We start from the raw sequence: 288358 nt of genomic DNA, 5'->3' as shown, positions 1-288358 counted from the left end.
GGAGATATTTCATCTCGGCTTGTAGAGAACTGATCATAATAATGAGACCGGGGAAAAAACCTACTCTCTGAGCTGTGTGGTACACTGCAAATACAGGCAATTATCGTCAACTCCATCCTTGCAGCCAAGAGTACTTCATCACGCCACGACTACATGAATGTCCAGGATGGTAGCAATGGGATTCTTTGCAAATCCCATCAGTCATTAAAAGACAGCTCTCACACATGGATTTCAAAGTTAAAGAAAGAGCCCAACAAAGACCCCTCCTCTGACAGTATTTTGCACGGGAGCCCCAAGCTTCACCCTGCAGACAGATTCCTTCACTAACAAGCTAACAAGAAACCTCCATTCTATCTGCGCAGGGTCAGCTCTAGGTCAGTCTGCTCATGAGGCTTCATGCAGCTCGGACAGCACTAATAAGGAATTTTCATCTTTTCATGGTACCGGTAAACACAGCATCCAAATATTGAGTTTATGCTTTGTCACACTGAAGTGCTAACCAAACTCTCTTCTGCAAATGTATAGCCTAGTGCCCCTGAAAGGATGGCAGGCTTGAGGAATCAGCCTCAGCGAAGGGCTGAATCCTCCTTGGCTGTTTGCCTTGAAGTCCTGCTGTTTGAACAAGAGCAGAAAGCAGAAGGAGTAAACACTGTGTGATACAATGTGTACTCAGCCTCCCTCTAGGACAAAAGTTTTTGGTCTGTATTGCTGCGTTTGTTTAGTATATATTTCATTCCTTCAGCTTCAGCAGCTGCTCAAAAACCCGTTAAGAAAAGCAGCTACAATATGCTATGTTCTGATGTATACGCCTCTGAGATTTAGGTGACATTTCTTCCTGGTAATATTAAAGGTTAGCTGAACAGTTCAAAGATTGAAGACTAAATAAAAACCTTTCCACATGTGAATGTCAGCAGAAAGCTAAAGTAAGCAATGGTTGTTACATCTTCTAGTTTTTCCTTCACTCTCATTGAATAAAGACGAAGCTATTGGTCTTAGTCATACCTGGTATATACACCAGTGCCTGCAGCATATTTTTTCCTTCTATGCACCATATTCAGAACACAGAAGAGGTTAATGAGCTAGGAAAGCAGTGTATCTTGCACTGAAAACCATGTTAGCAAAGCTGTTAAATGAGCCTCCTGGCACTGGGTGGGCCAGAGGCTCCCTTCGTAGCACATAATGCGTTTTGCATTGGCACACCATGTCAGGAAATCCCATTTCCTCACTTCAGAGGACTGAAGCCTGGATCGCCAGCATACTAGATTAAATGGTTTCTACTAAGGTCCTTCATTTTTTTCTGAGCAAAGGAAGGTTATCTGAGGTGCTCCCTGGAAAGGTCTTAAACTGAGACTGTCATCACCACTTACCCCCACAGTTTTTTACAATAAAATCCATCACTGCTGTGTTTAAACAGCAGCAGTTCAGTTCAATTAAGTTATTAGAGGTGTTATGGATAGAAATAAATAGTGATTTTGTTCGTGTTTTTATGTAGACTAAGTGTGGTCCCTAGGTTTCTGGCAAGCTGTCAATGTAGCCATCTGTTTTATAAAGTTTATGCATCTCTGTGGAAATAGACAGCCTAAAGCTAAAATGTACTAGAGGAGCATTTTTCTTTGAACCACCTGCTGTACATGAAGAACAGTCAGATTTCAGAACGGCATGGTCTTTAAGCTCCTTGTAGGCTCAAAGTCAGGCTATTTAAGTATGCAAAATGAACTTAAATTCATTTCACTTGTGTTTTCTTACAACTTGGCTTCTGTAACTTGCTTGTAAATGTATTGTATGTAAAACACACACACACACACAAACAGAGGTACCACTACAGAGGGAGGCTGTAGGAGGGCCTGAAGTCCAAGGCCTGAAGTTTGTGTGATCTTACACAAACTTCTGCTTCGAAGACCTTATATATTCAAAACCAAACATACCACCTTAAGTATATAAACAAGCAAGCCAGGATGAAGACAGAAGGTATCCAATATGAAATTCTGATAGAAGATGTGCAGTTTGCAGGCTATCAGTAAGAACAGATGTCATTCTCATGATGCATGGAGCAAGACAAAGTAAACTAAACCACTACCAAGAATTTGAAGATAAGTGAAAGAAAACTGGTTTTAAAAAGTAATTTTTGAAAATTCCGTTTGAGCTTTCTCTGCTACCCTATCTTAATAGCATATTCCACCTCAAATATCCCCCTGATTTCAATACAGTTTACTCAATTTTAAAGTGACTGTATGCCACATCAGTTTGAATTCTATTACATGTTCCTACCATAAATACACTAGTTTGTGAATTGAATCGTGTACTACCATAGAAATATACACAAAGTACCTAGTGCTGATGGGCTGGGTCCTGCCATCTTGAAACAACTCGCCAGGGCATGGCTAGATCTAGATTTTGTAGATTTGAGGGAATTTTTTGACCAACACCGCTGAAGCAGTTTGAGCCTGTACTTTGCTTTTCCAAAATGTTTTGGGGTAGATTTGTCATTGTTCTTATGACATTAGCTGCCTCTAATGCGGTTTGAATGTCAAGTAGCTGCTGTCAGGATGGAAGTAGGTGTGCTCATGATCTCTAAAGCAAAAGGGAAACCCCACCTAATTTGTAATAGTTTCATTGTATTGCCAAAGCCTAAAAGATCACCAGTGCAGTGATGATGTTCCTAAACCTGTAAAGACAGAAGTAATTTCATGGAAGTTTGTTTTAAAGGAAAGTATTTCTGACAATGCCTGAAGATTGGAGATGGCCTTGCACTAGACTAGAAACCAAACTGATGCTAGCCAAAATGACCATTTCATTGGCTAAGGTGTTAAAATTGAGAACTACAGGGAGTATAACTGGTTATACAAGTCTGCCTCACTTTAATGAGATGTTTGTTTCAATGCAATCAGCCTATAGGCACATACTACTGTACTGTTACCTTATTCTCTGCAATGCTCTTTATAATTACGTCTCTTTTCTCCCAATGTCTTTTGGGCTGCACTTTGCACTCAGAAATCGCATTCAGAAAGCATCAGTACACTTTCTAATTGATATTTTTCAACTTCTTCACAAGGTAGAGAGGAAAAATAGCCCTCCAGTGGATTTTACTGGCCTGAGTATGAGTCTGCTGTGAAATACCAAGCAGTAGAACATAATAAAGGAAGAAGCATCTCATCTTTACTCATGAAGTGCTGCTAAACAAAGGATTGCAGTTTGGGGTCCTCCACCAGACCCTTCAGTACCTTTGGAAGAGAAAACCTGAAGCACCACAGAGAGCATGAAACATTAAAAGGAACGTACAATAGCACACATCAGAGCAACACTGTGATGGGAGGGTGCACGCACAGTCCAGTGGTGTCCATACAGATTGACAACAGTTCTCAAGATTAAGCCATTGCAAAAGCAACTGGGCAAAGTTGCAGAGGCACTACTTTTGTGGCTGAGCAATATCCCATCACAAAGAGAGGAAACCATACTCTATAACTCACGGTGCTCATATCTGTGACAGATGTTTCTCTCTAGCAGCATCCTCAGTGTCCCTTTTACTTAAGGTTAAAAGGTCATTTATATAAGGACGTTTTCTTTTTAATATCATAAAGTCAGCTCATACTTCTTACTGCATTCAAGCAGCTTCCAGTATCTGAAGAGAGAAAAATACATGGAAGATCATTTCTTTGATTTAAGTTACACCTGTCTGAAGCAGTTACTGTTTTAATGTGGCCATTAGCTAGACCATGTAGGATAGGGTCTGTTATGCCTCTCTGTCTCTGAGGTCTGCAACTGACTTGTTGTAGGTCTGTTTCAAATCCAATTAGAATCTGGTGAAGACTTTCTAGTGGTTTTGTTTTGTTTTGTTTTGTTTTCTAGATGAAGTCCTACGTGGGCTTGGGTTTGTGCCACAGTAGAGAATTGGGATTCAAACTCCTTTTTCATGCCCTTTTGCAAAATCTCTCCTTAAATGCTGTACATGTTGGTCTCTAAACACACAGGTAGAGGAAAAATGCTCAGTTTCATTGTACAGATTTACAGAAGCAAATTGCTAAGTATTAATAGCGCTATATAATTCTTTTCTTATGGAATTCATACTTGGCAACATCCAGACTCTCTCAGCTGCCCACCTGAAGATGCAGTAAACAAGCCTCTGCCATAGAGATTTTCATTTTATTGTTTGTTTTCAGATATGATCTACTCTCCTTCCCAGTCTGGATTTCAGAAGTATCAAATCTCTGGTACAGTGACAGCAATCAGGCATGCTGCTGCAGTGAAGTTATGAGCTGTCAACAGTAATTCAGGCTGGGCAGCAATATCAGACCATTCAGAGACAGATCTGTTATTGTTTTATTTTTAAAGTTGGATTTCAAATCATCACAGCAGCATTAATTCAGTCTTGATTAGAGTTCTGCTTCTCCCTTGTTCATTGCCAGCTTCATAGTTCTCCTGCTGATCTCAAATATTGGACTCCTACAATCCTGGAATTTGGGTGCCCTTTGCAATTGGACACTTCGCAGGTCCTCACTGCAACCCTGTACAGGGGGTGCAATAAAACAGTGGGCAGCAGCTGCTCATAACTTCTTGAGTTAAGCTCCTGCCAAATAACACTTCTGAATATATGGTCAGTCTGTTAGTGGGTGGAAAATTACATTTCCCCCTGCTCTTGTTTGAAACATGCGTTTATTTGACATTACTCCACAGGCTACTATTCAGTCAAATATATTAGAACTGAAGAATTGTGAAAAAGCTTAGGCAAGTGCTGTAGGTTAATTAGAAAATCATCCGTTAAAATTGTTTAGCCAAAAAGGCAAAGCATTTAAAATCTTTTGTACTGATGCCACCTCGAAACCCACATCTGGAGAAGAAAACTTTTTTGCAAACAAATACTTTCTGCTGAGTAACAATCTCTGAAATGGTAAGACCAAGAAATTGAAACTTTATTTCCTGCATCATTGAAAATCTACATATTTCTGGTGTGCTGCTAACCCCTAACAGTTTACTAGATGTAGTTTTAAATGAGGTATCTAAAGGAGACTGAGAAACAGTTCAGAATCTCAGAGTTCTTAGCTAAGCATATGAAAGGAATTTTTCCAATCCTTTTATGAAAGGTTACAAAAGCAGATGGGCAAATGAGGATATGGCCAGCCATCACTGAAAAGATAATATATTGTTTACTAACAGACTGATAATAGCCCAGGCACTCCTATATAAATTTTAGGTCCTGTACTTATAGAAATATCCTAAAATTCAATTTAATTGCTTGCTACTATCCTCGAAGCTAGAAAGCCTAAGCTTGAACAAACTCAGCTTCTCTCAACTAGGCAAATGGTGATAAATCCAAATACTTTATTTACCTTCAATTATTATTAAGGTAAAGGGTTTTTACAGATCAAAGTATGCATGCACTGACTTATTTCATGATAGGCTGTCCTCTCTAAACATCACATTTTCTGCGTCTTTTGCAGCAACTAAACACTAGCTGTGTGGATGAGAAGCTATACCTTTAGGATGCTTTCCCTATAGCCAGCTGGTTACCATAAGGTGAAGTGGTTTGTTTTACACAAGGATGAGGAGTTAGAAATCAGGTGCTGAATGCAATGGACTCCTTTAGTTGTCCAGGAGATACCTGAACAGTCTGAAAGAACTCGTGTGGTGCATTGAGGATATTCACGTGCTTTCATTTTTCTTCCATCACAGAGTGACCAAAACTTATTTCAATAAGAATATTATTTTGAATACTATACATATCATTCAGACTATCAAGGTAACAGTGTGGAATCTACCTACTTTCTAATGAAAACAAGTATGTAAATAGGACACAAAGGATAAATACCTCAGTGTGAAGAGTTTGACTGAAATGTAACTGACTCCAGCTGACACAGTTGTGGCCATTAAAGCAAATGCTTGGAGTACAAGTACGAAACCATTGGTTCCCTCACTGCACACGTCTATGGCTGCTCTGTTTATATCAGCTATTTTGTGTTTCTGTCTGCTTTCTTTCAGCTACTGTACTGTAACTCTCCAGGACTGTTTTGTACAGCTGATTAGACAAGGAAAGAAACAGAAAGTTGATTCACCATTGCTATTTGTAGGGCTTTTAATATTAGCACAGTTTCAAGCATGTGTTTCACAGTCTATTGCTGTATCTCCTCATTTGTTGAAGCTTACTGAACAAAAGGGAAAGAAGAATGGAATAGCTCCATTTCCAGTTATGAACTATATTTCCTCTTTTTTTATGGTTAGTGTGTGACCAGCCACATGAGCAGAACTGCAGCACTGCAGCTGAAAAACAGAATTTCTAGCTCAGCCAAGAAGTGACATTTTTATGAGCAGATGTGCAACCTTGCTAAAGCAAATGAAATCATAAGCATAGTTTGCATGTATAAGTAGTCTTCAAAGACCTGTGTTAGCTACTGCAATTGTTTTATAGACATTACAAGTAACGGCCATGATCATAGTATATTTTCTACAGTAGGCCAACAAAAAATTATGTAGGCTAAAAAATTTGCATTAAAGTGATGAGTGAATGGTGTATATATTGAGTTACTCAAATACAGTGAGATTAATTACACATGAGATAAAAGTTACCCCTGAGATTCAACTAGAAACAAAAAAAAATACTGTGATTTATTCCATCAACACAGCACAATCTCAAGAGGAAGTATTTGTTTTACTAAGCCACTTAGACAAATTTATAATTCCTTTTCCTATAGTAAATCACCTTTCCTTCAAAAAGGAGGGAAGGTGAGACTGGCAGATACAGCAATAGGGGTCTTGAAGTCATACAATCTTTTCTTGTAGATGACATGAGCATATAAACCAAAACAAAGGTCAAAATAACTGAGTTATTACTTGACATTAAGCCTATCCTAATTTATTTGCCAACATAAATTTTCTGCAAGTTTTACAGAACCATAGATGGCACAAACCCCAGTTTTTGTGGTGGTTCTTTCACACAGTGTTCTACTGGAGCCTTTTAAGCAGTGTCAGCTGCTAATGCTATGTGTATAACGCTTACCTAACCGTGTTGCAAGGGGAGTTCACTTTTGGCAGGCTGCTGAAAGCATGTTAACCAAGCACATTTGGCATGAGTGTTTCTTTTTTGGCTTATTACTCAGAGCAAACAAGGGAGATCTAAACTGCGAGTTTGGGGTGAAATTCTAGATCCAATGAATTCAGTGGTAAAATTCACGTGGACTACAGTGGTGCTATGATTTCTCTCTCCTAACGTCTTTAACCACCTCAATAACAAGAATGTCCCCTTTTTGTGTACAGACCTGGCACAGATCCTTTTAGGGATTATCAGTTAGAGGTATCTAGGGAAGTGCTGGATTCATATCATTAAAGACATAACCACACAAGTTACCATACAAAAAGCTACGATGCAAACTCAGAGAGCATCCGTTATGTGATGTTATTATCCCATAGGCACATTTTTCACCATTAGTAAAGGAAATAATTTACTCCTTGCTGAAAGACTGTTTTATTATTGGCTAAGAGAGTGAAGGTGGGCTGTTAACATGAGCTGTCTGATTTTCTTTTTAAGGCATAGTAGTTAGATAATGCATGTAAGTAATTACTATCATGTATTTGACGTTTTGTAAATTTATATTCTTACTAAATTCTTACTTTTTCATTTGTTCAAAACTCCAGAATTCATATTGCATTGTAAGCAACTCCTTGTCCTGTTTTTTAATATATCCATGTACATGTATTTATAAAACTTAAACAAACAAAAAAAAATATTTAAGTTTGACTTGGAAATCCAATACTAACTGTATCAAATCATGTTCAAGTGAAGTTCTTGTTCACAAAAATAATTTCAATAATATGTTCACTGGTACTTTTCTGGTGAAAATGGAATACATGTACAAGACAAAGAAAAGCCATTCCAACTAGATAGCTAGCGGGATATGTCAAAAGGAATAACCTTAAAGACGGAAACTGAGGAACAAGACAAAGGAAACAGGTACTAGAATATTTCATTTAGTGACTATATGACAAGTCCATCATAGATCATTATTTATAGGTCACTTTCCTGTCAGCTGTAGAACTTCTGGCCCTAATCAGGAGAGTCAACACAGACTTCCGAATAAAAACTTCCAACATGATAGAGATAATTCTGAGCTGGACAAAAGATACATATGACTATGATTTGCTTCCTTTGTTACATTAAAAATGCCAAGATATTTCCCTAATAATTCCTTGTCGTTAATAATGCTGGTTTTTTCTCCTGTCACAAACAATAAGGAAAAGACATTTCGTAAGCAAGATCTTCAGCCTAGCTGAAGCTGAAATTCAAGTCAGCAAGGAGTTTAAAGGAACTGTATTTTTAAATATATCATTTTGTTATAATGGCCTGTTTCTAGTCTGTGCAAACTTGAAAGATTATTTATCTCTCCTATCAGTTTTTGCTCTTCAGCACACACAGGTTTCATTTTCCCTTCTTCTATCTTCATTTGGAATTAAAATTGAAAAAAAATGCCTTTCTCTTGTTACTGCTTTTGTTTGAAGTGAAGATATTCAAAAAATATCAGACTATCATAGTCTCATAGTTCTGTTCTGATGTAAAGTTAGATAGGGGTGTGGGATAGGTTTGGAGAGGACTTTTGTTCCAGGAAACTGAAAACATCCTAGGTCAGCCTAAAAAAAAAACAAACAGAGAAACCCTCTTTTGCCCCAGACAAGCAAAAAAAAATGGTGTGAGATCCTAACAAAAGCAATCCAGAACATTTCCCCTATATACAACAAAGGAGGCATTTTAAACTTATTTTTTAAAATAAAAGGACAAGAAATTTGAAGATGAAAACCAGATGCCCATAAACCAAATCAAGAAGGTGGCCCACCTCTCCCTACTGTAAGTGAAAGTGAAGTTTTGCCACCTTCACTGGTCAATTATACTAAATTCTTATTCTCAGCTTCAGATGGCTTTTAAGTGTCCAGTTTCCTGTGTCCACAGGCAATACTGCAGGACCGCTACAGATCCCCTCTGAAATATGGATTGTCCAAATATTATGTTGCTCACCAAGAACAGTAAAAATTTTTATTTCATTCCTTCTCTGACTAGAGAAACTTGAAGAGAGTTGGATCAACCTTTGCTACCTCCAGAGAGTGGCCTACTCAACACGACATGATCTGTGCGGTAATAAAACTTCTTTAGTACATCTTTTTTGGTATGTACATGCACATGGTAGTTGAAAAGCAGAGAGAAAGAGAGACTATAAGGACAGAAAGTAGAAAAGTGTCATTCAGTTCTGACAATTCAGAACAAGGAATCTGCCAGAAAACTTGCATCAGAATTTGTTCATTAAAAAAAAAAAAAAAAATTAGTGAAGTGGGGTTTTTTTGTTCACTTGTTCCCTGTGTTTTGGCTTTAGGTTTGGACTCAGGCAATGCGCCTTAGGTTGCAATATATATTCCCTCCTATTGACAGTATCTCTAGGGCACTGAGGAAACTCATCTTCTGCCTATGCTCTGATGACTTTTTTGCTTTTTTTTTTTAAACCTAATTATGCTTGAATACAAAGGTCCATATCTTTGTTGTTTTAAAAGCACTTGAGAACAAGCAAGAAAATAAATTTATATATTTAAATAAACCATACAGAAGTTTTTATACTAAGCTGTAAAAACATTTTATGTTTATTATCTTCTATAAAGTCTGTAATAAGTATTCTGTAAAACAAAGCCAAATGTCAGTTTAAGGAAAGGTACTGCTTCCATATGACAGTGTTACATTGGTGCTAAACCCAGATGTTCTGACACAACATCAAGTAACCCTATTAACTGCCCTATAAACCCTCTCTAGTAAGTTGGATAATTTCTGAAAAGATTTACAGTATCAGAACCCTTGTGTGAAAGTGCTAATTCTCAAATCAATACTAAAAAAAAAAAAAATCCATATATAAGACCAAAAGTCCCAGCAGTGTAAGAAATACTAGAAATAATTAGAAAAATATTAGCTAACTTTTTATGTTTTAACAAGATTGTTGGATAACATTAACACAAAATAAATTAACTGATTTACTGAATAAAGACAGTTTGCTAAGCTTAGGGCTCACCATCAGTACTGCGATAAAGAAACTAATATGTATTTCTGGAAAATTGCTGGTACGCCTCTACCTCCTGGCTAGTAAATGTGGTCAGACTAACTGAAGAAAAAATGTTACATATTACAAATTAGCTAACTTTCACCAGTAGCAGAACAGTGCAGTGTGAACTAATATTAGGCAATGTTTATGCTACCGATTTTTGTCAACAGACCTAGGTTGCTCAGGGATGGGGAGAGTAGTGGGCCTTAATTTAGCAGGTGCCTTTTAAAAACTTTTAATCAGGCTCATTCATGATGACTAAACTTCGCGCTTTTACTGGGGCCGTTTCTTTCACTTACAGAATGTGGTTTAACTCTACCAAAACATAACTTTTCAAAACGCCTTTATAGTCCCAAGATAAGTTGTTGTAACATGTATTCTTAGTAAGTATTTGGAAAAAGAGATTCATCTTACATATGAAGAGGATTCATGTTGAAAAGTAAGACCCAGAGTTGCTTATAATTTTTCTTCAAAGCCCCCTGAAGAGAGCCAATGCTAATTTTGTTTTTCTGCCTCAGTATCTAGCATCAGAAATGCTGATGAGAAACTTAAGCTGATATAGATTTCTCTGGTCTCTGCACACATCAGATTGATGCATAAGTTACAATTGTAAGTGCTTAGGACTGTAGTTTTTGTACTTGTTGCAAGTTGACAGACCAGGAGGAAACATCAGATTTAAATATTCAAACAGAATAAAATTTCACATTAATAAGTGACAGAAATTTAAGCAAAGTTTATTCAGGAGAAGGGTCTGACCACATAAGCACTTGAACATAACAATAGATACTTGTTTATTTGAGAAGATTTATTTGAAGCTTTGGCTTTAGCAATCACCAGAACAAAATCCTCACAGCCATCAAAGACCATAATGAAAAAAATAATGCGGAACATGGATGTTGTATATTAGTATTCAGTTTCCTCTGGAAAATCACATTAGATATAAAAGCTTTTTAAATAAAAGGCAGGACTTAGCAATGTTGACTCAAGCTTTATTAATTCATTAAGTGGCAATTTCAAACAAGACTTTTCCTCGCAAACTTTTATTAAAATGTAGTAAGAGTAAGATGTGATTGAACAAGAACAAAAGGCTTAATTTCTCTATCCAAGAAACACCACATATTATGTATATTCTGTAAAATATCATCACCACTTAATACACTAAGCACTTACAAAGATGCCCTGTGGAAAACATCCATGCAACATGGAAATATTGCTGGAAATGTGTCATCATAATAATTATCTATGATGACTGAATTATTTTCCAGTGGAGCTGTATGATCAACTTTCTTTCCAAGTTCTAAACATCTTGAAAAGTAATGTGCATTATTTACTGGTGTTCATAATAATAAACTGCCTCTTGAAACTGGGAGAAGGTCCCAGCTCACAAAGTAGGACATCACTATGATTCCTAACTACATCCATCTCCAAGGCAAGGAGGCAAGAATAACTGAGCACTCCTTAAGGCTGGAGAAAGACCCTTCTGTTCCGGTCATTCCTCCACAGTGAGGCACCAGCAGGGAAACGCACGGTATTTACTGACCTGCATTCTAAGTCTCTCATTCATGGAAACAGTTTTACTTGGAAAATCACTTAAAATCATGGATTTACTTTCAGGAATATGCTCTTAAGTAAATTCTTTTGCCTCTTACAGGAATTACTTGTATATAGGATACTATATTAAACAAGAGCTAAACATTTAAAACATCAAGGCCCTATAGATACAATCTCTCTGCAGTCAGTATTAAAATCTTTCTTTCTTCTACCTAGCTGCTCTCTGGTGAGAGCAGACAGATTCAGTTTCTGTGCTGAAATATGAAAAGGCTAAATTCCCCACTAATAGTTTCACAATGTGCATCAAATCATATGTGACTCACCAGCCTTCCCATGACACCCATTGAACACATATCTGATCAATGCGGGATTCCAGTGCACAAACCTACAAATTTTAAGAGAAAAATGGAGAATGAAGAAAAATAGTACCAGCTTCCATGATCTAGACTGGATATTTGACTGATGGTATTCTAGCAACAAAATAATATCCCACCTTATCTGTCTGTCCTTCTAGTTAAATTATCACACTAACAGCCTGGAAGAAATTTCCAGGACTGAGGAAAAAAAATTTTACTGGATGGGAACATGTATGCAGAGTCTAGGCTGCAGAGACTAGCAGAAGAATGGCAAGAGAGCACAACTGGGACAAACTGCCCAGGGAAGGAAAGATGGTCTAAAAACACATTTTCTGAAAACAGCAGCTTGAGAAGTTTACAGAGAGAGAGGCAAAAATTGAGATGCTGTAGACAGCCAACGCAGAAAAGGATAACAGATATATTCTGTAGGTAAAAGGTAAGTAATTAGTATTGAAAATATTCAAGCTAATCTAAGTTAGTTGTTTAGTTTTTTTTTAATCAAGTGAGCTTCATTAGACTGTTTCACCTTTTTTTTTGGCAATTAGCTTAGCAAGAAAGAAATTCCCTACTTTCTGCCTTTTCTTTCCAGAGAATTTCTGTTTCTGGTTCTTTCTGATCCAATTTATACTGAGGTCACTTTCTCAGAAACACGATGTTGAATTCCTAACGCTAAATGGAAAGGCTAATGATTTCATTAAATTACTAGCAATGTCTTAATCCCCTTTTAAAGTTAGAAATATGTTTTCAAGTACTGAAAGTACTGATTGGTAGGACTGGTAGAAAACAAAACACGGCCCTCTCGCAACAGGTATTTGCAAGAGAATTGCTACTGATTTTATTCTGTGTCCTAAATGCAAAAAAGCTTGGAGACAAAAGCAAACTATTTCCCATAAGTATCATTTATAGGGAGAATCTCTATTCATTAGAAGGCCAGGAATATCTAAATAAAACATCAGTTCAACAAGTTTTTTCAGACACATCTTATTTAAATTTAAATTTTAGACAGATTTAAAATAACAGCTTGAGCGTAAAGTAAATGTTTTCATCTAGGCATCAGTGAAAATTTTATGGTACCCTTGGGTTTGCTAATAATGACAGCAGCTCTTTTTTTTTTTTTTTTTTTTGACTGGATCAAAGCCAAGTTATATTTTTTTAAGAAATTGATTTTTTTTTTTGTTCTGTAACAAAGATTTTCCCCATCTGGGAAAAAAAAAAAAACCACAACAAATGTTTTATACATTAGTGTCAAACTCAAGGGCGAATATACAAGATTAAATTTTTACAGAGAAAGTAATAGCACATGTAAAACCATCAAAGCTAAACAGTAGTGAAGATAGCACACAAGGTCATTCATCATGTTTTCCTTTGCAATTATATCCCTGTACCATGCTACTAGATTCACAGCAAGCTGCAGATACAATTTGTAGTTATAAGGCAAACAAAGATTCAAGATATAATGTGTTCTCAGCTGCACTATATGGGGACTTTTTTGGTCCTATTACGGTTCAGGAGTAAAACCCAGCTCTCAATTTCAGCGGATATCTCATGGCTTCAGAGGGAATTGTACCTGCTAATGCCAAAGCTTCCTATGGCCAGGGACATTACGCACGTCAGAGAAGCGGTTGGACCTATGAATCAAAAAACCCAGGGAAGCCTCAGCTGAATGTGTTGGGCAGGAAGGGACTCTGTTGGAAAATTCTTAAAGTGAAACATTAAACCGGCTAAATCATAATGCTTACCACATTTTCCAGTGGTAGCTAAGATAATAAAATATTTTTTTTTTTAATAATCAACCAATCTTTTTCTTGTGCCAATGTCCTTTCGGTCTTTTTTTTTTTCTAATAAAATCAGATTTGATGGGTTTTTTTACTTTTTTACTTTCATAGAAGCAAATTATGTATTAAGTCATATCGAAGCATTGATGAGATTCCTGTCTGCAGCAAAATAGCTCTCTAATTTACAGTAAGTTTTTGCAGAAGAGCACATATCTTCTACATTTGGAAAAGACATTACTGCCTCCAGCCTTCCCATACCCCAGCCCTACATGCAGATCATAGTCACGTCCATGCTGGTAGTGCTCCTGGTTACAGGGAACTCCTGTCATAGCAGTCTGGCAATGTTCAGGGAAGTCTCCTGCAGCTACGTTTAATTCCATGTTCAGAGTGTAATTCCACAATACGATTTCTCTGGCAACAGAGCTCCTGTAAGCATTTCCCAAGTTACACTCTTTAATTCTCCATCTTCAGATGTTCATCTCCTCCTCCCCTACAACTTTCTACTCCCCATCTTGTGACAAGGCAATGGCACACAACACCGTGCTCTAAAACATGACTGAAATGATGCAAAAATGACAACGATGGGTCAGTGTAGCTGCAAGGTGCCTTGGAAGCATTTAGAAATCATAACCTATCACAAATGTTGTTTAGCCAAGCAGCAGTTTTTGAGCCGTCCACAAAGCACCACCATAGGTAAAAAGCCAATGGCTGTGGATCGCACTTGCACACACCACACAGAGACAGCCAAAGCTGGGGACGACAGACAGCAGCCCGCACTAGGTGAGCGTTTACAAGAGAGGAAGCATATTCTCTCTAGGCTGCTTCTCTTCCACGCCTGTCACTCTGCGGTCTTCTGCCTACCAGCTCATGACACTGCCACTGCCACCGATCAATTTCATTTTTATTCTTCATCATGAAAAAAAACCTTTTCATAATCTTTCAATAACTGAATACAAATGGCTTTACCACCTTAGGCTTCTCATTATAGAGTCTTCACCTAAAATTCATCATCTCTTTAACTCAGAGAAATACAGTCGAATTTATCAGACAAAATTAGGTGAAGAGCTATTTCAGTTTTATTTCTGGTGATGAAGCATGAGCCACAAGAGGTTACAGAGTATATCACAGCAGCACAAAAGGGCATGGCAGGCAGGCATGAAAAAAAAAACCTTTTACAGTGGAAATAAGGTTTAAGAGTGGTTCTTCATGCTGAATAGAGAGTTCAATAGCAAGAATATACTTTTATTACAAAATATAAGAAGGTCAAGACCTAAGCACAACATAGCAGGGATATTTCTAGTTGAAATTACTAGAAAATGGAGAGGAAACTCCTGTGACACTGGCATTACTAAAGTTATTTATTCTAATCAGTGATGCCATAAATATATTTTTATTTTTTTTTCCTGACTGAAATGCAATTAAAAAAACCCTCCTACATGAGGCTTCACTTCCAGCATAACAGCTCATGGAAGAAATTAATATGTGGAGAATACTACCCCAGGAAGGGCATTTGCATGAGCTGAATCCAATAAAAGCATACCGCTGTCTAAGCAGTGATATTTTTGAGCAGCTGCATAATGCATTGGGATATGTTTTATCATGGACTTTAAGGATGTTATGGCAAAGCATCAGTTAAATGCAGTGACTTCATCTCAATCTCCATCAATTTAGCACTTCCACAACTTTTAGAAAAGAGGTCTGTGATTTGGCATCTGCTAAGTAGTTACAGTCCACTGGCCAATGGAACTCAATGTCTCAGCTCTAAAATGAGGCAGGAAATGCTCCAGCTTTATACCAAAGAAAATAATATAAACTCATACTCCCCCAAAATACTCCTAGAACAGAATAATAACTTACAATGAATATTAATTACAGATTATAAATAAAAGCATATGAAACTAACCTACTCAACCCATCAGCCCCTCAACACATGGAGTAATATCCCTCAATGGGAGAGAGAGATACATCAATAAAAGAAGTGTGTTTTGTAGCTCTAAAAAAAATTTCTTTAGAGTAACTTCTCCTAAAAAAGAAATAAGTAGGTAGAATCAGGCACTAGACTAAAGGATAAATCATATAATAGTATAATACCTTACAAGGTTTGTAAAAAACCAAACTAACATTACTGGCTTGTCCTATGGCTCTGTTAGTTCTCTTAGTGTTTTTGAGGGTTAGTTATCTAGGTCTATTGATCTGGGAGCAGTGGGGGAAATAGATGTTGTTTCACTCCCCACTGTACTGCAGGAGGTAAATTTTCTATAATAATAATTCCATTCTATAATAATAGTTCAATTCTATAAATTTTTGATAGCTGCAGCTTGGTTCCAAACACAGAACAGAAATATCTATTGACTATTTCTACTTGGTTTGCATTGATGGTCCATGATTTTACCATCTGCATCTAGAAATGGAATTCCTGTTCTGGTTCTTTGAGTTTTAAACATCTTCTGATTGTCTTGGCATTAACCTGTCTTGTTCCTTGTTAGCCAGATGTCTTTTTAAACTTTTAAGCCATATTCATTCCCATTAATTATTCAAATTCATCAGAAAACTTGTTTTATTTGTATTCTATTTTGTAGCACTGTTCTAACACTTTCCTACAACCAGGCTGTTTTTTGCCCAGCATAACTTCTTTATGTCTATGAAATCAGGTCTTTCTGAGCATCCAGTGCGTTGTCTAATCAGTTGCCAGTTTCCATGAACACTTCCTCTTTTGAATTTATGGTCCACATCACTTACAGCGACAAGGCAGTAAATTTGGGGAAATTGGTCCTTTTAAAGTTCCAAATATATACACAGATTTGTACGAAATGCAGTCAGTAGTACCTGGTCCACTGCTACTTTTAAGTCAGCAATTAACCCTTTCTCCACCTTCCTAAGTGAGGCGAAGCATTTCGTAACACCCCAGTGGACACTAATTTTCTGTTCAGAGAAATTATTTCCAAGCACTTACAGAATACCTAAGGAAAATTAGCTTCTAGATAATAACGTGACCAGCACACATTGCCTAAATCTAATTCACTCCACAGAGGGGCTAGCTGGAAATTTTACAAGATTAAAAGAAAAAAAAAAAAAGACTAAAAACCAACCAGTGAACCAAAAAAAAAAAACAAACCAAAAACTCAACAACTTTTCAGGACTGAAGTGTGTTACTCTGAAGACTTGAGGGACACTACATTCAGGACAGGGCTCAAGTAAAGCTTTGCCCAGCCTGCTCCTGGGTTCTGGCTCTTGGGCAGCCTGCTCCTTTTTCACTGCTTTCCTTCTTTTATTTTTCACAGATTATTACACTTGGGGCTACCTGTTGCAGACATTCAGAGTCTGGAAAATCAGGACCAGCTTGAAGCTCTGTAGCTCTGGTGAACGAAAATTCTTGCTGAACAGTGGACATCCTGCAAATTCTTCTCAAATTATGTCCCCCAGGTCTGGAGGTGAAAGATTTTAGGACCCCCTCCTACTGCCCACCAAAATGACATTCACAGAGATAAACCAGAGAAGCCTGTCAGTGTAATAGAGCAATTGCAGCACGTAGCTGGATAGCCAAAGTGTATAACTACTTTCCTTTAGGGAAGACCATGCATGCTCTGATATTTGCAAAATCTATTTGCTAATTTCTACCAGAAACTGGAAAATTCCTGGCATCCATCCACTCCAGACTAAAAACATCTGGGGAAAATTTTAATGGACTAGAAAACCTGCTTTATGTCTCTACACATGACTGCAAGATCTGACATGCTTGTTTGTTGGGTTTCTCCCCTAGGCATTGATCGCAGATATTTCAGAATCAATTTTTCCTGTTTTCTAGTGACATGTTTTGGGTGCCCATTCTTAAGTAGCAAAACCTGGGACATGTGCTTTAAATCCCAATAGCTGATGAATCTCAGTTTTCCTGCAAAGCAAAACTCTGAGCTCTCAGATTGGCTTGCAGTCTCAAAGTCCAGAAGCTCTGCTGTTTCTTGTTCAGTCAGAGGCAGATTCTAAGGCTAAGCAAGATGTAATCCATGGAAAATCTTTTTCGATAACATGGATACAGATACCTTTTAACCACCTTTTGGAACTCAATTTTCTACCTCATAACCTGATCATATACCAGACTGACATCACTGGCATCACTGATAAAAAAGAATGGAATTCTTTAGGGGTTTAAAGCTGTATAGAGTAAGCCTAACCTAGACATTTCTGATTAGGAAAGATGACTATCTATTTCACACAAGATGTAAAGAACGCTTGAGTTGTATTAAACATGAATATTTAATTTAGAAGTGCTAGCAAGTGATTCCTGGAATTATCATATACATGCCTATTACTTACAGAAAGTTAGTGCAAAAAATAGTTACGTATAATTTCAAGATGGTAGGCACATTTTTCCTGAGTCATCTGCATTGACAAATGAATTCTTACATTTGTATATCCATAGCTGGATGGTGAACAGAGATTTAAGTGTTTGCTGAGATAAGTTGACATGTGAATCTGAGTCTTTACATATGCAATTCATTTATGTTGCCTCAAATTTTCAAGGGAGAATTATTCAGAGGAAAAAAAAACCTGACCTTACTGAAGACTGACTGAAAAATATAATTTACGCAATAATTTTAGTTCCTTGGGAATACATAAATGATACCATAATGTTCAGATATTATTGTTCAGATGGTTTAGAATTACTGATTGACCATGTAAGGCTTTACAATAAAGAGAAGAGTTATTGTCTGTCTGACCTAGGAGCAGAAACTCCTTTAAACTGAATAGACTTTAAAAGTTCTCTTTTACCAAGTTACACAAACACAGATGACTTGGCTTCTGGTTAGTGAATGACAGCCAAAGAATACTGTACTAAGAGACTTCAGTGTGGGGTGGAGTTAAAATATACAGAATACAGATTTTGCACTGTAGTGGAGCTAGCTCTGCATGGGAAGATGGCCCCAGCGGATTCTGCAGGAAGATATAAGGTTTATTGGTACTGAATTCCATGAAAGATGTTACCATTTCACTTAAGTCTTATGGCTGCTTTCACTTTTTGATCCATACATCTTAAAAATATGATGGAAACATGTCAACAATTGCAAGAACATTTTAATTTCTGAATGTCTTAAGGGAAACCATTTTATTAAAAACTAAGCACTACATAAGTGATCAATATCGACCGTGGCATATTAATTTTCCATTTAAGTTCATAATAATGTGTCACAAATCTAGTACGCCACATTGCAATACCTAACTGTGTACAGAATTTTTTCTAAGACTAGTTATGATTTAGCTTTAGAAACAGAACTAAAATAATAATAATAATAATACATTTTTGTTGGGTTAAATAAGCAAACATATCTCTGTGAAAAACAAAACACAAAAGCCCCTGACTCCTCTGTGAAAATAACTTGCATTTTGTAAAACAAAATAAGATGCTGAAAAAGCTTTTCTCCTCCCAAGTATGCAGCTAACACCACTTCAAAAGCTGTATCAAGTGCAAGTACACCACATTAATAGACTGCTTAAAAAAAGACAGGGACAAGTTACACAGTTCCTTGTGGTCTTCTCTTGTAAAAGAAAAAAAGAAAAGAAAAGTGTCTTCAAAATTTTTTATACTGTCTGGCAGAAATATATTTGAATTATTTAGCTCTTTGTTCTGTCCTGCTATGAAGCCAAATATAATTTATTTAATGGCTCATCAGCCATTATTTGGCTAAGTTTTCAGTCATGGAAGTAATTTATTTTCTTGGGCGTTCTATGTTACAACTAATTTAATTTAACTGTGAGGTTCTTCAGTGACAACAAGAATAAAACCCGTTCATAGCTGTTAGTGACAGGCACTAAACATAGGTCAGCTCAGCAGCTGGGATAGATTCCTATAGCATAAGTGATGTAAATGGAGCTACATTACTGACCAGTCACGGCTGAGTACTTTCTGGCCCCTGAAGAATTGGATCTGACAGCACTGAGAAGGTGACCAAGTTGGGCTCATACCTAATGATCTTAAATTGATTCCTGTTCTTCTACAGTTCATTAAGTTATTGCAAAACCATTTAGCAAATACCTGCAAATTTTAAAGCTATGCATTGTTTTTCAAACAAGAGTTTGAAAAAAATTAGAAAACACTGAAAACGCAAATGTTTAAATATCAAACCTTTAAACTTGTGTTGCTCCTTCCTTTGCTTTGATACCAGCTGTGATAAAATTAATAATATTCATATTTCCCCTCTTCCCTTTGTCTTTTCAAAATGTCTCCATACTTTAAGTACCTTTTTTTTCTTTTTCCCATAATTATTTTTCTAAGCTTGAGAAAGTTTTGAAAAGTTAAAATAAAAGGCAACATATACATGAAAGTCCCAGATGATATATATTTTCTTTTTTTTATTCCATAGCCAAGTGAGAGAAAAAAGGGAAAACAAAATTCAAAACTGGAGATGTAGAGCTTTAAAAAAAAAACTCACACAAAAAAAACCCCCTAACTCATTTCTGTACATTTCATTGTAGTTTCCCATTTAAAAAAAAAAAAAATTGAAAGCACTGTTTATCAAGGGAGAAGATATTTCTGAAAAAAAAGCCTGTACTATTCCATGAGAAAAAATGTGGTTACATTTTTAACTAGATCTAATTTAGTCTGAAGTATTCCTTATCTATTCCTATCAGATGCTGTGAAAACCAACTTTAGCCACCAGCAGAATTGGAAATGATGAGTACATCAGTGTCCAAATGCAATGCTAACATAAAAAAAAAAAAAGACTATGAAGAAGGCGCTGGTCAGTCAGGTAGTTGATCAAATTGAGTGGTTAATCTCCTCAGCATTTGAATTTCAGTTTAACTTACTTAAACCAACGATAAGACCAAAGAAAACCACTTCATATTTCCTTAATTGCAACAGAAAACAATTATTTCCTTCTAGTTGTACATAAAATATTCCATATTTTAATTGGAGGGATCTTTATGACTGTGGGCATGTGACCAAATACACACTTCCTGACTTTCAGGCACTGGCCTCAGTTGCAGTACTGGCAATTAAGAAAATCCTTGTCTTTTTGCTTATAAACTGAACACAGTCCATCTGTCAGGCATTTGAATTTCCAGTGCTGAAAACCGTTATGCCTTTTTACAGGAATCTGGTATAGAACTTCAGTTGGTGATCAGTCCACTCTGCAATGAAGTATTTATACTGGGTTTTATTCAAAAGAGAGAGCACAGAATTTTGACTCTTAATCTTCCATGATGCCCCATACAGATGTATCGCTTGCATTATTTTCTATTTTAACATAGCAAGTACACCAAGCACGTATACAAAAAAAAAATTATATAGGTACTACCCTAAAAACCTTGTAACTTAGAAAATTCTTGGTGTAAATAATTTCAAATTTGTTGAGATATTATTAAAGCTGTGTTGAGGAAAAAAAAAAAAAGCAATGTCTAAGTCATCAACTGAGCTGATAATAGAATTCCCAAGAAAAGAAAGAGGCCATGCAGTCTTTCCAGCCTAGGTCCAAAGTGAAGCAATATTAAACTCATTTTCTTTCTGTTCAGAATTCTGTTGTTAAAAATGAGAACTATATTAAAAGCTGATAGCAGTTGCCCCCATTTGTACAGCAGATTTAAACTAAAAAACAGTTGTTGCTCTAGGGCACAGAGCCATCAGCGTCTCTGGAACTATTCATACAAATAGGGAGAAGAATAAGCTCTTATCCACCTCTTCTGGTCAAAAAAAAACCCCACTGCTGCTGTTGCTTGAAATGATGAGATAAATGTCTAACAACATGCTTGTCTTCTCTGTAACAGATGTGGGGAGAACTGCCTTTTCCAAATGCATGAGTGTGGGCTACAGAGGAGACCTGGCTGTCCAAGCAGACTCTTGTAAAGGAGACTGAAGCTTTTGTCTGCAGCGGTGCTTAACTCATCTCTACAAAAGAAAACGGTAATGTTCTCTACACAGATACGTTGAGATCTTCCTCGACCATTTCTAAGGATGGCAGCCAAACCTGGTAATAGAGATTGCTCTGTATTTTGCGACAGAATGTTTTTCTAAACAAAAATGCCAGTTCCCTGAAAATTAACTACTTCCCAGGAATATGGCAATTCCAACAAAATTCCTATGAAAACCAGACAGGTCTGATCATAAATGTACCTGGTTTCCTTCTAGCTTGCCAGACAAATTCCTCTGCAATTCTTCTGGCAAATTGCTCAAGACTTGAAAGCCTGAAAACCAGCTCCCAGCTTTGGGGTTCCAGAAATGCTCAACAAATGGACTCTCTAATACCACAGATAGTCAGAAGGAGTGGTATTCAAACCCTTCCTAAACTGCTGCTGTTTTCCCAACATTGTGGGGAGCTTGTAAAAGAAGCTGAAAAAAATGCTATGATTTCTTCAAAAGAAAATTTTGGACCCTCTACTCCACCTGAAATTTCACCACCTCATTTTGCAATTCTGCTTTAGAAGGATGTTATGTGCATGTGTGTACAATTTTTAGTCTTCCAGGAAACTGAGATTCTGGTTTTGAACCAACCTAGAATCCTAGACAATTCTCAAAATGACTGGGAGTGCCTAAAATGTGTCTCCATACAGTGAAAAATCCCTAATTCATATGTGAAAAAACAACCTGAAATCTAACTATTGTAGAAAACCTTGGGCCTGGAAGACTTTAGCTGCAGGGTTTCAGCATACGAAAGACCTCAGAGAAATATAAAAGTTGCCTCCAAAGTCTGTTCATGCTTCAATGCATTATAAATGTCTCTTGTTACTCAAAATAACAATATAACAGAGTACTTTTGGCACAAATCCAGACTGAATCCGCAATAAAAAGTCAAAGTTTGCATAATACTCTGTCGATTCTTGATAAGTACATTACAGGGGGATTCTTGACCATGTGTAGGAACACAGAAATATGAGATTAATTCAATGCACATTTTATTTTTAATCACTGTCCAACTGTAAAGTTATTTTACATATGCAATATATCATAGTTGTTTTCTGTAGAGGTGATCGTATCCCTTTTGCTTCAGGAAAAGTTACATAGTGCACTCTGTGGGATGCAAATTGAATGTGCAGCAAGATAAAAATAAAAGGATCAATATTATCATTTCCCACAGATTTATGAGGATTTAAAAATAATAGTTCTTTCAAAAATGGAACAGACTTTAATAGCTTAGAGCTAAATGCCTACATGTTATTTGAAACCTTGCTGGTTTGTGAATATTGATCCAATATAATTTTTTATGTGTTTTTATGAATAATGTATAAATGCCTCGAGCAGCAGCTAGGTGCTTCTAATCACAAAAAAATACGACTGTGAAATATATTTTAAATGGATTGGACACTGAAGTCCAAGGTTAGCTCCAAGAGTGATATAAGCTTGTGAATATGCAAATACAAAAAATTGTCATAAAGACTATTCATTTTATATTGGATGTCATTAAAAATGTGGTAGCAAAGACTCTAAAGATAGTAAGAAGAGAATGAGGGGCTTTGAATCCTGTTGCCTCTGTGCTTAGAGAGGTAAGGACAAAACATTCAGATACCAGTCCTGAGAGAAACATTCAGGGATGTAGTGATGAGAACTGCATCTGTAGTGATGACAGCAATACCTGCCCTCAATGAGCATGCTTTATAGGATTAAATATTTCAATAAACCCCAAAAGACTCGTAACATTTTAAGCACTCCTGCACTTGGTCAAAACATAGAGGGACTAATTTACTAAACATTGGAAGCGGGAACACCTGCCCTGGCCTAGATACTTTGAGTATATCTGCATTGCACAATACACTATTATGGGAGACTATCCGAGAGGTTTTTGTACCAGAAGTGTATCCTGGTGTTCCTGCCTGGCACACACATTTTTCATGCAGGCTAGTTACCTCTGACTGACTGACTGCCTCACTGACACAGCTAGGTCATTGTGTTTTGCTGTGGGGCCAAATGCTTCGCGTCAAACTGACTGACACTGCATTTGCTCCATTTTTAGACCAAATGGCTGGTGAAATTCAGTTCACTAATTTAATAACTATGAAATTTTCCTAAGCATCTGATGCAAAAAAAAAAAAAAAAAAACCAACCCCCCCCCCCAAAAAAAACCAACAACAGGCTAGGTAGGATCCTGCAAGTGCTGACCTGGAAACCACTGTTCAGCTGCTGGCCGAGCCTACAGTTATTGAAATGCTGTAGTAGCCTTGAGCTGCGCTTACACCGCCATCGTGGAGGATTACACGCCCTTCTCCCACAGCCACCCAACATGTACCTATTACTTTTCACCTGGACTCCACTCTATGGGAAAATACAGCGGTACCATCTTAAGAAAATGCAAATACTAACAAGAAGACCATATATGCAGGTGTCCTAAATATACAGAAACTGTCAGAACAATCTGCTGCAATTTCTTTTTTTCCAGCCTGCTCAAACTTAATATGTCAGTGTATCTTATAACGTGCTTTGCCCTTTCATGACCTGGCTTCACGTTCCAGTGTAGCAGCACGCAACCGAAAGACATATCCAGCAGGTTCCCTTCCCTTCCGTGCACTGTGTGCCATGACTGCCAGAGACTAGAATCCTGCCCAACAGGTTCCCAGTAGTACAGCCGTGCCTGTATCTATAGACTGTGTTCTAGAATTTCCAAGTGGCAAAATGAGAAGACATCACCAGAGCTGGCACATGCAAGCCACTTGAACAATGCTGGTGCAAGTCTAAAACTGAAAGCCATATGCAGGGCACATAGGGCAAGGGATATATGCCAGCAGTGGGGTACAGCTCAAAATTTTTAAGAGGTCTTGTGGTAGAGACGCAGCTTCTCATAATCCATGATCCTTTGTGTTGGGGCTAGAGGTCCACATGTCAACATCAGAGGCTGAAAGTCTCTGGGTATTTCACCACTGAACCAGAAAATACATTTTTCGACGAGTAGAAAGCTGCCTTCTTGCCATCTCACTCCTTAGAAATTAGTCACAAGAAAGCTGATGGCCAAAATCATCACAGTCAATGAGTCTGGATCCTGTGCTACTAAAATGGGTCTTTCAGGGACTCTCTGTGCTCTCCCACAGCCTTGCCAATCTTTGCAGGGCTCAGCAGGCCCTGACGATACCCACCCCAAACACATCCTTGAGCTCTTGCTGTTCTGGTCAGCACGCTGAAGGCAAGCACTGCTCAGTTCAGGCCCAGCTGAGGTGCCTGCAAGGATCTCCACTGCTACTGTGGGACTACAGGATTAAGAGAAGGAAAGGATATATTCCTTACTTGTCATACAAAAGGATACTGATTTTCACTGATTATTGTTGTCACTTATGAGGGAAGATACTTCAACAAGCAAACTGTTCCTCACATAACTCTTCCATTTCACTAATATCTTTCTATGAATGGTCTTCTCATACATTAAACACTTGGAAACTGTATTTGCCGGAGTTTCAAATTTGATCTTACGATTACTTTGGGTGTTTTAGGGTTGGTTTTAAAGAAGAAGAAAAAAACATAATAGGAAAATCTTTATTACTCCCTTTGCCAGTTGGAGTGGGTTTTAGACAATTAAATTTCAAAGCAAAAGCAAAACCTGTACCTACAAAAAAAAAATATTCAGACTGTATAAGTATAAATGCATCTTGAGTCATGGAACATGGTATTTCAGATCCCAGATTACTGGAGTTTAACTGCAAACAACACAAGACTTATGCATGACAGGTTTCAGCCCAAAAGCCACTATTGAAGACTAATTTTCAAAACCCTACCAGCAAAATAGTGTGTAATGGAAATTCTGAAAAGACTTTAGCTAGCCGATGAACTTTTTTGTTCACGTTCTCGCAGCTACACCCATTGGCCAGAATCACTATTGGTCACACTCTGACTGCAAAAATTATTATGTACTGGTGAAGAACATGACAGTAATTACAGCTTGAGTAGGGCTAGAAACCATTTGTATGCTCTATCTGATGTTGAATGCACAAATGCCATTGAAAGACAAATGAACCTACAAAACAGCAAATATTCATCTTTTAAAGGTGCAATATCACACATATCCAACTGAACTTTACATTTAGCTTTAATTTCAGCAAGTTTTCCACTAAGAAGACCAAATTTTGGTGAAGTTAAGTTAAGCCGCATATGCTACCACATTTGATGGTTTCTCCTCATGAGCTTTATCTTTTTCTACTCCAGAGACATCCTCTCCTGATTTATTGCTTGTGTTCTATTTCAGAAAAATGCTTATCTCCCAGGACACTTGGTTTCTAGATTATAAACGTCGGAACATCATATTTTATCAAATAAATATATAGAGCAAAAAATTCTGAATATAACAGTAGAGAAGCTTACAAGGTATTTCTCATGAACAGCTTTAGCAAGACGAGGAAGGGAAATACGGTTTCTATTTATTATTTACTCTTACATGAGTACAGTCTCATGTGACTCCCCTCTACCATATATTTGCCCTGATATCCTTAGTAGAGAAAGAAACGTGTTTAGGGTGGTTTGATTTCTATGTATTATTATATATTTTGCTGTGTATTTTCAACTGAGAAAACAACACAACAGGAATAGTCTTTCCACTTAAGACATAAAATTAGATGGTTTGTGATTTTCTATTTTTAGTTACAAGAAAACAACTGAAGTGAAATATAGGCTGGCAGCTCACTGACCAGCTTATGTATTGATTGCATATTTTGCAACACAGAAGACAGAAAATGGATTGTTTTTCAACTCTCAGACAGGAGGTATAGTAATGGTGGGGTCATGTTTCAACACTACTCTTGTGTACATCCCTCCAGAGATATATCCAGCCATCACCTGTAATGCTTGCTCCACCTCGATGAACACAGCAGTGTCTTATCAACAACAGCTTCTGCAGAGAAAGCCCAGAGACAGAAAGGGTGTCTGCTTCTGCCTTTTCCAAATCTTCCTGTGAGCTTTTTACCAGCACTGGTGTCCAGGTGGGACTACCACTCCAACAGCACTGATTTCACAGCTGCACAAAGACTGCTGAGGAAGGTAGGGCAGGACACACTGATTGTTGGTCTTTGCTTAGCATTTTTACTGCCTTTGCTTTTCTGTACTGCCAATGTAGCATACAACTTCAACATGGGCTGAGGTGAGTGTTTTTATTAGCCTACTTATTGTGCACGGTGAGAAAATTTTTAAAGCCACATGCTGTCAAACTTACCAAGCATGGTCTACAATGACAGGCTGACCAGTGAAACTTAGATTTAGGGGCTTTAAAGGCACCGTGCTTCAGGCTTCGTATTATGAACCATGACTATTTACACAAGTGCTCCTAATAAAACTCTACCTCCAAATTCACAATAGCAGCTAATAAATTAGTAACATAACATTTACATTATTTTGGGGTCTTTTCTACAGAGCATTGTTCCTGTAAACATAGTTGTAAGCCATTCTCACAGGACAAACATGAGAAAGAAAACATGCGCAAGTAATTATGGAGCAACATCTGAAAAAAAACGCCAAATGCTATCACAGCCCAGTGTGTCTGTGTGTGGGTGAAGGTAACAGAAAGTGAGGCTCTGCTGAAGCCGTTCTGTTTCTGTTAGAAAAGAACACATAGTTACTGGCTGAGAAGCTGTACAGATGGGCTTCCATAATGGGAGAACCTGCACTGACATAATATGCAGGGATCAGAGCACAATGGACTTCTTCAGAAAAAAAAAAAAAGTTTTAAAAAGGAGGTTCAATGCAAAATTATTTAGATTTTTTTTTTTATTTAGAAGACAGACATCCTCCTATTCTTCTAATCACGTAATATATCATTAAAGAAATAAGACTGAAAGAAGCACTAAGGGTTTTATTACTTTTTGTTCCTTTTGTTTTTCATTGTGTCTTCAGTAAAACATGATATCAATCATACAGTGAGCTTTTTTCTCAGAAGTGCTATTAAATGTGCTAGGGTTAGGAAACACACATCAGACACTCTGGTATTTCTACAGAAATAAATACATACTGAAGTAGTACCACAGAGCATTAGAAGGGATAAACTAATAGTTTAAGCAAGCTTCTGAATGTTTTTTGAGTTTAGGTCCCTTTTCCTCACCTAATCTGTGTCAATAATATTAACTAAAAACAGATCCACAAATATTTACCATTAAAAGCAGAAACACATGCAAGACACTTCAGAAGGCTCTGTTCAGCAATCCAATATTTGTTTTATTCAGTTCAACACCGATACACTGGGATTGGTGCCAAGGTTATGAATGTTGTTGAATGAATCCCAAAGTGTCCTTTTCCGCTATGTTTTGAATCCCCATTAGTATAGTTCACTGCAACAATAAACCTCACCCGCTTCTCACCCATCTTTCTCCCTACGGAGCAATACACGCTTTACTTAAGAACTTACATCTACACAGAAACACACTGATAATTCATTCCCAGCAGAAGGCTGTTTTATCATATCAGGAACAAAATAATTAACACAAGTAATTTCAGATGGAAACAAGACTGCAAATATGTATAGCAGATAGCGCATATGTTTCCAAACTCCAGAAAACCTATCACATCAGCAGGACTGTTACCAAGAGGAGAATTTGATGCAGTGACTATAATGCTGGAAAATCCAAGGCTGATGTGGTTTCCCAAGTTTCAGAAAATATAGGTGAAACTGATTTCATTAATAGAACTGGATAGTTCTAGTAAGAATGGTTTTGCAAGCAGATTTCATCAGTACACAGAGGCAAATCCTGCCTCTTTCACACAGAAATAAATGTAGTAGAACTAGTTGAGCCCATCTTTGCAAGGAAAGGCTGTGTATATCACATTGTCTATCCTGCACTCAGCTGGTAAAGGTAGGTTCTATTTTAGCCACTGGGTACACAAGAACTGATGAGCTGTCAAGTAGGCTGTGGGAAAGGATGACCTTCTCCCAGGTCTAGCCATCCAGAAGTCCTAACCCTTCTTTTATGTTAAAAGTCCTACAATAGCAGAATAAGTTCCTGCTTATTCTGCTCAAAATTTCCCCTCAAATAGGTTTCATAAAATCGTTAGGGTCAGAAGAGACCTTTAAAGGCCTTCTAGTCCAAGCCCCTGCAAGGAGCAGGGACATCTCCAACCAGATCAGGTTGCTCAGAGCCTCATCCAACCTGACCTTGAATGTTTCCAGGGATGGGGCATCCACCACCTTTCTGGGCAACCTGTTCCAGTCTTCTACCCCCCTCATTGTAAAAAATTTTTTCCTAATATCTAATCTAAATCTGCCTCTCTGTATTTTAAAACCATTACCCCTTGTCTTATTACAACAGGCCCTGCTGAAGAGTTTTTCCCTGTCTTTCTCTATTTATTGGCATGCTATAAATAAGAACGTTTCATGCACCCCAGTATGTTTCTGTGTTACCACGACTTATATTACTAAATGATATGTGAAAATACTTGATCTGTTGATATAAAAACTAACTGCCATAAAACAAACACACTGCAAAATCTGCTTTCATTATAATAAAGAGAAACTCCACCCTCACCCATTCCCAACTTGGATTTACAATTTTCGGTTTCTTTCCTTTGAGAACATAGGAGCTCCGGTACTCTCATGCCCCTTGTGAGTTCACCATCCAATTACCTATCATCACCCAGCAGTGATTCACACCCTGAAGTTAGATTTAGTAGTTTGAAAATTCACTTCCAGCAAAGTTCAAATGAAACAGGTCAAAGGGACATATCACTGGTAACTCAGAACACAGATGTTTAACAGAGACAAGTTTAAATTTCATTCTGGCAATAGTTTAGCCTTTGAACTCACAAAGAGCTTAGCCTGTTTAGCAACAGAGTATCCACGACAAATTCATTTTCATCAGTTTGTTTGAGTCAGTAATACTTAAATCAAAAGCAGTGTTATTTTAAAACGGCAAGAAATTACTTTATAAAAGTAATGTGGAAAATTAGTATTTCAGTCTCTGCGGAATATTCCACTGAGCAAATCAGGTAGAGATAGAAGAATGCACTTGCAGTGATTTTTATCTTCAAAATGTTTAATATTAATGCCCTTCCATATCTCTGTGTTAGTACAAGAATTAGCACCTGCTTTTATTTCTCAAATGAAGAAATCAGGCAGAAACATGCCTTTGTCAAGAGACTGATACAAAGCTGAAAACTGGAACGCAGAACAAAATATAAATATTACTCACAGTGAATATTTCTACTATGATAGTATCATAAGTTCAAAGTCTCACAATATAGTGGTGAAGATACCACTATAAAACTATAGAAATTACCCTACTCTAACATACAACCTTCTACATTCTACTGGACCCTAACACTGTAAACACATCTTCTTATCCGTTCTTTAATCTGTGGCTAAGGAACAGGTCTGGGGTTTGAGAGGCCTGCATCTTATACCAGAGAATCACACACATTTCTTCAGTGATTATGCCAGGTCTCCTTGAATACAATTCCTACCCATCAATTGCATTCCTCATTGAAATACTGCAGGGCTAAAGCAATTATTGTTTGTGAAGCATATTGAGTTCCTATGTAGAAGTGTTATTATGAGTTAAAGATGCAGCTTCAAGGCCTGAGACCAGTTAATGAAACAAGAGAGGCCAAAAATGAGGGAAAACTTATTATTTCCAGAGGAGCATTTAGTCCACTATAACAGGCTTTACCAATGTTGACCTCTTCAATAAGCTCAAATAAAAAGCAGGGGTTCCTTTTACACTTTAAAAAGTTCCAGTTACTTTAAATTATTCTATATGTTTAAAAGGACTGGCTTGCATAACATAGTAAGTCTGCTATTACCTTTCTTTTTCCAATTAAAAACATATTATAATGTAATTTACATGACATCAAAAAGAATACAGCTTTGTTTGAAAGGACTTATTTAATACAAAATTACACAGGATTTTCTTATACATTGTGGGAAACGTAGAGGGCTTACAGCTTGCTATATAGAAATTACTTTTGAATGGTTTTAATTTTGTTTTTAAACTCCATTACATGAAAAATTACTATGGTTTCCAATGTATGTTGCACACATGTAAGAATGCAAAATCAGCCTCTCAGCCTATTTTTTTAAAATATACATTAGTTATTTTCTGAAGGCATAGAAAAGAAAATATTGATCATATTTACTAAGCAGATCCTGGCTTGGATTATCATTATTTTTATTTTGTTATGAACATACAGGAAAATGTATTAGTGTGATTCACTTTCTAAAACTTTTTGGGAGAGGATGAAGGACAGGATTAACCTTCTTTATCTAGTAACATCACCTATGGAAAGGGTACAGGGTTCCTCATTAATTCAAGTTTGAATTAAAGCAGTTAAATAGCAATTTGGGAGGTAAGATATGTTCTTAAAAATAAAAAAAAAATTCTAAATCACTGAGTAGTGGAGAAATACTAATAGAAGAAACAGTAGTGTTGTATTACTCTAAAATCTGAAAATTGGAACACCTTCCTTACACACTTGTATTCAGATATCTGCTCTGGCCTATATACTGCCTAACAAGTTATAGGATATATCTATATCTTATATTTACCTTGTCAATGGCACCTAAGTTCCTTTGTGATTTCAGGCAAAAAAAAAAAACCTGAAACATCTGTTTGACAAAACCAAACTAGTTTCAATATTTCATATTTGACTTTGTTTGTAATCCAAAACTATCCTCCAAAAACTTAAAAATATTTTCTAACATCCTGGAGGAGCATTATTTAGTTTAGGAGGTGCGAGGAAGGGGAGGGGGAGAAGGAAGGTTTGACATAAATATACAGCCAGTAGCAAATAAGATAATTGATTACTTATGCAGCCTCAGAATGAAGTGACCAGGCATGAAAATAGAACCTACTTCTTCATATGATATCTCAATATTCAGATTCTTGTCATAAGGTGCAATGAGATTCCAGGAAGAAATCCTACAGGGTGGACGGAAGAGTATTACATTCAGTACTTTTGAAGATGCAAGCTTTTTGGTTTCATATGTAGCTTTTCAACAGGAGACTATTTCATCCTGCTATTAATGGCAGTAAACATAATATTCCCTTTCCATTTTTCCATTGAAATGGCATCAGGTTCTCTGCAAGTATTACAAATTCTATGTTGGTAAGAAGACATAGAAGTCAGATATTTTCCTGAGTTTCACCCTTTTTGCAGGTTAACTATGCAAGATGAAACACAGAGGCATCATGGTAGTAGTTAATTTCTGATCAGTACTAATTTAACATGTATCTTATTTCACAGGATGTTAATGTAAACCTGAGAGTGCAATTATACCCTTTAAAATATTTTTCTTAAAATTAGATACTATTTCAACAAAGGAATATTAAACATCAAAATTAGATTAAACTGAGCTGTTAAAGAGTATTAAGAAAAAAAATATCAGAAAGCCAACAGAGTTCTGATCCAAACAAAATGAAGTTCTGTGGCCACCAACCAATAAAAACTCCTTGGACTGTATATTTTTTATGAGTATTCTGTATTCAGAAGAATAACTCTGCTGCTTCTCTGCAGCCCAGAGACAAATTGCAGCACTTTCCACTTTTCTCTACACAAACAGTATGATGCCTTCGATACAAAAATCAAACTCTCGGAAGTTTCACATTTCATTGTCTCTTTGTACTGTGGTATCAAATCCCATCACATGAAAGGCAAAAGTATAAATATTAAAATAGAGCAATAAAATATTTTCATATCTTCCATTACAGTCCTGGGAGGCAATGAAAGCACTGAACTTTACTGGTGTCAGGGAAAATTTACACTATACACCTTGCAAGACCTGCTCTCTATTTTCTGTACACATGGTAGTTAACAATATCATATCTAGTAGGCAATGGAAATCAGCTAAACGTAGCACAGTATCATTAAATACATATACTGATAAACAAGAAGAAAAACAGTGAAATCAACAACTCTAAAAAATACTTGTAGTCATGTGAATAAATTATCTACTCATTGACCTAGTTACAATCTAGTAGAGAAATTCACTCATATCCAAAGGGAAAACACAAAAATCCAGACTTTGGAAATATACTCAGAACAATTTTCAGTTCCATGGCGTCTTTCATCTTGTGATTGCTTACTGACATTAATCCTACATGTGAATGCTATCATTCCCTTTTATATGGAAAAAATAGATATAGGCACACTAAGAATAGTAAATATAGCCACAAGTAACCAGACTGTGATTGAACTCTCTCATGTAGGAATAAAGAAAGTATTGTTTTCCCAGTTAAAACGGGCTAGGGAGGCATTCTTTGAAGTTACTAACACTACCTCAGAGGATCACTTCCCCCTTTTCTGAGGGATTAGAATCCACGATATACAGATTCCTACAGAGGAGTCACAGAAAACTGGGAAAAAAAAGAGTGTAAAGAAGTTACCTTTTATTTTTCAGGGCAGAAAAGAAAGAACTCCTAGTTCTTCCAAAACAACAGATTTAGCTGAGCATGACGAAAGAACATATTACAGAGGCTAGATGAATTACAGTGATATTTATGCAGTATCTTAATCAGAGAACTCTCCTTTCTTCAAGAAGACATTTTACTTCCTCCGAAAAATAAAATCAGAATGGCACTCATAGTTTCAGAAAACTTTTGAATATAATGGGATTCTAGCAGTTTAGAAGGATTAAATGATTATTACTTATATGAGTAACTTGTAGGGGGATGATCCCTCTAACATGGTGAACAGCAAAGTAAGCAAAAAGGAGGAATCTAACATGTCTAACCTAACTCATCAAAATAAAGCCCACAATAAGAAACAGACAATAAGAATGATTGTATCTATTGGACAATAACTCTAGGTCACTTCAGTTAGCATGTATTAGCTAGAAGTTTGACACAGTGTAAATAATGTGTGGTAAAACTACACGGAGAAAATGGAACTTTTTTACTGTAAACTGCATTTCTTTCCATTTTGTTGTGCGTTTATAACTTTGTCTCTCCCCAAAAGACTGAATTGTGTGCTGTATTTCTGACTTTTGCAATTAAAATAAATGAGATAAGAATGATTTTAAATATAAGCCTCTGAATATAATAGTTAATAATACTGGCACTGCTACAAAATAGCATCACTAGTTGAAAGCCTTGATCAAAATGTAACTTGATTTTTCACTGAAATATTTACTAAAGAGAGAATTTGCTTAAAATGGGCCACAGTTTGGAAACCTGTACCTTGTACTAAAAAATAATATAAGCCAGTCTGGGATAATTTAAAACTCTGCTATTGAAACATCTTTTGTAGGTAAGAAACAAAGAGAGGGAAGATTAAGAACAATACCAAAGTGTTAGAGGACAGTTTATTTAAGTTTAATCTATCACATAACAGACTCAAATTCAGATGTCAACGCAAGTGACAGAAAGAAAGTGGGCTGATTAGATAAACAGATCAGTAGATCACTTAGAATGAGATCAAATCTTTTCAATTTATGTTACCAAGAGAATTATTTATCTTGGCAAAAGGCTGACAGAAGTTTCTATAACAGCATGATAGATAAGCCAACATAGCTCCAGTTTCAAGAGGAAAAATAAGAGTGAACCTTGAATCTCTGGTTCAGTTGAAGGCAAAATTATTACTGAACGGCATCAGAACTTCACAGCAAGGCCATCAAATGAGAAGAAATGTCATTATCCAGAGCAGACCTATTCAGGCACGCTGTTCACTTTCTGACAACAGGACTCCTTCCTTCTAGTTAAAGCCTAAGCACTCAGAGCTGAGTAGGAGCTAACGACATTCGAGATGAGAGCTTCAATATCACTTGAGGATTTGTTTTTAATTTTAAGCCACCTGGCAGCCCCTGGAATCCACAGCCCTTTGCCAGAAGCCCAGGTTACTAACACAGTGCTGGAGAGGAGTCAGAGGTCTGACAACACCACAGGGCAATGCGCTGGCTCAAACTACTGTCTTCAAAGTTGACAAGATGCAAAGGAAAACAGCATGTTTTAAATTCTGTCACTCCTTCAGTTTGGAAGGAGCTGGAAGAGAATTGCTCCAAAAGAAATCTCCTTATGATAGTATTTGTGTGGGAAAGTAGTAATTGCCATGACTCAAGGGCTAAGAAAATGGTGGATTTATATTAATTCAGGCCCTGAACTAAAGAATACCATGTGGGAAATGTGGTCAGGCTGAAATCAAGTCAATATTTTTTTAAGTTCATTTTTAAAAAATTAAAAAACAGAATTTGTCTTCCATTAATTCAGTATTATGTATAGGCTTTAAAACTCATTTTTATTTGCTATAGTTTGTGCTCATTTTAAAAGAAAAATGTATTTTCAAAACAAATATTTGAACGACTCTAAACCAAAAAAAAAGTCAGAATAAAACACAAAGGCTTTACTGAAATTGCATATTTTTGTAGGATAGTGTTTTAATATCCTTATGCATTAGCCACACTCTTCAACTGGGAGCTTACTGAACTAAATTCACATATATTCTTGCATCTTCCAAGACCACCTCTCTTTTGCACTTCAATGCTTAAAATACACCAGAGCAGTACAAAAAGGCACCAAACAGCAAAGTTTAGGCAACTAAACTGAACCCACGGAATCCTGTAGGCATGAAATAAGCATGTCAGCAGTCAGCTGAAAAGCTTCCTGGATACTACAGCTAACACAACAGTAGAAATAAGACTCATGAAGAAGGAATTTAGCTAAAAATTGAGAAAGATTTTACTAGCAACCCCAGCCCGATCTGTCAGTTTAAGGCTGGCAGCTGTCTAGCACAGATGGAGTGGGTGGAAATCATAACTTCGCTCAGGTCAACAGTAAATCTCTTTGCCTTTATTGAGGCCAGAATGATACCTACATCCTTTAGCACAGACTTCATTACACATGCTTTCCTAGGCACTATTATTTCCATACAATAGCACTTTGGAAGCATTTTTCACAACAATGTATGGCAGAACACAAACTATAAATTAACATAATCCAAGACTTCACTACCTAGAGTAAAAGACTCAAGTTTTTCCCAAAGCAGAGTTTTTATCCTGAAAACAAACATTAACTTCTGACCTTTACAATTAATCAGCCTTTAAAACTCTGGTAGTACAAGGCGTCCTTAAGAAAATACATTTCTTTCATCTCTGTGTGGTGGTGTTACATAGCTTTTCCTGAGCAAACTGGCAACTTCTGACTCACTCATATTTATGAGAAAGGCTCTGAGTAGGCAACTTCTAGCACTGGTTCTCAGCATTATATTTCCTTCTCTACTGAAAATAAGGAAGTATATTACGTAAGAAAACAACAAAAGATGAATAACTTATTGCCCTTTTGGGTAGTCTGGGATATTTACAAATCTACATCCTTGCTGACGCAGTAAAAATACAAACTGGTAATCTTGGGAGACTTGCTGTCCCCAGGGCAGCACTGCTTTTAATTTTATTATTGTTATTTATCTAGTCATGGGAGAATTCCAAATTGGAAGAGCGCAGTTAATCCATCGTCCATCCTTACAGGAGCAGATAACATGTACAGCAAGACTCCTGAAACATTTGCTTCACTTTTTCAAGGTCTGTCAACTGTTGTGTGTGCAACAGTGCTACTGAAAAGATTCAGATGTCATTTTGTTTCCTGTGACTCCTTCCATTTATTAGGAGAAATATGCCTCTTGTTTCTGTGCAGGAGGAGCACTTTAATTCCCAGCCAGAGAAGAGCTCTAGGTAGTGCTCAGCACCTGCTTTGGCTGCAGGGTCCTCACAGCAGAGGATTTCCTCCTTCTGCTGGAGTTGCCATGTCACAATAGTGGTTAGTACTTTGCAGACAGACAGCTTCAGGAAGTACGTAACCATGGCAGAATCCGAGATTTTATTTGAAAGAAAACAAAGCAAAAATAACCACACTCTCAACCCTCCCCAATCCGAGATCCCATAGTTAAAGAGAAAAATCTAGAAGACATGAAACCTAAAAAAAAAATCAGGAGACAATAAAGAGACTAAAATATTTTTACAGCAAATCTCCTCTGCTTTTTAAGCAAGTTGGATCATTCTGGAAGGACTGTGACACATTGAGCAGAACTGTTTGGGTTAATAATGCAGTCTTCTTCAATATTAAGTAGAATATTGTCACCAACTTTTCCGCATGAAAATCTGCAAAATCAAAATCCATCTTCCTTGTAAAGTGACAGAAAGATGCAAGTGCCGTTGATGGTTCAAAACCCTGTCTTACTGGCCAATTTCACCACTATTCTCAAACCATCTCTTTAAATCTGAGTTTGTTCATCTAAGTCATGGTTATAGTATGTGTGTGAGATGAAAAAGTCAGTGTAAGTCATGCACTTGTTTTAAAGTGTTTTATACAAAAAATGTTGCACAAGCGTCTGCCTTATTGTACATATTTTAGAAATCCTGCAAAGGGCAAAAAGCTGTCATAATGCTAACAACAATAATTTCAGTTTTGTTCATTTCAATGATGACAATTTTAATCTGAGGGACTGATTCTCTGGTGTGTGTTTGCTTTTACAGACTTTAGATTAGAGTCTCATTTTTAACTTCACATCTGTGGATTGCATAAAACACTCATTAACTTACTCCTTTACAAAAATAAAATTATAGAGAATCCTGGATAAAAGAACACAGGCCCTTTCCCTTTACAATTGACAGTTCCCAATTATTTTTGAGTAAAACCAAATGCAGAGCAAAATGCTTTCCCAAATAACTGGATTTCACTGATTGGCTCCACACCAATGAAATCACAATGACCTTTTCTATTTGGTAGGTAGTAATAACCAAGAACTACCTGAACAAGGAGAATTACTTATTCTTATCACATCATAGACACGATATTAATGTTTCATTGCTTGTGTTCCAAATGCACAGCTTTTGCAATAAGCAGCACAGTTCACTCCTATCCTACTGTCTCAGAAGTGACAAAGACATTTTTACGCTATTTTTAATAATGATGATTTCACTAAATCTGAATTTGCTGTTATGAAGAAATAGTAAAAAGCCAGAACTTCAAATTCTGATAGTGTTTTTAATTTCCTTCAAAGTTTAAAGGATCCAGACCACTAAGAATACAATGGTGTGCTGGTTTTGTGTAGCGGGGGCTACAGTGGCAGCTTCTGTGAGAAGCTGCTAGAAGTTTCCTCTTTGTCCAGAGGACCTGGGTAGGTCTAGGGCGGACTCACCGCTGGCCAGGACCAAAACAGCTGGTGATGGGACGTCCAGTGTTAACACCTCTGTGATACCATATTTAAGAAGATGAAAATAAAAAAAAAAGACGAGTGAAGAAGCAGAAGCAGGGGGCAGAGAGGGTGAGGCACGAGCCTTGCGGCCCTCACGGCCCTCACCCTCCGGCCTCCTGCCGGGCGGCCATCTGGGCCCAACTCAGCCTGGCCTGGCTGAGAGAGATGAAGAGAACCTGAGAGGCATCTGCCTGAGCCTGATTGTGAAGAATTTTTTGTGAGAGGAACGGCTGCAAACGCCAAGGGCAGTGAAGAAGGAGGGGGAGCAGTAAAGTCACTCCTGACAAGATTCCCCTGCAGCCTATGGAGAGGCAGGCTGTCCCCCTGCAGCCCATGGAGGCCCATGGAGGAGCAGAGATCCACCTGCAGCCCATGGAGGACCCCACACCAGGGCAGGTGGATGCCTGAAGGAGGCTGTGGCCCAAGGAGGGCCTGCGTTGGGGCAGCTGGTTCCTGAGGGACTGCACCCTGTGGAAAACCACCCCACGCCAGAGCAGTTCATGAAGGACTGTAGCCTGTGAGAGGGACCTCACACTGGAAAAGGGGAGAGATGTGACGAGTTCTTGCGCTGAGGAGGAATGAGTGGCAGAAAATGATATGTGATGAACTGATTATAACTCCCATTCCCTTCCCCACCCCATGCCACTTGGAGGAGGAACGAGGTAGAGATAATTTGAAATTAATTTAAGACTGGGAAGAGGGAGAAGTGGTAGGAAGTTGGGTTGGTTTTTTTTTTCTCTTTCTCATTATTCTGCTTTGGTTTTAATAATAATAAAGAAATAATATAGCTATTATATTATAATATACAATATTATACTATTATACATTATATAATTATATAATATATTATTATATAATGACAAATAAATATTAATGTTATACACTATATATTACAATAATAATAAATATTTTATATATGTATATATTATAATAATAATAAATAAATAAAAAGTTTTCCCCAAGTAGAGTCTGTTTTGCCCATAGTGGTAACTTTAATCATCTCTCCCTGTCCTGTCACAAACCTCGAGCTTTTTGTTATATATTCTCTCCTCCATTCCCTCAAATGGTGGGGAGAGTGAGTAAGAGACTGCTTAGCTTGGTCTTGAGCAGGGCTAAACTATAATAAATGGCTATTCACAAACTTGACTTTAGAGGAAATATTTCTACCTTCAATATTAGAAATTTATTCATATTTGTATGAGAAGATTGTCTGATGTTTCAGAGACACCTCTGGCAACACCTGTGTTTTTATAGAGTTCCTGTGCATATTTCAAACAAGAGCTAATCCAGTCAGTGAAGAAAAAGAAAAAAAAAAAAGACAATCCAAAAAAAAACCAAAACCTGCTATTGATAACACTGACAAATGAATGAGGGCCCCATTCAACTGTGCTATGTAAGCTCTGTTCAAAATCTGCACTCAGCAAATTTATAAAGGGAAATTAATAAAGGGAAAATCTAAAAATAATAGATGGTACACTTGACAAATTTTGTGGTCTCAAATTAATCCATACTCCCAGTAAAACCTACTAAGATATATTCAAACCTATCCTGTAATTCAATTTTATTGATACATTTTAAAGTAAAATCAAGTATTTTCTTTATATTTCTCATGTTTATGCAGCTACAGTACTTTTGATGTCCAACTTACTGGAAAAATTGAATACAGGAAAAAAAAAATCAAAAAATCCCCTTATATGATTTTGAAATGTCAGGGTAGAAATATCACTTCTGAGCTTTTCTTGTCTAAATAGATTGAATATTAATATCCAACAACATTAACATGTAGAACATACTGCTTGATATGAAATTTAGTGACATTTTTTTCACCACCAAGAGAAAAAAAAAATTAATATCTTTAGCTTTTAATTTCCTTCCATTTACTTTAACTCCTTCTTTTAAAGTGGTTTCTATTCACCCTTTATACTAATAAGATTTGGATCTCATATTTATTGTTCTGGAATAAAAAGTGAACCTGCATATTTATCTGTTTATAGCTCAGGCACAAAAAGCACACGATCAAGGGGTCTGACCATGTAAAACGTTTTTTATATAATACATAAATATTTTTGTAAGAATAAATTCAAGTTATCAGTAAATTTTCTTATCTTCAGAATGAATTAATGAATATGAGAGAAGTCTTGGAATTAATCAGATGTTAAAATATTAGGAATTAATGAAACAAATGTCGAACTAGTTTCATAGAAAGGGTTAGAAACAGCCATTATTACACATCTGATAACTTCTAATTTACATTTCATAATGTCTCACTATAGTAGACCGACAACATAAAATTGGTAGAAGATTTTGGGGTGAGATCTTGTTATATAGACTAACAAATCAAAAACATGTTGAGCAATCTTACCATAAAAATGAAAAGCAGAGAAGACTGACTTGCAAAATGATAAAAATGAATAAATTGTGAATAATAGATGAATAAGGCACATGGAAAATAAGAAGGTAATTAGTGACAGGTAATTAGTGACAGGTCAACATGGCTTCACTAGGGGCAAATAGTTTCTGACAAATTTGGTGGCCTTCTACAATGGGGTTACAGCATTGGTGGATAAGGGAAGAGCAGTTGACGCCATCTACCTGGACTTGTGCAAAGCATTTGACACTGTCCCATATGATATCCTTGTCCCTAAACTGGAGAGACATGGGTTTGATGGATGGACCACTCAGTGGATAAGGAATTGTCTGGATGACTGCACACAAAGAGTTGCGGTCAACGGCTTGATGTCCAAGTGGAGATCAGTGATGAGCAGCGTTCCTCAGAGGTCAGTACTGGGACTGGCCCTGTTTAACATCTTTGTCAGTGAGATGGACAGTAGGATTGAGTGCACCCTCAGCAATTTCACCGATGACACCAAACTCTGTCATGCAGTCGACACGCTGGAAGGGAGGGATGCCATCCAGAGGGACCTTGACAGGCTGGAGAGGCGGGCCCATGCAAACCTCATGAAGTTCAACAAGGTCAAGCACAAGGTCCTGCACATGGGTTGGGGAAATCCCAAGCACAAATACAGGGTGGGCAGAGAATGGATTGACAGCAGCCCTGAGGAGAAGGATTTGGGAGTGCTGGTGGATGAGAAGCTGAATGTGAGCAAGCAATGTGCACTTGCAGTGTAGAAAGCTAACCGCATCCTGGGCTGCATCAAATAAGTGTGGCCAGCAGGTCAAGGGAAGTGATTCTCCCACTCTATTACACTCTGGTGAGACCTTACAACAAGTACTGTGTCCAGCTTTGGAGCCCACAACATAAGAAGGACATGGACTTGTTGGAGTGAGTCCAGAGGAGGGCCATAAACACGATCAGAGGGCAGGAGCACCTCTCCTATGACAAGAGGCAAGAGAGTCGGCATTTTTCAGTCTAGAGAAGAGAAGGCTCTGGAGTAAACTTACAGCAGTCTTCCAGTACCAGGAGGCCTACAAGAAAACTGGGGAGAGACTGTTGATAAGGGCACGCAGTGATAAGGGAATGGGTAATGGCTTTAAAGTGAAAGAGTGTACATTTACATCAGACATAAGGAAGAAATTCTTCACTATGAGAGTGGTGAGGCACTGGAACAGGTTGCCCAGAGAAGCTGTGGATGCCCTGTCCCTGGAAGTGTTCAAGACCAGGTTGGATGGGACTTTGAGCAACCTGGTCTAGTGGAAGATATCCCTGCCCATGGCAGGGGGGTTGAAATGACATGATCTTTAAGGTTGCTTCCAACTCAAACTACTTTTTGACTCTATGAAATTGCCAAAATATGTAATTTTATATATATAACAGATCAGTTTAGTTAATACACATACAATAATTCCAAAGATGCTTGCAATTATTTAATTTATTCATTTCCTATAACTTTTGAAAATACATTTTTCACCACTGTTTATTTTCACTGCTTTAAGTTATGCCAGTTTATTATTGCTAAGGAATAACACAACTCACTCATTTTCAGAGGACTGGAACAACCTGATGATGAAAAGTTCTGCAATGTGTAATATATTGTCTCTTCTGCTTTGTCATTCTTCATGCATCTCTACTGATCTTTCCTGATCTGACCCCTGGCCATACCTACAAGTACCCTTATATTTGTCTATTCCCTTTACTTCTTAAGGTATTTCTTCAGCATTCTTCTACTTTTCTGGTGTTCAGAACCAAAGGTATTCACATAGATATTATCACATCTAATTACACAGGAATTAATAACACCTCATTTGTGCAGCTGAATAAATATCGTCTTTTCTTATCATAGTCAAAGTTCAGGTCTCATATACGGACTTTAAGCTCTACGTTTTATCATAGATGTTTTCTTTTACTATAAATATTTTTGTTGACTTGCATTTTCCCAGATTATCTCCACCACTTCTATACTACCAACAAGTTGTTAAATTTCCTAGATCTCATTGTATAACTCCCTAGTGCTCCAGGTTGTTTGCCAGTAAAAGCATCTAATTTTCTTACTGCCTCAGTAAGAAAATTACTGCCCAGAACATTACTAATGTCACTGACTGCACAGTAATAAATAAATCTACAATGTTGATGAAAGTTTGTAGGTTGCGTCAGCTTGTAGATAGTGCCAATAGACATCAGCCACATGAGATTTCTAGTTTGTAAATCATTTCTCTCCCTCTTTCTGCTTTTTGTAATACTTGGAGAAGTATGTAGTGGTGTCCTGTGCTGTTAACAAACTGACAATCAGCAATGCAATTACAAGTCTTACATTCAAATTAGCACAATGAAAATGTATGTAGATAGTAAAATATGTGATCGTGCAGTCCAGCTCACTGGCTCTCACTGCAACTAATTTCGCGCCCACTAAGAAATGAGGGGAAGTGTGTGGGGCTGGGAGAAGGAGTTGGAAAAGTCAGTGCTAAACTAACAAAATCCATTAAAAAAAAAAAACAACCACAAAACAAAAAAAAAAAAACCACCACCACCACACAAACTCCAAAGGTTTCTTTTCTGCTACCTGTCAGAATCCATTTTGAGTAAACTGAAAGGAGCTAACTGGCTGGAGTGCAGCCACCATGGGCCTAAGCCCCTTTAAAGCCTATTCCCACCAACAAAAGTTTCTATGGAGATGTTTGTTCCACTTTTGAGACATTTTATTCTAGCAGAAACCCCTAGTATTCTTAAAAAGATGTATTTAATCTGGATGAAGGTATATTTTATTGTGGAAATAATTTCTTTTTAGCTGGCAGCTGTTTAATTGTGTCTTGCTATGGAGATTTTTGTACAGTAAAGTTATTTCAATCACTTAAGAAACCTCAAGATTTATTTATTAAAGGGTATCGATCTTTCATCTTCATTGAATTTCACTTTGCTTCAGTAGGATAACTGGGTGTCAACTTTCCTGTTGTATTTTTTGGTTGAAATGCAGCTTGCCTCCTGGATTAGATAGCAGCTACTGATACCAGGGCATCATCTCCTGCTTCATCAGCTGCACTTCAGTACTGAGGCACACTGGTGTGAGAGACAGTGCTGCAATGAGCCCAATCAAATAAATTCCGCAGCGACTATTACCTTGCCCCCACCAGGGAACAGCAGTAAGTCTGACAGAGAGGTGGCTTGGAAAGGCTGTAATACCTCTATTGCAGAGGGGGATGTTCTCCACTAAAGGGACACCGTTGTGCAGTGCTGGGGTCTGGGGTGCATGGAGGACAACAGAACTGATTGCTCATAGAGAGTCTGTCTGGCCCCTGAATCTTCTGCTACCTTTTCTTCCGTTTTCCACATCAGTGTTTCCATAGCTAAACAGGTAAAGCGATCTTAAAACTATTTTCCCAGGGTTAGACTTTGATTGCCTGAAGAATAAAACTGAGCCTCTTTTTCTGTGTAGGTTAAGTTTCTACAAACCACTAATACTAGTGCAGCAAGGAGTAGAAGTAACTAAAATCCAAGTCCTGATCTTTTTCTTTATCTCTCCTCCACTCCTCATTCACTCTACTGCAAAAAAAAAAGAAAAACAAAAAAAAAAACAACCAAAAAAATCAGACAGTTCTGTTTCTACTTTCCAGATGTGAACAACTGGATTAAATCCTATGGAGAGCTTTTAAAAAATCATAACAAGTCAATGGGTCATGGTCTTCACAGCATAAAGGAAAAAAAAATACTAAAGCCACGTTTCTCAGACCAAGCAATATGGCTGCAGCAGCTGCAAGGTCACAGAGACTGAAACAGAACCATGAAAAAGAAACCACAGCCACAAGAACGGCAGCAGAAATGACTTGTAATTTTTTTTCCATCATAGCAACTGGAGAACTGCATTCCTTTCTGTAAGCAAAGCTGGCTTGATTGCTATACCACCAAAATTGTTTCCTGGGTTTGTGAATGAAAGTCTTTTCCATCCCTGCAAAAAAGTTTTTGATATTTGAATCAAGATCATTGAGGAGATTCAACAGAGTAAATAATGGCCTCTGAAACTTGTGAAGATTATTTATTGTGGCAGTTATTAGTTTTGAAAAGAAAAGTGCTTTGGATGAAAGAAGAACATAGACAACACTGGAGATGTTACTCAGAAGTATCAAAACCTGTTTTCCCTCACCAGCTTGGATTCTTTCTGCCAGTTCTGCAAAAGGTAGCAAGATGCAAAGAGATGAGTCAAGCCTATACACTTAGCAGGAAAAGTCTGATCTTTCTCCCCTCACCTCTTTTCAAGAGTCCAAATAAAGCTAAAGGCGTGAGCAGCAGCCTTAAGGTCCCAAGTAAAGCTGCAGGAGCACCACAAAAAAACTTTGTAAAAAGCTATTTGAAGCAGAAGCATGAGCTCACTCAGGATTTATGACTTCTGCTTTCTGTGAACAGTCTTAATAATAAAATTGCTGGTTTTGTCAATACAAACATCTTGGAAAAATACTAGATCTCTTTACATGACTAAGTAAAAATAATGCTATGTATTTTAGGTAAACTACCATACATAATCAGGTCTAAATATAAATCCAGTAAAATTAGTCAATTCACTAAAACCTAAGTAGCAATATGTCCAATTGTTCTGCTTTTTATACAGTATCTGGGACTTAAAAATAAGCAAGAGATTTCCTAAACCCTTTTACTGTACTGTACTGAACAAAGCTACGAAATGCATAAAGCATTATTAAGTAACTGGTTCTTTTTAAAATTATTTTGTTGCTTAAGGAACTAGTTTTAAATTCATATTAAAATATAAAGGTATACAAAGATACAAAAAGTTGTATTTTCTAATAAGATATTAAAATTAATTGGAAAAACATGTCACACTGGCTTAAAGTAACATTTTGGTGTATATAAACTTAAATGCAGTGCACAAAGCAAGGTTTCATGAATGTAAAAGCATACTTGCTGTTTCTGCAGTGAAATTCTGTAACTGCATATACCTAATATGTTTATTATTACTAGCTCTAAGATTTAATGTAAAAAAAATTACACTTCCCATCAATAATTAATCCTGTTTTGAGGAATATACATATAATAGCAACACTATTTCATACTAAGCAATTAAATTTGTAAGAAGGCTGTAGAGAAAAATAGCTAAAACTATAATCACTTTAACTTATTCTTTCAATTAAGCTTTTCCTTTAGAGGTTTGCTGCTTTGCAATGCCTGAGCACTTTGCCACTTCTGGCACATCCATCCCACAAGTGCAGGGGTGGCTGTGATGCCTCCACACAAGGTCGGCACTGGTGTGTGAGGTGAGAGACAGGGGCAGGCACTATGCGAGCAAGTAGAGCTTGACAGCAGCACGACCATGTTTTGGGAACAGGGTAAGGGAAAAGCCCATCCCATCACGCTGAAGAATCAGCTAGGCCAGCATGGTGAAACTGAGGGGAACTTGTGCTGAATGGAGAATTGGGTGGTGTCGTAGTTCAGCCCTGGTCGGGACCAGACTACACAGTGTCTCTCCCGCTCCCCCCACCCTCCGAGAGAATAGGGGGAGATGATATAAGAGAAACAGCTCGAGGTTTGAGATAAGGACGGGGAGAAATCCTTCAAGTTACCATCACGGGCAAAACAGACTCGACTTGGGGAAAAAATACTCATTTATTTCTAAAACTAGTAGGAGAATGAGACAGGGAACAAGATAACCTCCCCCCATCCCTCCCTCTTCCCGGGCTTAACATTATCTCTACTACCTCCCCCCCAGAGCGGCACAGGGGGGAAGAGGGAATGGGGGTCGTGGTTAGTTCATCACACGTTGTTTTACGCCGCTGCTTCATCGCCGGGGAAGAACTCCTCATATTCCTCCCCTGCTCCATCATGAGGTCCCTCCCACGGGCCACAGTCCTTTGTGAAACTGCTCCAGCGTGGGTCGTCTCTTCCATGGGGTGCAGTCCCTCCAGAACAGCTGCCCCAGTGGGCCCTCCACGGGCCACAGCCTCCTTCAGGCCTCCACCTGCTCCAGCGTGGGGTCCTCCATGGGCTGCAGGGGGACAACCTGCTCCACCATGGTCATCACCACAGGCTGCAGGGGAATCTTGGGCAGGAGCCACATTAGTCCTCCCCATCCATCTTCACTGACCTTAGTGTCTGCAGCCATTCCTCACAACAGGCTGGCAGACGCCTCTCAGGATCCTTTTTACATCTTATTCACTTCTCATCTCCTCTCCATTTCTTGCAGCCAGGCTGGGCCTAGTTGGACCCAGTCAGCTGCCTGGCGGGAGGCCAGAGGGTGAGGCCTGCAAGGCCCATGAGGCTCACACCTCCCCCTCTCTGCCCCTGCTCAGCTGCTTCACGTCTTCTCTTTTTTTTTTTTTTTTTTTTTTTTTCTCCTGTTTTCCCCTTCTTAAATAGGTTATCTCAGAGGCATTACCACAGGACATTCTGCTCAGCCTTGGCCAGCAGCAGGCCCACCCTAGGCCTGGCTGAGTCCACCGAACAAAGGGGAGCGACTTCTAGCAGTTTCCAAAAGAAGCTACCACCTTAGGCCCCCCCTCACTAAACAAAACCAGAACAGGTGGGTAAACTGAGTCCAAGTCCTTGCTAGGCTCTTTATCACTGCATGTGACTTTCTTTCTGCTTCTAGCTACTACATCTTATTAAATACCAACAGGGAGATGGAGAGCTGGCAAAACTCTAGCTTTACTAACCCAGAGAGTGGTCATTGGGCATCAGTGTCCATTTGAAGAAACATTTATTCTCTGTTAAAGGCAGCAAATAGCAGCTTTACTGTGTAAATTTTGTCCTTGGTGATTAATTCTACATTTAAAGTGCTGAAGGCTTTCTTTTTACTTCTCTAGGAGGCAGAAGTCGTCTACTGAGCTTTTAAATTCTTAAGTCGTTAATTCAAATTTTAAGCTAGTTACTCACACCTCAGACCAGATTTGTGCATGGGTCACAATTCACTGCTGGCAGCCAGTCTCACTAGTATTTCATACCTCTGTCACGATCTAGGGAGTCATCATCACATTTTAAAAATTGCATTTCTAAAATACAGCATACCTAGTCATCCTGCTATTTGCTTAACCCCATTAAAATGCTCACTGCTCAGAAATCTTTGATCATGTAGAACTGGCAACAACTAGTTTATAGGAAACCAGTGCCAATGCTACTAAATAAAAATGATTCACTGTCCACAACAGTTTTATTTTCAGAAGTGTTTGATTCTTGATTCACTAACTTGTTCTTACTATGCACGATTCCTTCTTAAATATTGAGATGTTCAAAGTTCTCCAGAATGTAAGGTCAGGAAAAGTGGCATGTGGCAATGTGATATGCTCGCTGACCCTCAAGCAAGTGATGGAAATGAAGCAATGCCTAAGATTTATTCAAATTTTTCATGGTAACAAATGAGAACTGCATGTATTCGTTGGCAGGTAATTTAAGCGGAGACAGATAGCTACGGGGCAAAGCGGAGCATCCTGCTGCAAAGGGTCGCATACAACTCTTCCAGCATAAGAGTTGAGTCTTTAATCTTCTCTGGATAAATCTAGCTTATTTTTAAAAAACTCAGCCAAGCAATATGATAATGAGATACAATTAAAAACGGGTTCTTTTTGTAAGAGTTGTACAGTGTTACGTTTTTTGGATTTACTACTCAAAATAAGAAGGAAACTTGAGTATGATCCAACAGCATCAATGCAAAAGCAACAATTATAGTTCTTAGCCCATTGTTCACTGAAACTAGAGGAAAAATATACTTAATAATTCTTTAATTCTTAATAGAAGTTGAACTGAGATTTAGGGAAATATATCCCCCCATGCAGAGACAGTCCCAAATAATATCAAGAGCATGAGAGAAAAGAATACTGGCAGAAAGCTTTCTCATAACACAAACAATCACTACCCACAGAACATTGTTTAGGGATTTTTGAGTGATCAGCTTTGATTTAAAACTATCATTAAATGTCAGTTATGTGTGAGATACATAGGTTAGTGTTTTACCCTCAGGCAAGAATTTAAAGTCTTAAAAGCCTAGAATTCAATGTGTAATGTCACATCTATAGTTACGTGTAAAGGTAGCAGCCAGTCTTCTGTCTTCACCTTTGTCACCCTTCAGCTTTAGCAAGGTGTATTCTGGGAAGGATACAACCGCACAGGAAATTATACTGGCCTGCCATTGTAATATACTTTCTAAATTTGTGAATTATCTCCCAAAGACTGTATTTTCAGAAGTGGCTTTACAGCTAAGATGTCACTTGGGGTTGATTTCAGGTAGAGCACTAGCAGGCAAATACCACAGGCATCAGTTCAAGTGTAAGTTTAGGGTCAAATTGCAATTTGATGTGGATGCTAATCTTTAAATCAACCTCATGGAAAGCCACTGGGAGAGCAGGAAAAGGTTTATTAGTTCACTGCAAGAAATCAGTGTTACTCTGGCCTTTTTTCCATATTAATTCCTCATTTCACTAACTGCTCTTTAATCACATGCTAAAAAGCTTTTCTTTACATTTATACTTTTCCCTTTTTGCATTAACTTTTCACCTGCTTTCTGCATATGTCAGTAGCAGAGTTAAGCAAAAATTTTTTTTCATTTTAGCATTTTTATTAAGAGAACGGAAAAATGTCATATGAGATTGTGAATGTGGTTAGGCTCTGCCAGATGTTTTAAGATCTTAGACCAAAGAACATATAGCAAGATCGTTAAAGGAACTAACAGTTTTAAAGCAACTTTCTGCCATAGGTTTGATGCAGGAAAAATTCATGACAGTGTTAGAAAGTTAACCTTTCTTGGCGTTCTTTTTCTTCATCAGAAAGTTCTGACTGCAGATCAATAAAGGTCAAACTTACATTAAGCTGACCAGCAGCAAGCTATAGTTTGAACCAGTGGCACAAAGAGAGTTTACTTTTGTTTGCAGCTCCATGAGGAGTCAACTGAAATCTTTCCTATGACTCTTGATTGCTCTGACAGTTAAAGGCTACATACCACTTTCTTGACAAAACTTTTCAAGACTAACAGTACATTAAACCTTTAGCAAGCGCTTAGCATTCAGAAATTCACCAACTGAAATAATATCGAGCAAGTATTTGGTGACCATTTAATTTTCTTTCCTATGTAAATAGTTATTTTTACAGACTTTGTTACAACTCAGAACATACATATCAGTGCCTTGAGGTACTACAGTCTGAATTAGAGTTCTGTAACTAATACTGTTGCTATTTAGTTCTTAAGGTGAAGTTGTGGTTCATCAAAGTCTGACCTCTAATGACAAGATCCTCAAGTTGAGTACAGACTAGTTGATAAGAATAAACCTTCAGATTTATTTCAAGAGCATTGATCTTGTATTTCTCTTTCTTCATAAGGTGACAGAATAGTTTGTGACAGAGGAGAGACTTATAGAATCATAGAATCACTTAGGTTGGAAAAGACCTTTAAGATCATTAAAGTCCAACCACACACCTAACACTGTCAAGTCCACCACTGAACCATGTCCCTAAGCGCCATGTCTACATGTCTTTTAAATACCTCTAGGGATGGTGACTCTGTCACTTCCTTGGGCAGCCTGTTCCAATGCTTGACAACTCTTTCAGTAAATAAATTTTTACTAATACCCAACATAAACCTCCCTTGGCACAACTTGAAGCTCTGTCCTCTTATCCTGTCACTTGTTACTTGGAAAAAAGGACCGACAACCACCTCATTGCAACCTCTTCTCAGCTGTAGAGAGCAATATGTTCTCCCCTCAGCCTCGTTTTCTCCAGACTAAACAACCCCAGTTCCTTCAGCCACTCCTCATAAGACTTGCAGGGGAACAATCGCTTCCCTACTCCTGCTGGCCACACTATTTCTGATGCAAGCCAGGATGTTCTTGGCCCTCTTGGCCACCTGGGCACACTGTCAACTCAAATTCAGGTGGCTGTCGACCAGCACCCTCAGGTCCTTTTCCACTGGGCAGCTTTCCAGCCATTCTTCCCCAAGCCTGTAGCATTGCATGGGGTTGTTGTGATCCAAGTGCAGGAGCTGACACTTGGCCTTGTTGAACCCCATACAATTGGCCTCAGCCCATCAATCCACCCTGTCCATATCCCTCTGTAGAGCCTTTCTACCCTCAAGCAGATCAACACTCCCATCCAACTTGGTGTCATCTACAAACTTACTGAGAGTGCACTCGATTCCCTTATCTAGACTTGATTGTACCCATCTTAAACAAAAACCTTCTTGCCTGAAACAAAATGGTATCTAATAGTTACTGTTAAGGGCAAGCCTTAAAGCAGTTAAAAATGTCAGAAAATTTTTGAGTTTCCACTAGAGTTAATTTGCTTTTAAAAAAAATTCCTATCATGATTGCCTTGGATTTAGAGTTATACACTAACAACATAACTGTCATCAGTAGATGCATGAATGTCAAGTGGAATGAGGAGATCATTTAATAAAAGTATTTTGGACAAATTATTTTCTTCAGAGAGAGTTATTCTGCTCACTGTTAGCTTTCCAGCAAGAGCGAAATGTCCTTCTTGCTTTAACCTTGGGCAGTCAGCCGTTCTCCCTGTATTCAATAGACAGTTGGATTGCAGTGCTGAAGAAAAGGAAGGAATGGATCCATTGGCAACAGCTATAATTTGTCAAAACAGTGAGAACTCCCCTTGGATGAAATGGAAGGTAGTCATCAGCACCAAGCTAAACAATAAATTATCAGCTAGATCTGCAACTTTGCTTTAGCACCACGTACAGAGGAGATGGGTGTACTTCCTATCAACAGTTAAGTGGAAGAAAAGAAGAAGAAAAAAATGGCAAGCATATGTCTTAGCAGACACAATATGATCACAGTCCTACAAAGTACCTGAGTGGAAAGCTGAAACTGAGAGAATTTCACATGAATAAGAAAATTCAGAGACTACTGCTGTTCCAGCTTTTCCAGCTCTTCTCTTCCAGCTCTCCAGTTATATTTCCTTCCCTTTTCCTTACTTTTCATTCACTGCCACTTTTTTTTTTTTGCTTGCTAGTCAAAAGTAGTTAGCTTGATATTTGTTTCTTTTTTAAAAAAAAAAAAAGAATAAGATAAAAATGTTGAGTGGAAATTTTCCCAAACATTTCAACAAATTATGCAGAGCTTTAGTAATTTACTAAATTGTTTCCCTCAGATGTCCATCCTTTCATTTTCTCTATGCATCTCAACTAGCCATCTCCTGCCTATAACTCTTGGATACTTACAACTTGTTTGATTAAAAGCCACCCTTTCTGCATGCAAAAGGACTGGGCACCTTAGGAAACCAACTCTGTGTCTGCCGTTTTTAGGGTCACTGGTCTACAAACAGTAAGCTCCGACTGCAACACAGACAGAACCAGAACTCTAGACCAATGTATTGGTTGTATTTATGTGATAATAATATATAACCATAGCAATGGGAATCATCAGAAAATACCTCTACATTTTACATGTCTCTCTTCTTCTTCTACTCTTAATATCACCCAGCCCAGTTGTTCATTCCTTGTTCAGTATTACTTGCAGAGTTGGATTTCATAGGCATTTAGCTAGATATGTGCCATATCAATAACAAAAAAAAAAAACCCTCTCAAGACTGTAGAGAGCTCCTTTTACCAAAATAACAAAGTGTTAGGTTTTTCATATTTGACACTAGGAAAGTTATTAAACTTTCTCTTGGTCTGAGGTCTTAGGTCTTCCATTCACTTGCCACGCAGGAGAATGGCATATGCTAGTATATCATATCATATAGGATAATATCTTTGGAATAAAGTCAGCTTATATAAGGTATTCAGCTTTTCTGTGGAGGTTTGTACAACAAACCGGAATTTCCTAAAATGAAGATAAATGCATCTAGGATTTGCTACAGCTGGACAATCTGATGGGGCTTTTGTGATTAGCATGTGAGAAAATTGTTTAGTCTGGCAATAAATCCAGGAACTGGTGGAGAACATTACCACCATGACATCAGGAAGCTGTGTCACAGTTATTGATAACATGCCCACAAGCTGGAGTGTATGAATTTTCCATTGTTCAGACTTCTTTTACCAAAAAAAAAAAAAGGAAAAGGATAATATCTTCATCTCCTTGGCTATATCCCAATTTCACTGTAAAACTCATGCAGTTTCCCATCCATTCTTGGTACTAAACCACCACAAATGCTTTTTATTTCTCCCACTCTATCTCTTTCTCATTGCCCTTTTAACCTTGCTAATAGGAAGTAATTGCCTAGGTGAATTCTAGTTTTGTAAAACATAGCCATGGTCTGGTTGCAAACCAAAACCAATGCTAGATAAGTGGAAATGAAATGTTTGCCACCCATTAACTGATAAAAAGTAATAGTTCTTTGCTTCTGATAGCCAGTCATCTGATTTACAATCCCTACAATCTTGTTAGGGTTTCCTTGGTTGATTTTTTTAAATTTTATTTCCTGCTATTCTTTTTCTCTCCCAGTCTGTATACCTATCTTTCAAGAACAAATGGTAAAAACTGAGAGCAAAAAGCTTCGTGTATGTCTTTTCTGCATTTGTCTTTCCTGCCAAGAGCATTTGAAACACAAAACTGAACATCTACAAAAATCTTTTTCGTATTTAAAAAAAACTTTGTGTCATGATCTTAGCTGAAAATTGGCCAGAATAAATACTTGATCCTGTGACTGTTTATGTTTTCTGTTCATAACACGCAAATGAAATAAAAATTTGAAAATAATCCTTTTGTTGATAACATACAAATAATAAAACTCAGCTCCTATTAAAAAATACCATATATTTTGGTGGGAAAAGTTTCTGATTCTTAACAACAAACAATCCATTTTATATTTTTTATATAACTGGTGAGTTTCACTCAGAAAGATGTTCTGAAAACTGAGACTTATAGAAGTTCCATCATCCTCTGGCATAGACACTATTGTTAGCGAAAGGTGCAGGTGGATACCATTATGCACATTCAGATGAACTCACTATACAATCAGAAAAAAATACAAAAAGAGTAGGAAAAACCCCTGCATGTTTAACGATTCACGTACACAAAATAACTCATCAAAATTGCTGGTTTACAGCTATTTTCTAACTTCAGGATGCTGAGTTTGGGCAAAACATTCATTTTGGGAATAGAATGACAGTGTCACCCTCGTATGAGATCTACAGTATCTCTGCCGGCTCCTCAGACTTTTCAGTGCAATTCTGTAGCTTGGCATCACAATATTAAGGCTTGACTTCGCATGGAATCTCAAAAAGTGTTTTGTAACTACAGCATGTATCTCAACTTTTTAATAAGCAAAAGTTTAAAGGTATTATAAAAAAGCAAACTTAAATGGTTTATAGCCTGCAGTCTTATGAATTTAATAATTAAAAAAAAAAAACATTTCTGATCATCAATACACATAATCTCTTGATTTTTGACTGACATACAAATAATTTCCTCCTAAATGGCAGAGGCAGGGCTGTCCTCGACAACAATCACTAAAGTTACCCCACAAACTTCTCAATTTGTCGTCTGGAACTCAGGCTGCCTTCATTCCTGGTAGACTCAAAGCAGCGTCACCTTCAGGCGTTATTCTGAGGTATGAAGCACTGTCAGTAATACCATCCGAAGCACTATGTCATGACAGCCCTGGCCCTTTCTGTGACTGCCCATTTATTTCCACTTCTGTACAGTGGTTAACTGCAATTCCATCATGCTAACCAGCCAGGTCTGGGACTGCACTATGAACCAGATGAGTAACCTGAAACCAGAATTTATTACACAATGCCCATCAAATCCCATTCGTATTTTTTCATCCCGAGGTGTTTCACTGCAGATTTCTACAAACAAATGTGTTGGCTGAAGAGGTAGCAATGCAGCGAGGGCTGGGTATAGCGATGCGGTAACAAATATTGCCTAAGCTAGTATTGCATCTAATACTTCTGATCAACAAAATGTGTGTGATGAGCTCTCTGGAGAAGTAAGTGGATAGATAAGTACTGAAAGGGCAGAAGATGAAGGCAAATCCTTGAGGAGGAGGATATAAAGGCAAGGCATTTGCAAATAAAAGATAGGAGAGGAACACAGAAAGAAATGAGAAACACAAGATTAAACCCTTTCTCCTTTTGTGGCAAGAGCACATCCCTTAGTACATGCGTGTGTCATCCTAATACATAAGAAGTCATAATAGCACCAATAGATTTACAGAATTAAAGTGAGACATATGCTTAACAACCCCCTTGAAATAAAGTCATAGTTAGCACCTGTATTTAGAAAACACAACCTAACGCTACACTCCTTTTTTCTTCCTAAACTACTTCTAAAGTAACTTACACAGGCATTTTACATTAAATGTGTTTACTTCTTAAAGAATCAGTGCCTGAAGCTGGAATATAAATGTCACCATTCTTGCTTTGAGGATTACTTTTCTTAGGAAAAGCAGGAGACACAGAGCATGCACCAGTTTTTCTGTAATAAAGGTGGATTCCTCCATTAGCCTTTTCTCTGTGCTGTAATGTATTATTAAACACTTAAAGATATTGCTGATGGAACGTACTACAGTAATAGCATAGCTGGAAAAGAGTTCTACTTCTTTTTCGGGATAATTTATTCCACATTGGGACAGCTGGAAAGCTTTTCAAAGACCACCATTAGCTCTTTTCTGTTGAGGCAAAAAGCAACAATATTCAATGTGTATTGATTTGATGTTATTCTGAGACTGTACAAGATTTGGAAGCTGGGGAGAATTAGATAGAAAAAAAAAAAAAAAACTTATCCAGGCTCTGAAAGCAATTTAATCTGGGATTTCTTATCAGCATTTTGAATTCATTCTTTATATTATTTATATATCTGTATGAAAAGTCAGATGCTCAAAAAAGAAACAGTCCCACACAAATGAATGAAAACTCAAATATGAATAAAATATAAGTTATATTATTTGATACGTGGTGTCTTGTATATTTAGAGATCTTAGTTTACATTACAGCAGCCATTGGTGTTACAATTTACTTGCAAAGAATATTCATGAAGATTTTTTCTCCAGTATAGATTTTGGCTGTGGTTGCTTCATACAGATTATTATCCTGAAATGTTTGATTACTAATATGTCTAGGCTCAATCAATAGCCTGTTCTGGGGCGCATGCATTAATCTCATCTAGATGTACATATGAAGTATTTTTGACAGTCTATAGGTGACCAATTACAAGTCTCAGAAGATAGAGACCCTTTCCACTGGAACATGCACACTTTATAAAGAAATTATACTGTTGAATAATAATACCTTGAAGAGTTTATTCTTAATCTGAATCATTTTGTGGATTTATTTTATAATACATCCACACAAACATCTGTGAGATTATAGCAAAGTGAAAGTCCTGTCTGAATAGCTCTTTTAACCAAACGAAGCTCTCATAACAATTTTACCTTGGAAGAGAAGATACCCTTAGCTACTGACAGGAAGATGAGACCTTCATTCCCATCATGGAGTCACCTGCAAGCTAGTCAAATATGTAGGATGAAGACTGGACTGCAGACATGACTCTTATATCCCAAGGATGGGGAGGTTGTTTATAATTTAATGGGAGGTATATCAAAACTTTCCACTGAAAATTTAGAGATAAATAGGAAGGAAAATCTGGATCTGAATGGAATCACTGGAGTGCTCCAAGAAAGAATCTGGCTATAAAAACAAGGGAGTGGGATGTTTTGCAGGGAGTGGGATGCTTCTGTGGAAAGCAGCCACAGAGTGAGAGAGAATCCCGACACCAAACAACCACTAAAGCATCTAGCAGAGAGCTAGGCTGCAGAAGACACCTTTTTTTGTTTGATCTGTCATTAAGTAGATTGCAATGGTGGAGTTTCCTTTCATTTTGTTACCTGTCAGAGTAAAATTTGTAAATTATATTGTTTAGTATGCATGAAGCAATAATGTATTTTATCTGTATTTTATCTTATATTGGATTACCATAATTTCCAAGCAAGCAGCTAGCATCAAGATATTCCTCACCCAGGATGGAGCGAGCCTACAAAAGTAGGTTTCCAAATACCTTGACATGTTCCCTGCTCCCCAGAATATTGCTTTTCTGACAGAATAGAAGCAGTACAGACCTATTTGAGGCCAGGTTTTTCCAAGACAGAAAATGGAGAAATATTACAAGAGAGAGGCATGCCTAATTTCCCAAAATCTCAAGAGAGTTTGCAGTAGACTAGATCCTTATTTAGAGAAGTAACTCTGATTCATGCAACTGGTGATATTGCCAGGAAAGATAAATTATTGTAATAAATATTCATCAGTAGTTCCATCATGATTTTATCTTTGAAAAGTGACATCAGTGTCATCACAGGCATTTATTTGATCGCCAGTGCAGAATCTGGCCTGTATTAGGAAGACAAAGTTTTCTTATTGGCAGACAGATGAACTGACAGGAAATTCTCAGCCCTATCGTAAATGACAACTTGATTTGTTCATCTTTAAAGTTAAGTAAGAAGTTCAGAGTTTTGGTAGACAGCATAGTCAGCACTTTACATTAAGGATGTAACATGCAAGAGATACATTAAAAATTAAGCCTGAAGTAGGAACATGAATTTCACCAAAATATTCCTGGTACATTTTTCCCCAAATATCAAGGATATCAGATTTTGAAAATTAGTCGGAACTAGATAATTATGATTGCTCTATTTATTTAAATTTCAGGAGTGTTTACTAAATATATCCTATAGAGTTGATTTTATTTCTTTACATGCATCCTTGAAGAGTCAGCTTTCTTTTTTAAGTGAAATTGAACTTTTTGGTTGATTTTACTGTAAAAAGCCTTGACTGCTGCCATGTAAATCAATACATTCATACATAGATTTTTCAAATGGGCTTCAAAACTGTCAGACAACGTTGTACAACTTTACCTGATTTAAGCATTTTGCTGAAACACTCAGAATGGGAAGATCTGCATTTTTTGTGCCACTTTAATGAAGGTTTTAGAGACATAATGACTACATAAGCAGGAAAGTCAGAGCTGGATAGTAACCATGCAGGGTGAAACGTTTCTAATCTGATTGCCCATTAAACCTACATATTCATTGATTTTACATACCTCAGTCCCTACAGGCATGAGACAAGATGCGAACCAAAGCCCACTGATCTCAATAGGTGCATTTCATTCACTGAAATTGTTTGGACAAGACTCAGGATGCGCACTTATTCACTTTTTTACTGATTTTGCAGGTGCAAATATAGAAAGCCAAATTAGATAGCCCGTCTTGAAAAGATGATCCTGTAGGACTATAGTTCTAATTTACTTTTTTTCAAATAAGTATTTGTTAAGCTCCTATTTCATACTGTAAGCTTACATTTCTAAAGCCAGCAAGCACAGACTTATGTGAAATTACTACCTATATGATGTCATACATGCACATGGGACCTGAAACACAAATTAAGGATAATGGAGCGTGGATTTACTGATTTCAAAAGGAGCTATGTCATTGATATAAACAATTTCACCATCATTCCCACTTTTAATCTAAAGGTAGACCAGAAGTGTAACAAAACAATGAGAGAACATGCCGTTGGACACTAGTGATAAGGAAATAAAGGAATATTCTTTGGGAAGAAGAGTGGACAACTTGCTACAAAGACAGCAAATAAAACTTATCTACAGCAACTTTTATTAATTACTAAAGTAACAATCTTACTGATGGCTCATATCCATGTGATAAAATATGCATTTATAGTATTATACTTTGGTGTCCAAACCTTAGCCAGCATACTTTAATAAACAATGTATTTTCAAAACATATTCCAATTCTATTATTTGTGTAACTTATATTAAACACACTGAGGATTTTTTTATATAACACCTCAGAGTTAAAACTGCAGTCAGTCAATGGAATCCATTTTATGCACTCAGTAATGTGTGACTTGGGCCCCTGGTACTTTGACAAAATTGCACTGGATCAGCTATATCATCTCCCCCGGTAAAAAAAAAAGAAGAACACATAGATAAATCTGATTTTAAAAACTAGGTCAATATCAGCCAGTGGCATTGCAAAAACGAGACACCTGTGAGTACTTTGGCCTTCCAAACAGTTCTTCCCTAAAGCAAGTGGACTTACATGAGAGAGTTGGGGTTGTTCAGCCTAGAGGAGAGGAGGCTCTAGGGAGACCTTATAGCGGTCTTCCAGTACCTCGAGGGGGCCTACAAGAAAGATGGGGAGAGACTGTTCAGTAGGACCTGTTGTGATAGGACGAGGGGTAATGGTTTTAAAATAGAGGGAGGTGGATTTAGATTGGATATTAGGAAAACATTTTTCACAATGCGAGTTGTAGAACACTGGAACAGGTTTCCCAGAGAGGTGGTGGATGCCCCATCCCTGGAAATGTTCACGGCCAGGCTGGATGAGGCTCTGAGCAACCTGATCTAGTTGGGGATGTCCCTGCTTCTTGCAGGTGGGTTGGACTAGATGACCTTTGAAGGTCCCTTCCAACTCTAACCATTGTATGATTCTATGATTCTATTTGCTTCATCACACTGCCAATAAAATACTCCCATGTACAGAAACAGGCTATTACAAGTATGTTATATAGTGCTCCAACTTTCCATTCTAACTAAAGATGTATTAAAAAATAAGTGAAACAATTATTTATTAAAATAGTGTTTGCTAACAGTATATTGCTAAATTTTTAGATAAATCCCAAGGATGAGTCAGGTAGATATTTGGTAGAACTAAATGCCAGTGGGAAACAGAAAGGAAACTCCCTATGAGTAGGAAGCTGGATGGTTGTCAATATCCATGCATGAGCTGGCAAGCTGTCTTGAACAACTGAACACATTTCAGTAGTTTTCCTAGTAGTTCTGTAAACAATTAAACAATAATTAGCTACTTATATCTGAAAAAAAAAGTAGATAATGTATTTTTCAAAGTTAAAGATCACATGGATGAGTTTATGGTTTTCTGACAGCAGATTACTAGCAAAAAAACACAACTAATTCCTGGTATATGCTCAAAGGCAGTTTCATCATGTTTATTCATCTTGTAAACTTAAAAAAATTCAAATCAAAGCAAAAATAATTTTGTACTCGGGGGGGTTGTTTTTCTGACCACTTATGAGTAAATAAAGTTATTATGCAAATGCACAATCACATTTGGCACAAAAAAAACCTACAGTAGAAATACTCATTTCGTTAGCTTATCACATTGGGCAATTTCTTTTCCAGTGCATGCTTCTGCTTATTATTAATAAAAAATAAATCAAAAGTTCTGTTTTGTGAAAGTCTCACAGCAGGCTCTTCATAAATCTAAAACGCCAATAGCTATCAAGTATTGCAGATACGCCTTAGTGAGAATGTTCCAACTGTTTCGGTCATACTGCAATTTTTGTTTCAGAAATATGGTTTTAATAGGGTTTTACTAGGGAAAACTTTGAGTGGTAATGCTTGAATGTTAAACTCAGACTTCAAATTACAAAGCGAATGTGGGAAAATAGGTGGAATCTATGCTGCTAAACACTCCCCATAAAGTTCACACCCTTGAGAATATTTCTAGTACCACAAAAATATTCTCACAAGTGAAATAATGTTTCTTTGTTCCATGTTAATCAAAAGCCTCCAAGAGAGCCATTCTTATAGATGAAGGGGTGAAAAAAAAAAAAAAATCTTTGAAAGAGAAAAGACGTCAGCCAGTCCATAAATCAAACGACATTGTGGCATTGCAGAGAGGAAGAGTCACCCTAATTGCTACTGTATTACAGAAAAGGATATAGAGGTCTTCTAAAGGTTGCATGGGTGTATCTTTAAATTTTCTTGTATCTTGTCAAACAAACTTCACATGTGCCTATTTTCAAAATGTGATTTTCAGCTCTTCAGAACACTCTACATGTCCAAAATCTCACTGCGCAGCAGGACTGAAATATAAAGCTGTCTTTTTCCTCTGGAATTTTTTCTTCTGATCATAAAATCTTAAAACATAAAGCTGGAAGGGAAATAAAAGGTCATTCATTAAGCTTTCTACCTCCACCAAGAAGGATCAAACTGCATGTCAGCTATTCCTAACAGATATTTCTGTAAAACTTCACTGTTAAAGCCCTTAGTAATGAAACCCTTTTGCAAGAATTTATCCCAATACTCATTCAACCTTATTATTAGCCATCACGTTTTGCTAAAATCTAAGAGAAGCCTTTCATGCTGCAGGTAATTCATTGCTTCCTGCTTTATCCCCAGCAGAAAATTTTAGGAGAAACACTTTACGAAGTTGAAGACTTAACATGCTTCCTTCTCTTCTCCTCTAGATTCAACAAGGGCTTTCCCAGCCCAGTCCTTCCCTAGTTTCATAAATTTTGATCATGTTGGTTGCTCAGTCAATGGTCATCTCCAAGAGCCCATCCCTCCTGGAAGAGTGGTGCCCCAAGGCTGACAGCACAAACCAGCTCCAAGGCTCTTGCATCTCTGAGTGGAAGCTGTTGCATACGCTGTCACACCTACAGCACTCCCCACTGAAGACTTTAGTATGACATTAGCTGTAAACCATGCTCATTTGTGATCGATATCAGCCAAACTGAACTCTTGCAAAAGACAGTGGTCTTACCCTGTGCCCTGGGGGAGGGACACAATGCCACGATGTCCCCAAAGCTAATGCTTATCTCAAAGTCCAACCTCTGCTTGAAAACACTTAACTGACTCTCCCCGGAGGATGCCATCTACAAAGATAATAAGAACACTCTCTGAGTTAATATCCAGCTAGCTAATTAACTGTTGACAGCAAATTGCAGAAAATTGCTGAATATAGCCTTTGAGTCTGAATTCATCTGCTAATGATTCATCTTGCGTCTAGACTGTGTTTCCTTTGCTTATGAAAATATCTACGGTTCTACTAATGTAACAATATTTAATACCTTTTCTCTACTGACAGGGGGTACTAGCCAGTCCTGGGTGGAAATCAGATTTAACGTATTTTTGACAGGCCTGTGTTGACTACAAGTTATCTCCTTTTGTTGCTCTCCTTTTTTAAAGTACCTACAAATACTTGGCTTGATTTTCAGTTCCAGTATTTTTCCGTGCATTGAAGCAAAGCTGATGCATCAATAACAATTCTTTTTCAGTCCCTTTAACAGCAGACACTAACTTTATCATTTTGTGCCCTTCCGCAGTAGTATGCAATGTCCCTGATGTCAAAAAAATCTATTCAGTTCTTCTGCTAGGCAAACTGTAACTACTAACAAACTCTGCTTGACTCTGTTAGATCATGTCAAGCTTGATTCAGTTAGATCATGTAAAAAAAAAAGAAATTACTTAATTTTTCCCTTAAATCAGAATTAGATATGTGAGTATAGTCCTATGTAGACTACATAGTTACATATAACATAAATAAATTATTTTAAAACAGAGATTAAAAAGTAAAACAATAACAGCTATATTTTAGGAGTTCTCCGGTAAAAGGAAAAAAATAAGTACTGGGAAAAAAAGAGAAAAATATGTAAAATAGAAGAAGAAAAAGAAAAAGAAGAGGGGAAAAAAAGAGCTAAAACTAACAGGAAAAAAAAATGAAAAAAGAAAACAGAAGGCGTGACTGAGCAGTAAATTCTGTTAAAAGCCACTTAGGCAACAGATAACAGAAATAGCCTCAAACTCATTATTATAGTAGAAAAAAAAAACATCAGCATAACAGAAAAAAAAAATAAAAGGAAAGAAAAACAAAGACAGATGAGAGCAAGTAGAACAAACAAAGTATTATCAAATCTGGATTTAAAGTGGCTTTTAAGATGTAACCATATTCAAGATTTGTTCTTTAGCGTAGAACTACTAAGAAAAATGTTCAAAACTGTATTTAAAATAATTTGAAAATCTTCAAAAGTACTTCATTTTTGTTTTGCAGCTTCAACTAGTACATTATTTCTCATTTGGATCACAATAAGACAAATTCCCCAAATTAGCACAGCTTCACTAAAACAAAGAAAAAAAAAGAAAGAAACAGATTTAAGGACACCAAGGTCACTCTTCCTTATGTTCCTTGGCCACACACTGCTTCTGAATCTCTTACACCAGAGAGCTGGCAGAAATATTCTGCTTAGCTTCTCATTAAGCAAAGGACTACTATTGGTTCACAAAGCATTTCTCTACTGAAGAACCAACCCTTATGTTCTTAATTTTTTTCTTTACTGCAGTCATATTTAAAATATAGGGAATTCTTATCAGGAATGAAGGAGGCTGTCCAATTTATACTTAACACATGGTATGCAATAGAAAATTGACATATGCTTGTATAAATATTATGCACAGAAAACCCTGACTTTTTAATATATTCAAGGCATCAGATGTCGTAGCATCATCTTATACTCTTTCTGTGGAAAGCTTCCCTCAGATTTCTGTGATCCCTATACATGCACATATTGTTACTAAAACGTTTAGCTTACAACTTGCAATGTGGTGGTTTTATTTTTCACATCTCACTGTGTTCCATGGAAATTTCCAGTAGTCCTGAAATAGTGTTTTGTACAGTCCCCTAATCATTGTACTTGGCAGATCTTTAATGACATTGCTGTTGGTATTTTGAAAATCATCCAGTGACTTTTGCAGAGTGTCTCGGTATCCCAGAGACAATGGGACACAGCATCCTCTCTGAGGGTAGCGCTGCACCATCCTCACTCCCTGATAAAGCAGCACCAAGCAGAGCAGAGATGCCAGATTCTTTTTATGTTGATTTTAGTTATTTTGATAAACAAGAAAAAAAAATAGAATGCAAAGCATGTGAAAAGGCCGCTCTTAAAAAAAAAAAAATGAGTTAAGTAAGCAGAAAACAATAATAGGAATGTAGAGATTATTAGACAAACTGAAGTTGTCCTAGATCACATCTACCAATCTGATAAAACAAAATAGTTCCATCCCTGCCACCAATGAATGTGAAAGTACTGTCGGCAGAGCACAATTTATCTGCTCTTCTGAGAAAATGATCAGTGAGCACCCAGTAAAGTTAAGAATACAAGTGAGATTTTTCAATAAAGAAGTAAATAAGGCAATAGGGAGGATATGAAGTTGCTGACACTGAATTTTTGCATCCAGCAGTTCTTTTGCTTGAGCCAAAAGGCTATTTGCAGACAAATAATAAATGCATAAAGCCAAGTAATAAGTGTCATGTCATGGTGATGTTGCATTGCTTTTTTGTGTGAAACAAATCTTCTACAAATGTTAATTACACTTCAGAAATCCTTTATGAAAACTTTGGTTTTAAACAAAATTTAGAGAGAGAGAAGAATAATATCACACAGAGGTGAAACAACTCAAGGTCACACAGCGAGCCAGTGAAATGACTAGTCGCTCAGTCAGTTCTCCTGCTCCTGAATTAGGCAATGATCTCCCCAAGACACCTCAGAGGGATATGAATAGGAGTATCACAGAGGAGAAGAAATTAAAAGGACACTCTCAGTCCTCAGTTCCGTGAGATGGAATGGTTGCTAATTACTGCCAAGTCTCTCTGTTTAGTATTGTGCAGAGGACTTTGGCAATGCTCATTTTCCAGGTTCTTGCATATTCACATTTCCCCTTCTCTATTTTCCATCTGTACCAGCTTCACTATTCAGATACAATACAAAGGACTCTAGGGGAGGGGGGAGAAAAGTCTTCAGGTCTATCACCAGAAGGTTTTCGGGTTAATATTAGCATATTCAGTACTTGGAAACTACTTGCAAAACTGAATGTAATAGAGATAAGCAAAGAAAGAAACAGTGAAATTATTTTAACATACACTCTGAAAAAGAATCGGTCATATTTACTAACAGAAGTTGAATTAGCGACATTCTCACATCTTCCTACTCATTAAGGCAAATGTATTATTTGATATTCTGAAAGTACAATAGCTTGCTGATAAAATAGGGAAGTTATGACACTGGTCATCATGGAAGCAGTTTCCATAGCAGCAGTTGCCATGCCACTTGAACACAGAGCACCGGCGTGGCTTGGGAAGAGCCTGCTCTGTGCTGCACAGTACCGGCTTGCCTAGAGTAAGTTTGACCTTTCATTCTTCCACACTTGCAAAAAGGAAGGTGCTTTAAGTGTATTAGGAGATGCGCACCGGCCTGCCAGCCTAAACCCTAAGCAACTACAGAGAATAGAAAACTGCTCCAGGGTGTGTGCTCGGTTATGTGAGTATGTGATTTGGTGTGCATAAAGGATATCTATACATTGGCAAGAGGTACAGAGGACCTGCCCTTGGCGCTGAATGGGTTTTGGGGATTGGCAATGGTGTGGCAATGCCGTCTAACTCGTGCTCGTGAATACAAACAAAAATGCAGTGAAAGGAGAGGATCACTAGAAGATTCACTTTGAAAGGATATGTTTGATCCAAACTAAAAGGATAATATAATATAGATACATCATTAGCTCCAGCTGAGATGGAGATCAAATTGCAATAAAATCACAGAATCACAGAATCACAGAATTATCAAGATTGGAAAAGACCTAAAAGATCATCCAGTCCAACCATCACCAATACTTCTCAGCTAAATCATATCCCTTTTCATTTGAAAGCTCCTTTTCTAGCATATTGGAAACATTGTGAAGAAATCTCAAAACTCTACAATGGCAACATTTCACAATCAATTTAAGATAATAAAAACCGTGGTAACTCTGTTGCAAGCATACTGAGGCAAACAAATGCCTGAGGGCTGCCAGATGCACTTTCTACTCTAATTCTCCAATTTCAGATTCTCTTAAGCATTCGATTGGGTGCCTAAGGGAGACAGATCATTTTTCTGCTACAAACTTTTGATGCAACTTTGTTCCTGTACTCCAAAGTAACTAACAGGATACACAGCCTGTGATTACAAATCTTCTTACTGGAATTACACCACAGTTCCTGAAAGCTTACTACCCCCACAGCCTGGGTCAAAGAGTTGGATGAAAATAGAATGACTTCTCTGTGTTCCTTTAAACAGAATTGCTTATTTTTTAAGGATCAGTGTAAACTTTGATGTGTCTGAAAATTTAATTCTGGAGGGGGGAGGTCAAGATAGGAAGATAGAAAACAATTTCTCCTGCACGCATATGCTGTGATATACAATCTGTGTTAGTTCCTTCACCAGAACTATTTCACTGCAGATAGACACTGCACAGCTTTAAAAATGATCCAATTATGCTAGTTATGGAAAATTACTAGAAGCTAACCATCTTTTAGAGTAGGTGGAGCCTCCTACATCTGAACTGCATTAAGCAGGATGAGACGGACCTCCACAATCTGCTCTCCAAGTCTAGTCCTTGGGAACTGTCTTCTATCCCCTTTTATAGGAGCTAAAAATTAATGGGCCTATTTCTCAAGGGAGATAAGCAGGGAAATAGTTCTCTACTTCCAACAAGCTTTTAACGAACGATTTCTTGTCCCATTTTAAAGAAGAAAAAAAAAACGACTAATCATCACATTTAGATTCAAAAACATTCTAATGAATGTTTATAGTTTATTAAACTGTTACAAAGATGTAGCATGCTATTTATAAAGCGCCAGATTTGTACGAATACAGAGATTTGGCAGTCATCATGAGCAATCATTTCTCTTTTCTTCCCACTTCTGGCCCTGACACTTTGAGGTGCTGAATGTTCAGGCACCGTGTGGAAAGCTTGGACAAACTTTCACAATTAGATCCCTCCAGGATCAGATTGAACAGTAATTGCCAAGTAATCCTCCTATCCATTCTCCTAAGCTACTGTGAAGCTGCAATGCTGCTCCACAGAGCCTGTTTCATCTCAGCAGCAGCACACTAGCTTCCCCCTACCATGGCTTACCGTGTATCTTTGGCTTTTGCCAGTGCCTCCCACTTTCCTGTCCACTTCACCCTGCTGTTCTGAGAGCCTGGGGAACTAGGAATCCATCTCAACAACCAGACATCTGAAGTTCTCTTCTTCCTCTCTGTACAGTGGAAAGAAGGTGGTTGCATTTCTCCACTGGATACCTCAATAGCTGCTGAGGGAGGGCTTCAAATCATTGGAAGTAAGGAGAGCTAATATTTAAATGGATGTTAAAAACCTAGTAAATAAAACAACTCAGTCATGCACTGCAGAAAGCCTTCTGGTTACTGTGGGGTTTTTTAGGTTTTTTAGGCTTACTTTTAAACTGAGTGGAGGGAGTGGATTCCAGTCTTTATTTTTCCCTACCCTAGAAGCACTGGTGTGTGGAAATCAGCTTTTCTGTCAGAAAAGAAGCAAATATCTCTGGGGGAAAGCACAAAATGGAAAAATATACTACACATAAATATGCGTGTTGTTTCCTGTAATCCCTGGGAAACTGAAAACTGCAGTATCAAGTCAGATAGTGACTTCTATTTGTGAAGTGGCACCCTTTAATATAAAGGGACAGGAGTGTCTGCTTGAGGTGGAATTGAGGGAGGGAGACAGAGTTTGTTGTGCAAGGAGAAAAGTATCATCCTGGTTTCTTCCAAAGTCATCCTTCGTGAGCTTTTTATCAATAGACAACTTTCTAAAAATAATGCAGCAAGTAGGATCACTATCAGAGAAAGGTAGAAAATAACCATGACATTAGTATATCCCACTCAGAAAGTCATTCCTATATGAACTAGATTTATTGTGCCACTGAACACACTGAGGTCTTTTAATTAAAAACATTGAGAATGTCATAAATGGAATCTAAATGTGCCTTATATTTGCCAGCTTTCATTCTGTATGGACAAATGCTTCCATCTACAGAAGAGTAAAAAATTTGTAAGTCTTAACAACTTGTTTGGCTACATTGTTGAGGTTCCTGGGTTGTTGGTTGTATTTTTTTTTTTAATTCACTGACAATTTTAAAATAATAGAATATTTAGGCTTGAAAAGCACCTTTAAAGGTCATCTAGTCCAACCCCCCTGAAAGAAGCAGAGACATCTCCAACTAGATGAGGTTGCTCAGAGCCCCGGCCAACCTGGCCTTGAATGTTTCTAAGGATGGGGCATCCAGCACCTCTCTGAATAACTTGTTCCAGTGTTCTACCACTCTCATTGTAAAAAATTTCTTCCTTACATTTACTCTGAACCTACCTCCTTCTATTTTAAAACCATTACCCCTTGTCCTATCACAATAGGCCCTGCTAAAGGGTTTGTCCCCATCTTTCTTATAAGCTCTCGTTTAGGTACTGGAAGGCCACGATAAGGTCTCCCCAGAGCCTTCTCTTCTCCAGGATGAACAGCCTCAGCTCTCTCAGCCTCTCAGGAGAGGTGCTCCAGCCCTCTGATCATCTTCATGGCCCTGCTCTGGACTCACTCCAACAGGTCCATGTTGGGGACTCCGAAGCTGGACACAGTACTCCGGGTGGGATCTCACCAGAGTGGAATAGAGGGGGAGAATCACCTCCCTTGACCTGCTGGCCGGTCTTCTTTTGATGCAGCCCAGGATGCGGTTGGCTTTCTGGGCTGCAAGCACACATTGCTGGCTCATGTTGAGCTTCTTGTCCACCAGCACTCCCAAGCCCTTCTCCTGAGGGCCACTCTTGATCCATTCCCCGCCCACCCTGTATTTGTGCTTGGGATTACCCCAATCCACATGCAGGACCTTGCACTTGTTTTTGTTGCACTTCATGAGGTTTGCACAGGCCCACCTCTCCAGCCTGTCAAGGTCCCTCTGGACAGCATCTCATCCCTCAGGCATGTTGACTGCACCACAGTAGCTTGGTGTTGTCGGCATCCTTGCTGAGGGTGCACTCAATCCCACTGTCCATGTCATCAACAAAGACAAATAAAATCAAGTCCAAAAAATATGGAAAGAAAAATCTGAAGCAAAGAGTAGTGATTTTGCCTGTCAGGCACCGGTGTTTTCACGACTACAACTTATTTAATGATGACCTCACATTTTTTATGTAAAAACTACATAACTTCAGATTCCACCAGTTTCAACTAGACTTTGCAATACATCTATTAACAAATCCGTTATAGGCAGAAAACTACGCAGACATGCTTGTAAGAACAGGAGATGAACCTGGGCAAATCAGCTACCAAAACACAGGAGATCAGCTGCGCTGGAATCACTTATAGCCCACATAGTCACAGACTTCTCAAAAACTGCAATCACTCAAGTTATGTTCCTCATACTGCTTTACTTTAAGAGAGACAGAGAGAGTTGTAAATAGAAACCATAGTGGCAACATGCTATGAAATAATTCTTGGATATATTTCAGAAGGTAAGGCTGATCTTTCAGTTGAATGGATTCAGGAATGCAAGCGTATTACACCAGTTCTATTTGAAAGCAGCAATTAATGATAATGTAGATTCTCAAACTGTATATTTAGATTGAAACTAAAGGGGAAGGAGCTCATAGGATGTTTCCAAGTACAGTATTAAAATATTTTTCTGATGCTACTTCTGTTAGTTTTGGAGTTTCTTTTGTATCTTTTCAAGACCAGACACAGTTGGTTGGGTTTTTTTGCTTTTCATATTTTGCAGGAGGGGTGGAAGTTTAAACAATACTGCTTTCTAGGTGAAAAACAGACCTGCAAAATGCTTTAGGCTAAAATGTTATTTGCTTTCCATCATTAAGTTAAAGACAACTTTAAAGGGTTCCCCTGAATCTGTGAGATTCTGCCGAAAATCAAAAGAAATCTTCATTCTAATATCCAGTTCCTGCTGTGAGCTATTCACAAAACACACTATGCAGAACTGACATAGATGAAATCTCTCTGAAGAAACATTTACTAGTTCAGCTGAAGAGCCCTTCATGTTCTACGAGCTTCAAATAATTTAAATACAGCTTTTTCCTTCACTAATTTTGATCTCTGGAGCACTTTATCTGAGGGGTAGGCTGTGGCAGCAGAGCTAGCCCTTGAAAATAGCCTAATTATTGCCTCTCTGACTATTAGGAGTTTGTTTGTTAGAAGATTTTTTTTTTTTTAAATACACACAGAGAAACATTTGATTGGAAAAATAATTCCAATGCTAAAAAGCAAATCACCCATAAATTCAAGTAGAAAATAGATTAGGTCCTGAAAGTAGTTTCCATGGAATCAGTGAAAAACTACTGACATACATAGAAAATAAAATTCTGTTCCAAAAAGTAAAGTCATTTTACCCAAGGGCATTGTAGACTTCACTCCTGCCAAAGAGCATTAGGAGGTGATGTCCACACCATTCTAGGAAGTTTTGAGTAAGGACACACTACCAAGTAGTAAGATTGTGGGTGAGACAGAAACACTTAGGACTGTAATGGCTCTTTATTCCCATGAATCACAGAGGAGCTGATTTGTTATCAGCAATAACGATACAGGAAGCATATGCTCCAGGCTATTTATGAGGATGTTGCCAGAAACGGGTGTAACATTTTGAACATTATGACCTGCACCTTTAGCTTATAATTGTACATGAAGTCATAAACTAGAGAGAAAGGACGTATAAGAGGGACATAGAAAGGAAATATAATGAAAACGATTAATACGTGATAGTTTCCAATCCATTATTTTCTCAGGAAAAGAATAAAACAGCATATTGCAGCTCTTGGACTCCACCTTTTTGTTCCTTTGGTCAGGAACAACTCTATTGAGCTCAAATTTCTGTTTTATCTATTGTAATGACAAACAGCTCATCTAACAGCAGAGTTAATATTTGCTCTAGAGATAGCTACGTATCTCTGGCAATGATTAGGGCACAATCAGGGTACAAGAACTGCACTACCAGGTTCTATGTCAATGGGGGCTGCCAATGCTTACTTTCAGATACCTATGGATTGTTTATTCATCTCTTGTATCACTCAGAATAATCTGTCAGTGAATTTTTGCCAATTTCCTCATAACTTAGGGAATAAGTTTCATAACATGAGAGAGTAAGCTGAGGTGAGGTGGCTGAAATGCGGTAACATTTAAGTTTTGGCTCACATTCTCCTCAGTTACATCAGACATACAAAACTATTTTAATGTGATATTCACTATCAATTTCCTATGTCTTTGCTCTGAAACTCCCCAGATCTACTTCTCCTTGGCCCAAAGGGTCACTAGAGCTGTGGATATTCAATGCTTACGATGATATTTTATCTGAGTTTATTTTCTGTATTACCTTTCTACCTGTATCCAAATAATAGAACTGACTGTTTTACTAGATTGCCTTTCTAATGACAGATGGGTTTCAACACCCAACTACTAACATTTAGGTCCTTGCAGAAAACATTAATTTCTACTTGGCTTTCAGATCAGTGGTAAGCACAATTTAAAACAGAATAAAAAAAAAAGTTGTATAGAAAAACCTTAAAGAGTCTAAATTATGAAATAACGAAAAACATTTTGATAAACCTATATACATATGTCTGGATGGATTTGTCATAATTAACGTGTTTGTTGGAGAGACCTGGAATTGTCATTCATTCAATTTTCCATAGAAAACTCTTATCCTGCTAAAATTATCTTGATGTACCAGTCAAAAATCCATGAGCTGTTACATATCAGAAGTGGCTGTGGGTTTTTTACCAGATTGGACAATCAGCTGGCACTGCTGTCTGATCATATGGACTTCTGCATAGGAAAGCAGTTTTTCTTTGCACAAATACATTAAACAAGAGTTTCAGACATAAAACCACAAATAGCATTGATGTGGTGTTTAGCAAGGAGGAGTTCTCTGTTAAGACCTTAATTCCAGTTACTTATTATGGAAGAAACAGATGGAATTCAATTTTTGCCCAACTGTTATGAACCATGAATATCTCTTCAGTCAATGCTGAGGGAGTATGAAGATGTAACAAAACAGTCTGGAGAACAAAATACAAAATGTGATTCAACATGCGGAATAAATACAACCATCTCCTGATTTGTTGGTTCCACCCTGACTTATTCACGTCAGGTGAATTCTACTAGGTCATCAGCTTGCAAAAATCCAGTTTTTGAACTTTGCTGCTATATATGTTCTGGCATAATTATTTAAATCCAATTAAAACCTCTAATTCAAAGTCAATGAAATCAGTCAGCACTTCTCCTTTGATGCTAGAAGTTTCATTGGCCCAAAGAAATCTGATCTTCAAGTCTTTGTTTGCCATTCTTGCAGATGGTCTTTGGCTTTAGCATCAGTTTTCTTACTTGCCTTTCACACGGTTCTGCCATAGCCATTTTTTCTTCCAAATCTTTCCTCCAATTGAGGATGTGAGCATTCTTGTTTACTTCTAGCAGTTTAAAACCCGTCCTTCATAGTAATCATACTTTTCTTTTTGGGGTTATTGTAGCTTCTGGTATTATCAAAGTAGAAATATTTATTTGCAGCACCGCTGCATGCTTTCCATATTACCAGTGAGAACCAGTTGCATTAAATGTGGTTTATATTTTCAGTCATTTAAAATAGGGGGAAAAACCTAAGCTAAAAAATATGTTCACGGTTTGTTTTCTCCATGCAGAATCCTTCTCTCTCTGAAGGCCCTTGGAGGTTTACAACTGGTTTAAATAGGAGATTGACAGGGCTCTAATTCAACTTTTCTGAGATGTGCCCCCCCTTTTTTTTAAATTCATCCTGATTATTTTCCAACAGTTCCTTCTACCATTCTAGAACACAATATAAATCAGAGAACTTTCTCTTTGTTGTTTATCACATATTTTCCTGGAAAATTCGTAGTGGGGATTTAAAGGAAGAACATTAGCGATACATGCAAGACGTATATACACATTTTTCTTTTGAACTCACATCTAAGGTGGTCTTCAGTAGTCCATGATTTTTCCTATTGTACGCAAAGTGACTCATTCAGACTTTGGCACTGTTCAATATTTTCCTGCTGTTTGAAAAAAAAAAAAAAAAAAGTGAGTGTGAAGAGGCCTGTGCAGACTGGCTCCATCTGTGCTTCCTCACCGGCTCCCGGGCTGTCGGAAAGTCAAGGCCAGCCAATGCTCCATGTTCCAGCATCACTTGCTCTTAATGGGCCATTGTTTCCCTAAACACTATTATTGTTTCAGGTTGTCACTTGAAGGAGATGTTACATTTATGGTCACTTCAGAAAAGCCAGGTCACACTGCCCTCAGAAGCAGTGTTTATAACTTCACCGCAGTCTTTTGCGGAGGACGGCTGGCTGACACTGCTGCTGGCTGCAGTTAAAAGATAGCTGCAAAAAGCTCTCCTTTTACCTAGTGACTGTTAGGATTTTTATTTCCCCTCGTCACTCCATGCTAAGCCATGAGGTTTGTATATAGCCACCTCTGCCACTATAAAGAGGAACGCTAAGTTCCTTTATAAATTAGAAGATATTTCATAGCTGAGGTTTGGAGGAGCCAGGAGCGGAAGTTTCCATTAAGCTACAGAAAGGCTTCTGCAGGGAGCAGGCAATCAGAGCAAAAGGTTCTGTAGAACTGTTGTATAGATCATTAGTTAGTTATAGGTCTGAATCATCTGCATATTGCAGAAAACAGCCATGCTGCAAAATCAGATCCACTCAGCCAGCTTACAGACCAGCATAGTACTGAAAAGTAAATGTATGGGTAGTTCATAATCATAATAATCTCTGGTGGCATTGCTGCACATAGTGATATTCTGAAAGTCAATCTGATGCACGTGACAACTTTATTAATACTGGGGAAAACAAAATGCAGATGTTCCTAAACTTAAGGAATTTATAAACAAACATACAGAACATTAAAGGAAGATTAAAAAGAATTTACCATCTGCAATACTCTAAAAGAATAATAAACCTGACAATCTGAGCTGAACATTTAAAATGCATTTGTATACTTTCACAACTGCTGTCGTCTTATGAAAAATCTTTCTAAAACTATCCTACATTCATCAGCCTCTCTCATTGTCCAAGGCTCTCACCACTCTTGGCTCGCAGGTGCCAGACCAGAGCATAAGCCAGCAGTTGGAGTCCTTCACCCAAGGACTTTCAGCTGCTGTGGAGCACCTATTATGCCCAATTTAGTTTTTCTGACACCTACATTCATGCTCAGAGGAAAAAAAAAAAAAAAAGTCCACAAATTCATATGGCATGCAATATAATAAAAAAGAATGAGATTCAATTCCTATTCTGGGAGATTCACAGAATACTCAAGTTTTAGGGATTCATCCACAAACATCCTCATCCAACACCTAGTGGGATCAGGAGGAATTCTTCCACTCATATGAGGTGATTCCCCCCCGCTCCCCAAATAGGGACAGTCTATATCAGATTACATCACTTTCATGCAAATCTCATGCAGGTCATTATGCAGGCCTTTTTGTGATGCGATTGCTTTCCCTTTATTTTTGTAGAGCAAGTTGTTTCTGCTCAGTAGGGTTGTGCAGCCTATTACATGATGCAATTATTAAATAAGGCTCAGAATTACTTGCTCCTTACCACAGGGGTCTCTGTCACTACCAGGTATGAACAGCATAAAATAACCAGCATCTATACAACACATTCAGTTGGAAAATCCCATTGAACATTTAACTTGAATTAATTAATGTCCACAAACTACAAGAAAGTGTACAGCCTGCCAACCTAACCACACAACTAAGCAGTGGAAAACTGTCGGCAAGACAAGCAAAAGCAACGAATCTGAACAAAACTTGTTTCTTAAGTAACCACAAAATAAGCTTCTGGATCTGTGCTATTGTTGAAAAGATATAAAACTACAGCTGCCAGCCCAGCTAGCTGCTAGGAAGACTCATGTGACAGCAGGGCTGTATGACAGCAACTGTCTTCATCGTCATTAAGATGACACCACTTGTCCTTAGCAGAGAGAGTTGCAGTGGACCCTCTCTTTTATGCAAAAGTGTCACTTTGCAAATAAAGCATGCTCCAGACCTAAGAGAAAAGAAATACATGAACACGTTCACTAGTGTATCTTTCCTTAGACCACGCTTCACAAGCTCAAAAAGACATGGGTTTATGGTTCTGGAACAGTTAAGGCCCCTCTATTGAACTCAAATTCAATAAAAAGAGAAAAACATGTTGGATAATAAAGAGAAGACAGACTACTGCCTTCCCAGAAGAAAGAATTTTGGACTTGCAGTAGTTTCCAGGATCCTGTAGCACTGAGAATGTAAAGGATCTGTGCCCAAAAGCCCTCTGTTCTCAGTTTCACATGTCAAGCTCAGCCAGGTGACATTTTAGTCTGTAAAGAAGCTGTCAATTTGCTTTACTCAACTGTCTACTTTCATCTTCCCCGACTTTTATTGCAGCTGAAGGGGTAATCAAGGCACGTGTTGGTTTGTGCATACAAGCCACTTAGGTTGTGCACTCAGTACCTCTTGTATAGAGTTTCTTTGCATTTCCTGACTGCCATATCTGCTCATTTTTCATCAAGTATTTAGATGTTTAGTGTTCTGTGGCAGGAACCGTCTGTTTGCTGTGAAGTATAGCTAATGAAATAGGTATCCCATCACTGACTGAGACATACGATCGTTACTTTACTACTAACTACCAAGAGGAAATCTTGCTTTTCATTTTTTAACAGAAGATGTGTTATTGGTTTTAATTTTGTTTTGTGTGGGTTGTTTTTGTGCATTTTTTTTTAAGATCTCTAAATAGACAAATAGAAAAGTACTGTAAAAGAAGCTTGCTTACCTCCCTGAAAAGCACATTTATATTCTCACACCACTAGACATTGTGTACATAATATTCAGCAGGTGACAGGAATCCAAGCTAAAGAACAACGAAAATTAAACTTTGTGACCCCTTCCTGTTGTATAAATGCCTTTGTACCGTGTCTTCTAATGAAAAGGATCTGATGAATAGTTTTCAACAATAAAGAGGCACTATATTCCTGAGGAAGCTAGGGTTTTTTCTGAGTAAAATAATTAGTAGTCTGCAATAAGGCATATATCGGAATATAAAGTAATTTGAAAACCAGGGGCAAGGGTGGAAATATGTATTTGCTAGAAAGGATATATGTATTCTGCGCCAGATAACATGTCCCTACAAATTTACACAGTCTAGCTGATGCACTAGAATTAGATTAACACAACATTGCTCATTTCCAAGTGCAAAGGCTTCGTGCAGAAAATACTTAATGACAATGCTAAGAGAAAAGTTGCTGAAGCAGTAAGACACAGATGGCCAGAACTCAGTACTGAAACACCACGGGAGTCAAGTTGTGCGAGAGCTGAGATGAGATTTCCCTGCACGCTGATCTGCTCTGTAGAGGACAAAGAATGATTGTGCCTACTCTGGATAAAAAAGGAAACATTAGAACAGCTACGTGTAGCAGATTTAGGGATGGAGATGTGCCAGAAGGTGGCTCAAAATTTGTTTCTCTTGCCAATAATGAGCAAGCAGATTGACCATTTTAACATATAGATATCATTATACATGCAGTTAAAAGAAGAAATAAAAGCAACTTTAAAATCCCTATAGCAAAAGACCTTGGTGACAAGGAACACATCAATAAATTATTTGGTGCTTCTGGATTTATAGTGCTAGATGCTCTGGGCATTCTTTCCAAATTAATAGTATGGCTGTGTCAAGATGCAACAATTTCTTTTGCTCTCACTTGGTATGAACAGGATTTAGGGATTGTTTTAAAATAAAGGATATTGTGAAGGAAGGGTGGGGTTAAGCACTAGGGAAATCAAAATCATCTCTTTGGCTTTACTACAAAAAAAAATGTGGATGACATTGGGGCAAGCCATTCTATTTGAGAGGATTGGTTCTTTATCTACTTAATACTGAGATTAGAATAATAATATTTCCTCCCTTCTGCTTTCGTGTGACTTGTGTATTTCACTCCCTTTAAGCTAGTGTTTTCAGCAATACTGACTTCTCCTAGTATAAAAGCTCATAAATCTGGAGACTTTAGGAATCCTAATTCCAACAAGAGGCATGTTTGTAAACCGATTATTTGCTAGTAGATTAATTGGGCAGCAGAAGAAAAATAGCTCAGAGGTGAGCATAAGAATAACACACAGGGACTAATTTTTAACACTTACGAACACTGTTATTTCCATAAAGAACTATCTGTGATATCTTTAAATACTGCACTGAATGCAGATGTAACATGTTTATTGTCACAGCAGGGTGGAATTGCTCAGCTAGCATGAGGCACTGCAGGTAATATAAAGCAAAAACATTCCTGGATTAGAGATGTTCATACTAAAGATTTAAATCGTTCCCTGAAATCAAAGTTGGTAAGCAAGTTTGCCCTGCCATAAGTCTTGAATACAAGGTACAATTACCTCCGCTTCAGAGTAACAGGTATTGCCCTTTAATGTTGTTTTATGTTACTGGACTCTTTTTTCAACTACGATCAGCGAAATAAGGTCTGAGGCAGGCAGAGGAGAAACAATGCATTTACTTTGAAATGGAGAAGTAGAGACAACACAAAGTGTTTGAGCAGCACTTTTAGTAGTGGTCTGTTACACCTGCCCTCAGCACATTTTCAAATGTGTTCCTGAGCAAGGGAAAATAGTACGTAGTCCCAGGTTATTTACATACAATTTGTCAGAAGTACCTTAATAGAATCATTTTTAAATGAGTGACATGCCAGTGTTTAACCTTTTTATTTACTACAGAGAGAGGAAACTACTTTGGTTCCACACATGTAGGCATCTGCATCCAACAGGCGTTTTAGAAGTTTCAGATGAGGCAAGCTTTCTGTAGTTTTCTTATCAGTATTGTCAAGAAGTTATTCAGAAAGCTATGAAATACTTTTATATAAAAGTGTCACTCAAAACTCACTGCTTTATTACAATGAAGACATTTCTCCTCCTATCAGTAAATTAAAGCCTATATCCAAATACCTATTTGAGTGCTGCAGATTATTGATATTTCATCACAGAAATTTTCATAAGTTCTATAGCCTTACAGAATTAAATTGAAGACAGTTGTAATAAGACATGGAATTAAACCTATAATCCATATTTGATTGCAGAATTTTGCGACTGTCTTATTCATCATGCTGAGCTTTCCAGTGCTAGACCATAGAATATGCTGGGGACAGTCGGTATCGTAATGAAACATCCAGACACACAGTCCCAGACATTGGCAATATGTGTGTGCCTTTGATGATCTGTGATTTAGGGCTCGTTCAAATCTCAGCAAAGGTCATAATCAGTGTCCTGTCAGTACTGGCATGCACTTAGCATTAGTGAGGTCAGCTGCTTAACAAATGTAACAGACAGAGAAGTAACATTCAAGGAGATTTAAATATGGATGTATCTATGTACCTAAAGTATGGACATAGGTAGTTCACATTTAGTTGTAAATAAAGAAAAATTGAGAAAGGAACAGGCTAATTAAGCACCAAGTATGGTTTTTTTTGTTAGTGTGAAAATAATTGTCTGAGTAAACAGGATTGTCCTATAAGATATTGCTCTGATCCAATGCTCACTGTCTCACAAACTCAGTGCTGCACTTGGCTACCAGCAGATCCTGCTGCCCTCAGGGTTTTTCATCTTTTTGGCAAATACAGTTTCAGCAAGCTCCATGTTCAAGCTGATATGTGCACTGCCTCTGTCCTTTCCTTTTTATTGCTCTTAGTTTACATAAATACCGTGACCTCCCCTAAGAAAACAGCCTTTAAAATCTGTATCTGATACTAGGCACTTTTCACAAAATAAAGAATATGTGTGGATGGGTAAGTAAAGTCAGGCACAGAACAAGACAGTATATGTAATTAATGATGACTGGGCACTTTGATTTTCAAGTAATAAGTCAGCCAAAAAGTACCAATTTTCCAGATGGGGAGAAATAAATAGATTGTCATTATGATAATTAGACAAATGTATATCATCATTGATCCTGAGCACATATTAATGCAAAATATGTGCATTTTTGCTATGGTTAATTGTGCAGTGTACTTGCTCCTCAAGCTGTCATAAGCCTTTATACAACGCTGCAAGTTCTAAGATAGCTAAGAATTACATTGTAGTTAACACTAAGTAATCTCATACTACTCAAAAGCCAGGGTTGCCAAAATTACAACCTTCACATTATTTTATGGTGTTTGTACATGGCTTTTTAGTTGTGGCGGTCCTCAGCAGAACCAGCTGCTTGCCACAGCTGCGGCAGCCACCAGGTCCCTCCCAGGTGTGTCAGGAATGAGGATCTGCAGTAGGGCCAGTCCCAGGGGTACCACATCACAGCCAGCAGTAGAGCCTAGGCTTTAACAGAGAGAGAGGTGACACCAGCTGGTATCAGAGATAACAGATATCCTGGCCTGATGCACAAACTGCAAACCAAAGACAGGCACTCAAAAAAGCCTAGCTGCCAGCTCTCTGATGCAGAGGAGGGAGGCCGGGGCTGCCAAAACCATCCTGGACCGCAGCATTTGGCTATGACATCAACAGGAGCTGCACAGGTATAAGAAAGTGCTTCCCACACATACACCAAAACCAGGATTCATCGAGCAGGCCTGGCATCCACCAGCTGCTCTCATGAAGAGCAAAGCCAGATGCCAGAGACAATAAGTTAAGTTGTCTTAAATAATTGTTAGAAAAGTCGACTGCATTAGTCCTTCCCAAAAATTAATTCGGTAACAGTACTGAATCCTCCCTACTTGTAGGCTTGGAGACACCAAGTCCATCCAGGAACTGACATTGAACTAAAAGGTACCTTGGCACAGATTACATCTGCTATAAGGCCCTTAGCCTGGGTCCAAACTGTTAGGTACAGTCCATTAAAATAACTCTGGGAACTGCTGCTCAGAATTAAAAGTCCAGCCAGTAAAAAATTCTTCTCTCCTATTCCCAAGTACTTCTCAAAAATAATTATAGGCAGTTCATAGTGCTATGACTATGAACAACTGAATTTTAGAAGTAAACTAGTCCAAGACTTTCTGATCATAGATCACTGCTTCCAGAATCATGAAATCTAATAAAGGATATATACCACTGAATGTGGCTATACCACATAAGTAATAACAGTAAAGACAATACCACTTTAAGTGGTCTTAGCTTTCAAGATACCATCAAGCATCTTGTTTCATAACCCCTTAATCTGAATGTTTTTTATTTCTACGTTTTTCTGGGATTCAGATTTTTCTACTGAAAACAATAGAGTGATAGTTTAAGTACAAATAAGGTTGTTTTCTTTTTAATATGTTTTTGAGATTTCCTTCCTGCTGCATAATGTGTATAGATAATTTACAGTCTATAACTTTCAAGTACTTTCGGGCACGGCTCAGAGGCTAAAAATATCTTGAAGGTATGTTCACCAATACATGGTAAAACCAATAGTTTCATACTCACTGCCTGATGGCTTTAAACAGACTGAGACAACTGTGGTTTCAGCAGGAAAACTGAAGCCATTGTCCTGCTGAAGTAATATTCAAAATAGATGTCTTATAGTGAACCTCACCAGTCCTGTCCAGGTGTCCTTCGGTAACCTTTAAAAGACCATTTAGGTAGGGAAGAGAATTGACCAAATTTAAGGACTCACAAACAAGCTGAACATACAAAATTAAGACTCTACGTCTGCCTGAAAAACTATTTTTCCTGAAAGAAGAATGAGTGACTAATATCTCACATTCGTCATTGTTAGAAGCATCTACACAGAATAATAGAGTCCTTCTGGAGTCTGTCAATCAGCAAATAATAGACATACAGCTCTAGGCCATGCTAATTCACAGGAGCTGACATTTGGACATTTATTTAGATAGATGCAGATACAGAACAGGAATTCCTAAAACCAGTTCTACCTTTGTTTGAAGTTGTATTCACTTGGTCAATAAGAGAGAATAAGGTTGTTATTAATAAATCACCATATTCTGTTTGGCTAGTTCCTGACAAGCTTGTATTTTTCAGTGTCACTGTTCTGCAGACTCCCATCTTTTCATGATTGTTTTGCTCCCCTGCAATATTTCTTACTTTCTTTTGGATACCCTGGGAAATGCCTGGATTCTGCATGATTAAAGTTAATGGGAGCTTTGCCATCAGCTTCAGCAAACATAGGATCATGCTCTGTGCCAAATTCCATAAACCTTCCAGTAAGCCACACCACCTGTTTTCCTTCTCCTCCCATGCCCCATTTCTCTTCATTGCACAGTTTTTCTCTGCTCTGACACCTATTAATCCATGCACTCTATCCAATCCATCATATTCATCTTTCTTCACCAGTTAGGTTGTCGTAGCTCTAAGGCTGGAATTAGTAGGAGAGTGTGAACTCACTTATAAAAGTGCTACTTTTCATACTGCCAAAATAATGTCAGTGCATCACAGAACACGAGTCCAAAATGGTATGCAATATCTTTTCGTGCATCTTGATCTGATTTTAATTTTACTTCCAGTCCCACTTGGAAAATCACCACCCTATACATTTATTTCTGAAATGTTCTTATATCCAAGTGTTAAATCTTTGCCATTGTTCAGTTTGTTGAATCCCAGCCTCCTTCCTCCTAGCAAATGTAATGAATGTACTTTATTATTTCTGCCAAAATGTTTCAATATTTAAACTTTAGCAGTCCTTCGCTCCTTGTGCTAAAACTCTCCTTGGGATTTTTAGTTTATGTCCTCCTAAGTTTTAATTAAAAGACATGTCTTCTAAAAACACCTATTGAGACAAGCAGAACAAGCAAAACTATCTTAGGAAAGCATACAGCTTTGGCTTTAGATTAATAGTGGCTAAGCAGAGCTAAAGGAAAGACGATCATTTGGGAACGATCACTCGGGTCAACAGTCTCAAATACAGATTAATCACAGAGGGGGAGGGGAAGGAAAAAAAAGCACATTGGGAACAGTTGGTTCCTTATTGAAGCAAGACCTACTGCTCTGTCTCTTTAGCATATCCTCTCACTTGTTAAGATTTTTCATTAGTTGTGTGAATGTAATCCACTACTTCATCTCCAAAATGCGTGACAGGCCAAGCAGCAGGTGAAGGACATCCTTTATTCAGCTCCTTCTGACTTTGACTTTATTAGAGTGATACATCATTTAGGATTCAAATTAATGTCTATCCCAAGAGACGTATTGTATGGCTCAATGTTTACTCTAAAGTGTTCTTTGAATTTGCCGTCTATAGAAACAAAGTACACTGCCATTATCAGAAAATTTATCTTCCCCTACTGGAGACTGTTCTGTGAAACCCAGGCTCCTACTCCTGGTAGTTTATAAGATGTAATTTTTTTTCCCCTCCCACATTTTTCTTGGGAAAAATAAAGCCTGAGCAGCTATAATACTAAGTAAGTAGCAAAATATTGTATGTCCATTCAAAATCTAGCTAAACACACACAGGTCAGAATACAACTGCTAAAGTGCTCGTTGCTCACTCACTGCTTTTGTAAGAAGTCAGGACACTCTCTAAGAGAGGCAATGACTTCAAATGTTTCATCATACTAGCACTGGAGCTGATTTTTGTCTCTTTATCACTAATTCCCAAATACAAAATCAAGCAACTTAATCCAGTCCAACATCAGCACCAGAATCCTGCGGTCTCCAGTAAAGTAACCTGAACAGATGCATCAAAGAAATGGCACTGCAAACTTGTCTCCACTGTACCATACTTCATCTTTCATCACCTACCAAATGACATCTTATCATTATTGTTTCTTCTTCTGAAGATCAGACTCCAGACTGGGAGAATCAGAGCAAAGAGTTAAAACAGCAACATCCACACAAGGAAAAAAAAACAGGTAGGCAAAATCTTTTCAGTTTGCACCGGGTAGATGTAAGAGCAAAGTATGGAAGCACCACCCTCAAATGCAGAAAAGAGAGTTTTCTCCTGAGCAGCACAAGCAGACCAGAGGCACAAAAGGGATGCTAGTGCTTTCACAGCAAACCCCATTACCATTCACTGGCTTCCAGAGCTGCTATTCCTTCCTCATTGTCTGGATCAGGGCAGCACTCACTGCAGATGCCCTGATGTGGCTACACGTGTTAGTCTATGTTGGTTTTATTTCCTTATCTTAACTTCTATTAGCAATTCTTATTTTCAGCCCTCTGGTAGGCACCTGATTCTTTTCAGTAATCAATAAGCTTAAAATTAAGTAGTGGTTTAAGCTCTTGGGAAATTTAGAAGTATGCTGGGTGGTATTCAAGTTATTTTACAGGCACACGCATTGGGAAACATGTTTTTACTGCAATATTTTATCCAAATAAATCATTTATAGTTAAAGATTTTATTTTTTTTCCACTATTTATAGTTTGGAAGAAAAAAGAAGCCAGTAGTCCAAATGTTAACTTTCCTTGGCTTTTTTTTTTTTTTAACACACAATTGATTGCAATATTCAGTTATAGATATTATTAAATCATGGAGAGAAATATCTGCTTCGGGGTAAGTTTTATTCTGTGTCACTGTGCTGTAAAACATGTAAAGCAGTAATTCTTGAAATATTTCTCATCTGAGTTTCTTTCTATTTCAAGGGTTTGCTCTGTACAGTGATGAACATCACTGTAATTGATATTCTGCCGACTCCTTAATCCACACACACACACGCTATAAACCTGCGAGTTTATGGCAGTGCAATTTACTTCGGTGTCAACTGAACTGTACAAAACCCACTTGCACATCAATGGAATCACCCATTGTGGATTGGTTCTGTGTAGACAGGGAGTAAATCACCTGATAATCTAATGAGGATGGATTGTGTAAATAGTTCCACAAAGAGCAAATGTGCATAGATAGGGCAATAAATTGGAATGATCGATGGGACAAGTGCCAGGATAAGATCAAAGACATGAGGCTGCAGCAAGCTTTTTAATCACCAGACCTTGCGCTGCCATTAACCACTTCCCGTAAATGCTCTCTCAGCACTCTGGATTAGAGATTTTCCACTTCTTTCTGCCTTATGCCATTCAAGTTCAGTAAGGTACAGCCTCCAGCAGCACCAGAAACCAGGTGAAGTGCAAACAAGACGGCTCTGAAGATGTGTCTGCTTGAGTTCGGCAGCTCCACATGCTGCTACACCAGGGCTTTGCCACCCTGGCTTGTCCCCGAGTTCGGCTCCTGCTCACTATCTTGTCTTTCACAGGAAGAGTTACTAGCTAAAATTGTGCCTGCACTTTTGGGGGACCAGGACAACATGAGCTAGCACCTCTCCATCCCTAGCCTTTCAATGTTGTACCATCCTTTGTTTCACAAATCACCGTGGCAATTTTGCCAGAAGAACTCAGCACACAGAAGGAGCACAGGATACTGCCTGTCTCCCCGCATCATCCTATCATTACTGGGCTTACAGCATCTGCCACTAAGCTTGGGTTTGTTGTTTGTTTGTTTTAAGCATCCAACTTCTCCTGCTGCCTTGAAAAGCTGCTCATTCTCCGTTTGCTCTCCTCAACTACTGCCTTCTCCAGCCCCAAACCCACTACCTGCATTATTCCCTTCCCAAATTTCTCCTAACCATTATCCTTCCCACACTAATACTCCACTGCCAGCTTAACCCTGTATTTTCTTCTCTGTACTTCCTCGAGTTTCAATATCACTGCATTACTACTCATCAGAAACTTCTTCCTAAACCCGAGCTCCCTTCCCAAGTCCCCTCCATTATATCATCTTCCCCAAATGTTTGTTTCATTCCTCAACAGCAGTTGGCTGCTACAGCAACGGCCTCTTTCTCATCCATCTGATTATTGCAATGAATCTGTAGAAGGTGCCAAATTAAAGTGCTGTAATGCAATGAGAAATAAGTTTGAAGTATTCACGGCTCTTCCTCCACCAAATAGAAAAGAGGATAGTTTAATTGCTTGGAGCTTTGCAAATACTCAAATTATCAAATTATCTCCACTGGTTCTAAAACTTTTCATAATCTTTATGATATTTCAGCAACCAGCAGGCACAAAATGTTGCTTCTTAGAGAAAAAAGAGGAAGAAAAAAAAAAAAAAAAAAAAGAAAAAATTCCTCTTTTCACCTAAGTCATACATATTACATCACAATTTTATCAGCATTTAATATTTTGTTGTTTATGTTTACCATCTCTAATCTTTAGTCTTTGCATTTTAAGTGCTTTCCACTGAAAGAATTAACAAGCATGCTGACTGTGCCTCTGTAGAAAAAGGCCATCTTAGCTTTACATACAGCATAAATACAACCTTTGCTTAGAGGGAGGGAGAGCGAATTCAGCATACAACACAGCCATGTTTTACTTTCCAATAATCTTGGTTTTTTAAAAGGGTCAGTGTATTAAATATACCAAAATATTAAAGAAATTTTATACTTAAGAAAAAGAGTCACATGTTTGTATACTGAAGAAAAAGAAATATATTTCCTTTGTGTTGGGGGGTGGGGGTAGTGTTCTTTTTTTGGTTGGTTGGTTGGTTTTGTTTTTCCTCTACAGTGTTTAGGGCATGAAGATTCAAGATTCACAATAAGGTTTTAAAGATAAAGCTGAATGCCTGTTTCACTTTGAGAACGTAACCATTACCATCAGCTCAGCAGGTTGGTTTTTTTTTAAAAATAATTTTTGAAAAAGTTTCCAAAAATCCCCTACTTCTTCACTGCCCACATGATATCCTCAGGCACATTTAAGGAAAATCTGACTTCCGGATAGCACAGCTCTTAATGAGCTCATTCACAAGGCAGCCTCCCTGAGTAAGCTGAGACGTCAAAGCAAACGCAAATGCTTGAAGAAACAATTGCTCAACAAAGGGTTGCAAGATTTTCTCCAAAACATGCACGTCAAATTACTGGAAATGTAGAGGCGAAAATCATTACTATATAGTTTTTTTTTATTTGCCTTGTTTTCAAGATAATAGCCATGCCACTTTTCTCTCTGTGAATTTCAGTCAGCTGCTGTGTCTTCTCAACTTAAGAGCTTTTCAGGTCACCATAAACACTATAGGCATTTCTCACTAAATTGGTTAAGATTTGCTTTTAACTCCACAGTTGATTCATTTTACTCTGGAAAACAGAAACTCAGATAGCAAATCTGTCCAGTCTGAACATTGTAACCAGCCAGATGCAAAAGATTTGCAGTGGGAAATATTTGTACAACTGGTTTCCTTTATGGAAATAGAATCCCATAATTAAAGAAAAGTCCTTATGGGGAAGGCTTTGAACTTAAAGGAAGGGAGCTACATCACCAACCAACCCAAAGACGTAATGGGCAAATGTAAATCCAACCTAAATGGAAAACAAATACTACTGCAATCATCACTACAGTCTATATATGTCTAACTTACAACAAAGCAAAGAAGTAGAAAATGCACATCAGATTTGTTATGTTTCACATAACAAACTGTAAATAACAACAAAATGAAAACAAAATTTCAACTGAAAATCACAAAGCAGTAATGGGCTGAGATTCTGTAACTGCCACAGAGATTGAGCTGACACTCCACTGCAAAACAGTTATTTGAACATTTCAGTCATCCATGACTTATTAGGTGCTTCTTAATTTTGATTTATGTTGGGGAATTTATGATCAAAGAGGGACACGTGCAAGTTTTCATTTTTTATCTCAATAACTCAGTCATTCTAGAGTCAAATCAGTTTACCAGTGAAGCAAATTTTAACTTTTTTTATTTTCCTCTTGCTTGAGAAAGCCTCTCTGCAGAATTTGCTAGTTAAGAACTGCAAAAATTACTTATATGGAAGACACATGCCTGGACCCTAAACCAATTACATGGAGTTTTCACTCCTTGCCTTATATACATTCTTTATATGTTAAAATAAAGTAACATAAGGAATAGCTTCTGCTTTTTTCCAACACCTGGAACTGTGCTGTACCTTATAACACATGGAAATTATCTGATGTATAATATTCTGACGATATAAAACCATAGCCCCAAAATTACAGGCTGAAACAATAAGTCTGTTCGGGTTGCCTTGCCTTTCTACACTCAAGCGAAGATTATGTAAAAAAGTTAATTGTGTAAAATTAATCTCATTAACGTATCAATCTCTTGCTCTATGTGCGGATGTGAAGACATCTTTCACCCAGGGCTCCTAACCTTATTCTTCAAAGGAATGTCTCACTCAGAAACCAAAAGGACAAATGTCTGTGTCAAAGCGTCAAATCAAAACAGAAATCAAACGACAGATGTTAAAATACATTCTAACCAGCTGTGGCTAGAGTATAGATATTTTTAATATGTATTTAATAGGGTTTAAAAATCTGTATTTTTAATGCTGACAATATGGCATAATGAAATGTCTCAAATGCAAGATGCCCCATGGTATGTGTGGCATTAGGAATGGAGGCATTTATCCTGTGACCCCTTCAGCAATCAAAAGGATTTCATGGAGAATTTTCAACTGACTTTTATCTAAGGCCATACTACCCGGTTAGGGAAGGAATTTTCCATAAATTAATGACTTAATTCAGCTTTCACTTACTTTTGCTTTCTCTTTCACTTTAAAGGAAAACCCTGAGGCTAGCAATACTGCAGTACAATGCAAACCCACACTGGTTTGTAAGAGAGGGCTGCGTTCACCGATAGCTCCGCTGTTGACCTCAACCGCAAGAGCAGCTCCTTGCTAGAAAAAAGGCTGAGGAAGGAAACATAGCGCAGGAGCTTTCACCACATTAGAAGACAAGAAGGAAGAGGTGCAGTCAGGATAAATGGGTGACAGCAATTAGTCACTGAAATGCAGTGTTAAGCATTCCTATAGCTTTAATGTGCCTGCTTACATTCAGATACTCTGTTGAGAAAACAATTAATTAATTTATCTTATGACAGGGTCAAAGCAGGGGTATAAATAAATAGTAATACCAAATCAAGCCATCACAGGAGAAAACAGATCTGAATACTACTGCCAATTTGCTGCAAGACAATGTATATGTTCCTGTTCCCTGTGAGAATGTTCTATACAGAAGCAAGGCGGGAGGAAGGAAAAGGTAGCTAAAAAAAGCAGATGGGTGGACAGGACGGAAATAATAAACAGAGAGAGAGACTGCTCTAGTGGGGGAAATACTAGAAGAATTAATTGGGTGATAGAAAATGAAGACCTGAGAAACAAAGTTGAGCAGCTATATGGGATGTGGAAAGATATTTGGCAGGGTGGATTCTTGAGGAACACATGGGATTATTGGTGGTTGCCTTGGGTTAGAGCAGCTCTTCATACCTAGACACCAGAAATACTGAAGAACACCATCTGGACTGTCCCACTAATTCTTCATTGAATAAAAACAAAACCCAGAATTTCACTAACTAAGGAGCATTTCATTCTGATTACACGATAAAGAAATCTGAAAGGAGGATGAATTGATTCAAAACTGAGATTAAAAGTTCAAGATGGTATAATTGCAATATTAACTTTTTGGCCTATAATTCAAGAGCTGCAACACAGTGATTTCCCTGTTTGATTCTTGATGACAGCAGCACTATGAAAGAATTAATTAGATCTTCTGCTATAAGCTCAGGACTGATCTCCCTTAAATTTTATTTCAATAATACATGAAACAAATTAATAATAATAATAATAATAATAATTTTTAAAACAGTAGAGGAAAAGTTTCTCAGTATATTACACAACCTTACTAAATATTCGGATGTATTAAACCTTTTTGTACTGGCCATATTTGAATGAGGTAATCACCTAAACATACAAATAAGTAAAGTAAAGACAGTTAATGTTAAATCAAATATTGTCACAGGCTTATCTATTCCTGGGCTAAATCCAGAAAACCACAGCAAAGCCTGAGAAAAAGGTGGACCTGTAATACACATGCAACAGAGCTTCCTTGTGTCCCAGAAATATCACTGAGCTATTACACAGGGTTTTGCTCATCAGAAAAAGAGGAAATGAAAAGGGAACATCTGCAATATCTAAAGTATTCTAATGGGAATATACGGGAAGGATGTTTCAAAGCTATTTGAGCCAGTGTCAAACAGGGATAGGAGATACAAACCTTAATGAAGGATATTAAACCACATACTAACAGAGTCTGCCTTGTGAAATAGTTATTAAGCCGTGTGATATACACAGTTCTGAAAACTATTGAACAAATGGGAGTAAGCTAGAACCAAACTCAGTGGACCTCTCCTGATCTAAACTAGTCCTGTGTTTTTCCCTTCTGTTAGAATATTTGTTCACAATATGAATAAAACGGTTAAGGTACAGCTGTTACTTTGAGAGAGCTTGTAGTACCCGCCTGAAAGCACTTTTGTAGAACTGAGTGGTAACCTCTTTCTGCAGGTGTTGCATTGCCATCTAGCGTACGTAGCGTGTATTCTGAACCCTAGGACACACTCCCGGAATTACATTGTATAAAGCATCAGAATTTTCCCCTTAGCTGACTTTTCTCAAGGCATTTTATCTTGCAGAAAGGCAGGTTGCCTCCAGGCTACTCAGTCCCAAGAAATGTATGACTCATGTTCCAAAGAAATTTGGCCTCATAAAGCAAGCACTACGCTAGAAGCAGCCACTCTACTGAATCCCAATCTGTTGCATTTAGCGGGTACATCCCCAAAATTTTAGGAATTAAACAATTCTCATGCAGTAAAGGGTGCTTGGGATTCAATGGCCCTGTCCTGGATGGGACACGAGCCCTCACCCCTGACAACAACACAACTACTCCACTCTGGAGTGACACTTGGTTGAGGAGAGGGGACTGATCCCAATCCTTCTCATCCTGCCTTCTGTAACCAACTAAACTGTTAGAGACAAAACGACAGCGACTAAGCTATATCAACAGGTCCCTGGATGGCAAGGACGCACAGTCCATGTTGCACTGGCAAGAGACCAATTGCACCCTGTGGCTGATGTCACAGCTGTGGGCTGTGCCCTGAGCTACAGCCCCAGGCAGCCCAGTCCTACTCTGGGACAAACTGGGGCTTCCCACTAGCACACTGCCCTGTGCAGACTGTTAGCGGTTACATATCCCACCCTTGAGCACTGTCCTTCCCTGAATCACTTGGTAAGAGTCTTTGAATTCTCTAGCTGTGAACACTGCCAGGGGTATGGCCACACCCAGCACAGGAGATGTTTGGGTGTTTTTAAGAGTGGAGCTTGGCTGATCTGAAGTCTTGCAGCACCAAGTGCTGAGCAATGCCCCAAGATGCATTTGAACACACAGGCCTCACTCTGATTTAAGAATTTGCCCTTCTAAACCAAGACCACTGAAGCACATGTTTCATGAATCTTTATGATGAGATTTATCTCTTTTTGGAAGAGCTCTCTCAAAATACAAACAGGCCTCGATCCAGAATGCAAAGGTTAATTTATAACATAGTAAAGGTTACAAAGGAACAAGTAAATGCACCAGCCCTGTGTTTGAAAGGCCGTGGCCACCAGGTTCACGCAGAGGCCGCTCTGTAACGGAGCACTCCCCCCTTCCTGCCCAGCCCTTCCTGGGGCTCCAAGGTACTGCACTGAATGCCAAGGGAAAAAGGAAAAAAAAAAAAAAAAAAAAAAGGCTTCACACTCACTCCATCTGCCAGTTCACCTGAGAGAGAAACAGGCTGTCTCTACAGGAAAGAAAGAATAGAAAAATAACCCTTAGTATGATCAGAAAGGGAAGCAGTATCTCAAAAACACATCTCTGCTTTCAAAAGTCAGGCTTACCAGTTATGGAACTGAAGAAGCTCCTTTAAGCCCCAACATCAGTTACAAATATGTTTTAGGAGAACTGGCTACAGCTGTTCTTTTCAGTGCCTCACCATTTTAACAAGACATCAAGGGCCTGAAGTTATGCATAACCAGCAGATTTTACCTTCTTTTTGCTAGCTGCTGGGCTGGAATTACTGATTCTGCTTGTTACCACATTTGCTTGCCTTCCTGGACTTATCACATGGTATACTGCACAAGGTGCAATGACAATAAATGTGTTTAATAGCCTGTAGCCTTTTGTTTAGTCATCACAGTACACACTTGTATTTATTATTGCTACAGTTAACATTCAAAATACATCCTTTATCAAATTTAGTGTTGTTGACCCACATATATAGTACTTACACTGCGCTTCAGGATGCAAACACGCACCCAGCCCATGAACAGCTGAGCTGGGGGAGGAGGCTGGCTAGTGCCCTAATTCATTTCAGACTCAAAGAGCCAAGGTAGCAAAAAAAACAGCTGTTTAAGCTAACCAATGTAATTTTAAATGAAACACTGGACTGGCTCTGTCAGCAGGTCGGAGAGGCCAGTCCCTTCCAGCAGGGAGGGAGCTGAAGGATGGTTAGGGTTTGATAACTCCTCTCGTTAGTGCAGCTGTTGGGCGTTAGGCCAAATGAAAAGGTAGCAAGTGTAAACAGAGTTCTAGGGTGATTCTAATTGCTTTTTTTTTTTTTTTTCTGTTGAACACTAGTTCAGCAAATACTACCACCAATCATGTAAATATTCCCATTTTCTTTAACAGGACAGCAACTCAGTGAAGCAAGGACTTAAGTAGCTTGGTGAATTAATTCTTTAATGCAATAATCTACAGACATAGAACTAGTGAGACATTTTAGTACACCTCTTCCATCCCCTGCTGTGGAGTGTCTCTCTCATTCTGTCACTAACCTCAAACTTATCCCAGCCTTAAAAATCACAAATTGTCATAGGCAGTCACAGCATCATCTAAATTAGTTCAGGCATATCTGTAGCCTTTTGGCATGTGGTCAGAAAAGCTGCCATTGCTGTGGCTGGAGCTTGGTATTTTCCCAATTTACTAAAATAAAAGAAATTACAAATAATCAGCTGATCACTAGCTTATTACATGGTTAGCTAATAGAATAAATGGATGTTTTTGTCAGAAAGCAAGATATGCAAAGAAGGCAATTATTTCTTTAATAAGTGGTAGTATCTGCCTTATTTTTGCTAAAAGAAAATTGAATTTTTGTAACGAAAGAAAAACTGTTAAAAACAGAAGAAATTATCTATAACTGAGTCTTTTACTAATGATTTTTACTGTGGTTTTTTTTAATCCAAAGTGGAAATAGCAAGATGCTTACATTAAAATTCAGAGGTGGAAAAATTCCTCTGGTTAGATGTCCAATAACATAGAGATTTCAGCAGCATCCTATTAATGAGCTTCAATTTGTTTGTTTGCTCTAACAAGTCTATTCAGCTTTTAAGTTAGCAGCCAGTCTTTCATTTGAACTCTACTAGCATGGGGAAGATGTTATTCTAAGGAAGTAAAGGAGAATCAAGAATCTTCTGAAGACATTGTCCCACTAATTCCTAAGCTGGAGCACAAGATGCAGCCTGTACCAAGAGCATTTCTATGTGCCAGTTTGCTGTCAAGCATCAGTAGCCAGCAGAAATCAAACGAGGTTTCTCAAGCTGTTCTGGCTACAACTCTATAACAAAGTGTTTGCAGATCATATGGTCACACGCAATTTTTCATAGTGAAAGTATATGGAAAAACATGGTTTCTAGCCATTTAGGTACAGAACTGTTTCCCAAAGGCCATGTCAGTTGCTGAGCATTCACCACAGTGAATTTGGCTGTGAGGGATGTACATCCTCACCTGGAAAAAGAAGATTTTGCCTTCTTGTCCTAAAAAATTACATTTAAGCTTCTGCAGTGTTTTGCATGGTTGCTATAATATTTCTTTGTTAATAAAGGAAGCAGTAAAATATTGGAGGCAAAATCATAATTTAGAGGGGGAAACTTTAGTGGAATTTCCTATGGTAGTGTGAGGCTTTTATTCACAAAAGGGGCAGTCATCTCAAATCTAATAACCAGATGTGTCCAGAACTCACTGGTTCCAAATATTTCAGGTATGTGAAGTTTCAGAACATGATACATTATGCCAAAAACGCACACAGGAGAGGAAACAGGTAATTGGGAGGGAAACACGCAGTAGTAGCACATGCCAAACTGCCCTTGCTCAGTGTGTGAAAGCTGGGAAAGAGGATCTTTGTGGTGGAAAGAAAAGGGACACAAGGTCATTTTCTGCTCCCAAGGATGGCATTTGTAATCCAGAGTAACTCTTTTAAACAGCATGGAAAATAGACTCTGGCTGTTATTGCCTTTAAAACACAACGGGAGGTGGAGAGTCAGTTCAGCACATCTTCACTCTAAGTCTCTCCTCCTCTCTAGGGACGGCTAGGATCAGGGCCCAACAAGTACCTAAACACCTGGATTTGCTGACTTACAAAAAGTGTTGGATGAAGGGGTGGTACAGAGGATGATCACCTCATCAGGTGACGTAGAGGATGCTACATGGAAACATAATAATGTGGTCTTGGCAGTAAAAGGTAGCACAGATGTCCAGATTCTGTTTTAAGTTTTGGTGACTAATTAAAGGGTATTTAGGGCATTTACATAGTTCTTAATTTTATGCTTAGATTTTCCACATACTTAGAATCCAAGGGTTTGTTTTGTTTCTGGGGTTTTTTTTATCTTTTTTTTTTATCTTTTCAAAGCAAGTTCTACAAATATTAAAGACTTGGGGCGGGGGGGGGGGAAGCTGTAGCAGGAAGGGTCTGCCCAACTTGATTTTTATCTTTTAGTTATTGTGATCTGCAATTTTCTAAAGGGAAAAAACGTTATTTGGACAAGTATGACATGGGATCCCCCCCCCTCCCATTTTAGGCTTCTGAGTGCATTCCAGATAGAAAATTAAAAAAGAAATAGAGTTTATATTTAGGTGTCTATTGATTCCTCAGATAAATAACCACAGAGTAGCTTTCCTGTAATTTCTTGTTCCAGATTGCTGGGTTTTTTTCTTTTCCCATCCCCTAGGTAGAAAGACAAAATATTTAAATAGCTAAAGAAAACTACAGATTTTACTCTACGTGGTGACAGCAAGTCCTCTATGTCTATATCCTATTCTGATTCTGCAAGTGGGGAATAATTGAGATACATTCCTTGAACATACAACACAGGTAAGAGTTGCAAGACTGTACAGAAAAGGCCTGTCATCTCCACATGGTTAGCTCCCATTGTGTCTCTTCATGTCGTCTTTTTGTAACCTCATTGTAAAAAAATAATTGTGGGCATATACACTACAAAGAGGTAGAAAAGACATTGTTGATGTAAGCAAAATGAATATGAGCTATTGTCTCAAAATACTCTAGCAAGTTCCTGCTGGCTGCACAGCACAGATTCACAGCTGGGCCATACTGGTATGCCTACATTAGCTTCCCTACAGCAACGTCAGTGACAGCCACTGTGGACCGTCAGCCTTACCTCAGCATCCTAAAGTTTCAAGGCATAGTCAAGTTTCAAGTTTTCCAATATAATATCTAGAAGAAGTATCTGGGAAACATCAAAGGAAAATATACTCTGAGATTGACAGAACCTCAGTCATGGTAATTGTGACTCTGATGTTAGAGGAACTATTGCTAAGGAATGTTAGCTATTTAGCTGATGACAGGGAAGTGTAGAGAAGAAGAGTAAATCAAACAAAATTCCATTTTTAAGGTTACCTTCCTCCTACCCAGTAATCTACCCAGGTATGAAAATCCATAGTACAATTGTGTGATGCCCTGGAGAAGAACTGGTTTAAAATAAAAAGTGTGGTGCGACTTTGTTATTTTCCTTCATTGTACATCCAGTGTCCCCATAAACATGCAGCTTTCAAGCTCTCAGCTTCAGCTGCAGTCAAGAATTTCTCTGGGTATGCTCCTGGATGGTTGTGCTCTTATCTGCTTGCCTACAGTTAACAAAGCTGATCCTGATATTTCCTCTCATTATTAAGCATCGTTTTAGATTCTAAGAGTAAGACTATCCAGGTCCTAATCCAAGACTACCAAACAATAAAGTAGCAGCTCAAAGCATTTGGATAAACAAGTTTTTCAAGTATTGAAATTGATATGGTAGGGATTAGGGTAGATCAAAGCCATTTGATGGGCCATTCTCTCTTGGAGGAAAAATGTGTCTTGCAAGGCAAAATGAGAAATAGAATATGAATAAAACCATGAGATAGTCCTGAAGTCTGTGTCACCTGCAGCTGACTGTAATATGCTAAGAAAAGTGCTGGGCCTTGCGTCCCCTACAAGTTTAGTGAGAGAAAAGGCTCATAATTTACTATTGCCTGACAAATGCAGAGGTCTGAGATAACTCCCATTGTTGCTGTTTTATGAAATACTAGGTGAAGAAAACACTTAAAGTGAAGCATTGAAATTCAGGGAAGACTAAATATATGTGTATATTTAAATATATAGAGATGTATATAGATATATATGTATACGGATATGTAGATGTATACATATATGTATATGTGTATAAATAAAACATTCATAATCTTTATTTCCCTTTTGTGAGTGCTTTTTTATGGTTTGCACAATATACATCTAAGCAGCCATTTGTCTAAAAGACAGTGGAAGTTGCCATGGAGTAGTTTGCTCTGATACAAAAGACTTAAGACTTAATGGTACAAGGAACTGAGAGTAAAAGGAAGCAGAAAAGGAACTGAACTGCAGTTTATGATCACACATTTCAAGCCCCATCTTCAAGGAGAAGAATTTCTCAGTGAAAATCCAAGAGGACATGGAGTATAAAGACTACTCGTTGCCTTCAACAATTTCTATCCAAAGGCCCAGAATAACAAAGTTGTTCATTAGAAATGATAAAGCAGTGCATGTTCTGTGCCTGTGTGACCTTCTATCACCAGCAGTAGCTTAGTTTCACCTTTTCGATAATAAAGTTCATCATATTGCAACCTCTTTCACGTTTACTGACCTGGAAACCAGCACCTTCTGCAGCACAGGGGCTGTATCAGGACTTTAGTACGCATCTCAGGGACACTGGGATGAAAAAAGGAGGTTATGGAGAAAGAAAAATAACAAACTGCTGAAGAGGGGGAGAAAGAAAACCTATGGCTTTGACATCCCATCCCTCCCCATGCAAGCAGGTGGATTTCAGCAGAATGGAGACTTGTAATACAAATAATTTTCTTGGATATTATGGGACCTGAAGATGCTGACATTATAAATATCATGCAAGCAAGCCAGTCTTTAATTAGTAAATTCTAGGAATAATGTAATTCCAAGAAAATGAGGAACCTAAGACTGAAGGAGGAGAGAAAGCCCTTTTAAGCATTTTGATTGATCTTAAATCAAATGCATTCCTACCATATTTCAGCAGGCTCTCTTATATTGGAAAACTCATTTCAGAATCAAAGCTAAAAATCTCACTTGGCTTCATTCAGAGCACAGATAGTAAGGGAAGCAACCCAGAAGCAAACATAGATAATAAATACCCAGATATTTTTAATGGCATACAGATATTGCCCATGCAATCCAAGCCTGAATTCTCAGAATCCTGTAATTAATGCATCCAGAAACGCTCTTAGATTGATGAAGTAGAAGCTCAAAGGGATGTGAATTGTCTAAAGCCTCGGGAAAGAATTAAACCAGATGGAACAATCAGCTGAAAGGGCGTACCCATGAAGAATAAAGGATTGGTTCAGCCAAGGAACAAAAACAGCGTTTTAAAAGTCTATCAAAAGGACAACAGTCTTATTTTTTAAAAAATCATGTGATGAAAAATCTACTGTACAGCTACATGAACTATTGCAAAGGTGAATTTGCCTCACTAAGAAAACACTGAACATCAGTTCTGCTTCGCCTACTTTCAGCTGCCAAGTATTTGATCTTGTTCAGTCTTTTTTTGCTAGACTGTGGGTTCAATTATGTGGCCACATTAATAAAAGCTATGAAACTAGTATAAATGCTTTGAAGTATAAGCATTATAGCATAGAATATCAAAAATATGAATTGACATTTTTATAAATGAAAGATCCAAGTGAAGCAGAACAGTACGTTTTTCAAAATTTTACTGTTTACCTTTCAATAACCCTTTTTTAAAATTATTATTCAACCTACAGTTTTCAAAGGCACCTAAGGCATCTATGAAGTTTTATCATCTTGCAGACCTGAGGAGAAGGACTTGGGAGTGCTGGTGGACGAGAAGCTCAACATGAGCCGGCAGTGTGCCCTTGCGGCCCAGAAGGCCAACTGCATCCTGGGCTGCATCAAGAGAAGCGTGGCCAGCAGGTCGAGGGAGGTGATTCTCCCCCTCTACTCTGCCCTGGTGAGACCCCACCTGGAGTACTGTATCCAGGTCTGGAGCCCCCAACACAAGAAGGACATGGACCAGTTGGAGAAGGTCCAGAGGAGGGCCACGAAGATGATAAAAGGGCTGGAGCACCTCTCTTATGAGGACAGGCTGAGAGAGCTGGGGCTGTTCAGCCTGCAGAAGAGGAGGCTCCGGGGAGACCTGATAGCGGTCTTCCAGTACCTCAAGGGGGCCTACAAGAAAGATGGGGAAAGGCTGTTTAGTAGGGCCTGTTGCGATAGGACGAGAGGTAATGGTTTTAAAATAGAGGGGGGTAGATTTAGATTAGAAATTAGGAAAAAATTTTTTACAATGTGAGTTATAGAACACTGGAACAGGTTGCCCAGAAAGGTGGTGGAGGCCCTCTCCCTGGAAACGTTCAAGGCCAGGCTGGATGAGGCTCTGAGCAACCTGACCTAGTCAGGGATGTCCCTGCTCCTTGCAGGGGATTGGACTAGATGACCTTTGAAGGTCCCTTCCAACCCTAACCATTCTATGATTCTCTATCATAAGTGAATTTGTTTAGGTACACAAATATACACTGCAATCTTTTCACAATTTTTTACATTTGTATTTTTACTATTTTTATTTTGGAAATCATAGCATTTTCTGGTTTTGTCCTGACTTCAATTTTCTCAAATTTAAAATGAGGTTTTTGAGATTAATTAATTTTGAAACAGCCTGTGAACACATCTCCATGTTTAATTGCTTTCCTGAAGCAAAATTCCAATGGGTAAAAATTTAATTTTTCTACAACACTTGTTCAAGTATATTATATGTAATTATTATTTTTTTCTTTTGGACTTTGTTTTCCTGGCAACTATTTATCTGAGAATTCTTAACATAATGTGCCAGCAACTTATGTAAACCCACAACTAATAGTGCTGAATATTTTTCATGTTAATTTGAATTTATCTTGGCATCTTGCAATACCATCCAATGCATTGGCAAACAAATATTGAATGACTTACTTCACTTAGAATGTCCTCCAAATTTTGTTTCTTTTCAGTGGAAATCCTGTGCAAGCTATGTCTAACTTTTGAGACATTACAAAAATGATCAGAAGATACTGCAGATGTTTAACATCTTGCATATTACCACATATGTTAACAGGCATCTGATGTTGAGGCCTGTCAGATGTATGTGGAAACAGAGAGCTGAAGACAGAATCAGGTCTGTAGACTTGAATCTTTTACTGAATTCTGACCTAAAAAAATATCATATTTGAGGGGAATGTTTTCCTGTGCCTTCTTCAGGAAGCTGAAAGACTAGATGAAAAGAAACTATTTCTGAACTTTGTTGTACCAGGACATGACATATGCCCTTCCAAATAAACTACCTGAATCTGAAGGGGAACGAATGTGGTATTAGGTTTACCGCTACTCCTTTTCAGATTGAGTTTCTAAGACCATGTCTCAGAAACCATTCTCAGACCATATCTAACCTGTGGGATCCAGCAGCACTTCCCAGCCTCCAAGTCTTAATGTATGCCTGCCATGCTCTAATGTGGAGTCAGGGGCATAGGCCAGATCCTTCCTCCAAAACCACTGGGGAAGTGTGGCAGCTGTCTTCTACCTCCATTGGAAGAAATCTAAGCATGCAGGCCAAAAGCAAGCTACTGGTGGGGTTCCCATTCTGGACACCTGACGATTTAGGATGCCAGGCCTTGCTAGGGGACCTGCCTCACACTGCAAGGGCAAACTTAGAATCTTCAGACACAAGAAAGCTCTGTAATCCGCTCCTGATGGGCCTTGGTGTAAGCGATTCTTGAGCTGCTCAGGCTGGGCTAGGTTTTGACACACCCAGAGAGAGAACTGGAAGCAGCCAAGGAAAAGCCACATGAGTGGATCTTTAGTGAGCTGAAGGGAGGGAAGTCAGACTGTAATTTCGTACTGTCCTTGGCAGCCAAGTCCTCTCTTGAACGTTGTCCATCGTTTCTGAAATGTGTTTAACTTACCTTTTGTGCGAGAGGTGCTGGATATGGAGGAGGGATTTTGGTTCTGCACCCTTGAACACAAGTACACGCACAATGGCGGACCGCAAAACAGATGCTTCTCTGAGTTCATGAACTCAGATCTCACATTACTGGATAGTATTGCAACACTGTGATCCCCTTTAGTGCTGCTGTGCTGCAGTCAGGTGAAGAGTTCATCTAGCTCAATAGTTTGTCTCTAAATTATGGCCTTGACCACATCCTCAGTGGGTGAATGTAGCAAAAATGGCACCCTAATTTACCCCCCTATCTTCCACTGAGCAGTGGTGCAGCGGCTTACCGAGCTGTAGGTTGCCACTGGTCCAGCTAATCTCCATTATTTCTACTTCAGGTCTTGCAATGACTCTTAACAAAAGTTCCACAACCAATTCTGCACTTTGTGAAAGAGGACTTCATTTCTGGGTTATTATTTTGCATCTTTCTTCTGGAAAAGATGAAGAACAATTACTGCTAATGCAAAATGAGCAGACTTGGCACCACATAATCCTGACTACTCAGATTCCAGGCTTGAGGGTCTGATAAAAACCTCAGTGAAACTAACGGGAATCTTTCCCAATGCAGGAGCCAAACTCTTCAGCTTCTCTGACAATTTCCACTATGCACAGAGGGACGCGTGATTATAAAAATCTGTGGTGGCTTAACTGAACATGAAAGTAGGACAAAGATAAAATAACATGAAGTATTAACCATTAATTCAGGGAAAATCTAGCACTGTGATAAATGGTGCCTAATCATGCATGTGTTTATGCCATTGCCGAAATACAACGCCTGGGGCATGGAGAGGCAAAATAAGGAGAGCTGAAGAAAGATCAGCACTGCAAGGCCATTTAATTTCATTACTATACTCCCATTATCACAGTTAGTAAAAGTAAACAACAGTTGTTTCTAAATATCTCATTTTTATACTGCCTATTCCAATACTGGCTATACTGCTCAAAACCTTAACCCCCGGGGGCACAGGATTAAATCAACTTCTCAGTTGTCATTTTCTTCTCCCCCTGAAGCAGGCTTTAAAAATGGAAAAGTGAAGCAAGCTGACTCAAAACCCTCACAAGCCAAGAGACAAACAAACCCACTGGGGTTTTTTTATGCCATGACTTTCAGAAAACCTCCCGAGTGTTCTTGTTTTCTGGGTTTATTTATAGAAGTCAGAAATACGGGAAGAGAGGCTGTGTCAATGACTGAACTTCTAAGTCAAATTAACAAGCAGCAAATTATTCACAACAGATGTAGCTCTACATAAACAGAAACACTACATGGGGAATAAAATACCTACAAGGAGACGATGGGAATGAGCTCTTTGTAAGATTCAGAAAGGCAGAAAGCAAGTGTTGTAGTGATGTTTCTGGGTCCTGCATTTCCCCTGCTAACTGCAAGTAGGAAACAAGGCACTCCTTCCACTGAGCAGGTTTACCGAGAAGCTCTAGACAGCTCCTTGCACTCTTAGAGAGACAGTCCCTAAACTGCTGCTATGCTGCAGCCTCCGTAGGCTTGAGTCAAAGCTCAGGTATGGGAGAGAATCAGGCTCATGGGAACTGCACCTTTTAACTTTAAATTCCAGCTCCTCTAAATCTACTTGTCATCCCCTGAATCCTCTTTCCTTTAATGGGCTATTTATTACGTGATCCTAACACATCTGTTGGATCTGTTAAAAAAACCTCAGAGAAAGAAACTTGGTGGCAATTCTTTCTTTTGTACCATCTCAGTTTTAATTTACACTTTAATTTATTTTGTTATCAACTCAGGAATAGCCAGGGCTATGTGTGAATTCACATATATCAACATGAACACCACAACCTGGGAAAAGTGAAACACAACTCAGATGCAGTGATTTTATTTGACTTACTTTGTTATTATAATCCTGGCCGCTGTAGTTATAAGGAAGCTGTAGCACTGCAGGTTTGCAAACACACTGGACACTGTGCTTTCTAATCCTAAGAATTAACGTGGAATAAACAAGACTTGTAAATACTGTGGAAGGCAGAGACTCATGAAAGTGTATGTCCTGTCCCCACTGACTTCGTGCAGACGCAGAGCATCTCGTTCTTATCCATGACTTTACTTGAAAACCTGCATGGGAAAAGCACTCAGAAAGATGTCTACTCCAAAGGGAGGATGTTCTGGCACAAAGTTAAGGGACTATGAATGGCTCTCAATGGGATATCGGCACTAATCCCAGTCTCGTTTCTCTTCAAATAGCAAACTAATTGGCATGTGCACCTTACTGAGGATGTTTGTGGCATACTTTGCAGACATGCACAGCCAAAGAGGTCATTTTTTGAACCTGTAAATTACTCACACATTTTACATTTTAAATAAACCTGTAGATTTATTGTACAATTGTACAGCATATGCCTTTTTAACCAAAAGCTCAGCATCACACAACACTTTGATCTTCACTTAAACATACACAGTCCTACAACACAGCTCACTTCAGCTAGGAAAGCTATATAATGAATTAATTTATTGAGAGTCCTGGCTATGCTGTTCTTAAGGATGTTTACCTACAGCAAGAACAGTGGCAGTGGTTCTGGTGTTGTAACATTTCATCACTTTAACCTGTTCTCAGCACAGTAATAACAAGCAGTTATCTAGAGCAAAATGAAGAGATCATTTAAGGGATGCCACATCTAATCGCAAATGCATGAAACAGTAGACCAGATGAGCTCACACACATAATACAAGTACAGATCAGAAATCTATTATGACATCACTTTGATGTAATGCCTGCACTAACTATGCCACGGAATCCACAATACAGGAAGACTGGATGCATGACAGGCATCACACCATGTAATAATAAGATCATTTGGATTGAAATTGTTAGGTTTGGAAGGGGCAGAACAGGGTGTCCTGTACAAATATACACCTGCCTTATCACATTGGTTTACAGGTCAGAAACACTCCTGTAGCCATTTGCCCACATGCCAGCAGTCTCTTGTTTTAATTCATTTTTATACTGTTTGCTTTGATTTTACCCGGTTCAGTTGAAAACAGTATCATTCCTTCCAGACACAGAATGTGTTTTGTGCTACATGTCTTAGCCTTTCAAATTGTCATAAACGCCTGAGTTGGTGTGACTGGCATCCTTTACATGCTCTTGTGCACAGCTAGCCCCAAGTTGTTATCAAGGCATGTACAGATAAGATTCTTCATTTGCCACAGGGATTTCTCATCACAAGGGAAAATCAAAGGTCATCACTGCATAATGACTTACAGCAAGTGAAGTTTCCCTGAAGTTTGGCATTAAATATCGACTACCCAAATGAGTTACGGGTTACACAGCAAATTCTTGATCAGAGAATCTTTATGCCTTTTAATTGCTGTTCAATTTATCAGTGTGTGTCAAACCTTAAACCTGTCACTTTAAAGGATCAAGTGCTATTTTTATTAAAGAATTTCAAATTCTCAAAAAATAGTATTTTCAGTAGGTTCCTAAATACCCAAAGGAAGTAAATTTGGATCCTACTCCTGAACATGTGATTTTTCACTTACAGTGACAGATGATAGTGCGTTGTTGGTTGGTTCTGAATGGTACTGAACTCCTACAGATCAACTAAAATAATACGCCAATCAAAACACAGACAGTGATACTAAAGAAACAGAGGAAGAAAATTGATATCAAACATCTGATGTTGAATTAAAATACACCAGCAATAGTGTGTAAGCTTTCAAACAGACAAGATGCTTAGCTGCTATCGAGTAGCATAACAGCAGTGGTTTCAGAAGAATTATATGGTTCATGTGTATTCTCCGACTCTGTAAATTTTGCTCATTTTAAACAAAAGACTAAAGCAAGTTAATTCAAGTATCCTAAAAAAAAAAAAAGTGGGAGGAAGAAGGATCTTTTAAAATCAAAGTTGCTTTTTTTATCATCTTCAAATATTTTTTGAAAATTTCACCACACTGAAAAAAAACTCACTTATCTGTCTTGCTTCTAGCTTTAGATAACACTAACCAGCAGCAGAAACAAAGCTGGAAACAAAATAATTCTTGGTTCATGAGACTAAATGCACATCCTCAGTAGACTTCCAGTTCATTCTCTAAATTGTAATGTTTTGGTAGCTTTTGGTGAACATATGAACTTTTGGCTGATTATCTAGACACCACTGACACACTGTACAGATTGTTGAAAAGGTAGCTGTCTAATTAAAACACACATAATCTGAAATGATTTTCTTTTTCTTACTGTAAAACAAACACAAGCAGCATATTAACAAGATGCACAAGGTCTTCTTCTTTGCTCATTTACAATTTTAATTTGATTAATAAGTAATAAGAAATAATTAAAACCTGATCTTGAAATATCATTGACAGTTTAAGGAATAAAGCTCTGCTATTTCCTGAATACATTCCATGCCATCTTTAATAAAAGAGCTTACACAGATTCCTTCTGCTTACTAAAATGAAGTCAGCTTATGTTTCTAACTTATTTAAATAGACCCAACACCAGAGACATACAAAATGTTATACTGAATTTTAATCCTTGTAAAACATAATTACACCACACACTGTTATTATAAATCTTTTCAATAACATCCATTATAGAACTCAGTAAAGAGCACTGTCTACTACTATGCACTGTCAAATATTTCTGGCAGTATTGGGAACTGACTACAGCAGGTTTCTTTTTTAAAATCAAGAGTAAGCCTACATATTCTGAACTCGCAAATAATACACAACGGACTGTACTTCCATATAGGCTGCAGAGACATTCACTCTTTTTTTTTTCTGATTTGTATATAAGAGTAAATTTTCCATAACAATATGAAAGAAAATTAATAACTTATTTATCTAGCTAGGAGGCTAGTCGTTATTTATAATCATATTAATCAAAAGATGACTGAAAAATTCGAAGTTAATTATTGTGAAGTGCACAAAATCTAGAATATAGGGACTTTCCACAGTACATTATACTAAGTCAACATACAATAGATTAAAAGCTGTAAAGCCAAAATTTTCATTTAAAAATTTAGTGTTTCTGACATCATCTTCCACCATTCCATCAACTCTTCTTTCTCCTCTTCTTTTCTTTCAGACAATGACTCCAGTTCAAAATCAACCTGAGTAAGAGAAATAGGCAAAAACATTGGTAAGATTTGTAGGGCAAAGTGTAGGCTTTGAAGAGTCATTTATTGAAAGAAGTTGTTTAACAAAGACATGGGGCTTAGAGAGGTACATTCCATTTTATACTACCTTTATTCCAAAGTCTCTCAGGGCTGATTTAAATATATCCAATACTAGTATATCAGTACAATAAACTTATCTTTAAAAATGCACTTGGGTGAGAAAAATTTCCAAGAGAAATCAGACATCTGTCCAGCCTTTGACTTGTCTAAAAACTTTAAAAAATATGGGCCAATGAACTAAAATCAAATAACAGCCAGTCACATAAATCATCTAGCATATAACAAAAAGTATCTTCAGCATATTGCTATCTAACACCTAGCAATGCAGACCCCCAGCAACATGTATTCAATTTTATGTGATCAAGAAGATCCAGTGAGCTTTTCTGACATGTGGCTCATTAGTGCAGATATGATGTGCTACTGTAGTATATCCTAGCATGTGACAAAAACTAGGGAAATAAGCATTAGGAGTGGAATCCATACCTGTACAGCGGATGAATTAAAAATGCTTCTGAACTCTTAGATGCCATTTAGGCCTTACTCATAATACGTGCTGGGTATCTCACAAAGCAGAGCTCCATCACTACCTTTCTGCACAGAGCTGAACACAGTTTTTAACCTATTGAGCTAGTCATTTGACAATTTACATTAAAAATAGCAGGTGTCAATGAAAACCTCAACATCTTTTACTTTTTATGTTGCACTATTTAAAAATCATAAAATCACAGAACAGTTTGGGTTGGAAAGGATCTTTAAGGGTCATCTAGTCCAACCGCCCTGAAAGGAGCAGGGAACATCTCCAACCAGATCAGGTTGCCTGATTCAAGGCCAACCTGGTCTTGAATGTTTCCAGGGATGGGGCATCCACCACTTCTCTCGGCAACCTGTTCCAGTGTTCCACCAACGTCATTGTAAAAACTTTTTCCTTATATCAAGTCTGAATCTGCATCCTTCTATTTTAAAACCATTATCCCTTGTCCTGTTGTAAAAGACTGTGTCAAATATTTGTCTCAACATTGTCGAAACATCCAACCACCACCCGAACAATGGAACTTCAATTAAACCACAGGACTAGAATCTTCCTGTTATCTTGCAAGCCAACTCCTGTTATCTTGCAAGCCAACTCCGGTTATCCTGCGAACCTGAATGCAGAGCTGATTCTGAGAAATTTAGACCTACCCCCCAGCATGCGTCCAGACCCAAGGCCAAAAAAACAGATGGGCCCAGAGATGGTATTGGGCATGCATATCACTGCCAGGTGAGGGGTGCAGCTAGGCAAACCAGCTCTTGGAATACAATGAATATGCAACGAAATGAACAATAAAAGGACAAAACCAACCAACATAAAAAGGGGAAAAAACATCGATGGAACCAACATCCATGGAATCAACATCGGACGGATTGTTCCCCCATGAGTGAACTGGACTGTCGGGACGCCACAGCTCCGAGGTGGTAGCTATTGCAACTGAAACTCTTTTCTTTTCTCCCTCTTTCCTTTCTTTCTCTCTTTTCTCTTGCATTTGCAAACTTGTTCTCAGGTAAATAAAGTTACCTGGCGCTTGACTCCGTTCTGAGTCTTAATTCTGTTCCCGAGAATATAAACAAAACCACGCTCCAGTGTGTGAGAGGTTGGTCCAGCTGCCCCTAGCCTCCCAGACTCATCTGAGGTCAGATAGAACACAAGAGGGCCTTCCTCTCATCCGAAATCAGAGCATGACACCTATCACAACAGGCCCTGCTAAAGAGTTTCTCCCCATCTCTAAGACCCCTTCAGGTACTGGAAGGCCGCTATAAGGTCTCCCTGGAGCCTTCTCTTCTCCAAGCTGAGCAGCGCCAACTCTCTCAGCCTATCCTCATACAAGAGGTGCTCCAGCCCTCTGATCATCTTCGTGGCCCTCCTCTGGACTCATTCCAACAAATCTATGTCCTTCTTATGTTGGAGGCTCTAGAGCTGGATGCAGTACTCCAGGTGGGGTCTCACCAGAGTGGAATACAGGGCAGAATCACCTCCCTCAACCTGCTGGCCACACTCCTCTTTGTGCAGCCCAGGATGCAGTTGGCTTTCTGGGCTGCAAGCATGCATTACCCACTTATGTTGAGCTTCTCAACCACTAGCATTCCCAAGTCCTTCTCCTCAGGGCTGCTCTCTATCCATTCTCCACCCAGCCTTTATTTGTGCTTGGGATTGTTCCAACCCATGTGCAGGACCTTGCGCTTGGCCTGGCTGAATTTCATAAGGTTCTCACAGGCCCACCTCTCCAGCCTGTCAAGGTTCCTCTGGATGGCATCCCTTCCCTCCAGCATGTCAACCACACCACATAGCTTGGTGTTGTTGGCAAACTTGCTGAGGGTGCGCTCTATCCCAGTATCCACATCATCGATAAAAATGTTAAAGAGGGCCGGTCCCAATACCAGTCCCTGAGGAACACCACTCGTCACTGGTCTCCACTCGCACATCGAAATGTTGACCACAACTCCGAATGCGGCCATCCAGCCAATTCCTTAGCCACCTTATCCAAAGATATTCTGTAATGTTCTATCTGATTGGCTATTCGCACATCAATGAATAAAAAAAAAGTTTTAATTTCTCAATATTACCTGTGTCTTTTCATTTTAAATCAGACCAAAAGGAGATGAAATGATTTTACAATGAGATTACTCTCAGTGGCTTGTACAGCAAGTACTAGAAAAGTAGATTTCCAGTCTGCTTCCTAAATTAGCATATTCTGAAATATTTTTTAAAAAATCACCTCCTGCTTACATATATACCATGAATTAAAAAAAGAAAGAGACTTTTTAATATATATAATAGACAATAAACCAACACACATGTGAGCACTTACCACAACTGCAGGGCTAAAGGGCACAGCCACTTTTTTAGTTATTGCTAGATAGCCTGGTGCTGAGGCTGTAAGTTTGTAATTTCCAGGCACAAGCAATCTCCAGTAATCACCATCCTTTGCTGTAGAGAAGAAGAAGAAAAAAAATCCTAAGGATTATGTATAAAACTAATTACACAGCTAAGGAGAAGGGACCATATATCTTGTCAGAGTCTTTTGTATTCCTATCTGCCCTTTTTTTTGTCTATCTGAAAGGATTCTTCTGTAAGGGCTGTACTATTTTATCATTACAGATTTTCTTCTCTTCAGGTAACAAAAACTTATATTAAAACTCTGAAGTTGTGCTGTAGCCATGATGAAAGATTTTGCCTGCTGAGGCTGAAGGCTCTCCAGGACAATGAAAGGACATTATTCTACTTTAGAAGCACCCTCCAGCTAATGACAGCTCCAGTTAAGTGTCTGAGTTTCAGCTTGCAATGCAATGGGAATTTTTAATGTCCTTCAGTATTCCAAAAATATCTTCATCAAATTTAAATAAATAGGACCACCACTCTCAATTTATCTTGCAGAGAAAGCTACAAATCACCATTTTCTAGAATGTTTGATGTGTATCACCCCTGAAGTATCATCATCCACATGTTTCAGTATCCAGGCAACGTCTAGGGCTTTTTTCTTCTGTTGAGCTAAACAAAGAAATGAAGGTTTGATCCACTTAGGTCAAAGAAAGGCTCCTGCTGCACTGAGTGTCACTGCAGATCATCTTTTTCAGTCACAGAATAAAAATGCATCATTCTCTTCTCCAGAAATGACCCTCTCCCATTTTCCCAATTGCCCCTGCACCAGCAGTGGGCAATTATCTCATTTGTCACAGGCTAATCCTCTGAACTTCTCTATCTCCAGAAAACATTGCAAGGCTGTTCTAAAGGTCAGTTAGTAGTGCCATTTAAAAGACTTGGCCATGCTCTTACTGCCAGTTCCTTAAATGCTTTTTCAGCACATCTGCAGCTACACAGTGCACAGAGGGAAATATTACTTAAATGTCAGCAATTTGCACGGTCAAAAAACGTCAGTAGTCGGTCCAGTTGTTCCCAGACTTTTCTCTTCATAAAAGAGAAGGGAAAAAAAATACTGCTGTAGAGCTACGATAATGATCTATTCTAATTCCTGGCACTGGAACAAAGCTCAATTTTAACTCATGAACAAAGGAGCAGGGGAAAAAAAAAAGCCAAAGAATATTCATCCTTCTTTTTGAATGTGCTAAAATTCAAGTACTTGTTTTCCTCACTGTTTTGACAATACATGACTTCCAAGCTTATATACACACAACAATGTGAGAGGATTCATAATTAGATGCATTTCTGTGCTGTAGAAGCGTGAGCTGCAGTATCATATGCATCACTCTCTCATACCTCAAAGTATCTTTTTGCACAGCTTATTCCTTTTTTATTATCCCTGAAAATTTATTTCCAGCCTTTGTACTTTTTGCCTTCCTATATACAGTGAAAGAAGGCAGCTAATGTTACCACAGATTGTTCTCCTGCTTGGTAGAAATGCTGCTCTCTTTGCAGGTGATGTGAGAACAAACACAAATCTGAAGGGTCTACCAGTCCTTTATCACAGTATACTGCATGTCTGTAACAGTATAGTGAGACACATCATTGAGAAAATGACCATAATGTTAGCTCATGCATAAAGCACTGGCATTTTATTATTGTTTTTCTGATTAGTATCTTCTACAAACAAAATAAAAGTTGCCTTTAGGAATAAGAAAGCATAGGTCTACAGGAAAGACTACAAATTGGCACTGTGCAAGCTACCTTAGAATTCCTTCTTGAATAAAGCACAACATCACCAAAGAGGTGACACACAATTTTCTATAAACATCAACACAATATTTCCGTCTTTAGTATTGCCCTTCTGAAAAAAAAAATCACATAATTTTAAATAGCAGAGAGAATTTATCTTTGCAGGAGGAAGTTATATAAACTGAAAATCTGTCAAGAATTTACATACCAAAAGGTATGATCTCATAGTGAGTAATGTAACAGTTTTGGACTACAATTTAGCCTTTAAACTCAAAATGGCACTGCTGACAGGACTTTAAATCCTGGGAGAGTTGTGAAACACTCTTTGCAAATCAGAAGACAAACCAAGCACAAATAACCAAGAGCCACCAGAACCAATTCATGCCAGAGATCCATGAAGTTCCAACAACCAGTCTCCAGCTACGTTGAGAGTGAAATATAAGAGAAAAAATCATGGAAACCTGCAGGCAACAAGCTTCTTGAGGAACAACATGTTTTTCCTGGCTTCAAAATTTCCCTCCCTTAAAGCTTCAGCTAATAAGATCTGAAATGGCTTCAGGTCGCCAAGCAGAGGGTGTTAAATTCAGCACTTCTTGTTCTCTTGAGGCACAACACTCACCTGATGTAATGTCATGGCTTATCCCCTCCACAGAAATTGTAGCATTTGCTATCGGATTGCCCTGAAGATCTTTAACAAAACCCTTCACTCCTCGATGAATCTAAAATGAATAAAGTAAGTTAGCAAGTCATGGGAAATAACTGGAAAAGTCTTAAGAAAAGATGGCATTTTCATCAGAGAAATATCTATTGATATATCTAACGATCCATGTTACAGATCCCACGGTCTCTATGCTGACAACTATCAAGGATAATCACTAAACATCATAATGGAACAAACAGTGAAGAGGAGAAATAATGCAGCTGGTAGTTATACTAATTTCTCAGTGCAATGCAAGCATTTCTCAGAAATATGCAGCAAAACATAATATATGTGAATACTGACTTGAAAGTCTTTGTCACTGGGGATTGATGAATGTGCTGAAAAGCTCTGAAAGACAGCCTAAAAAAAAAAAAAAAACCCTTTTTTTTTATTTTTAAAGTTTCATCAACTGTAAGAACTTAGGGCTAATAACGGACATAACTGCTCAAAAGTGAAACATTAACAAGGTTAAATGCAAGCACTTGGACTTTGATGGGCAATCCTTGTGTGAATTGCTTGAGCTCTCTATTGTGCACCCAAAACATCCAGGTCTTTGAGCTGGGACCACACAGAGTCACAACACTCCCCACATGGCCTGTGAGAGAAAGGCGATGGTGGGTCATGTCCTAGTTCCTTCTTGCCTCTTAGGCAACATACTTCAAGCAGGAGCACCAGCAGTACCTAAACGCTCTGTTCCCAGCATATATGAAATTAAAGCACTGATTTGACTGCAGCATGTGGAGAGACCAGTCCTGCTGGTATTTCTTAAGCATAGTCTGAAAGCAGACTGAGCTCCTCAGAGGCAAGAGGCTGAGGATCAACTACCTTTCCACAGCCTGAGACATGCAGCTCTCAGCTCTGGGGAGGATGGGATGTTTTGAACACATGCAGAGATGCACCTCACTGGGAGCCTGGAAATTAAGCAAGGAAGTGCTGTGGAGTTCAGGCTTCTCTCTGACTCTGTGGCATTTGAAAAGACTTGCGAATCACAAATTTTAGTTTGAGATTTTGAAATTCCCCTTTATAAACTTACATGGTGTATTCAGCTGCTATAATTTAGTTTACTAGATTCCTTTAATTTACACTGTAGGAGAAGCCTGACACAGATTGGCTTAGAAAAGCAGAAAGTACATATTTGCACTGTCCTCAGCAATCACAGGGGAGCTGGAGCACAGAGCTGGTCCTCTTATCCTGTGAGAGGATAAAAACCAATGCCAGATAGACCATCTGAACTTCAAGGATAAAGCCAGCAGCTCTTCCGGAGCAAAGGAAGTTGGCAAAATAATCTCTTACACATCAGTAATTTTGAAAATGCACTGACACCATTGTTTTCCATGAGTCAGTCAAAATTAACCAAAGTGCAACGGAGCTGAACAATTTGAGATGGATCCCATAGTAAATGGGTAAAAATCTGCAAAGCAGGTACGGCTTTTTCCTCAGCCCACATACAACCTAGTAACAGAGCGGTATAACACAAACATTTCAGATATTCAAATATTTCAGATTCCTGTCTAACTAAACCATTCTCACACAAATAAGTTCTTAAAGAAATCAATGTATTAATTGACCAGCTCTACTTAACAAAGCATGTTTCTGATTTCACAATCCCAGGTGTGCGGCTATTAATGATATCAGATATACTTCTGATCTTTAACTACAATATCCAGGTTTCAGAAATTTGATATTCCCACAGTGTTTGGAGCCATCATTTCAGTTTAGCCTGATACATTGGCATGAAATGATTTAAAAAAAAAACCCCAAAAACCAGCAAAAAAAAACCCCATGCACACAGAGAGATCTATTTCAGGAGTCTTACCTTCTAACAGTCGCTTAGCACAAGATTATCTAAACCCGTGACTACACTTTACACTTCTAACCAGATTTTGTATAATTTTTAACAGAATCATCACATTGACAGCTCTATGTTGAATATCAGCAGCTCATGCAATCAGAGAGCAGCAGAGTATCTACAAAACCAGGATTAGAGACATGCTCCAACATTACACTGAACTGCCAAGCAGTTACAGTCTAATCCAGCCGCCTAGGCTCCCTGTACATCCAGAGCAAGTCATCCCACGTCTGTACGCACACTTCACTATCTGTAGAAGACAATCCACCTCCTCTGAGTATACACATCAGTGCTGGGGGAATGAGTTATGCTCTGGAGATGCGTATATCTTTTCATTGAGGAATCTGACACAAATCACTTAATATCTGTAACAGCTTAAGTAAGGTGAGATTAATTCCATACTATAACATTTCTTCTTTTCCTCTCTTCCGCATGTTTAGATCACATAGGATTTACCACCTTAGAGACATATAAGAATTATGGAGCATCAATTGGATTAATATGAAATTTTGAGTTAGATGTTCACACAGCACAAAGTTTAGAAGTTTCATGTACAATAACTACAGCTTTGCCATCCTCTCTTTGGTTACCTGCTCGATGTAATTGATAAGGGAGTTCTTGTTGTCCTCCCAGTAGCCCTTCAGAGTTTCTTCAGGTGGGAATTTTTCACAGCTAAGCTCCACTGTGATTTCAAAGCAGTTGCTGCTGAGGTAATTGAAATCCTGCATTCCTGCAATGCCAGAAAAGAGTTAGTGATGCATTTTGCATTTGTTCTGAAGGAAAGAGAGTAAAGGGAAATATGTCAGATGCTGGGGCTGTAAAGGAAAGAACAGCTACAAATACAGTACGTGTAGTTCTATTTAATCAGCTTAGTTCTGAAATCAGAGGCATTCAATCAGAGAAATCAACAAGAAAATTGATTCCCAAAAACGTTTTCTTCCCAAGGAAAGTTTAGAAAAGACTTAACACCTGGCCTATATGCTCCTACCTGACACGTGGTTTTTGAATAGCTGACATATTAATTACTTTTCTTTTTCTCTTCAGGAATAGAAAATTATTTCTGATTATGGCTAAAATATTTCCATATTAAAGTAAAAGGTGATCACTTTGTAAACAAAGAATAATGACAATTAATTATAAAGTAAATGAAACATGAAAAAGTGACGTTGAAAAAGAGGCTTATAAAGATTAGTCAAAAACATTGGGTTTTTTTTCTGAAAATATAAGATTTCAACTTAGTGACATTTTACAAGAAAAGCATCTGTTTGCTAAGGAATATCCTTTGTCAAGTTTCTCAGCACATATTCCAAGTACTTATGGTTTTCCATTAAAAAAAAAAAAGTTAACTTCCTATAAACTTCATTTACATTGACATTTTTCCATGCATAGGGGTATTTCCCACCCACTCAATGCCTGTGCAAAATCAATAATCAGAGAAACATCATTATTAATGCAAGTTTAATCATAGGAATTCAAAAATATATACAGCAGCATCATCACTAGGAATAAAAACTTGATGGAAAAGATGCGTCCTTCCACACTTCTGAGCCCCTCCTCTTACTACATGGAAATATTGGCTATTCTGAAATGACTGAACCAATAACCAAAGTGTTTTCCAGTTTTGTAACAGGGTCAGCCAGCCAGCTAGAGAGGGACTGTGGCTGTTCCCAGGAGGGTTATAAAGATATTATTTGCAGAAGCTGATGTAGAATTAGCTCTTGCCTTCCCAGTCTATCTAGCTAGCAGAGTCAGTGGATTCTCAAATGAAGGACTGAAAAGAAAAAGGCTACCAAGCATTTTGAGCGACTCCATGGAGGTCACTGAGGGATTTAAAAGTGCTTCAAACACCGCTAATTCTTTCAGCCCTATGTTCCCCCATGCAAGGTCCATAGGAGACCTAATGTCATCTCTTTACTAAAGCACTGGTGATGTGCACCGGTCCAGAAATGTCCAGAGAGCTGAGGTCATATCCAAAAGAGAACCCCAAGGGTAGCGAACAGACTGAATCAGGTGGGATTTTGCCAACACCTTAGGGTAAATCTATTTTCTGCCAACCAGACGAGACTCCTAATTACTGATAGGAACAGGGACTTTTCAGATTCCTAAAAGGACCTTTTTATTTCTAACCCTTTTTTAGATGGCTGCAAAATGAGGACACAGAAGGCAAAGGTGCTCCTAGGAGGGACGGCTCTGATGTCCCACCAGGCAGAACGCAAGATGGATCACTCAGCAGCACACAGCCAGAGAGCAGCATGAGTAAAATCCTAACAGCAGTGTTGACTGCCAGGCATCTGTTCCAGACACTAGATAAAACTGTTTTTCTTGTTTTTTGCCTTTCTTCTACAAGACAGAAAGAATCCACGAAGAGGAGAACTGGGAGCCGAAAGGCATGATGTAATCTTACTGTGGTGCCAACAACTCTTGACCATCACTGCTCCAATTCTCAGGAAGCTTCTCCCTCCCCCACCAGCTCCCAAAGCAAGGTGACACTCAGGAATGCACTAGTTTCTCAAGGATAGAGAAAAGAAGCAATATATTTTCCAGTTTTGCACAAAATGTCCATATCCTATAGTTAGTTTCCCAGCTCCTGGCCTAGTCCACAGCTTATATATGCTGCTCTTGAAAAAAAAATTAATTGGCATCACTGAGCTGCACATGATGATCTGAACGTCTGGGACAGAGAATCTTCTGGGGTGAAGATGGCCTAGATCTAAACTGTGGCCATCTGCAATCTGGAAAGCACCAAGCTAGCTACATAGAATTTGCACTCTTTACCTGCCTGTTCAATATGGAAATTAGGTGCAATATCCAAGAAATCAATACATTTTCAAAAAATTTATTTAACTAACATTGTAGCAACTTTGCTGCCACTGGTCAAGGTCTCCAACTGCCCTGTTCCTTCTTGTTATGCACATGGCATACATCACATGCATGCACATCACTACACTCCCAAAGCCTCTCATTTTAACAAAGGATGGCATAAAACTAACTTCCCTATACTTTAACATGGACCACTCTCTGAAGATCAGAACGGCCTAGCAGACCTCAGATATAACTGAGATTCATGCCCTTCACTGCTGACCATGAATAGGACTTTTCTTTGAAACTGAGCAACACAAACACTCCTCTGTCGCACTGCTCTACTGTCCTGAAGGACTACAGTGTCTCTATGCTAGTACCCACATAAATAAGCTTAGAACATGGGACAAAATTAATTTCTTCAACTTTTAAAAAAGGAACTCCAAACCCACAAAGAAAGTGGAATGCAGGGTGTGCCCCTGGCATCCAGGCATCAGAATCACTTAGACGTTCAACTACAAGCTACAGCACTGAGCTATTTCTGTTTCTACACATCTAGAGACAGTAACGTTTAGCAGAACACAACAAACTTGCGCCCTGTGTGAAACAGGGAGAACATATGCCTCCTACATATGTTGTAAAAAATCCTAAAAAAAATTTACCTAACATTGCTTCCAAAATTGGTAACATGAAAAGTAACTCAAGTTAGGAATTAATTGAGTGCCAAGAGTGATTTGAGAGTATCTGAAAATAAAAAGACAGTTAAGCAATAGCCTAATAATACAGCAATGCAAGCTGCTTTGAAATGCTGTTTTTGCAATGACATCCATCTAATTAGGCTTAGGTGGCTCTGTAATGACAGGACAAGCAGAACAGGCATGTGGCTAGCTACTAATTCATTACTATCAGTTCTTCTCATTTGTATTTCCAAATAGATACTCCACACAAAAGGTACATTTAAAAACCAGTAGTGATGTTGAGAAGTTATGCACTCAATAGCTAAGAAAATGCCAAAATTAAAGCTGTCTGCGCAAATTTAATTTGGCTTTCTTGCGCATAAATGAAATAATTAATTACTTGCTGATAGGGAAAAGACCAGTGTGAAAAACAGCATAGACTTCACATACAGGGTTGTTTTTCCCCAGGGTCTGGTGGCTAAAAGGGCCTTTCCTGAACACAGAAGAACAACCCCATTGCCTTTGCTTACTGCTCTCTGAAAAACCTACAAGGATCAACCAATTACAGATAACAGCTAATACAAAAAACGTGTAGGGTCTCAGATTTAGCACAAAGATGCTGTTGTGGGAGTTCTGTTCTCTGTGCCCTTGCTCCACAGAAGAAAGTAATTGCTAAGCAAGTAATGGTGAGAAAAACCTCACAGTAAAGAGTATTAAGAGACAAAAGCAAGTGTCAAATATTCCTGTACATCATCTGCTCTCTCCACTCCAAAACCTGAATGGAGAATTGCCAACTTGCATGAAGCTGATGAGGAAATCCTGAGGTTTGACAAAAGGGAAGGACAGAACACGACAGCAACGGAGGGTTCATCCTTACTTCCAGTTTGAGGCAAGGGCTGCTACCAGACATTTCTGCCACCAGATATTCAGCCTTCCTACTGAAAGAACTCAGGTATTCAGAAGAATATATGCAAAAGCAACCCATACTTACACGAGAGAGCCACCCATATATTATGTCTGCATACTGAGAAACCAATGAAGACTGCTGCTGGCCCACCTTGCAGTACTGTCTTTTACAGAACGTAGAAGTTCCTGTGAGTGAATTATATGGGCAAAGAAATTGATGTCACGCAACCAGGGTCACCACAATAAGCTCTATAGGCCAACAGCAACTTTAGCAATTTATTAGAAAGAAAAAACATCCTTTCCTGGGTCAGAGCTCTTGGTCTGATGAGGTACTGTCAAAGGCAGCATCTAAGCAACCCCAGCCTCTCTCACTTAGCTCAGCTGTCCTCCACTCTCTCCTTTTGCCTTCCCTTACCACCGTTCTGCTAAAGCCATGCACTCCTTTCTTCACCAAACACAGGTCCGGTACCTACTCTCACTGACTTTCTATCTCTGTTCCCAGTGACGTTGCTCCAGTTCTTCTCTTCCTCTATGAACTTGTGACAAGTCCTCGTTTGTATTGCCTCGGTTCAACCCAGGGATGCAAGCCTAACCTGTAGATGCCCACAGGACACTGAGCTACTCTCACATCACCTTGCATGACCCAGAACAGCCCACAGCAATACTAAGATGGCAGAGAAGCACCACCTTAGCTCCAACCTGGAGCAGATACTATGGAGACATGGTCTTCGGAGAGTTTCTCTTGATAAATTCTGAACTCTGGTAAAGGTATACAATTAAATACTTTTCCTAAAGCAATACAAAGGGCTTTTCAAACAGCTTATACCACTGCTAACTTTGAGTGCGTTATCATATGGATAGCAAAAGATCACCAATACAACCGATAACTTAATTGCCACATTTCGTCTTCCTGACAGAGCTTTTCAGACTAAAGTTTCCAAGAAAATTTTCACTTGAACAGAACACAAGCTTTGTTATTTTCCTTAGCACTAGACATAGAAACAACAGAATTGTTTTTGCTGAATTATTTTTGTTTTTTTAAGTCAGCCTGTGGCAAGCATTACCATGGAGGTTTTGTTCAAAAGTCACAGCTTGCCAGCTGATTTCTATACTTGGAAAAAAAAAAATAGATTCATGCTGTATGGTCCAAAGTATATCGTTGTGTCTCTATTTTTTATTAGCTGCACCATATTAAGATCATAGATGCTGGTTAGAACTAGGATTCCTGTCCACTAACTTCTGTACAAATACATGAGAAAAAGAAAGGGGTCACTTGGGGAATTTGCAGTCTAACTTAAAATAAGATCCAAAAGTAGGAAATAATTCAAACTTTCCAACAAGTTTTTCCAATGGAAAAATGTGCTTTTGGCATGTTCAGTTTAGTCAGAATCAAAGCATTTCATCAAAACAATGAAAAGACTGGTTTTTTATAGCATTTTCCTAAGGAAAAAGAAACTGAGATTAAATATGTCCAGTTAATTTATGAGATAAAATATGTGCAGTTAATATTTAATATTTCATTAAGATAAATTTCATACTAGGTTGAAACAAAATTTAACTATTAAATCTCTCCATATTTTGTTCATATTCAGGATTTTGATCAAATTACGCAAACTCTATTTTGTCAAGGGTGTTTAATGGTTCCAACTTGAGGTCTGTGGAAAACTTCACACAAAGGGAAACTTTTGCTTTTTCAGCCATATTCAGAAATGTCAACATTTTACCTGACACCCAGCCCCTGGGACCTGTGGTACCACAGCAGGGGAAATATGCTGCCCCTGCGAAGACTGGGGACAACAGCTCTAAGAATGAGCAAGTGATCGTTGGCTGTGTGAGCACTATCAGTCGTTGTTCTGCTGCTAATTTCTTCAGACAAGCTTAATTATTTTCCTCTTCTAGTACCTCCTTTACTGTTACAGGAGCAGAGTGCGGCTACCACTTAAGGTAGCTGTCCCACTGCTTTGAGAGACTCCTACTCATTCCAGGTAAAAATTTAAAATTAATTCAGAGACTGTAATTGAGTATTAAGAGGAAAACGAACAATAAAACTCATATTTGTGTTCAAAGTTATCTGACACAAATCAACAAAGCCAATGCACAGGAAAATCACTCCATGCAAGCTGAGTTTCCAGCTCAGAAATCTCCAGCTCAATTTTTCACTCTGAAGTTTTGGCTGATTTTAGCAGATACAAAAGATTGGTTAAAGACTTGGATATCCCAGCATCCGCTTTGCCTCAATGTACAAAGAAAAGTACATATCAAAATTCTTGGTAAAAAGGAATGAAATGTCTCATTTCAGGCTACTCTTCCAGACTTCTCCTGGAAAATTAGTGTTGAAGTGGCCATAGTAGCTCTGCTGTTCCTCTCAGCACAGAAAGCTCTACCCAAGTCTAGGCGAACACCACCTGGGCAGGAATCAGGCTCTAATAAAGCCAGGAAGTATGGAGACAAAAATATCTTCATGGTTGGATTTTGTTCCCATGGATATCAAAGGCCAAACTCCCATTGTGAATAACTTTGCGAAACCAGGCGTCTCCACTTCTTTCAAGGTTAGATGCTTTCATTATTGAGGTTAAAATGAACAGTCAGTAGCCTGCTGTCTCTCATCAGGGTTAGTTAGGAGATTTTTCTTACTCTTTTTTTTAAAACAAAAGAACCCAAACTTAAACTCTCTTCATAGCATAGCAATAGCTCATTCGCTGCAGAACTATTAAATTTGCAATGACATGAACCTTGACTGAAGAAACACTGTAGAAAAAGCAATAAAAGAGGAATATTTTAACAGGGATCACAATGAGCTCTATGGGATTTTACAGATGTACTGTGGTGAGTGATTAGCCTTTGATTCAGTCTTAACCAGACCAAAAATTGTGGATAATCTGGTGGTATTCCAGACTATAATTAAACCAGTGAAAACCAAAGATTAAAATAACCAAGCACTAGTGACAATGAACCCCTGCACAGCGGGGCTCACCTCCTGGGACGCTGTACCAGGCGCCGCCATTAGTCGTTCCATCCACAAAGCTGCTGTCATCATCATTTTTACGACATGGTGGTCTGTTTGGATCAGACATAGCGGGATTAAAAGAAGAATAACTGCGAGCCAGGCTTTGAAAAATAGCATCATCGGGGCAGGAGCTGTATTCATGAGCACTTCCTAGGGAGGAAAGAAAGTCCAGGAACAAGGATTATTAAAAGGGCAGTCATACCAACTGAGCTCACAACTTAGATTACCAGCACTGCACAGCAGGATTGTGCCTGGAAATTCTCTGTACACGGGTAAGTGTCCTACATCGCAAGCATCACAAACTAACACAGCATTATCTTAATAACATTAACATTTCCCAATACTTCATCAACTGCCTGTACCAAGTTACCCCATTATTAAGGTGGCTATTCAAATCAGTCTTCATATTTATGAAAATATTAATTTCAAAGTGCACCACAAAATCTAAGCTATTCTATGCTTTAGATATTTTCTTAGAAGAACACACAGGTCACAGAAAAAAGTCTCTCCCAAAAGGGGTTTACAGTCTGATATTAAAGGGATTTGCAATTAAACTGCGAGAAAGTAGATTGAAGGAAGGCAAAATCACAAACACCACCATCATCTCAGGACCCTTTCAGTCATGTGCACATCCTGTAGTGGAAGAAAAAAACGAAATAATATTGCTGTGTGCTAAATGATAACATGCCACAATGTGATTCTTTTTATACAGGACTAATACTGAGAAAGTGGAAACAATTATAATTGTTTTTATTAGCACACTATCACTTTCAGAAATTCATTTTTTACAGGTTCAAGTAGAGAAACCTTACATCATACGGGCAGCCTAGACACATCTCTCTTGCTTCAGTTAACAGGGTACAAACAGCCCCAGCTAATTTAAGTGCTAAATTGCCTTGATTAAAATATCTGAGGGACCATGATTCTCTCAGGTGTTACATTATTTTTGTGATGTAACTCTAGTGAAACAAATTACTTAGCTTCAAAACCAGAAAACATAGCCACACAGTGACTAGCTTTAAACATGTGATTAATATGCTAAAATAAGTCATTACAATGCAATGATATGATGTTTAGAAGGTGGATCTTAGGTAGCCGTAAAATAAGTATAGAATGTGATTTCTGTCTCCTACTACTTGATGTTACCTCATACTACTTACCACTCCGAGTCTCATCATAAGGGTAGTTTGCAACGAGGTCTCCTCCATGAAGATTGGCAGAGAGCACAAAGGGAATATCCATAATCCAGTGAATGACACCTTTCGTTTCAGGAGCAAGCTACAACAAAACAGCAAAACCAGCAGTTACAAATTGAGAATTCAATGTGAAAAATGATTTAATTACTATCACATATATTGTGCAAGCCACTTAAATGAACAGTAATTTCATTTTGGCTTCAGAAAGAACTTTAGTCCTTTACATCAGAATCAGTCTGAGCAGATTCATGAGAATCTAAAACTGATGTAAATTAGTTCAGAATGAGATCACTGATAAAGCAATCTCATAATTTTACTTCTCATTATGGCTTAAAAAAAGCCTACCAAGTTTCAAAACAAGGAAAATAAACTGACTCAAAATAAATGCTAGTCTATTCTCTGCATGGAAAGTAAAATTACTTCATTTAACAATTTTAATTTGAACTCAGAAAACGGCTATTAAGGCCACAACTCTAAGAGACTGCAGGCACAACACAGTAATTTCTAAAACCTCCTGTGGGGATAAACACAAGAAGATGAAAATCCCTCCAGATACACTCTTGTATATTTAAGGCTTAAGCTTAACAAAAAATGCATGTGTTACATGTGAGAATAGCTATCTAGCCAGCAATGTAATCAAGCACAATTCACAAGTGAATTTCTGGCAATGGTAACAAAGCAAAATATCTGCAAGAATAGCTTCAAACCAAGGGAGAAGGCTACGCAATCTCTGGCCTTAAAAATAAAACTTTCTTTGAATGGGGAATTGTCTAAGGATTAAGCAATATGGATCAAAAGGGTTTACTACAGAGAACCATTTTGAGAAAAACTTCAAGAAGCATCAGATGAATAAATTTAATAAAATGAACAAAATATTTAGAAGAGCGTGAATCGTAAAGACCATACACACATCTCTTAGAGGTTGCTACGTGTCTGCTTCTGTAAAAGGGAAGAGATGGGCATGTAAGTGACCTGGTATTCAATCCCTACTTACCTTAGGATTCTGGTCCACGGCTTTTTTCATGTTTTTCAGCAGATGATTGTTTGGGCCACCTTCTTTCTCATTAACATAGACTATTCTATCCAGATCAGGGAAATTTCGGTTTAGATCTATCCCTTGGGCGTTACTTCGACCAACAAACCAGTCCTTAAGTTCACCAGGCTGAACAAATAAAGGGAACAGAAAGAGAAGGGAGATGAGTAGATTCAGGAGCTCACATATCAAGCTTTATATGGGTATATTTAGCCATGTAAATTCAAATCATGGGTTTACTTCTCATGTTCTCCAGAATAAGTAGGGATCATGTGGGAGTAAAACTTCTGAAGCACCAAGAGCTGAGTCACCTCGATTTCTTCCTAGAGCTCTGTGGGAACAAAACCAACCTCTATTTCACTGAGGGTCTCAGAGGAAAGAATCATTCTCACAGCAGCAGATCTGGACTAAGGATGGGCAAAACTATCAGCAGCATCAGATCTTCCAGTACCTGCTGAGTCTTCCCTTGAGATCTGGCTTTTCCTCGTTGCCTCATGACCATGCTCATCAATTAAAGACCTCATTTTAGTAAGCCTCAGAGCAGCTGTAGATTTATCAGCCAGCCGCAAGGAACATTTGCACTTATTTCAAGGTTCTTCTAAGTGCCTTCAGGATAACCAAGGACCTTAACCTATCTTTGCCTGAGATTTTTATTTTTGTAGTGTCTGTCAGCTTTGTTCACTGAAATTGTAGTACTAAATAAAGACGCAAAGAGAATTTTTGCAAAATATTTTCTTTAAGCTGATTCTCTAAAATAGGTTTTGGTTTGCATTAAGGAAATGCCTTCAGAGTGCATAATTTTCCCCAGCTTGTCTCTGTAAGCTTTCAGTACTCAGTAAAGTAGGTTTAGCTTGATTACTGGTTTTAATCTTGGGGTATATTGAATCTACCGTCACACACTGTGTACAGGATCGAAACACTTCTAAATCAGAATAACAGTGGAACTAAAGCAAAATGTACTCCAAATAATATGTAATTTGTAAGCCATCCGTGTAAAAACAAGTGTACTTTGACTAAGGAGTAAAAGTTTCCAATAATATTACTACAGAATCACTACGGAGAGACATTTCACCAACTTGAGGACCGCTTCCGCCTCATTGCCACGAGAGGGAGACATACGACCAAATATTGCTTAAAGAGCGCTGTGGGTTTGAGGGTTTTTTAAGACTTCATGAAAATCAGTTTAATAAAGATCTTAATAAAGTTTGACTTATTTAATCATAAATAAATCGTCACATAAAAAGATTCAACATTTCTGTATGAATTTTAAAAATAAATACACGTTATAAGACAAGAAATTTCTTATTTTTGTTTAGAATATAATATACACCAGAAGCTTGTCCTGATTTTGCCCGGGATAGGGCTAATTTTCTTCCCAGTAGCTGCTATGTTTTGGATTTAGTATGGGATTTGGTATGTGAAGAATGTATGTGACAGGGTGTTATTTGGCATCTACATGCTAATTATGCATTAATACATTACATGTTTTTTTAACTGAGTTGTAATCCTAAAATACATGCTAAATTTTATTGACTAATGGCTTAATTAAAGTACCTCGTACCAGCAACTTAGAATCAAAGTTATTCATATTAAAAAGATGGCTCACAAAGTTTGCTTGTTTTGGGATCAAGTTCTGATGAATGTGAATAATTCATGTAAGTGTATTTACATGAGAATAGTCTTAAAGGAAACATCAACTTTCCCTTTACTACCACTTTTGAAACGTAATGTATTACTACAAGTTACTTGTTTCGGGAGCAGTTTGGTCAGTGAACTTAGATGGAAGACTATGCATGAAACATAAACATCATTATATTTTAAAACACAGTAAACTCACAAGAGAGACAGCTATTTGTTGAAAACCCAATAATAAAATCCTCCTGTACTGTTACAAGCCTACTGTACTGTTAGGAAATACTCCAATTATGCTGTTCCATTCAACAATCACCACCAAGAGTTCATGTATCTGTAAAACTGCTAGTCCAAGCGTGATTATAATTCTAAGGCTGATACAGACACTGATAAATATTCTTGTACACGTAGCCTTACAAACCTGGGATGCTGCCTTCTCAAAGCCATCTGGATTCAAAGATGGCATGATATGGATTCGTGTGCTATGGATCAAGTTGATAATAGTTTCATTTCCTTTCTGGTATTCATTACACAAGTACTGAGCCAAGAAGATGAGCAACTCCCTTCCGACAGCTTCATTCCCATGCATATTCCCAACATATTTAAATTCTGGTTCTCCTGCAAGAAAGAGGAAGAACACGTCTTAGAACAACAAATAAAAATCATCCATGGATTGGACCACACAGCATACACTGTTACTAGAACTGGTCACAGTATGCCCAGGAAGCTACAAGCCTCAGAGTGGATTTAGGGTTTTTTCTAAACTCTGGCTAAACGAACAGTAATTTATATTCAGCTGTTTGCCAAAGGCAGAGAAAGAATACTGGGGGACACCACAGTATGCGAAAATAAATGCTAAGCATGGCCATTAACACTACTACTGTTGAGTTTTAATGCAATTGATGCCTCAATACTACAAAAGGGTGTCTTGATTAAGTAGTTTTTAAATATGTAAACTGACACTAACAGAGCTTACCTTTAATGTTCTCTCCCAGATTAGGTTAAGCTTATCGCACTACACATGTATTAAACTGCAATTCTTTTCCCAAAGCACTGCCAGTGAACAGTGATCTGAAAAGTCTTATTCAGCAGTTGCTTTGGATATTCAGCTCAGACTTTACGAGGCAAGTGCAATAATCTAACTCATAAAATAAATTATTTCCATTTAACATTCCAATAAACAGTCCAGTATTAAATATATTAATGTTGATTTAATGTATATTGTATATTTATACACAATATTCAACATATAACATATATTCATATCTGTATTCTATATATAAACAAGCAGTCCAATATTCCCAATTACTCGCTAGTCACATTCTCATGGCCCTAGACATGAAAAACACACAAGACAGGTCTTACAGAGCTGTGAAGGATAAACCTTTCAAAAGACCACATTTTGAGCCCTCATTCCAGAGAGGGTTTAGTATAATGTAAATACCTGAATGAGATTAAAAGGATTGTCCTGAAACTAAAATGAAGAATATGCTGTTTTCTGGACTGAAGCCCATTTTCCTTATCCTTTTTAAATGCAGTTCTTCTGTTGTAACAGCTTTAATCAAACATTCTGCTGATTATATGCTCTGAATAGTCTTTGAACACACTTTGCAATGGCCTTTAGCACTATCACGGGGGCAAATTCAAGCCAGGAAGAATGTTACACAAACGAGACCTAAATAATTGCTAGTCAAGCACACAGCCCTACCTACTTAAGACTCTTCGGTCTGTGCTTGCTAACCTTAATCCAGTGATAAGATGCTAGCAGACAGAGGGCTATTAATACTGTGACTTTTCCTTCCACCTAAAATGGTTTTGTACATATGGACTCATCCCTGAAATGTTTTGTAAAACAGGTTAAAAGGTTTTCTAGTTTCAGTGGAACAGCTTCGTTTTATGTGATTGATAGACACAATGCCATTACTGTGACTAAACACCTCAATTTCTTCTTTTAGCATTGAGCTCCTATTTTCCTTTTTTTCTTCTCTGTTAATACCAGAGAATGTAAGAGGTCGAATCATCAAGACCGTGCAATCAATCCCATTAAAACAGACGGATACTATTTAACAAAACACGCAGCATTGCACATCATGTAGTCTTATAATTAGAATACTCATGCATATGTATATTGGCATGTTACTGACGGAAAAAGTGCTTCGCAAGCTAACAGGCAAATCTGTTACTGCGGTAAATATGAACATGGTTGCATTTTGCGTTTGTAGTTTTCCTTGGACATCACTAAGGAAGCCTGAAGGAGAAATCATTTCTCCTGATTCCCAGGCCTGTGCATTAATCACCTACCTTTCTCTCCCACTTGAATTTTACAGGCCTGGTTCAAATGAAGAAACACAAACTTATGTTTCCCATACAGAAGTGCTTGCCTCCCCCCTCAAAGAATCGTTAGCGGTTTTTAGAAGGGGTCGTGAAAACAAGCAGAGTCTACAGTGAACCAAGAGTGCAACCTCAGGGACAGCACACCACCAGTGGTAATGACCCATCTCAAATCAGTGTTAAAAGCTAAAAGGAGTTCAGGAAGAGATAAAGAGAGGCACTGGAAATATGGGAAGTCTTTCCTATGAAAAGTGATTAAAGAGATCAGCCCCATTTTCCTTAGGAAGAAGAGTAAGAGACAGTCAAATATACCGACCACTACGGGCATGGAGGAGTCGGTCTGGAAAGCAGCACTTCCCTACACGACAATACAAGAAACAATGATTTTCAGCGAAAGGGAGCCATTACCATTTTCAGACTGATAAAGAAAAATAACATTACTTATAACACAAAGTGTGAATACGGTCAAAGAATCCCATTGGCAGCGATGTGTCAGCAGAACTCCAAGTTTTGCTAGCAAACCAAGAGTTAAAGAACTGATCTGAAAGTAAATGCAAAAAGAATGAAAGGGAAAGACAACAGCTCTGCTTCAAAACTTTTGTGTTCATATTTTAGCTCCCCTGGGCATTTTTTTACACCTTTCTCTGAGGCAAATAAATCCATCTCCTATTGATCCACTGCCTGCGGAAAACCAGGCTGTGCAGTCCACACGTGTGGGAACTGTTCTCTGCCAGTACCCTAGTGCTGCCCATTTTCTTACCTCTGGGCACAGCAACCAAAGAAATACTGGGTTCCTGCTCAATATAAAAAGATATTGAATTTCAGACTGTATCCAGCAATTTTAGGAAAACTCTTCATCATTTCAACAGTGTCATTTACATCTAAAAGAACAATGGAAAAAAAATGTGTCCTTCTCATATCTAAACTTCGCAGCTGCTCCACAGGAAATAAACTCAATTTTTACTGTTTATTTCAGTGGAAACAAATTAATGCTACAAGCTGACTCCAGGGGAATTAGCAGTTCACTCATTAGTTGTCCATGCCCATCATGGGCAAAGTCAGGGAGTTCATTCTGGAAAAAGGGACAATGTTGCTAAAGTCATTAGTTATCATCACACTGCCCAAAAAGCCGAGGGAGCTTCCCCAGGCTACTATCTGCTGATATGACTTTGAAGTTAATGACGCTCTTAATTTGTATTTGCATTTCAGCCTTTCATGTTAGAGTAAAAACTGCAACTTAGGGTGCACCTTCTGGAAACCATTTTTTGAAGTCACATTTACCTAAGTCCTTTCCTAACTATCTTTATCTCTAGGACAATGAAGTCCAAGGCAGACTGCTAGCTGAGGCCAGAGCTCTGTTGGCTGTGCTAAGCAAACCCAGTTGCTTGAGTTTCAGTGAACGACTCCGAGATACAGCCAGCATCCCAGGCCCATTATGGCTCCTGAAGGAACCAGCTCCTTCTCATCCACCCCAGGGGCTAACACAGATACCTCAAACGCCAAGGATGCCAGTTGTCCAGTCCTTAAGCCAGCATTCCTCACTTTATGGGTTCCCTAGTCTATTAATTGAACAACTCCTGCCACACCATCTCTGAAAGCTTCAGGCTTCTCTGGAAAACAGCCCACTCCATGGGGAAAACAGCCTTCGGTCACCTCTTGCGAGCACACTACTTAGCTAGGGAAGAGTTGCTCTTCCCATTAATCCTTCATGAGCCATTTAATGCAGACCTTAACCACCTTTCACAGGATTCTGTAACTGTAATTGCCTTACCAAATTATTTTTTTATGAAAAGACTCCGTGAATCTCAATTTGATGATGAACTTTTAAACACTTTCTCCAAATCAGCAGACAGGCACCTGTTCCAGTGCAGAGAACTGGAGGCAGCTTTGAGAGAAGAAACATGAAGAACTAGAACTGTTTTTTCTCATTTATTTGATCCTTACAAAAAAAAGTAAAATTGTTTTAATGGATTCCCATGGTCCAAAATACGACAAACATGAAAGAATATTTGAAATTCTTGTTCAATTTGATTCATTTTCTGACAATATCTTTTCAAACTATAATCTCTCATTCACAATAGCAAAAGGATGTCTTGTGTAACAATGTGAGCATGACATTTATAAATGCTTAAACGTAATTTCAGCCCAGATAGTTTTGTGATAACAAATGAATGGGTAGATACTAACAGCTTTCTGGGCAAGTAATAGGAAATGCAGCAATCAAGTTTATAAATATCTCAGCATCTCTGGTGAAACCTAAGTCATCACATCATCATGGCTTTTAGAAGGCTTTCACATCCCTCTTAGATTGACTGCGTGGTACATTACAGCCTAATAAACGATTGAGGAAAAGGTATTTTAGAATGTTGCGCCTTTCTGGTGCCTGACAAACATCGTGAAATGTCACCATTCGCTTCTGCAGTTCCTGTCAGCTAAGGTCTTCTGCGGTCTCCTAGGAACAGCATGGACATCACTAATATTAGACAGGTTGCCCAACTAAAGATGACTAACCACTGCCATTTTCAGGTCAGGCTGTATTTGTACAGTAAAGACAGTAATTTTCTACAATGTAGATACAAAAAGTTTAGCACCTACTAATTATATATACCATGAGTCAAGGTAATGTCATGCCACTAATCATGGTCTAATGTCAAGCACCTAACCTCAAGTGTACAGTATCCCACTCATGGAAGTGCAAACTATACGGATAAAAAAAAATAACTACTGGAAAGTTTAAGTGCTTAATGAACTGTTTTGCAAATCAGCCTCAAACACCCTTAAAAATTAGAGTCCTCCTTCTGCTTTCCTTTATTTCTTACAGAAAAGCCAAAAAGTTCATGAAATAACTGACTTAGTGTTTTTGATTACTTACAGTTGCTTGTCATTTTTAGTATGGCAACCAGTAAACTTTTCTTGTAGATAAATGGCATGGAAAATCTCAGAACCTCTGCTGGCAAGAAATTAATTCATTAAATGTGACTGAAGACTTTCTTATGGTCTGCATTTTTGTTAGTAGCTCAAAGAGAAAGAAATTCTCTGGAGATGAACTACATGAAAAACAAAGAATTATAAAATGGGTTTCTCCTTTGAATATGAAAAATTAAGAGAGAGAAAGAAGAAAATAAATGAGGACGTGAGATTGGAAAGTAAAAGAATTTGAACATTTAGATTTCTAACAACCTGTAAACTAAATGTCTGCAACCTGCCTCAATAGCACTTCAATAGAAATGTTGATCTTCATGACGTGTGTGAAAACAGCACTGGAAGACAGAACTGCAACGCCGTATTAGTTTGTAAATCATTTTATAGGTCTTACACAATTTTAGGGTGACATTTACTAAGATGTAGCGTTGGTCTAACCTTGCTGAAGGAGAAACTACCGTAAGTTCCTGGAAGTACAGGTAGCTTACATGAAAGCAGAAATGGGTCCACACTGAAGGCCTGAAAAATCCAGTATTTCACTTTCTTGCTATTAATTGTGGGAAAATACTCAGAAGAACACAAGAGGAAAAAAAAATCAAGAGTTTTTTGGCAATCTCCTGCTTTTAAAAATAACCCATGCATTTTTTAACAGCTATGATTCAAGAGTGACCTCAAGCTCTTTCTGGAAATTTTCATAATTATTTGAACATTACTGCTTAAAATTAAAGTTAACAAAAGTCTGTACAGCACACTAAACCTGGAGTGGAAGCTCACAAAGAATAGCTATGTTTCTGCTGGCCTTAACTCGTACAAATTAAGATGCGATCTCCATTCTACTCAGTATAAAGTCTGTCAGTCGGGCTTCAAAATAGGATCTTATATGTCTTTGCATTGGAAATTAAATTCTCCAGACAGATGACCTCATGCTCAAGACAGTTATTTCCATCAAAATGGTTCCGCGTGACTCGATGTTTTCTTCAGGTTTCCAACAGCCCACTCACAGCCCTGCAGCTACACGACTTGGCAGAGCCTCCCACGAGAAGTGGGCAAAGCATCTGCTCGGCTCCTCCAGTCCCCACCTACAGCTCTATGCTGGCACATCCCAATGCTGACCTTTCCACAACACCCTGTCCTTACACTGAAGCACTGCACAGTGCAGCACTGAGTTCAGTATTTTGGCTAAAGGCCGCTTGCTTTACCAGAGAGCAGAACAGTTTTTACCTACTGGATTTGTGTTAATGCCCACAAATTGATGATGCTGATAGAATTGATGATGATTCTTTAAATCATAACAAATCATTTGTAAAGCAAACCAAGTTTGCTTATTTACTCAAAACCCTTAACTTAATAAGAAATATCAAAACGTGATATGCACAAAACCCAGATTTTGTGTGTGTTAAAAAGCGCTCTCTAAAGTTCAAAGCAGATTTAAAATTCATTAGAATTTTAGAAGTAACAAATATCCATGTATATATACACAACTAGATTAATCAGATCAGTTTTACATTGCATTGCATTTTTCAAGCTGCAGGAAAACTGAATAGGAATTTGCATTTACAGAATTCATCACAGCGTTACAGTGGCAGGTATCGTTAGCTCAGCATTGAAGATGAGACTCCTCAGAAACCAAGCATGAAATGAACCCTCCTGAACCACCCCTACCAGTCTGTGGCAGAGTATGACACATGTACATTTTTTTCACCTTCCAGTTTTTGCTCTCACGGAGAGGAAAAAAACCCAGACCAAAACACAGCCGGGGATTCTTTGTGAAGGACACTGGCAGTACAGAGATGACACAACTACCTCTCTAGATGTCCACTGCGATGCGGGGTGTGGGATAAAACTGATGCAATTTATCTTTTCCACTGTGCTCAGTAAGAGGGGGGGCTTTTCCATTTATAACTATGTGACCAAGTGAATCCAAAGATTGAAGATACACTCGCTGTATCCCTCCATTTTTAGGCTGGCACATCGAGCAAAGATACTTTTTAAATCCATCATCAAAACAGACCTTCAGATGAAGAGAAAGTTGATGCATAATTTAAACGTGTACTTATGACAGTTCCTCATCAAGTTCACTTAACAAGCTTTCTCTCTTCAGCAAACTCTAGAGTCGTTTTTTTAACTTCAACTATGAAAGTACCTGCCAGCCATCAGCATACTTCAAAAGGACTGAGCGCGTCGATCTCATTTCTTTTGCACACAAAAAAATATACCGGAACTTTCAAAGCTAAACTAGTTCAAATGCCTCCTACCAGCAGGAGACACACTTGGGCTCTGCTTTTGCTCATCCTCATTTCATGAAGACAGGAAATAAAAGTCAGAAATAACCTATTTATATACAGATCCCAGGCTCTAAAGTCAAAGAGGCAGGCAGACATGCTGGACAAAAAAAGGTGAAGCAACAAAAGTAGCTCTCCCTTTTTACTGGAAATAAACAAAAAGTCAATGAAAAAGTGTAAATAATTCTCTTCCAGTAATTTCTACGGGCCCAGTTCAACATTGCCATATGGCTTTCCTGTGCCAAACGGGTGGCCAAAAGCATGGGAGCCGAGGCACGAGCTCGCTTAGAGGCTGGAAATGACGAGCACTGTGATTTCCCCAGAAGCACCCAGAGCAGAAAGCAGATCTGAAGAGGGCTGAGGGAGTAAAGTCAGGAGCCAGGGCTCCTCCTCTGTAGCCTCATGCCTGAAGCTGTGGTTCAGGGGAAAAGCAAGCTAGGGCACCTTTCAGGGCTGTGCCACCTTGGGCACCAGTGTGTGCAATGGAAGCACACTGACAGAGTTCATCTCCACCTAGCAAAAAATTCGCATTTTCTCTCCCTAGAGGAGAGCTATTTCTGACTGAAAAGGATTACAATTCCCATCATGTGGATGTTCTGGGTCCTTGGGAAACATACTTTCTGTGCTTAAGGATCTAGGAATAACAAATAGTAAGCCCCTAGACTTCCTCCCTTGATTTCCAGGGCAAGAAGTAACAAAAGGGTACTTGTTACTCCACTGAGACTACACATAGTAGATGCTCCTTCTTCACTGGTAACAGGAACATTATTCTATTCCACTGCTGCTTTGTCACTTTTTTATATTGTGTGAAAAATACGTGGGCTGCAGATCTGTGATTCAGACAGATGATGCTGAAGTGCATTGGTCATCACTAACAGATGGAGAGGGATAAAATCTCCCCATAAACGTACATCCGTAACAAGTCCCTCGTGTACACAGCATGTTACAGAATAAGAGTTTCTTTTGCACTGGCATATTTGTTTGGCTTTCCTTGCTTAGATGAGCCCTAATACTTATTGATCTTAGCTTCTATGATTATTTGCCATGGATTTCACAGAAAGAGTTATAAAGTGCCCTTTTAAAATAAATTACAGTAAGAAAGACATAGGCAAACTGAAAGGCTAATTATGCTGTTATCTAGCTCCTTTGTGGAAAAGAAAAAAATGAAAGATTGGCTTGTGATGACTAACAGAGGACACCATTTACATCAGAACATGAATGACCTGATTTATGTCAATATCCTCACAAATCAACAAAGACCCAGGTAACTTCTTTTAGTCCTAATACTATTTTAGCATCACCCTTTTGGTATAAATAATTTTCAAAACCAGAACTCCGTCATTTTAGAATTTAGGGAGGGGTTTTTTTTTGCCAGAAAAACTGCAGGCTGCATTGTAGGCTTTAAATATCCGGTAAATGATGTGAAACCCTGAAGAAAAAGTGGCGTACTGAGATCTGCTCTTTTGCTGCACTTCACCTCCAGCCTGATTTTAGCAGCTAATACTCTCTCAAGTTTCTGCATTTAAGGTATGAAGGCTATGTGATAGCCACCAGTAAACCTTGATTGTACTTGTTCTTGAGATAGCACCAGTTAAATCAGATCAGTAGGAAGCAGAAGAAAAAAAGGGTTAAGTGGGTAGACAGTGATCAAGATTGGTAGTCCAACACTACATCTCCAAACATTGCAACACTTGGCTTCAGAATTTTTCCATGGTATGCAAAATTTTAAATAAAATTGGTATTGTACCTTAATTATTTATTTATAGCCAGTTTAAGTAAAAACAGAGACCTGGATGCCTGGAGGCGGTCTATCTCTTCATATTCATGTATGTTTGAAATACAGATACCCTTTGGAAAATGCCCCCCATACCATCTTAAACATCAAAAAAAAATGAAAAAAGGTGATGATTCCTAGTAAGGGAGTATAATGAGAGGAAGCTAAACTGGTGCAGAAGCTAATAAAATCAAGCTGTGTGCGTAAGAGGAAGAAGTGAATCAAGTAACAGCTTGTTGACTCAAGAGTAATGATGGAGATGACTGAACCAGACAAATCCTTTGTCTCAATAGCAGATGGAAGTGGATTCAGAATGCTTTCAAGAGATGTTCTGCCTTTAGATGAGGGAGCTCCAGATAAAACATCCCATATGGATACTGACCTTAACACTGCAAGCCACAGCCCAGCTGTATAGCTGTGAGACACAGAACAGCCTTCATAAGATAGATGCAATGCTTAACAAAAAAAAAAAAAAAATCTGTAACAGCTATTAGGTCTGCTCAGGGACATACATCCTAGTGTCCTAAAAATAGACAGATTTTTTCCTCCTATAGGGAATAAACATAAAAGCTTGGTATCTTCTCAGCTTTCCTCAGAGCTTCCACTGGGTTTTCCCTCCAAAGAGCAATAAGATAGTTCTCTGTTAAGACAAAGGAGGGAAGGGTACTTGTCCATTTGGTCTACAGTCAAGGACAACAGAAATTGCAATTCTGTCCTCGAAGAGCACCTGTAAGTGCAGAAAGTGAACGAGCGGCTGAGCAACTGGGTATTTTATAATGAGCTCTATGTATAGCAATAGAGCTTTGTGCAATTTGATATAAAATGAAGCTACCTCAGGTTTTTTCTAAGAGCAAGCAGAAAGGTTAGTTCAAAGTAATACGGCATGTTCACCACAAAAGGAGAAATAATAGACATTTCCTACAATAATACCCACTATGCCTCCAATCTGCCAAGCATGTTAAAGTGCAATGACCAGCAGGATCAGAAACTTGAGTAGCCCTTCCTAGCCCTGTCTAATTATTTTTTCCTCCGATCAACACAAAAAGCTACAGCAAATCCATCTTTTATGGTCCCTTTCATTTCACTTGAAACTTTATTTCTATGTTTTACAGTGGGGTGGTGGAACACTGGAACAGGTTGCCCAGAAAGGTGGTTGATGCCCCATCCCTGGAAACATTCAAGGCCAGGTTGGATGAAGCTCTGAGCAACCTGATCTAGTTGAAGATGCCCCTGCTCCTTGCAGGGGGGTTGGACTAGATGATCTTTAAAGGTCCCTTCCAACCCAAACTATTCTATGATTCTATGTTACCAGCAGTACATCAGACAAGTTCTTTCCTGACTATGCAGGAGGAAACATCATGTTAGTGAAAATGTACCTGTTATCTAAGGGCAAATTCTTTCACTAGAAAAGTCCAAAGGGCTTTTGTTACTGGTGTCAGTGGTACTTGGCATCATCGTATTCACCACGATTCCTGTGTAGTCATTCATATTTTTAGTAAGAGTAATAAAACACTAGGAGCTTAAATATTCTGCCATATTTCTGTAATCCAGACCAATATTAAAGCAGTGAGAGGAAAACCATGCCCTACCTTCCAGATTTATTGCATTTAATTTCCATTTTATGCAGGCGCAGAAGGCTGGCGAGGTATAATGAAGAGCTATAATAAAGTCAGGCACTTTTTTAAAAGCTAGTTTCGTGCATTTTGTACCTTTATTCATTAACAAATATTCTGAGATTGTTGAAATTACTTTTCTCATACATACTGTCATTCTTCATCTCTAGAGACCCTCAAAAGTAGCTAACTAGCCAGCCCACAGAGGAAAGCATAATACAGCCAAAAGGCATCTCCTGATAAGCCCTGCAGCAATATTTTCACTTTGAAGTTTCAGGCATTTGGGGCTTCTTGAGAAGAAAAAATTCTCAAATGAAGAGAAAAGGAAGTCTGGGAAATATTGATTCCAGTCAAATAGGAAGAAGTTGTGATGTCTGATCCAACATGCGTTTGACTACCTCTTAATTGAAGGACAGTAATTCAACAAACAGGGCAACAGTAGTGTGGATGGAAAATCTTTCTGACAGTACAGAAGCACTTGCCCACTATTGTGTGCATATGTGGACATGTACATCCCATAGACACGCACAAACGTCCCTCGCTGAGAGACTCAGGCACCAAGGAGGTCACCCCTCGGTCACAAAAATATTTTTCATGTTTCTGTTCACTAACATGTTGTTAGATCTAAAGCACGCTTCTAATTTTAACTAAAGAAATTGCATTTGCAGATATTCAAAATCATATTAAAAGACAGATTTGGCACAGTTCACAAACAAAATCAAAACCACATGACTCCAAGGAAGAAAGAAACTGAACGCTTTAGGAACTGACCCAGTAGTCCTTGTCTTTATTAAGCCTCTTACACCTTATAATTCAGTTGTTTATTCTCATTTAATCAAACAGTGTGAAGAAAAAGTCTTTTTTATCAAATTATTATATTTTTGCATTAAAAGACAAACTTAAAGCTGCTTGGATTAGTCTACAAAATGTTAGCTATCCAGTCTTTGCCATATTTTCTATTTCTTTCTTACATGTATTTTACTTAACTTTCTCTTTTATCCTGGGTTTAACTTTTATGATCACAGTGTGATGACTGCCAAAAGCACGTTTCAGTATATTTTTTCCAGCTGTCTGCTAAGCCATAAAGAAAAAATAAATAGTTACAAAATGTAAAATAATCTAAAAAATTGTCTTCAGATTATAGGAACACAGAAAAGGGAAAGCAAAGGCACTGTCCATTAAAGACTGCATTTAATGAAAGGCAACAAATTTGGGAAAGAGCAGCTGGCGCATACAACTCACCAAGACATGTTACTAACCTAGCATGTAGGAACAATGCTTTTCTCCCACAAAATATCCAAGTGATATTTGACCTGATATGGTGGCTCGTCCTACCACGAAGTCTTCTATATTTATATAATAAAGACATTTTCCCTGTTAACTTTGCTAGTAGCAAAAACTACCATTGAAATTACATTGAGAACTCATCTTTTCGCTTTAATTAGGACTTGAGCCAGCAAAGCACATTAAACACATGCTTAATTTCAGTATATCAGCTTCAGAGGAGTGAGTCTGGAACATAAAGTCAAGCACATGCTCAGGAGTTTGCCAGAATACAGCATTATGGTCTCAGGCAAAAGGAACAACAGAGAGTAGAGATTTTTCACTGACTCCTGTAAATTCCTGATCAAGTCTTTATTTCTGAAAAAAAAAATATTTCTGGATGAAATTTTTCCATATTTGGTTTCTATCTACTTTTAACTGTTTTTTGTTGTTTTTTTTTTTTTTTAGCAAAAGCTTTTCACCTATTTATAAATTATCTGGGGGTAAAAACATATAGGCTCTATTAAGGCAACATTTTTTTTTGCAGAGGCATTTTCTTTGCATACATGTAACCCTGAAAACAAATTAATTTTTCATGTTAAAGTTGTCCAGTTGGCTTGTTTACAGCTGAGACCATCTCTTCAAACCAGATAGGAACCAACAGGTTTATAAAAGCTTGAAGACTCCACATCTTGCAGTAGGCAACATGAAATTTAGAATCATAATAACATTTGAAAAGCTACTAAAAAAGGTTTGCCCATAAAATATTTCACGTCAGGAACAATGCTGTTATCACATCTCATGCTATTCAGAAGGCCCCATTAGATCCAAATAAAACAACTCAATGTGGCAAAGGAAACAGGATATTAGGACAAACCTAAGTCTTTTACAGCAAGAAGGAAAGAAACCAACCCCAAAACCCAAGAGATAATTTCAGGAACTGTAAGAGCTTCCTGACTAGGAACAGCTCCCAAACTTCCATCGAGATGTCGTTCTGTCACAGCTGCATAACTCACAAACTACCAAGCTAAAACATAACACAGTGTAATGTAAGAAACCAGAATTTATCAGACTTATACATGGCTGTTATGAGCACTTCATGCTTTGGTTTACGGCTTTTTCCAACCAGGCAAAAGTAGTCTGACCATGAAGTTTTTTCACAGAAAAACACCTATTTTAGATTGCTTGTCAATGGTGAGTGGCTTGAGAGGTGTATACAAATACAAAAATAAATCTATATAGTTTATTGTATTGATTACTAAACAATAGGCATTGAAAAAAAAACCAAAAACCAAAAACCATTGGAATATTGGTCAGAGACAATAGCCCTCTCTCCCAACATCTATGCCAGCACGACTACAAGGGACAGTGGCAGGGCAGAAAGCCACACTGGGATCTTAACCATGGGCTACTCAAAGCTGCCACCCCAGCAGTGCGAGACATTCTGTACAACTACTAATACTGTTATCATGAATCCTTAACAGTCTCTATGACAGGATAGACACCACTCTGCCATCACTGAACAAACAAAGATTGTAGCTACTCTCAGAGCATTTGCTACCTGAGCAAATGAAGAAAAGATAACAGAAACATATGGCAAGCGTAGGGCAGGTGGTGGTCTTACCATAGACCTCATTAACTCCTTTTCCTCCTTTATCTTTAGGAACTGCTGTGACAAAAGTAAATCTTACGGTGAGATCTGAAGGAGGGCATCAAATCAAGGCATCTGACACTGCTGTTGGGAAGCAGATTTCACCATGGGAGCAAGTACAAGGAAGTTGGTTTGAAAATTTCCTCAGTGGACAGCAGAAGTCGTCCAGTCAGAAGCACGAATCAGTATTTTAATGTTTACTAACACTTCAAGCAACAAAATTGAGTACCAATCCTAAATGATGCTCCAAGCCTCTAGAATCAAAGAAATCTCCAAAATAGGCAGAATAGACAACATTTAGCTCAAATAGACAACTGAAGAGGAATACATTTTTTCTTAAGCAATGCTTCATTTTGTGATGTAATGAAAAAACTGGAGAAACAGAGAGGTTTGTATAAGGAAACAAGGCTGTCCAAAATGAAAATCAGCTCATTGTACAATTAGTATAAAAGCAGGTGATTGTGGCAGAGGAAGAAATACATAGCACTCACTTCTCATTACACTGCAATTGCTTCTGATTATATTGTTACTGTGTTTCCACTAAAGAAAAATTCAAGGGTATTGTTACAACATTTTTTGAAGTCTGGGCAGCTGTACTACAGAGCTCTTTCTTCACGGATTTTCTCTACAGAAATACCCTAACAGATGTCATTTCAGTATCACATCGATGCGCATGAGTGAAAGCAGGATGACATGTGATGCTCAGCTGCTATTTGCTTATCATTGGGCTTTATAGCTATATGTTTCTATTTAAAGGAAGGAAGGAAATGTGCTGTCTTATGGCTTTATTTTAGGATTGCTGAATTGTGATTACACCCACATGAATCCACCTACAAAGGAAAATGAAAGTTTTGTGAGAACAATGTCACACCTACTGAATATAACATTTTTCTCAGGTAAATTAGACAAAACTAGAGAAAAGAATGTGGTTTTGATATGTCCTTTATGTGTAGTTTCATTTAAATTCCATTAATATTCTAAATCGCAACATGGAAGAGTTTTTAACCGGGTAAGTGAAGAAGCCAGAGAAGCTAGCACGGCCTACATGGATATTATATATTCTTGTCCTGCCAGAAGATTTTGCTCTAAAGTGTCTTTCAAGGTTTAACCATTTATTTTCAAATAACTAACTCCTGATGCACTTTGCAGACTATTCTCTGGTCTGCTGAACCTTCCAGGGAATTTTTCTGTATCACTTTGACGACTATAACAATTCCTTGCACGGAGCTGCTCCATGTTCATGTCAGTTGACAGAGGTTTCTCACTGCCATTTTCTTTCACTTCTCCTTTAATTTATAATCTGCAAAACATCCAGTTCTACACAAGCACCCCATCTTGGGGAAAAAGGGGGATGTGAACTCCAGATCTGAACCAAGGTTTCAGGACAAGGCTGTTTGAGCCAGGAACGGCCACACTGCTCGGAGGGGCACCACTCCGGTGTGACACTACAGACAGCCCAAGGTAGTTGTCAGGCCCCACAAGAGCCTCAGAAAGGCGACAACCACAAGCAGGTGAAATTCTGCAGCTTGACAACACAGCACTACCAGCAGAAAAAAAAAAAAGTGGATTTGCTCTTCACAGACTCCCACTGTGGCTTATATGGATTGAGTTCCTCTTCCCATGCACAGTTTTTAGGCCTTTTCCCTCAACTCCATCTCTGTTATGTAGCGGAAATCCTAGCTAGAGCGAGACAAAGTCCCTTTTTCCTATTAGTGAACAACTTAAGAGACTGTAAGCATCCTGGAGAGCCAGTTTCAGAGCACTTGTCAAAGGAAAAGCTCCATGCCGCAACAATTTCATTCTTAAACTGAATCTGCCTGTTAAATTCATCAGTAAGAGAGTAAATGCTGATAGTCAAATTTACAATGAGAGCTCAGACTCATATCTTTCTTAATATGGAAAACAGAATCTGTAATGATTACTGGTTGAGTCTGCAGACTCAGGAGTTCTGGCTTTTTGAAGGGCTGGAAACATTAATTAATGAAAAAATATAATATTCTACAGAAAATGGAAATGTTTTAGCACATCCAAGATTTGACAAAACAGTGTCAAAATAGGTTACTTCAAATCCTGCACCAAATTCACTAGGAATTAAAGAAGGATCATTGCCTGGTTCAATGCTACACTTAAACCTGTCTCTGACAGTGAGCAGAAAAATAACCTGAACTAAGTTTAGCGAAGAGCTTGCATAGAAATCACCATACTGGTTCACCATAGTGATTGACTGATTGATTTTTACTTCAGTACTCACTTTTTAATAAAAGGAAGGCACAGATGTTTGAAAGTGCAAAAACTCCACACTTGAAATGTATAAGCACATATGTAAGAAATACATGGATAAGATCTGGCTAAGTAATATTTTCCTTTTTTTAATGGTTTTTTTTTTTTCATTACATGTGGTGCTAGCTGTATTATTTCATATAGAAAGAGGATTTTGCTCTTTGGAAGTTTGCCATGCTGGACTTTTTCTTATGGTTTCGTTTGGTGTTTTTATCCTTTCCATTTTGTGGCTCTTCTAAAGGAGTAACAGACACAAAGAGGATGGACACAGCTGAGTTTGGGCGGCAGCAAACCACAGAAGCAGCACACTACTGGTCTAATGAGCCATGTAGCACAGATGTGTCTTCCATAAATAATTCACTCTGAAAACAGTGTCTCTTCAGTGACACTGTACATTTCGGAGCACTAAAGGGGCCAGACAGATTCCCCTCAGAGCACACTTTCTATGGTAGATGTATTTTTCTGTCAAATAAAGGAAATTTAGATTTTACTTTGGCACCAGTATTCTATGCCTGGGGATACTGGATACTGAACCTACCTTTTTTTTTCTGGCACAAATTCTTAATGCTATTTTTTTCTTACACAAACCTTAATGTAGGTAATTTCACAGAATTATTCTGGAAGTAGAATACTTGGGAGCAGACCAAGCTAAACTCCACTTCTTGGAAGGGCCTGTTCAGTGCAAGTTGCTACACCGTCATACTAGGAACAGGCATTTAAAGATCCTCACAACATTGTCCCACCGCTATGCAGGAGAGGCTAGGTGTAGGATTTGGGATCTACATGCATTACATGGTGCACTTCAGTTGCCTTCAAGAGGAATTGCACTATACCTTCATTTTTTAGAGTAACGAACACTGACATGCAGCAGAGAGAAGATAGAACTTATTCACATATGCCCTATAGTATATGTGGTTATCTATCAGAAAAGCAAAGATCTAGAGACTAGGAAGAGAAACTCTGACTTGCTGCCACCATGTCTAATGTACTACGCCTAATTTGACCTCAAATTTGTCCACTGGATCTATACATTGCAGAAAGGCAATATACTATCCACAAAGCAATGAAGCAAGCATGGGGCAGTTCAGTAAGCCAAAAGTATCCTATCAAGGTTTATGTAGTAGCTATAAATCCTACTTTACATCGCAGTGCACACAAATTTCATTTTGTATCATAATGGGCTTGAAGTGGATATAGAAAAATACACTTTTTTCTCCTTTGAAAGTTATAAGGCTATGGTATGATAATTATTTTCATCAATCATTTCATATATATTTTATATATGATGTTGCATTAAGACAAAGTATGTTTCCAAGCACTTATCTTCCTTCAAAAACACGTGTGGGTTTTTAATTTATCTTACTCTTTTACAGAATGTTACAAAGGGAAGAGAAAGAGAGGCCTATTTAAACTACTAATGTGGAGGAGAGGCAAGTAACACACTTTTAAAAAATTCTTAAAATGAAGAAAATATTTCATACATGTTAAGATTTTCCTCTGGAAATCACTGCGGAAATGCAAATGTTGCTGTGCTCCTGTAGTACTTGCATGTCCTTCATTTTGGGGAACGGGAGGCCAGGATTTCATGAGGTTAAAATACAGTGCAGAAGTTAATCACACTGGACTTGATGGATAAAGTCAAAATATCTCAGAAGTTATTGCAGACTTCGGGGAGAGTTAAGCTAAGCTGCCGTAAGAGGTCGATTAATCAAGGCAATTATAGAGAAGAATACAAGATCAGAATAAGCTACCCCAGGCAGACAATAAGATGAAATAAGAAATAACATACCATGTCAGCCTCCAAAAGGCCTGAGTTCAATTCTGCTGCAAGGCTTGTAAGCGAACAATTGCAGCAGCTGGAAAACAGCACTTTGAAATTCAGCCACTTACCCAGAAGGCTACTCTATGATTCAAGCTGATGATTTGAAAGCAGCAAAGAAATACTTTGAAGAAACTGAAGGTCCTCTGAAGTAAAGGGGGAGGAAGAAGGAAGTTACACTGCATGGGACCCCAAAAAGACGGAGGACGACCAGTAGAAGGTACAAACCCAGCAGCCTGCGCTCAAGCAGTGCTCTCTTCTGGAGCCAGAGAAATAGAGGTGCCAGGCACTCAGCAACCTGGGCACATGGCCTTCAGATGAGTGGTGCCTCAGCGCTGCACATTCCTGGAGATGGGATGCTGGCCGCTCCAGTCAGACCGCTCAGACATGGCAACAGGCAGCACCAGGCCACAAAGTTAGTGCTTCTATGACTTTGCTATAACTTCGTGACCACAGCACCAGCTCTCCATCTTCATTCCCCCGTGAGATCACACCACCCAGAGCATCCTGCTGTTTTCTATTCATCTAAAATTGCAAAGAATTGTTACGCTGGTAATCAGAAGGAAAAAAAAGAGGAGAGGGGAAAAAACACAGTCTTCATTGGCTTCTAATGCCACAGACCAAAGAATCATAGAATCATAGAATGATTAGGGTTGGAAGGGACCTTCAAAGGTCATCTAGTCCAACTCCCCTGCAAGAAGCAGGGACATCCCCCACTAGATCAGGTTGCTCAGAGCCTCATCCAACCTGGCCTTGAATGTTTCCAGGGATGGGGCTTCCACCACCTCTCTGGGCAACCTGTTCCAGTGTTCTACAACTCGCATTGTAAAGAATTTTTTCCTAATATCCAATCTAAATCTACCTCCCTCTATTTTAAAACTATTACCTCTCGTCCTATCACAACAGGCCCTGCTGAACAGCCTCTCCCCATCTTTCTTGTAGGCCCCTTTGAGGTACTGGAAGACTGCTATGAGGTCTCCCCAGAGCCTTCTCTTCTCCAGGCTGAACAGCCCCAACTCTCTCAGCCTGTCCTCATAAGAGAGGTGCTCCAGCCCTTTTATCATCTTCGTGGCCCTCCTCTGGACCTTCTCCAACTGGTCCATGTCCTTCTTATGTTGGGGGTTCCAGAAATGGACACAGTACTCCAGGTGGGGTCTCACCAGGGCAGAGTAGAGGGGGCAGAATCACCTTCCTTCACCTGCTGGCCACACTCCTCTTGATGCAGCCCAGGATGCGGTTGGCCTTCTGGGCCGCAAGAGTGCAGACCAACAGGTACTGACCTAAGAACAAATGGGGAGGGAACACTTCTGGAAATGCACTTATAATTGTTTTCATAATTTAATTTCTTAACTTGAATATTATTAGATGTTTTTCCTGTCTTTTTTTACATGACTATTTTCTTGTTTCATGTTTTCCCCTTTTTCTTATAAATGATCTCCTCACTACTAGGTTTACAGTTCATTACTTTCTCTCTGATGAGGTATCCCACACTGAAAAGTAGTTTCCATATGTGACCTCGCCACTGCTTAATCCTAATCCTTACCCTTTGCTTTCTGTCCATTCAGCACAGTAATTACCATCTATTATTCACTGGAAATCTGTCGGACACCCAAGGCAGCAGCAGCTAAGTCTCCCGCATCACTGCCAAACTAATACACTTTCATTTATTCTCTTTACAGCTTTGGCAAGTGGCAAAGGAAAACGAGAGCTTAGCCTACCAGAGGACCACAACGTTGGGGTTTTTTTTTCAAGCACTAGAAACTAACGGAACATCACGTGCATTGGGACAATGATGGGCCATGCATTGTCCCAGTTTACGTGTCAAAAGGTGAAATTATTCTAGCTGCTACCTCTGCAGGCTTAGTGCTTTAAAATTGCACACTGCTCTTTATGAACCATTTTTAACCTTCCCCTCTTCCTTTTAACATTATATCCATCATCACAGTATTCTTACTCCTGAAAAAAAATCTTGCAACCACTTAGTAGCTGTGCAGTGCGTAATTATTTGTACAAAATCCAGCTATTTTTTCCACTGTTGTGTTGACTTTACTACCTAGGCACAACACATCCACTTTTTTTATAATTAGAATAAACCTGAATTAAGGAAAAAGTATCCTTAACAGTGCCATTTTGGTCCACAATATGGGCCAAAATTATGTTTAAATTATAGATCATTCTCAAAAGTCAAATTAATTTAAAAAATCTTATTTACTGTGATTTCACTTTTACTAGAATTATAAAGAGTTTTGCCCAGTTATTTATCTTCTGATCATTCTAAAAATGCTAATGCTTATTAATTAACTAAAAACAATTCTTAATTCATTGTTTGCATTCCACTTATCAGTGAAATGCAATTCCATAGAGTGTATCTACAAACACTACTTATAATTCCCGGTTCCTGAGGAAATCCCACAGAGACACAGATTTGAAACCATAGCCAAGACATTATGACAACTTTATTAGTTGCCATGTCAAATGCAGTTCAGCACTCACATAGGAGAAATCCAAAGGTCAGGAATTTCCTTCCCGAGTTCTGAATTTAAAAAAAAAACAAACCCCATAATAACAATGTAAAGAAGGAAGGAATAAAGAAGAACTTTGAAAATTATAGTTAAGTTTTATACTAATTTCCAACATTTTCTTTGAAGAAAGAAAACATTAACTAAATCATAATAAGTATAATTATATTCAATTTTACTACTTTATTAAATTATATTTATTTTAATTATTAGGAAAATGTGAAAAAAAAAGCCATTTTAAGAAGTTTAGTAACATAGTGGCATCAACAAGACAATGAGAACATTCAACATCATCTTTGTGGTATCAGCTAGCAACATTATTTCACACAAAAATATCAAGAAAAACCTATTAACAATAACATCAGCATTGGCAAAGCAAGAAATTTTGACGAAGATTTCTCTCCTTGCCCTTTTCACAGAACACTTGGATATTACAATACCTCCAATCCCACTGGGAATGAATGTTTCACATTGCTAACGATCATCTCTTTCCAAGGATGCCAACCTCCAGATTATCAGGAAACATAATAAATTCATATCTGTCCTTGTTACAAATTCTGTGACACTTCCTTAATGAATGGGTTGTTTATCCTCGTCCTCTCTCTGTATTTCAACTTCAATAAGCACACTGCACGAGGAAACCTTGTGAATAGAGGTGTGACAGCAGCATGCACAAGTTTCACCTACCTAAGTGGGTGACAACAGCGATTAAGATGCAGGTTTAAGCACAGGGTAGCACTACAAATAAGCACCCAACAATTCCAGTCAGCTCAAAACACCCTCAGGAAAAACTCTATTAACAAAGAGGAAAACCTCTATTAACATCATTTCATCAACATCATTGGATTCAGTCACTTGACAAAACAAAGTACAGGTGTCCTTTCTGGTACAACTACACTTTTAGTTATTTGGTAGACACCCTACAAAGGGATGGGTCTGTGCATGTCTCTTCTGAATAAATTTGTCCTTCGCACATACATGTTACCCAAATATCAAATAATTTAAAACAATGAAATTGTCCTTGAATGTCGTCTTAACTCTTCAGCAACTTAAGAGTCTGTTTGAGTCTTGGTAAATAGGCTTGCCATGATCCTTCAGAGCAAACACTACTGAACAAATCTCACAACACGGAAAGATCTTTTTAACTGACATCAAAACACTTCTTTCTCTTTTGATATAGCCTACAGAAAATCCTTCCTAGAATAGTGGGCACTCAGTAAACATTTTCTGCTACTGCATTATAATTGTTCACATAGCAACACACTAACACTCTTGAGAGAATTTTGTTCCTTTTTATCTAAAGAGCTTTCACAGGCTTTAACATTCGGTGGATTCTTTTATTTCTTTTCTCTATTTGTAGAGAAATAAATAAAACAGTTATTCAAGATGCAGCATATGCCTCTAACCTATCTGTTCTTACCCCTTCAATACATGAGAAAGTTTTAGAAAGTTACCTTTGATATTTTTGTTCCCATTCTCTAAGACCACTTCCTTCTAAAGTTATTTATGTTTTTCCCCTTTGAAATTACTGAACTGCAAACAAAGCAAGCTCTTGACTTGAACACAGTTTAGGCTTAGTAGATCTGAAAGGCTTTTGAGCCCAACGTGAACATTTGAAATTCTGTTTTCTGGGGATATCTTTCATTCTGTAACCCATGAACGGTATTGTCGTTTGCCTCGATCCTCTGGTGAGACAGGACCACTGTGTCTGCAGTGTTACAGACACTGGCCTTGCTCTTGCAAGCAGGCTGACCTGAGAAACCTCCCCTGAATACACTGTAATGTGTTTACTGAGTTGCCACAAAGTTCAAAAGATCTTTTACTACAACATATAAGAATGCCTGAAGATTTGAAAGATGGGTCCACAGACGCCAGGAAATCACTTGCGAATAGACTTAAAAAGCTGGAGAATTCTGATGCCACACACGCACCAAGAACGGCAAACCAGGACTTGAATTTCAACTACACCTTCATGCTTAAAAATCTGATTAATAGTTGGGCAATTTTCCATGCTTACTCATTTTTATTAAAACTTATTTAATCAAAATATATTAAGGAAAAAAAAAATCTTTTTCTTAAAGGTGAAACCTTGTCACTGGAGAATGATGACCACTCCCAAGATAGAGTCTTGACCAATCCAGGAAATCAAGTAATGAAAATAAAGAGACAACACTTGTGATTTTTGACATGTCAAAGTCCAAAAAATACACTTTCATTTTGTAAGACTTTGAAAATTAAAAGTAGCTGTGAAAAGGATTTCTTGCTTGTTTGGTTTTGGTGTTTGTTTTCTTTAATTCCCCTAAGAGCTTAGTAAGACAGACTTTCTTGAAGTAGTCTGAAATTATAATTGCTTCTAGGGATAGCCAAGCAAACAGGAAAAAAAAAAAAAAAAAAACAACAGCAATCAGAATATCAATTTTGCACACACTGAAGACCACTAAAGCTTTGCTAATAACATCAGAACATCACAAATTTGCTATGCTACTGACTAAAAACAAGGGAAGAGCACAAGCTTCATGTATCGTATCCGTTGTTATCTGTGCACACTGTTAATGATACAAAATGACTTACAACACAAGATCAAGTACAATTGTGTGTTAATTTGTATCTCTATGTTATCTTCAGATGATCTCGGATTCATTCGCTTATCAAACAGATGAATTAGCAAAATGTCAAAACCACTGGCTGCTTCTTGGCCTGTCCTGCCCATAATAATTCAGCAGTCTCTATGAGACTTCACTACTGTGGCCGATGAATGCTGTCAGAGCTATTTTAATCATGTTAAAATAGAACATTTACCATCCTTCTTTTCATATTTTCAAGTCATCCCTTTATGAAAAGGTAACTGCAGCATGAATATGGCTGGAAAGTTTACCAAGTATCTAGCTTTTAACGTGAAATCCTAGCTAAGGTAAGGACAAGTGTAAATTTTTCCAATCTCTACATTTACTTTCTACTCTTGAATATTCAATGAACTTTAAAGATCAGCTTGCCAATTACCCCACCGACCTGTGCACCTTCACTTCCACATTGCTAAGCTTCTGCTACAGCTCCCAAGAAACAGATCCTCTGCACAGCCAACAGTTGAGAGATCTTATTTTTCCTTTCTACAAGGACCTTTTGGAAGATTTTTTTATGTAAAACGTACACGTACACATTAATATGCACATGCAGTCGCATATTATTTTAAGCTATTAGAAGTTATTTCATATTATTAATAATGGTTTGTGAAGTCACATACAGCCCACCCTCTCGTCTGCCCTCCACAGCACTCAGCAGCGTAGGTCACACGTTAAATTCTGGATCCCTTGAAAGCTTCAATGGACTTCATTGTGTGCAGAACTGAAACCCATATAGATTTTTCATGCTATTTAATTTTGACTGCTTTCCTGGAAGATGCATTCATCACTGTAAACCAGTTAATGGGAAAGCTGGAAGAAATAACACTGAGCATAAACTTCTTGAAATACACTCGATGCACTTCTGATGCACTGTTTGAAAAATTAAACATGTGCTACCCAACTTGCCAAGTAAACACAAAGAGAAATTAGGCTGCATTAATTTCAATGTATTTTTAAACAACAGAGAGCAACACAAGGGCAACCAAAAGGAAAGCAACAGAAAAGCAGGATGACTGCACTGAAATCAACTTATTCCTCACCTACAGCAATTAAGAGTTTGATCCACTCTTCTGATGACTCTACACAGGAAAATCTCAATAACCAAATCAGTATTTTTCTGTATAAATACTAATGGTGAAATCATCACAATATTTTGTTTCCTCGCTTCCCTGGTATATGCTAGGTAAGGCCCTGTACACTTACTGCCTCTTGTACACCTGTGCTCTTTCTCTCGAAGGTTTCTATTCAGGCGCTAACGGCAACAACAGATCCCAGCGTATTACAGACTGCAGCAACCATCTCATCATCAGCTGAACCACTCACGTCATGACTTGTCTATTCCCTTCATATATCTAAATATAAATGTGATTTCTTTCTCCATTCAAAGCTTTGAAAGGGGTGTTTAACGACAGGGCATTTAATGACAGAGTGTTAAATGGCAGAGGAGGATTCCTGCCATTCCTGGCATTTTTAATGCGCATTTCCTTTTACAGCCGCAGCTGCTTCAATTTTCCCAAGATTCTGCTGGAGATCCTCCTACAGAAAGGGCAAGTTCTGCTCTAAACCACAATGTTAAAAGCAGATTGCTGACTAATGTGCCATGTTCTTGTTGTAAATTACAGCTACAGCTTCCTTCTGGATAGTACAATCTTGACACAAACTGCAGAAAGGCTGGAGAAAATTGGAAGCCTACAGAATCTGCAGCAAAACCACATTTTCTGCAGTCTCTTCTGTTTCCTCTCCTCTATGTTACTTTTGCTGTATTGTGACAGGCTGCTATTAAAGACAACTGCAGTGACAAAAAAAAAAAAAAAAAAAACACAAAAACCACCAAACCTTTAGGAAAAAAAAAGATAGTGAAAAAAAAAAAAAGTAGGATGACAAATGGAAAGAGGAAAGTGTTTTAAATGAAACCCTGTATCAAAAAAAAAAAAAAAAAAAAAAAGCCATTCACAGCCTTCAGGATGTCACGAGATTAAATTAGAGCTTGAAGCTCCTAAAGGTTTCATCCTACATTTTTTATACCAGCAATAGGGTGAGGTCTCTCTAATTCAATGTCCATGCAATTAATGTTAACAGAAATAGCCTGGGAAGTGCTGCCAGAGGACAGGCACCAGCAATGAGCAATTTGTAAGTTGTTCAGCTCTGGATGCTCACCTGTCCTGAGCAAAATATGGCTCTCTTCCTAACTCTGGTTAGTAGAATGACGCTCAAGGTTCTGCTTCACACCAATCTACTTTAAGATGGAAGAAAAACATAAGATCTGTGACACACATTTCAAGCAATTTAAAGTAAATTTTGCTACGAAGTGAACAAGCAGCTTACAGAAACACCATGCTCTGTGCTAGCCAGTGCTTACATAGTGGATGAATAAGAGCAGAAGACAATGCCACTAGCCATTGGAGAAGACACTACAGAACCCTTAAGCAGGACCTGCAACAGGAGACTCTATTGCCATGTCAAATTCACACATTTTTATTTAGATTCCCATGAGCTGTGCAAGCACCATTGCTCCAGGGACCCAGAGGGTAAACTGAGGTTCAGGCAGAACAAGTGCCCTTCTCAAAGCTGTAAAGGAAGCCAGAGCTATAGACGGGCACTAAATCTTTGTCAAGTCTTAGAGTAATACCTAAGCACTCCAGAGTGACCTTATATAGCGATTTCACTGGGATTACCAGAATAGCGCTGGAATGCTATCCAAAGGTGTGATTTACCTGGGACAAAGTTTAGGAAGCATAAATCTAACGGCAGCTCTATTTATATGTAAGCAGAGCATTTCTGGAGCCTTTTATTGATTCTTGGCATAGGAGACATTTCACCTTCTGATGAGGCAGCTGCTTCTAACTACAGGTTTCTGAAATTTCCCCCATAATATAGAATTACATTAATTAAAGTAAACCAGTGTATAGAAAATGTATTGTTAAAATAGATCTATTGGATCTACAATGCAATGGCACTGTCATTAGCCATTTATGGCTTATTATGTCAAACACACATTTCTGCATCATTAATTTTCAGGGTTACCAGTAAAATAGATCACAAAATATATGATAATTTGATTTATGTTCATTCCACTTCACATTAACAATAAATTTAAAGAATTAAACTGGACACTCCAGACAAAAAAGCCTAGTTGCAACTATTTCTGTTTCAGACGGTCCAAGTCATCAGACTTTGCAACTCTATTTCAGATGGTATTGTTTCTCAATTTGATCATCTTTCCTCATACTAAAATAACCTGTGAAGAGTTTAATCAGCTGCAGTAGGCTCATTTAAGTGCTATGGAAATGCAGCAAGAATGGAAGTAGCATACTGTCCTTGGAATGAAGAAAAAAAAAGTTCATTCCCAGACTATAAATATTGCTATTTCAAATTTCAGTATCTGGAGAACCGAAACAAATCAAATACTGCGAAGGCATAAAGTAACATCTGGCCAAAATAGATGGCTCCAGAAATTAAGCTTTCAAGCATAAATAATATTCAAGAAGCTATAGCTTCTGATTATAAAACTGGAAACCAAAAATTATGGCTATGCCTATGTTGCTAAGGGCACCCAGGAGACTCCTGGTGCCAAGTGGCGTAGGTGGCTTACAGCCTCACTCCTCAGGGCTAGACCCTTCTAGTCATCCCTGTGGTTGGACAAAGCCATGATGGACCCCACAGGGTGTCTTTAAGAAGTAGTTACTTGTGGGTTTATCCAGTTCAAAGTGCCTGCAATCATGTAAGGGCTGTGTCACAACCTCTCAGGTTGATTTTTGCACAACACTGTGAGAGTGTGTGGCACACCCTGGGTGTGCTGTGAGAGGAGGTAGATGTATGTGATGCTGTAAGACATGATGAGATAACACTGCTCAGGGTTAACAGCAGCAAGCAGTCCTGCGGTGGTCCTGTTTGTACCACATCAAAGCAAATCTTGGGGTGAACGGCTCTCCAAAACTGCACCCAAGCTTGGCATCACAGAGAACTGGATGACTGGCTTAAAGGAAAAAAGAAAAAAAGGAAAAAAAAAAAAAACAGAAACAACAGGGAGCAATGTGACTTGCAAACAAGGAACTGGGATTGGGACTGAGCTGGGCAGATAAGTTATTTGGCTTTCTTCATGTGCCTTATATTCATTTTGACAGAGTTAAAACAGAACAAAGCTGTGAAAACATTAAGCATCAAATATAATCATTCTAAAGCTATTTAAAGGAGGTAGGACATCTACAGCTATGTATTTCTTGGGTCTTGCATTTGAAGTGAAATTATACGAAGAATTTATTTTGGCATCAAAGTCAGAGCTCCAGAATAAAAGCTTAAAACCTAAAGATTTGTGAAACAGACCCCAAGTTCGTGTTTCATTTTGTTATTGTACTACACAGTACACCACCAGTATCCAATGACTATCCCATCAATATCTGTGGTCAAGTGTTACACAGCTGCAGAACACCGTTACGATGCTTTCTGTCAGTAACTTCAGACCATCAGTAGCCTGAGAATGTAAAAATGCTTCCATTCCTATGTTTTCATAGTGTTTATTATCAAGATTTACCTTCAAATTCAGTTAGGTTTTAAGTCTGTCCAGGGGAACAAAGTCTTCAGCAAGTTTTCCCTCCAGCCACTTTTGCTATGATGCCCAGGCCACGGACAGACCTCTATACGGGAAGTCATCAGCTCAGATAGAAACATTTTCTGGCTATTATTTGGTTACTCTTTAACCATTCACCTCTGCCTGGGGAAAAATTCTGGGGAATAATTAAGCATCAAATAATTAAATAATTATCAAAGAAAAAAAATAGTGAAAATTTACAAGTGCCTGAGGAATGCCAGCACTGTCATATAAGCTCCTTTGGAAGATAACTCCCACTCCAAAGTGGTATTAAGGAAAGCAGATGAAGACTCACAGCTATAAATAGATCAAAGATAAGGTTTATCTTAGTCTCTACAAACTGTCTTTCTTATCAAATACTTTGCTACAAAATACGTTTTCAATAGCATATAGTCAAACTAAAAGAAAACTGAAATAGATTTCTTCTTGAAAGCATGGTCTCTGTGGTAAGCTAAAGGGGCTCTGTTTGGTTAGACTTTATTTTTTTCATTTAACTTGGTACTGTACTTTTCCTTAATACACAATACGATGAGCAATATGAGCTCCTGCTTGTCCAAGGTGATGGAGCCGTGGCTCCCAAGCAGCTTCGCAATGTACAGTGTCATGGCGTATTTTTGAAGAGAGAAAGGCGGTTGCCCCCACATACACACCTGAAGAAACATGCAAAAGTGCATGTTTGTGCAGTGAATACTTTAAATGTGTGCTGACTGAGTATAAAACAAATTCTGAAATTCCCAGTGCCGCTTCCCAAAGCCCCACTTCATCTCCCTACGGGCTGTGACTTTTCAGAACATTTTCAGTGCACAAGGCAGCTTTTCAAAGACCTCTTAACTCTTGCAACTCATCTTACAAGCATAAATCAAACCATGTTGGCCGACTCTTTCCATAGCAGAACGGCACCTTTAAACACCACTCATGCCAGATGGTTTCAGCATATAAAGCAGCATGAGACAACACATTAATGCTACTCAAACAAGCAACTTGTGCTAGCAGCAGACCAATGAAATCAGTCTCAGGCTGCTAATCCTCTCTGTCTCCATGGCAACATCTATTTCCGACAATTCTTCAATTTTCAAGTCAGATGAGCTTGTTAGCTCTTAAACTTCTCTATTTAGGGGGTCTTCTGTTGTCAGGTACTTTTTCACTTTGTATTGGCTACCATTATTACATAGAATTTATTTTTATCAGCCGCTCCATGGAGTATCAAGGAACAGATGCTCCTCTGTTTCTGTTTATTTACAGACTTTTCCACTAAAGACTTGTACTATAAGATTTCCACTACGGATTTTTTCCCCTAACTGTAACACATGGAAACCTTGCAAATATAGATGTCTTTATTGTGACTCTACCTACCAGCACTGTAAGAAAAGGGAGGATTCATACCTTCTTCATACTCCTCTGCTATCAAGGTAGATTTTTGAACAACAACAACAAAAAAAAAAAAGAATTTATATCTGCAGCAAGTAAACAGAGAAAGAAAATCTTGACTCCTCCTCACCTTATGTCCATTAGCATAGTTGAGTCGGCACAAATATTGGGGCTACATGCTGCTAGGAAAAATCTGGCAGGAAGCAGGTAGGAACCACATAAAGGTAGATCAAATGCTGAATCACATGCCATCTACCAAGTGTATATATATATCGGGTACACGGCAGAGCCACACGCTGACCCGCAGCATGGTAGGTGAGAACCTGAGGCACAGGGAGAGGATGTTCTTAACTGAAAAGATGAAAAATATGTGGCAGAGCCAGGAAAGAAACCAGACATCCTTCATCACAAAACCACTTTTCCTCTCTGTGAAACAATTTCCTACAACGACAATGTTTAAAGTTTAAACACAATAGCCCGGCTCCCAACCCCACAGTTTTTTTCTTCTCTCTGTCTCACTATGTACTGATGTCACCAATAAGAAAGAAGACATTTCATTCAGTAAGGCATAAACTTTGATCACTCATTCTTTTACTGCAGAGTATGACAAAATTGAAGTCACATTTCACCCTCTTTTTTAAGGGCAAACACACAAGCTGGCTTGAGCATTAGGATTTACAAGCCTCCTGCTTACTCAGATGTATAGCTCCCAGTGACTTCAGTTTGATCTGTGGATGCTCAGCAGCTGGACGGGAGGAGAAATTAAACCCCTATCTAGTTTATATCAGTTGAAAATCTAGCACAGAGAGTCAGCTTGCCACAGCCACAAAGATCCCTTTGAAGCAACAATCTTTCACATGTGTAAAAAGTGTATATTTAGGTCGTAGACTCACCCCAATTTTGTTCATAGGTCTAAAACAGTGCTTTTGTAGAACAAGCCAAAATGCAGAGCCAGCCAAAACTACAAAACCTTCAGTTTAGTCTAGGAAAAAAAAAATGGTTCATTTTGCATGATAAATGTGCAAGGAGTACACTCTTCATAAAGTGAAGGACAGCAATGTGTAGACAATCACACCATGGGCTCCCTTTACTTTTGAGGGACACACCGGGAAAAGAACATCTAAATGACATGTCTTGCAGCTAGAAACCTCACACTTTCTCAATAGCAAAACATCTAATGGCTCATGAGATTGGTATAGCAGCAAGGATGCCTTTGCCAAGAAAACAGCTCATCAAACCTTGGCCAGTCGGACGTCCCACCTGACCAAACAACTCCTTCCCCTTGGCTTTAAGGCAGATCCACACCTAAGGATAAGCATTCAGAACGGCACACAATGGCTGTTCTCACTGTAGGCAGGCTCTGCAGCCAGAGCAGTATCCATCTTTGGTTGTAAATCAGGCAGTGCACACTCTATGGTCATGAACAACTCTGTACAAAGAACAACTATCTCAGCTCGCTCCATGCGACTTAATTTGTGAGTAAACACGGATGTCAGGTTCTGCCCATAATTCAATATGAACAACTACCAGGAAGCAGCTGCTAGCTTATACATTTACAAATGTCTCACTTTGTTAAAAGAATTAATTAAAAACAAGTGTTACTGTCTTCGAACTGCCAACCACGGGTTTATGATTTAAGATTCTCTCTTACCTGGCCATTGTAGCTACACAGACACATTTCCAACATATGCATTCATACTGAACTAAACCTCTCTGACAATCACCCTGTTACCTGCTGCTGTCATGAGAAGATGTGGCCGGTGTTGATTAAGCTAGTATGACATTAGCGCACTGCAAGAAACCTCTGCTCCAAAGGGAAGGGCACTATGGACCAAGACTCCACTTTCAGTCTAGTGTCCCCATCCCCAATGCTGCACCTGAAAGAAGTAAGCACGGTGACAACTTCAGTGCCACAGAGCAGCTATCACGTCACAGTACATACCATCATTTCTTCATAATATGGCAGAACTTGGATTCCAAAATCACAAATCCCAGCAAGTCAAGCAGCTTTCTCCAGCACTGTTGTTCTGCAGAGCTCCTAGCCCACTCCCCATCCAAAGCCAGCTTTCAACCTTAAACCTGAAGTAACTCATGTAGATCTATGGCAGACAAAAGAGCTCGGTTTCCTGTCACACTGCAAATCAAACCTCCCTACTCTGCTACCATTTTACTGATATGGGCTATTTTTTTTTCAACCTTTTAACTACAAAGACCCTTGATGTCTTCATTTAGCTTCAGCACACAAGTAAGCTTCCAACATAACAGTCTGATCCCACTGAATTCACTGAACCCTGGCTTTTGATTTGTGACTTACTCCAAAATGAAGTATATGAAGTACACACCTTTCACCCCACTGCTCCTGATTCTATCCATTATTTTAATTAACTGACCCAAAAGCCTTAAAGTATACACTGCAGATTTCACTTTTCCTTGATTCCACAACATTTTAAGAGAATTCAGCTACAAATCTTTCCAGTTTACTTCCCAACTTCATGGGAAAAAAATAAACAAGAGTCATAATACATGCATGAGATTTTTGTTTAAAAAGAAAACATAGGCCAAAAAGAGACGTGACGTAGGACTTTATTTTTTTAAAAGGACATTAATAAATAGGTATGAAAATTTAACAATATAAATCAATCTGCTGAGAAAAGATCAGACAGGGTTCATAAATAGTATGCTTCACAAAGCAAACGTATAAAGCACAACAAGGTATATTAGATGATGACACACGAAGGCTGGGATTCATCTGGGTCTTAACCACAAGCTCTTGCACGTGTTCCTAAGTTTGAAGCCTGCCTCATGTCAGCTCCTCTTAAAGTCAGTAGAGAAAACAGACGTTTTCAGAGGGCACTGCAGCCCAACCAAGAGGCCTACCTGCTAATCAGCAAAGAGAGATTACAGCATGGAGCACCACATTTGAAAACAAAAATTTGGTGGAATAAATGCAGAATTAATTCTAAATTAGTTTTAAGACTAAATTACTGGCTGAGCCTAGAAGCAAATCCATTGTTACAACAAAAAAAATTTGTATTCACTATGAAACAGGAAGACCTGTCTTGCAATTTTCACCCTCTGTGTAATTTAAAGGCTTGAGATACTGATCACTGAATTATAGAAAAACAGTTTCTCCCAAACAAATTAAATTAGGAATGAATATAACAGAAAGGTCATTCTTTCACAAATCACATGATTACAATTTATGATCTTTAACAAAATGTTTCACGAAATCTTAGGAAATCGCTGTGCTTTACATACTTCTCATTAATTCTCTGGAGTTTTCGTTAATGTCATCATAATAAAACATCCCTTTAATCTCAACCAGCAACAAAACACCTCCTGTTTTCTTTGGAAACTATTAAGGTATTCTGCAGATGTGGGAGGTGATGACAACTCTTCTCTTTAAAAGAAATTAAAGTAATTGACTCTTTCAAAAGGAGTGGGATTGTCAAAACCAGCCTGGGTCAGACCGATAAACTCTGAATGCTCTGCATACTCAGCCTAATTTTAAGCCTGAAAAAATAAAACAACTGCCTTCTGTAGAGTTATGTGTGTTCTTAACGATTACAGCCCTTCTTACTACAGCTTGGTTGTCCTTTGTGTTATTGCAGCAAATAAAAGAGAAACTTCTGAGATGCAGTAGCTGGGATCTATAGTGTTTTTGCAGGTAGCACAGAGCTTCTCTTAACCCTTTTAAAAATGATCTAACAAAAAAGAGAAGTCTTTGAATACCTCAGCCAGTGAAGCAATGTGGAGTAGGGGTTTTGTATCTCTAGGAAACACTGCAGAGACTGCCTAGCACAGCTGCCTATCCGCACTTACTGTGAATTTCCACTGTCTTCAATAGGAACGTGAATGCATTAACAACTAGCTGCAAATGTGATCTATACATGTGCCTATATCTCCTTGACTTTCACCAGTTTTGAGTGCCATTTTTCTCTTGGTATTCCACACCTCTCTTTTTAGCTGAGCATTAAAACTGAGATAGGAAGGTAGGATGAATTCAGAAATATTACTTATTTAAGAAAGAAAATATGAAGGAAGAAAAATCTATTTTCAGAAAACCTAAGTTACCACGTACACTCTAAAAAAAAAAATATGAAGTTACTCAAGGCTCTTAAAAACAAAACAGATGCTTTTAAGAAACTCACTCAGCACATACAGCCAGCCATCTTATTGCCAGCAAATTCTACAGCCCTCTCGAGACCCGTGCAACCTACAGAATCTGCGAAGGACGCTGGACATCCCACTCTGAATGCGCAGGCACCATTAAAATCGTGCTGCCAGAGACTATCCCAGGCCAAATTCTGGCTGGGAGATCCAGGGGGACTACTCTAAGTAGCACCACAGCCCAGAAGGGATTTCACTGGCAAGTTAATTACAGGCTTTCTGCAGAGTGAGGGAGGTACAGTAAGCCCCAGATTTGCAGTCCCAGGAGGCAAGTCGGTAGCCTGTCCCCTGCGGTGTTTGATGGGAAAGCCAGAACATCCTCACAAGTTTTGAAAGAAAAAAATCTGTTCCCTGATGCACAAAGGAAAGAAAAATCCAAATGCAGGTGGCCACGTGAATTACAGGTTTAACTACGTTTTATTCTGCATTTTATTTTAGACATCCCTGCAGAGACACCCGCAGCCTCCCTGCTCGTGCTCTCGGTTCGGTGCCGCGGGTGCTCGTGTTACCCGGCTGCCCAGAGCGCGGCTCACCTTTAAAGAGGATTACAAACATTAAGCCGCAAGAGGAGGAGAGACGCTGACAGAAAAATGTGACAGCGTAATGTGGTCAGCACAGTGTCTGCCACGCTCCTGATACAAAGTGTCTTGCTTATATCCTCCCATTTACAGCCCCTATCTCTATGCAATGCAGCCGGATGGATACGAACCCAGTGCACCCGCATTTACCAGCGACCAGCCCCGCATCCTTCAACAGCTCCCTTCAGAAAGTGAACACTAAACAAGCGGTCATTGATAAAAACTGGCGTTTGCTTAAACCTCAAGCATGCAAAAATTACGTTTGCTCTCTAACATCTAGATTTAACAACAAGCTCTTCCCATATATGATTTGTATTAGTGCGCTGCCAAATTGAGAAATATTAACAGGGCTCATCAGAGACCTCACAAGATCTTTACTTGCAAATTCCAAGCGCGAGGAAAAGAAGCTTTACAAAATCAACTGCAATTAACTGTAAGCGATAAAATTAGAATGGCTGCATCTGATGACATCACCGTAACCAAGAGACAAGCTGCGTGCTTTCTAACATCACCACTGCTAAAACGCCCTGCCACTGACCCAAGCCCTGTGTTCGCCCATCAAAAGCTGGGCAGCCCACCAGGCCCACAGGTGACATCGCACGGTCTCCCCCTCAGGTGGCACAGCAGATTCCTGCCCATGCTGGGCCGAAATCACAGCAGCCTCCTACACCTTTGCTTCTTCTTGCTGCTGCTGCCTCTCTTTTTCAAAAACCTGTGCTTGCTCACGGTTCTCTGGAATGGCTGACAATCATTTTCAAAAAATGTTAAAATGGGCTTTTATGCAACAGTGAAATATGAACATTACAAGTAATAATTTTTTTTTTACTGTGAATTTTTTGGGTTTACTTATCACAATTTCTTGTCACAGCAAGAATTAGCTCACATGGCCAGTGCCATAGGTATGTACGGTTCCCGTATTAGCAGACACATTTTGGATTTACCCACTCATCAATATACAGTAGAGGCACGATTTTCACTTCTCTTTTAGTCACCCTTTAATGATGTTTTTGCAGGAGGAAATGGCTCCAGCCCTTACACCGATCCTGGGGCGCAGGGCTGGAGTGTGAGAAACTGAGAGCCTAGCGTTGGGTGACTTTGGCAGGAGGGCAGTACAGGAACTGCAGGGTAACAAGAAATTTTGGAAGTCGAGCAGCTGATTTAGGCTCAGTGCCAGGACTGATCCACCCAACCCATTTCCTCACCATGCCAAGTGGGGTCTTTGACAAAGTGACAGGTCCAAGGATTAATGTAGCTGAGTTGCACCTCGTAAAATCGCCTGAAGTCACACCCACTGGGTCCTGCAAATGCTCCGAGTCACAACTGTGCTGCTGCTCATCTCATACAGTGTGCTCCTGCCTCCCCTGAGACCTGCTTCACCAGCTTACAACATTCTGCTGTTGTTCAAAACTGAAAAGTCCAAAGTATGTCATCTTCCAGAAAATCTGATATCTCGCTCAACTACAAATAAATATTTTCCTTTTATTTTAAGTATTTTTGAAGATGCTTGTGGGGAGAAGGATAAACAATAAAATCATTAATACTGGAAAAAACTTCTAAATTAAATGCTGCTTTGAAAAAAAACATGAAATATTTTGTTTCCAAAATGCCATTATTTGGATATTTTCAAGATTTCTGTTTCCTTTTCCCTAGCCTGAACAATCTGACAAAAACGTCACAAATTTGCAGACCATTTTATTGTCACAAAATCCATATTTTCACCCATCCTCTCTCTCCTCCATTTGATACAAAAGTAATTTTCAGAGCCTGTATCTGTAACACACGGAAGCAGTAAATTAATAAGCCTTACTTTAAGGATTTCTTCACAAAACTAAACACTGAAAAATAACCACTATAAACATCTTATTAAATAATTTATTTAAAAAGGTAGGAGTTGAGATAAATTTTTATCTGCAATTTTTTTCATGTAAATGGAAAAAAAAACAACCTAGGAATCTTGAAAGTGTCAGAATGTTTCATTTTCAGGTTCAAAGTGAAGCACTAATGGCGGGGGCTGGTCTTGCACCACCAAAATCAATGGTACAAATGAGTCAGAAGTGGCAGCGTGCCTAAACAAGTGCCTGAACATTAACGGTGGAGGAACTGCTTTTGGCATTCATCAATTCTAAATATATTTCACTGCTATTAAAGAATACAAACTTATGCTCAAAATGAGCTTAGTTATAGTAATAAAAAAAAGCCTCAAGAGATCAGCATCCATTGGGTGTTGTTCAACAGAACATCAGATATCCAAAGCAAGAGCCTACCTTCTCTCTCAGGAGCAGTCAGCATTCTCCTGTACCTGAATTAAGGCAAAATATTGTTTAGTTTGTCCCAGAAATAACCTGTGTTTTACTATCAACTATCCTCTGATTTCCCTTGGTGCATCATCAGCTTCCCACAATCTTTTTCTCCTTGCTTTATCTCACCTTGCTGTCTGCCATCTTCTGTCAACTTTGCCAATTTCTGGCAAGCTCAGGGACAAAACTGTATTTTCTCAGGTAATCAAGGCTACTCCAAAACATTTTGATCACTTCCAGCCCAGGTTCATATAGCACCTTCTACACCCCACCACTGATACAGTCTCATTCAAGTCTTTGTCTGCCTTAACCTCACCTGGAGTCGGTGGGGACTGGGGGGTTATCTGCACAGAACAAGGTGTCTCAGTATAAAACTGTTTGTTAATATTCAAATATCTTCATCTCTGGGTTTTGCTTCTCCTTATTCAAGGGATTCTTTTCCATCAGCGATTGCGAGCTCTAATCTCTCATACGGGTGAAGTATCGGTCTAAAGAAATTGCTGCCACAAAAAAACCAAAAGTGCGAAATGCTAGACCAAACTCTGGCACGAATCACAAGGGAAGCACAGGTAGCACGGTGCATAAGTTTGCAGAGAAGGCAGCACATTCTTTGAGTACTTAATGCAGGATCAGGAACTTTAGGCAGCCTCACGCTTCTGGCATTTAGCACGTCCCTGGGAAGAGCTCAGCGAAGGCCGTGCTCATCTTCCAAGTGACTAATTGTGTTTCCAAGATTTGCCAAAACACTTTATGCTTATTTGAGAAGCCAGACTGGCTCATATGGAGTCATTCTGGCTTCCAATGTAGTATCAGATCTTTTAAAGACATCCTCAAAATGTATATTTACCCCAGCAAAGGATGAGGCCTTAACAATTTGTTCCAATTGCTTCATTCCCTAACGATTTGTTCCAGTTGCTTTGGAAGTCTAAAGCACGTTTCTAAAATTTTCCTATTTCTCTCATGCATGTTTTTCAAATATTGCACATATATTACAAATTCATTTTCAAACATAGCTGACATTCTAGAACTAAAGTTGACTTGTACGCTTACACAGGATCAAATGCATTCACACAATGCTGCACGGCCATGCAATACGCGTGATTATGCAATGTATGCATGTATGTGCAGTATTCGATTTACTTAGCACAAAGCCTCTTTACTCAGTACAAAGAGTCTTTATTGATGCTCTACTGACACTTTCCTGATTTATTTTGTCATCAACTTGCTCACTAAGTGAATAGAAACATGTTTTTTGTTTTCACAGCAGCTCACTAGATAATTCAGGTACCTTGCCTGCATACTCACCAGGCTTCTAGAAGCATGAGCTCTCTACAGACTGCAAACCTATGAGCCACAGCATATATTCCATTTATACTTATATACGTTTTAAAATAAACCCTGTGACACTCAGAATATCTTGTAGGAAAAGGATATGTTCAGGTATAACAAGTTAGCCCATCATGAAAAAAGAAAAAATAACTGTGTTTATGTGTGTCTGTGAATCTGTCATCTTTTAACAATAGATGATGATACTTCAGGTCCTGATCCTGCAAGCTTTATTCAGAGAAAATATCTTTATTCCTGTTGTTGCCCTGGGAATCAAGTGTGGATGCTCAGAGTTAGCGAGGATCCTCCCTCAGGTAAAAGCTGCAGAATCAGCCTCGTATTCCCTGCCAAGGCTGGTACAAGGCTCCACTTCTTTTACTGCACAGCTTAAAAAAGCTCACATAGAAAAATAAACAGTGCTAACTTTTACTACACAGTAGAAGAAAGGGTATGTTATGGAGAAGAAATACAACCTTTAATACAACCTCAGGGGCTTAAGGTCTGGAACAAAGAAGGAGGGATGTTATCAGTGCCTTTACAATTATTTCAAGGAGCACAATCATAACTAGGCACGAAAGCTGGATTGTTGCCCTTCCTAAAAAGATCCTGAGTTCCTCTCATGTACCACTGCAGATAGCGAAAGCTGCAGCAGCTCTCCACTTTTTGAGAAATGCTCAGTACCTCACAGAATGAGACTGAGGATTTAAATGAAACAATGAATTTGCTCTGCTCCAAACCCTGGTTAATCCTCTGCAATAAACACCATTTTCAGCATCCACCACCACTAAAGATTGCCAGGGCTCATCACATTCCCTGACACGTGATTTGGACGTTACAACATGTGGCATTTTTGTCTATAGGGCTTCCTTTGTGAGGGACCGAGTACATTCTAGGAAATGCTTGACGTTCAGTGTAGCCTATAAGTGGATGCAATCCATAGCACATTTTCTTTTCTGCAGCGTGTTATCGCTCATTGATATCAAGTTGGAGTCTTTTGCTTGGGCTCCATGAGAAATCCTTCCTCACGCCGCTGGCATCAACAGAAGGAGCGTGTCCCTAGGAAGTGCCACAGCCCCACCTCAGACTGCACAGCGCTCTTCTTGTCCCCATTTCAGCTGGCTTGACAGAAGTGCCAACTAAACGAGCTGTAGCGACTGTCCCCTGACAGTAACACAGTCACAATAACAATTGCTCATCATTCTAGCGTGTAAATTCTACAGTGGTGACAGATTAACTCTTAGCTTTGGGATCACCCTTCATATCAAGATGGCAACACACCACAAAGAAATTTTTCAAATTTCACTGCCATTCCAACATTTTTCCTTTCAAGACAATGCTTTGCCACCTTGCCTTCCTCTTCTATCTTCCTCACGTCCAATATCCTATGACCTCTGAGTTTTATCAGTAGCCCTAATGCAGTCGGTAAAAATTTTAAGTCCCTTGAGGATGCAAAGCAAGGTTATAGTCAGGTCATAAAGCAGAACACTAAGCACTAATTGCGTAGAGCAAACCCCCAGAGACCCACAGAAGCCACATCTCCACCTAAAAATCACAGACTTCCCGGCCTGTCCTGTAACCCACTGAGGGAAACGTGAAGATAGGACCATAGGTGGCTTATGGCTGGGCCTCGGGTACCGAGTAGACAGAAGTGATACCACCCATCCTGAAACTGGAAATGATGGAAAACACAGCCTTGCAGGCACAAAACAAACGCACAGCGCCAGTCGCATCCCCTTTTACCAACAACGTCTCAGACCCCAGGTACACATAAGCACCCACCCCGGGACGCTCCCCACCGGGAGCCGCCTCCCCTACCCCCCGGCCCCTTACCGGGCTCATGCTCGCCGGGGTGGTCGGAGACCTCGATGACCAGGAGCTCTCGGCCCTCGGCGCTGCGCCCCACCGTGTAGATCCTGCTGATGGCGGGGCACTGCAGCCAGACGGCCACCAGCGCCTCCCGCAGCTCGGCGTACCGGTGGTACTCGAAGGAGATGCCCTCCTCAGCGCTCAGCCGCCGCCGACGGCTGGCGGCCCCCGCCCCGGGCTCCGCCGCCCGGCAGGCAGCGAGCAGCGCCAGCAGCCCGCACAGCACCCGCAACCCGCGCAGCGCCCGCAGCCGCGCCGCCATCCCGCCCGCTGCCCTGCTGCCGCCCGCCCCGCCGGCAGGGAGCGAGGGGGGCGGAGGGGGGGCGGAGGGAAGGGAGGGACCGGACCGGCCGCACCGCCCGTCTCCGCGGCGGGAGGGGGAGCGGTGCCCGCGGCGGGCGGCGTCGGCAGGTGAGGGGGGAGGGCACCCGCCTGACACTGCTGTCGTCACCAGGTGCGGAAAAGCACTGGAAGAATCCCAGCACACGATTTTTCTACTTTGTGTTTTTTTTGGTTTTTTGTTTTTTTTTTTTCCTTCGGTGAAACGCTTTCATCCTGCGCGGCACGCGTGCAGTCCCAGCGGGGTGAGCCACTGGCAAAAGCCTACAGGAGCAGCCAGAGCGCTCCGTGGAGCAGCCGGGTGGTACCGCTGCAGAGCAGCGCAAGTGCATCCCGTTGACCTCACAGGGAAAACCATAAGGAGAACTGCTCATCACATGTAAGGCGGCTGTGCTGCATCACAGAAGCAAAGTATAAAGCAAATCTTCCTTTCTGGTACGGAGAATACTCACTCGGGGAGCAAATCCCCTTATGCTCAATGGGAACACTCTTGTGAGGAACCATTTGCAATGTATCAATACATGACTGTCTTCTAGATCACAGGACTTCTGCTGCCGTCTGGTTTTTCCTCCTGTTTTTATAGGCAGAAGTGTCTAGTCTACATGGAAACAGCCGGTAAAGGACAACTGACAAAAGCAAAAGGCTAAAATGGTAAAGAGCAACTTCCGTATCAGCTTTTTATTATTATTGTTAACGGGAGCAAAGCCTCACTGGAGAATTTTGAGAGGTTCAGAATTTTGAAAATCACACATCCAATTCATCCTTCTACAAATAGAATCTTGTCCACAATAATTTAATGCATGTTGATGATAAGAGGGCTGGAGCACCTCTCCTATGAGGACAGGCTGAGAGAGTTGGGGCTGTTCAGCCTGGACAAGAGGAGGGTCCGAGGAGACCTTATAGTGGCCTTCCAGTACCTCAAGGGGGCCTACAGGAAAGAGGAGGAGAAACACTTCAGCAGGGCCTGTTGCAATAGGATGAGGGGTAATGGTTTTAAAATAGAGGGAGGTAGATTCAAATTAGACATCAGGAAAGAATTTTTCACAATGAAGTGGCAGAACACTGGAGCAGGTTGCCCTGAGAGGTGGTAGATGTCCCATCCCTGGAAACATTTATGGCCAGGTTGGACCCTGTGCAACCTGATATAGCTGAAGGTATTCCTGCTGGGGGTTGGACTAGATGACCTTTAAAGGGTCATCTAGTCCCTTTCAACCCAAACTATTCTAGGATTCTATGTTTTACCCTGATCTTCTAATCTAAAAGAGTGAGCTTGTATAACATCCCTTCCATTACCAATTAATAGTGAATCAATTTTCAGGAAGATTTGTTAATAATCCTTGCGATCCTATGGATATTTTCCTAAATTGTGGCTTTTCTAGTTCCAACTAAGATGATAATGGAAATAATGTCTTCTAGGAGAACATCTTCATTGATGCTTGATGATACACCAGCCCGGAAACTCATCTGGCATCTGAAAATCAGACCTGAAAATGCAACTACTATATATAAATAGTTACATATCTAATTGCCTATATTCACCTATGCTTGTTATCTTTCGGTGTCCAGACTGTCAGTCCTGGATTATTTGATGCGTTTCTTCATAGCAAGAACCAAAGGTCAGCTCACCCAGTCCTTACCATCTTTCAAAGCCGGGTTTGGAAGCTTCTCTGCTCAGTTGAATCCCAGGGTTCCAAGAATGCAACCATGTGCAAAGGCACCTTCAGAGCACTTCTTGGAGCCTTCAACTCGCCATTCTAACTGCCAGAAAGGTAAAGGCAGCTGACCTAGCATTCAAAAGATTCACATTCTTTATCGGTTTTGTTCACCACAGGCTAAATATTCCTGTTTTCCTCGTCACTTTCCCTTGCACCTTATACACAAAGTAAACAAATCTGCTGATGCTGTGATTTTAGACTTGCAGCATCATTTTCTGGGAGAACTTTCTGATTTGTCAAAAAACCCCTTGTGCAGTGTAGCAACTCGCGTTGGCTCCCCGTCAAATGTGTTTGCCCAAAATACAGTGTCACAAAAAATACAAGTAGGCTGAGAAATCATCTATTTCTTTTCATCTCTTCAAGCAGTGAATTAGTATTCCACTACACAAATTAGCCTCACAACTAGATCTGCATGGATTTACATTAATTTCCGTACTTATTAACCCCTTACCCCTAAAAAAATTAAGAGAACGAGTACTTACAACAACACATGCACATACACATCTTGTGCAAAAGAGGGCGGTTTAGATACTATCAAATATTTCATTCTGAGTTCACATGTACTAATTTCTTTTTAATAAGGGATTAAGAAACAATGCTTAGATTCTCAGAGAGGTTAGGAGCACTCGCAGAACCAAGCAGGGGGAATATATCAATGACTTCCTTTCTATCCATCTCCTCCTCATATTTTCCGTAGTTCAGGGATGATGACTGCCAGCACAGGCAAAGGCCAAATTTCATTGTGATACAAAAAAAAAAAGGCTTTGCACTTGCCTTTGTCTCAGACAAATATACTAACCCCAAGGGCATTCCCAGGCTGTATGCATAACCAGGCTCCTGGGGATGGCCCTGTGAGCTAATAATACTAATCAGAGCAGGGAGTAGCGCTCAAGTGCTCCCTGCTCAGAAGGTGTCCTGATCAGCAGATTTCAAATCTGGTTCACCTCTCACTTAGGTCTGTGTGTGACACCGAATAGTAAATTGTATTTCACTCACTAACAGACACAGCCTAAATAATTTAGCAATGGTGAAGAAAGCTTCATTGACATTTACAATAGGACTTATTTACCAACAGAGATATAGATATACACAAACATATATATAATATTCATATATATTTACCTATCACTCCATTCTTTTGGCCAAAACAATTTGTTGAATGTGGTTCAAATTTTCAAATACTTTTGACTTGCCTGAATCTGTCTTTTTCAGTACATCACAAATCACCAGCAAGTATCTAAACAAATCTTAAAAAAAAAAAAAGGCAAAAAACCCACAACCCCTCATACTCACAGAGGTCTGCTTACAAGATTTGTGTAACTCTGCACTTTTTGTATTTGTGTGGCAAGACAAGCAGGCTGAGGCAACTATTTTCTTTTATAAACCAAAATGAGAACCCTAAAGCTATGTCCACTAGGAACGATGGAAGTACGTTAGGAACAACAGAAACTCTAAAATCATTCTATGACAGAGATCAGATACTTACATTATTGAAGACAAGGTATTGTTAATAACGATGCCATGGGAATACTCAGTAAGCTTCTCTGGTTTATATTTGAAAGGAGTGCCAGGTTGCACTACACTGCGTGAGGAAGATGGTGTTTTCTAACAGACAAATAACCAAGTAGGATGCTGAGGATAATGCACAAGGGAGAAGCATGTTCAGATCAGCAAGACCGCATCAGTAGCTGGCCTTTAAGCCCCTCTCTGAGGAGGACTATCTTTGGCCTGCTAATATTAAGTTCTATCACATTTTCAAGCCTTGGAAAAATGCTGAAAGGTTTAGGATATTAACACAGCGCAACTATTCAGAAAAAAACAGCTATAGACCATGTGTGTCCTAGAAGACCAGGTAAAAGCTGGTAAGAATTTCAATCAATAAATTAATGATAGGAATAGAATAGCTCCAAACAATTTCAAACAGAGAAGAGGTGATCTCAGTGTTAACAAATTATCAAGCAAGTAGGTAGAGATAACTTGCGAGACACAAGAAGCTTTTCTAAAACTTATCTGAATACTGATTTTGTACATGTATTATACCTAGCAGCTCTGGTCTCTTGAAGATTTGTCTTCAAGCCAGAAGCTTCTGTTACCAATCTCCAAAGTGCCTTGCACAACTCCATGGCTCTGTTTCTTGGATGCCTGCAAAACAGAGTTGAGATATGGAAAATTGCGGGTTTTCCAGTACCTTGAGAACAGGCTTAACAGAAAGCAGGTCAAAGGAAATATAAACAAATAATGAATTTTTAAAAATCCAGAGACAGCAGTTAGGTGGCTTATGCAGCAGGTTACAGAGAGGGAAAGGAAATAAAACCCCCTCCCAGCTATGTATTGCATGACTGAATCTTCTATTGTCTCTGCCTGTTGTATGACTCACCCACGTTACCGAAACTCAACCCTATCAGGTGTTTAAGAGCTTACTGAGCTCGTGTTGGGGTGCAGCGGCGGCTGTCCTACACACATTACAATTCTGCCCAGAGCCTTTTTATAGACTACAGCTTAAATTTCATATGACATGTACCTGACATTCGCACTTACACCCTGAGTACCTGCAGACATGACTGTGGCGTATCACTGCCCCTTGTTTCAGATTGCAGGAGTGCGATCCTCGGGTGACACGAGGTCCCAGGCGCTGAACTGCAATGTGTTTTCTGAGAGAGTGCACGAAATACTCCCATACAGAGAAATCACCATGCAGGATCATTGTGAGAGTTTGCAAAAATGGCTGGCAGGTTTTTTTGAAAGTGGTGAGACATTACCTAACAGGAGCGTTCTTCTGGTCTTCCACAGGGACTGGTATTTTAAGTCTGGGGGATAATTTATTCAGTGATCACATAAATGTGAATCAAAACTGATTAAAATTTGCAGATAACAAAGAATGGTGAATAATAAGGATATAGCAGCTCTGGAATGTGATTTAGACTACTTGGTAAATCCAGCACATTTAAATATTTCAGAGCAGCAAACTGTAAATTATACTTATGAGCAAGACATATAAAACACACTCCTAACAGTCTGGGAAGCAGTATTGGCTAGAACACCGACAGATCACAATAGAGGGGTACCTTGACTGTATTTTCTAGCACAATGCTGCAGAACAGCTAATTTTATCTTTGAATGTTTAGATAGAAGGACAATAGTTAAGAGGGAGGTTGTGATTACACCACTAAAGTGGTATTGGAGAGAATGATCTGGAACCACATTTCTGCTATCTACAACTGAAACAAGACATCAAAAACTCACAGACAAGCCACAGAAGTGATTTGAGAAATAGACGAAATGCCTCACTGTGGAGGACATGGTATCATCCAGTTAGCTGGTGAAAAATGCAGTTGAAAAGTGATTTGACTGCTGTGTTTATTACCTCTACAGACAGAAAATTATAGCAAGAACCAATGGCAAGAAGTTGCCTTCTCCCTGGGGCTGCCAGTTACAGGTTTCAATGGCTGATATTTACCAGAAGGCTGAAGCTGATGAGAGAGAGAGACAGACAGCAGGAATGGGATGGAGACTTGGAGACACTGTAGTTAGCAATAACTACCTGTAGCCATAATGTAGGTTTCAATTGTATCATTTTAAAATAAAAATGAATGCTAAAAATCTAGAAACATACCACATTTTTCTTTAAAATTATCTTAAAACACTTAGTAGTAATTTATTATAAACTCAGTGAGGAAAAAGTCACATAATCTACAAATATAATAATAATATCAACCATTATTAATATTTTCTGGCAAGCTGTGCTGTAGGATAATATAAATCTCCTTATTTAGTATTTCACATCAGCAGCCCAAAGCAGTTAATTATTTTGCAATCCTAATCTTACGTTTTCATTATACTTTTCAAGTTTCCATGGTTTTTTGACACAAATCCCAATAAATTAATTCACCACTTTCATAGGACTTATTTATCATATCCTAAGGGACAGCATAGATTGTTATTTCCACCCAGATGAGCCTTACATACACTAGACTGGACTTCTAGGAAAAAATTAGGTTGTGAAAAATGTTGCTCACCCACTTATCCTGTATCCTACCACTTTTAAGAATTAAATCTCTCTCCTTGCTAAAGAGGATAAAGGATAACAGATTTCATAAGGTTTTGCTGCGCCTTGTCAAGAGCCAAAAACTGTCACCCGTATGTTGCTCTCATTTTTCCTTGATTACACAAAAATCTCTTAATTTTCAGAACTACACATACTCTACAGTCTCTCACTAAATATGGAAAAAAAAAAAAAAATCAGTGAAGTCTTATTTAGCAAAGGCCTAAAACCTCTGAAATGTAATTCCCTAACACAGTTCTTGATACGTGTAAAAGATACATAATAATGAGGTATGTCATTTACTAGCCAGCCTCCTGCTTATTAATAAATACAAGGTTCTGCATTTGAAAAGGTGGTGGGCTGGTGGTAAAACGCAGGTTTATCTGAGTCATGCAGTAAAACAAGCCTGTGGTTTTGAAATGCAAGTTTCAGTGTTGAGGGAGGCGCAGTGGGCAGAGTTTTTCAGCAAAAAATAAATTTATAAAGCACAGCTTACATTATTCTCCAGGGATTTGTTAAAAGAAGAGGATCAAAAGCAATGATGTGACCACATGCTACTCTACAGATGTACATAAAATAACCCAAAAAACTGAAATAGCAATAGGTATCAGAAAAATATGGATTCAAGTCCTAAAAAAAAAAAAAAAAAAGAAAAAAATTCCCCATGAAGACTGTACCTAAAAAGATGGTATATGTAATGTGTTAAAATTACATTCCTGACTTTCAAAACCTCTTGAAGAATGGAATATACATTCTAACTTTGTAAGTCACCCTGTCAAACTTCTAGTGCTCTTATTGAGCTCCGCAATAGCTGAGGAGACACCAAGCTTTTACAAATACCTTTACTGGAGTATTTAAGCAATTGGCTCACAGTCATACACGATTTTGGGACAGTGTGTGTATAGGCACAAGCCAGCAGGCTGAGAAGCAGTGAATAGAATCATGTACACTGGGAAAATCTGAAGCACTGAAAGCTCCTCCTATTTTCAAGGCTAGGGGTACAATAAAATAAAGCCAAGTATAGCTGCAGCTGCAGGATGAGAGTGGGAGTTGACAAAGCAAAGAGGATAATGGCCATCTTTGAAATCTGATTAAAGAGGTCGTTTCCACCATGGAGAGTACAGGCTGGCAGTGCATATGGATTCAGGAAGTCTTAAGTACCAGTCTCTGCTAAAAACTGAACAATACAGGGATTTCGGCTTCCATTCACCTGCCACCCGTCAAGTATTTTCACTTCCTTTCAGAGAGAAGGCGAAGAGGAAGAACACTGAATTTCAATGGGGACAAGACCCCTTCTCTTCTTTTACAGAGAAGTAAAAGCTTCCACAAAACTCATGCAGAAGAAGAATATGAACCTCTCCCACATCTCAAGTAATATTTTAATCACTCTGAGTATCATTAACACCTTGGGTTGTTGTCAGAAGCCTGATCTCATCTGCACTTTCACAGGAGTGCCTGTTTTGAGCATTCCACCAAACTGCATGAAAATTCAGATGATCTTCAGTAAAGAAAAAAAACACCGTAAGCGTCTCTAAAGGACTTACAAGGTAGATGAAATGGTATTTGAAGTCTGAAGAGCAACTGACATTAAAATACAAAGTGCAAGATATTTAAAAGGGTTTAAGCCCTCTGAAATAGTTCCACTGTTACTTACTGTGCAACTGAAAAATATTTAGAGTAGATTCACAATATTAAAATACTGCTTCTATTACTAGTACAACTCAAGCAGTATATTTGAAGATTCTACTTTGTGAAAGCTGTAGCTTAACTTGGGAATGCACTTGGCCCAAAAGTTGTAGCTACATGAGTAGCTGTCTATTCAAGTCCTTCAAAACACAAACCAGCAGAATTTACAAGATGTTCCCATTTCCATTTCTTACCGCTATCTCTGTACGTAGTTTATAGATGGAACTGTTGTAGATCATGTTACCAGAAATAATTCTTCTTCATTAAAGAGATGAACAGAGCAAGATGCTATATCCTACATGGTTTTTATCACAACTTTGTATCAAAAAAACATATGAAAGGCATAATGCACGCATCAAACCAAACCACATTTATTTCATCAGTCACAAGTGCAAATATAGCAACAAGTCAGTTCAGCAAATTACAACACAGAGAAGAATGTAATGTAAATGCTAAGTACACTGACAGACCAACTTCAGAAGAGCAGCGAAAACCAGTTTCTTCAAATAAAAATTTCTATTCTTTTTACCCGCAATCTAAAATAACATAATACATCTAGATCAGGAATGTCTCTGCTAACTTAGTTTAGTCAGGTATTCTGTTATTAGCAGTTCGTATTATCCAGTGTGCAAATGGACTGTCCAAGCTTCCTATTAACAGACTTTTGGTTTTAAGCCACTTTTACCAAATATTTAAATAATACAGTGCTGATATCAGATAATATGTTCTGCTATATGTTACAAATTTAAGAATATATACTTAAAAAAAACTAAGTCCAACTTCAGTGTGCATCTATAACTCTATCTGGATCTAAAGTGGGCAACATTAAAGAGAAAATTGAATATTTATTTTTTTTTACAAAACAAAAAAGCATAGACAGAAGTCATCTCCATTTTTTTGCTTCATCTTTAGATCTGTAGTTAAAATATATGCAGTACTTATGTATAAAATAGAAAGCATTCCCATTAGGAAGATACTGCAGTGTAATTCGCTGTTTTTCCCTACCACTTAAGTAGCCAAGGAACAAGATTTATGCTTTAGACCCAATCACTATTTTGCTTTACAGAAAAGCAAAAGTTGACTACCAGTATTAGCATCAGAATTCTTACACCAGAAATTTAGTTAGCCTTCTTCTTCACTAGGAGTTGTTGTTTCTTCTCTTTTTCTTTATAGGCAATGAACTGAGAGTCTGTACCAAAGATCCTGTCCCACCACGTGAAGGTTGAAGCGTAATTGCCAATGAAGTTCATGTGATGGAAATCATGAAAACGGGCCCCAGCATAGAAAGGTATCAAATGAAGAGGGTTCATCGGAACATCGTAGCCACTACAGAGAAGGAAAAAAAAAAAAAAAAAAAAAAGAAAAAAAAAAAAAAGAAGCAATGATAGTAAGGATTTTTCCCAGATATAAACCACAAAATATAAACATTACTTTGTTTTTATAATTTTTTTTTTTTGCATTATAAGGCCCTGAGGTAATCACTGTAACACTGGCTTAATAGGAAAACAAGATCCTTCCTATCCTAGCCAAATGAAACTATCCCACAACAGCTTTGCCACTTGCTGAACTCTTCAGCTCAGTTTATTAGGCAACACAAAAAGAATTTAAGCAAGTCAACTAAAAAAAAAAAAAAAAAAAAAAAAGAAAATCAGAGGGGCTGACTTAGCAGCTTTAACTGACTCAAGAGTGACATTAAGAAGGAAGAAGAAACAAGAAGTAACACTGTTAGTGACAAGCTATAAACATCAGCTCAGCTGCTCATCAAACGGCATCGCACATCAACTACAACTGTAGTATTTCTACTTTTATTTTTAGCTTAACTGTAAGTTCTTCAAATGTTTAAAATTCAAAATATAGGATTTAAGTACTATTAAAACCAGAACAGTTTGCTTTAGAGGGATTTAAACTCTTTTGCTCAGAGGTACTGGAAAGCATCTTACCACCACCTAGTGGGGACAGCGCGAGGTAATTTGTCACAAACGCCTCATGTGGACAACAAAGTAAAATGATAATCATCACAGGAGATTGAAATTTTGCATCAGTTACTTTATGATGCTATGTCACATACTTTAAGTGTATGTCACAACATACACTTCTGAGTCTACAGCCAACATATAACCAAACCAGCAAAGATATGTACGATGAGTTGGTCAGTAGCTCATGTTCCGCTAAAACACTTGACACTCAGCTTACAGTAAGACACTAACTACATGCTTCACAATATATTTACAGATACAAGGTGAAGTGTCATACCAGCATTTCAAAAATTAACTCTGACTTTCCACTTCTTCTCGAACACAGGAAAGAAAGGCTCATTCATCCGCAGAGGAACCCAATTAACTATACTGGGATTTGCACTAGCATTTCAGAGCCAAATCTGAAAGAAGTCAGTTATACTACAGAGACAAGAAGTCTTGCCCTTTGTAGTTACCGTAAGTAAATAAATAAAAACTGGGCTATTAGGCTATGCAATCACTACGCAATAGCAGTTGCATAGCCTAAAGTTTCTCTTGTCCAGGAAAATTGGTTGACAAAGTATTAAACAGAAAGAACTCTTGGCTAGAATATCATATTTTGTAATTGATTTTTACTGTTCTAATATGCATGATATTTGTACACAAAATATCAAGAGTTAGACTTCCTAATGAGGCACCTAGATTCTGAAACTCTCCTTGAGATGCTCTAGCTACAGTCTACACGCTTTTGATCAGGAACATTTGCTATTAACACTACCTCAAAACAGAAGAGAGAGTGTAACTGTTCAGATTGTCATTCTTTGTAAGACATATAAAAGCATTTCAGTGCAAAATAAACAGTAAAGCTCAGTGAAAGAGACAGATAAGTTTAAGACAGACTTAGGGAGAAGAGAAAAAGCAATTATTAAAAAGCAATAAAGATTTCACCTGTGTACGTCAATGGTTTCCATCAAGCGACATATCACCCACGCCCACAGAAGAATCACATGGTTACAGAAAACAACGATTCCAATAAAAAAGCCAGTTCCAAGGATAAGTGTTTCCAGAGGATGTGCATATTCTGCTTGCATTCCAAATGGAGACTAGAAAGAGATAACAGACAGGAAAACAGTCACCATTTTTTATTTTCTATACCCCCAAATCAGAATCGCCATTTTGTGGTACCCTCCCCCTCCCATTACCCCACAAGACTAGAACAGCACAAACGGAATGATGTTGTGGGTAAAGGAAACGGTCTGACTGAGCAAGGGCCTTAACACAGGTGTTGAGCTCCTCCTTGGGAAAACAGAAAACAGGTCATAAGGATTATCATTCCATTACCAGTTGAAAAGTTGAGAACTTTGATTTAGGCTTACAATTACTCAAGGCCAAAGCACTACATCAGGAATATTAGAAGTGTTTGGGAAGCTCCTATCAGCTTTGCTATACATCCAGTCTTGGAAGCAGAAGAAAGAAGGAAGCCAAAATATTCTCAGAGTCAGGATTCACTTAGAAATTTATTTTAAAATAATTTAAAAGCCCCTCTCATCTTTGAGAATTTTTAAGATAAATCCTTACTGTCCAAATATTACTATGAGATTGAAATAAAACATTTTATTTCCTTCACATATGTATTTTTGTAATATATATACACACCTACACACACACACAGAACCTCCATCATTCCTACATTTGGTTTACACAAAAAAGAAATTCCATGGAGTATTCAAAAGTAGACCATCATAGAAAGATAATAATTTAAAAAATTTTAACCTAATGCTCAAGGCAGTAAGTTTGCTTATCCAAGATGGAGGGGGATGTCCACTTCAGCTTAAGGGTGATTTTAAAATCATCATCTTCTACTATCAGGGCAAGTTTTCAGTCAAACAGCTAAATTAGCCTACAGACCACTTCCACGTAAACTGCTAACCACTCAAGAATAACGGCCAGAAGCTGCTCCTGCTGGAGACCTGAGGGGCTGCCAACAGCAAGAGGAAAACAGCGGCTGCTGCTGCAGATGTACGTACGTATGCAGGCATCAATCAATACCAAGCTTCTCTATTATCACAGCCTGTATAAATCACCTCTGACCCAGCAGCTTGCCATTTACCTCGGGCACAGTATGGTTATACACTGAAACACAGTAGCACTGACTTCTGTGATCCAGAGACAGTGCCATGTAAACACAGCTATAGAAAAGAATCACAGAATAGTTAAGGTTCGAAGGGATGTAAGCACTGCTGGAGCCTACCTGGCTCAGAACAGTGCCACATCCAGTCAAGCATGGCTCGTTATCTATTACCATTATTAGCCAACACCTCTAAATACAGCACCACCCAAAATACCTCTGTACTGCACCGCGCTCTCGATGCAGTATCGCACAATTGGCTATACTGCTTCCAAATGCCTATACCCAAAGGTATAATCATTCCCTGAATCATATGTCCTGCACATATCCCAAGCTGCGCAGGAGCCACCCTGGGATTAGTATGCTCTGGATAACACCCTAGGTGGCAGAGAACTGACAAACAATCAAAACCATTTCCCCCTCCCCTAGCAATCAAGCACTTTTTAAAGCTTGCTTTCACCTAGTTCAACAGATACAATCACACCTCAAAAGAGTTCACTGCCACCTTTTTTTCCCATGAAATGAAAAAAAATTACAGGAGGTGTTTTCAGAAACTAAATGGATGACTGTTCTTGACAAAGAGCTCAAGAAAAGACATCTATCCCACTGTCAAAGGGATGCAAAATTCTTAAGTCTTTCAAATAAGACCTTTCAAATAAGTTGTATGAAACCGCATATATTAAAAATTACTAAAAAAAAGAAAAATAATCAAGGAATACATACAACAAACTCATGGTGAATCTTATGGATATACTTGTATATTCTCTTGTGATGCAGCAATCTATGCAGGAAATAGTGCCAGGCATCCTCAATCACTGCACATCCAAAACACTGGGCAAGCAGAACATACCTTAAAAAAGAAGAGGAGCTATTAGTTAGAGAAGATACTAGCAGATGCACAATCCTGAAAGATAAAGTAGTTATATGCTAGTAAGGGTGGGAAATGTTTATGCATATTACTGATTGAATTGACGCTACCTTTCTAACATACTAAAAATATGAATCGCCAAGCACATCAGTCCTTGTACCCATCAGCTCCTCTGTTGATACGCTGAAGTGAATTAGCACGCAGTATAACAAACTGTCATTTCAATATTACAGTCTGTAAAGAACATCTGTAGACTGTATAAGATGTAGACATAAAAAGACAGAGCTGCATCACTATCTAAAACAGATGGAAATTTAATTTCCAAGAAACTTGAGCTTCTCTTGTAAAGAACAGCTATGAGAAAAAAAACAAACCAAAACAAAATGGCATCTATAACTAATTCAGTTTTGTTTAAAAGTCTATCAGTTTAGTGCAAAAAAGGAGAATGTGAAGCAGGTGGTACCTTCTTTACCTTGAGGAACACACTGCCATGATATATAAAAAAAAAAAAAAAAAAAAGAATACACTTCATTTATTCAGAAGAATTTTTTAAAGAGTTGGATTAAAAAAACAGAAAGTCCAATATTTAACCCATGCCATCATGAATTTTTGCTTTGCTTCCACAAATTCTCTCCTAATCCCCCCTTGAGGACAAGGAGGGGTGGAATCAGAACAATTTGGGGCCATTTAAAAAAAAAAAAAAAAAAAATCTAGAAAGCTCTAATTAGCTCTTACAGTAGTTAAACATCAACAGAAGCAAGATTAACAAACATAGTTCACATCATCAAAAAAATTACTGTGTATTTGAGTTTATGACATTGTTTTTTAAATATTCTGCCTCCAACTGTATGTAACTCAGCACAAACACAGGAGAAAGGTCTACCTACCATCTAGGCATCTCTTCCCACTCATACGGGATGTTAAAATACTCTGTGAAGTAATAGGTGCCACAAATCAGAGGAAGCTGAATGAAAAAGTGATTGAAGAGAAGTGTTTTGAAACACTTCCACTGTTTTTCCCATGTTTCTGGTTTATCCTAAGAAGAAGAAAAAAAAAAAAAAAAAACCAGTTGTGCTACGTACCTCTCTCACACATAACTGAAGTGCTGCAAAAGTGCTGTTATTTCAGTGTCTGTAATTAGCAGGAACATTTCATACTCAATAGTTTAACACAAATCTAAGTTTGTATTTCCATAGCTAAAATAATAGAATGTATTTCCATAGCTAAAATAATACAAAGAGAAGCTGAAGATACAAGCTTGTGAAGAAATAAGTTGCCTTGAAAACATACAGTTTTTGCAGGGAGGCATTTTACTAATTACTGTAATAATTTCAAAAGCCAGTATTATTCATTTCTAATTCACACTACAAGGAACTGGGGGAAAACAATCATCTTTAGACACTGGATGTGCCTTTGCTACCAATTAGGAGTGTGCAGTCCATCCCAGGCTTTCTCCACTGTTAAAACACTTCAAAATCCTTTCAAGACGGTGTGCATAAACTAAATATTACTAAATAAGCACACCATGTAATTCTTTCATAATATTAAGATGCATCTCTACCACCAGATGCTGTGATTCTACTATGCCCTTCCCTTGCCGATACATAAACTTACATGGAGAAAATGTAACTTTGCTAAGATGGAGATTGACATACCCTTTTCTCTCTACACCACCATGGTGGAAAGGATAATCCTCCCTCAGAAGTAACTCCTTTCCTTCCCCCAAATCCAATTCTCTTTCTCTCCTCACACACATTGTAATTTTGCTCTGTCACCTCCAGGAGGTCCATAGTGATACAGGAAACGGGGTCATATAAACTGGAAACTGGGATACGGCAGTTACATGTTCTGCTTCACATATTCAAAGACAAATCACAAAGTGTGTCGTTCAAAACTTGGTCTTACCTGTTGAATTTTATACTTTTGCATGTACGGTATAAACTGAAAGATAAAGCCAGGTACACAGAGCAAGAAGTATGAAAATTCGTGAACTATAAGTGATCCCCATGTTGCAATCTGGAATTTTGTGTAGTTATCCAGCATGTAATTCCAGGCATTTTTAAATGGTTGCTGCAAGGGATTGTCAGGCAAGAAAGAGTCTATATATTCCACTGCCAGATAAGCAGAGTTCAAGATATTAACGCTGTCGTTCGTTGCCATTATTCAAACACAAAGCATCACAATTAGAGAAGTTCTACAGTTGTCTGTAAGTAACCTGTAAGTTTTGAGAAAAAAATAATAAACAAGTTAATCTTCACCAAAAAAACCAAACAAAAAAACATTACTTAGCTTAGTTGTTACCTAATTTTAAAGTAAAAACAGGGAATGGAACCGAAAGACAGATTTTCTTTCTACAGAATAATATAAATGAACAAAGCTTAAAACTAGTCTGAGAGGCAAATCAATTTAAGAGGCAACCAGGTCGCAAGTTTTGAGATTAGGTCAACAGAGCAAAAGGATAAATAAATATTAATTATTACCCAATTTTATTTCAAGTTTTTTTGTAGGATAATTGTATTCTCTACTAAAAGAACACAGAAAAGTTCAAACTATATTTCAAAATTAAATTAACCATGATCTCCTGATTATCCGGTCTCACTCTTCTCATAGCTGTAAGTCAGAATCCATGAAAACTACATCAACACAGCAGACTGCCTTTAGACTACAGCTGGCTTGAGACAATCCACCTTTCTATAAGGGAGCTTTCATCACAGCTCCCAGAAGTATAGGGGCAGAGTTCCTGCAGGTGCTCAGAACTTCTGCTGTTTCTCTAGAGTAGGCACCTTGTTGGTTTGGGTTGAAAGGAACCTTTAAAGGTCACCTAGTCCAGCCCCCCTGCCATGGGCAGGGACATCTCCAACAAGATCAGGTCGCTCAAAGTCCTGTCTAACCTGACCTTCAACACTTTCAATGATGGAATGATCCACAACCTCTCTGGGCAACCTGTTCCAGTGCCTCACCACCTTAATAATAGAAAATATTGTCCTTATGTCTAATCTAAACCTACACTTTTTTTCATTTAAAACTGTTGCCCCTTGTCTTGTTGCTACAGGCCTTTGCAAAAAGTCTCTCCCCATCTTTCCTGTAGGCCCTCTTTAGGTACTGGAAGGCTGCTACATGGTCTCCTGGGAGCCTCCTCTTCTCCAGGCTGAACAGCCCCAACTCTCTCAGCCTGTCCTTACAGGAGAGGTACTCCAGCCCTCGATCATCTTCGTGGCCCTCCTCTGGACCCTCTCCAACAGGTCCACCTTCCACTCCAACACACGTACACAACACACAGGCCAGAGGACGCTGGTCAGTCCCCAGCCGATGCACTCTGCCTAGGCCCAACGTAAATAACCCACCAAGCTCGGTACCCGACAGCATTAGTTACCATTTTTCTTTCTTAGCAACAGCATCAAGACGCTACCGTTTCTTACCGACGGCGAATACACCACCGCAAACACCATTTTATTAGCGGCAAATACATCACGGCAGATGCTGAGGAAGCTCACAGGCCGGGTTCCCGGCCAGGCGGGCAGGCGAGGCCGCTGACGCCCCCGGAAAAGCAGCCGGTCCGCCGAGGGGCCAGAGGCCAGGCTGCGCCTGGGTCAGGCTCGGCCGCCCGGTTCGTCCGGTCCAGCCCTTGCGAGGACGCGAAGAGACACCCGCACCCCAATCAACGGCGGGGGTACCGCCGGGTCCGGCTGGGCCGCGACACCCCGCCCGCCCGCCCGCCTTCCCCTCCCGTCCCGTCCCGTCCCGTCCCGCGGCGGCCGGCCCCCCGCGCCCCCTCACCCGGCTGACAGCGGCGGCTCCTCACGCTGCAGCAGCTCCCGTAGCAGCAATAACAACCGCCCGTCGGCTGCCCCCTCCCATTGGCCGCGCAGCACCGCCCGGCGCGGTGCCCATTGGCTGGCTGGCGGCAGCGGCGGAGTCAGGCGGGAGGAGGGCCGGGACGGAGCTGCGGATCCCGCGCACCCATTGGCTGAAGGCGTGGAGTGAGGATAGTGAGACCTCTGCGGGCGGCCAATGAGGAGGGAGGGAGGCCGGGTGACGTCAGAGACGTGATGAGGAGGAGACCGGTACCGCAGGTGGGCAGAGGCGGGCGGGGCCGGGCGAGCCCTGGCTTTGCCGTGGCTGCGGGGCAGTTGCGTGGTGCTGCCGCCCCGGCCCGCAGCGCCTGTCACCGCACGGCCGACCTGGGCGTGACCAGCTGCAGATGGCAGGAGCAGGAGGGGCAGTTTTTTAGGTGGAGGAGCGGGTTGTGGCGCAGCCTCGGCCGTTGGAGCTGCCGCCGGGGCCGGGCGGTGTCCGTGCGCCCACCGAAGCTTCCTCGCTTCAGTGAGGGTGAAATGAGGCGGGCACGTCGCGGTAGGAACGGACCAGAACCCCTGTTCATCGAGTTCTGGTGTCCTGCAGGTAAAATTCTAACAAATAGTACAGATGTACAATTGAAATAAAACGTTTCAAGTAAAACCCACTACCCAAGCCCACGCTGCGTCGTAGAATACCGACAATAGAATGCAATCATCCATTTAATTTCAGCACCTGCCGAAACTCATGATTATTCTCAACCATCATGCCAGTTTCACAGCCCACATAGTTTCACTGGAACTTAAAAGTGGCCACTGCCTTAACTAACTGAAAACCAAAGCTCTCTGAAACAAACCTGCAGCAAAACAGCAATATTCACATGACCAGTTCCTAAACCTTAATCATTCTTTTCAAATTTGCTTACATTCAGGTCTTTAGAACACCAGCTTCCCCTCCAAAAAACCCCCTCCCCCTCTTCACCCCTGTCAAGATTATTTGGTTTGAGACTTGCATTGAGAAACACAAGTTTTAAGCGACTTGTTTGCATTAGGAAACAATATACAAACTTTTATTTGAAGAAAGTGTCTCAAATATGACAATAACTTTGGTCATGTTAGAAGGAGGCCATCCAAGAACGAATAAAAATGAGCTGCTTTGTAAGCATGGCCACATACAGTATATCCAGATATTAGCTAATAGAAGCTAAGGTTACACGCATAAATAGGCTTTAGTACCATGCAAGTTCAACACAATTTCATACATTCATTATAAATTTTCAGTTATTTTCATGCCAAATCACCTTTTGGATAAAAAGGTAAGAAAAAGTAACATCCAAATGTGACCAAAATCGAACAGAAAAAAAAATCATAAGTACAGACAACATTTTTATTAAAAAGATTTTGAAATTGCACCTGTTCAAGAAGTGTTACACAATCTCTGATCTCCTTCAGTGGGAAATTAGTAGTGTTAAGCATTGTTACATATCAAAAAATACAACTCTGTTTTACAACATAGTACTGGCATATTCAAAGTACTGTGCCAAATTATAAATAGTAAAATCAGGTTTTGAAGAATTTCAATAGAAAGCAACTTATGCTCACACAAACATATGCACATATTATAGTTATGTAACAAAAGTTTTATAAAAGGAAACAAATTTACCCCATGCCAGCTTGAATTACTGAAGTGGGATTCAATACCTATTATGAAGACTGACAGTTCATTTCTTTAAATATATTTATTAGTCTCTGGAAAAAATAAGACAAAAATTTACTTTCACCAGAATACACACCATTCTTCACTGACAATCCATTTCTCACTCATGACTGACATAAGTCGGTCCTTACGAAAGTGGCTTTTTTTTTTTTTTTTAAGACCTTGCGATAAAAAAGAAATGGTCCACTAGACTTCAAAAATTCAATCAGCTTCTGCTCAACTGCAGAATAATCCTACGCATTGCTTCTACCTAGAGTAATCTTCATCATCTCTCATCTGTAATTGTAGACAGTCACATCTTCCACTGTGACTCAAGGTGCAGCTACAAGTAGAGAAGTGCTTAGATACTCAGTCACTTCAAATACACTTGTTGAAGGCTGCTTCTAGTGCGTAATCAAGTTGAAAATCCCTTTACTGATCATAATGGTTTGTCAATAACTGTAACACCTAGAGTGAGGAAAAAAGACATAAATCTTTAGGTAGAATTTAAAATAAATTCCAAGAATATTAAAATAAATTTTTAATATAATAACTTTCCAACTAGCGTAACATCAAAAAACTCTGCACCAGCATCAGTCTTCATATTTTCCCTAATCTTTCTCTGACAGAAAGTTATGTGAATCAGTGTAAAGTTCTGAAAGTTTCTGTGACTTGAGAAAAATTGCCATTACTAAAGTTTACTTTATTTTGGTTATCAGTGAAATATAGCCTTAACATTCACTTAAATAACTCATTTGAGAAACTGCAGTTATTGAAGGAAAAGATTTCTGAAAGAGCTCTTGTTTTCTAAATATCAGATCCCAAAGAACTTCAGAATTGGACCCCTGTTGACTGAGACACAAATTTCTTGTTAAAAAAAATGACTGATCATACCAGAATCATCTTTCTGACACCACTTACGTGCTAAGTCCCTCGAGTACAGTTTGATACTTTTTTTTTTCCTTGCAGTGAATAATTGTTTGAAGTCATCATTCAAAACATACCACAGGTTCTTCATACGCATTCTAGTATCTTAGGTTTTTTTTTTTAACTTTAAACAGGACTTTGGATGCTTTGTCAAATTTATTAGCCTAGCTGTCCTATCCTAGACTGTAAAAAGTCTGTTTAAAAAATACCTATACACATTACCTGCATAGCTCCTTCCTGTACTCATACAAGATGACACAACTGTCCATTTATCAGTTGTTGGATTATAATATTCCACTGTTGATAAATTACAAGAACCATCATCTCCTCCAACTACATACAAGAGACCATTTACAGCACAAACGCCTGAAAAAAAAAGACAGGAAACCAATATGAAAATTAGCAATTGGCTTGTTCACCCCATAAAAGCATGGTCACTATTCTGTGATATCGTGAAAGCAGCAGAAATCTAGGAACATGCCATTTACACTAAATATTACCACTGTTTTAATGTAATTGTTGCATATACCTGCATTCCTTCTGCACATGTTCATGTCTGCAACCTGCTTCCAGGCACTCGCGACAGGGTCAAACACTTCAACACTCTTTCTTACCAAAGGACCATCATGACCACCTACCGCATACAATAAATTGTTTAACACACCAACACCTGTGAACATATGAAAATACTCAAAATTAACCAAAGCATGGTTTGACTGATACAAAGGAGAAACAGCAAATATTATTGCCACTACCATAAATCCTTCATCCAGTCAATGTTAGGAACTATTTCAGAAAACATGTGGGTCAGGATGAATTAAAGCAAAAAGACAGTAACTACAGCAAGACACTGATAAAATGTCTTGCATGCCCATCTACCATATTGCAGCTTACAAAGACCAGAGCTGTTCTGCAACAGAAGATTTAGAAAATTTTGGACGAAAAATGATGTGTGGGAAAATGAGGATTGTTGAAATTTAGGAGTAATTAGAAGTGACAGTAAATGAGACAGTGTGCTCAGCCAGCATAACAGAAATCTGACAAGATGATAAAGTGTAAGTGAATTTTTAGAAAGTAAAAACTGTGCAGCACAGAGGATAAAAGCTGAATGGATAGACATTGTACAATAGGGATGTTTCCACTGAATTGTTGGAACACCTTGTAAACATATATGAAACAAAAGTAAACAGTTAGAGTGAGCACTTTCCTCCTCCAGAATTTGGAAGAGAACACCAAGCTTCCTTGAACTAAGGTTCAGGTATCAAAATATCCAGAGGGATATTAAAGTTTATCAATCTGTAAGCTTGGAATGAAGGAATAAATAAAGCTAGTCTGTATCTACTTCCTAATTGGGCTGCGCATATTGAAAAGATGGTAAAAGAGGAAGCAGAAAGGAAGGTCTGTTTATTTCTCAACTTTATAAAGCACTATTAGAACCCAAACATAATAGATTTCAGAAATGCGGAGGGGGGTTGCATGAAAACTTGTGAGTGATGGACCATAAAGACAACTAAAAAAATACTACTACAAAAGTACATTGGGAAATCTAACGTATATGTCACATTTAAGATTATGAAACTCAAATCGGAAATACAGATCTGCAAATATAGTTCTTAAAGGGTTCCATGGAAAGGGCACAGCTTAAAATCTTTATTAAAGAGAAAGTCCTTGAGAGAAAAAAAAAATGCTGGGTTAAAAAAAAAAGAACCCTGAGACCTTAATAGCCAGCTGAAATATCTGTGAAAACTTATCACTAATATCGTATGTAAGAGCCATTCCTATATGGGGAAAGAAATGACTCCTGCTGAAATAACTTAATTTTCTTATTAAAAAGACAGATTTTAAAGGAAGAGGGGAAGAAACAAGGAAGAGTTAATTGGTGCTGCAGATTTGAAAAATAGCTTCTTAATAGGACACTGCTTTATAAATCATGCTATCGAATGCTTTATCAGTGATATTCACTACTAACCGTTCCCCATATCCTTCCCAGTTATTTAATTCCTCTTTTATTGCTGTTATTTCTAGCTATCATGTCACAGTACAGTGTGACAGCTTTTCTTTCTCCCACTCTCATCACACTTTATTAGACAGGGTAATACAACATTCATCTTATGTAGCATTAAACATTACTAGAAGCTAGAGGAAGGGCTAAGGTTTTTAGTTTAAATATGTTATATAAAGCCCCCCACCCAAGCTTTCTGTATAGTTACCAACCTTCCTGTTCAGTGTGTAGTTTTCCCTCTGCCACATTGACATTTTTTTCTTTGACAGCACGTTATTTTTAATAATGTCCTCCGTTCTCTTTGGTGCTCCATTTTCCCTTAATCCCACACCCAGTTTCCAAGTCCTACCTTATTTCTTGCTCCTTCCGTCTGTATCCTCTTGTTGCCGTCTTCTGAGTTCTCCTTTCTTTGTTAATTTTTCTTTCCTGACCATTTTTGAGGACCCTGTCTTATCTCTCATCCCTCCCAAATAGCCTATATCTGGATCTGAAGTTTCTCATCCTAATATGCTGCTGGAAACAGATCTGTCCCTGTACTGATCAACTGAGAAGCATTTTGTACTAAAGAAGAGTAACTGAGGGTTAACCTCTGAAGTTGCTTTTGAATGAAGCTGAAGTAGTAGGAACATAAGAGGTGGGCTTAAGTTCCTTCAGGTGACCAGAAATCAAAAGTTTAATACAGGAACAAAAGTCTCTTTAGTTAGTACCCATACCACCACCAGGACTGATTGCCAGTTGAAACAGTTCTGGTGGTTTTGGGTATTTGGCCACTACAGCCAAGCTCAATCAATAGTCACGATTTTCACATTATCACCCACTCCTCCCCCACGCACAAATATAATTTTCCATGTATTTATAGAGTGGCACAGAAGAATGTTGCTTATTTTTCTCAATTATATGAATCTGAAATAACTAGCTACGTTTACTTTTCCACTCCAACTGTTTGTTTTTTCTTTTATCAGAGGACAAGATAAAAGGCAGCAGAGAGCTGAGTAAACAAACACGGTCCTGAACTCTGGGACAAGGGGAGGGAAGAGAGGGGCAGAAAGATCCCAGTAGTTAGTGTATCTAAGGCACTAAATTTCAGAGTCATAGAAGTAATTCAATATTAAAAAAAAACCCTGAAAATATCTAGCATATAAATAGGCTGTAAGCACAACAATGATTTTAAAAACAATATTTTTTAAAAAAAAGCTGAGATAAAATGGGTGTACAGGAAGATTGCAAAACAAAGCTTTGTCACAACCCACCAACACTATTTGTCTTTAAAATTATACTTGTAATTAGCTCATTTTATAGAACTATTTTCCTTAAAACTTGCCCATATTAGACAGGAGTATTTAACAGTACCCTTACTGCAACTCTGGCCAGTTTTTAATCCAGAATTTACTTCCAAGACGCACAGACTGAGTAACTTGAAGTTTCACAAGACAACTATGTTTTCTTGAGGTCTAGAATATCATGTTTCCTTCATTAAGGTCACAGTTTTAGTTTAGAAACACAATGAAAACACTACTTTTAGCAATAAGACACATATCAACTTGCTGGTTTTGTAACGGTATAATGGAAGTATCCCAAATTAAATATCTTAATTTTAGTAAAGATTTTAATACTTTTATGTATTTCTCTTAAAATAATTTGAACTTAATTTAAACACCATTATACAGATTAAAAACTGTTCAGAGTTAATAAAGAATAATGGAAGGCAAGGTGAAAAGTTGGAATAACTATTAATCATCTACTGAACGTACTAGAAGTCCATCCAGTTTTATTTGTAGCAACATCTCTTTCAATTATGAAGCACATTAATGCAATCACCAGTTGATATTTGAAGGGTGTTGCTAAAGAGCACCATCGAGGACTTGGCAAAAAGTGACTTAAACAACTAAAAAAAGCAAATGTAGAAAAATAATATGTAATTTGACTTGAAAAAGTCCATGGGAATGCATCTAGAGAAATAAAACAACTTCTGCAAGTTGAAAAAACCTGAAATACCAAAAGACAAATAGAGGACAGTGAACAGTAAATGAGATTTGAGTCCATAATATAAATAATGAAAATGCTAAAGTCAATTTGGAACTGTGGAAGCATAATTTCATTAAAGAAAAGTAGAATACCACAGGCATTTTTTGTGTCTTTAAACATACATACTCAGAATCCCAAGAAGGAAAAAAAAAAATCCACAAAAAAAAAGAAGGGATTTTTAAGATTATAAGGAAAAAAATGGATATACCTGGGCTAAACGGTAAGGAAGGATAACATGTAGTAGCCTATACATATCCAAAGGATGCAAACACCAGGTGATGAGAAGAATTACTGAAGATGAAACAAAGGATACATAAGTGGAAGTAATAGGATGAAACCGGTAATACAAACTTAAGAATGAACAAGGACAAAATTTCCTGCAGTGAATCAGAATGCAGAACAAGTCCTCCAAAGAGGTGGAAATCTAGTCACAGTTCACATGTAAAGTCAACCTGAAAATGCTATTAGAAAAAAAAAAAAATCAGCCCTACACTGGCAAAGAGACATTTTTGAAGAAATGACATCTTTTCATCCTGGTCATGTAGATTTTGATACCTAGTATTTAGGTGATACTAAATTGATTGCCACAATGCATGCATATTAGTCTGTATGTTAAAAACATCAGAAGTTATGGGAAGAAGAGGAATATGGAAAGTATGAAAAAGCAAGGAAAGATATTTACTATTAACAGACTGAATCTTACTCTGTAGGACAGTTTTGTTTTTATAACCTGCAATATATCAGCCATCTAAGACTAACACATTCCATTAGACTCAGACTTCAGCTTACCTTTTATATTTTTACATACATTTTAAAACCACAAATCTGTCTCGGTTTTACAAGGATGGTTGATTCTTGTCCACTCACCTGCTCCGCTCCGTCTAGTGCTCATTTCTGCAACATAGGTCCACTCATTTGCATTAGCATCATAGCATTCTACTGAACTAAGGCACTGACGTGACGCCCCATCATAGCCACCAACAGCATACAGTTTACCTAGAAGGGTAACCAACAGAAGCCTACAAATTTCTAATGCACAGACTATACCGGTACACAGGTTGAGGAGAAGTCATCATTCTCTGAATTAGCTACTGATCAGTAGCTGTCATCAATCAGTTATTGAGTTTCTATTTTGTAAATAATTTAAGATAGTAGACGATGGTTCTTGTTATTTTTAGGATGTAAAAGGCAGGCAGTATCTAACAAGAACAATGCAAGTCAAAAGATTTTAAATTGCTGGCTGAAATACAAAAGGTACTTCACCCTGTTTTTAATTAAGAATTGGTCAAAAGCAAGCTAATTCAAGTATGTCTGACATTGGAAGCTCACAAATAGGCTTCCTAGAAATATCAAAAATTCAGATGAAAATTACTTGTACAGTCTGCATTTTCAGATCAGAAACAGCACTGGTTCCTATGCAGTTAAAACATGTGCCTAAAACTCTTCTAAGATCCAAGAGCTAGTGCAGGTCTGCATTATGCAAGCAACATCCAGGCTATTCACCACCAAGCTGACTCGAAAGTCAGCAGTTTTTTTGGACTGTCCTTGAGATCATCCCCAGCACGCAACCCGCAAAGTCAGCCACAGATAACAGAGTTGACAATACTGCAGTGCTACATCACTAAAGACCAATTTATAAGGTCATCACTTCAGTAATCATGCTCTCTAGCTTTGCTGACATGCGTAACCTAGAGCATGCATGCTTAGTGAGCTTTTCCTCAGCTGGCCTCCGGCACAGTTGAAGCTCTGAAATAAAATTAAAACAACTACACTAAAAGCTGGTCAAAACCAATTCAAGTGATTATGTATTGTTTATACCATTTGAATTACAAGGTTGAGCAAAAACCATAAATCTGAAGTATGTTTTCAAAAGTGAGAAAAGGCAGTAGGGCAAATTATTGCATTTCCCCCCTTCTGTTTAATATCATATGTCAGCTTACCTCCAACAACACCTACGCCAACACTGCTTCTCCTTGTGTTCATTGGAGCTACATGAAACCACTCATTAGTCTTTAAGTTGTAAACTTCAACTGATGATAAACCTAAGAAGACAATGTAACGTTATTTTCTCTAGAAATCTAGGTGCAACATACTGTCTACCTTCTGGTAAATTCTTCATATCTGAAAATTCATGTTCTTTCATTTTAAGGACTGTTAATTACCGTACAAAAGACACAACTGATGGCCATCAGGTAGCCAATTACAGTCAATCCATTCTTGCTCTCTGAAAATGGGCAAATTAATAAAAGCTTTTGTGGACCTCTGAAAAAGTCTTCCCTGGATTTTGTTCTTTCTTTTTAATTACATCACAATGCTCTCTCCTATTAGGTTTCAGTAATAGTTATTAAGAAAAAGGATCATCTCTGCACAAATGGCTTGAGGCATCTGTGAAGAGAATGAACAGTGTATGTCCAAAGCCTTCCCGCAGGTCAGAGAAAGCTGTTTGTAATCCTGTTCACACTACGAGAAAATGCAGAGGCATATTTCATATGCAAACAGGACAAAAGAGATTAGGTAATTTTTCAGCTACGTCTTCCAACAGTTAAGGACTCTGCCTACAGAAGGATACTGAGAGGAAACTTGTCAAAGATTCACTAGTCATTAAGTCTAAACTCTTAGACAGGAGCAAACAGTCCGCTGTTCACGTAGAAGGATGTGACCACTAAAGCACATTCCACACACCACAAGATGCCAGTTTGCCCTCAGGCTTGGCTTCATCCCAGCTTCCAGGAAAGAGACATTCAGATTTGATACAATTATGTCAAGAGTGCTCAAAGCTAATCAGCAGTGTATAAAGGCAAAAATACCTGTACTCCCATCAAATCCTCCCACAGCGTAAAGAAGGCCATTTAATACAGCTGCTCCCAGTGTACTTCTCCTGTCTTGCATATTGGCAACACTTGTCCACTGGTCCTTCACTGGATCATAGGAATCTACTGTGCGAACTCTCAAAGAACCATTGAAACCACCAACAGCATAAACCATGCCTCCCATGTACACCATTCCTACAGCAGGGAAATGGGGAGGAAAGATGAGAGTTTTAGTCTCTTTCTCAATTAATTTTTATTCCATACTAAGTATGTGGACACTTGACACAATTTACAGTACTCACTACACTATCAGGCTTTTGACAGTGTCCTAGAGCCAGATTTCACTCAGATAAAGCACGAGAAGTGCTGACACATTTTGTTACTAATAGCTCACATTTCTGAATATCATGCTTGCTGAATTTCTTCTTGCTTAGCTATCTCAGCTGCTTTAAGACCACATCTTCGGTATTGGTTGGTCGCTTCTTCACATTCTTAATCTCATTTAATAATAATAGGATATTTTAGTAGTGAAATTACTCATTATTGTAATACAGTAATGTTTAAATGTATTTATCCTCTGTATCTATGAGAGATAATAAAGCAGTTTATGCTAGAGATTACAAACTGAAGCACAAATTAAGATCCAGATTAGCAAGTAATTAAAATTTTAAGGATGATCACTGAAGTCAAGGCTTAGCCCTTCTCAGATACATATCTTAAGTACTGTTCCAAAGAACATATGATGCTTTATATAGATGCCTAAATTCCGAAGCATTACCAACTGCAAAAAAAAAAATCAGGCATCATTTACCTGCTCTACATCTTCTGGAAGGCAATTCAGCCACCTGATGCCACCGTTCTTCTTTAAAATCGTAGCATTCAACACTGCGAATTGCCTTTGGTGCCTGTCCTCCAACTACCATCATCAACTAAAAGGGAGATAATAGTATTTATTAATTATTTGCATATATGAGAGGACTTGAAAGATCAAAAAAGTGTTAACAAATAAAACAAGCTTCTGTACAATAAATAATTAAAGGATGGTTCTCCTAAACAAGAAATTTGAGTATTGCAAACTAGGCAAAATCAATTTTTTTAAAAACACATGCAATTTGTAATCATTGTATCCAGAGAGAAAAGCAGGAAGCAATTACATTTTAGGTAGAGCTGCCATGAATGGGGCAGATCCTGCTGTATCTTCACATCTTAATCTGACCTCAGGTGTGAGAACTCAACATCTATGATGTTCAGTGGAGCTGTGACCATCCGTCACAGAACAGCCTTATCTGGTTTGAGAGAAATGTGCTAAATCTGCTGAATGGAATCTCCTATTCCATTACTGCAGTTGCCATAATAGTAGTATGAGAAAACTTATTTACTTAATTGGAAAGAAGATAGTATCTGATGTTTGTTCTGTTTTCTTCTTCTAAAATGAACAAAAAAATATATATTTTGCTAAAAATTGAATAAATGCTGCAACTAAGAAGCATCAGTCTCTTTCAGGGTTTTGTGTTTGGTTTTGCTTTTTTTTTTTTTTTTTTTGTTAAAGAAACAGGCTTACTTCCTCTCTAACACCAGGCCTATTTCTCAAACGCTGAAGAACTTACTAAAAAAGTTTTTTTGGGGGGGGGAGGTGGTGGGAGGGGTGTAGGTGGTTGACTAAAACATCTATAGAACAAGTAGTATGGAGTACAAAGCTAATCACTGGTTATATTTTTGTGATAAATAATTCTGTTACAAAAATTTTTACTGGAGTACCCTAACTGATGGTCATGAAATCTGTTAAAATGGAGTTTGAAGAAATAAGTACATTGGAAAAATAAGACTCTTACTTTTGGAAGGCTAGCGGGTGTTCTCAATTTCGTTCGAGTGCTTTTCATCAATGCGCGTTGCTCAGTTGGCAGCAAGTGATACTTCATAGCTTCAATGAGGTAATCTTTACAAGCACTACTGTTCTTAACCAATATTTCTTCTTCAACTCTCTGTTTATTAATAGAAGTTTAACAAGGTCTGAGCATGTTAAGGAAGTAAAACACAACAATCTGAAATGTAATAAATCTTGTGTTATAACACATAAATGCAGATTACTGATTTTCTTAATTTTAGTTTAATCATAGACACAAATTTACATTATGGCAATAAGCAGTCACTGAAAAAAAATGTTGATTCTCTTAATTAGTAAGTAGAAGAAACAGTGTTAGGCAAGGCAAATCACTTCCTCACAATCAAGCATGTTTCTTGACTTTTTAAATACAGAGAGTACAGAACACTAAGGGGAAGCTGAAGGAGAAGAATTAACAAAGTAGTAAACCAACCCACAACAACAGGAAACCAGAACAGCAAAACAAACAAACAAACAAAAAAAATCCACAAAAAACCCACAAAACAATCCACATGGAAGAAATTAAGATCACAAAACCAGAATTTCTAAAATAAGCACCTACCAACCTATGCTAATAGTGGACTGAAATTTTCAATCTCAAATATTTGACCTGACACCTAAATGTTGAAAATTATTTTATTAAAAAAGTAAAGAAATTTTTCCTTTATTAGCAAGTCCTAACTAACTTAAACAATAGATTCATTTCTGAAACTTAAAAATCACTTATGAAAAGAAGTGTTGTATCATATTAAAAATGAAAGCTAACCTGATCTCAGCTAATTAAATCATTCAAATTACTAGTGTAGCATGACAAGTAGTCAGCCAAACAGATAAATTACTTATATATGATATCCTCTGTGTGGCAATCTCTCATTTGACTCTGTGTGGATGTGCATATATAACAGTGGCTATCTGTTTATTTTTACTATCAGTAACACACTAGATTACACTGTTGTTTAAATTTAAAATTATCCACCTGGCATTAAAAAAATAAACTGAAATGTTCACATGCATAAGAATTACTATTCCTTTTTGCTTACCTGAACTAAATATTCGCGGGAAAGCAAAGGCAGCCGAACATGCTCCATCAGGCGTGCCATTAGCTCCTGCCTTACATCTTTGTCATGGTTTACCCACGCTATCACTGCTTCAAATACCTTCCAGGAAACAAACAAATGCGAGTCCCTTGACTTACAAATTCAGTACTATGAAAATATCACGTGTGCCTCAAAAACCAAGTTTTCATTATACTAAAATTCCTAACGTGAGAAAACATGACAGCAGTTACAGCTCCCATTACTTCTATATTTACCCACTGCACAATTCTGAAGATGCAGTAGCCAGTCTCTTTTTAGATCACTCCTCTACTGGTGTTTCAAGGATAGCTGCACTACATAGACAAAACACAGGCAATAATTTCATTTATACTGAAAATCCAATAAAACTAGGTAAACAAACGCAGCAAGGATATTACAATCATCATACTTTTCTTCCTTTCTTGGAAAATCGACCTGCCACATCATCATTCAAATGACATATCATCGCTGAGTCTTACTAGGGAAGTGATCCCAAGCCTAGTTCCTCCTCTGTTGCACAGCAACTCATCATACACTAGAGCATTAAAACCTTAATTATACTCCACAAAAGCAGCATCACATGTGTCAAAATCAAAATGATAAAACAGGACCTTCAAGGTATTATGGGAACAGCAACACGACTTTGCTAGTTGCAGTTTAAGCAGATAGATCTTAGATTCAAAGCTTCCAACAGATTTTAACATGAAATATTACCTAGCCATAGAAATCAGCATTCAAACATGCTTTTGAATACAATTTAGCCTCATTTGAACAGAGATGTTAATACAACTATATACTCCTTGGAAAAAAAAGAAAACCAACATGTTTTAAATTGATCACAACTGGATTAAAAAAATGAATATATCTACAACTTGAAAATCATTAGAGGTTCAAAGAGATGCACTGGGCTTACTGAAGATCACAGAGTTTCAAAAATGGCTTTAAAAGAGCGAGATCTAGCTAGAGGAGAGCCAACGCAACTTAAACTCAAGTTTGGTAATACCGAACTACCTATCCATCTCCTTTGCAACCCACATTTGTTCAGTTAGGCTAAACAGCCCACATACACATACAGAGTTTCAATACTGTTGTGGGGCTACTGATGTTAAAGTTAGTAGATGGCATATACTTGTTCTTCAAGCTACTATTCTGAGTTATTTATCCCTTGGTAAACCAAACTCCTGTGTATGTGACTCGCAGCATGTGTTCTGTTTACTCTGCTTAAAGATGAGATGGAATTTCCCTTTAATGTAGTTTCTTTTTTTTTTTCAAAGAACAAAGAGTTATGTGATTTAATACAGTTTTAGGATTTTTAACAGTTGAGATTAATTTTTTACATCAGGCTGACAACACTTTTGGGAAAAAATCCTTTACTTTGGAGGAAAATCCTTTAAACATGAGCACAATACATGCCTAATTTCACTGAGGAGACAAAGAACGCATCCAAACAAGTGTACAAGAGCAGTTAAGAGCAAGTTCGCCCTCTCACCCCAGAGGATAAAAGGAATACTGGGTGGGATACAGATGGTCTTACCTTCTCTTCTGAGGCAATTGTGAGTTTGTCACTGGATATAAGACTGCACACCTGCTCCACACCAAGATTGAGGTATTCTTCACTAAGTACAACATCAGAAAAGTGCTGTTCTGTTTGGAGGAAAAGTAGTACTCTAACATACAGTGCTAAGGGTATTCCACAACAAGTATTAAAGCAGCAGGAGAGAAATAGAGGAAAACAAGTCAATATACATGCTATTTTCTAATGTCTAGAAGCAATACCTTAACGTAAAACATGTTATATAGGTTAAAGCTTGGTCTCATAAACAGCTTTTATATTTAAAGATTCTTAAAAAATTTTGAAATATTAAACCACATTATACTAAAATTAGCAATCACAGCAATTTAACATTTTCAGCATTGCTTCATCTCAGTACTTGTCCTTGACAATTACTTAAATCTCATTTTGCTACCTTTGTACACACAAATACAGCAAAAAAGATTCCAGAAAAAGAATATGCCCTCCATGCTGTTGACAAACACATTTTAAACTTGCAGTTCAACATGAACAATGGCTGATTCATTAGAACTAACCAGCAGTTTTGCAGTCTAATGTAGGTCAAATCAAACAACAGTTCTGAATACTGCTGCATCTCTCAGAGTTTCTCCAAGGTCATCAAAATATTATATATCACAATCTCTACAATGTGTAGAAGATGTGTAGTTTTTCCTCATTTTTTTAATGCCTCAACTTAAACAAAAGTGACAAAATTCAATGTTTTATCTGTTGAACCAGACACTTTCTTTTAACATAGAGCATGTATCTTTATCAAGTTGTCATTCAGTTTATTCAGTTGACCTCTCCCTTCCTTAAAGTTGTTTTTTAAGCCATGCTGTTGCCTAAAAAGTAGCTCCATCCAGTTAACTGTGATTTTTCCCCTCTTCAAATATTCTTGAAGTTAGAAGGGACAACTGTTACTGGGAATTTAGGAACTCACTCAAAATTAGAATAAGTAAAAAAAAGGTCAAACATGTTCAAACTAAATAACTTTTTAAAGGCTTTTCTGTTACTCCACTGGTGCCACTATGACAAATTGTCTTAAGCTGTTAAAAAAAAGTTAAAGAATGTTGAATGCTTCCAGATCATGAAGTCTAAATTTTTCAGGTCAGCTTTGCAGGGTACAACAGCTTTTTTTGCACCATGCTAAAGATTAGAGAGCATAAAAAGAGAAATCTAACACAGTACAATTCTTGTCCTTTATCTAGTTCAGCATCCTGTTCCTTGAAACAGGCAGCACAAATTGCTTCAGACAAAAGCCTAAGAACGTATATGAAAAGTAAGATAATAAACCTCCTCCCATAAAGGTCTCACTATAACCATGAAAAATTAGAGATTGGTAGCCAGAAGAATGATATTTTACCTTAACCACATTTTACTAAACAATGAGTTTAGTGAGATACAGTCCAGTCCCTGGAATCCAGTTAAATCCTTGACGTTAAGACTTTTCTATAGTAATAATGCCACAGTCTCACTGAACAAAAAGCCCCACATCTAAATTTAATACCCAGTTTACCATTAATCAGTTTTCAATTAATATTCCTATGTTCTAATGCTGAGTACAATGATAGAGAAAGTCACAACCTGTCTACTCAAAATAATTCAGTATTTTCTATTCCTTTTTAGCCTTCATCTCTATTTAAAGCAGACAGTCCTTGCCTTTTCAGTCCCTCATCCTACCAGCCTTTTCATTCATATAGTTGTCATCACTACAAGTCCCTCCCAATCTGCAGCATTCTCTTATGATGGACGTGTAGTATTTTCTGCCATATTTAAGGCAGTGGGAGATAAAGGATGAGGAGAAATACTGTTGATTTTTTTAACACCACCTTTCCACTCCTTACAAATCTTTATGTCTGCTTGCTTTTCAGACTACAAATATGCAGTTTCTTAAACTGAAGTAGAATTTTCTGAGGTCTGCTTATTGAAATAAGTATCTGAAGAATTTTACTATTTGCATATGGAAATAGCAATTGGGAAAGGTAATTTGCATAAGTTAGTTTCATTATAAACTCTAAATTTCAAGTGACGGTGCCACAAAACAGCACGCCTGACTGTACTCAGAAGCTGAGTTAGGAAGCAAGCAGAAAGGGGAGGCAACACTCATCCAAATCTCAAACAAATCTGAGATTCAGAAGCCTTGTTCGTCTTCTCTTGAGAAAGCTGATCCAACAGAAGATCACATCCAACAGGGTACACTTCATATACTAGAAATGCTCAGTTGATTTTATAGACTCATATACAAAAGTCTTGCTTTTTAAAAGTTGATTTAGATTTATGATGTGCTCTAAGTCAGAATGAAAGTGAGGCTGTCTCATGTTTTCATGCTAGGAAGATAACTGTAGAAAATCTGAAAAAAAAATAGACAGTACTTGAACAAAAACTGAAACTATTTTACTGGATGTCAGCCTCTGTGTTTAAATCATAAAACAAGGCACATGGCCAAGAGAAGAAAAGAGTGAAAAAAGAGGAGAAATTGAAACAAACTGCTCAGTCAATAACTACAAGCTCAGGTTCTCAAGCAATACCTGGAGAGAAGTCCTCAGCTGAATGAATTACAGAAAAAAGATAAATAGGAGAGTAGACTGCTCTATAAATTTTAGTAATAAAAAAAAAGAAGTAAGGTGAAATCACTTGTCTCTTTAGGACCAGATCTCTTGTTGTCAAGGAGAACATCTTAACTGACAGATAGATTGATAGAACATCTTAACTGTTGGCAGAAGACAATTGAAATTACAGCTAAATTAATTATTCAAAATAATTAGAAACTGAAAAAGAACAAAAGAAATACAAAAACACCAATTAAATCTGCCAACGGAAATTTATCTAAAGCTGTTTAAGCCTCGAAGATAGAAGGCATTATTTTATTATATATGAAAATATTGCTTATGAAATTCAAACTTTTTGCTTCCTTTTAACAAGAAGGATATCAGCATCTTTGAAATAATATGATTCAGTGCTAAGAGTTCCAAAAAACCCACTTAGATCCTCTTTTTCCAATAATTATGAGAGAAAAATAGTATTGGAAGTGTGTGTATTTTTTTGCCTTCTGAGTTAGGATTTGTATTATCCCATATTATTGCTCACATCCTGAAACATCAAACATCATGAAACCTACGACATGACTAACCATTTCATGCGTCTGTCCCCCGCAAAATCTCAAATTAGCTTGGTTTTTATTTGTTGCACTAGATAACACACTACTTTCTTCATTAATATCTGCTAGATAAGCAAACAGATAGAACTATCTGGCTGGAAGTTTTCATGAGAGAACAAAATACTTTTTTTTTTTCCCCCAAATAAAAATTTTCCACACAGTGTGCAACTTTAACAAATCTGTATTTCAATCCTGCCCCACTTCTTGCCACTTTACCCAGATGTTGAAGCCAGCTGGCTCACAGTCAGGCAGCCTGGAAACAAGCTGGCTTAGGAGCTGCAGAGGCTTGGCTCTCAAATTCCCACTTCCTAAGCAAGCAGAATCCTACTTCTTTATTATCAAAACTAAAATCTGCCTTTAAAAAAAAATCCCTTCCATTTTAGGACATTTCTAAAATATCTGTTCCAGTTGCATATGAAAAACAGATTTTCACATTTTTGCAACTGATAGAGACAGTTTCTATCTGAATAGCTAAAGATCTGTCCTTGTCTGCCCTGTACCAAGGATGAGACTTCAGCTTCAGGGACAAACTAAAAGGACAAAAAGAAAATTCTTAGCAGCACGAAAGGGGCTAGTAACAAAATGTTTGCAAGTATAATAAATGATGGCAGCATGGACAGCAAAGAAAGATAATAGGAGCTGTATAAGTACCACTTGTTGGTAATTTTCATCATGAGTCTGGAGAAGGGTATTCTACATACTCACAGCAAGTGCTTGACCTACTTCTTCTATCTAAAAGGCATAGCTGTTCATAAAGATAGTCACTAACTTTACATTTCTCAATTACATAGGCCGGAACACTACAACTGAAATCTGCACAGGATATTTTATGCTATATGTGGATTAATTTAAAAACTATTTCACTCATTTATATACTTACAGTCGGACCTTCTCTGGCTTAACTGCCTTTACTAAATGGAATAAACAAATTCAGAAGCAAAGATCTGCTGAAGTTCCCTCAGATTAAACATCTTTCAGAGAATCATGTCGAGGAAAAATAAGCCTGTAACCCATCTTTTCTCCATCATGTTTTATCACAGTGGCTGTTGTCAGTGTTTGCCTCCATGTATGACAAGGTTGAAGACTGCCTAAATTTCTGTTCCATCATTAATAGGCTTCAGTCATTTTCTGACATTTTTCTGAGGTGTTCCAGCAGCTGATAACACTTAATATCCACATCCAGAAATGTTTTTAACATTTTGTACACTTTCAGAAATCTTCTTCTAAAGACCTTCCCAAAGCTATATTAACACGTATCAAAAACATGACCAGAGCTTATCAGTGCCAGAGGCTGCAGCTGGAAAAAGGGGGAAAACCCTCATAATCCCTAGATCTCTTCATGACAGTAATGCAATGTATGTCAGTGTGTGAAACAAAATACCAAATATATCCAGTCTCATAAATGCCTTTTGTATGATTTAGGCCAACTATTTCTATTCCACAAAACAGCTGACGATATTTTTTTTATAAACTAAATGGAGTACTTGCATCTTTCTGATGGGATAATGCTACAAAACCAGATGGAACCTTGCTGGAATGTAGCTTCTTTCTGAGCTGATAACCTCTTGTTTTAAAGCAATGCAGAGCATGGGAGCTTGGAAAGATCTAACCCTTACATTCACTTAAAAGAACAATGACAATTTCTCAAGCAGGTGAAACAAAAATATTCAGCAAAAATTAGTTTTTTAAAAATATCACTTCAATTCACAGTGTCATGTTGTGATTTTTTTTTTGGCTTGAGACAAAAGGTCTTTGCTAATGGCCTAACATAAGGCAATGGTCAAGCAGAAACCCCAGCCCTGTTACACAGGGACAGGCAGAAGCTCTGCCACTTGGAGAACCAGCAGAAGCTAAACATTGCAGAATTCTTTTTTTTTTTTCCTAAATCTGATTTACTTGTCAATTTTATGCTTAAATAACTGCTTTTGAGAACACCGCGAAATTCATAGCAGCCAAGGTAACAGAAGCATAGCAACAGACGTTGCTACTCAGAATAGAATCGTAAGAACTGTTCTGCTAACTACATCCTCTCCATCTCATGCATACGAATGTACACAAGAATAGGCTACAGAAGACATGCATGCTTCCAAGTCTAGTCAGGGCTCAAAGTTTTAGACTCAGAGCACCAGAATCAAGAACGCTGTATCCCACAGTTAAGTACAATGCAGCAATCCCTGCTTCACAACACAGGCTAAGATTCCCTAACAAAAGTTTCTTCACCATCTCCTCAGCACAATGCTAAAAGCCAAGAAGGTTTGCTATATAAAGCTGGTCCTCAAAAGACACTTCTTCCACAGGTAATCCAATGTTTCCAAACCCGATACTGGCCTATGTGGTGAGTGGAAGTACATTATTCTTCTTTGGTTATAACTAAGAAGTATGTCAAGGCCTAAGCACTAAGCAACTGCCGCTTTACTCCAAGGTGGCATACTCCTCTTCATTAAAAGGCTTCACCAATCTATCTTCAGGTCATACATAACATTACAACAACTATAAAATGAACCATATTCTCAGGAAAAATTGTCATATGGTGAACTCTAATACTACGTAAAATGTATCCCAGACTAAAACTAAACTAAAGATGGACTAGCAGCACTCATGCCACATACTCTCTGTAGGAATCCTCACACAAGAAAGATGAGAGGTCTCAGCTGTACATAGTCCCTGACTGTGCAAGAGCGACAAGATCCAGAGCAGGGGTGCTTTCTGGAACATTACGAGAACAGGTAGCATCTCAGAAAGTTTAATTGCAACAGAAGCTCGCTCCAAGTAATCTCTCTCAATTGTCCCCTATTTTCAGATCTCTTCATAGGCATCACAGATGCATATAAATAACTCCCCTAAATTAGAGAAATCTCATGCTCTGCTACAAGAGGACCAACCGCACCATAGGATCATGAAGCTCCAATTTTAATGAAAGTGGGTTTTTACTCCTACTGAACGGAAGTTCCCAAGTTTCACTTTCTTAATAACTTATGATCTACATCATGCTATCATGCTATCCCAGAAAGGTGGTGGAGGCCCCATCTCTGGAAACGTTCAAGGCCAGGCTGGATGAGGCTCTGAGCAACCTGACCTAGTCAGGGATGTCCCTGCTCCTTGCAGGGGGGTTGGACTAGATGACCTTTGAAGGTCCCTTCCAACCCTAACCATTCTATGATTCTATGATCATTGTCTATCAGCAGAAGTATCTTCCTGCTGCTTTTTCCTAAATATAAAATAGCAAGTGTAACAAAAAAAAAAGACTGGGAGAAGTTAAACACCCAAATGCTTTTCATTTTATCTAGCAGGGAAATATTTTCACTGCTTTTTCAATCTAATAATCCTCTTCTGTACTCATTCTAGTTTCTGGAACCTTAATCCCAAAATGCCTGCTCCTGGGAGTTCAGCTGTGATACAAGGCCTAATTCTGAAATGGCACAGCCACCTATCTTTGGCTCAGACTTTTGAGAAAAATTTTTCAATTTTAAGAAAAAGCCTTGACAAAGAGCCATTCAAGATAAGAACAGGGGGGAAAAGAAGCTATGATGGCTGAGATACAGGCAGTAAGAGGCTTGAAAATTCAAGAGGAAAAACATTGACCTGAAAAATGTATAAAACTGTATAGAAGAAAATCAGGGAGTCAGCAGACAGAAATCCAGCAACAGTGAAGATCTGCCTGTTCAAAGGAGAAATGGAGGCCAACCCTTCCTCCCTGGGTGCTTTTACCAGCAGTACTAAGCATGCTAGCGCTCAGCCTAGTAGCTTGCAAGTCCCAGCAAGGACCAACAACTAGCTTCCTTCTCCTTTTCGTTGCTCAGCATCCTGCTCGCAGAGTGTCTCTGAGCACAGCAAAGGATGCCTGAACAAAATGGCCTTGAGAGGGAGGGTTACAAGTTGGACGCAGTTCCTGTGCTCCTAAACACATTTAACAAATATTGCACTCGTGGACTTCCCAGGGTCTTGGATTTTGTATTTCTAGAAACTAATCTATATAAATATTAGCTTCAACCACTAAATTGAACAAAGATCGCTTGTAAGTAACTGAAGTAGTTAAGAAGTTACCAAGGCATAGTCAAAGTTAGAAAGTAATAATTTAAAATCCAAAATTAAACAGTGGCTGTATCAAAATGTGTTTCTTAAAACATTAAATATCTGAACATTAACTCTAGTTAATAAATTTCAGCATAGCTTCCTATTGCATAAAAGGTCAAAAATACTATAGCATTTTGAATTTGATATTATATTACTCAAAGACAAAAAGATTCAATTAAAACTTTTTGCGTAATAGTCTAAATACAGTTATCCCAAAGTTATTCAATCACATACACATTAGAACTTCTCCAATAAGGTAAGCATTTCAAAAGCTAGTGCTTTCAAAAACAACCTGAATAGCTTTTGATTTTTAAAAAATTTATATATAAATATTTGAATACAATTTCACTAGACTAAAAACTTCTAAGTAGGGCTGATTTGGATACCTCAATTTCACACTTAAGACAGCAACCAAGGATTCTGTTGACAGACACCTAATCATATGAGTTTGCTGCATTTCTGTTTTTTCCTGAAGCATCCATTCTAGATAGAGATACTATCATATCCTGGAAATGGATTAAAAAAAAAAATCTATACTGGAAAACACATTTTCTAAGAATTAAGGCCACTGAAAGCATTCATCAAAATCCTTCTTTTTATGAGGTCTAAAAATTACTCAAGGCAATAAGAAGTCTATTATTTGGACTCAGACATATGAATTGAAGCACTTAGTGCTCTATTTCAGGAAAATCTTCAACTCTGTATGAATTGTTAATGATGCTAATTGGTCACTGTACATTTTAGAAAAGTTATGAAAAGCAATACAATCATTTGATTTTTTTCTGCAGCCTTATCAGGATATTTCACTTTTAATTCTCTTTTCTGTATTGCTCTCGCACTAAGCCTGACAGAGTTCTAGGGATTAAGGAAGGCAACGCAGAGAGTGCAATGCAATGAAGTAGCTCACACCCTGACTATGTACAGCATATTTATCTCAAGAGTAAGAACAGAGTGTGCATTTCTTTAAAATTCACCACACAGATACAGCAAAAACACAGTAGGAGTTGAGCTGGCAGCTCGCGGTACGGGCCAGCAGGACTCCAAGAATACGATGACAAAAAGGGAAGCACAGACGAAGAAAGTGCTTTCTGGAATCATTTGACAGAAATGGAAAGTGGTTTGATTACGGAGGAAAGAGAACGCTGGTTCCAAGAACAAAAGGAGTAAAGAGATATGAAATAAAAGATTCAAGTGAGGGTAATTCTGCTGAACTGGAAAAGCCAAGGATGAGAGGTTGGAATTTGATCGGCGGGGAAAAGGAATATTGGCAAGAGTAGTGAAATGACCTTAGCAGACAGAGAGGAAGTTATGGCAGAGATAAATTTACATTGCAGCAAAAGGGAAACGTGACATAGAGCAGCTTTGGTAGGGAGGGAAGAAACAAAATAGAGGAACATAAAACTGAGTAGTTGAGACAAAATGGTGGAGGAGAGAAAGTTGTCAAGTTGATGAACCTGAATAATGGGGAAAACACCAGTCACCAGTGACAGAGGAAGACAGGGAGAAGGGAAGGACGTTTAGAAGGAAAGCAATTCAGTTTTGCTGAACCTGAAGTAGAAATGAAACATCCAAGAGACACTGAAAAGATCTGTGACTGGACAGATAGTGCAAGCTGTATGGAAAGAGGCATATCTGAGAGTCACTCTCAACCTCTGACAATCCATGACTTCTGAATTTCCAAACAAATTTGTCCCATTCTCTGAATACGCACTGCCAAAGCTCTAATCAAAATGTACTGCTTCACTAGCTAGTAAGTGAAACCCTACAGAAGAGGGTTTTTTGATCACTGCAAAAAGATTCTATTAAAAAGTAATTCCTCAGCCTAACATCATCTCAACTCAAACATCAAGACCTCAACGCACTCTACACACAAAAAACCAGTAAGATCATTGCTACGTGAACAAATTAAAAGCCTTACTTTTGGTTAGAGTTATGCTATAAACTTACTAGCTTACACAATATTGTTTACTTTTTAGTAATCTACATTATGCAACCTTTCTTGGCAACAAGAGCAGTCAAACAAGGTTTTAATCCATTATGTTAAAAATTACCAGTTTAGTAATACTTTATCTGAAACTACATGTATATAAACTTCCAACAGCAAAAATGTATTTGAAATATAAAGAAAATAAAAGTATTTTAGCCTTCACAGAATCAAAGAAATGTAAGCTAGAAAGAACTTCAAATCATCTAGTTTTGCACAGACACGTGATTTAGATCAAGCTAAATCAGAAGTTAGTCTAATCAGGTTTTTTTACAGCTGCTTAACAGTGAAGAGTCCATAACTTCCACAGACAGCTTATCTGACCTGGATTAATTTTACAGTTAGATTTTTCCTTAATATATGAAACGACTTTAAAAAACACCTCACAAGTTAATCTTACTCATTCTCAGTCATTTTTACGCACAGGAAGATTTGCATTCCTTCTCATCCTCCTAGCATTTTAGTTTCTTGACTGAAAGGACTCTCTTCTCTCAGTCTTTGTCATAGGTCAACCTGTTTTCTTAGTATGTTCATGTTAGACTTCCTTGGATTCACTTCAGCCTGTTTGCATCTGTCAAAATTCGGCTTAGCATTTTTCCAGCTGAGGCCTCACCAGCATCAAGAAAAAGGGAATAATTCTTCTCCTTTGTCCCCCCAGACAACACTGTTGTTACTTCACTGCAGAATCAGAATTGCTTTCTCATTCACAACAGCAAGCAAAACAAGAACCCAGTTTTCAAAAATGTCAAGACTTGACATGAGCCAGTCCTCTTAAAGATATAAATAACACAGTCTTTAAGATGACCATGACAATGCACTTTTAGTAATAAAATTAAGAATTCCATGAACATTTTTTTTTTGGAAAAAAAAAAATAGAAACAATCCAATGGCAAGTACTCTTTACAAGGAAAGTAGAATTTTGTTGTTTGAGCTATGTGGTTAGTTACAAGATGCTCCTCTACCTACTTTGTGTCAAGACAGAAGAATGAGACTACAGGTATCCTTTATAGCAGAAAATTTAAAGTCTTGGGCTAGATGAGTAGCACTTTCAGAAGACAAGTTGATAACACAATACTCATGGTACATTTATTGCTTCTTAGCCAGTGCAATACAGAGGATACAGATACCCCCCCCCCCCCCCCCTATTTCCTACAGACTTTGGCTTGTAACAGTTGCCAGAATTTTAATTCTTCTTTCCTGATTTCTTCCCCTAAGTGATGGCGCAAATTTAAACAGCAAGCTAGCTTCTTTCTGGATTACAAATTGCTTGCATGGCCCTGATAGGCCATGTTGATGCTGGCCCTTTGTACTTATTATAACTGTGTTCCAGCCAGGAGACTTTATTTCTTTTAAAGACATTCACATCAAATGCACTTTTTGTAAGAAGATGCATGTCTGCAATATCTTGGATAAAATTCAGTTTCTTTTCGGTGGGGTTGGGTGGGCACGGAACCCATGTGTGTGGGTTCCACACACACAGATATCAGGCTGTACGCTATACTAATGATAACTTGCCTGCATATGTGTTGGCCTTGTTCAAGAGATCTGTGCATGCATGCATGTCAGCAAAAGCACGAATCCCCAAGCAGTTGATAGGATGAAGCTGGGATTCCAAAAATTCACAGCAAGTCCTTTTCACATCCTGCAGTTGCAAGAGACCAGCTGCTGGGAGCAGTACCTGTAAAAAGCAACACGTGGTTAATATCTCAATTCAATTCTGAGCTTATACAAAAGTATTCTCAATATTGATAAAGAAAACAAAATAATACATTAAAAAATAAAAGACCAAAACAGAAAGGAAGTTTTCAGCGTTATGCAACTGAAGAACTTAAAACCCAACATTAACATGATTTTACCTTCCTGCAAATATCATTTAAGATTTAAAAGAACAAGCAACATCTCTACAGCATGTTCACTGGGAAATCATTCCCTAGATTACAGTTCTCACACTTCATGTAAACTTTTCCCAATACTCATTCACAAGTTCCCTTCTTACTGTTCCAAACACTCCATAATTGCATCTCATTTCCAAAAATTCAGCATTAGATATTTCTTTAAATCAAAGTTATGTAGACCAATATAGAATATGTAAATCTTATTTGCATGAGAGCACTGGACAATTACCATTTTTTAGCATCACTAATAAGCATCCTTATGCAACTGATTCCAGTAAGGACTCAATTCCGCTTCCAAAGAAGTCTGTGACCTTCTTGGAAGAATGACAAAGCAGGCATTTGAAAGCTTGAGCATATAAAATACTCTATAGCTCGTTAAAAATCCATATCAGTAAGGAATTAGTGTAAATCACATATTTCTCCTTTAACTTCCACAAAGCAAGCAAAAAGTAAAGAATTTTAAAAACTCTATAACGTACATTTTATTTGGCCCAGTAAAACTTAAACATGAGATTTAGGTGAATTATAATTGTACCTTTGAGCAAACCTCCATACTGCTAGGTACACTTTCTTCTCCACAATATTTTCATTTTCTGTTCCTTTGACAGTTATTTTAATGAGACTTCTATTTTAAAACATTCAAGGGTGAAATTAATGTTAGCTTGCCTCTTCAGTGGATGACTACAGGCAAGATTTTAACACAGTCCTGCAACTGTTCACTTACATATAGAGAAAACATATACTATAGGGCTGCATCAATAATAAACAAGCAAAAAATACACCAAAGACAATGGCTGCACTACTCTTGTTAATGCTTTTCATTTAAACAACTACTTGGGTAGAATTAAAGAGAGTCAAACAAGAAGAAAACTGGAAAAATAAAGAGAGAGCTGGAAGAGCAGAGTAAAACCATTTAGAAACCTGTGTGACACTTACTACATGAAAGCTGCAGAATATACTACTACATAATTGCTCTTTGGAAGAAGTTTTTATCGTTGTAATTGTCTGTAGAATCAAATATTTGCCCTCATCTCTGTAAGCATCTACCTACTTGGCTTCTAAAGAGCTACTGTTATTGTTTACTTTTTAGGTTTTTTTTTTTTCTTGAAATAAAACTAACGATTATGACCCAAACTAAAACAAAAAGGACTTCAGGTGATACAACCTTGTAAAGCTAATGTCTGCTTTAAACTTCTTTTTTTGGTCCCACTTCTACTATTTATGGATGCTGTTCTCCCTTCAGCTTGCCATATATGAGGCCTGCTTGAATATCTTTCTGTTCCTCAAGATATCAATCCCTAATTTGAAGCAATAATCCAGTATAGCCTCTGTTTTACACATTTGGCTATCAATGTAGACAGCAAAAAAAAAAAAAAAAAAGAATGATCATATATTTAATAAGAGTTTGCTTTGAATATCAACTGTTAATGAAAGAGACATGAAGGAAAAACACATGATTACACTGAGATACACAGACTGGTGCCAAACAAAATAACTAAAAACTAATTTAAATCTTAGATAATCCTTGAAAATATCAAATAAGTCTAACAAAATGAATGGAGAAGATCTGTATGTAATAGGCACAAGTGTCAGATAAAGTCACACAATTCAAAACAAATTTAGTAAGCTTAAAGGTTACTAATGACAAGGTTAAAACAGTCGAGTGAACTCATTTTATTTTAGCATATGTCTATGAAAATGTGAAGATAATACTAGTAATACAATTTCTATTACTAGAACTACAGCATGATTAGTTATAACAGTGAGTGGATAATTCATTTGATAGTGAATTCTAGGATAAGATATTAAATTACATACCAAAAACCAAGGCTAGAAATCTAATACAAGTATTTATTTACACAACTTGTCCCAATGAAGCAAACATTTCAGACCTCCTTGCAACTTCAGTAACTAATTCAAACACAGTCCCAGATAATTTTAGACATGTTATCAGTATAGTTGAGCAAATAACTCTAAGAACAGTCCTTGACTGCTTTGAGAACAGTCCTTCACCGCTTAAGTGGATTCAGTAGAAAAATATGTAAAATCATCACCAAATCAGTAAACAAAATGGAAAGGTGAAATTTGAGAATGGCATGCAGAAAATAACTTAGGATTTGTATGCACAAACAGTCACAGTGAGACGCTTGCACACTCATATGAAAAGTAAAGCAATGTTACAAGAACTAGAAGATCACTTCATTATGGGATATTTACATCAGCTCTTAAATCACTGTAATTCAGTTTGTAAAGTTACAGGTTCCAGTACATTTCGGTTATCAGACAATAAGACATCTAAATCTTTTTATGTGTATTCTGCTACTAAAAAGGAAAAGAGAGGCAAAGTGCATCAAATTTATCCCATCAAAATTATATATTGGGCTTTGGTTACTAGGCAACGAGAGCTGGGATAGCATGTAGCTACTTCCATTTGTACCTGTAGAACTGTTAGTCTGCAAGCTGTAACAACCTGCGGTTAAAAACACAGTTTCATCGCTGGCAGATTCACTCTGCTGAAGGCAGGGGTCGGGGGCGGGGAGGGACGAGACCAAAACCCTAACTCCTCTCAAACCCATGAAAAAACCCTCCATTACAACTGCAGCATAGATTAAGTTTAAGTGCTGCTGACTCGAAACTGGTAGGCTACAGCTCAGATTTATTTCCAAAAATAGCCAGTAGAGGGTACCCTAACTTTCCTTTAAAGATCAAAAATACTTTAATATGCATACTATTTTGTGCTGTAAGAAATGCAGAGGAGAAAAAAAACGTATCCAATTGCTTATTCTTTGAAAATGTATCCTCATCACAGCAGTTGTTGTTTTTATAATCAAAGAAACTGAACAGATTATTATTACAGATAGCAAGTAAGAAATTACGTATTCTCATTTTTGTGTCAAAGTCGTGACGATGAATCTTGGAATGACTGCTACATTTCCTAGAGCAGATCACTTAACCCTTACAAGTCTTTGCAGATTATTCCCTTGTTACCTCCTCCTGGTTCACCTTCCTAAAGTGAGACTCCTATTCCCAAAGCTGTGTGTACCCACCATGGCAAATACACCTTTCCAACTCCATTGAAACAGAAAGGACTGTAACCAGGTAAAAGTATTTGTTTTAAAATCCACCTGCAGGATCAACTGCATAGTCAGGAGGGATCCTCTTAAGGCCCTAAACTTGGGTGCTGTTTTCACTGGAGTAGAATCATGCCCTTCAAAATAACTCAGCTAGATCATCAACCTGTATTTAAGGCTGCTGCCCTCGCTTCTAGTCCTTCACATATGTGCCAGGAGTACATTGAGGGCTTGAGGGTACTGATGTTGCCTGCAGCTCTTCTGCCTCTTTTTTTCCAGACAGCATCATGACTCTTCACCCTTATGCAGCTGCACATATTTACCTCATGTGACAAAAACATATGTATATTGAGCTCTGAGGTGAGGAGCAGCTGGTACAGGCAAGCACCTCTCCAGTTACATGTGACCCACTAGTTCAAAAGAAATACGTTCACAACAGTCCCAGGGAGATACAGCCTGCGTGACCGACCAACAGCCCCTACAATGGAAGAAGGCTCAGAGGAATCATAGAATCATAGAATGGTTAGGGTTGGAAGGGACCTTCAAAGGTCATCCAGTCCAACCCCCTGCAAGGAGCACAGACAGGGACATCCCCAACTAGATCAGGTTGCTCAGAGCCTCATCCAGCCTGGCCTTGAACATTTCCAGGGATGGGGCTTCCACCACCTCTCTGGGCAACCTGTTCCAGTGTTCTACAACTCGCATTGTAAAGAATTTTTTCCTAATTTCCAATCTAAATCTACCTCCCTCTATTTTAAAACCATTACTCCTTGTCCTATTGCAACAGGCCCTGCTGAACAGCCTCTCCCCATCTTTCTTGTAGGCCCCCTTGAGGTACTGGAAGACCGTTATCAGGTCTCCCTGGAGCCTCCTCTTCTCCAGGCTGAACAGCCCCAACTCTCTCAGCCTGTCCTCATAGGAAAGGTGCTCCAGCCCTTTTATCATCTTCGTGACCCTCCTCTGGACCTTCTCCAACTGGTCCATGTCCTTCTTGTGTTGGGGGCTCCAGAACTGGACACAGTACTCCAGGTGGGGTCTCACCAGGGCAGAGTAGAGGGGCAGAATCACCTCCCTTGACCTGCTGGCCACGCTTCTCTTGATGCAGCCCAGGATGCAGTTGGCCTTCTGGGCCGCAAGGGCGCATTGTCTTGCTCATGTTGAGCTTCTCATCCACCAGCACTTCCCAAGTCCTTTTCCTCAGGGCTGCTCTCAATCCATTCCCCGCCCAGCCTGTATTTGTGCCTGGGATTGCCATGACCCAGCTGCAGGGCCTTGCACTTGGCCTGGTTGAACTTCATGAAGTTGGCACGGGCCCACCTCTCCTGCCTGTCAAGGTCCCTCTGGATGGCATCCCTCCCTTCCAGCGTGTCGACGGCACCACACAACTTGGTGTCATCAGCGAACTTGCTGAGGGTGCACTCTATACCACTGTCCATGTTGCCAACAAATGAACTCAGAGAAGAAATGTAAGGAATGAGAACCAAGTAGTGTAAAAAAAAGCTGAACTTATCTCAACACAATGGGGACTGTAGGTTAACATTTGTTTTAGATATATGGCTAAACCAGTGGGTCATCAGGTTGTGTAAACAGCCTTCTCTGAGATAATTAGTAGAGTGTAATGTCTTCCCCAGCTAGACAGCCCAGCAGATGGAGAAGTGTATGGGCAGCTCAGGCCAACACAAAGTGTAAAAACTGAACAACAGAAGGAATTCAAGAACAGAACAGGCTTGAGGTGGCTTTATGCCACATTTTCTGTCCTGGTGAACTGGGGATGCCCAGCATCCTGACAGTGAGCATATAGAGCGCAGTAATGGGAATCACTTTTGCATGGTGATCCAAATGCGTATCGCAATTGCTATATTTTGCTTTTGTTGTGATTTCAGTATATTGCTCTCTCTCTCTGTGCTAAATCAAAACATAGCATACATGTAGCACCAAGTATCTTCAAATAACTAAATTTTACATCAAACATTAAACTCTCCTCAGGGACTACCTAGAAGCAGCTGGTCAGACAAGCTGCCCAGGAGTGCCTCCACACCAGACAAGGTAGTCCATCCCACCCAAAGGCTGCTAGATGACTTAACGGGCATCCATTCACAGTGTGGGCACTTCACAAAGTTCAGTGCTACACTCCCCTTCACACAGCCCCTTGCTCCCACAAGCTGGTACCACTTTATGCAACACAAGCTTTTAGTACCTGTCCTGCTAGTTGAGAATGGAAGAGCAAGTTCAGTGGAAGGGGCCACCAAGATGATCAGAGGGCTGGAGCATACAATATTACAAGGAGAGGCCAAGAAAACTGAATTTGTTTGGCCATAAAAGTGAAGACAAAGGGGAGATCTTATTACCAATACAACTATTGAATGGGAGGGTAGAGAAGGCGGAGCCAGCCTGTTCTTGAAGGTGCGTATCAGTGGGACAAGAGGCAAGTGGGAACACGGGAAAATCTGACTGGAAAGAGAGTTAGGTTGGTTTTTGTTATTTTGTGTTGGGGATTTTTTGTTTTGGTTTGTTTTCTTTTTGTTTTCTTTTTGCTTTTTTTTGCTTTTTTTTTTTTTTTAAAAAAGCTGGAACAGGTTGCCCCAAGAAGCTGCAGAATCTCCACACTTGAAGGTATTCAAAAATCAGTGGACAGGCCCCTCAACCTGCTTAAACTGAATCTTTTAAAAAGTTCAAAGTAAAATTTGAATTGATTAAAGCTTTCTGCCTGCTGATTTAATTCAACTCAGTAATTTTATAACAACCCGTGCTATCATCTTTGCACTCCTCTTTGTACTGACAGATTCTCCTAGCCAGAACATACTGTGCTACTTGCAGTATGAAGATACTTGAGGCAATATTTTCATCTCCACTATTTTTACATTTCCTGGAACTTCTTTAAGATTTCTGTCATGAATTCTTGCCCAAATTAAAATTGATACTCACCAACGATGCATTAAGATCAGTATAATGCCAATAAGAAAATAATGAAAGAACCTATCAGAGGTTTTGGAAACAAGATCCCACAGCATAAACAAAACCAAATTTCTCAGAACATTAAAGTAATTTGCAAGCAAATAAGTCAATAAAAATCAAAGCAGCATATGCCAAGAGAATTGAATAATGTGCTGTCTAAAATAGAAAAATGTCGTTTTTTTATCACATGGAGGGGAAAAAACCCCAAATCTGTAATATTAGGAAAGAGCCTAACCTAGGAAAGCAGATGTGTGAGAATTCAAACACAATACAATGCAACACAGAAGCACATAGGAAAGCAAGTTACATCCTTTCTAATAGCAGACATTTGATACAACATTAAAATGAAATCAATTTCAGAGAGGTGCAGTTATGTTAATACCTATCATAAAACAAATCTTGAGGAAATACAGTAGGAAACCTCTGTTTCTAAGGTTTAAATAATGATTTCAGCAAACTAAACTCCTTCACTTGCTGTTTACAGTACCATGGCATAAGGAAGAAGGAAATGAAAATAATGGTCAAAGATCATCCAAATTATCTTTTTTTTTATTCTCAACTACATGCATCTGTGCTGTAATTAAAACTGTGGTTTGTAACTGAAGTGTAGTCTAAGTTCTAGTGAAATAATTCAGCACTGCTTTGAAATTATGCTGTTTGGGAGTATGCATACAAAACCACCAAAACAGATACATATATTTTAACACTTGCATCTGTGGAATAAAATGTAAAAGCTGCAATTTTTGAAAATTCAACTCTGCTAGCATTTCTATATGAACAACATGTGCAAGTTAAGTGCACTGTTCCAGTGTTAAAATACACACAAAGATGCTGCTACATTGGACTTAAAGATGTGCATGAGCTGCAAGTTTAGAACATTATACCATGTATCTTATAAAATATACCTTTTGGGTATCTTAACATCCTTGACCTTATAGGTTATATGAGGACTTGGATGTATAAATTTATCCTTTAGCTTAATGAGCCCCACTCAATTAAAAATTAAGTGTGAGTGGCAGTTTTATAGTATCAGAGGGAGGAATCAGACTGCTAATCAAGATACAGTCCTATTCTTTCACACTCCCTTAGTACTAGACACAAATTGGTTGAGCACTGTTTCAGTTGAAAACAAACAAACAGTCATGATAATGTCATATTTCGAATGACTCACGTGATCTACAAAATACTAAGCAACTCCCAACTTAGAAAGCAGCGTGAGAGATTAAAACGGAGTGTAAATAAAAACTGTTCTACATAGCTGCTTTTTAAACAGCATCATAATTTGTATTTAAGAGTTCACTTTGGTTACAGCGGCATGCAATTTATAGGGAGCACATGATTTGCTCAAAAAATGGCTTTAGAAGACATACCACTTTAGAAGATTCATCTGAATGAACTACTAATTATTAGTTAAAACATTTGAAGTGGAGATGGTTGTTTTGTTTTTTCTTGGTTTTTTTTTTCTTGGGAAGTTTCGGCATGCAGGTAGGGGTTGCTGAAGGGCAGAAACAAGATTCACAAAAAAAAACCAAACAAAGTAACAGAAAGGTCACTTTAATCAAGTAATACATTATAATTAAATAGTATCTATCTGGTCTACAAGGGAAAACCATGTACTCTCATTTCGCTTGAGAGTCCTCCTACAACTTTCTCTTCCAGAACAGTGCCTTAACCACCACATAACAGCGCATATTGGCTTAAGCCTCCACACAAGAGAGACAGATTGATTTTCTATTCTGATGGTTATTTTTGTTAACAGCGATGAGCTTAGCCTCTCATATCCTCTTCTTCTGTTAAAAGATACTGGAAATAGAACTGAAACATTATCTCACTTGGAGTGAAACATTCTTGAACCTAAAATAATTTTAGATTTTTCTTTCTGTTAAAAAAAATCTGAGACGCCTTAATTTGATAGAAACAGAAGCTTTGATTTGAAGTTTGGTCACTTAATTTAAGTATATGTACAGTAAGTCATCTAAATTACTCAGAATCCTTCATCATACTGTAAATCAGTGCTTACAAAATTATATAGCTGCATAAGAACACCTTCATATTTCCTTAGGGACAGGATAATTTAAACAAGACTAACTAGAGTCTGAACAAAGCCCCTTGCTGCTGATATTGTGTCATTCAGAAACTGGACAATTTATTCTTTAACTATGGAAACTGAAGTGCTAGCCAGTCAAATAAAATACAAAGCTCCCCTGAAGAAGGATTAAAAGCTGAAAAAAAATTAAGTAGGCAGGATAACATAACTCACACTATATGGTCTTCAATCTTTCTGTAAAGGCTGACCCACATAAAGAATTGCTGTATCAGCCGATGCTTTTAGCAAGTGTGCCTCAGAAATAGGATTTACCCAAAACATCTCACACTGTCAGTACCAGACCATCCTCTGTCTCAGATCCCACTGACAGATACAATGAGTTTGGTTATACCAAAGATTACTATAAGAGAAATTTTTAAAAATATTCCCTAAATCTAAAGATGTAAAAGGATGACAAAAAGAATCAAAATGGTCACATGCTATGTTTCCTGAAGTATAAAAGATTACTTTGGGGGGACTGAGGGGGGGGCACTGAGGAAGGAATTGTTTGTTGGGGTTTTTTCTACATTACAGACTGACTGACTTGTAAACAAATAAGACTCATTCTCCTAGTATAACTGCATCTTTGCTGGCAATCTTAGAGAGGGATTGAAAAATAATTTGCAAAACACTAAAGCCTATGCTGGAAACAAATAGCAGCATAACTGGGATAGCAGATTATGAAACCTCTGCTTTCTCTATTATCTCATTTTCTGGTACAGAAGTGCATCCATACTACTGGGTTTTATATTAATACAAAACCAAGAACTAAGGACAACAGAAATGGCATGAAGTGGAAATACTTTGTGCACACGGTGCTTATCTTCAATACAAAAACTGTGTCAAGGTAACATCTTAATGTGCAATAGATATCCCTTCAGTGACTCAAAAGACATTTGATCACTCTGCGCCTGTAGCATTACAGTTATGTTTTTAAATTTTATTGAGGTAATCTTTTACTTATCAGTCAGTTTCCTACAGCAGAACATATTTATATTCTCCTAGAAATGTCACAGGAGAATACGTCCTCCTTCTTAAAAGAAAAAAAAAGCATTAGGCTTAGTGACAAATTTCATAATCACCTTAATCTAGATGATGTGCTTATAAAATTCAGGTACGTATGGACAGAATTCCCAAAGCAAACGGCATCTCTAGCCTCCCTTTTTTTTTTTTTCTTCAGATAAAAGTTTAATGCATACATTCATTATTTAAAGCATGACCAATATCCAAAAAACAGAAACATTTTCAAGAAAGTCTTTATTCAGCTTCCAGAAATTTCATCGTACTTGTAGCAACATACTGGTGAACCTACATGCAAGTAAGAGAGGTCAAACATGTAGTCTCTTATGTGGCTTAATTTACTCATAATAAGCACCTTGAATTTTACAGGGAGGTGGACGGGCACATATGCTTTCATTTACATAGAACACTTTAAAAATGAGCAAATGACCTCTGTGCTTTAATTTGGCAAAGGCTGTCTTTCAGGTTTTGCCACAGGTAGCTTTATGGTCATATACAGAAATAGATATATGGATGCCTACCGTAAAGGTCATAGCTGAGACAAAAGTAGCTGCTTTCATCTGACTTGACAGAGAAGAGTCTCTAACACAGCCTAGCAGTGTGATGATTTTAAAGATCACAGACTCAGAAAAGTTGCACAAGCTGTTCAGTCTGAGAAGGCAGTTTACATACAAAAGTTCTTATTCATTAATGTCTAGTTAAAGGGCAACCACATCGTAGTGAGGCAGGATGAAGGCACCAGGATTTTAGAATCAGAAAACCTGTGATCTCAGTCCTGATTACTTCTGACCTACCCATAGGTCATCATTTCTGTGTTTTCCTTTTTTCTTTTTTTTTTTTTAAATAGTCTATCAATTCTGTAAAGTCTTTTGGGCTACACCATACTTACAGCTTGTTGCTATAATACCTTTCAAAAGAATCCAAATTCTAGCTGGCCCATAACACAAACAGTTAAAATATTTTCCAGGCTAGCCTAGAACTTTACAGGGTTTTTTTAGCTAAATGTATATTCAAATAACAGGTAAAATCCCTGTCTTCTAAAAAGAAAAAGCAATGCATCCCTCCCTTGTCAACTGTATGAAAAAAAATAATCTCACATTTCCTTTTGCATGCTCTTCCATTTGCATGTTCTTCCCATCCTATTTTTAGAAGGCCAGTACCCGCCTGGTGTAGAAGCTGAGCACTTCCGATCAGTTCCGAGATCAACATTAAATCATGTTAATAATGAACATGCAGGGATAATTATATATTAGACCAAAGCCTATTCATTCCAGGTAGTCTAAGAACACCCATCTCCATCCACTAGTAGAGAAAGGTGCACAAAACCTCAGTCTGGAGTAAATCAGCCACAACAGAGAACATTTCATTGAAATATAAGGAGTAACTTGCTCTTGAAGCACAAGGATACATTTTGCTTTTTAGAACAGCATTTATAGTTAGTTAAAACCAAACTTCACGTGAGAAAAATTGGCAGTGTCCAGTGCTTCACAGGTAAATAAATGTAAAGGCTGCAACGGAACAAGAGTCTCGTCTTCCAGGTTTGAAAGGGGACAGTAAAAGATTGGGGTGGTGGCTATGGTTGGTGGGTCAGGGATGCAGGCTTCTTTTAAGAGTAGGAGAGGAGTAAAAGATGAAGAGGAAGAAATGGCAAAAATTTTTCCCTTAGAACTGGTTTTGTCTAGCTCTGCTGCAACCAGTCAGGGATCTTCCCTGCAGTCTCAGCTACACTGGAAGCAAGTTTGGCAGCTGGCTCAAGACAGAATCTGTTATGTTTTCCTCCCTTCTCCAATATGTGGTTAAACCCAGAGGTTACTGAAATGAAGCTTCACAACACTGCTCTGGTTCCATCAGCACCATCCCTTCCCCTTCCTCTGTCTTCCCCCCCTTCCAAGGAAAAGGGGAAGAGGAAACCTAGGATGGAGGAAAGCAGAACAGGTGAACCCAGCCCAGACCTGGACCTCATCTACTCTCACCTAATTAGGGAGGTAAACCTTACAGGGTGAAAATACCTGTTTTCAAACACAGTCTATCCAATGGTAAAACAAGGTTCCGAGGTAATTGTTTCCAAACCAACCAGCACAGCTAGAAAAGCACACTGCTCACCTGCATCCTAGGCAGCTCCTCGCTTGCATTTGCAGTAACATGCCCTGTTCATTAGGCATCCATTTTTAAAGCATAGTAACAACTACGCTAATATGTATGCACATGTATGTTTTTGTGCACTCCTCTCTGTAGAGAGGAAAGCTCAGGATAAGTATATATCTTTCAGCATAAGTAAATAACTGGCTCTTAGACCCTTTAAAAGGGTCTGTGGAGTCTTTGAAACAAATAGATATTGGAGGCAAAAAAAGAGTCCTTTTTTAGTCATCTCACAGTCAACCTAAAAGGCCTGAATCCTCTCCCTTTCTTAATGACAGCTTTTCCATGCCTTTAACAGCTCTAAGCCTTTCTCTGAAGTGTGCTATTCCTGTCATATTTTTGACCATCCAGCAGAGCATTACAGCTGAGAACATGGATTTCTACAATGACATACAGATGCTGCTGTGCCATTTTTTACACTCCTTTTTAAAGCCACTATTTCACAATGAGCAGAAGTTTTTCTAAGGTGACTACAGTATGTTATTCTATTCTAGGAAAAGTTGTTAATGTAAAACATAGCAATACGTAGGAGTAATTCAATTTTTTCTTTTCATGCATTACTTTACACTTTCCAACATTAAATTTGGTCTGTGATCATGCTCGCCCAACATCTAGCTTAGCTAGAAAGCAGTGAAATTTTCTATTTTTGTCTGGTCTTGAAAAAAAATCCTTAAACCAGTTTAGCACCTACATCTTCTGCTACCTACTTTTCAAACCTAAAGAAAATCTGCCCTTCTTTGGAAGCTTGTGACACATTACAACCATTTTGATACAGTGAAAATCAACTATTAATTCCTATTTGTTCCTGTGCTCCCTAGGGATTTTTGATCTATTTATTGCTCATCATGTGACAGTTTAGGAGGGACTATAACTAACTTGACTTTCAAAAGCCTTTGACATGGTTATTTCTGGACCACTCAAAGAATTACAGGTTTTTTAGGAGCTATGTACAACTCAAATAGAATTCTAAAACATATGGAAAGTTTGAACTTCCCTTATGTTACCTGAAACCAACAACAAAAAAAATCCTTTATAGTCTCTCTAATACTCAATCACTAGTGTCATTGTACTGATTTACTAAAATGTGAGCTGAAACTGCAAGGAATAGCCAGCTAGAGAATATAAAATTTTTATACAGTCTCAGCCACCTAACTTGAAAAGTTTCTTCTCTATCAGTATGCAAGGATTATTTTTACATATATGTCTATAAAAATAGACATATATATTTATTTGCCCTGGTGATCTGATATTCTTAGTCATTTGCTTCGGCACCTCATCTTTTGACCCTTTCTCTAATCCTATCCTTGATCTGTAAGAGGATGCACCTTGCACAGTCTGTTGGTTTAACTGGGACTTTCTACCTTAATTAGTTTTTGGCACCTTGCTCATGCGTGGCTCCAGCAGCCTACACGCTCTTCTAAATCACTCATTAAAGAAACAATTTGCAGGAAATGAACAGCTGTTATATTTAGAGGTGCAGTGCTGAGTAAAAGTGTTCTATTCTTTTTATCATTTAAATTAAACATGCCTGTTTAAGTCCCTCAGTGACTTCCCATTCACCTCCCACAGTAATCAGAATCACAAGCTTCTGAAGTGCAGGATTACAGATCAGTATCTCTGCTATGAAGTACTCCTGCCTCAACCCCGCTTCTGTCTCACCCCATCACGTCCTCCATGAGTTTGATTCATTCCTTGGCTCTTACTTAAACCATGCTGACACAGCCAAGCTACAAGCCTCTTCACCACCTTTACCCAGAAGTCTGTCTTCCACATAAGCAGAAAGAAGTGGTTTTTACCCCCACCTCAAAATATCTTCTGAAGGAACAAAGATTTTGAGATAGGAGAATCTGTGATTCCGTCTGTAAGACCTCAATTCTTTCTCCAGAAGAAGTTCAAGACACTCTACCTCCCCCACACACTGGCATTTGATAGTCCAAGATAATCTTTTACAGCCTCAGGACAATTTTCATTCACTCCTCATACCTTTTGAAGCGGATTTTAGATTGATCTTTATCTCTTGTGCTCATTCTCAGTTCTGTTTCTCCCTTACGTATTTCTCTTTAGCAATTACAAGCTGGTGTACAACAGCTTAAATTTCCATTCAGGTATATTTTCATTCTTACAAGGCTCACACCCTTCTGCCTACCCAATTTTCTTTATGAACAAAGTTCTGGGATCTCCCATTTGGCAAGAACATAGCCAAAAAAAGATGTTATAAAAAGATTCATTGAGAGGAAAATGCCAGCAAAGTGTGAATAAAGCATCACTTCGAGGACAGAGAGAAATAGCAGCAAGGTATCTTCAGAAAAGGAAAAAAAAAAGGCAGGGATGTAAAAGGTGAATACCTCAGGAAAGAGTAGTTGCCATATCTGAGCAACATCTGCTTCTCCTGGTTCTGATCATACTGCCACCATTTTTTCTCTTCCTCAACCAAAGCTACAGCTGTACAAAGACAGTAGCTGCCTTCCCTACAAATTCCTTTTGCTATCTACCTCTTGGAACTTCCCTCTACCATCTACAATCGAGATGAGAGAATAGGAAAGAACTTTATCCCTGAATGAAGAAGGATGAATTGTATTTATTCAGCTTGGCTTAAAACATAATTTGGGAAGGTCTGCGCTAGGTCTAGCACCACAATGCAAAAGAAGGCGTCAGACACGTACAAGCGACTTTTTAGGAAGACAGCCCAGCTCAAGACAGACTTGAGAAACAGGTGAGTGTTTCTCTCTGCATTGATTTGTGTGGCTGGCTACGCGTACGCGTGCTGTATACCTGTGACAGTGTATGTGCCTACTGGAAACACATGCTCAATGTCACTACCAGCTGGAGCTTGGGGACATCGAGTTGCAGCTGCCTTCCCGTTATCAGGCTACCAGATTTAGCAACTCCTAACACTTTCCTCATGCGAAGCACACAGTATGATTTCATTCTGTCACATACCACCAAGTAAACCAAATCAGAAAAGGAATTTTTTCAGCAAGGCATCAAATGTCTGTCAGACAGGTGCAGGGCTCTGGAATATACCTTCCACCAAACCAAAACCCCCAGTTTCTTAGTCTTAAGAAAAACAAACATAGAAAGGGGAGTAACAATATAGTAACCGTATCTATTCAGCAGTGCACATAATAATATGTGTCCCCAAAACCAGGCAGTTTCTACTTTGCACATACATAAGAGCTAAAGTCATAAGAGATATGCTATGGGAAAAAACACGTAGAGAAAAATACATACTACTCAATACGCATTTAAAAACAGACAAAGAGCAAAATATTAGGTTTCCTCACAAAGTTTTTTGCTTAGTACTTTGGTCAGCAGCTCTTTTATGTGAAGCTTACTCATTTAAAGCGCAAATTAATGAAACTTGCACTGGTAATAAAATAAGCCTATGGAAAGATCACGCTCCTCTTCTCCCTTCCCTCCTACGCTCGCTCTCCTGACAGGCAGGCACGTTTAAGCAAATGAAGAATGCATAGTAGGATTATTTCACTGGAAAAATTAGATCATTTACTGTTGCCTGACATGTCTTACAATGCATATAAATTCAAGAAGTGTGCCACTGTCTCTCCTCCAGCTAAGCCACATATTAGTTGTGCCTTCACATTACTAAAATCCTCAAAGCTGTTGTCAGAAGTACAAAAAAAAAAATGGGTCAAAAGAGGCAACCAGATGGTTGCTTGAGACCTAATGTATAAAACATGCACAACAGCAAAACACAGTGGTACTTCACTGGTACTCTTTCAGCACACAATCAGACAGCATACTATAAGGCTGTTTAGTACAACACTAAATTCTTGCCCAATAAGACTTAAACATGTTTCTATGAGTAGGGTTAGTAATGAAACTAATGTCAGCTTGGATTTAAGTCCCTCTTTGCAGTGTCAGCAACCCCCTACTATTATTAAAACTGTGCTGGCATAAAAGAATACAAGTGAAAGTTTGGATTATCATATAAAGAGTGGTTTCAACATATATCAGGATTAACCAATGCTTTTAATTCAGTTTTAATCATGAAGTCATTACAATGAGCTAGTTTTAGAAAACATTTTAAATTGAATGACTCTGGATATAACTTCAGAATCTGCTAGAACTTCCAGAATTTAGTAGTCATGATGGAGACAAGCAGAAAGATTAAAAGCTTTTTTATTTCTACAGCTCTGTAAGATGAGCCAATAAAGAACTTTGTCCCCTCCTAAACTTTTAATAATATCTGTGTCAGGGAAATAAGATCACCATGCACTGATAGCTTTTGACACTCAATAGCTCTATTACAAAAAACACTTCTTGCAAGGAAAAATGCTTTCAGGAATTAGTGCAGTTGCTTGAAATCTACTAGCAAAGAAAAAAGAAAGAGTTTATGGACAGAAGGTTCTAGGTCTCCATAAAGGCAATGTAAAAAGTGATGCTAAGCTGAAGTATCATGGCAGACAGCTTAAGAAAGGTCTCTAGGTTTCAAGATCAAGCCAAGTCCAGCAAACACCCACTGGTGGAAGATGTGGAAGATGAAGGAGCCAAAGGTCATGACAAAATTTAGTTCCCTCAGAACCAAGCAGGATTGTAACTTTGGTTCAATAATTAGCACCTTATTCATCATATATAGAAGTGAGAGGTGGGAGGGGCTGTCTGCAAATATTTTACAAGAATTATCACAAAGTATCATTAAAGGAACGCTAAAGCTGTCACATCAATTAGAAAGTTGAAAGCATCAGTTCAGATACACTCTGTCCTTAAGGTCTTTACATATACAGCCTTCAACCTTCCACCTTCCTCTCTTCATAAGGCATTCTCACAAGGGTGCAAGCTGTGAACTGCAGTGAAAATAATCACCAATAAAGCTGTACGGCTCTGCAGGCTGGGACACACCATGTAGTCTTCCAACACCTCGGCACTCTTAAGACAGAGAAGAAACTTTGTATTGGAATTCCTGAATTTTAGCCCTGATTTTAAGTGCATGGTCCAATACTGAAAGCAGCAGTTATATACAACAGTGCTAATTACTTCTTTTTGACAACTATATTTCATCTTAAAATTAATGCAGCTGACACTTGAGTCTGTCACTGCATAATCTGCTTTTACCTGATGAGAAATGATATATGCCTGTACCTTATTCATAAAGGCTGTATCTTGACAAATTATCCTCTACCTATGGAAACTCACAGAAGTAATAAAAAAACCCCAGGTATATGGTTTAACACTTGGCCCTTCAACTAAAAAAAAAAAAAAAAAAAACCACACACATGTACTTGCTGCAGAGGCAGGTTTGACAAACAGTTGTGGCATGTAAGATTATTATCAAGTCTTAGCAGCTCAAAACATCAAAATCAGGTTTCATCTGTGCCTATCTGAGGCATTAGAACATAGTGCAGAGACAATTTTTGTTTGAATGGTGCTGAAAAATTATGCAGTATGACAATTTAACATTTCATGTTATTTAACATTATACAGGAAGAAAATCCATTTTTGAGAAACTGTATCGATTGTCATCAGCCAAATCTGTCCAAAACATTAAGCTTAGAGGAGATTATTTGGGTATCAGAATTCAACAGAAGCTCAGAAAAATAAAGCTATATGAACAGCTGGAAAGATAGCTGTACAGTTTTAATGAAGATTTGACCTAACAGTCTGTGTAAAAAAATTATGTGCTGCACCAGGATACTTTGCTGAGAGCTTCTGGCAAGTTAAATTTAAGTCACATGAAATAAAAATTCACAGATTTCAGCTCAAAAGACACTGTCAATGATATTTACAAACTTGAATGTAAAGTCAGAGCTATTTTCTTTTAAAAAATATCTACCGCAGCTATTGACAGCTAAATCAGTGCAATATTGCTCCACTTTTTTAGGGACAGTGAAAGAAACAACTTAAAGTCGTTCACTCAAAAAAAAAAGTTCTCTAGAAGGTAAAAAAAAAAAAAGTATCACTGTTGTATTCAATAGCATTGGTATTATCTGACCTTCTTTCTTCTTTAGACGTACACAGAGTTTAGCAAGAAACTGCCTCAGAAGGATGCTCCATGGCCCAAGATTCTGTCTCCAGCATTAAACATGCAAGCAGCTATGTATTGCTGGAAATACTTTGGATGCTAAACTCAGGTGAAAAAGTTGTAAGAAATGGCTGTCCAGGTACTGTGTAGATGCAAGAGAATAGCTATACAAAGAACTGTGGGGAAAGAAACCCACTGGCTTAAAACATACATCTAGGAACTCAAAACTAAAGACTTCAGTGGGAAGTACAGGTATTCTCTGAAGAATAATTTTTAAATGCTGTCACTAGGCAATTTTGGTCAGTAAATAGAGGCAAATAAAAGTAAACAAAAGGCCTCTATCAACAACCAGCCTGCAAACTTAAGTGATGCCAAATTTAACCTGTGGTACAGCATTAAGAGTTTTATTAAGTTACCTGCATCTGCTAGAAGTATGTGACTGCTTCTAGCCAGGAAAATTGCTATCATTACCCACACTATAATCACCTAACTCCACTGTCTAGCATACAATGGTCTATTAGAAAATCATTCAGCAATTGCTGTTAATTCAGGATAAACTCTTCTTAAGGAGTCTTGCATTTCAGTGGAGTTCACAACTGCGGAGGTACTGGACCAATATTAATTATCTGTTGGTCTCAGTGACACACAATGCATTAATCATGACCAATAGGGCTTTAATTGCCTAGATCCAGCCTAGGCACTCCACTAGCACTCCCTCTTTCCAATATATAGTTTCACTTAAGCTGTTTCACTTTCCCTGATTATCAAAAAGTCCTTAAAGAAGAGGTTGCTAGAGAGGCACATCTGCAAATGCATCAAGATTGAACTTATTCCCTTCCTGCCCTTTCTAGGTTCCTAAATCAAGTGTAGCATTTTTTCCAGGCATCTCTTTCATAGGCTTTCTGAAGGAGAACAGTCAAGTTCCCGTGGAAGCAATTTCAGCATTACTTTGTCTCAAAAGCAGTTACACATATGAAATATATCTATATATAATCTTATATTTAAAACAGAACCTACTGTATGATAAGATTCAGTGAAAGCTTCACAGCATTCAGTTCAGCTGAACAAATATTTCTTTTATCTCTCCCCCTCACTTACACAACAGCAGGCATACTTCCAGGACACAGAATGCACATCTCTGTTCAAGTACTGAAATGAACTCTCTGCTCTTTAGGATGTCCAATCACACATTTGTAAAGGACATTCAATCTTCAGTTCTAAAAAGGAAAAGTCTACTCCATTTAAACCAGAAAATTTTCTATGTTCATAAAGAAAATGGAATATACCCCTTTGAAAGTTAAGGGACATATTTTGATCCAATAAGGCAAAAAGAGATGCTTTTTAGTGTTCAAAGGTATAATTTATTAGTAAGCTTTAGAAACTCTTGAAAAATATTCCAAGTTAGGTATCTAAAATGAAACTGTTTCAAAAAACATGCTTTATGGTCTTTACACATCACAGTGTTGCTAACTCATATAAAGACTGTTAGTCCATATACACAAAATATTTCTTTTGAGGATTAAGCTTGACAAGCATCAAAATATTCCTAGGAGTACTTTGACTCTCAGGTCAGATACAAAGACAGTACGTCTCTGAAGATTCCTGGAATTTAAGTTATAGTAATTTGATCATGTAAGTGCTCAAGGACTGTTGTAAATAGTAAGTAAAGCGATGAGTCTTACAAACTGGCTTCTACTGAGTCATTTTATATTTTCTTCAAGCTAAAAGCATACACAAACAGCTGCCATTGTTCAGCTGATACGCAGTAGTAAGTTGTTAAACTGGCAGTTCCATCATGATCCCGAATCTCCTTTTTAATTAAACTCCTGTAAACTGGTGCACCCATCCCTTAGTGGAAAGGATGGGTGGAGGGAGGGAATCTGAAACTATCATGAGACACAGGCATGAGGAAACAAAAAACTTCCTTACCAAATCTGATATTCCGGTAATGCAACCATTTCAGAAAAAAATGTTAGCCCCTAAACAGAGGTCATTTCACATGTCCCACCCACATAAAACTGCACATGACGCACCATAAGCAGATCACCTCTAAATATCATACAACAATTTATCCTGAATATTGTGATCTGAGCTTATCCTAGTGCTTAGCAGAAGAACAAATAAGGAATGTTAAATGCTGCATGGAATTTTATTTTTGCCTTTAAATTAGTATCCAGTAAAGATTAGGCATGGTAAAAGCAGACCTCATATTACTGACGGCACATATTTTTACTACATTTTACTGGAACTTGTATCTATTCCTTGGTGGTTTGTTGTTCGGGTTCTTTTGTCTTCCTCAACAGAAACAAGTCTGGATTACTCATTCTTCTGCATTCTATTCCATGTAATGTTGTCTTCAAAATATATTCTACATATTTCTTTCAAACATTTTTAAAATTACTTGAAGGCATCTTCTCCTCCTCTGCCTTCCCACCCCCAAATCAGATGAAAATTTACAAGATTTTCAGTAGACCATTCTTTTCTGTTCTTGCTGAGTTTTAAAAAGATAATTAAACACTTACCCAGAACGAAAATAATTAATTTCTTTACATTTATGATTGAAATCAGTGTTAACATGTGGCTGTACTCTGAAAACAGACTTGCAAATCGGCACTTCTTCATGACAGATCGTACCCAGTGTGAAACTGAAGCCTTGCCCACTAAACTTATGGAAAGACACTGTGCTACTATAAAACAGATTATGACTTCTACTGGTTCTGGTTTTGGTTTATTATAAGTATTACACTAATAAGCATAAATACTTACTACAACAACAAAAAAAAAAAAAAAAAATCACTCAAATTGGCGTTTACCTTCTCCCACTGCATGACAACCACTTTCATGTTCTCATTCTCTCTCTCCACTGGTATCAAGAGAAAGTGACTGCTAGAATCAATGTCATGTTACTGGAAAAGAGATCCCAACCAATGACATAGAGAAACAGCCCCTGTATTTTACTCATAGGATAATAATTTCACTCTAGTCTGCATTAACAAGGCCTCAATGGACTACTGGGTCCAATTTTGGCCACTGCATGTTAAAAATGTAGATATCTGTGAAATGGAAAGAGTCTAGAAGCACTGTCTCCAAAAAAAAAAAAGTCTATGATGTTCAGCCTAAAAAAAAAAATTAAATTATATGAATGAGAACAGTCTTTCAATACGTAAGTGTTATAGCAAAACTAGCAACAAGTTGCTTTACAAGACAGCAGAAGGAAGTACCAGGGACTGGTCTAGTACAGACCAAAGACGACTTAGGTCAGACACTATCTTTTCAACTAGAAAAACTATTAAAGCAACCGGAACAAACTGCATAAGGACTGTTATAAAGTTTCCACTGTTAGATTAAACATGTTCTGCCATGACTAGATACATTCAGCTACTGTTTCACTCGACAGAGTTCAACAGCAATCATCTTTTATGGTATTCCCTGTAACCTCCCATTCCTTCTTCCTTTGTGCTCCTTTACCATACCCTCAGTCCTGCATATCCAACTGTTTGTGGGTCATGCCACAAAGAAAATTCAGAAGCTGAGCATCTTGAAAAGCACACGTCTGTTTTCATAAGCTGTGGGACTTCCCTGGGTTTTAGTGTGGGGTATCTGTTCATTTTCAACCTAGAAGACTTTTCAGGATTCAACCAGTAGACCACACAGGTGATGACGTGCAGCACGAATAGTCAACGCCCATGTTACCAAGTATTGCACTGTAGAATGACTGCCTTAGTAAAAAGTTTGGACAACATGGGGATCTTCTTTTTTGATGATTTCTCAGGGAGATTAGCTGCTTTTTCAGACTTGTTCTGACAGCACCTCGAAACAAATGTGCTGTCAACTCTTATGCCCATGCCACCATACAAATAGAAGCGTGTCTGTTATACTTCAGATGGCAACCTGCCTGAACAGTAAGAGTTACAAAGGAAAGACACATACATATTGTGCGTTCATGTGTTTATAATACGCTATTACTACACAAAGATTTCTCTTGAACAATTTCAGAAAATAAACACAAAAAAATGATACGTGTTAAAAAGGATCCTTTTCAGGATTTTGGACTTTGTGTTGGTTGTACCTAACAAAGTCCTTTAAAGGGAAAAATATGACAGGACAGAGCTTTGTAAAAATACCATTATTTGATTTTCTCTTTTGCTACCTCTCATGCACACTTCTTGCTCAAAAGCAAGATAGCATGTCTATCAGTAGGTCCAAAGTGAAGCTACATGTAGTATTTTCCCCAGGCAGCAGGGAAATGTGCACTCCCAACACAGGTGTATGTTCCCACACTTCAATACACTAACTCACAATATTGCACGGACACAACAGCTGGCAGGGCCATGTTATAAATCAGACCCTTGAAGTGATCCAAGTTAAGAACAACTCAAAAAAAAAAATGTCAGGAGGAGGAGGAGGAGTGTTGTGTTGTTGGGTTTGTTTTTTTTTAATATAAATTCAGTCATCTGGTTTATAATGTAGTCTGCCAAACAGTTGTATCAGCATAACCACAGAAACAGAACTGCAGTGCGGAATCGGAAAGGATACAATCAACTTTATTCCATGTTTGCCCCAATCACATCCCACTCACCCTCTATCAGGCTGACCTCTAAAACCCATAACAAATCCACAGCCTGCAAATAACTGCAGGAATCTCTGATATATTTGTTCTCAGTAGAGGCCCTAGCTATAATGCTGGCTAAATACGTGCTGAAATGCACAGGCATAGTGTGGGAGAGTTACTCACGCATGAGCTGCTTATAGTAACTAACTCTCCCACATTGTGCACTGCGTGTAGTTAATACCTATAAGGAAATTGAAAAAATTTGGTATGCAAGAAAGATGATTTGCCTTCTGAAAACATTAACTTTGACGTTCCCTTCTTAAAACATGAAAAATGAGATAGAGCATTAAGTTTGACATTTAATTTCTAAAAATTTTTTTTTTAAAAAAAGGAAAAAAGAAAGGAAAAGCAAAGAGTTGAGAATGTAGGAAAACGTGACGTAATATGTAAATATGACGGAAACACTGGTATTGCATTACGTGAAGTGAGTGCCATTACAGATGAATGATAAATAACTCCTTCTAAAGGAAGGACAAATACTACAAGAAAAATCAAGAATATACATTCATCATATTCATATATCAGCTGTCTTACTGTTGTGGGCTGGGGAGAACCTACTGAACCTACTGAAGAAAAGAACAAATGTTCTTTTGTATTTATGTAATGTAGTGATAACAACTACTGCTGAGGGCCTCCTGTGTTGATAGCTTATGCACTAAATGAATGTGTTTTTCTCCTCAATCACTGATTACACCTGATTTTTCTACACTTCCCCCCTCCTTGCCCAAAAACATACAAGTGAGAACACGATAGTGGGGAGCAGAAATGAATGGCTCTTACTCAGAAGTTGGAAAAGCACAGGAAGGAAGCAATCTCCTGTCCACATCTAGATCAAGTAATTAAATAACTAATTAAAGTAGCTCATAGTTACCCAGTAGCTCCAGTTTAGCACATTAGCCCAAATATAAAACAGTTAGAGAGAGAATATTGCACAGAATCTTGGTTTCTCATGGTTCTGTATTCCTACAAGATAAATCCTTAACCATTACCAAAATTTCACAATACCTTCTAGCGATACTCGTTTCTGTTATATAGACAAGAAGTTGAGAGCTAGAATTAATCTCAAGAGCATGCAACACATTTAGGGAGAGAATACAGTTTTAACTGAGGCCTAACAGGCTGCACTAGGTTTCTAAATTTCCAGAAATTCACAGTAACAATTTTCTCATCTTGCCTTTCAAACTTAAGGAAAAGGACTTGCATCAGTGTATTTGTTTTTATCCACAGTGTTTGGTTCTGCTGTAATGCAAATAAACAGTACATATCTAGCACTAATTATGCAAAAAGGATGAAAGGGACAAAGTAAGAATGGCTTTACACTCATTACCAGTCATATTACAAATAAATCTAAATCCACATAAAAGCTTAACTATCTTCTCAGTACTCAAGTAACCACAAACTTGGAATATCACTCTCCAGGCCACAATATTTATATTACCATCCCCAACATCATCAGATATATCTTCAGCCAGATAATCTGGAGCTATGAAAATGAAAGCCCTATCAGACTCAGGAGCTTGAAACCTGGAGATTTCTGGCCTTTAATGAGCCCTGTATGAGGAAGAAACATAACACTGACTCGTCCTCCCCGTGAACATAGAAGAGTCAGTATTGCCAGCGATGGGCTAACATGCATCCTAGGCAGCACCCACAGCTAAAACATCATAGGCTGCCTGTTAAGTCCAGCCTGATATTATGCATCAAAAATACAAGATCAAGGTCATTAATGTGTGTCAGTAAGACAGAATATTCTGCTTTAAGGATTAAAAGCTAGCATGATCAAGCAAGAAGTCTATTAGGGAATCTCTGACACCTCTGTTTTTTGCCCAAGGTCTTCCACAGTGATACAGAAATTTGTGCAGCCACCAGACTGGCAAGACACAACACAATTTCAGACAGTTTTTTAACTGCGTACACATATCATCAGACCAGAAGTATACAATCTCTTAAGAAGCAGGTGACAAGAAATTAATCTTGCAGAATTAAGACTTGGTATGACCTAAGATATGGAAGGTTTACTAATATGATATTTTGTTTCAAGATGGTAATATTTCTCATTTCTAGGCCTTCAGTCAAGCATAGCTAAAACTAGTAGTGACCTCATTGGATTCAGCAGTCAATAAAAAGCTATTACTTTCAGCCTAATGCCCAATAAAAGCAATTAATTTCAGAATACACAGTTGCAACAGAAGTTATCAATGCCAAATACAGCAACACAGTTTTGTCCCCTGTAAAAGTAGCAAAATAACTGCAGTAATCTGGCATTGGGCAAGAGCACAAATGAAGACATAGGAGCAAGAAGAAAAACAAGAGAATTAAGTATGTCGCCTGTTGTGCAACTAGTTTTAAAGCCACCAAAAAATTTGTGCCGAACCTCAAAAGGCAGAGGAAGGAAAATCTACCCTGTCCATTTACAGGATTTGTGGTTAGAAAACATTACGAGCAGGAAACTATGTTTTCTAAGCTTGTGTTTGTTTTATTATAATTTAAGTTTCAGTTTAAGGTACTACTGATTAGAAAAACTGATTAGCTCTGTTTGTGTGGGATGGGTAAAACCCTCATGCTAGACATTGGTTGATTAAAAAAAAAAAACAAAAAAAACGAGCAGTACTTAAAAACTGCTGCACAACTGGCCAGTGGCAAGGTACAGCAACTGAGCAGGAGAAAGTAATTTATTCTGCAGGCTAGCAGGAAAAAAATACATTAAAACAAATATAACAGCTTAGTTGGAGAACATGGTTTCACATTTAGGAGCAAATTACTCTGTTTATGTAAACTGCACTAAAGTATCAGAGAGGAGGTGGTACAGAGGTGGCTGACAGCATTAATTTTAGGCAGAGTAGACCATGTATTTTATTGTATTACATAAGGTTTGGTTACAAAGCCCATTAAAGTCAACTGACTCTTCATTTACTTCAGTAGTCTTTGAATTTGACCCAGAATTTAAACAGCATGACTACTCGCTTTGTAAGCACAAGGTCTGAAAAATTGCAGTTTGCAGATGAGATTTCCCATGTTGGAGCTGAGCCACACTGACAAAATAAATTATTCTGCACATTACATCTCTTTTGTTGCAGAAAATATTCTCACTCTTACCTGCACATTTTCTTCTGTAACTTGAATTTCAGCAGTGTAAATATAATCAATAAGCATCCTTAGAGTCCAGCCATCAACTTCCTTTATTCGAACTCTCTTTGCTCGGCTTTCACTCATCTCACCTACAAACACAGTTTATTAGTCAAGTAAATTAGATAGAAATACAGCACATGTGTAAAAGTTTAATAGTAATTGCTCCTGACAGCAGCAGAACTTTTTGTGTATGACCAGCTGTCATAGTAAAACAACTTAAATAATAATCATTCCATTTCTTTCCTTCCTCCCTCCAATGAGAAAGGAAGACTGTTGTTACCATCATGTCAATAGGTTAACACTTTTACTGCAGGTGACCTATTTTCTCCAGTGTACAGTAACAGGAAAATATTGTTATCAGACCTAAATAAGACTCTACAAATGTATACAAAAACATTTGCTGGCAAAGCAAGCTATTAAAATATTCTAGCTTTTTTAACTTCTTAATTGAAGGAGCATACCAAATGCAGTCTTGAGTCATTTTATTCAAAAAAGAAAAATTATATCCCCACAGAAGATTTAACATACATATTTCTTTGCTTGTCTACTTATTACTCCTTTCGCAATTTCACCTCTGTTACAGAACTGACTTAACAGTTAAAACTCAAGCTAAGGTAAAATGGTAAGCAATAGAAAACTTGTTGGATCTCATTTTGTGGAGGCTGACATATTGGTCATATGCTACAACTGATCGTCATAGAAAGACCTGCAAAATAGCTTCTGCCTTCTAGAATGTGATGTTTCCAAAATGCAACATTTTGTTTATATCTGAAATAATTTCCCAAAGATACATTTTGAAGTAATGATTATAACCTTCTCCATGACTACCAACCACAGATCTGGACATCTCAGACCTTTAACTCTTTTTGCATTGACTTGCAGTGGGAAATGAACCACGAACTAGTTCTAGTTATGGTTACACCAGTTATGTAGGTAGGTATATCAGCTTTTGACTTTGGAAGAGTATATCCCAGTCTCTAGATACATCCATTTCTTATTGTTCTCTATTGGATGTATTCTTATTTTTTTACTCTTTGGCATGTAGAGGTAAGGGTATTAATGAGGTAACAAACTTAATGTTAGAAGTGAACCATAAGATACTTATCATTGCTGATATTTCCTGACAAAGTGCATAGCCATTTTCATTGTCTGTTACTCTGTGGTCTCCAGGATTGGTGTCAAACAATGCATTTTGCCCAGTGCATTTGGCAAAGGGATAATCACTGAGAAATTTATTGTTATTCATGTCTTTTTTTTGAGCTGAAACGCAAGGAATGGCATTTTAAATCAACACTAAGTGGTAGGAAGTGCAGAAGACCATCTACAGCAACGTACTACTGCTTAATGGCAGCACAGGTTGCTAGGATTCCAGAAAGCACTGATGACAAACTACATCAAAACCAGCAAAATCCAGCCCCCGCAGAACCTCCTTTTTTTCAATTGCTCTTCTGAAACATATCCCTACACCTTTAAAGGATGATTGCAGCATGTTCTCCGCAGAGCCCTGTATTCCAAGTTTCTACTTCTAGTTTGACACAGATTAAACCTATTGATCTTCAGAGCATGCATGCTGCAAGTTATTTATTACGCAAGCTGCTGTGGAGGTGGTCCTTTGGGAAAATTGTGTGTGTGGGAGAGTAGAGTTTGATATTCTGCAAGCACATTAGGTTTGTTTTCAGATTTTGTGTCAAGGCTTCTAGAGCCACAGATAGGCACCTTCTCTGTTTAACAACAGAACCCAGAATATTAAAAAAAAACAAAAAAAAGACTTGCTTCTACCATTCATGCTAAACAGACACTCAGTCTTACTACAATTCTACATCAGTCCTCTTGTGATCCAGACTTGTTTGACGGATCCTATGTAGGAAACCATAGATTTACTCACTAGGCAGTCTTAGTCTAGAATGCAATCTGCTGAAGAACTCAGTTCATGACTGGGAAGTTGCACCACCATATCTCCACAGAGGAGTTAGGGACAGGAAAGTGTATCACAAACAGAAAGGAAAGCACTGAGCTGATCCAACCTCCTAAGCAGAAGCAGCAGAGCACTAGTTGAGCTGAAGTTACTAAAAGGCTATCTAAAAAGCTTATATGGATCTTCATATAGTAATGTAAAGACTTTTTTTTTTTTCCACAGAACTTTACAAATGGAGAATGGAAGCAAAGACAGCAGCTAATTCCCCAAGGATAACTCCCTTTGCAGAAAAGAAAATTAAACCTTGTCCCAAGTCACCCCTAGGGTCACTGAAGTGTCCCTTCACTGGTGTTTTATTAATCCTTTCTCTAATCATTTAAATGTATTTGATTCAGATCACAACACCTATTTCTGAAGAATTTCACTGTATACAGAAGGCAGAATTATTCCTGGTAACATAGTCCCAGATGTTTGATCTTTCTTTTCCCCTCTACTTGTAGTTGTTACTAACTTTAAAAGCCAGAAACTTTTTCTTCTTTGGTATTCAATAGGGCTACTTCTACTGTTGTAACAAGTGGAAACAGAAAAAAACCTAGGCAGAGGGTTTGACCTCAGTTAATGCCACATCCTGTCCTGCATAGTAATCAGTACCTAATCACTCAGAGAATAATGGAAGCAACCTGCAAACATGTGTCCCAATATAAGCTTCTAATTTCTAGTCAAGAGGTAACCCTGAAGTATAAAAGTGCAGTTTTTTTACTGTCTTTTCAGTCACTGTTTTATTCTGGACAGAGGAAGATACTTTTCCATTTGGTTGCAGCTAGTTAATTGATCAAATTTGCCTATTTGAACTTGCACATTACTGGATAAGAATACAAATCCACCTGAAAACCATGAATTTCAGGGTTCATGGAGATAGCAATTATGATGAACTTCAGTATTTTTTCTGCAAGGAACAACTGAAATGTACCAATACCACAGCTCAGCCCTGCTGAAAGCAGCCTCTGATAGTAGTACAAAATCTGTTGATAAATCTTAAAAACACAGCTGAATTCTATTTAAGCTCCCACCAATAGTTCACCAACTACACAAACACTGTCGCAGATGTATGGGTTAAATGCTTTCCACCTGTTACACAGGTGTGCATTCCCACCTCCCACACCACTGGGGGTCAAAGACAACCTACATTTAAAAACATAAAACAAGCAAAAAATTTTAAAAGGGACTGAAGCAAGGAAAGGAGCAAGATTTCAGTGATTCCATCTAGAGAGAGGCCACAGATACCGCTACACTGGCACTCCTAACAAGTCATAAACTTCTCCACAGAAAGGCCAGCTGGGGCAAGCAGAAATGTCTTGTCTGCCACAGAAAGCCAGAAAGCACAGTATAAAACTTCTACTCTAAGTAAAGAATATTTTCAGTGTGACAGTCAACAACAGTTAATCTTTGATATAGAACTAATGTAAGAGGCTTGTGTTTCTCTGTTACTAAGGTGATGAGAAGGAACTGTAGAAGCAGCCGTTTTCATTTAAACTTTAAAGAAAGCATTAAAAATTAAGAAATAATGTATCAGTCACCTGCAATGTTTGTCTCAACTGCAAATGCAAACTTGAAGAAAAACTAGAGGAAGAGACATTTAATTTTACACACAATTTCAAAGCATTGTTGCTGCTAGTAGTAACTCCATTTCTAGCTTTGGTTGTGTCAAAATATCTGCATATAAAATCAAATACAACAGTATTTCAAATTTCATCAATCTTCCAGTTGCATACAATTAAAGTTACTAAAACTCCAATTTGCTTGTATAGTGGCAGGCCAAGAGTCACATTTCTGCCTCCATCTGAGGTCATGGTCAGAAACAATACGTTGTTTCAGACAGTCAGCATTACCAAACTGGCACGAGATTTGAGAAGGAACAGATAAAACTTCAGAAATTAATTTTAACATTCATTTAGTAGCATCTCACTCTGACACCAAATTCCACATGATTTCAGTGTGATTTATAACCGTTATGGAATTAAACCTACAGTACAGGAATTCAGCTGGAGGCTCCTATGAACCTGAACCTGTGTTAGCCTCACAAGCCCTCAGCATTCCTGTTGTGGAAGCAAAGCAGTAACTTGGCCAGCACAGAGTGAGCAGAGGCAGAATCAAGCCTGCACAAAAAAAGCTGGGGCAATGATGCAGAGTACATCTGTCACAGAGAATTAGCCTAAAAATACCGAAACATGTACTCCAGCTACAGGCTGCCAAAGCCACAGAAAGCTCTCCTATCTACAAACAGCCTAGAGAAGTCAGGGTCTGAAGAACATAGCAGCAGTAGTTGTTAAAGGACATCATTTACTCCAAAATTCACATGAAAATTATTTTAACCTTCTTTTGGACAAGTGAGATTACTAGAGCTTTAAAGGGTATAACAACTACTATTCTTGGCTTACTTAACATATGACTTTCTTTAAATGAAGGAGTCTTTTTAAAGCATTCATCATGCTAACAAAGAACAAGTTACCAGTATGTCCTTAGACTGCAAAATAAAATTCATTAAGAAACTGACATGTTCCTAGTGGCTTATTTAAAAATTAAACGAGATCCTAAAAAGCAAAAGTAATTTCATGTAGTGCTTTATACAGTTGGATTGGATTAAAACATAGTAAGTATTGAAACATTTGGTACCTGTAAACATGGCATGGAAGTAAGGGCTGCAGGCAGCTAGTACAACTCTATGTGCTGCGATTTCCATGTCTTCAGCTACGATCGTCACATCACACAGCAAGTTCTGACTATTTAGAAACATTAGAGAAGACAATTTCACATAAGTGAACTTCAACAGAAAAGCGTAATACCACACACAATTTTTTTTCCCATGCCCTCAAGAGAGGCAGGCAGACAACGTTGATGAAGCATTGTTTTTAAACGCATTACACAACCACATGGCTATTACTCAGTCAGATTACAGATGGTGCTTGGGTACACAGAACTTTCTAAAAACCAAACAACTGAATTGTAATTTCTTCCACAGAAGTTTCCTGCATTGAATAACCAAAATCTGTATCAGCCCAATTTATAAGCCTTCTCACTGGAAATCTGGGCCTCTTTGAATAATAACCGTGATAGAAAAAAAGAATTTGATATACACAAACACTAAAAAATTGAGATAAGAAATAAGATTTCCCAGATAACAAAGAATTCAAACTTCAATTGTGATGCCTGTGTCACATTATACTGGAAGCTCATGCCTACTTCATTTTTTCAAAATCACTACTCCATCATCTACTGTTTTCCAAGCATTTTTCATACACAGTACATGCAGGCCGTAGTAATTATTTTTTCCACTCTGACCAGTTTAGAATTTATTATGGTTAACTTCATATCTTGCCTGACTTCTTGTCTTCATTACATCCATTTGCATTTGTGACTGTAATACATATTTCCTCCCTCTTCTGTTGCAATAAAATAACATCTCATTTAGAATCATTCCTAATACAAGTGTTTCCAGTGCAGTTCCAATGGTAGCACTATCCAATTTATTTGAGCACAGCTTCAAGCAAGGTGGTCTTGTGGAGGTCATACACCAAAAATTTTGGTGGCCACAACTAACCTTTGGGACCATATTGCAATCCTGGCAGAATATTTTCCCCCTATCAGCTCTTAATACCTATAGCACCTGTCTATAAATGTCATCAGTTTAGCCTGCAATACAGTTATTATAAAAAAAGATGTATAATATAAGGTAATGATCGTACCCAGGTGACACGCACAGTTCAGAGGAGCTTGAAAACAACCATTACATTTATTATACAAAAATTGAAAGAGAAAGCTACACATATGAGGTCATCAGATACCCAGCATTTTCAGACACTTGCACTTATCCTGACAACAGGAACAAAAGGTTTTATACTTAGCTGCACAGCAATACCAAAGATAACAATGAAGCCAGAAACAACAGAATTACATCAATGCAAAACTCCAGCTAATTCTATTGTGCATACACAGACATAGTGACTTAGAGGTAGTCCAGTTACATCTCTAGTCTGGAACTGCATTAGTTGAATGAATATGCCCTGGGTAACTACAAAGCTGACAGGCTAAATAAACCACTAAATAAAGAAACCAGCTTGTACTCTGCTGCAAGCATCTTGTGGCTTCCACAGCAAGTCAGCGCCTTCATTTAATGAGGACACACTAACTTATTTTAAAAAAGCTTGCCTTCCGAAGTGATATTGTACCAATTTGCTTGTATAGAGAAACAGAACTAATAGAGCCATGAGGGGTACACCACCTTGGTAAAGGAAATGAGAAAATGAGAAATGAGGGGGCAAAAAAAGCATAGATTCAAGAGCAGTAACTTGCAGGTTATTCTTCACTGGTTTACATAGAGAAAGGTCATCACCTACACCTTCAAAAGATTTTGGTAAAGTCTTGTTTGTAAGAATAAGGATTTTAACAAATATAGGTAAGGTCAAATTCCATTGTGACAAAAGCAAATTATAATGAAAAGCAAAGACAGGCATCAGAGGGTAATGTCTTCATATGTCAAGAACTAATTAGCTATCATAATGATCTCTCTGACTCAGTGTTGAGGTGATGGTGAGTAATGAAATTACAAAAACTACCACGGACAAAAATTACTCAAATTTGTCAAAATTTGAAAGCACAGAAAAACCCTCTTATGAGCTAACAGAACCAGGCAACTTGACAGCAGCCAAAAAGGTAACAGAAACTCACAAACTTATGCATTCCAAACCCAATGTATTTTAGACACTTAAGCAAATTATTTCTTCACTAGTTATCCACTTTCTGGAGAGTGTACCTCTACAGAGGTACATTAATGAAAAGAAATTATAGAAACCACTTTAAAAATGTAGTCAATAAAACTGAAAACACCATTTACTTCATTAACATTAGGTCTTCACGTAGAGTAATGAAGTCTGAAACATTTCTAAAATATTTCAGTTCACTATTTCAAACAAATAAATGCAAATATTAATGTTTATAATCTTATCTAATTAGCACTTACCATTTTAAAAGCTGTACTTAGCTTAAACAGTAAACATTGCTGCATCAATTATCTTATTTAATAAGAACTACAGTTAAGGTTTGCATGGCACTGCTCCTGTTCCAACTTTAACTATTTATACATGTAAGATAAAATTGCTCAAATTGCTTCTACAGCAATTCAAATTTAAGTAACCATGGAAACTAAAGTATATTCTGAAAATAATCCACAGCCTTCAACAACACACTCTGCTGGACGACCACCTATTTTTTACTCGCAACATAACAAAATGCAGGTAAGTTTTCTGACTTCTGAAACTGTTGCAAGATTCACTCTAGGAAACTGTTTCTTCATCTAAACTCCTGCTCATCCTTAGGAAGTCATGGCGGCTACTGGCTCTAGTCAGGCTTTCCTTGAGACACTGAATGCTGGTTACTGGGATCCTTGAAAAAGCCAAGAGTGTAAGTAAGATGAAGCAACAAGTATCAGCTCTTCCAGCACAAGGTAACTAGGCTGTTAAAATACCAAAAAAAAATAGTCTCTGCTCTTATCCCATTATCATCAGATTATGGAAGTCTTTGAGCTGGATTTAAGTGATTTACAGTCAGCATATGATTTTCTCCAGTCTTCCAGTACAGTACAAGTAGTCACAGCCAGATAAATACATTGATCTGATCACAGTATCTACCATAGTATTAAAGATTTACCCATATGGAACAGTGAAGATCAAAGGCAGAGGCACACTTTAATAGCATATCAGTTGCTGTCTTTTCTTCAGGTAAAGCCTCTCCAGTTTTTAATCTTATCTGGCAAATAACAAAGGTCTACAGGATTTTCACACTCTCTGGTATTGTCTGTGCTAGAAAAGTGTTTTCTTTATTTAATTTCTCTGTTGTTGCTGTTAGTTAGAAAGCTGAATTACTATCAGTGATAGTTGTGAGTCCTAATTACTAGAGCTCAGTTGTGAGCTCTAATCACCAGCTGTCAGTTTTCAACACCATTTCACCTACTAATATGTAGAAAATAAATCAATATGAGTGCTAACAGCAGCATTAGCACCAGTCTCACAGTTTTACTGAAACTGATGGTAGTATCACTCAAGGTCTTACAAAATTTTATCGAGAAAAGCTACTTTCAATATTTGAGAGTTCATCAATTTCTCCCAGGGGGCAAGCAAAAGATAACTAAGAAAAGAAAGCACACTGTCAGTTAGTTTACATTTATTAGACTGTGACCTGTGTCTCTAGACTAGAAAATGTTAACATTTTTCCAGTTCACAGCCTACCACGAAAACCAACAACAGGCATAGAAAGAGCCTTAGGCTCAAATAAAGAGTCACTTTTCATCTATCCAGGATCAACTACATACAAGATAGGATCAGTAGCTGCAGCTCCCTAAGTACAACTTCAAAGTATTTTTCAAGTCTCATAAACCTAGTTTTGATTTACTTATGAGGGGTAAAAACATACTGCACACATTACAGCTATCATCACATGACTATCATTCAGCTATCACTCCATTGTATATTTAATCCTTCTCATCAGCAACACTTCTAGAATTACATGTTCTTAATAAATAAACTATTAACTTAAATGCAAACAAAAGCAAAAATGTATTATGGACTCCAGGCAGATGTATACAGTGACGTAATACCTTCTTAATTCATTCATAACTTTAAAAGCTTTCTTCATGTGCCATGGATTTACTGTAACAGGACAGTGAATTTCAGTGTTATCATCTTTCAGATCCAAGGGTTTCTGATGGCAAAGTTTGGTACATCTGGAAAGAAAGAGAAAAAAAAGTAAAGAGTGAATACTTCTGTCTGATCTTCAGTTCTGTCACTCTAATCTTCACCTCCATCTTAGGGAGGAGGAGAAGATTTGCACTTCAACTTATTCTTTACTCCAAGCAATTTTGGTTTCCCTATTACCAATAGCGTGAAGGAGTAGGCTGAATTCCCAAAAAAGTGGTAAATTGGTGGCCAAAATAAGCAAGATTGACAGAAGCACTCAAGGCTAGCAATAACCTCCATTAAGGAAAACATTAAGATGATGCCCTAGATCATTTCCAATAAGCCCTGAAGTGAGGGGAGAAGCAGAAGTTCAGGAACTTTTAGCCTGGTGCTCATACAGATCGATGGCAGAACCAGGTCTCTCAATGCCTTCACCACCTGCAAAACAAGAGCCGCTCTCTGCTCTTCCACCAGGGCCTCCCTTCCTGGTTCACCCAGCTCTCAGTTCATCTCTGACAGAAATACCACACGACGACTACTGTAATTGTCCAGGCTTTCCCTAGCACCAGCATGAGATGTAGGTGAGTATGAGAAAAACTGAGTAGTTTTGCAGATCCACTCAATGTCTTGAAAAGCAAAAGTGACCAGCTTCTTAATTTTTCTTACTCTCCAAAACCCACTCAAAATAGCAAGAGAAAAACTGAGCAGTGTGAAAAATCATGAGCTTTATCTACAACTATCTCTTTCTATAAGAAATATCCAAGTTCTACAGACATTAACTTTTGTAGAAAAGCTATAACGTATACCCCTCAGTCAGTAGGATTGCCCAAACAGCAAGTGGGCTTTTCACTCCAAGCCAATGAGCTTCATGTTTACAGTCACAATGTTAGTCTTACAAGGCAAATTACAAAGTTGTAATGCTTGGAAAACACTTCACATCAGTGATGTTTTCACCTACACTATTGTAACCATATTCTTAAACCTCTGAGCTGGAAGTAAGCCAAGTCACTGAAGTCACTTGGTTGGGCAACCGACCTCAGTACATCAGAGGTCTGATTTCAAATAAAAACACAATCTTACTTGCTTTAGGGAAGAACAGTAAAACTGAAGGCACGCATTGACTCTCAGAATCTCGGCCTCTCTTCTACCATACCTAAAACTTTTTACTCAGGCATGTCTAAAGAAGCTTAAGTGAAAAACTCAAGGCTAATTAATTTAAGATTTTAAGCTAGAACTCTATGTTCTGTGTACTACAACAACATGCAAAGCAAAGTAGATGTCTCTACTCTTCATGATTCCAAAACTGGCTACAAAATTTTGGAGCAAAACAGCACAAAACTGCATCAAGCAACAAAGGAATAAAAAAAGTCTCTGTAAAATACTGGCTAAGAAAGTAAAGTCCATCTACAGAACTCAAACTAGTACCAGCTTACTAACTGTACCACGAAACTGCTATGAATTAAAAGTTTCATGCTCAAGTTTGAAAATTTTACAACTTATTACTGAAAGGGGCCAAGTAACAAACAGCAATTTTGCATCAGTCAGGGGGAAAAACAAACAAACAAAAAAAAATCACGTTACATGTTACACAGCACATACACACACTGCTGTACAGATGCAAAAAAAAAAAAAAAAAAAAGACATCCTACATAGCAAACTCCTTTAGACTGAATAGTACTCTTCTAAATTATGTGACACATGTAACGATCAGCATTCAGAAAAATTATAAACAGAAATCAACAATTGCAGGGAACATTCAAAACACCAAAGACTAACTGTGAAGAAGGGATCCAGCTTTTAATTATACCACTGACTTATCAGGTCTAAGATAAGAACACTTCTTTTTACATCCCAAACCAACACATCAGATACTGCTGTGCACGTATCTGCATACATGTACAGACTATACACGCATCACACACAGATACGCAAGAAACAGTGGCCAGAGTTGCCTGTAAAGAGCTGCCAAGCAACCTGGAACAAGTTCCTATGAAGCATAAATTCATTTGCTGAAGTTTCATTAGGTTTTCACAAAGGACAATTTTGTTTTAAGGCAATGAAGCCTACAAAACGTCAGTCACGTGCCTTCTATTTTGAGAACCGCTAGTCTGCCTGAAGTTATTTGAGTCTCTCTTACCATTTCACCAGTTGGATCATTGCTGTCTGCAACTGGCTCCCTTTGGTTTTGTTCTCCAGAGCCTTGCCCACAGCGCACCTGAAAAAACGTCCTGAAGGCGCGGGATGAAGCTACGCTGGACTGGAGCACATAAAAGACTGGATGAACCCAACCGAAGTGCGGCTGGAAATACACGGCTTGCCTAGCACACTGCTACTAAAAAAGATGCGAAACTAAAGAACCAGAAAGCCGAGAGTGTGATGAGCCTGACTGCTGAGTCAAACAGGGAGTAATTTGGGACCACATATGGAGGAAGCAGAAGGAGTGAGGGGGAGGAGGAGGGGAAAAAAAAAAATAATAAAAAAAAAAAATAGCGTCTGTCCCCGCAAACGGGAAGGCGGCGAGGCGGGGGTGCCGGCAGCCCCTCCCGCGCGCGGGGCGCCCACCGCCCGCCGCCCCCGCGGCTCAGCCCGCCCGGCACCCAGCGCCGGGCATCGTAGGGGCACCGCAAACCCCCGGGCGGCCGCGCTGACCCCGGGCACCGGCTCCGCCGCCGGGTCGCCGACACGGCCCTCCCGCCAGCGCCGCTATGTCCCCCCCGCCGGGGCAGGGGCTGCCCGCGGGCCCCGCTCCCTCCGGGTGCCCAGGGCGAGCTGCGGACCGCCGCGGCAGCTCAGCTGGCCGTTACGCGGCTGGGCCCGGCCCCGCGCCCCCAGCCCGCCGCATCGCACCGCCGCCACCCCGGCTCCAGGAGCCCGCCAGCCTCCCCGCCCGCCCCTCCGCACTCACACGGGCGGCAGCAGCATCTCCATCGCGGCTCCGTTCAGGCTTCCTCCGTGCAACGCGGGCGCGGCGCGCTGCCGCCAGCACCATGCCAGCCGCCGCTCCCCCCCGCCGCGGGGTGCCGGCTGCGCGCCCGCCCGGCGCAGCCCCCGCTGCCCGCCGGCCCGCCGGGAGCCGCCGGCGCTGCCCACTTCCGGGTTCCCGCCCGCGGGAGGGCGTTGGCGGAGACGGGCCGCAGCGCGCAGGCGCGGCGGCGGGCGGCAGGCGCCTGGCTGGGGGCGCGGGGCCGGGCCCAGCCGCCTGGGCTGGCTGCTGTGAGGCGCGGGGGGCGGCGGAGGCTCCCGCCCGGGCTCGGGCGGTGAGCTGGGTGACCTCGGGGATGCGGGGCGGGTTGCTGCCGCTCGGTAGTGCTGCCCCGTCCGAGCGGCTGCTCGCCCCTGGCCTTCGGGAAGAGGAGGACGAGTGGGGTGCTTGTTGGCCTTTGCTGGAAGCGGCACGTCCTTCGAGGGGGATGGGCTCGGGCCCAACGCCCGTCTCGGTCGTAGGACAGCCGGATGCGGGTCTGCCGCCGCCCGGGAGAGCGGTGGCTCCGGGCACGGCCAGGGAGCAGCCTCTGTCTGCCGTCCTGCGCGGGGTCACGGCCCACGGGGCAGGCGGGTCAGGGAGGGAGGGTGGCGTGGGGCGCTCGCCCGGGGACGCAAGCACGCTCTAGGCCCTGGAGCTAGGGCTGTTTCTTTTTTTTTTTTTTTTTTTTTGGAAAAACAAAGAAGAAAAAAAGTCAAAAGTGGTGACAGGTCTACTTTGTGAGAAGACCCACACTTGTGGAGGGGCTTCTGCAGCTTCATCCCAGGCCGGCAGAGGAGCTGGCCTGACACCAGCTTGTGCGGGTGATCGCAGCTTGGAGAAGGGGCCAAAGCAGAGCCCAAAAACCAATTGGGGCCGAGAAGGTGGACGCCGCATCTGAAGAGGTGGCAGCGCTGGTGCTCTGGTTCAGCGTGACCTGCTGAATCCCATCTTTGAGAACTTCGAGCCAGTTCAGCAGAACAGCGACTGTGCTGCTCAGAACAGCTGCCCTCCTGTAGCTGATCATGCCATCGCAAACCTCACTGTGTTGAGCATTAAGTACTTGAGTTCTGGTTTAATGTTTGTGTAATGTAAAAAGGAACACAGAACAGGGATCTATTTCGAACATGTCTGTGTAAGGAAAACCAAACAGTAATGAAGAATACTACATGTAGGAACTTCTGACTTGGGGTGTTTGAAAAGAATTTACTGTACTGAAACCCCTGGAAGTTACTTCTGAATCTCACCTCACTGTGTTGAGCATTAAGTACTTGAGTTCTGGTTTAATGTTTGTGTAATGTAAAAAGGAACACAGAACAGGGATCTATTTCAAACATGTCTGTGTAAGGAAAACCAAACAGTAATGAAGAATACTACATGTAGGAACTTCTGACTTGGGGCGTTTGAAAAGAATTTACTGTACTGAAACCCCTGGAAGTTACTTCTGAATCTCAGAAGACTGGATAGTGGAAGAAGTGCTTAGCAAGCTGAACACAATTAGGGTATTTAAGAGTGATAGCATCTGTAAAAATAAAATGCTTCTTCTCAAGAGATTTGACACTGACAAAGTTAATCTAAAACTAATAAATCTCTCAACTAACAGACCAAAACTATGTAAGAGCAAAAGGAGTTTGAAGACAGCACGTTGTCAGTAGAAGGCAAAACAGAAAACAGCAGGTGCATTTTGGGTGAAGACTATTATATATGGATACATAAAGCCCTCACCGATGCTTCTAATAAAATCACAAGTTATTAAAACTAAATGTATTTTAATTTATTATTCCATGTTTCCTCGTCTCTAATAATAGTCCTCATTTGGAAAATGCTGGCTTAGTTTTCTCAGTTTACCAATCCTCTTTCACTGCATTGCGATGCTTCATCTGGGAACACTTCAAAATTTTTTCAGTGGCTTTCCACTGGAGGTTTTTCTAAATTAAATAATCACAATTGTGAGTGCCTGTTTTTATAAAGTCTGTGCTTTGTAACTGCTGAACTTGTCTCTTCTCAAGACAACTGGATTTGCCTCTGGGTTATATTGGAGAAGACAAGCTACTTGTTAAACATTTGAAACACACAACTGCTTGCAGGGCAGTCTGCTCCAAAGGGGCCAGCTAGCAATAATGCGCTCTGAAGCGGAGGTTTCAAATTCAGCTGGCTCAGTGTGTCATAGCGTCAGCAAGTTCTGGGTTCATAAGCAGGTCTGGCCTGGGTAGATCAGAGAGTTGCTGATGACTGTCACATCGTACTTTCAGGTCTCTGAACCCCAGAATAAACTCCTGTACATGTTACTTTGTAAGACAAGGATCCTAGCTTTTACTGATCCGTAAGACCTAAGTGAATCTTACCAGGAATAGACGCAATGTCTTACCAGCATCTTTAAGGGATCATGCACCATGCTGACATGGTCCTGTTAGAAGAAACATGTATTAGGTTTAGCCACAGAGAACACTGAAATAAGTTCTTACTGGTATTTTAAATTGACAAATGGAGGTTACTAAGACCTCTCCCAGGTCAGAAAATATGTTTCTAGAAGCATTTACACTTGTTTGAGGTATTAGAAGTCATAGCCTCTTAATGATTTGGGCAGAATGCTTATGAGAAGATGCTGCTAAGGCTGGGATTCTTGTGTATTTTTATCCAAAATCATTCAGGGCATATATCTATTTTTTTTTTCCTGTGCATTTCACCCCCAGGAACATTACCATCCAGCAACAAACTTTTATAGCAACCAAGGCCCCTGCATCTAAATAGATCCACATGGAGCTGTGTGGAATTCATTACAGGAGTTGAGGTCAACACAGACATTAGCTATTACTGCATTCTTTTGTCTAAGCACTAATATCAGCATTAATCCAGCATTAACTAATCTTAAATGGCCTTACCCTAGTATAAATGACACTTTTTTTTTCCCTAGAAGAATGGAATATTTAAAGTTTTGGAGAACTATTGAGCTAAGGACATGAATGCAGTTGAGAAGAATTACACTGAAAAGTAATGTGAAAAGGAAAAGCAAGAAAGTGCATGCAGCAGACTGAGAAAAAGACCAGATTGCAGAGGAATATGTACTGGAGAGTAGGCAGAGAGAGAAAAAAATAACACATGTAAATTGGGAATGTGAAATAAGGCATAGCAAAGCAGCTGCTATCAAAAATAAATTGTACTGTGAGGAAAACCAGTTAAATACAATTAAGCATCAATAAAAATATTTGGTCTTTCCTAGAACCATTCTTCTGTGTAACCAATTGCTGGAGCAGTAAGAATGATACTTACTTAATGAAAATAGGTGAACAGTAAGATTTACTCTGTAAAGGTTGTGGACCTTATATGATGATGAAAATCAGTCACTAAGAACTGGCTTTTCAGTGTTCAAAACCAGATATGGTGTAATGTCCAGAAAGACTCGATATAGCACACAGTCCAGTAAACAGGCTTTACATACTCCAATCCTAGTCTTGCAAAAGAAGGGCCAAATAAAAAGCAAATAGTATGAAGTTTCTTCTTCAGTGGAGAAGTCAGATCCTTGTGGTTAGTGCTGAACAGTGTCGTGTTTCTGTAGATTACAAGTTCATTTTAGTGCCACAGAAAAAGGAAGTCCTACTTCAAGCAAGCATTATTAATGCAAGCAAGTGTAGGTCATGGCTTTGATTCATATTAGTCCCGCAAATTACTAAGACACAAAGTAGAGATCTTGATGAGCAGATCTGAGGCCCAGTGCCCTGAAGGTTTGGATTTCACATATGGTGTATCCTTGAGATGACTCTGAAAGAGGTGGACCAGCTCCTACTCTCATACCTGTAGACTTGGGTTGCTTTCTGCACACTGGATGAGGCAATCTGTACAGAGTGGGTTCCATTCACTGAACCATCAGAAAACCCATCCAAAATTATTAGATTTCACCTTGTACATACAATGACTTAGACATGATGCAATGGTAGCAGCCGAATCCTGCAGCAGGTATTTGTCGGGGAAAGCTGGAGCATCCCAATCAACTGCAGGCAAAGTTGATGATGGAGCTCCAGCCTTTAACACAGAGTGATGCCTTACTGACGAAAGTTCTGTACAGTTTTGGTGTACAGACTACACAAAAAAAAAAAAAAAAAAAAAAAAAAAAAAGACTTTCAAGATCCAGTCTTTAGCAAATGATATATCATGTGGATAAGCTGGACTTAGGGTAGTCTTCCTGTTCACAGAAGTCATCTCAGTCATCGGTGTTTTTTTCCTGATCATTTTACTTTAAAATAGTGTAGATTATTCTTATGTTCAGTCATGCTTGTTTAACTTGTCAAAACATTATTTTATTGAAAAATGAAGCAAAAGTAGTTTTCTTCATAGATAATAACTGTAAGATACAGTACTATACCTATCAATGCAAAACCATCCAAGTCAGCATACTTCTGCTTCATTGTAATTATTCTCCACTCTAACAGCGATATTATAAGATAGTTGTAAACAATTCAATCAACTATTACACATTTTTTTGAGAAGAAAGCAGGTACAGATAATTAATTAACATTATATTTTTAAAATTTATATACTGCCATCTAGTGCTTACTGAATGCATGACCGTACAGAGACTATTTATTTCAGTAGTCCCTGGTTATCTATGATTGGCCTGTAGCAAAAGAATAGGGAAACTCACCAGTTTGCAGGTAGTCATGCGTACAGTGAGCTTACCTAAGAACAGTAATTGGGAGCTATTTACACTGTGAAAAGTGACACAGTATGCTGAAAGAATCAATCTGAACAGACATTGTTTTATATATATATAAATAAGACTGGAGAAACAGCATTTGCAGAGTCTACAGCACTTGAGGGGGCATTCAGCAAAAATTAAAAATGCTGTAGACTGGGAAAGAGCAAGGGGGATATAGTTCACACATTGTACAAATTCTTCTGTTGCACAAAAAGGCAATGAAATCAAATAAATGAAAATATTATATTCAGGGAGCTATAACAATAACAATCTAATTTTGCACTGACAGGTTGTTCATAGAAAGTGAAAAGCATATCATGCTGCTATTCAAGAAATTTATTAAATCCCTGTTTGGAGTAATTTTTTTTTTTTTCTCTAAGAAAGACTAGAAGGTATTCCAAACTCATTGTAAGGATTAAGAAAAGAGCTCAGGATCAGTACACTTTACTATGCAGAATGTCCAGTAAAATTGGATTCCTATTAACTATAAAAGAAAAAGAAGGGGCAATTTAAGTCAAAGACAAAAGTATGAAAAGTTTTAGTCCAATAATTCTGGTACAAGCAGACTACTCTTACAATGAGTAGTTTATTATGATGTTACTGGAGTACAGTTTTCATTGGCATCAAGGAAATATCTTGCAAATTTTTCTATGCAAAAGAAGAACATTGTGATCTGGACTAATATACTGGGGGAAAAATAGGTATCCTCAGAATCTAAAATAGTCCAAAGACTACCTTGTCAGAATGCTGGTATTTAACTACACAGCCTAAAAAGTTAGTTTCTGCACGCTAGTTCTTGACATGTTCATTTTATGATTTTTCACACAAAATACTTAGAAAATGGGAAAAGAACTGCAGGGGGACATGCTATTTTTTTTTCTTCAAGTTTCATCCTCTGTCTTTATTTTAATTTTATCACTAGTTTTATTGATACTAGTTATCTCATATTCCCCTTTTTTTTCAGTGAAAATCACCCTAGATGGTACATAACCTAAACCCAAATATTTTCAGAAACAGCTCTGCATTTCCCTTCATATAGTTCAAGTAAATGCTTGTCATATTGTGATGGCTTTATATTACACTATAAACAGAAATGTGATTTTAAAAAATGAGAAGTTATAAAATCCATAGTTAAAAATTACTCTGCAGAGGGAAAACTTATTTGCTTAAGCCCTAAACCATTTAAATCTCTAAAACCCATCCTTAGAGCAAAGTAAGAAAGACACATTGTGATACTCTGTTCCAAAGTTCGATTTATATTTTTAATGTGTATTTCTAAAAATAAATATGAGATCAAGAGCTGTATCCCTTCTTTAATTTCGATTCACTTACTTTTGAATACAGCTGGAAATTCAGTAGAATTTTTAAAAGTAAGCAAGAGTGCCCATTCTTTTGTTTGCAATTCTTCCATTCACTGTTACATTACATCCTCTGTCTCATCTGTGGTAAGTAGTCCGAATTCTCTCTCTACGGCTGTGTTAACTTTTAGCTACCTATTTTCATCAGTCCTATCTCTGAACTTTGTTATGGACACATAGGACATTTGCTAAATGATTTGTACTGATTAGCTGAATCAACTGATGGCCACATTAAGCATTCAATTTTGTATATTAATTGGCCAAAGACTGAAGGATTTTTTTATTAATACCAGTGTTGTCTCCTTTTCTTTCCAATAGCTTGCATTTAAAGGCCACGGAATTTTTAATGGGCATTTTATTTATGAAGCCAAAGCTTCATAGCAGGTGACAGTTTCTGATTACATGATCACCATGTATAAACAGCCCCATGCTGTTCACCACTAACAGCTTACACTTGCATGATGTAAAAATCTGAAACTAGACATGGAGAGAAAGGTTCCTTTATTTTAAACCTATTCAGCAGTGAACTGTTTTTAATCTCCGTAGGATTTTAAAAACTTACAGTAGCTTGAAATATAACAAGTATCTGTGAAGCGTCTGTAACTTGACGCTAGAATATAGACTGCGCTTACTGCAGTATGACTGTCAGGACTACTACAGCCAATTCATGCAAATAAAATTGTCTTTACTGTTATTTTTACCTTTTCACTTCCCATTTGTATGTTTAGTCATGCTGGGACCTGTCACAACCCCATATTCTCAGAGCAGAGACTATATTCTTTACATAGAGCAGAATACAGTTTAAGCACTAATTGCACATGCAATATGAATAAGAAACAGTAATAATAATTACACCTTATAGCTGGATGTGAAAAAGGTTGTGAGCCCAATCCTGTTTCCATTCATGACAAATTTTAAATAAAACCGAGAGGAAGAAAAGTAGATATTAGGCCTCTTTGTGAGGATACAATTGTGAAAGTTACTCCCCAAATATTGTAATGATTACTACAATGGAAAAGGTTATGCCTAAGTATAGGATTTAATCCTGGGTATCTAATCTATGCTAGCTTCCTTAAGGGCAGCCTGCAAGTAAGGACATCAGAGCATGGCACTGTTGGACCATACCACATTTTTTTACCTTACCCTTATTGGATACCTTTGTGGTTACTGATGGAGTTGCAGAGGAAAGAATTTAAGAACAGATCATATCTTGATCCATATCTTAATCTGTTTTAGAAGCCCCAGCACTGGATCAGCCCTCAGAGTTTCAAGGCACGTGCGCTAAAATGACAAGTCTGCAAAATTTGACAGAACATGGAACAGGAATTGAGCAGCAAAGAATCTTACTTAATTAAAACCTTCCTTACATCATTAAAACCTCTCACTATAAAAATTACCTGTGAATCTAGTAATTAAAACAACATATCAAAACCAAAACACAGATTGGGTGATCTACTAAGAACAAGAGTAGACTAATATTGAAAAGATTATATACATATTTTAGGTAAACCACTTGAAATTGGCAGTCACATATTTCTAAAAATGCTAACTGGTATTGTGTACAGTGAACATTTATGCACTTCAAATATTTAAAGTTGTAATTTTTCCCCAACTGTGCTCTTCAGTAACCCATTGAGAACACTTCATTTTCCATTCAATAGAAACAATACTTACAATTATATATAAAATTACACATATTCAAATGAGTGCTGATAAATGTAAACTTCCTGGGACTTACACTTAAAAGTTTTTATTTATTTGATTTTATCTCAAGCACTTGTCTAATGGCACGTACCATGCACACTGCATATAAGTGTGCAAGCCATTGAATAGAGGTGTTTCATAAGTATACAGCAGTTTGCAGTAATGGATTATGCACAAGACCAAATTTCTAAATCTCTGAACAAATACAGATTGTTAGAAAATTATCTCTGAACAAGTACAGAGAAATGGCAACTACTTAGCAGCAATTGTATTCACTTTTTAAATAGTAACCTGCTGATATAAAGTAGATGAAGTATGTGTTTCTCACCTGACTGTATCGGATATCTGAAGAAAAAGGCTAAAATAAAGATTACAGCTAACCTATAGTATTTTACGGAGACTGGCAACAGGAAGAGGAGGCCTTCTGCAACTGAAATTATTATGCTGACTTAAAAAGGTAGTTACTTGAACTTGTGTATCCAAGTGATTAATCAAATCCCTGATTTTAGGCTTCTTGGTTCCTAAGTCTTTGAACAACTGTTCTAAATAATTTCTTTTTTTTATTATTATAGCTCTTTCCCCGCTACTGTTTCCCCTCAAATATCATCCTTTCCAAATCCAATATCCACCCCCTCCTAGATTAAAGGACAAAAACATGTGTGCATTCATAAGCATGCATGTAAGGAAGTAAACAAAATGTGGGGAAACGAGAAATAAATATGCAATTCAGCACTTTATTTGGTCATAAATTAAAGCAAAAGCAGCTAAGCAACATGAGATGATATGTGACTATTTTTTGTAACAGACTTTTTTTTTGTTTGGGTTTTTTTTTGTTTGTTCAAAAAGTTTAATGCTATTTTAATTCTTTAAAAAATAAACTGCTAAAATTATTTTTAATCAATATAAATATATTTATAGTTTAAAAAAAAAATCCAGCCATTGTCATTAACTGGCACTGTTATTAGCTTCTTGGCTGTGTGACTAGGTACGATACACTACACACTAGCATTTCTGGTTATTCCAGAACAGACGTGTTAACCAGAACGCTGACATTGTTGCTCCTTGCAAAACAAACAAAAGGTAAAGACTTCATGCTTTTCAAGCTGAGCAAAGGCTGACAAAGGCCCTATGCAGGTAAGTTGTAGAGTTATACAAAGAAATGGGAAGCTCTGGCAGCCACATAGCATCCTCGTAAAAATTGCACCATCAAGTTTCAGAAAGATCTACTGAACCACCCCTATCTTTATCAGATCTCTGTAGGTGTAGACCACACTTGTCAAGCTAACTATTTGGCAAGGCAGAACACCTTACAAAAGTAATGCTGACTACCTGAACAGCAACTGGTGAATTGTGGCCTCACTTCACTGTCACAGGAAAAAATTGTCCCCTGGGTGCTGATCAGCAGGACTTGTGTTCTTGTGAGGAAGGAAAAAAAAAAGAGGAAGCACAATAAGGAAGAGGGAAGAAGAACATTTGGGCTGAGAAAGTGGAACTGAGCAGGCTCTTATCACAGGACCTGGAATTAATCTTACAGAAACCAGCAAGTTTAAGGCTTGATTTTCATTTAAGGTAGTTGCCCAGGTTGTGTATCTATGTAAACCAAGGACAAAGGAATGAAAAGTTATGAATGTAAATACCCTGGGTGGGAGGTTTCAGTTGGGTGTTTTTCTACAAAAAGATAGCCAAGAGAAGTCACAGAAACTGAGATTAAAGACTTGGGACAGCCTTAAGAGGCCCATACCTCAAAAGTGGCTTTTCCCCTTTGGGATTTCTGTACTCTTTCAAGAGAGACAGAGCCACGCCAGCTGTTCAAGGTGATAGCCCTGGCTTTGCTGAAATAGTACGCAAACAATTCCAACCTGGAGATGATACAATTTTGTTGTCTTTCAAGCCCCTGTTACAGATTCGGTGCTCTTCAGTGTCCTCACTAACATCAGATCCGTAAAGCGAGTAGTGTGGACACCACGAGTGGTGTCTCTCTCAAGATCATAGTCATAGTCTCTCCCAAGCACAAAGGGTTATAAAATGAAATTAGCAGCAGGCAGATTTTAAAGAAAATGTGTTTCTTCACAAAATGTACAATCAGGCCAGAAATATCTGATGTACTTTGTGCACGCTAAAACTTTCTGTGGTCTGAAGGGGTAACCAGACACATTCCTGGAGAAGCGATCCACCGGAAATAATTAAGTGCGTACGCTCTGTCCCTTCCTCAAGGAGTCCCTGCAAGACAAATTGTTGGCCAGGGGAAAATATTCTGCACAGCGAGCTGACACCAACACTACGCTGCCTTTACCCCTACACCTTTTTGCTCGGCACCGGCTGCAGTGTCCTCTGACTTACTTTCCCCTCCCCGCGATGCTACCCTGGGCCCGCAACACCCATCCCCGCTTTTAAACCGAGTCCCGGGCTGCTCGGTCAACTTCGCCAAGGGAGAGGGTGGCACCCCAGGGCGGGCTCAACCTTGGGCCCCGGTTACTGGTTTACAGACCCCGCTCTGTCAGGTGGGGTCTCTGGGCAAGAAACGCGGCCTGGGCTGCACCTGGCCTCCACCGAGGGAGCGGGACGGTACCAGCGCTACAGTTCACCCCTCGGCGGCTGCCCCCTGCCCGCTGGCTGGCTGGCTGCGGCCCGGCCGGGCCCCGCCCCGGGGCCGGCGCTGCGGCGCAGCTCGGGCCCAATAGCAGCCGGGAAGGCTCATGGCGGGGCGGCGAAGCCTGCGTTTGGCCAGCGGGGCCGCCGATTAAATACAGCCGGAGCGGCGGTGGGGGGGAACGGAGATGGCGCTGACGGCGGGGAGGCGGCGGCAGGACCCGGACAACGTGAGTGCGGGCGGGGCGGCGGTGCCTCGGTTAAACGGCGGGCGCTGCCGGGGAGGGCCGTCTCGCTTTGCGTTTCGTCTCTTCCTTCCACTTCTCTCTGCTGTTTTCTGTACTGAGCGCTGAAGGGTTTTGCTTCTTCTTCCGGGGGGAGCAGCCGGCCGAGGCTGCTTGCAAATGGCCGTTTCGGAAGTAAAGGAGGCCGCCGGGGCCGCTCCCTGGCCGGGCTGCCGCCCCTCCCCAGCCGTGTTCGGAATACCCGCGAGTAACTGAAGCGGGGGCTTGGCTGTAATCGAGGTTATTAAATTAACCGGGGCTGCTCGTGTAGCTTGTTTAGTTCTTCTGGGTTATTTTTTTTTCCACAGGCAGATCCTGTAAGTGTCATCCCTGGTTTGTTTATATGCTGCGCGCGGGCGTGGCCACGGCGCTTTTCTGTTTATTTGGGTGTTTCCTGCGGTGTCGTCCCCGCCCCCCCTCCCCCCCCCGCCCCCCCCCCCCCCCCCCCCGCCCCCAGCTGGAAGCCTGTGCGGGCAAGGCTTGGTGGCCGTGTTGTGCCTGTCCCTGCCTGCCCTCCTCCTCTTCCTCCTCCTCCTCTTCCGCGCGGTGCTGGGCTGCGGCGGCGGTCACAGGCTGGGAGCGGCTCAGGAAGCCTTCACCTGTGCTGGGGGTAACATCAGTGCCTGGCAGAAGGCCCCTTCTTCTTCTTTGGTTCTTTTTTTTTTTTTTTTAAAGGCGTTTTGGCTTTTAACAGCTGTGGGTTTAGATCATCTTAATTAAACGAAACCTGTGTTTGATATAATTAGGACACTTGCTAGGTTTTTTGGCTTTTTTTTTTAGTGTCAGATTGACTGCATGGCATCATCCTCTCTCTTGCTTTAATTCCCCTCCTCCCCACGTTCCCTGCAATAACCTCCCTGACCAGGTGTTGTGTCGCCCAGCGCTTCCCCACGCTAGCAGTGCTTCAGGAGGCAAAGGTGGATTGTAGCCAGTCTTCAGTAAGTAACGTGATCAAACATGTTCTGATGAAACTCCTGTCTGTGAAGGAGGGCGCTGATCTGTGGTGATACTGCAGAAGTGATGAGTTCACCAATTCCCAGCAGACAAAGGATATTCTCCTAAGGAGGGTCACTGTCTTTGTGAGAGGTGTGAGCTGTTAGCTGTGCTATTAATTCTGTGATGGACTGTGTTGGCTGCTGGAGTGCTGGTCCTGCCACATGCTTTCAGAGCTTAAAACTATACCTGACCTCTGAAAATGGGGGATGAGGAACAGAGGGCATCTTTGTACTCTTGCTTCTGGATTTTAGATCAGTGATGTAAGAGGAGTGCTATCTGTAAACCTTGAGGTCTGTAGTAAAAGGTCATCGTAGCAGGCAGGTATGTCAGCAAGGATTGTTTACAGCCAAAGACTGCACTAATTGAAAGGTATCAAATAAGTGGGGGAGGCCTGTTCACGTTTTTCTATGGTTGGGCAAGTGTGACGTTCGTGGTACTAAAATAAAAATGATTGCTGACTGAAATAACCCGTGACGACTACTAGTTCCTTCACTGTAGGTAGCTGTGAAATAACGCAGGGGAGCCAATCTACATTGTCCTGGTTAACATGAAGTATAAACTTTGATCTAATCCCAAAACTTCTTTATCTCTCTTCCTTTTGCTGGTATCTAGAAGAGTGACATGCTTCACTTGTCTTGAGGTTTATGCTGCTTTCTGTCATGGTAAGAAGTCCTCAATTTAAATGCAGTAAACATCCCAGTGAACCTGGGCATGTCTCTCTGAATACTCGGAAGTCTGGAGTGGGATGGGGTCTAAACTTGTCTTGTTCTGGGCTGTAGTTGGTATCGCTCAGGATGACAGAAGCCAAAACTTGATTGGGAATCTCAAGTTTCTTTATCTTTTGAAGCAAGCAAGTCATGGCCTGGAACACAACAGAATGTGAAGAGGGAAACTTGAGCATTCATAGAGGCTGCTTCAGATTTATTAAATCATAGAATCACATGGTTGGATGGGACCTATAAGATCATCTGGTCCAACCGTCTTCCCACTACCATTGCTGCCACAGGTACTAAACCATATCTTGTAGCTCCTCATCAAGCCGCCTCTTGAACACTGCCAGGGACGGCAACTCCACCACCTCCCTGGGCAGGCCGTTCCAGTGCCTTACCACTCTTTGAGAGAAAAAGTTTTTCCTCACGTCCAATCTAAATCTCCTCTGATACAACTCGTGGCCATTTCCTCGGGTCCTGCTTGTTGCCTGGGAGAAGAGGCCAAACCCCTGCTCATCACAACCTGCCTTCAGGAAGCTATAGAGTGCAATGAGATCTCCCCTGAGCTTCCTCTTCTCCGGACTAAACAATCCCAACTCTCTCAGAGTCCTGAATGACTGTCGTGGCCTGGAAGGAACAGAGATGTATAGCCCTGGCGCAAGTTCTTGTCCACAAGAAAAGATTTTTCCCTCCACTCATTCTTAGTTTTACTTTTTTTTTTTTAACTTAAAGTTACTTCTGGAAACTTGCATAGCCAAAACATTAGTCAAAGCCCCAATATTTGGTGCTAATGTGACAAGTGAGGGCTGCATGCTGTCTAGTGAAAGCAGAGAATGTCTTTCCCAGTGCTGGGTAGCATCATCTTCCCTCTGAAATGCTCCTTCTTTCTTGCCTAGGTTCAGTTTGAACTGCTGCTGCGGGTGTTCTGACATGTCAGTGGTGTCAGCAGCTGAATCAGTTGAAGCTGTTACTGGTACACTGCAGTTCTCTTATTGCCTCTAACTGTAGTTGGACAGAAGCAAGAATAACAAGGACTCTTGCATACTTGTACAAAGTGTGTGAGAGAAATGTTAGTTGTCACTTCTTCTACCTTTTCACATAAACATACTCATGCTTGTAGCTTTTCTCAGGAGTGATGCTCAAATACTTGTAATACACTTTAAAGACTAAAGTTCCTGAAGACTTGGTGTGGTGCTGGGAGGTAGATTAGTGTTGGATTCCTCAGAGGCTGAGTTCTTAGATAAAAGTGTAGTGAGGGTTTTCCTAGAACTTAAGAGCTTGTCTCAAGATATGAACCCAGTATTTTTCCCCAAAGCTTGATTTGCTAACAGGAAATTACTAAAACTTTGTACTTTACTTTTTGGGCTTACCTGTTACTACTCTTTGCCCTTCCCTTTTGTTCCAGGGTTCCTTGGAAATAACACAGAGTTTGGAAGATGATCCTCTACTGGATGCACCGCTTATTTCGTCTCATACACTGCATTCCCAACTGAGGCCAAGATTTCATGCTATCCCAGCAGTTCTTCTTGCCAATTTTCTGTTGCTAATACATGTAAGTTTAAGAAGCATGATTTCCTTATGAAAATTTGCTGTCCCTATTCTGAATTCTTACTGTGCACGTGGACAAGATTCTTCTGAGATTTGCATACTGTTCTTCCAAACCAGTGAAGTCTTACTTGACAATTAATTTTGACAATGTATATGCTACATGATGCTTGCTGCGTTCTCCTTCTGATTGTTTGTTGGTGCTAACATGCTATGACACATCTTGTTAGGAAGAAAATCCTTTTAAGTAGTAGTCCTTCTCTGCTGTTGGAAATGTGCGTTTAAAATAATAATACTATAGAAGTGCTTAGACTAGTCACAGAGGGCTAAGATAACTTTGATGCCATACATTCTGGAGGCTGAACTTAATGTCACAGGAAAGACTTAAGGTATTTCTTATGGTGACTAAACAAGAAAAGATGGATGTGCTCCAGGGGTTTTCTGTGGTAGTGGATGGACAGAAAGGAATCCAAATGTTACTGCCTGCTCTGCTTTCTAGGGGTTAAGGATGAAAAACACAGTTCTTATACCTAACAGCATGAAGGCCTTTTTGAGGCTGGTAGACAGAAGTAGAAATGCTCCAGCCTAGTAGTGAGTTTATCCTTGATAAGCCAGAGAGGCTTACTGTTGCTTGTGAGCGTGTGGAAACCAAAGATGAAGAAGGAAGGATGAAGAACTCTGATCCTAAGATCTAACTGAAAGGTACTTGCATAATGCCACTAAAACTGACCTCGTTATAGTGTGTATATAAAGCCAGAGAGTACACAAGACATGTATGTATGTCATGCTAGCTATTTTAGAGCTTCATTTGATCTCGAACAAAAAATTCTGTGGCCAGTGCTCTGCAAAACATGCTCTCTGCCAGAGCTTTAAAAGCACATACCTCTGAGGTCTCTCTTTGGGCAGCTGCATAAAGCTGTTTGAACAATATGCCCTGGCCTTCTGATTTTAGAAGTAAATATTTTGTGGGCCTCTTAGTAATATCAAGAAACATCCCTCTGTCTGTCAAGTAGATGTAGGAAAGGCTGCTTCTGCTGAATAAACTACCAAAATTGCCAATGCAAAATGCATATCCAGCCTTATTCCCTTCCCCTGTGAGAACAACTCTGGTGCCATTAGGATGGCACTTGAAGTCTCTGTTACAAAGGTAGATACTCTCATTGGTAGTACAGCAGTAAATGTTTTTCCGCCTAGCCTTGGGACCTTACTATCTACTACCATAACTGATGTAGCCAAATGTTACTCGCCCAGATCCTAGAAAACTGCTGCCTCTTCTGTCCTTATCACTTCTGTTCTCCTGCAAATGGAGAGAAGCGTGGGGAGGTGAAGTGATAAAACTGCTGAGGCCTCTGTCAGCACACACCTTTCTAGATAAAGTCTTGCTGCTGTTGCTGAATCTGCTGCAGTAGCCAGTTGGTCTTTGGTGTAAACTAGAGAAGTATTTTCTGTTGGTGAAATACAGCATTATAATTGCCAAACAAAATGGTGCTGTCTTTCTTGCTGAAAAGATGGATGGGGAAAACAAGCTTACTGGATTTCCTTCCCCTCCGCTTCTGCAAGCGTGCACAAACCTTGTGGAATAAGGAGACACCAGGTTCACTTCTGATGCACAGCCTGCCAAAGGGGCAAGTATCCTGGAGCAGTTAAGCCGTCATAGTGTTATGCAGTAGAGTTGTAATGCATCTGTAAAGTAATTTGTGTGTAACTTGGCACAGGAGGGTGGATAAGAAATACTCCAAGAAATGGGGTTAGGCAGCAAATAGCTGCTTTGCTACAGCTGCCTAGGTACACACAATTTTGGAATGTGGGGGTAGGATATGCTCTAGTGTGGTAGGGCTGGATTTTTGAGTGGCTTTCCTTTTGCCAAGCCTTGCTTTTCTGCAGGGTTCTACCTCCTATCAGGAGACTATGGAGTGCAGTACAAAGCGTACAGGCTAGAAACAATTCCTTTATATTAACCTTGTCTTTCCTTAATCCCCTCTGTGTATGTGCATACACAAAACTGAGCTTAAATGCTACTCTTTCTTAGTATGATTTTTTTGTATATAAAAATACCCTATGCTGAGGTGAAGTATGTGTTGTTGGACTACCTGAAAATGTAAACAAAACATCTTTACTATATGTCATCCTTAATGCCAGCTACCTGTTTCCTCTTTCATACACTACTGTAGTAGATTAGAGGGGTTGCAATGCTAGGCCATTCCTTCTTGCATCAGTTCAATAAAGCCATTTTGTTCTTGGTGGGAGTAGAGCTAGATGTGTTACTGTTTTAAAATGGCAAACCAGACAGTAAATGGACCAAATATAATATAGGTGAGCTGGATTATCCTTAGCTTTGTAAGAAAAGGAGGTGGTAAAATAATAGATTAAACAAATGTTTCGTTGGTAACCCTCCCTCTTATTTCACTTTGTAATCTGGCTACTTAACCCATCTCAACATAATTTGGGATTTAATTTGCATTTGATGTAATGGTCTTGTGGATAATATAAAACATACTTTTTTTCTTTTTCTGTCCTCCCACCATCTGTCTTCTATAATGTCTCTTTTAGGTATGATGATTGTGTGAAAGCTCTTCTCCCTTCCCTTCAGTTGCCGAACTCTGGTGAAAGCCAGAGCAAGCTAAGGGCGATTCATATGAAGAGTAATTAAGTGGTTCTGAACGGTTAATTTCTGTGAAGGAAGTTGCTTGAGAAATGACAAAGATATGGAAAAATAAGTTCAAGGGAGTAGGAAGGAGATGGTGGGCTCTTAGAAACATACCAGAACTGAAGGAGGAAAGTGTCTGACTTTCATTTGCTAGCTTTGTTTCCGTACTTAATTGTATGAATATCTATTAGTTATGAGATGCAGAACATCGGACACTTTTTTGAGTATATTAGAGGTATTAGGCTTTTGCAGAATTGAGGCAAATTAATTTCTTGTCTATACAAGCTCTCAATTTACTTCTGTATTGTTGTAGTTGTTTTTGTTTTCAGTTCTGTTTGAAAATATTCCTATTCTGCAGAATGAACCAGGATGAGAAAGTACTGTATCTTCTTGTTCACCAAATGAAAACAGTAGAGAGAGTATTTCCCATGACAAAAGCATTCTATAAGGGTTAAAAAAAAAAAAAAGCCCTGTCTATATACATATACCCTAGAATATGTCCACCCAAGACTCTGCCTTCTAGTTGGCCAAAAGATTGCTAATGTTCACTGCTGATACTGAAAATTTGGAGAAGTCTAGAAGACAGGAAAAGTTGTGGCATAATGGTGCTAATCTGAAGAATAAGTGTATGTATAATCTGACTATAGTGTGGTCATTCTGACATAAATTCTGAGCAAAATGGAAAAATCTGATGGTAATCATTTTTAGTATGTTTACCAACTGGCAAATATTCCTGCCCAGTATTAATAATTCACTTTGTCAGTTAATATGATGATGTTTCACTTTTTCCCTAATGTCATAGGAGATTATTTTTAATGGATTTAGTAAAGGGTTGACTTTCACTGCAGAGCAGTAACAAATGAAACTGAATTAATCTGAAGATGTGATTTTTTTTTTTTTCTTGAGGGAGTGTAAATGAAGTTCCTCTTAAAGTAAAAAGATAGTAAAGAGAGTCCAGAAATAAGAGAAATTCACTATGTAGGGGAGACTTGAGGAACAGTGAAATTGATTTAGAGGAATTCTGGGAAGAGTGATGATTCTCGGCTCTGTTCAGCTGGACACTGTTACCCTCCTGGAAGACAATCCTCTACTTAGCAATTTCAGTCATGAATATGTTCCCAGAATGACATGTAGTGGTTAGAGTAGGTGTCTAATGTTTCTACATTATCTCAACTCTAATAAAATAAATTAAGAAAGTAATATATAATGAATAAATTACATAAGGCTGTTTTTCTATAGGTAAATGTTGACTTTAAGAGTTTTCCTCTCTTCTTTTCTCTTCCAGGTTGCTTTTGTTGTTCTAGCATTTTTAGCAGCTATGTTTTGTTCTTACCCCAATCCGTATCAGGATAAGTGCCCTGGAAACTACACTCACCCACTTAAAGTGCAGACTGTCATAATAATTGCAAAAGTAATTCTGTGGATTCTGCATGTCTTTTTTGAACGATACATCCAGCACCACCACAGTAAAGTCAGAAGCAGAGGTTACTTCTCAATATACCGATCAACAAGACATCTAAAAGGGCTTCCACTGCTGATACACTCCACAGGTGAGATGAACTTGTTTTCTTGGTTTTTTTTCCTTCCAAAGTTTTAAATTATGACTGAATAGACTGAACAGTTTATATATAAACATATATTATATACTATGAACTTTTAAAAACTTGCCTGTGAGCATTTATAAACGATGTTTATTTTAGTCAGATGGACCTCCTGACTGACCTTTCTGGCCTACCAGGTGCACGTTGTAAAGAAACTGTAGTGGAAAAATGCCCACAAGTGTGAAGTGGAGCAAAACATCTAGTCATTTGCATCTAGTCTTCAGCCATAAAATGTTCAACCTGTAAAGTCTGTGTTTGGCTGCTGGTGATCTTGATTTGCATGCTCATTAGCCTAATTGGATATGTGGCAAGACTGCTAGTCCTTCCAAGAAGTGTGCTACTCTTCTTTTCAAGCTCAGTAATTCAATAATTTTTTTTTTTTTTTTTATCTTCAGTGGGGCTATGTCTAACATTCAGCTCTACTTCTGACTGCCTTTTTCTATTTTCTGGGAACAAAGGTTGGTGTATGGGAGTGGTTTAACTATACATTCGAAGTTATATCGCTGGCCAGTGGAGCTGAAAGAAGTGTTGGTACGATTAGCTGGTGTAGCTTTTCTAACAAACTACTTCAACAAATCTAAAATCCGTCTAACTCAAGGGGATTTTTCACAGAAAAATAGGAAGGGAAAAGGGTAACAGTGGTGGCTTTACAGTATTTTTGCCTCTTATCCCACCTCCCTTCTGTAAATCATCTGAGTAACTGGAGTAGGAATTTTTTCACCAGAATTGATAAGTTAAATGGTCCTGCTCTATATAAAACCCTGTGTTTCTTTCCACTCAGTCACCAAAAGAGCTAGTCGGTTTGGATGTGCAAAACTTCAGGCTATGGCCACTAGATAGAGCTCTGGAGATAAAGATGTGTTTGGAGTGTAGTGTCAGAATCAGGGCTACAGCAGGTTTAAGGATGTTTCAAGAGAGTAAAAGGGCTATTTCTGCTTATTGTGATATCTGGAATATTTAGCCCTGTCTTCAGTCTTAGATGGAGCTCACTTCTACCCTAGCAGGCAAACCCTGGGCATGTGTAAATGTTCAGGTGCAAACAGGTGTGTGCTGCAGACTTTTGATGTAAATCATTTGTAGTTCAGACGGTGGCTAGATCCATTGCTGCAAACTCCCTGCCATGCTAACTGATGCTAATACCACTTCCATCCTGACAGTTCAGTTGCTTAACAGTATGAAAGAGAACTGTACAGTCCCCTAGCTGTGTTAGCTGTCCTAATATACTTAGTGCTTTATCCAGTTGCTGGTTTTAGCATTTCTGCAGGAAAGAAAATTCTTTACACGCTGTCATAGAATCATAGAATGGTTAGAGTCGGAAGGGACCTTCAAAGGTCATCTAGTCCAATCCCCTGCAAGGAACAGGGACATCCCCCACTAGATCAGGTTGCTCAGAGCCTCATCCAACCTGGCCTTGAATGTTTCCAGGGATGGGGTGTTCACCACCTTTCTGGGCAACCTGTTCCAGTGTTCTACAACTTGCATTGTAAAGAATTTTTTCCTAATATCTAATCTAAATCTACCTCCCTCTATTTTAAAACCATTACCCCTCGTCCTATCGCAACAGGCCCTACTGAACAGTCTCTCCCCATCTTTCCTGTAGGCCCCTTTGAGGTACTGGAAGACCGCTATAAGGTCGTCCCAGAGCCTCCTCTCCTCCAGGCTGAACTGCCCCAACTCTCTCAGCCTGTCCTCATAGGAGAGGTGCTCCAGCCCTTTTATCATCTTCGTGGCCCTCCTCTGGACCTTCTCCAACTGGTCCATGTCCTTCTTGTGTTGGGGGCTCCAGAACTGGACACAGTACTCCAGGTGGGGTCTCACCAGGGCAGAGTAGAGGGGGAGAATCAACTCCCTCACCTGCTGGCCATGCTCCTCTTGATGCAGCCCAGGATGCGGTTGGCCTTCTGGGCCTCAAGGGCGCATTGTCTTGCTCATGTTGAGCTTCTCATCCACCAGCACTCCCAAGTCCTTCTCCTGAGGGCTGCTCTCAATCCATTTTCCGCCCAGCCTGTATTTATGCCTGGGATTGCCATGTCCCATGTGCAGGACCTTGCACTTGGCCTGGTTGAACTTCATGAGGTTGGCACGGGCCCACCTCTCCAGCCTGTCCAGGTCCCTCTGGATGGCATCCCTCCCTTCCAGCATGTCGACGGCATCACGCAGCTTGGTTTCATTGGCAAACTTGCTGAGGGTGCACTCTATCCCACTGTCCATGTTGCCGACAAAGATGTTGAACAGGGCCGGGCCCAACACAGACCCCAGAGGGACACCACTCGTGACCAGTCTCCACTTGGACATTGAGCCGTTGAGCACCACTCTCTGAGTTCAGCCATCCAGCCAACTCCTTATTCACCGAGTGGTCCGTCCATCAAAGCCATGCCTCTCTAGTTTAGGGAGAAGGATGTCGTGCAGGACAGTGTCAAAAGCTTTGCACAAGTCCAGGTAGATGATATCCCTTGCTTGTCCCTTGTCCACCGATGCCATCACCCCGTCATAGAAGGCCACCAAATTGGTCAAGCACGATCTGCTCTTGGTGAAGCCATGTCGGCTGTCACCAACCACCTCCTTGCTCTCTGGGTGCCTGTATCCTCTGATACAGAGTGGGAAATGTTATTAACAGTGTTTGTTAGGTCTGTAATTCAACACTTGCTCTCCTTGACTAATTGTGCTTGTTTCAGTTAAACTTTCAGTAACTTGCAAGAATTAAGATAATAGCCAGGCAACTGCAAGCTTATGCAAGTATCTCCCTGTGAAGTAAAGGTGTTTGGTTTTTTTGCTCTGTTACCCTCTTATAAATAAATTTAAAATCCAGCACCTGAAGGAAAACATCTTCTCACTTTGAATTGACTGATGTGACCTCTTAGGAATTGAAAGAAATTAATAGTCTGCAAGCAGTTTTGGGGATGGATAGTGGCAACAAGGCTAGAAACTGTTTAAGCCCACACATATATATTAGGTGTTGTAGTGCATTTCTTCCACTCATTGATTATTTTTTTTTCTAACTTAAAAAACAAAAGAAAACCCATAACTCTCTACCATTACAGTCAAATGCTGAAATGGAAACCTCATTTTGCTGCCAGCAATTGTAAGCTTGCATCACCTGTGTTAGGGAAGCTAGCCAAAGAGGCAAGTATGGCATGAAATGGGAAAGCATTACTGAAATGCTGCAGCCTAATGCAAATACTGAGAATGAGAGAGTACTAAGTTATTTTAAACAGCCAATGAAATTGTTACACCTGTAACATAAATATTTGTTTTCTAGGTAATGCAGCCCTGCTTTTGATTCTGTCAATACAGCATTCCTTTCCTGATCACAGTAAAGTGTACCTGTATCTTATCCTGGGAGTCCTGGGCCTGGAGCTGATTACCTCCCTGATATGCTTAGTGATTTACACAGGTGAGAGAGACAATTTTTGACTTCTTGAGTGAAACTTATTATAGATGCTATTCATATATGTTTTGTTTGCCCTCACAATAGCTCACTTGGGGTACCCTAAGACATTTAACTGCAACTATAAATAGAGAATGATTCTGTGCTTGTAGGAGAAGGCAAATCTAAAACAAATGGTAAGGCTGTCAGGCTTGATTTGGTCTCCAAGTGCTGCTAAATTAAAGCTTCATGTTATCTCAAAGCTGTTGATCCAGTGAAGTGGCAATAAATGCATAATCATTGGAGAAGTGTCCTGTGAATAGGCTTCTCTGTTTGTTTAGGAGTGTGTTTTCAAATGTGTGCACCACAAGCTGTGAAGCAGCAATAGCTAGCTGGCTTAATGAGAACTGCTTCTGGGATTTACATGTGGGACTTGCGTAGCTGATAGTGTCATTGTGCAGTACTTTTCCTCTTTCCCTGATCCCATCCCAAAAGCTTCAGTTCCTCTTTGTCACTAAAATGGAAGATTCCCTCTAATAAATGTTTAAAAAAAAAATAAATTATGGCTTTTGGAATCTGTGCTAGTACTGAAGTAAGATATTGCCTCATAAAACTGAGGCATTGCTTTTACTGTCTCTGTACTGTCACTGTTGGCACTGTCTGCTTTTAGGTTTAGTGTAACTTACCAAGACTTGATAAATCCCTTTCCATTAAACCATTGCAGAACTAACATCTAAAATGTTAATTAAGAAATGCTTGAATCAGATCATTTTATCTGATCTTATATTAAAGACCATTTGGTGTTATGGCTTGCATTAACTCAAATGAAAATAACTGAGTTGGGGAAAAAAAAAAAAACATGGAAAAGGTACAAGATGCTAAAAAATGCAATTGTTTTTGTTGTCCAGAGAAAACTAGAGATGTTTACTGTGAAGTCCATGTCTATTTAAATGACATATAGTTCCTGCTCTTGAGTTATATAGTTCATCCTCCTGCTTCTGAGACGTTACTTTCTGATTATGTCCAGCTACAAACAAGGGGATGACACCTTAGCTGAGTAGCCTCAGTAGCACTAGTTTTTCTGGAGGTGGGGAGAACAAAATCAATGCGCAAAACTTAGTTTGCTCCTGACTTCTAGTCAAACAGGAGAAGGGAGAGTGGAAATACCTCCTTCAGAACTGGATGAAGCTTAAAACTTAAAGTAAAAGCCATTTCTATGATGGTCAGTATTTGTGTTAATCTGACTTCTTTTGTGATTTCATAACTAATCTAGGATGTCTTTTGGAAAAGAAAACTTTGGTATGTTCTTAGTAATATAATGACACATGGAGAAATACTACTTAGTAGCTTGGTCATCTAGGAAATAAAATCTGTTCTTGACTCTCCTGCAACAAGAAATAAGGTCCCAAATGTAAACTATATCCTTCTCTTATAACTGTGCAGAGGCACGAGTGCTGTAGGTTTATCCGGCTTTCCCCTGAATGGACCAGCGTGGCTCAAGTAGACTAACCATCATCTGGAGGAATAAAGGCCATGATGAGGGAACACAAGCATGGCAGTCCTAGAGAACTATTCCAGGAATGCTGGAGGTCGTCCCGTCCCTTTGCATACACATACTTACTTTCCTGGGAAATTCAGGAACTAAGAGATAAATTGCAGAACTTTATTAGAGTGTCAGGAATTCCAGTGAAATGCTATTTCTTACCCTGAGGCCTCTTTTTAGCTCCAGGAGCTACGCTGTGTGTATCTTACCCTGGCAGAAAAGGATAAGCAACTGCAAGAAGGTTGACCTTCACAGTAGTAAGGTCTGAGCCTGGACTTCCATAAGAGTTCTCAAACTACCTTTCCGCTTATTTGTCACCAAAAGCGTGTTGTTTCCTAGCTTGTACTGTGCCAGTTCCTGTGCCCATCAAATCCATTAATCAACTTTTACTAGGAAGTTGCAGGGTGTAATGTTCTGCTTTACAGCTGAAGGAGGCTTGAAGGGTCCAGTGAGTCCTGGAACCGAGATGAAGGAGGGGCAGAGCTGCATTGCTAGGAAGGAGTAAACCAGTTCCATTTGGTAACAGCTACTTTATTTCCTCAGTAACACCAAAACAACAGTCTAAGCTTCATTCTCCAAAGCTTGATATGCAAAACTAGGGTTAATTTTTATGTAACTTAACACTTGCCTCAGGATGGGGAAGACCTCAAGTCACCCTAGGCTGCCTTTTCCAGTGCATGGTGTAACTTGTTTTCTTGTTTTCCATCCCAATACATGCTGAGGTAAGCTAAGAGACTGCATGCATGTCTGTCTTGTGTGTAGTGGTGGTGTTTTAGGTTTTTTTAACATTTCAAGCATCAAGCTAAAGCTCTCAAGCAAAATGAATGTATTTGGCCAGTTTTCAAAATAGCCTGAAAATACGTAGTAGTAGTGACACTCGGATAATTTTTCTCTCAAACAAAGCAGAGTATGTGACTGGATGGAAGCATGAAGCTTCTTTAGTAGCATAGTTTTAAGGGCACTCTTCTGCTCGAGGCTAGAGTGCCCCTCTGCAAGGTGAGCGCTTGGCAGATGCCACTTGCTGTTAAGATAGTATCAGCTAATGTCGCTGAGCAACAATAGGGAGATTAAGGTCACTTTGCACTAGCAACTCATGATCAACCCTTTTCTTGTGTTAGTTTGTTACCCCTGATTTTTGCAGGGGAGGCAGCACCAGTTCATACACTGTTTCTCCATGGTGGAGTAATTAATTCTTAACTACTAGAATGAGGCATAAATGCTTCTCTGTAGAAGGTTCACGTACCTGACTTAATTTAAATATTACTACCTCACAAATGGAAGTGGTGGCATGGAATACCTGATTTTAATTCTAGATATTTTTTTTCATGCTTGTTGGAGCTCTTATGAAATGCATGATGGCTGGTGTCCTGTGAAGTAGTGCCTTACTTTAAAATTATTTCCGTTCAGCAGCGTATGTTTGTATAGCTGTAGGATGCAGAGACAGGGATTCAGAAATCTACAAGGAATTGCTGTGATTGACCTATAACAGACTTGACATATATAAGTTGTTCAAGTAAAGTAAATGTGCATGGAATGAACAGACAGCTCCTAAATGTCAGCTTACTGTTGTAAGCTTGTTATTGATAGGGTAGGGAGTCAAATTTTAAAAGGTTACTAAAAAAGGTTTATATATTTAATGACTTTCTTATGTAGTTCTAACATCACTTGGAAAAAAAAGACTAACATTCCCACAAACAATGCGTGTTGGGAATTCTACATCCAGTCCTTCGTGGCTTTATTTGTAGAATACCATCACAGAAATAACTAACCTTTGAGCCCAACTTGCAGTTAACTTCTGGAGAGTCTTGGCATTGTTTTAGCAGAGTGGCCTGTAATAAACCCCATCATATTATTGACTTGCAAGGACATTTTTTTCTCTGCTGCAGTAATGTGGATTTCTCACAGAGTTGGAGTGTCACATTTTTAGTGGCATTAAATGTATTACTTCACAAGCAGCCCTAAGTGCAGAATCCTGAATGCATATTCCAGATCTCTTGGTACATTTCCTTAATCAGGATCTGATAGAATGGCTTCAGATATTTTCATTGCAAGGTTCACAATGTGAAGCTGATCACAGAGCCTCTCTGGTTTGAATATTCAATGGCTTTCTGTAGCAAGTCTGCTCTAGTTCTAGAGCAGGCAGACAAGCTGCTGCTTCCTTGCAGGTAGTCTAGTTAAAATGGTATTTATCAAAGAGCTTAAGTTAGAAGTTCTGACCTAGATACTAGTGTCAAAACTTCTTACAACTTTTTAATGGTGTGTTGTTTAATTTATGGCCTAAGTTTGAAGACTGAATCTCAGTATTCTCTCAATGGCAACTAAGGTTTCGCCCTCTCTTAGGGGACAGATTAAACTTTGCAAATGTTAAGAAGTTTGTTCAAGCTTTCTCATTCAGGTCTTCACTTCACTGAGGTCTCTTAAGCAGCAGGACTGAAGAAGAAACTAAATTAAACCCCACCAAACCACCACTGACTTATCACAGCCATTTCAGAAATGAGCAGAGAGAGATTCTACTTTTTCTTTCCTTCCTCCTCACTCTCCAGATTCACTTATTGTCTTTCTGTCTCCTATCCTAATGTGATCTTATAATAATAATCTGTTACAGATTTTTTTTGTTTTAAACTTGGAGCCTGGTGATAAAGCTTCTCAAGGTTTTTTTTTTTTCTGGTTGCTTTCCAACTAATTTATAAAACTTTGTTGCAGTGAAAATAAGCAATTTCAATCATGCAAAGCCAAGACCTGACATAATTGAAGAAGAAAAGCTGTATGCCTACCCTAGTCACATTACCTCAGAAGTTGGATTCAGGTAAGATTTTCTAATTAATCTTGTGCTGTGTTCAGCCATGGTAATATAGGAAACACTGACTGAAGTAATTGCATTACTTTCTGTAGACTTAAATATAATATTCAATCTGTCGACCAAAGCAGAGGTGGGAATAATAGTTCTGAAGAAAACCATATGCTTAAGGCTGCCATTTTACATGCACAGATGAGAAGCAGCATGGTCTTGTACTTTTTACATAGTAATAGCAACTTGTTACTATACAGAAATCCTCAGACATGAGGACAGAAATTGAGGACAGATTTGACCATTTATGGCTGGTTACGTGAATCTTTAATGTGCTATAAATAACTGCTTAATCTGGTTTAGTTGACTTTATATGAGAGCTTGAGGAAAGATACTGGTGTCTTACGCTGCTACTTAAAGTATGCCTACAGAAGCCTAACTTCTTCAACCAGTTCTGTCAGAGAAGGAAATGCATTGTGGGCAGTTGATAGATGAAGAAGAGATCTTTGCAGCTTTGTTCTGTGCCAGCAGTTGGACGGAAGATTCTAGCAAGGGATTTGGAATATGTTTCTAGTTTGGGAAAGAACTTCAAAGGTGGATGGGGCACTTTAAGAAAGGTCTCAGTGAGATAGAGAAGCTATCCAGTATTCACCTCACAAGCACTGAGACTGCTTGTTTGTCCTTTGTTTACCTTCTGACTGCTTGAACATCTTCCAGTTGCTGAAATGAGTCTGATATGACTTAACGAAAGCAAACATCAAAACTAGCATGGATTTCTATATAAGAATTTATTTAGAAATTTTCTAATACAGTATGACTTGCTTCTGTATGTGTGCCTTAGTAAAAAGTTGAAGTGCAGAGATGACTAATACTTCGGCACTTCCCCTGGTGTCACAAATGCAGCGTGCATGTGCTTTTATGGAACTTGGAAGTAGATGTCCAGGATACAGGAAGGATTTAGAGTTGTCTTGAATTTTGATACAATATCTGACTTCCATCTTGATAGAAACACCATGGTGAATGCATGGTGGACCTCATTCCTTTCTCATTCAGCTTCTCCCCTGAGAATTTCTCAAATGCCCAGGGAAGGAGTCTGCAACAATGACCAGCTGAGGAAAAGGCTCTGATTATTTTTGATTAAAGAGTGCAAACTTCCTGTGAGAACTAATTGCAAAACTGTTATTTTAATTCAGCTCTATACAGTTCTGACTCTCTTTCCCTTGAGAGTTAAGGTCTATTGAAAAGTGAATCCTGTCAGCCCGACAGTTGACCCTGATTGTAAAAATTTTTTTTGTTGTTGTTGTTTTTTTTTTTTTTTTTTTTTCATATTATGACCTCTACAACCTAAGCTATTGATCAGGACTTCTTCTGTGCTTTAAGTAGGTAGTGCAGATTACTGGTTATGGTTGCAAATTTTCTGTCTACAAAACTTGTTTTCTTTATTTTTTTCCAGTTTAACTATAGTAGGTTATTAATTGGACCTAAGTTGTTGGTTTTTTTTTTTTTTCCAGTCTAGCAATCTTCCTCAGCACTTTCTAAGAACTGTGAAAAGGGCAGTGTTCCTCTACAAAATGCTGCAAGGCTGAGGAGCAACTTTCTAAGCTCAGAGATGCTCACACATGTACTAAGGGCAAATTCCCAAGTCAGCTAGGAAGAAATAATGTGTGAGGGGAGACTGGAATATGCTTAGGCATTGGTACTTGTTCTTGCTATATTCTTTAAAATTTCTAATTGTAGATTTGACAAAATCCTGTACTCTTACTGCTTTTATTTTTTTTCCTCAATTAAGTTTTCTTTACTTAACTAGGATAGTAACACTGCAGTACTAAAATGAAGGATGTCTGAAAACTGGAGATATTTTAAGTGGGAAGTTAGCTATACATGAGGTTGTAGATCTGAAATAGCACAACTGTTTGGTGCTGATGCTGTTATGGTATTGTAACAGATAATATCACTGTATATAGTAGTATATCATGTATGCTACTGCAGGTTAATCAAATTTTGTCTTAAACAGTTTATAATCCCCCATAGCTGAACAAAAATACTATGCCTGCTTTAAATAAGGTTCCTAATGTATTTGGAAAAGGTGCCATGGATTTTTTTGGTACAACTCTAGCATGTTGTCTGGCTCAGTGAACTGAAGTTTGTTAAACAGTAAGAACCCTCATACTGCTACAACTTTTCTGTAACTGTCTAGGAGGAAATATGTGACTCAGTTGTGTATGCGTGGCATGCAGTTTAGTTAAACTTTTTTTTTTCTGCCTTCTCATGCAAAACGGAGGTTAAACGTAGGTGTTGTAGATTGCTTGCTCCCTCAAAAATTAGTTGAGATCAACAAAAGTAACAGTGAAGGAAGCAACTTGTTTAAGTACTTGTTAATTAGCTCTGACACTTTGTAAGCTGCTGTCATTTACTGAAACCCATATTCATGTCTGTTATTTTAAGGGAAAATTCAAGCTTAGAAGAGATAGTTGAGAAGCAAGGAGATGTAATAGAATATCTTCAGCGACACAATGCACTGCTTAGCAAGAGACTATTGGCACTAACATCTCAGCAAATCAAAACTTAACAGCATTTGGAAAACTGCTGCTGGAGCTCTGGAGGGAACATGAGGTAATGTAATATCCAGACTGATCTGTACAGATGACTCTTCTTCTATCATCTTTAACATTTTGAAATAGAAGTCAAGCTGGAAGAAGGAGCTCTGCATACGCTGCAAACCTGTTACAACTGAACACTCTGGCTGTCTGTAAGTCATCAGTTCTGAAAAAACTCCTGGAGCTTCAAGGATTTTTAATTCCTAATAGGTTAAGTTGGACCTGAGGTAATGGTTTAACATCATTCACTTGTTGCTATTATTTTGTACTGCTGTAACCTTTAAGCTTCAAACTACCAAAGTATTGTATATTTCTACAATTCAAATTTGTTGTCTAGAAAAATCTGACTTTACTAAGAATGTCTTCTCAGTTTCTAGTGCCGAAGCAGAGACCAGATGTGTTCTCACTGAGTCCCATTACTTCTAGTGTTAGAGATGGGGTACTTCAATAATACTATACAAAGTAGATTGGTATCCTTTCTCCTTTGTCAAGAAAAGGAATGAAACTGATTCCTGTGCCAGTGGAGAAATTTGGCATCCAATTTAGGATTAATTAGGATTAAATAAACAGCAGTGAGCGCCTTAGAATGGCAAATCTCACATCTAAGTGTGTGGTACAAAACAATGTCATGATAAGTGATTGGAGCAGTTGTTCAGAATTCTGGCTTTAAAACCTGTAAGAGGGATCTTCAGGGCTGATGACTTTCCTGTTACCAGGAGTCTGTGTCAGCTAATAATCAGCAAGATTCCTACTCTACTGACTGAACTAACAGTACAAAAATATTTGAGAGTAAGCTTTTTCATTTATCTAGTAACTAACTTGTGTTGGATGGGTTTAGAGATTTTGTTAAAGATGCATCAGTTACACACATCCTTGCTCTTTACTTTGACTCTTCAAAAAAGTCGTCATCTTGATTCAAAAGTTAAAATGATGTTATATTGGGAGTTGAAGAGCAGCAGAAGACAGAACAGTATTTCTAGAAGCTGGAGAAGCAAAAATTTTTGGTTCTACTTTGTGGATTTATTGGGAAGGCTGGTGAAAGAACCATTCTGTTCTGGGTACTAATTTGTCTACCATTGTAGACCAAGAATTTTTAAAAGCCAATACCTCTGTGGGGAGACAGGGTAATCACTAGTCAAAACTGGGAAGAAGTCTCTCATCAGGAGTGGTCTTGTAGTTGAATATAAGAAAAAGAAAATTAATCTATCCTACTTTGGTCCTAGGGCACAACTCTAGAAATAACTAAACTGTTTTGTGTGCAACAAACATGGGGATTGTCTCATTTAAAGGAAAAAAATATTGGAGGTTTTGCTGCTGTCAACACTAGACTGTCCTCCTTAACTGTTGTTTCTTGAAAGTGCAGGTGCAATTTTATAGTAAACATGTGAGGAGTGCAAATGTTTCTGGTTTTAGAACTCAGGTTTTGATGTGATTGTGTATATCAATTTATATAATTTCTATGAAACGCAGTAAAATGTGACTGAAATTCATGCACAATAAATGCAACTAAAGAGAAGCGTTGAGTTCTGTCATTTCTAAGCTCATGTACAGCTGGTGAAGACTGTTCCAGTGGGCAACCTGTGTGGATTTTCTGTTAGGCTGAAGTTCTCACAGCACAATTTTGGCACTTAAAACTCACCAAAAACTGTTATAACAAGGATAGCTGTGCACTTGTTTTGAAGCTTTAGGTTTGGTTTTATTCTCTTTCTTGGGTAATATTTTTCCATTGCACTTCGGGCTTTCCCTGCTACTCCTGTTTCACTCCAACATAGAGGAACAGGCTACATAGTGTAGCAGAACAACTTTACTGTGGTTTGAGGGCGTTGTTCATACCCTCCTCCTCTCCTTCATGACTGCTTATGGTAAAACTTGGGTTATCCAGCAGTATTTCTTTCCGTGGAACATGGCGAGCACAGGTTGCCATGTGTGAATATGTGTATCTTCTGCCCTTTGTAAGTCATAGCTCTTCAGTACACAAGTATTAATAACTTGCAACAACCCTGTGCACAGGGTGCGCTGTGACATCACAGCGGAGTGTAGTGGGTGTTGTAGAGGGGCCTGCCTGCTGCTGGTTCCCCAGCAGGGTGGGGCAGGTTCCGGTCTGGCTGGTGGTGCCTGGCAGCCTGTGGGCCAGCCCCTGACCAAGGGGAGCCAGCTGGGGAGAGGCTGTGTGCAAGCTGGTGCTCACAGTGCCAGGGAAAAAGGGCAAATGGATGCTGTTATGCAAGCCAGAGAGAGCCTCACGGCATCCAGCGTGCCACAGCTCTGAAACTGGGCGTCAAGTCCTACTTGTTCTTGTTATGCTGTATCTTGCTTTTACCTTAACCTTGGCCTCCACTGGCATGCAGTGTAGCCCTGGGTGTTGTGGTGGCCAATGCTGTCTGACCAGCATCCCGTCCATCACCAACAGCCTGGCCCAGGTAACTGCCCCTGCTGCCTCAGCACCCGACTGCAGGCTGGGCCTTCCCTGGCTGAAATAAAATCCAGTGTGCTGCATGCTTGGTAACTGGGGATAAGTTTCAGGGGTTAAAAAAGAAGTCTTGCCTAGTGACCACAGTGGTTTGCATGTGCTCTGCTGCAAACCGTTGCAGCCCTTCTTGGGCACAGTGTGGCAGACGTGCATGTTGGTGAATACGTGAGCAGCTGAAGAAATCAATGATGCTCTTTGTGTAATTACAGCTGCTGAAATGCATAAATATTTGCAAGTCTGTTGTCTTAACTTGGTAAGATAGAGTGGATTGCAACCAGGGCAGGAAGAAGATAAAGAAAAAGGAGGAATGTTTCCTAATACATGTTGCAACTGTACATTTGCTTCTGTAGAAAAACAATATATCCATTTTTCAGGTTTGGGAAAACAAGTATTTCAGACCACCTAAGAAACATGAAAGATTCAGAGTTGCCAAAAAACTGTGGGTTTTGTAATAATTCCTAGATGAAATACTGAAATTTGCCAAATATTTTGTACACATTAAAGAGAAGACATTGTGATGATTTCTTGCGATTGCACATCATCTATATAAGGGAAAAAAATCTTTGCTTGCTCATAGTGGAAAGTGTATATAAACATGTCAGTGTTTCACCTCACAAAGGAAATCACCGATTGTGTGAGATTTTTAATGGGATTTTTGTGCTTTAAGGTTTTACATGCAGTTAAGCAGGCTTGCCCCACTGAAGGTCATTCTTAATCTAAAAAAGAAAAGTGTTGAGGACCAAAGGTACTTGGGCAGACAACAATATAACCTTCTTTGAGGTAACCTGAGACATGAAAAAGCATCCTCAGTGCTGGAATGAGTTAGGCTTTCTGGCATTATTGCTAACTACAGACACAGATTATGCTGTTTGTGCTGTTGGAGTGTTTCCCACTTTGCACAAATATTTTGCCGCTTGATCCTTAGCAACAAAGATAAAGGCCATCGACAGTATTGAGAGATCAGTATGCTAGTTGCACTTGTCTGATGAGTTGAACATTTTAAACTTATTTACCATACTAATGCTTCTCCTGATTGATGTTGATATAAATCTTATGTGACCCTTAGCAAAATTTGGCTTTGCGTGTATAGATACTGAGATATTTATAGCATGTGTATGTGGCGTAAGGGAAATATTTCCAGTCTTTATTCTTCTATAATTTCCTTTCTTCTATACTGGAAAGGGAAGAGGTGAATTGTTTATTATCCTTTGGGAACACGGTAATCTGCTGTTTCTCACTGCAGCCTTACATTTACCTCTATTTCCTGTTGACCTGCTGTTACATCATCTTGTATTTCATTCTAGAATAGCCAATATAATTGAAAAGACTTAATGAAACAGACTTTCAAATAAAACTTAAATTTTTCCTATGTAGCTCTGCAAGACAAGGAGTTAATTTGAAGTTTCAGAAACTTGGCTTTTGGCTTTCAGCTTTTGAGGTCTGAATTTACCTTTGGATCAAGTCTTTTAGCTTGCATCCATGCAAACACCAGTTTTGGTGCAAATACACAGCAACTTGTATTTGTACAAACTTCCCTTCAATGTATGCTCACATGTACACATGGAGAGTTCAGTCAATTCAGCTGTTGTAGCACTGTGTCCTGATCCTTCGTGTTTATGTATGTAAACACACCCTTATCAGGCAAAACTGTTTTTACCATTTGAAAATCATGTTGTGCAAATCAAATGAAAACAGTTAATTTCAACAAAGTCAAAGGCAAGTCAAGCTCAGCTGAAAACAAGTTCTGTTGAAGCCCTGCTCCCACTGAAGCTAAATGTCAATGTAGCATTGTGCTGCAGGAGCACCACTCAGCTCCCATTCCACTGTGCAAGACATCTAGCACTTAGAAATTTATTTACAGTATCCAAACTTTAATGGGAGAAGTTACTGCATATTTTAGCTTCTGCTATGCTTCAGACTACTACTAAGCTCGCTCTTTTTTTTTTTTTTTTGTCTTAAAATAAGGCCATTTGCTTTAATTTGTGCAAACATTCAGATTTCAAGATTTAACACTCTAAGATAATTTAAAATCTTGCTTATTCTAGGCATGAAGACAATGCATAATCTAGGTTCTGCTGTAATCCTATTAAGGTATCGAGATGTCGTGTTAGAGCATGCTGCAATTACACCAACCAGTAGTTTTAGTAAACTAAGTTATTCCTATATGGCTTTTAGCAGAGTTTTGTGTTTTTAGAAAGATAGAAAATCTGAGGAAAGTGTTTACATGAATAGTTATTATTTATTTGTGTCAGAAATTTGAGTAAGAAAAATTTTTACACGCTGATTCTGTATGAATCCACAGGGAAATGAGACAAATTGTCCACTTTCTTTAGATACATTGCCTTTGACAACTGAAGAATATAAATTTTGAAAAGTGTACAATGTTTATTTAAAATGAGATGCTATTTGAAGTGCACATTCTGTTTTTACAAAATATACAATCATCCAGCTAGTTCATAAACATATCTATCAAAGATCATGATCAATGCTTTTTTTTTTCAAAGAAGATTTTTTTGGTATCAGCATGTCGAAAAAGAAGAGACATTTACAATAATTGCGTACATTGATAAAGGGCTTCCTAGCACACTTTGATACTTGTTGTTTTATTTATTTTTGCATCTCTAAAGGAACATGCATATATAGCTCTGATAGACACGTTATATTTTCTTACAATTTTATCAAAGTTAATTCAACTATGGTTATATAAAATATCTAGTGCCACACTAAATCCGTATACTTATTTACAAGACAAAACTGTTAAATAGTTACTCTTTACCTTTTCTGCTTTCCCATACTCTTTACCTTTACTTCTAAATAGAAATAGTCAAGAATACATATGAAAGCTAAGCTAAATAAATAACTAAAAAGAGAAATTTGTGGTAGTATGCCTCTTAATTTTGGAAAACTGCTTTTCTTCAAAACTCCCAAGGTTTACCTGCAGGGCTGGTTGTTGCTATAGACAACTTTGTCTTTTTATTATGATTTTTCAAAACTCCAGAATGGGATATGATGCTAATTTTTTTTTTCTATACAGCTTTACTCCTGTTAAGCTCTGCCAGTATGAATCTGATTAAGGTTTCAAGTTCTTAGAGATGAGGGGTTACACATAGACACTGATTAGAAAGTTTCAGCTATCCAGTTTTCTTGATTACTGTTCTTATTAGAAACTGTGTGTTGCAAGACAAAATTCTTCTACTGGATTTCAACCATGACACTGCTGATCTTCACTCATCTTTGTACAATTTACAAAAAATGTTGATATTTCAAGATTAGTGCAATGACTTAAAAATCTGGGTATGACTTATTTTCATGTTTTAGTTCTGCTAAATGAAAGGGCTTCCATGCTTTCCTTTATATGTAAGTTTGTGATTTCTGCTGATATAAAAAGATGTGAAACGTATATTTTTTTTAAAACAAAATGTAAAATAAAAGCTCAATATATTCTTGAGCTCCAGTGCTGGAAAGAACAGCCTCTTTTCTGTGTGGAGTTCTCATTCATTGTAGTGCTGTGTTCCAAATATCCCATTCATTTTAATTACAGGAATAGAGTACTACACAGCACGGGGGTTGGTCAGACAAAGGTTTCTTTTCAATGGTCTATTTTTATGCTCTATTTATACTGTAGCGGGTATTTTAGGGAAACTACTATTAAGCAAATAGTTCTATAGTACTGAATTTTCAAAGTCTGTTTTAGCTGTCTGGTTTGGCAGCCCAGTTTACGAAAACAAATGATAGGCTTGGCAGTACCAGCTCGTTACAACAGGAGGATGGGCTTGACCTTAAGGCCTGACTTGAGAGCGCCATGTTATCAGCTTTGCATGACCCTTGGCTAATCTCTTATCTCTGTGGGCTTCAACTCTCTATCTGTAGAATGAGGGGGCAATATTCTCTTTGCTTTCTTATATTGTAAACTCTCACTATGGTCATGCTACGCAAAGCCAGTAGGACTACTAGTATGGTGCTGACTCTGGTACTGTTGCGGTAACACATTCTACATTACTATTAAGATAATTCCATAAAGATGTAAAGTTAGGTGTTAAAACATATATGCATATATTATTAATATATAAAAGTATAAACAAAAAATGGACTTCACAGTTCTGGGCTGGAGCCTGACATTATTTTACCTTAAATACTGCCCTGCGCACAGCCTGAATTGAGTAGTCAGCAGCACGTCCAGTTTCTCTCGGTCTGAGGAGTACAGACCGTTGAGAGTCCCCTTGGACAGATCCTTCTTAATGCCACTGGAAATCCGTCTCGGGCACCTGATGTTTGATTTGGTCTTTAAATTTCACTGGTCGTTATGAGATACAAATAATTTATACAGACTGTTTCAGCCAGATGAGTTTCCTGTACATTCTCCCATCACCACCCTCTGTTTCTTCCCCTCCTTTCTAGGGTGCGAGCCAGGAGCCTTTGTTCCAAGTCTTGCAGAATATGGCAGACAGGACTGCTGAAGATGGGACTGTGGGGGCTCTGCCAGGTCAGCTGTTGTTGATCTGGACTTCTGACTAACTTCTCCATAGATTTAATTGTTGCTCCTTTAAAACACTGAAAAGCCCATTATGAAATTGCTGGGGAAAAAAAGGGACAGAAACAGCCATTAATGAGAGATTTAGGAAACTGTCTCATACAAAAAAAATATATTAATTATTAAATAGATGGTTGAAATTTGGGGTGATGTTTTTTGATTTGGAAATTTCAGCTAAAAATGTTAAGACAAAACAATCAAAATGCCAAAAGCAAGAAGGCCTCTAACATGAAGTTTTTTTCCCAGTTTTTTTTTTTTATCCCTTGCCATGCTTTGCCCATGTAACTAATGAAAAATCAAGTTCAATCCCCTCGTAATTTTAAACGTTGTTGTGAAAAAGAGAGGCTGCTACATTCATCCCGGTTTCCAACCACCTGTTGAAATTCAGGCTTAAGGGTCCATCCTGTTTGCATCTGCAAATAGCTTTATCCATATGTACAACTCCATTGAGATCAATAAGATTACTCTAGTGAGTCAAGCTACGCAGGCATGTAAATATTTGCTGAATTAGGACTAAAACTAGAAGGGAATGTAAACGTAGATGGTAAATCCTACTTAAGATAAAGGAGCTGAGCACCCACAATGATGACTGGAGTTAACAGAGTTGGTTCAGGTGCCTGTCACCCCTTACTCCCCAGTCAAGCTTTATGGATTTCTAAACAGCTTTATAAAGCAGAATAATCTTTAGCTAAAAGTCTACAAGACATATTACGAATGAATAAGTATGCTGGTTTGCTTTGTCATTGACTTTTGTTGCCAGAAATCAGAAGGAGATAACATTGAAAACAGCTTTTATCTTGATATTCTGTAGTGTAAGCGCACGTGTATGGTGCAGCTACTGCAGTCTCAATAAATGCATTATATACTGTTTCAGAGCACGTTAGAGAAAATGTAATTGTGTTCTGGACAGCCAAGCTCCAGATTATGGATGCTGGAGGAAGGGGGGTTAAATTTACTTTTCTGAGGAATCAAAGCAAGTCATTCAGGCTATTCAAGAAGTTGCTGGACCTGAATTATGCTGTCTGTGTCATTCAGACTCTGCACGTGGAGTGATCTGATTGCTTATCTTCTTCGGTTTAGCTTAAAGTGCTGAGGGAATCTCGTTTTAATCTGTCTCTTGTCGAAATGAATCCAGTGAGGAGACACGGCATCCAGAGTCAAGCATCCTTCTGGCATGTCCTGCTTGCTACTTGAGGCTCCATTCTGACACTCAATATGCAGGCCATCTGAGATTAAATTTCAGATACGGTAATATTTTTTTCAACTTCACCATGTTGCCCATTTACCATCCCGTGTGCGCATTCCCACAGGTTTATAGCCAGCACTATGGAGTGGAATGGCACCTTGTAGCATGGCTGCTTTGGGAGTGGTGTGGGCCCTTTTCACCCAGGTGGTTTACGCATTGAGAAGATTCTCAGCATAGTGTTGTTAGAAGCTTGATTTTGGTCTCTTTTTCACTGTTCAGCCCTTTGTAAACCAAAACATCTCGGGTCTGCAGAGTGTGGGTTCTGCCATCATTTATTTATGAGGCTGTCACACCTGGGGCTACAACATGATTTTGATACAGAATGAGTTTAGAAGATGCAAACCTAGGGACTGCATGTTTTATTCATCCTTAAATTGCACGAGCACGCCCGGGTTTCCTTTTGATGCCTACCCTATTTGCATATGCTACCTGTGTGCTCCTGCAGTCACTTAGTATTTGAATGTATATGCCCTCATCAGCTATAAAGCATTCATGGTTTGCACTTGTATGGCCTTTCATCCAAGGAGCTCAAAGTCCCTGGCTGACAGTGATTAAGAATCGCAGGCCCCTTTGAAGTGGGTCGATGCCGCTACCTTCCCTGCTACTGACGGGGCAGGGTGAGGTGACTTTGCCCGGCACCCAGCACCAGGGAAGGGTTCGTGCTGGGAGCATCCTCCTCCCCAGCTCCTGCTTTGTGCCTCCCTTGCACTCGCTGCGCTGTTTGGCCCGCAGCTCTGCGTTTAAACTTTTCTTAAACGTTTCTTAAACGCTTGCAGGGCAGCGGCTCGTCCTATTTAGCAGACGCTGGAATTTCCCACTCGGACTCAGGGATGGCATTTGCGTGGGGAGCGGTGGCCTGGTGCAGGGCGGGGGCGGATAACGTTCGCCCACCCAAAGCCCAGTTTTCATACCAAACCCCCAGAGACCGGATGAAATCCCACCCCTGGCCCCGCTTGCCTCATCAAACGCCCCTCGAACCCTTCCGAAACGCAGGTGTGGAGTAGGAAAGGTGCTCATCGCGGAGAGCGCTCCCGGCCCCTCCGGAGAAACCTCGCAGCGGAAAAACCTGTTGCCCGTCACGCGTGGGTCGTTACCTCGCTGGGGCTCAGGGGAAGGGCACCCGTGAGTGGAGCGGGACGCAGCGCCGGTGGGAGCAGCCGTGCCGGTGGAGCTTCCTGCGCAGGGCCAGGTTGGCTGCCGAGAGAGGGGGAGAGGGGGGACAGGGAGTCAGGGGAGGGGGGGCCGCAGCGCGTCCCCGTACTCATGGCTCGGGGGCGAGCGGTCCGGTCCCGCGCGGGACGGGACGGGGTGGCCCCGGCTCCGCCGCTCCCCGGGGGCTACCGGTGCCCTGGGCCGCTCCTCCCGTGCTTCCCGGCAGCAGGCTTGCGACAGCGGCTGGCCTCCAGTCCCGGTTTATTCCCGCACCCCCCTCCGAAATTGCCGGATTCCCGACGCATCACCTCGCCCTGCCGCCGTCGGCCGCGGACCCAGCCTGCACAAACCCTTCGCAAAAAGCGTGGCCGGCATCACGACCTCCCCCCACTTCCCGGACCCCCCTCACCCACCCCCCACGACCCGCGCCCCGCTTACCCGGCCTCTGCCCGGCGGCGGGGAGGAGGCTGCCCAGGAGCAGCACCGCGAGCCAGAGGAGCAGTCGGGGTCTCATCGTCGGCGTGGGGGCGCGCTCTGAGGTTTGGGGTGGGGTGGGGTGGGGGGGTGTCTGTATATAGCGGCCCGGGGAGGGGGCTGCAGGAGGCCGGCTCACCAGCGAGGTTACCGGTCAGGCGGGGACAAGGCTCCTGGTTTGCACTGCGGTCAGTGCCTCCCTCTTCCCCTCTCCCTTTCCTTTTTTTTTTTTTCTTTTTTTTTTCTTTTTCCGTCACACCCCCTTATTTTCCATAAGCAAACAATGCAGGAATGAAAACCCCGTGTAAACAGTAGCTCCTGTCAATGCATTAGGGGCAAGGAGCCTCTCGAACAATGCAGCGACTTCACTTTAAATTAAACCCAGGCAGAGGAGGGGGGGAAAAAAAAAAGAAAAAAATATGTAAAACAAACCGCGATGTTCCCTCCCCCATTTGCAACTGTTTAAATTTTGCATTGCCCATGCCGGTCCCACATGCCCTGGCAGTGGCAGGAAGTCCCCGTCCCCCCTCCACCCTTTGTCCCTCCTGAAAGCCAGGGCAGGGCAGCCCCCCCACCGCCACCCCCCAAGCAGGGTAGCCCCCCCCAGCACGGCGCCCCTCGCAGCTCAAGCGCTTTCTCTCTTCTCTAAACTACCTGCCAAGCTGCGCCTATTCAAAGTGAAACTGCCCGCACTTAAGGCTGATGGGTGCCTTTTGTACCGTCAAGTATTCTTCAAGGATCGGAATATTCCGGCATTAATTCGTGAGATCTTTTTTTCTTTTCTTTTTTTTTTTTTTTTTTGTAGCAGATAGGGTTAAATAGGAGTATCACACGACGTATCTGTCACAACAAACAGTGCCATTTTGGGGCAAGCGGTTTTGGGTGGGAGGGTACATAGCCCACCTCTACATTGAGTTGTACTGGATTATTTGTGTTATAGAATCATAGAATGGTTAGGCTTGGAAGGGACCTTCAAAGGTCATCTAGTCCAACCCCCCTGCAAGGAGCAGGGACATCTCCAACCAGATCAGGTTGCTCAGACCCCCGTTCAACCTGGCCTTGAACGTTCCCAGGGATGGGGCATCCGCCACCTTTCTGGGCAACCTGTTCCAGTGTTCCACATCGTGTTTGTGCTGGGTGATGGTGGGTGCTGCCTTTGACCGAGTGTGCTGAGCACAGCTGATGTGGGAAGAGTGCAGCCACGCAGGCCTGAAGAGAAGCACGAGAAACCCAGTGAAGTGTGCTAGCAGTAGGGATGGCTTTGAAATCCAGTGAATTACTGGCATTGCTTATAATTCCACTGGTCCTTTTCGTATTTTCAACCTGCTGATTTCTTGGGATGGAGTAACACCTAGTGATTTGGAAAGTGTAATTTTTTGTCCCTTTTTGGAAAAAGTTCATGTTTTAAAATACACAGGAAATAGTACATTTCTGTATAGATTAAATACTATTATTAATTGGTAAGTATTATCAAAAGTTTAAAAATTAAAAAAATTGAACAATTAAAAAAACCAACACCACAAAACCCACCAGCAAACACTGTGGAAAAAGATAGAACTATTACATCACTAGATGCTACCTAGTTGTTCTTTGCCTAATTCCCTAAAGAGTGGAATATACGGGTTTTTTTTTTTAATTCAGTTGCCCGTGTATTTTTTCCCCTGTTTTGGGTTTTCCCGTTTTCCTTAAAAGCCTGTTTAGCTCGATAGTGCGTGCTAGTCCCTCCTCACAGAGTTGTATATCATTACTGGGTTACTTGATTTGTCTAGATAAAGCATGCCTGTATGAGTTAAAAGCCAACTTGCAGCTTGACTACACGGTGGAAATAGTTATTAAATGTTATTTTAAAATGATGTCAAGACTGTAGAGGAAGTTGTCTCAAAAACAGCAAGAAAGTAAATCCTCTACTGGTCAATCATGTTCATTTGTCAGCAGCAGCACATGCTTCCCAGTGTTAATCTGTGCAGCTTGGTGGTCATTATGTTTTTTTCTGTATGTCTCTGGCCTTCACAGCAGACTTCTGTTTAATATTGATGCCACCAGCTTAGCTGCAATCAGGGTCCCATGGTGCCAGCGACAGAATTGGCCTAAAGAGGATATAATTTCAAATAGAAAGGTGATGGATGAAGATGGTGTGGCCAGGTCATGTAGTGAGTTTATGATAGAATCAGGGTTATGTCCTCAACATGCAAAATCTCACTCTGGCACCGCCTCCACCCGAACACCTTCAGGGGTGCGTCCGCTCATTCACCGTGAATGAGAGCACGCTGGCCACTGCATTCATACAGCCCTGCAGATGGGGATGACTTTAATTGAGCAGCAAGCTATACAGGGTTCAAACTCATAACCTTAAGGTGAAAAGTAGCATAGACTTCAAAGTGGTAGGGAGTCTGTAAATAGCTAAACTGAAAGAATGCATGGAGCATTGCCACCCCTCGGGCTATCTGTCTGCACTTGTACGTGGTGAAGTTTACAGACATTCTGAGGAGACATGAAATTTTAAGGGAATTGAGCAAGATGCAATATTTAAGTGCAATATCTCTCTTAGATTGGTTTACTATGACCTATTCATGCCACAGTTACTTTATGCAAAAGTTGACAAAGGTTTATTTGACTATTAAAGTCCAAGTCACTGTAACATGAGCATAACAGATTTCTTGTAATTTTTGTGTAAGCTACAGTAAAAATTTGATGCTTACCACCTGAAAAAAAAATTCTAAAATGTATTACAGTCCTACTCTAGAACTTATAGCTCTTTTGCAAGCAGCTTCCCTTCAGGTACTTACTTTCATGTGGCATACCACTACTTGAAATTAGGCAAAGAATAACTAGGCAGAATGTAGTGATGTAATAGTTCTACCTTTTCCACAGTGTTTGCTCGTGGTTTTTGTGTTGGTTTTTTTTTTTTTTTTTAATTGGCTTAAGGGGAAAAGGAATGTAAACTACGTAGGAAAGCTGAAGGTCTGTAGATAATGCTTTATGAGGTAGAAGAATTAGTTCTTTGAATCAAAAGCTTCCCTTCTTTCTTAGGATCTGAAAGAAACGCGACAAAGGGGTGATGATTTCAGCATTTAGAACCTGTGTCAGTGCTATTTTTCCAGCAGGCACTCTGCTCCCTAGCTCCCCGTCATAGGATCAAAATAGTCAAATTATCAGTTGACTTCCAGAAAGTGAAAAAAATAGTTAGCACGTTGCAGAAATAATTTTAAAATTTACAACAAGGGAAATTTAGGACTACTTTTCCTGGATATCAAACATTAAGTGTAAGTAACACACATGGTATTGTCTTTTGCTTGACCTATTTCAGTAAGTCGTGTTCAATACTGTATCACTTCACTGGATATAAACTGTTCTGCATGGCATTTTCATAGCGAGTGACTGTTACAGTCTATTCATTTGGGGAAAAATTAATTTGAAATCATTGTGCCATTTCTAAGAATAAGGTTGGGAGAAATAAGGGAAAAACCACTGAGGGAATGTCAAAGTATTTTGTCACATAGAAAAATAGAAATAATAAAATAAAATATATAATTATCTTTTGATAATTTAAATGAGAGAGCAAGTAATTGGAAGCACAAAAGATAAAATAATGGTCAGGAGCAGTAAAATTCGTAGTAATAAGAAGCAGAATCAGCAGAGTTAGATGATAACAATGGGAGAGAAAGAGGATTGAGCACTTCCTAACGAGGAGTAAGGGATTAATTAGCCTTCCCTGTTAGGCTGCTTGTCAGAAACAGAACCCTACCTTTCCTTTGAAGGCCAGCAGATAACTATAAACTCCAGAGTTTACTGTTAATCTTTGGGAATGGCTTTCAATTGCTGTCAGTATAAAATGTTAAATGAAGCTTCTTAAGTGCAGGAATGAACTGTTATATATGGCAATGGTTTCAATCTGTATCTCAGATACCCCCTTGGAGAATATCTCTTCCCCTCCTAGAGATCCGTAAAAACACATTGATCGTTCTGGATCTCTACTGTGTGATGAGAAGACACGCCGAACGCTCAGCAGAGTGATAGTAACAGTGAAAATTATTGTTATTTTGATGTAGAAGTGTCAGACAAGATATAATATCAGGGTTTCTAATCAGATTTTCTAACTTTGTGTTCCCCAATTTCACCCATCCTGCCGATCCAGAGAAATCATTTCACTAATCAGGCAAGATCAGGGATAAAAATGTTAATTTCAAAAGAATCTGGTGAAGCAAATATTCAATGGCAAATGTCATTAGGAAAAGTTCTAGGCTTTTCCTAGTTCCTTTCTATTACATTGTAAGAGAGTATATGGGCTGTGCGACAAATGCAAGAAAAAATGCAAAAAAAAAAAATTATGTGAGTTGCTACTTGAGGGGAAAAAGTTGGCAAGGAAATGCTCGGAGGGATAAACTTTGAAATGTTGTTTAGGCGTCTGTGTTGTAGTTTTTTCACCACAAATTTCACTGGGATTATTGTCTCATGGTTTTATTTGGTCTGTGAGCCAGCTATGAATATAAAGGATGTTTTTTCTTCAGCCCCAGGTACAGCACTAGAAGCCAAATATAATGTTTGCCTTCTTCATTGACTATAATCATGAAGACTACTTTTTCTGAACAAAACTCATTAGCTTGAAAATTATGATTTCAGGATAAAATGATTTTAATCTGTGCTTGGAAATGAAAGCCTGCTCAGAAACTGAAACCCTCTTTTGCGTTTTATGCTTTTTTCTAGGGGGGAAAAAAAAATAATCCACTTCCCTGCCTGTTTGTGCTGAGCTGCCTTTCCTGCCTGGGGGGTGGCAGCGCTCCGGAAGAAAATGGTGATCATCGGGCAGAAGGAATGTGCACCAGTAATCTGACACTGGAGACAGATGTGCTCAAGGAAAGGAAACGGGCGACAGCTCAGGCTAGGCTGAACTTTGTATAATTTTGCCCCTTTTTTTTTTTTTTTTTTTTCCTCCTGTTGGAGAGGTTATCCATGCGTGTTGTGCAGATGCACAAACTAGAAAGTACATTTTCTTTAATTTTAAACCGGGAAGATGCTGTCCATGGCAGCATCTCCAGGATCTTACTGCAGTACAATAATATTAGTACAATTATTCTAATAATTATAATTATAGTGTATATGTATAAAATATAGAATAATATATAATATTCTTATAATTATTAAAATAATAATAAAAAACAATCTCTGTTAGACTTTAGTCTGTCTTACTTCTGTAATCCTACAATCTGTAGGGTTGATTTCATTTAGTACAATGAAAGTAATACCAGCCACACACCTGAATAATGATAAAATCCCTCCTAGACAAACCATCATTTCATTACCCATGGGATTGTATCGATGGATTTTCCTTTTTAATTGAGGAAAACACATTTACTCGGGCTTGAAGGTGCACTTAATTTTCAGTTGTTTTCCATCCCTGGCAAATAAATTTGATTCTAAGCTTCATCTAGGAAATATATATGGTTTGGGGTTTTTTTTTTTTGTGTGTGGTTTTGTTTTGGTTTTTGGTTTTAATCTTTTTTTTTTTAATAGGGGAACAAGGAGCTGAACTTTGGAGCAACAGTGCCTGTGATCCTCACCAGCGCAACCACATGTTCTGTTTCAGGCAACCCTGTCGGGGTCAGATTCTTCTCTGGCACTGGTCATAATTTCAGAGCTTTTTTAATTTGATGAGACATTTATGTTGTCTTGAATTAATGATGTTCGAGAAAAAAACCACAATGCTTGCGAACCACAAGTTTCTATAATTAATTTTTATTTGCTGCTTAACTTTCAAATATGTAACCGCTTTACATATCTGGACCTTTTGTGCCCTAGGTTTCAGCAGCGCAAGTCTTTAAAAAGGATATTTTTCATGTTACAATGAAAACTCTCATGAGTGATCACATAAATAAAGCGAATAAGGTTACCTTTCTGCTACAGCTTCTGACATACACATTTAGGAAAGAGAGGTGCTTACTGCAGTATTTAACATACATGTTACTGTTTATACTTTCTGAGGAAAGTTCAGTAGAGAAACACAGATATATTTTGTCCTAAGCTCTTAAGTTTTAGAGCTTCGCACGTGGTTGGAAAATTTTTGGTTTTGTCTGAGTCTATTCATTTTGTTGTAGAAATTTCAGTCAGGTTTTCAGATAGAAAGATTTATTTTCCTGGAGATAATTTTCTACATAAGTGATCTTCTGTTTTGGATCTGGACAGCCACTAGCTACCACAAAATTTTAATGCAGGAAGTGCTAGGACGTGCTTGGCAAATTTCTGTACAGATTGGGTGAGTAATTACTCGAGAGAGAATTTCAAATGACCCTCCAGTTCTTTGCCTATTTATACTTCTGACTTTGGGTGGTAAATTCGGTTTGCAGTTTCAGTGCATTTTTCTCTATATTGCTCGCAGTTTATCATTAGGGTTATGGTGTCTCGTGAAGCATTTCTGTAGGAAGAGTGAGGGCAAGCTCCCATTAGGGAGCCTAGTGTGAAGCTTTACTATTCCAAATAGTCATCACCATTAACATTAACCCTTTGCATGCCCAGTCACCAACTTGTAGCAAGGTGAAACGTGCACTTCATGTATGGAGGGTTTTTCTTTTTTTTTTTTTTTTTTTTCTTTTCCTATGAGGGTTTGGACCTTTCTAGTACAGTCCTTTGAACTTTGCCTCCTGGCAAAAAGATTGCAGCTCTGCCTTGCTCTTCGTTGGTGGCTAGGCTGTAGTACTGCCTTCTTGTATTTTTTCTATCTGATTTATTTCTTTATCTGCTGTGGTCAGGAAGGTCAGCTTTTCTGTTGCCAATGCGACTGGTGAGAGGTGCAAAAGCAGAGAAGGTATGTATGATTTTTTCACTTTTCCAACCTTCAAGCAAGCTGAAAAGCTGGAATTGCAAGCTTACGTTCAAATAAAAGGTATCAACATGTGGAAAAGAATGAAGTCAAGCTTTTAGTTAGGAAAATGGCAAATTTCTCATTGAATTCCTACATTGTTTGTTCTTTCCTGTGTGGGAAAAGGCAATGCTTTCCAGTTGCATGTTATATAGTTTTGTTTATCAAAAAGTTTTGCAGTGCTTACTCTTAGTTAGGGTAACAGCATCTACATGATAACTAGCCTCGGGTATTTTATTAGCTGTTCTAGATATTGTATACTTCTAACTAATAACAGATTTTCCAAGGGACAAGATTTACATCATAGACTTGTGAGACCTGTCTATGCCAACACCTTTTCTAAATTACATACACTGGGTAATTCAGGTACTGTGCGGTGGTGACAAAGCCCGCCTCGCTCTGAAGAAGCTGGCAGTGCTTTAACTGCTGCACTTGCTAGACGACTGCTCTGATCAGTGCTTGCCGTGGATCTCGTACACTAATGATCCTACTACTTCTCCCACTGTTAAAGCTGCACTAATAGGAAAGGTGAGAAATTTTGAGGAAAAAGTCTTACTGCAAGACAGAGTACTGTAACCTGTCACCCCCTTCTTATCCCATAAGGCAATTACTGGCTGTGCAACACCTACAGCTTTACCAAATAAGGTCCATTCTTTTTTTTTTTTTTAAATGGAAGAGGGTTATCTCTATCAATGGAAAGACCAAAGACTAAATTAGCAGGGATGATGTAGTGGAAAATTTAGCAATTTTGACATTAGGTACAGGGTACAGTGAAAGAATAGCCTTAAAAGCTGAAGCAGATTTGCAGCAGTTCGGCAATGTTTTGGGGGGTGTTTGCTAGTTTTGAAAGCTGACAATTATTTGCACTGGTTTTGCTTCTACAATATCTGTATGTATTTCAATAATAATAATAATATCTAACACAAATGACAGGCACAAAGCAAAACTCAAAGTACATTGAGCTGATCTCAGTGTTTACCACAAGGACCCTTGCGTTAAGCCCTCAAAGAAGGTCTGGAGACTCCAGGCTCATCAAAGTTTTGTAATGGATACTGTACTCACCCAAAAATAGATGAATCCAGGAAACACAACAGCAGCCAAAAACACCAACCCTCAGACAAAACACATGCTTCGTGGAAGAGAGGTTACATTAGGTTACGTGCATAAGTTAACCAAATGTCAGGGAGTGCAGTTCATGAGGTGTGTTGCATCACAGCTTTAGAAAGTCCATTGAATTTGGCAGTATTTTTATTTGGTTTTTGAGGCTAGTAAATATTTTCAACTTGTGAATTTCTACAAATAGTCATAAAAATCTGTTACCAGAGACCCTGAGGAACTTTCCTTCTGATGTGAACTGTTTTATAAAGCCTATTTTGCAAAAGGAGATGTGGTCATTGCTCCTTTCAACTTATTCCTGATTGCAGTGTTTGAATCCTTTAAAAGCACAAATATAGTGTTATTGATACAGAGGTGAAGATGGTAACATATATAAATATGTATACAGAGTAAAGGAATAATCAGTGATTTCATCAAATTTCTCAACTATGTAAGTTTGAAGAATCTTTTCTTTATTTTATCTTTGTGGACTGATACTGCACGTTAAATTCAAGTTGTGTTGCTTAGTTGTGATACATTGTGTAAGACAGCAGTCTCATTTGTTTTCCATGATTATACACATAATGTTTTCTTACAAAAAAATAAACTTGATTGAAATGCTGTTTCTAATGCTCATGAAAATAGCTACGTATTGTTTAAACCTTTTCAAGATGAGATCTGTGTTGAAAAGAAGTTGAAATTTAAAGTAACTGTAGAAGTACATCCCACTGGGGGTTGACTTTTGTTGTGCTTTTGAAAACTGGCCTTCACATTTGGATGCTATATATATACATACTAAAGCTACTTTCTGCACCACTCCTTTTTTTTTTTTTTAAGGTGAATAGTGGACAGCTAGCAATGGGCTTACAGTGGAGACAAAGTGGGCTTACTTGGAGACAAAGTGATTTGTACCTTTGTAATGAAAATAATACATTGGCTTTATAGTTTTCCAGCATGATATATGCAGGATGGAAAAATCTTACCATGAGTGTCACAGATCAAGTATATATTGTGGTGCTGGTAGGTAGTAAAACACAGTTTTTCCTTTCCACAGTGAGCAAATTAGAGATGGAAATTGGAAAGCTTCCCCTGGCCAGTCTGTAGCCTTCCAAGTGCCATAGGCGTGGGGTAGCTGTGCCGTGTCCTGGCTGCCCGAGCTGCCTGAAGCTGCTTTAGCCCCTGCGTTACTTTGGTTGAGGTTAAACTGCCTTTAAAAGCCTCCAGGGAGCTGTCGTGACATCAGATAGCAACTAATGGGGTGCAGGAATCCAGGCTTGTTTCTGTCGAGGAGGTTGAGTGGGCGGTGAAGTGGCAGAGGCAGCTACTGGTAGTTCTGCTGTTTCTGTGCTGTGTGGGTCTCCAGCTGCCTCACAGAGGCTCAGTCACCCTTTCCCTCTCCCCCTTACCCTCTATGTGTTGTCCCACTGCCACAAGGGCACCATAGTAAAGGTCCACTGAACAGGAAATCACACACCATCATCTTTGCAAAGTTATCTTTTTAAGAATTTTGGGCTTGGATTCAATATGACTGCAATTATTTGCAGTATTTATTTCCCCCTTTTATAGCTTCTACAATGAAAGAAAGAAACCCAAAGTGTTTTCACATCTATCTCACATTCTCAATACAGATTCCACTCACAGACTTATTCTTTATCTACAGTAGATTTCGGTGATGTCCAGCGTTCAAAGTCTGGTGAGGTCTCAGGACTCTGCTATCGCATACTTGGCACTACTGCAGAGGTTCAGATCTGCCAGTCCATGTCTTCATGGATGGAGTCTTGGAGGCACAGGGCTTTCTTTGCATGTGCTATACTACCTATGACACAGGCAAGTGCTTCTTGGCTTCCAAGCTGCTTTGAGGGAAGATGGCCAGAGATGTGGGCCACCACTGTCCAGGCATTTCTTACAGCTATTTCCTAGTTGTCTTCACTCTCAGGAATGGTCAGGATGGAGAACATCAGCCGGATGAATTGTTTTTGTGCCTGTAGCCTCTTGCTTCTGCTGTCTTTCCTGATGAGCCCTTTGGCTTCCCATCTGTCATATTGTGGATGTGTAGTTTTTACAAGTTGTGGAAAAGTTGCTGTGGCCTGAAGACTGGGAGCAGTTGAGAACAGATTACAAGCTTCACAGCTTGTTCTGGCAGACAGAAAATGTCCTGTGGACTGTATCATGGGCAACTCGTGGATGGTATTTCAACTGAAATCCCAATGAAGAAGGAATTTATAGAATGAGCATCAGAGGTGTATTTCACAGAACTGTGTTATCGCTGCAGTGATTTCCCCATACCAGGTTCAGATGTGCTGGTTCAGGTAACCATAGCGGTGTGCTAGTGAAATAGCCATGCTCCTGAGCGTTGGCTTACATCCTCTGATGTGTTTAAAACCTGTTCTTAGGGCTGTGCTGCCACGGTGACAGGGGTAGCCTTCCTGAGCTAACTGATTTAAGGCCATCATTGAATTGGTACTAATTAAATCCTGATTAACCAACATTAAATGCTGTATACTTAGAGAGTTAAATAAATTATATAAGGGGCATATATAATGATGTATTAATATAAGACCACCAGCTACAGCTTTTATTCTTTCTGTATGCTGTTCGTCTGGCACGTAGCAGTATAAATAGACCATGATCTCTTCTTGTATGATAACTCCTATGTTTTCTATACCATCAGCAGTGTTTCATGACTTTAAAAACTTACAGCACTAGGCATATGAAAACTCAGAATTCAAACAGAAATCGACTGCAGTCATCTTTGGAAGGCACCCACAAACTTGCTATTCCTCTTCCCATTTTGCAAAGGATTAATGTGTATTTACTAGGACCTTTTATTGGAACCTCAAGAGCAACAAATTCAGCTCACAGTTTTATTGATTAAGAGAATAATTTTCCCAATGCGTATCAGTAATAATTGAATCATTAAAGTAACATTTGTACTGCAACTTTTCTTTTCCCTTTTTAGTTTTTCCAAGAAGACCTGAGAAGAATCCAAACAGAAAGTTGAGGTTTATCACACTCTAAATTAAGCTTAAATGACTTACAGTGTCGTATTTATAGAACTGTGACTACACTTTTTATATAGAATTTTAATAGAGATTTTAAATAAAACTTTGTGACTTGCAGCTAGCTGGTTGAAATACATTATTTTCAGTGTTTGTTGCAGTTGTTACACATTAAGTAACAGTGTGCTGGCAGCTAAGTAAATGTTTGGCAACCGATCAGAAGCTTTAAATGAGGTCATAACATATGGCGAGGTCCTGAGAGCTTACAATTCCTGTGTGTCTCAATGAATTTTGTAGCTGCT

General features: G+C 38.8%; 5 protein-coding genes across 12 annotated transcripts; 1 reads left to right on the top strand and 4 right to left on the bottom strand.

Moving 5' to 3' along the window:
- Positions 1-102231: 102231 nt before the first annotated feature.
- On the bottom strand, positions 102232-160888 carry CPE (carboxypeptidase E). The gene is made up of 9 exons (XM_086747217.1): positions 160575-160888; positions 121764-121960; positions 119672-119839; positions 118642-118759; positions 117449-117631; positions 110683-110822; positions 108163-108262; positions 105742-105860; positions 102232-102832 (listed from the first exon to the last, which is right to left on the bottom strand). The coding sequence occupies exons 1-9, from the start codon at positions 160870-160872 to the stop codon at positions 102734-102736; spliced, it is 1422 nt and encodes a 473-aa protein (XP_086603343.1). The 5' UTR covers positions 160873-160888; the 3' UTR covers positions 102232-102733.
- Positions 160889-168747: 7859 nt separating this feature from the next.
- Positions 168748-177208, bottom strand: MSMO1 (methylsterol monooxygenase 1). Its single transcript, XM_086746787.1, has 6 exons — positions 177121-177208; positions 175249-175558; positions 174231-174379; positions 173199-173325; positions 171296-171450; positions 168748-169718 (listed from the first exon to the last, which is right to left on the bottom strand). The coding sequence occupies exons 2-6, from the start codon at positions 175501-175503 to the stop codon at positions 169511-169513; spliced, it is 894 nt and encodes a 297-aa protein (XP_086602913.1). The 5' UTR covers positions 175504-175558; positions 177121-177208; the 3' UTR covers positions 168748-169510.
- Positions 177209-178510: 1302 nt separating this feature from the next.
- On the bottom strand, positions 178511-238915 carry KLHL2 (kelch like family member 2). 7 transcript variants are annotated; one of them, XM_086746301.1, is made up of 15 exons: positions 238758-238915; positions 235774-235899; positions 231798-231904; positions 227177-227298; positions 201838-202000; positions 191090-191199; positions 189520-189636; positions 188430-188579; positions 187409-187526; positions 186595-186792; positions 185728-185829; positions 184655-184783; positions 180290-180430; positions 179983-180126; positions 178511-179301 (listed from the first exon to the last, which is right to left on the bottom strand). In XM_086746301.1, exons 1-15 carry the CDS (start codon positions 238778-238780, stop codon positions 179273-179275), a joined length of 1779 nt encoding a protein of 592 aa, XP_086602427.1. In that variant the 5' UTR covers positions 238781-238915; the 3' UTR covers positions 178511-179272. The 7 variants fall into 7 exon arrangements, with proteins under 7 accessions (XP_086602427.1, XP_086602429.1, XP_086602426.1 ...); XM_086746303.1 differs by having other exon boundaries at positions 180290-180394; XM_086746300.1 differs by lacking the exons at positions 178511-179301; positions 179983-180126 and adding an exon at positions 183996-184078 and having other exon boundaries at positions 180296-183748.
- Positions 238916-249314: 10399 nt separating this feature from the next.
- TMEM192 (transmembrane protein 192) lies at positions 249315-268752 on the top strand. 2 transcript variants are annotated; one of them, XM_086746654.1, is made up of 6 exons: positions 249315-249388; positions 252554-252700; positions 256626-256890; positions 260201-260335; positions 264555-264657; positions 267085-268752. In XM_086746654.1, exons 1-6 carry the CDS (start codon positions 249347-249349, stop codon positions 267206-267208), a joined length of 816 nt encoding a protein of 271 aa, XP_086602780.1. In that variant the 5' UTR covers positions 249315-249346; the 3' UTR covers positions 267209-268752. The 2 variants fall into 2 exon arrangements, with proteins under 2 accessions (XP_086602780.1, XP_086602781.1); XM_086746655.1 differs by lacking the exon at positions 249315-249388 and adding an exon at positions 251051-251100.
- A 5407-nt stretch (positions 268753-274159) lies between these two features.
- On the bottom strand, positions 274160-277186 carry APELA (apelin receptor early endogenous ligand). The gene is made up of 3 exons (XM_086747714.1): positions 277074-277186; positions 276578-276677; positions 274160-274280 (listed from the first exon to the last, which is right to left on the bottom strand). Exons 1-2 carry the CDS (start codon positions 277147-277149, stop codon positions 276589-276591), a joined length of 165 nt encoding a protein of 54 aa, XP_086603840.1. The 5' UTR covers positions 277150-277186; the 3' UTR covers positions 274160-274280; positions 276578-276588.
- Positions 277187-288358: the final 11172 nt, after the last annotated feature.

The sequence above is a fragment of the Chlamydotis macqueenii genome, chromosome 4 (genome assembly GCF_036417535.1).
Source record: "Chlamydotis macqueenii isolate bChlMac1 chromosome 4, bChlMac1.mat, whole genome shotgun sequence".
NCBI classification, from domain to species: Eukaryota; Metazoa; Chordata; class Aves; order Otidiformes; family Otididae; genus Chlamydotis; species Chlamydotis macqueenii.
The sequence above is the reverse complement of the archived record's forward strand: the minus strand, read 5'-3'. Positions and strand labels throughout refer to the sequence as shown.

Bases quoted from the DNA above. Each gene is read 5' to 3' on its own strand.
- CPE (XM_086747217.1), bottom strand. From the start codon at position 160,872: ATGGCGGCGCGGCTGCGGGCGCTGCGCGGGTTGCGGGTGCTGTGCGGG. The intron at 110,823-117,448 runs GTGAGCCCCGCT...CTGGCATTGCAG, and splicing joins CTGGTACAGCGTCCCAGGAG to GAATGCAGGATTTCAATTAC. The intron at 108,263-110,682 runs GTAACCAAAGAG...TATTCATTTTAG, and splicing joins TTATCAATTACATCGAGCAG to ATTCATCGAGGAGTGAAGGG.
- TMEM192 (XM_086746654.1), top strand. From the start codon at position 249,347: ATGGCGCTGACGGCGGGGAGGCGGCGGCAGGACCCGGACAAC. The intron at 256,891-260,200 runs GTGAGATGAACT...TTTGTTTTCTAG, and splicing joins ACTGCTGATACACTCCACAG to GTAATGCAGCCCTGCTTTTG. The intron at 260,336-264,554 runs GTGAGAGAGACA...ACTTTGTTGCAG, and splicing joins ATGCTTAGTGATTTACACAG to TGAAAATAAGCAATTTCAAT.
- KLHL2 (XM_086746300.1), bottom strand. From the start codon at position 238,780: ATGGAGATGCTGCTGCCGCCCGT. The intron at 235,900-238,757 runs GTGAGTGCGGAG...CTTTCTTTCCAG, and splicing joins GAGATGCTGCTGCCGCCCGT to ATGTACCAAACTTTGCCATC. The intron at 191,200-201,837 runs GCAAGTTATCAT...TCCTCCAAACAG, and splicing joins CAAGGCCAACACATATGCAG to AACAGCACTTTTCTGATGTT.
- MSMO1 (XM_086746787.1), bottom strand. From the start codon at position 175,503: ATGGCAACGAACGACAGCGTTAATATCTTGAACTCTGCTTATCTGGCA. The intron at 173,326-174,230 runs GTAGGTAGACCT...TTCTTTTTTAAG, and splicing joins TGGGAAGAGATGCCTAGATG to GTATGTTCTGCTTGCCCAGT. The intron at 171,451-173,198 runs GTATGTATTCCT...ATCTCTTTCTAG, and splicing joins AGATTCACCATGAGTTTGTT to TCTCCATTTGGAATGCAAGC.
- APELA (XM_086747714.1), bottom strand. From the start codon at position 277,149: ATGAGACCCCGACTGCTCCTCTGGCTCGCGGTGCTGCTCCTGGGCAGC. The intron at 276,678-277,073 runs GTAAGCGGGGCG...CTCTCTCGGCAG, and splicing joins CGCCGCCGGGCAGAGGCCGG to CCAACCTGGCCCTGCGCAGG.